General features: G+C 36.6%; 1 protein-coding gene, 1 long non-coding RNA gene and 1 other non-coding gene across 3 annotated transcripts; all 3 read right to left on the bottom strand.

Moving 5' to 3' along the window:
- Nucleotides 1-63,610: 63,610 nt before the first annotated feature.
- On the bottom strand, nucleotides 63,611-63,713 carry LOC113430096 (U4atac minor spliceosomal RNA). Its single transcript, XR_003373154.1, has one exon. It is a non-coding gene; the product is annotated as a U4atac minor spliceosomal RNA (small nuclear RNA).
- Nucleotides 63,714-123,770: 60,057 nt separating this feature from the next.
- On the bottom strand, nucleotides 123,771-135,401 carry LOC148131516 (uncharacterized). The gene is made up of 4 exons (XR_015748383.1): nucleotides 135,262-135,401; nucleotides 133,157-133,353; nucleotides 129,575-129,664; nucleotides 123,771-123,790 (listed from the first exon to the last, which is right to left on the bottom strand). It is a non-coding gene; the product is annotated as an uncharacterized LOC148131516 (long non-coding RNA).
- A 25,062-nt stretch (nucleotides 135,402-160,463) lies between these two features.
- CNBD1 (cyclic nucleotide binding domain containing 1) lies at nucleotides 160,464-280,647 on the bottom strand. The gene is made up of 10 exons (XM_026688783.2): nucleotides 280,493-280,647; nucleotides 225,520-225,665; nucleotides 218,072-218,232; nucleotides 209,306-209,440; nucleotides 206,768-206,900; nucleotides 191,397-191,506; nucleotides 189,456-189,606; nucleotides 181,746-181,813; nucleotides 162,858-162,917; nucleotides 160,464-161,000 (listed from the first exon to the last, which is right to left on the bottom strand). The coding sequence occupies exons 1-10, from the start codon at nucleotides 280,573-280,575 to the stop codon at nucleotides 160,872-160,874; spliced, it is 1,176 nt and encodes a 391-aa protein (XP_026544568.2). The 5' UTR covers nucleotides 280,576-280,647; the 3' UTR covers nucleotides 160,464-160,871.
- Nucleotides 280,648-288,358: the final 7,711 nt, after the last annotated feature.

Raw genomic sequence — 288,358 nt, 5'->3', positions numbered from 1 at the left:
GGAAACAATTTTTCGCAGGCACTCTTTCAGTGGAAACAGTTCCTTTCTTTCGCTTCTCTGTTGGTCACGTGGAAAAGTCAGCACTGGGTTATTCTGTACAGTCATGGATAAAAGGCAGTCAAAAACTCTTATAGGAATGTAAATTGCTCATTGGGAGCATGACATATATTCTTTATAGTTGTAATTGCAATCAAATAAAATTATTTTTATAATGATGATAATTATACTCTATAGAAGAAAACAAAAAATCAAGATTCAGAAATTTGGCTAGCCCCAAATTTAAAACTGAAACAACTGTAAAAGTCTGACTCACAGACGAACACAATACAGAAGCCTGATGATGGCAGATGAGATTCTGCCAAAATGTTGCTACAACTTTAAAAGCACAACTATAATGACATGGGAAAATACCCGAACAAAGCTGAATACCATACATATATACATATATACATATATACATATATACATGTACATGTACATGTACATGTACATATACATCATATACATATACATATACATATACATATACATATACATATACATATACATATACATATACATACATACATACATACATACATATATACATACATACATACATATATATATGTTTGTTTTCTTAAGTTTTCGCGGGTACTTACATGTATGGTATTCGGCTTGGTTCGGGTATTTTCCCATGTCATTGTAGTTGTTCTTTTAAAGTTGTAGCAACGTTTCAGCAGAATCTCATCTGCCATCATCAGGCTTCTGTATTGTGTCCGTCTGTGAGTCAGACTTTTACAGTGGTTTCAGATTTAAATTTGGGGCAGCCTATTGCTGTGCCAGAATGGTTTTTTCTTCATCCTGATTGGTTGGGAGTCTTGGTCTGTGTTTATTGGTCTCGGAGTTTGCTGTGTTCTGCTTGATTGGTGTCTCTAATATCTTCTGTCTGTTTTTGGCTCTTTTTTGTATCTTGATTGGCTGGCAGCATTGTGTTGCTTTATTGGAGGCCTTTAGTGCAGCTTGGCTTCGGGTAAATGGATGGCTATCATTAGTTAATTATCTCTCACAAACAAAAAAATCTCCACACCCCAAGCCAGGCAAACACCTGGGCACAAACTGATCCCCCCTGATACTTCCAGCTCAAACACATCCCAACCAGGCACCCAGATGAAACCCAGCTTCCTAACTAATGATAGCCGTCCATTTACCCGAAGCCAAGCTGCACTAAAGGCCTCCAATAAAGCAACACAATGCTGCCAGCCAATCAAGATACAAAAGAGCCAAAAACAGACAGAAGATATTAGAGACACCAATCAAGCAGAACACAGCAAACTCTGAGACCAATAAACACAGACCAAGACTCCCAACCAATCAGGATGAAGAAAAAACCATTCTGGCACAGCAATAGGCTGTGAAACCTAAATCTGAAACCACTGTAAAAGTCTGACTCACAGACGGACACAATACAGAAGCCTGATGATGGCAGATGAGATTCTGCTGAAACGTTGCTACAACTTTAAAAGAACAACTACAATGACGTGGGAAAATACCCGAACCAAGCGAATACCATATATATATATATATATATATATATATATATATATATATATATATATATATATATATATATATATATATATATATATATATATATATATATATTCTGAGGTTCTCGGGTATTTGTATGTGGATCTTTGGTTATTCGGGTTTTCTCCCGCGTAAGATTGGAAGTATCTAGGCAACGTTTCGATGAAGTCTCATTCTGACTCACAGACGAACACAACACAGAAGCCTGATGATGGCAGATGAGATTCTGCCGAAACGTTGCTACAACTTTAAAAGCACAACTACAATGACGTGGGAAAATACCCGAACAAAGCTGAATACCATACATGTAAGTACCCGTGTAAACTTAAGAAAACATACACACACACACACACACACACACACACACACACACTGCTCAAAAAAATAAAGGGAACACTTAAACAACACAATGTAACTCCAAGTCAATCACACTTCTGTGAAATCAAACTGTTAGGTAGCAACACTGATTGAGAATCAATTTCACATGCTGTTGTACAAATGGAATAGACAACAGGTGGAAAGCATAGGCAGTTAGCAAGACATCCCCAATAAAGGAGTGGTTCTGCAGGTGGTGACCACAGACCACTTCTCAGTTCCTATGCTTTCTGGCTGATGGTTTGGTCACTTTTGAATGCTGGCAGTGCTTTCACTCTAGCGGTAGCATGAGACGGAGTCTACAACCCACACAAGTGGCTCAGGTCGTACAGCTCATCCAGGATGGCACATCAAGGCAAGAAGGTTTGCTGTGTCTGTCAGTGTAGTGTCCAAAGCATGGAGGCGCTACCAGGAGACAGGCCAGTACATCAGGAGATGTGGAGGAGGCCGTAGGAAGGCAACAACCCAGCATCAGGACCGTTACCTTCACTTTGTGCAAGGTGGACAGGAGGGACAGGAAGAGCACTGCCAGAGCCCTTCAAAATGACCTCCAGCGGACCACAAATGTGCATGTGGCTGTTCAAACGGTCAGAAACAGACTCCATGAGGGTGGTATGAGGGCCCGATGTCCACAGGAGGGGGTTGTGCTTACAGCCCAACACCATGCAGGACGTTTGGCATTTGCCAGAGAACACCAAGATTGGCAAATTCGCCACTGGCACTCTGTGCTCTTCACAGATGAAAGCAGATTCACACTGAGCACATGTGACAGACATGACAAGGTCTGGAGACACCATGGAGAATGTTCTGCTGACTGCAACATCCTCCAGCATGACCGGTTTGGCAGTGGGTCAGTAATGGTATGGGGTGGCATTTCTTTAGGGGGCCGCACAGCCCTTCATGTGCTTGCCAGAGGTAGCCTGACTGCCATTAGGTACTGAAATGAGATCCTCAGTGCTTGCCAGAGGTAGCCTGACTGCCATTAGGTACCGAGATGAGATCCTCAGACCCCTTGTATACCCTATGCTGGTACAGTTGGGTTCTTCCTAATGCACGACAATGCTAGACCTCATGTGGCTGGAGTGTGTCAGCAGTTCCTGCAAGATGAAGGCATTGATGCTATGGACTGGCCCGCCATTCCCCAGACCTGAATCCAATTGAGCACATCTGGGACATCATGTCTCGCTCCCTCCAACCAACACCACATTGCACCACAGACTGTCCAGGAGTTGGGGTATGCTTTAGTCCAGGTGTGGGAGGAGATCCCTCAGGAGACCATCCGCCACATCATCAGGAGCATGCCCAGGCATTGTAGGGAGGTCATACAGGTTCGTGGAGGCCACACACACTACTGAGCCTCATTTTGACTTGTTTTAAGGACATTACATCAAAGTTGGATCAGCCTGTAGTGTTTTTTTCCACTTTAATTTTGAGTGTAACTCCAAATCCAGACCTCCATGGGTTGCTAAATTTGATTTCCATTGATAATTTTTGTGTGATTTTGTTGTCAGCACATTCAACTATGTAATGAACAAAGTATTTAATGAGACTATTTCATTTATTCAGATCTAGGATGTCTTATTTTTGTGTTCCTGTTCGGGTCTTTTCCCGTATAAGATTAAGAATATCTTGGTGACGTTTCGGCGAGGTGCCACTTGCCATCTTCAGGCTGGTGCTTGAAGCACTGCAAAGCATGGCCTCCTGTTTCCCAACCCAGTATTTTAATGTTTACATCAAATTAGTTCTCTCAATGTAATCATTATTGTTATTATTAAAATGTTATTATTAAAATAGTTTTCAAGTTACACTTGTTTTTATTCACTTTAGTTATTAGGTTAAATTACGATGTGATTTTAAATAAATACTAAACTGATGTAGTATTTTTTTAAATTGACATTTACTGTAGACCTGAATTATGTTTATGACCTGAAATTTGAGAGCAAAACAATTTTACTTAGATCACCTGAAGATTTGATTTGTAATATTTGTCCATATGCTCTAACGGAAAAATATTAGAATGTCCTGAAGTTGCTTCAGTTTTGAGAAGAAGGAAACAAAAATAGCAGGAATGGGAGACTTAAAAGCATTGCAGCTGAATATCTTCAAATGTTTAGCACTATTTTTGAAATATCGCTTTCATATTTCTTTAAGCCAAAGATAAGGAAAGAATAGCACAGGGGTTCCAAATAGTTCAGTAAAGTGTCTAGATTTACTGAACTAATCCAGTAAGTGTCTCATCCCAGATTAAAAGTAAGAACTTCTCCAAAGTTGTTTACTTTTAAAATGTTGAGATTCTGTGCTTGGCATGACACTGAAGAATAATGGTTTCCTTGCCTTTGTGGAATAGTGTACTTTGCTGCATCTGAGCATTGGATTTTGTGGTTGCAAAAAGGTTAGGATAGGTCCATCTGGGGAGAGACTAATCATCAGTAGCGTTTTTGGGTGGGGGGGAGAGGGGGCTTCACTGTTTTCAGCCAGGCCTCTATAGAATATCTAATTATAATATTCTGTTGGATTTATAAAAAAGCCAGAAATTTCTGCGTTCAAATATACATAATGATACAAAGGATTTTAAAAATCAACATTTGATTGAAACCAGAAATTTTCTTGCTGAGATTAATGAATAGTCAATTAGAAAAGAGACATGGGAGAATATTTCTATATAGGATTATATGACAAACTATTATGTACACAAAAATGGAAAGACTCTGAAATATTCAAAATGAAGGAATGGTTGGTAAAGATGACCAAGCTAGCAGAAATGGCAAAATTAACTTGTTTGATTAAAGAAAGATCAACAATTATATTGATCGATGACTGGAAACCTCTTACAGACATTTTGTTAGGAAAAAGTGAGAAAAATGACGTTGTGGTCTATGATTTTGTAGATTACAAAGTGTAGTTTGGGGGGGGGGGAATATGTTGTAACCCTTGAGAGAGATAAAATTAAAAGGCAGTTATAATTGCCCTCAAAAAGATTGGAAGTTGCTCTCTCTCTCTCTCTCTCTCTCTCTCTCTCTCTCTCTCTCTCTCTCTCTCTCTCTCTCTCTCTCTCTCATTATTTTCTGTTTCTTTTCCAATATTTGTATTGTTATATTGTTAAAATTTATTCAATAAAATTATATTTTAAAAAAATGAAAATCTATTAATTTGTTTGTATTGGCTCTTGTAGCTTGGCTAATGGTGAACATTAGATTTTTAAGGGGTGTCAGGATGTTCAATACAGCTTGAGTCATCCTGAGGAGAACACAATTGTACCCAAATATGAGAAAGTGTGGCTTGCTAGCAATATTCTATTAATTATTAATTAGCAAAACAGCAGAAGCAGGCTTTCACAGTGAGATATAATACATAGAAGAGAGGCAGGGAATAGAGAAAGAAAAAGGAATTAAACAAATGAATTCACAGCCTTCTTTACCTTAAAAACAGAAGAGGTTTGAGCAAGTGCTGTGCGTGTGTTTGTTTGGCACTAATTCAACGAGTAATTAGAGAGTTAAACTTATCTCATCCTTGCAGGATTTAAAATAATTTCTATACTGGTCAGTCCTGAGTCGACATCAGAATCTTGAGAGTTGAATGGACTTGGCAGGATCAACCCCAATGTGCATTATTCCATAACTATAAAAGAGAATCAAGTTAAGGCTTACCCATTAAAGAAGAAAAATCACTCTTACATCTCCAAAGCATTCTAACAGACAGAGAGTTTAATAGGCTGGATACTCATGGAGAACCCATCATATCATTCAACACTCTCCATAATTTCCCAGTATAGAAGTGAGATTTCAACACCGTCTATTCATTGTCAGAGACAGCAGAAAAGCAATGTGTTTAGCAAGATATGAAGTACTTTGAAGTATCTTGATTCTGTTCATTGCTTCAGAACTGAACTCTATTTTGATTAGTGAATTTTCTTTGATGGGGTTGATTTGACTGAAGCATTCTCAAACTGCACCATCCCTTTGAAGATTTGCATAGTTTATATAATCTTGTTTGAGTTTGCACATGGATGAAACTGTATGTACAATTCTTCCTTGTAAATTTAAATTTCTCCTCAGTTTTTTTTCTTTTGATAACCATTCCTCTTTTGTTGAACTTATCAATGTTGTACATCATCCTGTGCTTATAAGCAAAATTACACTTTGCAATTCCTTAGGTAGCATCTTAGTACCATTTCAGTGAATTTAGGGCCAAAACATGCTTCGTAAAGCAAAATCTGCAATTGGCCCAAATTTACTCTATGATCAATTTTCAAATTACATTTTGCCTCACAGCCTTTTCTCTCTACCTAATTGAAGTTAGACTTTTTCATGATTATGGGAACCTTTCCCCTTGAAAATGAATCTTGTTGGCATTATAAAGACTTTAACCTGGTCTTTAGCCCTTTTCTTCAGCTTACTGGTTGCATAAGATTTCCAGAACTTATTCCTCTCGGAGGTTTCTCATGAGTATTAAGCACTTGACTTGAGGGCTTCTCTAGCTTGTTGGCTTTCCCCCTCTTGCTTTATTCCATTTCCATTTCACATAGAATAAATTGTTAAAACATCAGCAAGAATTAACAGCAGCAAAATCAAGATCAACTTCCAGCAAGATCAACTTCCGGCAAAGCAACAAAGCCGTGCGGACGAGTGGCAGCTCCATGAAGTCCCGCCGATTTCTTCAAGCCCTGAGGCTCTTAGGAGCTGAAAGTCACCCTGGACGAGTGGTAAAGGCAGAGGGATGCTTTGGTGGTCGTGATGAGAGAAGAGTCTCCTCAACTGACCCGAAGAAAACCCCTCCATCCGAACTAAAAAGAGAACCGCCAGCATGGCTGAATCAAAGCCAGAAAGGAAGCTGAGATGGAAGTGAAAAAGAAAGGAAAGATCTTGTAACAGTGTGCTTAGTCTTGGTAAGAATCACTCCAATTTCTGCAGTGGACTTTTCCTTGGAAAGTGAGACTCAAAGGAGGAAATTAGCTGCAATTAACGATCGGGAGTGACTGTCAGATTTAGTAAAGAAAAAAAAAAAGATATTGCAGCTAGAAGTAACTTTAAAAGTAAAGGACAGATTGGATTGGTTAACCCAAATTTCTGGACTGTATTTTTACTACTACTCAACTTGAAGAACTTTGGGAAACTATTGGAAAACAATCTTTTTCAGAGACATATTGATTGTAGTTAAAGTGTTTTTATTCAGCGAGTTTGGTTCTCCTTCAATAATCCAGCGTGCTTTTGAACATCCTGTTACAGCTTATTGTTTACAGTGTAATAGCAGCAGCCATCAGAGCAATAATTACCTCCCACCCAGTAAATAACAGCTACTAGTAAAACAATTAACCCTTTCCTTGCAGACTCTCAATACTATCATTACTATAATCAAACACTGATTAATTCATTAATTCATTACCTCAAAACTTACAACTTTTCTACCTCATTACCTATATCAATGATTAGATAATCAATTTCTATAAAATAATTTATTAATGGTTTAATTGATTTATTGTTTAATTGATTAGTGTGTTTAGAGTGTTTAGCGCAAATGGTGTGATTACTGATTAGTTTAAAAGATCAAGATTCATGTAATTTAATTGATTAGTAAAATTAGTAATTTAGTGAATTTAATTGAATAGTGTGATTAATGATTAGTGTAATTAATTGATTAGCAATTAGTGGAATTAATTGATTAGGCTGATTGTTGCTTAGCAAAATTATTTGACTAGAGAGATTATTGCAATTGATTGATTGGTGTGATATTGGCTATATTGATTATCCAAAACTGTTTCATTAAATAATTTAATCAACATACCATCTTAACAAACCTACCATGCCAAGAAAAAAATCCAATGCTAAACCACAACCTAAAGAGAAAGTAATCCTCACCAATGAACCAGTTGAGAAAGTCCAGAAATATTTCACAAGAAGAGTTCTCCATCCTCTACTCGTTGTAGAATACCTTATGCCACCAGACTTGAAATTCTAGACCTAGAAAATCTTGAATTACACTGTCTTCGGACTGATCTAAGTATGGTATATAAAATCATACATTGCAATGACTTACCTGTCAATGAATACTTCAGCTTCAACCATAACAACACAAGACCACACAAAAGATACAAACTCAAGGTTAACCACACCAAACTTGATTGCAGGAAATATGACTTCAGCAACAGAGTGGTCAATGTCTGGAATACTCTACCTCTGGGGTCCCCAACCACCGGGCCGCGGACTGGTACCGGTCCGTGGATCACTTTGTACCGGGCCGCAAATAAAAAAAAATTAAAAATGGCGGCTTTCTTCGCCTTCGGTGAATGCTGCTGGGATCAGGGATCAAGGACACAAATGAAAGAAGGGGAGGGAGGAAGCAACCCAAGCCTGTCCTGCTCTCCAGCTCAGCGGCTTTGGTTTCCTCCCGCCTCGTTTCTCTCTCAGTCGCTCTCTCGCTCCTCCACCAGCCCAGGAAGAAACTGCTTCAAAGAAGCCGGCAGGGTGGCTTTTCCTGTCGCCGCAGCTCCTCCGAAGTGCCCGTTCACCCCCACCCCACCTGCCCGTGTGCGGTTCAATCCAGTGCTCCGTTCTGCCTGCCTGCCTGCCTTTGTTTCTGGTTGATTCGGAGCAGCTTCGGCTGAGAATGATAACTATTCGCCTCTTTTTATCAGCTGAAGCTGCTCCGAAACAACCAGAAACGCAGGCAGGCAGGCAGGCAGGCAGAACAGAGCACTGGATTGAACCGCATGCGGGCGGGTGGGGTGGGGGTGAACGGGTGCTTCGGAGGAGCTGCGGCGACAGGAAAAGCCACCCTGCCGGCTTCTTTGAAGCAGTTTCTTCCTGGGCTGGATGTTAGAGGTCCATCGTAGCTCTGAATGATCCCTAAACAAGGACTACAGGAGCTTCCTAGGGAAAACACACTGACTAAATGCTCCTCATTCAATTCCTGTTTTCACCAAACAGAGATAAGAGAAACATCTGCATGAAATTTTGTAGCTACACAGCTGGGCAAGACCTAGAACTAGAGAGACTGCAGTCAGGTGTCTTTAATGCTAGTTGTAGGGTAAACATAAAGTTTTGGGAATGGAAAATAGAATCCCCCCCCGCTGGTCCTTGAAAAAGTGTTTCTGCTTGAAACTGGTCCCTGGTGCAAAAAAGGTTGGGGACCACTGCTCTACCTGACACTGTGGTTTCTTCCCCAAACCCCAAAATCCTTAGACTGTCTACTATTGACCTCACCCCTTTCCTAAGAGGTCTGTAGGGGGCACCAATGTGCCTACCATCCCTGTCCTATTGTTTCTTTTATTTTTCTTATATGTACCCATTTCATGTATTCATAGCTATGTATATACTTATACCTATTATCTTGTAAGCAATTGACAAATCAAAATAAATAAATAAATAAAATATGTTTGGCTAAGCTAAATATAAGTGTAAATTTGCTTATTTTTCTCCAGAATTCTTCAGTATACATGCCATAAGCACAAACAATGTCTAGCAATTTCCTAAGAATTAGGAACAAATTCCCCAGGTTTGTTCACCAACCATTTTAGAACTATGTTACTTGTCACCAATTCCACCCTTCACCAGAAATTATATCCTACTTTAAGCTCTTCCTCTCCCTCCCTCCCTCCTTCCCTCCCCCCTCTCTGGTGTGTGAGTGTGGATGCATGCTTTTGAGACATGTTGACTTCTGGAGATTACCTGGAAAAGTCCCTGAAGTTTTTTTGGCAAGATTTCAGAAGTAGTTTGCCATTGCCTGCTTTGAAGGGCTAAGAGAGAGTGAAAAGCTCAAGGTCATCCAGTTCTCTTTGTGCCTAAGGTAGGAGTAAAACTTCTGGTCTTCTAGTCTCTTATCTGATACCTTAACCATTACATTATACTGTTTGATGTCTATTGTTTATTTTCTGGATATACATATGTATATGTTATTCAGCTTTGTTCAGGTATTTTCCCACATCATTATAGTTGTGCTTTTAAAGTTGTAGCAACATTTCGGCAGAATCTTGCCGTTGCTACAACTTTAAAGTTGCTACAACTTTAAAAGCACAACTATAATGACGTGGGAAAATACCCGAACAAAGCTGAATAACATACATGTAAGTACCCGTGAAAACTTAAGAAAACAAATTTTATATATATATATATTCTTAAGTTTTCGCGGGTACTTACATGTATGGTATTCGGCTTGGTTCGGGTATTTTCCCACGTCATTGTAGTTGTTCTTTTAAAGTTGTAGCAACGTTTCAGCAGAATCTCATCTGCCATCATCAGGCTTCTGTATTGTGTCCGTCTGTGGGTCAGACTTTTACAGTGGTTTCAGATTTAAATTTGGGGCAGCCTATTGCTGTGCCAGAATGGTTTTTTCTTCATCCTGATTGGTTGGGAGTCTTGGTCTGTGTTTATTGGTCTCGGAGTTTGCTGTGTTCTGCTTGATTGGTGTCTCTAATATCTTCTGTCTGTTTTTTGGCTCTTTTTGTATCTTGATTGGCTGGCAGCATTGTGTTACTTTATTGGCTGCCCCAAATTTAAATCTGAAACCACTGTAAAAGTCTGACCCACAGATGGACACAATACAGAAGCCTGATGATGGCAGATGAGATTCTGCTGAAACGTTGCTACAACTTTAAAAGAACAACTACAATGACGTGGGAAAATACCCGAACCAAGCCGAATACCATATATATATATATATATATAATACATTTAGTCTTAGACATGTACACTAATAGGTAATTAATCTCACCTTCTCTTTACCTTCTGCTTTACCCATTACACAACACTAGCTCTCTTTACAGGGTTGTACAATTGAGGAATTAGGTATTACACCTTGTGTGAATCACCTAAAAAGTAGAAGTCTTAAATTGAGGATCTGTGTTTGCTATCTGAACTAGTACAAAGATGAAAAGAACCATAGTTCAGCAATGGAGAAAACTCATCATGCAGAAGAGACCTCTATTTCAATATATTTGGTTGAACAAGGCAGATAGTATGGCCATTTTTGCAAGGAATCATTGAATTTTTAAACTAAGAATTAGAAATCTGCAAGGACTGCCAAACTTCTATATTCCTAGTTTCAAAAGTAGTATGATATATAATATTTTGTTCTGCCCTACAGTCAAATAATCCTAATTTATCTAAATTCAGTAGCCTGTACTTGGGGTGGGGGGGGGAGAGAATAGAAGTTTTACCCTCCTAATATTTAGCATGGGAAAACAAACAAATAATATTTTGTATAAAATTGGCATGACATTTATAAAATTATATTATTTTAAGGAGAAGTATATCACATTTCATAGAAATTGCCAAAGGAACTTTTTTATGAGACGGATCATAATGAAATTGGAACTAAATGGATCCTATATGGGGGAATATCTGTGGCAAATTTCCATCAAATGGGCTATGACATTTCATATAAAATGAAGACAAGGAATAATGATATAGAATAGACTGGAACTAAATGTTGAGAAGAGATAGCAGAAAGGCATAGACAATATTAACTCATCCATCTTTTTCCATAAAGAAAATGCAGTCCTTAAGCCAATCAGATAACCAAAGAAAAAGCTTCTTACAATGTCAGAGAATAGAAGATGAAAAATAATGAGCTGAGGAAATTCCAAGTTAGCCTCCAAGATCCTGATGATTTGACCCCCCAAAAAGTTTAATAATAACGATCAGTTTCATTTGAAGGCACACCTGATGATCATGAATCGAAAGACATTCCATTGTCACCAAGGAATTTTAGAATACTAGGAAGCATCAAAAGATATTATCAAAAGGCACAGGGGGAAAATCACCTTTTTGGGAGAGGAGAGCAGGTGGTGCTTGTCCTTCCATCCAAAACTGTAAACTTCATACTGAAAGTTGTTCCTCACAGAACATAGATTTAAAAAGAAAACAAATAGAAATTAGTGTCGCTGCTTGAATTAGGTAAAAACACTCCAAGTTATATGGTTCTCATTTGGATTTAGGATTAATATCAAGGTATTGAAGAATTTTCAGACTTCTTGTACATATTTAACTGTGTACATAGGATTTTTATGTTTTGGGTTTTTAATATTGTAAACCACCCATAATCCCCTATCTGTGTGTTTCAATGGCCATTAAAATTTGTTAAACAAATAAATAAATACTATACAAGAGTTAAGCAATTACTTTAGACCAGTAGGCAGATTCCAAATTTTAAGACAACACTATGAATATGATCATAGTATTGTGATTATTGCCTGGTCATAAAATGTTTTCTATGGTGAATGTATTATGGCTAAGCCACAAATTAGCCATTCTTAGTTTGCAAGTAACCTACTGCTTTTTGTTTCCAGAGATAGAGGCATACTTCCAAAAATACTGGAGTGTAGCCATCTCCATTTTATTTTCTAAGAATATTTATGTGGCTTAGAAACCAGAAGAATCTTTGCTTTATAACCATTTAGTTCCCAATATTTTAAAAATTAAAAATAGTCTAAGAAATTGGACAAACAAAGCACTAGAGCAGGGGTCCCCAACCACCGGGCCGCGGACCGGTACCGGTCCGTGGATCACTTTGCACCGGGCCGCAAAGAAAATAAAAATAAAAAATAAAATAAAAATGGCAGCTTTCTTCGCCTTCGGTGAATGCTACTGGGATCAGGGATCAAGGACACAAATGAAAGAAGGGGAGGGAGGAAGCAACCAAAGCCTGTCCTACTCTCTGGCTCAGTGGCTTCGGTTTCCTCCCGCCTCGTTCCTCTCTCAGTCGCTCTCTCGCTCCTCCACCAGCCCAGGAAGAAACTGCTTCAAAGAAGCCGGCAGGGTGGCTTTTCCTGTTGGCGCAGCTCCCCCGAAGCGCCCGTTCACCCCCACCCCGCCGCCAATCAATCCAGGTTCAATCCAGTGCTCCGTTCTGCCTGCCTGCCTGCCTTCGTTTCTGGTTGTTTCGGAGCAGCTTCAGCTGAGAATAATAACTATTCGCCTCTTTTACTCAGCCGAAGCTGCTCCGAAACAACCAGAAACGAAGGCAGGCAGGCAGGCAGGCAGAACGGAGCACTGGATTGAACCGCGGGCGGCGGGGTGGGGGGTGAACGGGCGCTTCGGAGGAGCTGCGCCAACAGGAAAAGCCACCCTGCCGGCTTCTTTGAAGCAGTTTCTTCCTGGGCTGGTGGAGGAGCGAGAGAGCGACTGAGAGAGGAACGAGGCAGACACCTGAGGGATGAGGCTGAGGGAGGGAGGGAGACACCTGAGGGATGAGGCTGATGGAGGCAGGGCCGAGAGGCGGGGCTTCTCAGCCGTCCTGCAGGGACTTGTCCTGAGCCGCGGAGACAGCCGTGGGCCGCCGCCGCCCAGCACTCAGTTTTGAAGGCGCTCCTCAGCCAGGCGCAGTTCCTGAATCTGCAGCTGAAACCCTCCATTTTAAATGTCCCAATAGAAGAGAATATCTGTCGCTCAGGGTTGCAATGAGGAGGCATTGCGCTCCTGAACTTGGTGGTTTGCTGGCAGACGTTTTATTACCCGACTAAGTAACAACATCAGATGTTACCTAGTCAGGTAATGAAACGTCTGCAAGCAAACCACCAAACTCGGACTCCTTCCCCTCCCCGGTCCTTGAAAAAGTGTTTCTGCGTGAAACTGGTCCCTGGTACAAAAAAGGTTGGGGACCACTGCACTAGAGGATTGTTCTTGGGCAAATAAGCTATGTCTAGTTTATGACAGGGAATAAATATGGGCTCTAAATTGTTATTTTTAAGTATAGCATTGTAAAATGGATGATCACATTTTTTCTATGACATTTTTAGAATACCTTTTCATTTTAACAGTGGGATTTATTTCCTTTCCAATGTGAAAGAGATAATTTCTTATCCACATTTCAGAATAGAGAGATTGTAGTAGATTAGTCAATTCCTACTCTTGATATGGTAGAAAAGTGTCATGACAGGCTTTTGATTGCACACCTTTGGAAAAAGAGATATTCTTGAATTGCTTTTATAAGTCATGTGAAATTTTACCCATGATCCACCTTTTATAGCAGTTTGAATTCTTTGTTGTATTTTTCCCAATGGAAAAAAATGTTTTTATTCCTTATTACACATCTTTAATCCAAGTTCATTTAGAATAATTGACAAATCATAGTCAAGCATAAGTATTTCTGGTGATATGTCATGTAGAAATCCTCTATAAATGTGGCAATATTAGCTAATAATAACACTGGTGTGAAAAATCAGATCCATGTTGTTTGATTGCTAAAACCTGCACACAGAAATCTTGTCAGATTCAGTTGAACCTAAGCCAAATTATATAAGGATCAACAATATTCAAAGGAGGTTGGACCTCATTCTTTTGTGGCCATGAAACAATTCTAAACTGATGTCTCCTTTAACTACTCCAGCTCTGCTAGTTTCTCTCCTACAAGCACCCACCATTGGATAAAGCAGATTTTGATTATCAAAGGCAATATCACAATAAAACAACAACTAATAATCTTTAAGGAGTCTACTTTTAAAACATTTATCAATGATATACTAGTCTTTGCCTGTAGGCTTGATCCAATAGAAGTTCTTCCTTATCACTTGCATTGGCCTCTACCCATGGAAAGGGTAGAGGAAGACATAATCCATTTCTGGGCTTTTCCAGAGACCCAGAGTTGGTTATATGCCATCAAGTCATTTTTGACTCCTGACAACCAGATATATTTTCTTCATGTTATTAATATAAAATAGCAGCATGAAACTTTTCTTTGACCTCAAAGTTTTTATATGGGGTGGTCTTAGGCAAATGCAATATAAAGGTGGTTTTTCATGATCACCCAAGCAATTGCAAGTATATGTTGTCTTTCCACCAAAGGTTTCCAGGAGTTCATCTACTTTATTTTTCCTTCAGTTCTGAAAGATAATCTGGGCAATATTTATCTCATTTTTCTTTATTACAACTTCTGTACATTGTTCTGTCAATGTGAAGTTCATATAAAGCTTGTAGTAGTTGCTTTAGGGCTAGACATCTTTTTACATAAAATCTTATACTAACACTCAGTAGGTTTCTAATATCTGTGTATGAGACATATCAACAGATCGTAGTCTGCCCTGTCAGGCTAAAGTCTCCTCAGGTACCCTCGGATTTGGGATTGGATGAGATGAAAAGTGAGCAATTTAATTGTTTCTTCATTTATTATTATTGTGTGGTTCCCCATTACACAACATCAGAGAAAGAAGTGGTTGTGAAATTTTCTGTCTCAAGTGCCAAAACAACACTAGCCTTTGCCATGTTATACTTTGTCTTATATAAGAAGGAATATAATTTCAGAAGAAAAATGTCTTGGATCAGACCTCCATTTCTGTGTAATACAAAAGGCTTTTGAAAACCTGAATAGCTGACTATTCATTGTGTACCCAAAATTTGCTTCAGGTTCTCAATAGGAGCCATATTTCCAGTAATCGAAAATCCAGCAAACAGCTGCTTTGGCTTCCTCTCAAATCTCAGTAATAGCTCTGGAAAACAGAAAGCACACAAGGAAACTGTCATTATGATTTCCAAAGTAGTCATTAATCTTGATGTTCTATATAAAAAGTGCTACTTACAAAAGAGTTTGACAGAATGAAAAAACCAACAACAACAACTGAAGACTATCATAAGCAAATAGGAAAGCAGAGAATTTCACAGCACATCACTGAAATAATCCAATGTTTGCTACAATTTTTAATTTGGTAAGGTTCTTAGTGACAGCCAGTTTGGTGTAGGGGTTATGGTATCAGACTTAAAACTGGAAGAATTGGAGTTCTAGTCCCATCTTAGGTCAAAAACAGTTGGGTGACTTTGGGTTCTCTGTCTGTCCTAGGAAGAAGGCAATAGCAAACAATTTCTGAAATCTTGCCAAAGAAACTTCAGGCATGTACACACATCTAAAAAATTATTGCCATAAAACTGGATTCAGATTGAATTGGTTTTTGCCTCTATCTTTTAATGAATAAACTAAGAACCATATGGCACTGTTCCCAACCCAATTCTATCATTCAATCCCTCCTGATATTTGGAAGCTATCCAAGTGTTAGCTTTATGCAGCTAACATGGAGTGCTGAGAGAAGGAAGAAATCACTGTATACCAACTGGTGCCTTCTCCAGATACCTAGCTGAACATAATCTGTCATTCACTCAATGCCCCACTGTGTAACCAGCTAGAATTCTTCTCTTAACAGCAAACTTTCTATCCCACATAAAAAAGAAAAATAAATTATAACTGCCTCACCCTTCCCCACAAGCCACACATTGGCAGTACACATTACAAGTATTCTAATCCATTTCTTCAACATCTGAGTTGTTGCTGTGAAAGAAAAGCAGTTAAGACACAATTTACTCTGCATTTAAAATCCCATAGATAGCTGTGAATGGATGTCATTACTGTATAGTTTTTGGACTTAAGAACATACCTCAATACTTGTAACCATAGTTGTAGGCCAGACATGTTTTCCAGACCTCCAAGCACTTAGCCATTGTGCTTTTGAAAGCAGGATGAAAACTTTGGCAAACAAATTGTTGGATGGGGAACCAACAAACATCTGGGCTTCCATGGTTGCATCATCCACAGGCAGTTGCTGGTAAGCCTGGGCTAGGTCCAATTTTGCAAAAAAAATTCCATGGCACAGTGAATGCAAAAGGTGCTGCACCAGATATGTGCTTTGTTGTGGTGCGAGATTCAATGTGCTCTTATAATCAGTACAAATCCTGACTGACCCATTGGGCTTGACTGGTCACTATGGAGGTCTCCCACTTTGCATGGTCAACTGGCTCGAGGACCCCTTGAGCAACTAGCTTGTCTAGCTGCTCTTCGACCTTTTGCCATAGAGCAAAAGGGACTCTCCAGGACTTCAGTCGGACTGGGGCTATGTTGGGATCTAGGTTAAAGGATATTGGGGTCCCCTTGTACTTACCCAATTTGCTGCTGAAGACATCTTGGAAGTCCTTCTCCAGGGCATCCAGGTTGTTCCCGCTGGTCAGCAGGGTTGTTGCAGTTGTGGGGATGCCAGTGAGGCTGATTTGTAGGGGGTGGGGGTGAACCATTCTCTCCCTAACAAGCTGTGGAGGTTCCAGTCCACAATAGTCAGAGGCAGTTGTCCCTTGAAATCCATGTATTCTATGATGCAGAACTTTCTTCCTAGCACCGGTATCCTGCAGCCTTGGTAGTCCTTTAGGATGATCTGTTGTGGTTGCAGTTGGTTCCAATTGATGTGGGGGTTGATCCTTTGTAAGGCTGCCCAGGAGATCATGGAGATGTAGGCCCCTGAATCCACCTCCATCTGGCATAGGGTCCCATCGATTCTTACCTTGGTTAGGATCTTATTAGTAGGCATCAGTGTGCCTCACTTGTGTTTGGGTATAAACCACGATGGTGTAGTGGGTTTCTTATTCCCGGGCACCATCTTGTTTTTTGAATTTTGCACCCAGGTGTTTCTTGCTGCTCTTGTATTGGCTGTGGTCCTGGTGAGTGAATAGGCCCTTCTGCCTTGCCTGTCTGTTGGCTGGCTGGCTCTGCAGACTTCTGTGATGTGATCTTTTCTCTTGCATCACTGGCAAATGGTTTCCTTAAAGTGGCAGGTAGACCATGGATGATTTCCTCTGCAGCCTCCGCAAAGCTTGGCTCCTTTGTGTGCCCCTGGTTTGCTGGGTTTCACATGGTGTACGTCTTCCTCATTCTCTCTGCTGCTCTCCAAGCTGGACGGGTCTCGGGTTGATCTCCTCTCAGCATAGGTGGCATGCACCTTGCAGTTTCCCTTGATGTGGGCCATGCAGCTGTCAGAGATTTCCATGGCTCTGGCTTCCTCTAATGCCTCCTTGAAAGAGACCTCCTCCCTTGTGAACAGTCACTTCTGTAAGGTCAAATCCCTTAGCCCTAGGACCAGCCGGTCCCTGATAATGCATTCAGTATTGCCAAACTTACAGTTTTTTGATAATCTTCTGAGAGCAGCCACAAACTCATTGATGCTCTCCCCCACTCATTAGTTCTGGATACAGAAGTTGTGCAGGTTTGCCAGGTACGATGGGGTAGGAATAAAGTGTCCTTTCAGTGCCCACTGTAGCTCATCCCAGGAGATGTTCTTGAGTTCGTCTGTGACGAGGGCTTCTGCAAGCTCATAGAGTTCCAAGTCACAGTAGGTTAAGAAGAAAGCCTTCTTCTTTGCATCAGATGTTGTCTGCAGTCCATTTACTTCCAGGTTCAATTTGAACCTTCCCATATATGAAGACAATTTCTCTTTTGTTGGCTCAAATGGGATGGATAGTGGTTGATGGGCCATCGTGATTGCTGGTAAGGCTGGAAATGGTTGAGCCCAATGGTCAGCAGAAGATGGCCACGGTGCCACAAAGTCCTTTGTCTTCCTCAGGATCCCACCTTCATCGCCAGTGTTAAGTGGGCGCACAGAAGGAAGAGGTGGGACTGTAGGAGTTGAAGAAAACTGCTTATTTTAAAGCATAGGGGGGAAAAGCAACAAGCCGCAGCAGGTACCAGCTTTTATAGCCAGTGCTGTCCAACATTTCAACCATTGACAGAGCTTCATTATTCTCGCCAGTGCCTGGACCAATGAGTGGAGTCTGACATCAGACTCCACTCTACAGATTATGCACATGAATATTAATGAGGCATCAATGAATACTTAACAACATTATCCTAAGTTTCTAACACATATATATTTGCCTTCATTTGTGAATTTCTTTGTGCAGGCTGATGGGGACAAACTACATATTTCTCTGCAGGCTTTCCTTTGTTTTCTCAGATATCTGTCATCTTCCTCAACTTTCTTCTCCAATCCCCCTCACTGTTCCTTCATTAGAGCAGCTTTTATGTTAAATAGACACTCATATTCTGCCACTGAGATTGGTAACTTATGAAGAGGTTGGTACTTTCCCTTCACTATACTCAGTAAGAGGAAAACAAACACCCCAATTGCAATATTGAAAATAAAACAAAAGATACAAAGCTCAAAATAGACTTATGTTGGTCTTGTAACCCACCAACAATATATAAATATGCAAATTAGCACTGGCACTAAAGTGATGCAGAGATACAGTGGAGAAGTACTAAAACCACAGAATCTGATCTAAAGAAAAAAGGATGATGTGCTGATGTCATAAGTCTGTGGAAAAAATGAGATATCATGTGAACTTCCCGTAATTTAATCTACTGTATTTATTTAAAATGTTCATATTCTGTCTACTTTACTCCCAGGGTGATCTATGCTCCTATATCTTTCACATTTTAAACCTTTCATTCCATTGAAAGTTGATGCAATAATTATGTGATTGGTGATTAAAGTTAGCTAATCTTCCTTGCACAGTAAATAGTAACATGGATGGTGCTATGTCTAAATTCTATCTTGACCTTAGCTTCTGCTAGATGCAGTAAGCAGTGAAACTGAAGAGTGGAGAAGAGTATAAGTATGACATTCAGGAAAAAAAATGAAATTTGCCTGTTGTGTATTGCTATGATGGCAGTTCACAGAGACTGAGCTTTATTCCAGACAAACTTGCATAAAGACAGAATGTCATGACCTAGCATTGGTTTGACAGAGTTTCTGTGGGAGAAAAAGGCAGTAGAGTTCAGTTTGTTAAAGCATAAATGTGTAGATAAGAACTAAAAATTTTAAAAAATTGGATTACATAATAATAAAATGTCTGGGAAATCCCACACGATATTACTGCCTCTGGCTGCACTTGCTTTGATGAAATCTAGCATGACTCAGATGATGGTGTTTATAGAAGTTATAACAATTCACATTAGACAATGTTTTATTTTTTCCCAATCTTGTGTGCTTGTATAAATCTTGGTCAGAAAACAGCACTGTGGGAGCTGTGGGAGTGTATTCTGCCTGCCAAATTCTATTTTCTTTAAAAGGTTTTTATGTTTCTGGAGTCCTCCCTGTGATGAACATTTTTAGATGCTAAGTGGCAGAGTTAAAAGTGGAGGCCTATATCACCTATTCTCCTCAGCTCAATTCATGGCGAAAGAAGTAGCTTATTGTTGAATAATTGCTGCTCGATGGTCAATTCTAATCTTCCATTTTGCAGATATATAGATTAACTTTTACATCTATGCAAAGTGGAACTTTAGATTCCACACCATTTTTCCAGAGGGTCTTTTAAATTAAGAAACTTCTGACTGTACATGAATGAAGAATAAATACTGTATATTTAGAGGAGAGGGAAAATGAGGAGATCATAGATAGAATGGATAAAATTCTAAAAAAAGGTGAAAAGTTTACAGAATGAAAGACAAAGTATGAAGCAGCATACATATGTATTAGAGAGAACAATGGTGCGTAAGAATGGAAAAGTATAGAGAACCATAGTGACTAGAGTTGATGCAAATCAATTTAGCTATGTAATCTCTTCCTTGTTTAAAAATTTACATCTTGAATTACTTTGTCATACTATTTCTTGCTTCTTTTCTGTGCTCTGCATAAAATTGTTTTCCCTGAAAAAGAATGTCATGATAAGTTGCAGGCATCCTGAAATTTAGAATGGAAATACATACACTGGGATATGTTATGCTACATTCTGTACCCATATATGACTTTCATTTAACAATAATTAAGTTATGAATTATAAGTATGCATATGCCACATACAAAAAAATTCTTGCTATTGTAAAGACAGCCATACTTGATGATAATAATATGAGATTTTGCTGTTCAAAAGGTAGGAAAAAGGTAAACTATTCTACTGAAGATTTACATTCCTCCATTCCTTCTTCCTCAGACAAATTAGGAACAAAAATGACAGAAGCTGACAGTTTCACAAATTACCCATGAACTGCCACTGTGGTCCAGATTCCTCTCACATTTAAATCTACATTTGGTTCAACATTTGATTCTCTGCATCTTGAAATTCTACTGCTTGAGGGAGTCTCCCTTCTGTTCATTTTCTTCCAGTATTTTTCTGTGCTAAGAAGAATGAGCTGAGAAGAAGATGAGTGGATGCTGCAATTTAAGTGGGTCACATTGGAGAGAGAGAGAGAGATCAAGGAATAAACAAGTGTTAAAAAAAACTGCAGTTAAGATGCCACTTTCTCTTTCTGGGTGAATTCACTTGGGGGCAGCATTGAATACAGAACATTTTCCAACATCTGGACCAGCCTGTCAATAAATCAGCATGAATGTTATTGTTTTCCAAAATCTGAACACTTGGCAAAGCTGGTCATGTAACATGCCAAATTTGTATTAAATGTTCAGTGCTGAAAAAGAGGAATTTGTTTTTAATAATCCATAAAAAGTGCACTCATTTGGAGAACAATTACAGTAAAATCTTTTTTATTGCTAAACTGCAAAATTAATATCATTCAATGACTATGTAATTTTATATACACATAGGTGATGGCAAACCTATGGCATGCATGCCAGAAGTGGCATGCACAGCCACCTCTGTCAGCACATGAGAGGTCGCCCACTGCGCATGCGGGTGTGCGCTGCCTGCCCAACAGCTGATTGTCAGGTATCCGGCATGCGTGCGCAGGGGAAGGGGGCGTGGGAGACCTGTGTGCATGCGCAGAGACGTGCGGGGCATGCAGGGGGTTCTCATGCACATGTGTACAAATGCATGACGTGCAGGGGGCATCACATGTGCATGTGCACAGGACCCCCTCATGCATTGCCTTCTGGGTGCTGGCACACACACACAAGTGTGCGCACAATTTTCAGCACACAAGCCCAAAAAGGTTAGTCACCACTGCACTATACAATTGGAAAAAAAACTGAGAAGTAGCATTCCATTAAGCATTAAGTTCATATTTGCTAAATTCATAGTTAATAACATTAATTAAATTTCTATAAATGAGAACTTAAAAATGACTTGGAGGTGGGCATAATTAAAGATGACAAAAAGGCTCAGTCAGGATTTAAATCTTTAATTTTTTATTAATTTATTAATAGACCAACAATCAATGTCCATGCAGGAGTCTTGCTATGATAGAACTCTGGGAGGGAGGGAGGGAGGGAGAGAGAGAGGAAGGAATTTCAAAAGGTGACAATAAATATATTTTTCAGCCTTACCAGATAAAAAAGGAGGTGCTAGCCCTTGTTAAGATGTGTTCAAAGAGTTCACCAAGATCCCACGTTAATGAATTGAGCAGTTTTGTTTATTCAGTTTTCAAGCTTTTGTATTCTAGCCTCATTTCCACCATCACTAAAGCTAAATTGATGGACCTCGATGTGAATCTTATTCCATTGGCCATGCATTGCGATAAGAAGTTTAAGAAGTTGAATAAGAAGTTTGATCATTCTGAAGAACTTCCAAAGTAGAAATACAGTACTTCAGATATAGAAGATGAATGGGATTTTACCCTTTTTTTCAATCCATTCCACTAATAAGGAGGGAAAATACAATCTTGTTTCCTGTTTCTATAGGATATGTTGAATAAAGTTGGTTTTGAAAAATCTTAATATATTTTGAAAGATGAGAGAGAACGTGTTTGTTATAGTCTGAGCAGTTTTTCAGAGCTTATGTCAAGACCTGATGGAGGCAACAAAGCAATGTACAATCCCAGTAGCACCAACATTAGACCTTCAATTGAAATAGATTTGTTGCAACTTTATAATCACTTTGAAAAGAGAGCACTGAAATATGGGACATCCAAAAACATTTCCTATAGAAAATATGCTACTTTACTTTCAGAAAGTGAGTCGAAGATAACTCCCACACTGTTGTCATCATCATCACCACAATCATTATCTTCTTCATCAAGTGGGAGCCTGGAATTGTAGAGTACATATGTTTCAGAATGATGAGCAGAATTACGATAACTCCTATAAGAATTTGCACAAGTATCACTGGACAAATTAATTATCTTCTCTGGAATTAAAAGTATATATGAGATTGCCATACAGAAGAGACAGATGGGAAAAAATTGTACTGTAATTCAGAAGAAGAAAATTGGTTTTATGCCCACTTTTAATCCTTCATTTATCCTGTTGCTGGTGGCCAGGTTCTTAATTTGTTTAAAATCTGCATTCTACCCTTCAAATTTGGAACCCTGTATGGTTCATACAAGAATATCTGCAATTCACACATAGTAATAATAAGCAGTTGCATATGATTTGAGGAAAGATATATGCTCTTCAGTCTAATGAAAATTAGGATGCAGAAAGGTCCAAAAAGCGTTCACTGGAGAGTACTTTTAATGTTTGGTTGGTGGAAAATGCAGATTTTCTGCTCCGGCCTTACTTCTGAAATACTCCTATTAATTCTTCTTTCTTAGACAAGCAGAACCTGTGTATCAGCTAAGTGCTTGCAGGATCTATGAATATATACCAGATGTTCTACCAAGTATGTGGAATATAAATTCTGCAGAAAAAAAATCTGCTGACTACCCTGTTTCTCCAACAATACGGCCTCCCCCAATAGGAAGTCCCAGCATGCTTTATAGGCATGAAATGAAATTAAGCCCCTCCCCCCAAATTAAGGCCTATATTAAAATGATGCGAAATGGGGGGAATGGTGGAGGGGGCTTGCCATTAGGAAGTACTTTTGTTGCACACCCAGATATGGTGCTGTCTGCGTTGACCCCGATACGAAGTGCCCCACGAACGCTGAGGTCAACATCCAAGCCATTGCCGCCCGCCCAAAGATGCAAAGGTGGAGGGAATTAAGTCACCCCCAAAAAGACGGCCTAGCCATTTTTTCGGGGCTCAAAATAAAATAAGACCCAGCCTTATTATATGAGAAACATGGTAGTTATAATTCAAATATTTATTCAAGAGACAGTTGCATTTATGGAGATATCACCTATTTCTTAAGTAAGTTTAAAGAGAGACTTTACTGTACAGTAGGTGTTGATCTACGCAAATTTAAGAGCCTAACCCACATTTGCTAAAGTTCTGACAATCTCCCAGCTTTTGCAATTTTGGAAACAGCAAAATGTGCGAAATTAAGGAGTGCTTGTTACATGACAAGTAGCTGCATTAAGTAAACTGCATTAATAATCCCCAGGTGGAAATCTTTCTCAAAAATGCACACCTGGTGAGCCATACAAAGACAATCCTCACCATATGATTTGACTAGGTTTTGGCACAATTTATTATAGCCTCAAAGAAAATTTGCAATGATCTAGGGCAGTGATCCCCAACCTTTTTTATGCCGCGGCCCGGTACTGGCATCAGCTGGGCGCCGCGACCGGTACCAGCATCAGCTGGGAGCCGCCATCTTTTTGATGAAAAGTGCTTCCGGTGAGCTTTCTACCGGAAAAGCTCACCGGAAGCACTTTTTCATCAAAAAGATGGCGCGCTGCGCTTCTCGATGAGCTTTCCGGTAGAAATGGCTTTCTACCCGAAAAGCTCACCGAGCGCTGGCGCCGCCATCTTTTTGATGAAAAGTGCTTCCGTGAGCTTTCTACCCGGAAAAGCTCACCGGAAGCACTTTTCATCATCAAAAAGATGGCGGCGCCCAGCAACCAGCGGCCCGGTAGGACTTGTTCCGCGGACCGGTACCGGTCCGCGGACCGGTGGTTGGGGACCCCTGATCTAGGGTATATAATTAGATTTTGTTGTAAATGATTGCACCAAATTAGCTTATCATATACAGTAACTGCAATTAAGCAATTCTGGTTGAATCCTGCTGCAAATGGATACTTTGGTGATGAAAATGATTTGCTTAAGACAAAGACAGGTCTGGGACAACAGTAAATATGCATAAAGCAAAATGAAGTAACAAAATTTCACTCTTTTTTACTTTTATTTTTTTTTTTACTTTTTTACTCAAAACTTTTAATAGGTTTGCCATAGCATAACTGAAATATAACAAGTTAGAAAACTTGGCTTTGAATTTAGAACTTGTGCAGTGCTACCTATCGGTTCCTATGATTGTCCAGGGGGTAGGAGGAAATAGGAAGTGTCAGCCCTATCAGAACCAGGGCTGCCATTCTGGTGTGTGTGTGTGTGGGCGGTTGTTTGGATCATCGCAGCACTCGCGATGAAGACCAGTGAAGGGGGGATGCCCTGTGTTTGCGCAGTAGCCACCTGAGCAGCATTAATGGACAATGGAGACTGGGGAAGGTGCTGCGCATGCTGAGAGGCATGGGTTTCAAATCATCTGGGAAGCGGCGTTTTCCTTATATGGAGAATGAAGATTATAGGGTGTGGTGGAGGCGGGGGTGTTGCATGGCTATATCGGTGATGGGGGTCACTTAGTAGGCAGCTCTGACAAAAAGCAGTTTGTTGCTCGTCAGTTCGTGCCATGTTTTCACCGCAGAGATCAAACAACATTGGCAGAAGGTTTGTTTTTCTCTTTTATTTACCGACGGGAATAGTGGAACCTGACAGGAGGGTGGTTTATCATGAAAAGTTTAAGTATTTTATTTATTAGTCTAATGACCTTTGAAATTAATGCTTAGGAATATTAATCTTTCACAAAATTAGATGAACAGAATTCACTGGGATAGAATGCCCTTGAAAATAGATGTATGAAAGGACAAGGGGATGTCTTCTATTTTCCCTATCCCCAAGGATATTCAATTCTCCAACAACTATTTCTTCAGGCATTTGGTGTAAATTAAAAACACTAGGGATGACCTGATAGCAGTGTTCCAATGTCTAAGGGCCTGCCCCAAAGAAGTGGGGGGTCAACCTATTTTCTAAAGCATCTGAAGACCGAACAAGAAGCAACACATGGAAACTAATCAAGGAGAGAACCAACTGAGAACTAACAAGAAATTTTCTGACAGCTAGAACAATTAATCAGTTGAACAACTTGCCTCCAGAAGTTGTGAATGCTCCAACAATGGAAGTTTTAAAGAAGAGATTGGACAACGATTTGTCTGAAATGGTATAGGATTTCCTACCTGAGTAGGAGGTTGGACTAGAAGACCTCCAAGGTCCCTTCCAACTCTGTTATTTTGTTAAATAGCTGCATAAGATGTGGCTTCCCCAAGACCTGTATTGCCTGTAACCTGTATAAACAGATGTTTCAGAACATAAAGAGTGATGCACACAGTTATCAACCATTAATATTTCAGTGCCTAATGCAATGATACTGTAAGAAACTTTGTGACTAAAAGAGTCATATGGCCATTGCAGTTACCCAGAGATTACATAGAACACTTTTAATGGAAATAATACCTACCAGGGGAGCTTAAAAAGGAAGATAATATGAACATCAGTGTGTGTGTGTGTGTGTGTGTGTGTGTGCGTGCGCCGTAAATCTGTGTACTTTTAAACTTTTCACTAAAATAATGACTGAGGACAATCCAAATGACAGTTATCATTAAAATAGAATAACAGAGTTGGAAGGTAATTGGACACCATCAAGTCCAACCCCCTGCTTAGGTAGGGAACCCTATACAATTTCAAACAAATGGTTGTCCAATCTTAGATTAATTGGTTTTCTAAAAAAAAAAAACTCAGAAAATACTTAGATTAATTCCTAGCCAAATATTCCTGGAATACATAGATTATTCCCTCATTTAATCTAATCTTGTCTAATCTCTTTGCTCAGCCACCAAAGTCAGCCTCTTTCAATACATCCCATAAGCCATCCACTTAGCTGGCTCATCAGTGCAAATGTGATGGTAATGGAAATAGCAGATCTCCAGCTTCTCTTGCTCTCAACATAGTTTCTCAAGGCCTGCTGGAGATAGCCATAGCCCTTGGGAAAACAATGTTTTTGTAATTGCTTTTGTCTGTGCAACATGTGTTGGAAAGAAGAGAAATCTCCTACAATTGCAGCTAGTTTATAATATAAAACAGTGAAAAGCAGAAAAAGTGGAGAAGATCATGACATAAAGTAAACTGGGAATGTTAAATGCACAAAAGAAGGATATATTTCCAGTTCTTTCCTGGCTGGAAATCAAATGAGGTTGAGAAGAAAATCAATGAAGATCTCATATGAAGGACACTAATGCAAGCATAACAAACTTGATAGCTAGATAGCTAGATAATGGCTAGATAGATAAATATCCTATGTCATACATGATAATATACATTTACAGCATTTGGCTTAAAATGAGATTTTGTGTATACAATCTTATAATTAATAGCTAACTATAATTGCATGAATACAAACCATCCATGACTATTGGATGGTTTCAACTGAGAGATATTGCATTTGCGAGTATTCAGGGCTTTTTAAAAACTTTTTTGAGAACAAGTCCCATCCTTTGCAGACTATTGGGACAGGGGGGGAAAGCCCAGTCATTACATAAAGTGTTATCATAGGACTTAAAATGGCTTTTGCAGGATGTTAAATTTTGTGAAGATTTAATGCTTTAAGCTGACCAAGGGAGATTCCAAAAATCATTTCCTTCTGTGACTAAAGGGATTTCTCTCTGAGAAAGTTTAAAACTGTGCAAAAGCCCTAATGGGGCTGGATAACTTTTCCAGCATTTAACTCTGTCCTGTACTATTAAATTAACATTTATTTTGAGCTGGAGGAACAAAGGTCCTACGCCAGAAAAAATAAACAGTGAACATGCTAGTGCTATATCTGACTGGAAAATCTCTTTATCCTTGGCAAAAAGTCACCATCTTTTGTTATAAGGCATATGGAAAGGTAATTAGGCTGGAGTTTTCAATAATAATAAAATATTTGAAATTGGAGAATATGAAGCTACCTTCTAGTTGTTATAACGCAAAAATGATTTGAAAATTGAGGTACTTCTCTAAATAAGAGATGTAATAGAAATAGTCAGAGGAATGAGATCCAATTTGAAGTAAAATAATATGAATAGAATGATCTAGCTGTTAGATAAATTAACTAGTCTTTGTGATAATTTAATAACATCACCATTTTAAATTCATCTTATGAATCATCTATTGCCTCCAACTATAAGGTACAGAGATCTGGAACTTGTCAAAAATATTAGCCAGCAAAGTGCATTTTTGATAAACATACAAAAGATAACAGTAATTAATTTATGAATCATTATATAGTAATCAATAGATCAATAGTAATAAAATAACAGTGAACCACCTAGTTAGCTGCTGCAAGAAGATTACATAGACCTATGATGGCAAACCTATGGCACGCATGCTGGAAGTGGCACGCAGAGTCATCTCTGCCGGCACGCAAACCGTTGCCCCGGATCAGGTCCACTGCACATGCACATGTGCCTTCCACCAGCCAGCTGATTGTCAGGTATCTGCCATGCATGCACGGGGGAATGGGACGTGTGTGGGAGATGCACGCGCATGCACAGATGTGAGCGGTGCATGGGGGTCATGTGTGCATGTGCAGGGGGGTGGGGGTGAGGTTACATGTGCATTGCATTATGGGTGCAGGCACGCAATAATGAAAAGGTTAGTCATCACTGACATAGACTGATTATAAATGACAATATGACAAAGTAGCAACAATGGTGCATTGAGGAATCTGCAGGAAATACCATTTGCCTGCCAGCAAGAACCTGTGTGACCATAAAATAGAAAAAGTAATAGAAAATGAAGAAACTAAATTGTTCTGTGACTTTAGAATTCAAACAGAATCCTGCCACATAATACCTCAGACTTAACTGTCAGTAATAAACACAGAGATAGCAGAAGACAAAAGAAAGAACTGGAGAAAATAATAAATTATAAAGACCTACAAATAGAACATTGTGGCAAAATAAGCAAAGCTAGTACCAATAGTAATAGGCACGTTGAGTGCAATCTCAAAAGAACTGGAGCACCACTAGAATACCATCAGCATTGACAAAATCCCCACCAGTCATTTGCAAAAGGCAGGTTCATTTGGAACATCTTACATCCTGAAAAAACACCTTCTACGCTATCAAACAATATCATCTGCCTATCACAGGTCCTTGAGAAGGATTCAGTAGATATGCAGTCTAAACATCTGGCTGACCATGTGATCAATAACAATAACAACAACAGCTTAAATGTTATTCCAATTCCAAAGACTCCAAGTGGCTTACAAACAAAATGTATTTTATCACAAAAGCTCAATAACATAAACCTATCTTTCTCCATTTGAGCAGCATTTTCAAGAGTTTCTAAGTACCTTTCTAAAGAGCCATTTTTTTGTAGTTCTTTGAAATATAATAGAGAAGGATGTGGATAGCTCGAATATGTGGGACTGAACTAATGCCCATTTTTATTTCTAAAATTTCTACTTTTATATGTAGTTCAGATATGAAGAGCTCCAACCAACCTGACAATCATGTTATTTGTAGCCCAATAAACTTTGAATGTTGAGGCTTCTGTTGCTTTTGGCAAAAAAAAAACAAAAAAAAAACACATTGCATAATCTTGCCACCAACTTTGCTACATTAATGCATGTGTAATATATCACAACTCATGTAGAAAAGGGCTGGGGTTTGCATCATAGTGCTATTTAATTTTCCCATGTTCCCTCCCATTGACACTACTGTACTATTTTCAGTATCAAAGTACTCCCATCCTAGATTAGAACAACATTGCATAGCATCAAAATCCTCAAACAAAGGCTTCCAATAATCAATATTTCCCTCCTATCGCTCTGCAGCAAAGATTCTATAATGAATGGATTTGTGGATTGCAATGGCTTGACATCTGATCCCAAGGGCAATCTATCTGTAAGTTCCTACAAGACTTGCAGTTATACCTTACTTGTGTATTAGCCAAACTGATTTTTTTGTTTACAGATGCAACCCAAAGCTCTCTTTGGCCTTTATTAATGCTTCTTTATCCCCTAAAACACACAGGATCTTTATTCCAGATATAGGATTGCACATTCTACCACTTGTAATCCCAATTCATACTCAAAAGCTCCAACCTGTTTTAATAGGAATGTTATAATGGACCTATGAACTATTGGGCTTTCAAGTTGATTATGCCTGAACGTTATCCTTGCAATAGAGACAAGGCACACTTGGAAATTGTTAAGTCTGGAAGGATGGGTCCAAGAACGGAGACGAGACTCAGATAGCAACAACAGCTCTTTATTAGTGATTTCCGATCTGAGCGAAATATCCTAGCCGCAGCAGCCCCTTTTATAGAGCTGGCTGCGGCTAAGCGTCCAATGACAACGATTTGAGCTTGCCGTGCTTGGTTTGTCCAATCGCGGCAGCCCGTTAACTAGCCAATCGGATCAGTCTGGAGCGACCAATCACGACCCGCTGTTAGCGGACCAATCCGAATGCAGGCTTTCAAGCCTGCTAGTCCAGAACACCCCTCCCCTCTAGGTTCCATCTAAGGGGTGGGGTTATGTAGTCTCACAGGTAGGCAGGTCTTCGCACCTGTCTACCTGACTTGCGCGGTTTAAAATGTCTGTGTCTGGTCTCGGGTTCCGACGGGCTGCTCGCTGGGATTGCCTGGAACGGTGAGCCGGTTCCATAGCTGTGATTCCCTTCTGGTGACCTCGGGATGATTGAGTCGCCTCCTTCGTTGCTACCGCTTGGGCTCCCAGGGCTTGCTGAACCTGCTCGGCTGCTGCTTCTAGGTGAAACGCCCGATTGCCAAGGCTCTACTTCAGCTGGTGAGTATTGTAGGCTTTGATGTGGTGATCATGGGGTTTGTTCTTCTAGGCCAGATGTTGGTTCTATTCCAGAACCCGCGGTTTCCCCTCCCCCTGGTTTCGTGGTTGGGGTCACTGATGGGAGATGTGGCCAGCCTGGATTGTAGCTGGTCGATGTGGCGTTTCCACACTCTCCCATCTGTGGTTTCTAGGCAGTAGGAGCGGGGGCCTGTAATCTGAGTTATTTTGGCAGGGATCCACAATGGGTCTCCTGAAAAGTTTTTTGCAAATACAGGGTCTCCTACCTTAAAGGCGCGATGTTTACTGCTGAAGCCCAGGGGCTTTTCCGGGGTGTACGCAGGGTGTAGGCGGTCTAGGGGCGATCTGAGTTTTCTGGCCATCAGAAGTTCAGCTGGGCTTTTGTTGGTCGTACTGTTTGGTGTGATGTGCTGGAGAAGGAGCATCCTGGTGACTTTATCGTGGATGTTGCCTTGTTCCATTTTTTTGTAGAGTTTTTTTTGTGAACTGAACCATTCGTTCAGCTCTACCATTCGCCGCCGGGTGAGCTGGTGATGTCAATGTGTGTCATATGCCACGGTTTGCTAAGTATTGTTCGAAGGCTAAAGCGGTAAATTGAGGGCCATTGTCGGATACCAGGACATCTGGTAAGCCGTGCGTTGCAAAAAGTCTGTTCAATTTCTTGATGACTGCATCTGTGGTGGTAGTCTTCATTTTGTTAACCTCGAGCCAGTTAGAGTATGCGTCTACTGTTATTAGGAAAGTATGCCCTTTGGAAGGTCCCGCGAAATCGATATGGATGCGTGACCAGGGGCCTCTGGGCGTTTCCCATTCGGCTGGTGGAGCTTTTGGTGGGGCCGAGCGTGTCTCTTGGCATCTGCTACAGGTGGCGACCCAGGTTTCAATTTGTTTGTCCATACCTGGCCACCAGGTGTAGCTTCTTGCCAGCGCTTTCATACGTACGATGCCCGGGTGCCCGTCGTGCAGTAATTGTAGAACTTTTTTTTGTAGTTTTGCTGGTATGACCACTCGGTCTCCCCACAACACGCACCCTCTTTGTGAGAAGAGTTCTGTTTGTCTGTTCTTGAAGGGTTTAAAGGTTTCGTTGGGTTCGATTTCTGGCCATCCCCTCTCCACCCAGCCAAGAACTCGTGCCAAGCATAAGTCTTTTTTGGTTTCTAATGTGATGTCTTGTGCTGTTAGTGAGGGAATTGTCTCAATTTGTAGTATTGGTAGTGTGGGAGCCGGGTCATCTTGGAGTTCTGCTAGTGGAGAGCGGCTCAAAGCATCTGCGTGGGGGATGGTTTTCCCCGAGTGATGTCTCAATTGATAGTCGTAGGCGGCTAGGAACCCCGACCATCGTGTCATTCTAGGGGATAGAATATGTGGAGTAGGTTTGTCGCCCGCCAGGATGCCAAGTAATGGTTTATGATCTGTGATGATGGAAAATGATCTCCCATACACATACTCGTGGAACCTTTTGATTGCAGATACAATGGCGAGGGCTTCCTTGTCTAGGTGACTATAGTTCCTTTCTGTTTTTGACAAAGTTCTTGAAAAAAATGCAATAGGCACCTCTGTACCGTTTGGTAGGACGTGGCTCAGGATGGCTCCTACCCCAAAAGGTGAGGCATCACAAGTCACAGTTAATGGGAGTGTTTCATTATATTGGATGAGCACTGCATCCGAAGTTAAAAGGTCCTTTACTTGTTGAAAGGCATGTTCCTCCCGTCGTCCCCAAATCCAGGAAGCCTTTTTATCGAGGAGTCTATGAAGGGGTTCAACGACAGTCGCCTTCTGGGGTAGGAAAATGTTATAAAAGTTAATGAGTCCCAGGAAGGCTTGAAGGTCTGTTTTGTTTTTTGGTCTCGCGGCATTTTTGATGGCTGCCAATTTCTTTTCTGTAGGGTGAATTCCTTGTTTGTCAAGGAGGTAACCAAGAAATTCAACTCTTTCAGTGCATAACTGGCACTTTTCCTTTTTTACCTTGAGGCCAGCGTCTTGGAACCTTTGTAGGACTGTTCTTAGTCGTTTCTCTAACTGACTCCTTGTTGGGGCGGCTATTAACACGTCGTCGAAGTAGGGCACGACCCCTTTAATGCCCTGCAACAACCTCTCCATCAGACTTTGGAAGATGCCTGGTGCTACGCTTACTCCAAACTGGAGCCTGTTACATTTGAACGCGCCTCTGTGTGTAACTATGGTTTGGGCTTTGGCGGTTTCAGCATCTACTGGCAACTGTTGATAAGCTTGGGCCAGGTCAAGCTTTGCGAATATTCTGCCACCCCTAAGTGAGTGAAGGAGATGCTGGACCACTGGTACTGGATAGGCGCTCTGCTGTAACGCGTGGTTGAGGGGTTGAGGGTGGCCTTGTAATCCCCACAGATTCTCAAGGACCCATCAGGTTTTATGGGAGTTACAATTGGGGTCTCCCATCGGGCGTGATCAATGGGTTCTAACATGCCTTGTACAATTAGTTTGTCCAGTTGCTCGTCAATTTTGGGTTTGAGAGCAAAAGGGACTCGGCATGGTTTTAGGTGAATGGGCACGATGTCAGGGCGGAGGTTAAAGGAGATAGGGGACCCCTTGTACTTGCCTAGATTTTCACTGAAGACTTCTTGGAAGTCCTGGACGAGGGCCGCTTCCCAGTCTTCATCTTCAGTATGATGCCCGCCATTCCGATTCCTAATGGCACGAACCACTGTAGACCCAGTAGGCTGGGTCGGTCTCTATCAACGATAGTGAGTGGTAGTATTGTGGTGTGGTCCTTGAAGGAGACCTGGAAATGACTGGTGCCAGCGACCGGAATCCGGTTGCCCTGGTAGTCCTTTAATATGAGTCTCTGGGTCCTGAGGTCTCGGCGGCGGATGTTGGGAATCAGCTGCTTTAGGGTTTTCCAGGAGACCATGGATAGGGAAGACCCGGAGTCCACTTCCATGATGCACGGTTGATTTTCGATGGTGACCTCTACACGGATTTTTTTGGTGTCCAAGGATGAAGCGTGGCCGATGGTGATAGTCTGATGTGCTTCTTCCCGTCTGGGTGCGCCAGTAAACTTCCGGGGCCTGTTGTACTGGTTCCACTGGTTGTTTGGGCGGTCCCGATTTGTGGTGGGGGTGCCATCAGTTTTTCTGGGACTGTTTTCTTTCCGTCTGGGGCTGGAACCTCTTTTGTTCCGGTATATTCTAGCAATATGCCCTCGTTTTTCACAAAAACGACAGATGGCGTCTAGGAATCTGCATTCGGATCGTGGGTGGTTCCCACCGCACCTGGTGCATTGGAAGTTCGATTTATGACCCCACCGGTCTCGTTGCTCGCGTTCTGACCGGAGTCTGTGGACTTCTTCCTCTTCACTATCCGATGAGGATTCGATGTCTTCATGATGGGTGGCTGACGTGTATTTCTCTGATGGCGTTGCTGTATCATTGGTGGGTTGGCGGCTGGCCCCATTTGCCCGGCGCATTCGTGCTGCTGATTTATGGGTGGCTTCAGCTGCAGTGGCATTGGCTATGGAATCCGTGAGGGAGATGTCTCCCTTGGCCATGATCTTGCTTTGGACCGTTGGATCTCTTAGGCCAAGGACGACTTGATCCCACATGGCTTCTTCTAGATTAGCGAAGCCACACAATCCACCTAAGTTCCTTAGGTCAGCCACAAAATCCCCGATGCTCTCACCTTCGTGTTGATCCCTTTGGTAAAATTCGTTTCTGCGGATGAGAGTCGGTACTGCTGGGGCGTAATGGTTGCGAAGGATGGGAGCAAGGGTATCCCAGTCCATTGATTTGACTTCAGCCGGTTTTGCAAGTGCTTTGGCCATCTTAAAGACGGCGGGTCCGCAATGCATCAGGAAAACTGCTCGTTTTTTGCTGGGGGTGGCATCCTTCAGATTGTTGGACTCTAGGAACATTTGAAACCTGTCCATATATGAGTCCCAGTCCTCGCTGGCTGGATCGAACGGGGCGGGTGGTATAGTGCTGCTGGCCATTCTGCCGACGTCTGCGCGCTGTCAGCCACATGCTCTGTCAATCTTCTGCGAGTGCTCAGTCATCTCTGCTGTCTCCGCATCCCACCTTCGTCGCCAGTGTTAAGTCTGGAAGGATGGGTCCAAGAACGGAGACGAGATTCTGATAGCAACAACAGCTCTTTATTAGTGACTTCCGATCTGAGCGAAATATCCTAGCCACAGCAGCCCCTTTTATAGAGCTGGCTGCGGCTAAGCGTCCAATGACAACGATTTGAGCTTGCCGCGCTTGGTTTGTCCAATCGCGGCAGCCCATTAACTAGCCAATCGGATCAGTCTGGAGCGACCAATCATGACCCGCTGTTAGCGGACCAATCCGAATGCAGGCTTTCAAGCCTGCTAGTCCGGAACAGAAATTAACTTATATATGGACCTTTACCTATTGATAAGTGATAGTTCCTCCCAAACACAAATTTCTCTCATCTTTCTCTGCCATTTCTTGATGTCTACATTAGGCTGTTTCCTCTTAGGCTAAGGCTCATGTGCAGTGGCAGATTAAGGCTCACTGGTGCCCTAAGCACCGACAAATCTTGGTGGCCCCTTCCCTTGTGCATACCGTACAAACAAAGCCAAGCTTAGGCTACATAAAAGTTTTTGTGGTGCCCACTTTGGGCCTGGTGCCCTAAACATGTACTTAGTCTGCTTAATGGTTAATGCACCACTACTCATGTGTGCATTAAACATGCCACTCTTTTCTACCAAGGCTCTTTTCATGTCCAGAATTTTTTGAGAATTTCTCAGGTTTGTTTATAAATTTGAAGGACTTCCTATGATGTTAGCCTTGTTACTTAAGCCTCAATTTGCCTCTGGATCTCTGTTTTAGCCTGTTTGCCATTCATTGTGCCTTATCCTGGGAGTCTTGCTTCCATTTCTATTTTCTTTCCCAGCACATATCTCCAATACTTCCATCTTTCTAGAAGGAGCCCCACACTCATGTATGCCACTTGCCACAGGCTTGCTTCCAAGCCTGTTCTCTTGGACTGTTATTTTTCAGACATCTAAGAGAAATCCTCCTTTCTGGTAAAGTAATTTTTACCAGCTCAGGGATCAAGGTGGTACTTGTATCCTCTTTCAAAGCTATAACATATATGTTAACTCCATGACTTTCTCCTAATGCTCCTGCTGAGCATTATATGCTGCAGTTTTCCATGGTTTCCTATATGGATGCATGTGTTTATGTTTATGTTTATATGTAAGGCAAGGGTACATTTCATTACCACATGCAGCAACCTTTTTGAAAAGGACAACCACTACTTTTGAGTTAAACTACCCAGAGACAATCTGATGTAATGGCTAATGCATTTGGTTTGACAAAATAAAGGCTGTCATACAAAACTGAAATAGTCCTCTGAATAGTCTTCCCCTATTTTGGTACCCTCCAAGTTGCCACTCAATTCTCTGTTTAAGCCCTGATTAATGAAGGTTGTAATGTAATATACAACTTACAACCTTCATTAATCAGGGCTTAAGCAGAGAATTGAGAGAATTGAGTAGCAACTTGGAGGGTACCAAAATAGGTGAAGACTATTCATTCTTCAGTATACAGTCTGGACACTTACTTTTTTCACATAAGGAATGCCTTTAAATATGTACAGAAGAAGAATATAGATGGATGAATTTTCTTCAGACAACCTCTCTGTTCAGTAAAAGCTTCTGAAACCTGAAAAGATTGAAATCACTATGATATTTCTCCAGTTATTTAATCCAGGGAAAAAAAGACAGGGCTGATTTCCCTCATTTAACAAATGGTTCTTTCATGCCCTTCTGGCTGCTGCTGTTGCTAGCCTCCATTCATGCTCAGTCAGCAGACTTGCAAGCTGTGCATCCTCTTAGCTCCTCCGTGAAAGTCCTGCTTGTTGTCCTACTGCAGACCACATTCGCTTTGGAAGGAGGACAGATCTGTCACATTGTTGGCAGTTCAGGCAACTTAGATTAAAGCCTTCTTTGGACTGGATCAGTGAAAGCAAGCGGCTCATTTAGGTTTAAATATATGTGTGTGGCTTTCATGCTCTTGTGGTTGCTATTTCCTTGTCTTCACTTAGATGGTTTGTTTTATATATATAATATGATTGATCCAATAGGAATAAATAAACACAGCCAAATCCATGCAATCCAAGTAGCAGACAGAGGGCTTCGTTTAGGCAGCCAAACTCTTCAGAAATATTTCCAGGGAGTAGCCATGTGTATTGGCTGAAGAAAAAACAGGCTAAAGGTGAACAAAATCAATTTTTTGTAGATCCCAATTAATTTCAGCAGTTGTATAAAGTCTACCCCGAGACCATGCATATGTGTTTGTACATGCACACATGCACCCCCCACACACATACCAAAGACTATATATCAAAGAAATCAAATGAAACTAGTAAAATTAGTACAGTACTGCAATATATGCTACTAAAATAATGCTTAGGATCATCCAATGCAGATAGGAACCCTATACAGGGGGAGGGGGGGGATGCTAGAAACCTAACATTTCCAAGTCATGTAGTATTTTGTAATTTCCTAATCTGCAATATTCTTAAAATGCCAAACTGGGATGGATTGTGTCAAGATAACAATTTACTAGCAATATTCTAATTCAGTTAGGAGAGGAAGCAGAAGAAAAATGGCACAATAAGGTACAACGCTACAAGCACAGACAAGGTAGTATGGGTGGCTTTAGCAGCCTATCATCGAAAGCTATAAAAGTACCAGCCATTGCCTGGCACTCATTCCTTTATTGTCAAGAGGCCGCTTATCCTGCCCAATGTATGCAGAATTTAATAGTAAAGGCTGCCTTGAGTCCATATTTAGAATGCTGAACTATTATCTTGGCAGGAAATGAAATATTCCACTAACACAAGAGAACAGTTAGAGCCTATGAGCGGCAGAATTGAATGACTGAGAACTGAGAAAGTAAATGAAGCCCAAAGAGGTGTTCAGGTTGACACCCCAAAAGATAGGCTCTTAAAGAGATTAATGAAGTGATAAATCTTGCTGGCCGACTGTGATATCAGTGTCAGGAAGCCCATCACACCCTTCAGCCCACCCCCCCTGCCGCCAACATTGTCCATTTATGGAACTGAAGTTTCAGGAACAACTTCCAGAAATGCCATCGAAAATCAGAAGCACTTCAGATACATGCAAAGTGGTTTGGAAACTTGTTGCTACAAAGCAGATACACTCCTGAAGCTGCTTAGATGGAACAATTTAATTGTTATTGAAACAAATAACACAATAAGAGCTTTTTAAAGCTTAAGAAATAGACCCAGAGGCATCAAGGAAGAAGCAAAAGGAAAGCACAACTTCTTTACCAACCTGGAAGAAAGTTTTATTTGCCAGTCTAATCAGCTTTGGTAGATTAAATAGGGATAGGTCATTTTGTCAGCTTTAGTCCTTGGGAAGAGAAAGAAACTGGTTCAGTGTAGAAAGGAATCCCTTGTCCTTTCCCTTTTGCTTTTAAATAACCAACCACTTAAACTGATAAAAACAGGAATTTGTAGCCCAGCTGACAATGTGGAGAAGAATGTATGCATGCAAATGACTGCTTACAGGGAAACTTTAGTGGTTCATGAGGTTATCATGGACTCTCATAGTAAGCAAAGCAGAACAGGAAGACAAATAAACCTGGGTCCAGGGTTTCTCAATTTTAAGATGTGTAGACTTCAATTTCCATTCTGGAACTTGAAGTCTACACATCTTAAAGTTGTCAGGGTTGAGAAACACTGCCTAGGTCCCTTAGAAGGCAGATATGGGTGGGAATTATACTACCACACTAATTATAAATAGCCCAAGTCTAGGATTTATCATCCTATCTCCTGTATCTATTATAATAAACCCAACTACAATAGGGAACAAACTATTTTAAGTTGGCAATATATATTACCCTGCTTTTAATTTTTAAAAAATGGGATAGATTTTATCATTCCTCCTTCAATGTAGCTCCTCTTCCTCTTCTTCTGAAGTCAGAAGAGCCAGTAATCCAGATGGTCGGGAAGTTGTAGCAATCTTATATTATTTCAGCGTTAGCATATCTGTCTGAGAAAGGACAAGCAGAACTATTCATGGCATTCTCAGTGTAGCTGCCCCACATAAAGGTAGTCCTCAATTTATGATAATTTGATTAATAACCATTCAAAATTATGATGGTGCTGAAAAAAAAGTGATTTACAACCAATCTTCACAATGACGACCATTTCAGTGTCTCCACAGTCATATGACCAAAATACAGGTGCTTGGCAAGTGGCAAATATTTAAGATGATTATGGCATCTGGGGGTGATGTGATCACAATTTTAGATCTTCCCAGAGGGTTACTGACAAGCAAAGTCAGTCAGAAAGGCTGGATTAATACTGGAATAAAAAAAGGTTGTAAAATTGGGCATGGCTGAATTAACAGCCACATTGCTTAGCAATGGAAATTCTGGGCCAAATTGTGGTTGGAAGTCAAGGATTACTTGTAACAATGAAGGAATACCTGAGCTAGAATGACAGGAAAACTATTACAACACAAATAAATGTAAATTTTGCATGGGGATGGTCCTAAGTTCAATTATCAACATTTACATATCTATATTTGCCTTGCCCAAATAGGGCTAGGCAAAGTCTAGTTTGAAATTAGTAATATTGGATTAGTTGGACAAATGGTGCGGCTCAATACAAGGCACACCTCTGTCATCCTATGATGGCCTGTAAAATTTATGATGGAAATAGAAAAGTTGGATTTGTTGCTAACATTTTTCACTATGAACAAGTGCTGCAATTAAGAGTTGAAATGAGTCAGAAATTCTGTCAAAATCACAATGAAAAGACTACAATATAACAGATTCTATATTGTTATATAAACAGTTTCTTTTTACAAATGTTCAATTCCAAAGTTTCTGAGATAAACTCTGTCTCTTTAAAATTGTTTTTGTCTCTGAGGGATGATTTGTAGAATTTCAATCCAATAATATTATATGGAATTAGGAGATTTCAAGTTTAGAGAATGAAAAATTTTACCCAGAAGGGAAAGTCAGCATTTGGAGTGTCAAAAGCTACATTTGTTGACATAATATGTTGTGTTTAAGAATAGAATAGAATAGAATTCTTTATTGGCCAAGTGTGATTGGACACACAAGGAATTTGCCTTGGTGCAAATGCTCTGAGTATACATAAAAGAAAAGATACATTCATCAAAAGTCAAGAATCATAAGGTACAACACTTAATGATAGTCATAGGGTACAATAAGCAATCAAATCATACTAGGAAACAGTCAATATAAATCATAAGGATTCAAGCGACAAAGTTACAGTCATACAGTCACAAGTGAGAGTGGATGGGTGATGAGGAATGATGAGAAGATTAACAGTAATAGTGCAGACTTTGTAAATAGTTGAACAGTGTTGAGGGAATTATTTGTTTAGCAGAGTGATGGCTTTTGGGAAAAAATTGTTATTGTATCTAGTTGTTGTGGTGTGCAGTGCTCTATAGTGTCGTTTTGAGGGAAGGAGTTGAAACAGTTTATGTTCAGGATGTGTAAATATTTTCACAGCCCTCTTTTTGACTCATGCAGTATACAGTCCTCAATTGAAGGCAGGTTGGTAGTAATTGTTTTTTCTGCAGTCCTAATTATCATCTGAAGTCTGTGTCTGTCCTGTTGGGTTGCAGAACCAAACCAGACAGTTATAGAGGTGCAGATGACAGACTCAATAATTCCTTTTTTAAGGCTTAAGCTTCTTAATTAACTCTCAAAAGAGAACAATATTTTTACCCATTTCACTGCATTGTTGAGAACTTCAGTCTCAGAGTAAGAAAACTAATGGTTAAATGTAGCAGAAGAAGGAAAGTTGCATTAATTCTTTTCAGCAAACACAAATTGCACAGTGTTTGCTCCCCAAACATTATTGCTAATTAGACTTCTCAAAGATAAACACAAGTATCAGGTTTAAGTTATATTCCTGGTTTGGTTACATATGATTAAATTATGGCAAAATCAGTAGTCCTAAATTAAACACTAATATATTTATTAAGTGCAGAATTTAGTTGATTAATAAAGTAGATTTGATCAATCAATTAAAGTTGAAGTCATGGTATGCTGGAAGACAATAGGCTAATGAAAATTTCTGGGAAATGGTGCAAACAAGGAGAAAAGGGGGATTTGACAGAGACAAAATTCAAAGTTATGCTATTGGTTCCATCTCAAGAACTCTAAAACATTTCTTTCTGCTGTTACTTGTTAATCTAATAACAAAGGCTTTAATCCTTTCATAGAATGGTTGCAAGGATAGTAAAAACAGGGATCAGGATTACTTAAACTCAAAACTAACCAAAGGTGTAACCTATTGTCCAAAATCTGTTTAACTCAGGTATCCATTAATCCAGGAAAAACCCTATCCTGGTAATAATGTAAGCACACAATAACAATAGTTGGATAATAACCCTCCTTTATATGAATGTGGATATCATCATCCACATTCTTCAGTATTTGCCTACATGCCTTTATTTCAGAAGACTACTGGCAATGCTTCAGGTATTATTTTTCAACTGTTTGTCTTAGAGATTAGAATGATAAATAAATAAATAGTTTGTATTAGAACTCATAACACAACTGCCTGGATGGGGTTGCTTAAACTGTGTGCATAACCCCTTACTGTTAACCACATGTTAATTCCTTTATTGGCCCCTTTAAGCATGCTTTGAAAACAGACCAACTTATGGGTCTGAGAAAGAAATCCCATAAACTGGAATTATATTCACTTGAAGGTACAATAACCAGATGTACCTTTGTACATCTGGTCAAAAACAATGACTTTGTATCAAACTCTTTTTGAAATTTTCATGTTCAGCAGAAGCTGGTCATTTTATTGTAAAGGGGAGCTGTGATATTTTTTCCTCTTTTTCCAGAGCTTCTAATGAAATGAGTCTTTTTTTTAAAAAAAAAAAAAAAGGATATTTTTACTTCTCTGTTTAATAATGACTAATTACTTATATTTACAATTAGAGACTTTAGGGAAAATTCATCTGTTTCATTGATTCATTTAGTTAATTAACTTACTAAACTAGATCATATGAAATACTTTGTGGTGTGGGGTCAAAAAGAAAGAAACATTTCAAAGTGTTTCTGTTTTATGATTCATTATTATATCTGCTTGAGAATTTTCTCTTTTCGTTTTCATGATTATGTTTTAACCCCTGCGTAGCATTACATATATATCTTTCTGGAACCTAGATATTCATCTTTGATTGCTAACTGTGTGGAATTTAACACGGATGGGAAGCACTGTAGCAGGAGATTGGACCAAGGCCTCCCCTAATTTTGATCAAGCAAGGGCATATCATGACCAGATAGAGACATGTGCTCACAGCTCCTGATTTCTACATATTTGGGGTATACGTGAATTTACTGTATCTGTGGGTTTATACCTCATTTGCTTTGATTCAAACACTTCCAAGGGAATAGTGGCTAGATGTGGAATAGAAATGCCATTCATCATATAAGTAGACACATGCTGGGCTCTGCCAGCATGGGTAGGAACACAGTCTTCCCAGATGCTTCCCCTAGAAAACCTAACAGAAAAGAGAGAAAATGCAACTATAGACAAGAGCCGCAGGAAAGAATAGACTCCATGCCTGTGGTTTATTGTATTTCATTTCTCTCTGATTACATCTTCTCTTCTTTACTTATTTTCCTATCTCCTGCTGCTTTCATCTTCTCCAAGTTAGAAACAAGGATTATATTCTTGTACCCGTAGATATGAACCCATTTTCAAATCCTGATTTTCTATTTAAAAGAAATATAAATCAAACTTATTTGACAGATAGGAACAACTAGATTTTAAATCATGAGCAAAACTAAACTAAACTAAACCAAACCAAACAAACAAAAACAAAGATTCCCAAAAGTCAGTTTTGTTACTGTTTTTCAGCAAAAATAACTCCTTGTGGCCACTAAAAATCAATACCTTTATTGTGTACAGCCTCTCATGGACTCGGGCAAGTTATTCTAACGTGGCAGTTTCACTGGAATAGAAGTTTCATCATTCTCTGTTCACATAGGGGATTATTTTACTAGTTGTGGATCAGTGGAGTTAAAGCTATAGTACAACCAAGTTTGAGGACAACTGATTGGAACTTTGGTATAGGAGGGATCAATTGTAGTTACCCCCAGAAGTGGTATTCAGCAGGTTCTGACGAGTTCTGGAGAACTGGAAGCAGAAATTTTGAGTAGTCCGGAGAACCGGCAAATACTATTTCTGACTGGCCCCACCCCCATCTATTCTCTGCCTCCTGAGTCCCAGCTGATCGACTGGGTCTTCTTTTGTTGCCCTGCACAGGAGAACAGACCTGGAAAGCAGGTTAGTGGGGTGGGGAGGGAATGGGATTTTACAGTAACCTTCCCCTGCCACGCCCACCAAGCCACACCACACCCACCAAGCCACGTCCACAGAACCGGTAGTAATTATTTTTTAATCCCACCACTGGTTACCCCTAAATCTACTGTGAGATTCACACTTTTTGTTTGTTCCTTGTACATTTAGCTCTGCATGGATATTGTTAGATGGGTGTTTTCTCCATTTTGTGATCAGAGAACTTCCTGTTGCAAATGTTCTTACACTATTTTATGCTTTTGGTAAGGGATTTTGAATCTCATGAAATCCTCCTGATTTATTTGCCTCACAATTAAGCTTGGGTAAGCTTTTTATTTTTCTCTTTGGTCCTGAAGTTCGTACCTCTGGAGTTTCTTCAGAAGTTCTACAAACCTTTCAGATATATTTGGTATTTAATGAGACTACTCTAGATCAGTGCTCCAGAGATTGGGATACAATGTAAGTGGAGCTGGACTGGCACAAGTCATTTCACTTGTTATTTATATAGAAATACTTTGCATGGTTTCTATTGTCTATATATCCAGAAACAGCAGGGCAGAATGAGATTAAGAATCTGGGGATCTCTTTTTTTCTTATAGTGTTTTCCTTTTTTTTTTTTTTTTAAGAGAATTGTATTGATTTTCTTTGTGGAGGTATACAGGAATAAAAAAATTATGAAGCTGGAGCCAGCTCAAGTGTGGACTACATAAAAGGAATAGAACTGATTTTGATGATCCAGAGTGGAATTTCTAGAATATAATTTGCAATGTGCATGTTAGTGTTGTCATCATTTGTGGATAATTTGGTTGGGAAATTGATGGTTTTTCTGAAATTTGTGTTTGGGCAATTGCAAAGTATTTCATCATAGGAAATGAACATTATCAAGATACAAAGCCATGACATTTCCTTTCCTTTCCTCATTACTTCTGTGATCTGCTTTTTATTTACTCTCTTTAATGAATATAAGGACTCATACATTTCATTATAGTCACCTCCCTCTCCCAATATTTAAATTTAAATTAAGGGATGTTCTTCTACCAGAGTGTTTGGATCAGGTCATCATGAGGGAAAAAAAGCAGAAATGGAGGAAAACAGTGGGTTAAATAACCAGAGCAACCGTATATACATTTCAAAAATACAAATAGTCAATGCCTAGATTTTTCCAATTCAGATCTAACCTTAACTTAGTTCTTGCTTTATTCTTTATTTCCCACATTCTGTTTTAGTGAATGTACTTATAGAAACATAGGTTTTGCATGAACATTTAGATGCTGTTCAACATTTAGAACCTGCTCATATTTGGCAGGTTTAAAGAAAGCAAAGGAAGATAAATACAATGAATTTGCTAAATGAGCAGTATGAAAGATATGATGACTAGAATGCCGTTGGAAGAGCTGAGGGCAGAGATGATGAGCATGTGTCCATTCAGTCATCAGAAGTTAAGCCCAACTTGATGGTAACAGATTAATTAAGTTGGTATTACGGAATTAATTCCTTTCCTTATCCATGCAGAAAAAACCTCCATGGATGAGGAGAGGGTTAATTAATATATCCTCCCCAACTGCCACTTGTATGTTTCATTAAACCCAATTATCCTGCTAGTACTTTCTGTTGAAGAGCCTATCTTACTCTAATCTTTCATATGTGCAGGGAATAGAATAAATATCCAGTGATGTGTCTGTGAATTCACTGCTGCATACTTTGGGAATCATGAATTATGGTATTCTTCAAATGAGTTCATTATTTTATACCTTAATCAGGGATACTTATCTACCTCAGAACAGAAGTAATAGTAAAAGAAACACACACACACACACACACACACACACAGAGAGAGAGAGAGAGAGAGAGAGAACTCAAGACCTATGCCATTGGAAAAACCAAAGCTTTAATCTTGGAAATGACTCTTTTAGGTTATCTGATCACTTTTATTACATTTTAGAAGTGTATTCTGCACTAGTGTGATCCAAAGGAATAGTGTCTCTCAGTCTCTTTAAGATAATGTTCCTTGAAAGGGTAATTAGATATCAAATAAGTTAATAGTGAATACAAACCTTTTTAGCAAAAGGTGCGATTTATCGTTTAGAAGATTTATTTAGTGAAGAGGGGTTTTATAACCACTTTGATTTTTATATGCAAGATAAATGTTGCTATAATATAAAATGCAGCTACTGATTTAATGAATAAAGAAAAAAGATTCGGCACTGATGCCATGTATTTGTAGGTAACTGTAATGGAATAAATACAATCCAATAATCTAGAGAGATGGTGATTTGCATGCACCGTTGCACTAAGAAATGAGTGAAGATATTTGAGATATTTGAAGATTGAGAAAATCCAAATAGTGCTTTTCAGTGGTAACATGAAATAATAAATAAATAACAACTTTTAGTAAAATAGACTAGGTCATTAGCCTTAATTGCACTCATGCTACATGGAGCTTTCCTTGCTAATGGTAAAAACAGAATGGATAGGTTTGGGCACATCTTCCCTAGTTGGCAACCAAAGTTCAATTTTACACCAAGCATACTTACCCTATTCTGTGAAAGTCAGAATCTCTAAACTAAGGATTACCTTGCAATCCAACATACTGTGTTATTAACTGTATCTCACTTACTAAGAGCTACATGCAATGTTCTGATGTGATAGACATAAAGATGATTGGCAAGAATAAAAAGATAGAGAGGTATAATGAATACTGCTTAGGCAAACTATGTTTGGCTATCGTTTGTTTCCCCTTTTGTTGTTTCATGACTTAATTTCTTTCCTTTCCTATTTCTTTCCCTTTTTCTGCACTTTGTGCATCATTGCTTCATCTGAAAGAGGAAAAGCATGACTGAAATGTCAATGGTGTGTGTGTGTGTGTATGTAGCTGTAGTGTATGTTTGTGCGTATATACATGTTTTGGTGTATCTATATAAAATGATGAAATAATAATTGAAATTTAACATAATAAAAATTGCCTGCTAGTTGAAACCAAAAGATCTACTGTACAGTATATAACATAACATTTTTTTCAATACTGATTAGATAGCCATGGCTCTGTAAAGGTGATTGTGCAAGCAAGATATGAAGCTGACACCTTCCTTTACCTGACCAGCATTGCCATTGTCCCAAAGGTACTTTTTTCAAAAAACATCTGGACTTTTGAAAAAGCCCCTTGAAGCTCCAGTTCTTAAGAAGCTTCTTGGATGAGAAGTGAAACATCTTCAAGAAAAAACAAAGTCCAGTTTCCTTTTGAAAAAGCACCTTTAGGACAACTATGACCTGAATGACTGAGAACCTCCATAGACATTCCCGCATTGCCACTGTTTGGTCCTCGGAAGATATTTGCCTGAAGGACAGAATTGATCTGCTTTTTCATGCTTTTTAATCTGAGAATAAATGGGAAATTTGTATGAACAAATCAGGAATCCAATATTGGTAATGGCATAAAAAAATATGACACAGGAAGATCCCAAAAGAAATTGAATCTACAGTTCTTTTACAGTTTTCCCTCTTCTAGTCACCCTATCTCCTTTGTGAATATCAAGCTGTCTACAATGGATCATACTTGAAAAATTGCCTTAAGGTTTTCAAGAAGTTGTCTTCTCCCATGAAAGAAGTATCTGTTTTACTCCTTTATTCTCAGGGCATTTGAGAATTTCTTTCAAATATCCTTTGTGGTGCAGTTGAACTTATTTTATTACTGGAGTGGCTGAGAGAGTGACAGATGTTTTTGCAGGGTTTTGCTTTGTTATATCATTCTCTATCAGCAAAATGTTCAATAAAGGGCATTTATGAAGCATTTCTCCAGATTTTCTGCTTGCCTACATTTACCATTTTGAAAAAATACCAATGGGAAAAGTTTCTCCTTAATATCTTCATCTGAAACTACTTGAAGTAGAGGAAAGCAGGGAAATAGCAGTCTCCTGGAGAAGATTATTATGCAAAGCAGAAACTCCGCATTCCCTCCTGAACTATTCTCCACTCTGAAAATGCTCATCAACTTTCTCTTCTCCTTTATAAATAAAATTGAAAAAGAAATCCAGTTGTATGAAATTGAATAAAACCTATTAAAATAAGAGATTTTTTTTCTAAATAGTATTGTACTAGAATCTCCCCATGTCTTAAATGATTTGCCCAGTTAGGAGTTAGCATTGGATCTACATTAATATACATATGTACACATGCACCCACAGATGTATACAAATCAGAGGTGGCATTCAGCAGGTTCTGACCAGTTCTAGAGAACTGGTAGCGGAAATTTTGAGTAGTTCGGAGAACCGGTAGCAGAAATTTTGTGTAGTTCAGATAACCAGCCAATACCATCTCTGACTGGGCCTTCCCCCATCTATTCTCTGCCTCCCAAGTCCCAGCTGATTGGCTGGGTCTTCTTTTGTTACCCTGCAAAGGAGAACGGAGCTGAAAAGTAGGTTAGTGGGGTGGGGAGGAGATGGGATTTTGCAGTAATCTTCCCCTGCCACGCCCACCAAGCAATGCCATACCCACAGAACCAGTAGTAAAAAAATTTGAATCCCACCACTGATACAAATATGTTTTTGCATATTAAGTAGGAAGTATCAAATGCACAAAATCACAGTATAAGTAAAAATATTGTAAGAGCTTTGGAAAAACATAAATTTAACAAGAGGCATTGGTAGCCAGTATAATTTTAAGTTGTACTGATAAGAGTATCACTACATACTAAAATAAGAGTCTATTCTTTATTTGTTTTATCACAAGTTCTTAATTCATAAAAATATGTTCAAGGAAGGATGTGAAAATGGCAAGTTTAAAGACTATGAAGGATGTAGTAGAATCATAATTAAAGAGTGTCAGGGTTAGAAGAGTCTTGCTGAAGTTAATAGGATGAGTAAAACCACAATCCTATATAGACATTACTCTGCAAAGAAGGCTCATTAAGTTCAGTGCATCTTACTCTGTAGTAATCTTGCCACATTTCCCTATATTTAATTTGCATTGACTACAACTGTGTAGCTTTCATGGGTTAGAATTTGGGTGTGGATATTAGGTACTTTTTAAGGGCATTTATGAAGCATTTCTCCAGTGCTCACCTACTCAGCATGCCCTTTTAAAATAGCTTTTTAAAAATAACATATAAATCTCCCAGGGTCACTTTTGCAACTTGAGGGGCCATAGAAAGCAAAATGTTCAATAAATCAAAATAATAAATAAAAAACATTATGAATACATTCTATTGAGCTGCAAAGAGGCTTCAGAATTTCTTTTTCTATGGTTTTCCTGATAGGATTTTTACAGAGATTCTGGACTCTTGATTGTAGCTTCTTGTGTAATTTACTTTGTTTTGACATATCTTGTTCTTTGAGTTTTGAATATGTTATTATATGTCTTCTCAGTACTCAGTTCATAGTGAGAGATGTTCCTCTGGGCTATTAGTTCAAAATATATTTCAACATATATATGTCTGCTTGTGTTTGAGGTCCTAACCTTGTTCACTAGTAGATTACATTTTTTCCTGTTCAAATTATCTGCATTTAAAGAAAGAATATACTTTAATAGAGTTTTGTAAATGATGCATTATTGAATTTATCCTTTATCTTACTCTTCACTGAATCAAAATAAAAGCTGTTGGAATTGATCTTCCAGTGGTTTCATTACAACAGGTGAACTGTCCTTTGCCACAGTTTGACAGAGAAGCCTTTACTTCTTTGCAAAGTCTCTTGTGTGTCTACTTTCAAGCACAGCATTTGAGAAACTGAATTATTCTCCCTAAGGCAATGTTTCTCAAAGTTGGCAGCCTGAAGAAATGTGAACTTCAACATCCAGAATTCTCCAGCCAACCTTCCTTGCTGAGGAAGTCTGGAAGTTGAAATGTGCACTTTCAAATTACTAAGGTTGAGAAACACTGCTTTAAGGACTAGATATATTTGCTGAAGCAAACATATATGCCTCTTTTACTGTTCACTCCATGTTGGCATGAATATGTTTCATATGCTTGCTGGAGGGGAGGCAGGATTATTATTAGTGGAAAAAAACAACTATCCCTTGAGTAAAATATTCCTTCTCTGATCCACATATGAGGGTAGAGATGATTCTGGATTCTAGAGCTTCTAAAGTCATACTAAGAGGCAGACTTAGACTCTTGTACATCTCATATAAGATGTTTCTTTTCTTTTTTTGTCCACTGATTCTCATGGTAGGCTTGACATAAACCTAAGAAGAACCTAGTTCTGAATCTTCTTGTAGGAACATATAGAATTGGATCTAGTCCACTCTCACTTGCTCATGCCTTGCCCATAACCTGCAGAACAATCGACATCCAGCAATATATTTGCATGGAGAAAGTTTTCTGCAAAGTCTAATCTGTGATTGTAGGGTAGAGAGCAGGGGTGGGATGTTACCAGTTCTGCCTGGTTCTATAATGCTGGTAGCTCTGAAGAGCAGCAGACACCAAACCTGTTCTGTGTTTGCTGCTGTTTGGCCCACCTGCCCGCCCAGGCTCTTACCTGTCCTTTATTTCCTGCTTTTTGAACCTCAGCTGCTTTGCGCAGCACAGCTCAGGTTGGAAAAGCAGGGAAAAATAGGCTTTTCAAATCCTGCGCACCTGTGTGCAGCACTTTTCAGCTGTCCGGGCAGCACAGCCTAAGGTTGTTTTATACCCGCGCGCAATGAAAAACATAGTCACCGAACTGGTAGTAACACCGATTGAATCCCACCCCTGGTAGAGATGGTTATAGGACAACTCATCTCAACACCTCATCCTGACCAACTCACTGTGAGACAACTTGCCCTGGGACAACTCACATGGGACAATTCTTGTTATTAGTTATATTAATCTAATGTAATGGAATGAAAGAATGCCAGCGGCAAATGGAATCTCCTTCTCCTCCTCTATAGCTCAGACTGAGGAAAAAATCAGGGAGAACAAAGTGAAGAGGAGAAGAGGGACTTTCCTCCAACCAGAAAAAAGATCACTTAGGAAAGAGTCTCTGCCACAGAGATGTATTGATGTGTGTGTGTGGTGGTGGGTAAACTGGGTGAAGGAAGGAGGGAGGGAGAAAGGGGGGAGAGAGGAGGAGGAAGAGCAGGTTCCCTTTGCCTCCAGCATTCTTCCATGGTGAATTTACCATGGTGAGTAGCCTGAGGTAAGTGGTCCCATGGTGATCCAGTGGGGACAAGCTGGCCAGGGCAAGTTGACCAGGACAAGCCAATGGTGGCGACTCAGGCAAGCTAGAGGTGATCTTCTGATATGAAAATACTTAATATTTATATATTTAAATATTAAGATAATATTTATATAGTTAAGATGCTTCAGTTCATCCTTGGCCATTAAACCTTATTTTATAGGTGTATTCTGGCTAGGAATTCTCTCTCAGCAAAACCTATTTCATAGAATCATTTTGCCTTCGTTTGTTAGGATCATTTCTGTGGAGAAAAATTGGCATGCCATGTATGTAACTTTGAACTCCTGAATTGAAGATATCATTTTTTTTCCAGGGATATATCAAAACATTCCAGACTTGGAAAAAAATTATATAGAAAGTGTATTTTAAGCATAGTTTAAATGTTTTTTTAAATTAAAATTTAATGTTGTAAATATTACAATATGCATAGAAATAGCATGAAATGACTTCATCAAATATCATTTATTATCTATACACATATAAAACACTATATATATTTGTTTTCTTAAGTTTTCGCGGGTACTTACATGTATGGCATTCGGCTTTGTTCGGGTATTTTCCCACGTCATTGTAGTTGTTCTTTTAAAGTTGTAGCAATGTTTCAGCAGAATCTCATCTGCCATCATCAGGCTTCTGTATAGCGTTCGTCTGTGAGTCAGACTTTTACAGTGGTTTCAGATTTAAATTTGGGGCAGCCTATTGCTATGCCAGAATGGTTTTTTCTTCATCCTGATTGGTTGGGAGTCTTGGTCTGTGTTTATTGGTCTCAGAGTTTGCTGTGTTCTGCTTGATTGGTGTCTCTAATATCTTCTGTCTGTTTTTTGGCTCTTTTTGTATCTTGATTGGCTGGCAGCATCGTGTTACTTTATTGGAGGCCTTTAGTGCAGCTTGGCTTCGGGTAAATGGACGGCTATCATTAGTTAGGAAGCTGGGTTTCATCTGGGTGCCTGGTTGGGGTGTGTTGGAGCTGGAGGTATCAGGGGGGATCTGTTTGTGCCCAGGTGTTTGCCTGGCTTGTGGTGTGGAGATTTTTTTGTTTGTGAGTGCAGGCTTCCAAATGATTGACAGCCTGGTGGAATCATCTCTTCTATTCATGCTTTCTGATCTTTTTTCAATCTCTATGGCTTCTCTGATGATTCTGTGGCTAGGGTTTTCTATAGTGGCTAGGGTTTTGGTGCCATTGAAGTTGATGCTATGACCTGTGGCTTCCATGTGTTGGACTAGTGAGGAAGTGTGTTCCAGCTTTTTGACTGCATTTTTGTGTTCATCCAGGTGGGTACTTATTCTTCTATTGGTCTGTCCAATGTATGTGGCTGGGCATGATGCACAGGGGACTTCGTATATTCCTTGGTTTTCCAGGTCAATTTTATCTTTGGGATTGCTAAGGATGGCTGCTATTTTTCTGTCTGTTTTGAAGGCAGTCTTGATGTGATGTCTGTGTAGTACCTTACTAATTTTGTCTGTAGTACTTCTTATGTAGGGCAGGACAGCTGTTCCATAGGTCTGTTCATCTTCTGGGTCTCTATTATGTTTCAGTGTGTTTTTGTGGATCAAGCTGGTGATTTTGCTTTTGTGGAAGCCTTTGGCTGTCAGTACTTTAGTCAGAGTGCATAGTTCAGTCTTAATGTGTGTCTTGTCTGCCAGGCGTTTGGTTCTGGTAATTAGTGTTTTAGCCACGGAGTTTATCTGTGCTGGGTGGTGGTGGGATTGGGCGTTGAGGTAGCCGTTAGTGTGTGTTTTCTTCTGGTATACGGTGTGTCCTAGTGTGCCATCTGTTTTTTTGTAGATTAGTACATCTAGGAATGGTAGTTGTTTGTTTGTTTCCGTTTCCATGGTGAACTTGATTTTGGGGTGTGTGCTGTTTAGGTGTGTTAGGAAATTGTTTAGGTTTCTCTTTCCATGGGGCCAAATCACAAATGTGTCATCGATGTATCTTAACCATAGTTTGGGTTTGTGGATGGCATTGGCCAGGGCTCTGGATTCGAATTCTTCCATGAACAGGTTTGCAATGACAGGTGACAGTGGTGATCCCATAGGGGCTCCTTCAATTTGTTTGTATCTTTGTCCTTTGTATATGAAATATGTGTTGGTTAAGCAGTGTTCTGTTAGTTCCATGAGGTGTTTAGCTGGTTGGTATTTATTTTTGATGATTTCAAGGGTCTCTTTTATCGGGACTTGAGTGAATAGTGAAACCACGTCGAAACTTACAAGCAGATCTTCTTGCTTCACATGTAGATCTTTGATCATTTCCAAGAAGTGGTATGAGTTTTGTACATGTGAAGCTGCTGTTTCAGCATGGGGCTGTAGCTGTTTTGCTAAGTGTTTAGCTAGGTTTTGTAGTGGTGCTCCTCTGGAGCTGACTATGGGTCTGAGAGGTATGCCTTTTTGTGTATTTTTGGGAGGCCGTATAGTTTGGGGCATCTGAACAAAGCCGAATGCTATATATACATGAAAAAAGAAATTATGAAGAAAAAAACCATTCTGGCACAGCAGTAGGCTGCCCCAAATTTAAATCTGAAACCACTGTAAAAGTCTGACTCAAAGACGAACACTATACAGAAGCCTGATGATGGCAGATGAGATTCTGCTGAAACGTTGCTACAACTTTAAAAGAACAACTACAATGACGTGGGAAAATACCTGAACAAAGCCGAATGCCATACATGTAAGTACCCGCGAAAACTTAAGAAAACACACACACACACACACACACACACACACACACACACACACACACACACATATATATATTATATATATATATATTGGGAAGTATATATATAATGGGTAGTGTGTGTGTGTGTGTGTGTGTGTGTTTTCTGAGGTATTAGTATGTGGATCTTTGGTTATTCGGGTTTTCTCCCACGTAAGATTGGAAGTATCTAGGCAACGTTTCGATGAAGTCTCATTCATCATCTTCAGGCTTCTGTCTTCAGCTCTGTGCTTCTCAGAGTGATGTGAGCTTGCAGCTGCTTCTTCCTTTTAACTGCTAGTGGGGGTGTGACTTGATTGGGTGGGGGCTTGACTATGTTCTGATTGGGTGGGGGTGTGTTCTCATTGGTTGGGGGTTTGGCTGTGTTCTGATTGGTTGGGGGGTTGGCCATGTTCTGATTGGCTGGAGGTGTGTTCTGTTCAGGTGGGGGCTTGGTTGTGCTCAGGTTGGTCTTAGTTACTGGGGGATTTGAGCTGGTGAGCTGTGATCTTGCTGTTAGGTTTCGAGTTCGTGGTTGTGCTGCATCTTCATGGTGGGGGTCAGTTCGCTTCATGTATGGCTCAGAGGGGTTTGAAGTGGGTAGTGATGCAACTGCAGTGCGGCTTCTGGTTTGTGGTCGTGTCTCATCTTCTGTGTGGGTGTGAGTCTGCTTTTTATGTGGAAGTGTGGTGGTGGCATCTTGTGTGGCCCTCGTGGGTGTGGGTCTGGTGTCATTCATCATGTTAGGTACTCGTCTGTTCATGAGGGCGGGTTTCCAAATGGCTGGTAAGCGGGAGGTGTCATCTCTTTTATTCATGCTGTGTTGGCGTTTTTCTATCTCTATGGCTTCTCTGATTATTTTGTTGTTGAAGTGTTCAGTTTTGGCGATAGTTCTGGTATTTTTAAAGTCAATCTCATGTCCTGTGGCTTTGAGGTGTTGGACCAGGAAGAGGTCGGTTCTTCTTTTTGATTGAGTTCTTATGTTCTTCAACACGTGCACTTATTCTTCTGTTAGTTTGTCCAATGTATGTGGTGGGGCAAGCGGTGCAAGGGATTTCGTATACTCCTTGGTTTTCTAACTCGATTTTGTCTTTAGGGTTTCTTAGGATGGTGGATATTTTTCTGTTTGTGCAGAATGCTGTTTTAATGTTGTGTTTTTGGAGGATCTTGCTGATTTTGTCTGTAGTGCCTTTTATATATGGGAGGAGGGCTTTGCCGTTCTCTTGTTCTCTGTCTTGGATTTTGGTTGGGGTTTCTTTTTGGATTAGGTGGGTAATCTTCTTTCTTTGGAATCCATTGGCTGTTAGTACATTGGTTAGAGTGTTTAGTTCGGTTTTTAGGTGTTGTTCATCAGCTAAGCATTTTGTTCTGGAGATGAGTGTCTCAGGTACGGAATTGATCTGTGCTGGGTGGTGGTGTGAGAGTGCGTGTAGATAGCGGTTTGTATGTGTTTTCTTCTGGTAGATGGTGTGTCCTAGGGAGCCATTGGATTTTTTGTATACCAAGACATCTAGGAAGGGAAGTTGATTGTTAGCTTCTGTTTCCATGGTGAATTGTATTTTGGGGTGTAGGCTGTTGAGGTGTGTGAGGAAGTTGTTCAGTTTTTCTTTCCCGTGTGGCCAGATTATGAAGGTGTCATCTACGTATCTGAGCCAGAGTTTGGGTTTGTGATCATATTTTTCTAGAGCTTGTGTTTCAAAGTGTTCCATGTAGAGGTTTGCGATGACAGGTGAGAGGGGTGATCCCATGGGTGCTCCTTCTATTTGTTTGTATTTTTGTCCATTGTAGGTGAAGTATGGTTTGGATAGACAGTGGTTGGTCAGATCTAGGATGTGCTGGGGGGGGGTTGTATTTGTTTTGGATGGCTGTCAAGGCTTCTTTTATTGGCACTTGGGTGAAGAGGGATTTGACATCGAAGCTCACTAGTAGGTCGCTGGGTTGTAAGTTTTGTTTCTTTATGATCTCGATGAACTGGAATGAGTTTCTTACATGTGAGTTGATGGATTCTGCATAGGGCTGTAGTTGTTTGGCGAGAAATTTGGCTAGGTTTTGTAGAGGGGAGCCTATGGAGCTGACTATTGGTCTAAGTGGAGTTCCTTTTTTTTGTGTATCTTGGGGAGACCATAAAGCTTAGGGCATCTGGATGATTTCTCTCTGGGTATGATTCTTTGCTGGATTTCTTCACTGATGGGGGAGGCTTTTATTTTGGATCTGGTGGTTTTTTCTAGGTAGGTGGTGGGGTCTGTCTTTAGGGGTTTGTATGTGGGGTCTAGGAGTAGGTTGGTTAACTTGGTTTGGCAGTCAGATGTGTTCATAACCACTGTTGCGTTGCCTTTGTCTGCTGGTAGGATTATTATGCTGGTGTCTTCTTTCAGGTTACGTAGTGCAGTTTGTTCTTCTTTGGATAAGTTGCTTTTGGGTGGTTTGCTAGTGCAGAGGATGTTGGTGATTTCGAGTCTGATTCTATTAGCATCATCAGGGTTGGTTTTGGTCAGGCTGGTTTCAACTCCGCATATGATGGTTTCTGTGGGGATGTGTTTGGGAGCGACAGCAAAGTTGAATCCTTTTGAAAGGACCTTGGTTTCGGCTTCGGTGAGGATCTTGTCTGAGATGTTGTGCACTGTTTGTTTCATGTGTGGCTGTGAGGGGGGAGGAGTTGGTTTCTGGCGTTGTTGTAGTTTTCTGAGTTTGTTGGTGTGTGTGTCTGTCTTGAGGGTGGTCTGTGTTTTGGCTCTCCAGACAGCGAGTTGTTTGGATTTGTCCCAAAGTAAGGGGTGAATCTTGTTGCTGAGTCTGAGGTGAAGTGTGAGGAGATCTTTGTTGATTTGGTTTAGGAGAAATCTTTTTGTGTGAAGTTCATTTCTAATTAGGGCCAATTCTGTTCTTTTTAGGATGCGTTTGGTGGCTGCTGTGTTGGTGTGGAATTTCAATTGGAAGCTTGTGAGAATTAAATTTTGATCTCGGCAGTTGCATAGGAATGCGAGGTCACATAAAATGGAAGCTCTTTGGACTTCAAGTTTTTCATAAGTCCTGGTCAGATGGTGGGTTTCCTCCCCGTAGAGGTGCAATATTTGTTTTCTGAGGTTCTCGCGGGTATTAGTATGTGGATCTTTGGTTATTCGGGTTTTCTCCCACGTAAGATTGGAAGTATCTAGGCAACGTTTCGATGAAGTCTCATTCATCATCTTCAGGTTTCTGTCTTCAGCTCTGTGCTTCTCAGAGTGATGTGAGCTTGCAGCTGCTTCTTCCTTTTAACTGCTAGTGGGGGTGTGACTTGATTGGGTGGGGGCTTGGCTGTTTTCTGATTGGGTGGGGGTGTGTTCTCATTGGTTGGGGGTTTGGCTGTGTTCTGATTGGTTGGGGGTTGGCCATGTTCTGATTGGCTGGAGGTGTGTTCTGTTCAGGTGGGGGCTTGGTTGTGCTCAGGTTGGTTTTAGTTACTGGGGGATTTGAGCTGGTGAGCTGTGATCTTGCTGTTAGGTTTCGAGTTCGTGGTCGTGCTGCATCTTCATGGTGGAGGTCAGTTCGCTTCATGTATGGCTCAGAGGGGTTTGAAGTGGGTAGTGATGCAGCTGCAGTGCGGCTTCTGGTCTGTGGTCGTGTCTCATCTTCTGTGTGGGTGTGAGTCTGATGATGGCAGATGAGATTCTGCTGAAGCGTTGCTACAACTTTAAAAGCACCACTACTATGACGTGGGAAAATACCCAACAAAGCTGAAGGCTATATATATATATATATATATATATATATATATATATATATATATATATATATATATATATATATATATATATATATATATATATATATATGGTGTTCTGCTTGGTTGGGTATTTTCCCACGTCATTGTAGTTCTTTTAAAGTTGTAGCAACGTTTCAGCAGAATCTCATCTGCCATCATCAGGCTTCTGTATTGTGTCCGTCTGTGGGTCAGACTTTTACAGTGGTTTCAGATTTAAATTTGGGGCAGCCTATTGCTGTGCCAGAATGGTTTTTTCTTCATCCTGATTGGTTGGGAGTCTTGGTCTGTGTTTATTGGTCTCGGAGTTTGCTGTGTTCTGCTTGATGGGTGTTTCTGATATCTTCTGTCTGTTTTTGGCTCTTTTTGTATCTTGATTGGCTGGCAGCATTGTGTTACTTTAATGGAGGTCTTTAGTGCAGCTTGGCTTCGGGTAAATGGACGGCTATCATTAGTTAGGAAGCTGGGTTTCATCTGGGTGCCTGGTTGGGGTGTGTTTGAGCTGGAGGTATCAGGGGGATCTGTTTGTGCCCAGGTGTTTGCCTGGCTTGTGGTGTGGAGATTTTTTTGTTTGTGAGTGCAGGCTTCCAAATGATTGACAGCCTGGTGGAATCATCTCTTCTGTTCATGCTTTCTGGTCTTTTTCAATCTCTATGGCTTCTCTGATGACTCTGTGGCTAGGGTTTTCCATAGTGGCCAGGGTTTTGGTGCCATTGAAGTTGATGCTATGACCTGTAGCTTCCATGTGTTGGACTAGTGAGGAAGTGTGTTCCAGCTTTTTGACTGCATTTTTGTGTTCATCCAGGCGGGTACTTATTCTTCTATTGGTCTGTCCAATGTATGTGGCCGGGCATGATGCACAGGGGACTTCGTATACGCCTTGGTTTTCCAGGTCAATTTTATCTTTGGGGTTGCTAAGGATGGCTGCTATTTTTCTGTCTGTTTTGAAGGCAGTCCTGATGTGATGTCTGTGTAGTACCTTACTAATTTTGTCTGTAGTACCTCTTATGTAGGGCAGGACAGCTGTTCCATAGGTCTGTTCATCTTCTGGGTCTCTATTATGTTTCAGTGTGTTTTTGTGGATCAAGCTGGTGATTTTGCTTTTGTGGAAGCCGTTGGCTGTCAGTACTTTAGTCAGGGTGCATAGTTCAGCCTTAATGTGTGTCTTGTCTGCCAGGCGTTTGGTTCTGGTAATTAGTGTTTTAGCCACGGAGTTTATCTGTGCTGGGTGGTGGTGGGATTGGGCGTTGAGGTAGCGGTTGGTGTGTGTTTTCTTCTGGTATATGGTGTGTCCTAGTGTGCCATCTGTTTTTTTGTAGATTAGTACATCTAGGAATGGTAGTTGTTTGTTTGTTTCTGTTTCCATGGTGAACTTGATTTTGGGGTGTGCGCTGTTTAGGTGTGTTAGGAAATTGTTTAGGTTTTCTTGTCCATGGGGCCAAATCACGAATGTGTCATCGATGTATCTTAACCATAGTTTGGGTTTGAGGATGGCATTGGCCAGGGCTCTGGATTCGAATTCTTCCATGAACAGGTTAGCAATGACAGGTGACAGTGGTGATCCCATGGGGGCTCCTTCTATTTGTTTGTATCTTTGTCCTTTGTATATGAAATATGTGTTGGTTAAGCAGTGTTCTGTTAGTTCCATGAGGTGTTTGGCTGGTTGGTATTTATTTTTGATGATTTCAAGGGTCTCTTTTATCGGGACTTGAGTGAATAGGGAAACCACGTCAAAACTTACAAGCAGATCTTCTTGCTCCACGTGTAGATCTTTGATCATTTCCAAGAAGTGGTATGAGTTTTGTACATGTGAAGCTGCTGTTTCAGCATGGGGCTGTAGCTGCTTTGCTAGGTATTTGGCTAGGTTTTGTAGTGGTGCTCCTCTGGAGCTGACTATGGGTCTGAGAGGTATGCCTTCTTTGTGTATTTTGGGAGGCCGTATAGTTTGGGGCATCTGGAAGATTTCTCTCTGGGTATAATCGTGTGTTGGATCTCTTTGCTTATGTGGCTGGTTATAATTTTCTTCTTGGTTAATTTTTCCAGATATGTGGTTGGGTCTGTGTTTATGGGTTTGTATGTGGAGTCTTGGAGTAGGTCTGTCAATTTTGTTTCGTAGTCTTTTCTGTCCATTACTACAGTGGCATTTCCTTTGTCTGCTGGGAGGATGATTATGCTGCTATCTCTTTTCAGGGTTTGTAGTGCTTTAATTTCATTTTTCTGTAAGTTGCTTTTGGGTGGCTTGCTTGTGCATAGGATATTGGTAACTTGGTGTCTTATTTTATCAGCTTCATCTGTATTTAATTTAGTTAGGCTGGATTCTACTGCACATATGATGGATTCTGTGGGGATTTTTTGGGGTGCTATAGCATAATTGAATCCTTTGGTTAGAACATCTGTTTCTGTTTTGGTGAGTTCTCTGTTGGAAACGTTGTGCACTAATTGTTTCAGGTGTTGTTGTGAGTTGTTGGGGGTTTTCTTGTCATGTTCTAATTTCTTTAATTTTTTCAATAATTTTTCCTGTTTGTAAATACCTTCAGAATCAGCTCTCCAAGTTGTAAGTTGTTTTATCTTGTCCCAAAGTAGAGGGTGGATTTTGCTGCTCAGTTCCAGGTGTAGTGCTAGCAAATCTTTGTTTAACTGATCTAATCGGAATCTCTTACTGTGGAGCTCGCTCCGTAGTAAAGCCATTTCAGTTCTTTTCAGGATACGTTTAGTGGCTGCTGTGCTTTGATGAAATGTTAATTTGAAGCAGGTTGGTGTAGTATTGTTGTCTCTGCAGCTGCGTAGGAATTGGAGGTCACATAGTATTCCTGCTCTTTTAATTTCCAGTTTCTCGTAGGTTTTATATATATATATATATATATAATGTTTATAAGTTTTAAGTTTCAAAGTCTATGCTAAAAATACCATAATATATATATATATACCGTTTTATATATTTAAAATATATATTATTTAAAATACCAGTTTCTTAAACAATCAATTTATTATCTTATAAGCTTTCATGGGCTAAATGCATGAAGTTTAATACTAAATAAGAATTTAGCCATGTTTGACACATGAAATTGAAAACACAGAACTCAAGCAGAATGAAATGTGTAAACAGCAGCTATTACATAGAAATATTGGATTTGTGCAGCTTAGATAGGTGATAGCTAAAGGTGATTCAAAAGTTATCTTCAAATATTTAAGCATTTGTCACAACCATGACTGCTTTACACTTCTTCCAGACCACAGGATTAGAATTATAATTAATCAGTCCAGCATTCAAGGTGCAAGAAAACTGTTACTTCTGGAAGAAATTATTGGAAAAGATTATGATCTTTAAGAAAGGGCATACAGAGAACTGGATGAATTATAGTTTATAGCTTCTAGTCATGGTACTCTGTTTGGATGGCAACATTTTAATTGGATGAAGCAGTGGAAGAAGTCTACATTTTTTCTAAGCTAACGAGGAAGGTAACAGAAGAATAAAGGCACATTATCAAAGAAACTGAGATATTATCTGCAGTAGGAATAAATTATCTTCACCTAAATCAAGATGTCAAATTATATTTCGGGAGAAAGTGTTGCCCCTAATTAAGTCCCACCACCCAATGATCTTCCCAAGAATAGTGGGAAGTATTATGCTAAACATAATTGTATAGAAAAGGACAGAGTTTTATATAAGTAAATGGCAATGAGCTGGACAAGCAAACATTTTACAATCTTAAACTAATGTAGAGGAAACATTGGACATACTGTTTCTTAGAACAGTTATGACATAGATTCACATTACATAATTTCTTCTTAGTGGTTTAAAATATATTCATAGACATCATTCAAGAATCAGGTTTATTTAGAAGCTATTCAGTACATTTATTTTGCAGAGCAATCTAAGAAAATTTGATTGGACTTCTGTGCATAAAGAAAATGCCTGCTCAATTCTTAAATTTCATGAGAGCTAATACTTGTATAGATACTATAGACTAAATCTGATTAAATATTATTTGCCAAAATACCAACTCCGTTAAAAAAAGGAAAGAAAAGAAAAGATGTTAACAAAAGCTGGTCATGGGCATCTTGGAAAAGAGAAAATTAAGTATTTTCTTTTTTTAATTGTTTGTTCTATCTTATTCATGGAAGAAGAACTTGATTCAAAAGATTCTGGATGTAAAGGCTGGAATTCACCATACCATTCATTAATTTCACCCACGTACCCATCTATTCCCCCTTATTTAACTATAAAATGCCTCAGAAGATTATGAATTCTACTTCATGACTACTTCTAAGGATACTATATAGAATTGTGCAAGACAGTTAAATTATCCCATGCTGTTTTCTATTAACTTTTATTTAATTTAATGGAAGAGGTGTATTTGTTTTTTTTCCTTAGAAATTATTTCAAAGAGAAAAGGATTTTAATAGATGTAGCTTTGAGCAATGTATCTTCTCCAAAGTTGCTATGGAAAAAAAATTCAAAGCAAGGTTTCAAAACAAAATACAGAAATAACAGTGATGTTTCACTACAATCAACAAAATGGCTTTAAATTAGAATTACAGGGTGAATAGCCTGTCCACTGAACTGTGGTATCTTTGTTCTGTTAAAAGGAATTACCCAGAACTATACAGGAAGACTTTGCATATACTGTATATGTAGCTGTATTTGTATCACGCACCTGCTTTTTATGATTTAAATGTATGCATTTTACCATAAGGAAATATCCCTTCTTTTCCCTTAAATCCTTTGTTACATGTGCCACATTCTGGAACTATAAATAAACAAGCCTTGATCTTCTTCTTTGTGATACCCTTCAAATACTGAGAAAGTGGCACCATATTTTCCACCTGTCATCTTTTCTTAAGTTTAGACTTAAGTTTAGTTCCCTCAAGAGAATTAATTTTCAGATCAGCCTTGTTGTATGAACACACTCTACACTGGCACTAGGCCTATTTTCATTCCACTGTTTTGATCTCTTCATTTCAAAGTTATCAAAATTTAAGAAGGTATTTAAATGTATGAATATCTGGAAGTACAATTATCTGTAAAATTTACATAATAAAAATGTGGCAGCCATTTTGCTCTCAAGTGTTTATAGATGTTGCAACTTCGTATAACCAATTTAGATTAAAGGGATCTGTAATAGCGTTCTGCAGAAAAAAATCTTATTTTTATTATCCAGTTGTCACTCGGGTTTCTATTTTTTATTTCAGATTGAAATAATAGATGCTCAGGTACACATTGCTGGAAATATACATAACAAAACATAATGGCACCACAGTAGCATTCTGTGCCTCCTTTAACAATAACATATGCTCAAAACCTCTTTTGACCAAAATTAAAAAGAAATTCTCAAGCACCTTTAAAATAAAGTAGAAAAACAAGATTTTTTTTCACATTAAAAGAAAACTTGTGAGCAACTGCAAAGCAATGTTTCACCATTAATCTGAAAGTTGATGTTCCATTGGCATCTTTCCAGCATATTTATATGTTCCATCCCCCAGAGATTTTAAAGGTTAGCGGGAGGGTAATAATGCTAAATTATTTGGGGGACGGTTGATAGTAGATGTGTGGCAACCCTCCGTTAAACAATCTTATGATTTGGGCAGGGTATTAATACAATAGGGAAAATAGAGGAATATATAAATAAATATGCCATTTGATTTCTAAGGACATCTACTTGCACTCAGATTTGCTCAGTTTGAGATGGTCACAATGGCTGTTTTGATTAGGATGGATTTTGCCTGGGTTTTTTTTTTTTTTTTTTTTGTAACATCTTTTGTATTGGTACAAGTTTTTTTAGCTGGAATTTGGTTCAAACAGAAAAGTGATTCGTAGATATTTTAAGAAATTGATTTGGTCCACAACCTAATGACAGGCCAGAGAGTTTTATTTGCTCATTTTATTCTTCCAAGGCTTGGGTGATAAAAAATGTATCATGGCTGCTTCTCCTTACCATCCTTTAATTCCACAGATGATTGAAACTTTTAGTTAAACCAATGCAAAATTTAATGTAGAACAGTAATGGCACGATAGTGTTAGACCTGTCCATACTGGGGGGGGGGGGGACACTATGGTTTTCCTCTCCGAAGGATTTAAATCTCGACAACCATCATTCTGCATTAAAATAAGCCATCAGTTTTTTCAGGGGTGGGATTCAAATTTTTTAACAACCGGTTCTGTGGATGTGGCTTAGTTGGTGGGCGTGGCTTGATGGTCATGTGACTGGGTGGACATGGCTTGATGGTCATGTTATTGGCTGGGCATGGCCAACTCAATATCACTCACATTGAGGCATGCATCTCCTTGCCTGGCCTTTCATGACTGTGGGGATGCTGCAACAGTCGTAAGTGTGAAAAATGGTCATAAGTCACTTTTTTCAGTGCCATTGTAACTTTGAATGGTCATTCCACACAAGCAAAGTACCAGCAAAGGAGGGGGAAAAAACTCCAGAGACGTTCCTGAGACAGGAAGTCTAGTCCTGTCAATAATGTAATAAGGGTTAACGAAGAGGCAGTTTCTGTAAGCAACCCCAGAATGTTTCCTTCCTGCCTTCCTTACAGGATTAGGCCAGTAATTTCTTCTAGCAACCGATTCTCTGAACTGCTTAGAATGTTAACAACCGGTTCTAGTGAATAGGTGTGAACTGGTAGAATACCACCCCTGAGTTTTTTGCTCATTAGTGACACAACCTGCCAGATGAGGCAGATTGCTTTTCCTGCTCTTTTTCTAAATCATTGAAGAAAGTAAGACTAAATAATGCACTAGATCTGCATAAAGCGTTTGAAAGAGGAAATAATAAAAGCTATCCTGTAAGACAAATGCTAATTGCTGTGGACCTCAGAACATTGTCATGTTGATTGGAAAGTGAGAGAAGTTCATAAATGAAATGTAATAAAGAAGTGCAAAGCATTTAGCCAGGAGGAAATGACCAGTTGGATGCTGATTGAATCAGCCTTAGGTCATATTATATGTTGTATCCTCATTAACGCTCTAGGAGAAAAAGCAAATAAATAGCATTTTAAATTATGTACATGAAGATGAGTTAGAGGAAACTAGTTAAGGAAAAAGATAAAGAATGGCAGTAATTTGATCTGCAGAGAACAGTGAATTTCAGCTTAAGAAAAAAGCAAGCCTATATGAAAGCAGAGGAGGAACTGCAAAAAAAAATCTATGGGATAAAAGTAACCCCCTCAAAAAATCAAAATATTTAATTCGCATCAGACGTCTGGAAGAATGGTTTAATCTAGAATCCAAAGGAAAGGAAGATGTAGTACTGTGTAGCCAATTACTACTCCTTATATAACAACATATAACAATGTTACAGCCAATGGGTACAATTGCAACTATACATTTTAACTGATTGATTTTTCAATCATCAGTGCTTTGTGAAGCAAGGATTAAAGACAGTTGCATTATTTTAGTTTTGAAGATGTGTTGTGTAGGTGTTAGCAGTACTGTTCTCACTAGATATTCATTGAACAGTAGCACAACCCCAAGATAAGGATAAGGATAAGCATTTCACTTGCACGGTGCCATGCACTTCCATCGGCTGTCCTGTACAGCAAGTATGAAAAGATACCATTGACTGAAAGACTCTGTTCCTGTGGCTCAGGAGAGGTGGAGACCATTGGTCACATACTCCTTCGATGTTCCTTTTACAGAGATATTTTTTAAAAAACATATCATTCCAATAATTGCTAGGTATCCTGGTCAATCCGACACTGTTTATTCCCAGGGGCTGCTTAAGGATGAACAGTCCATAACTACAACACAGGTGGCTAGATTCTGTGCAGAAGCACTGGGGATTTGTCAGAAATATGTGTCTAATCCACCATAGCTATTTTATACAACAAATGTGGCAAATCTTTTGCACTGCTTGTTCCTTTGCATTTTAGTATTAAACTGACTATGGGCCTCACAGTTTATGGATTGTTATTTTAGTATAATTAGACCATCTGTAATTGACACACTGGATTTTATCAAAGATTTTATCTGTTATTTATTATTTTATTATAGATTTTAATTGGATATTCACTGAGTGTTTTTATTTGTTCTGGTCTCTGGTTTATGACTGTAATAAACTGGAAAAAATTAGTTTTGAAGAATAATCATGAACAGAAAATTTTATATGGAACTCTAACCATCTATCCTGATTTTACAATTAAAATTTGCCAGTAAGTGGCATAACTGGCTTAATGGTAGAGATATTGGTGGCAGGGTATAAGCAACGGTCATATTCAAGGGATGGTCTAAAAGAAGAGGCCTTGAGTGGGTCTGTCATTGCTAGCACACAATCTGAGATATATGAGGATACTCAGAAGATCAGGCTTGCAGTTGCAGGTAACACCAAAGAAAGTCAGAAATCAGATTTATCTCTCATGAGTGTAGCATTTCCAAGATGCTGCCTAAAGAATCTGAATAGTGGAGGAGAGCAGATCACGAACATCTCTAGTGATAAAGAACAATCATAATAATTCGGTAAAAATTGTATGCTGCCTTCATCTCTATCCATGGCTCTGGGTGGTTAACAACACTCAAAGAATTTGAGTGTAAAATCAGTACAAAATTTAAAAAAGAAGAAGAAGATTTCACAATGAAAGCAGTACAAGAAGCAATGGATGAAGCAACTTAGAAGTAAGGAGAAATTTCCCTACAGTTAGAACAATTAATCAGTGGAACGACTTGCCTCCAGAAACTGAAGGTTTTTAAGAAGAGACTGGACAACCATTTGTCTGAAATAGTAAAGGGTTTTCTGCTGGAAGTTGGACTAGAACAGGGGTAGGGTCTTTTCCAACTCTAGTATTCTTCTATTATTCCATTTCATTCCTCCTTGCTGAAGGCCTGGATGAAGAGTCAAATCTGCATAGCTCTTGCAAACAACAACAGAGTAGGAGCCGCCTGAGGGGAACTTCATTCCAGAGAGCAGGTGCTGTTACAGAAAATCCTCGCTTCTGGGATCCCAAAAGATGAGACAGTTTAAGTGTACTTAAGTGTTTGACTGTAACCTAGAGTGTACCAATCCTGCAGGATCAAATATGCCAGGCAGATGTTATAGTCCTTCAAGCAAACAGACCCTATGCCATGAACAGCTTTAACAGAAGCACAACAGAGAGACTCTTCATGTTTAAGCCATGGGCAACTTCTTTGTAATTAGCATTTTCTTTACTATTATCTGATTATGTAATTTAGTTTATGGCATTTTGATATGGTCGTGTAGATTAGTTTTCCCTGACAGCAAACAGGTAGAGTGGAATACTACTCTTTCATATCTATATACTATTGCCCTGGTCTATTATAATTGGAGAAAGCTGCTGTCACAAGCTATAGAGTTTCTTCCATTTTGTTGTATGTTTGGAAGAGACAGAGTTAGAAAATTAAATAGCAGGACAAACAGGAATAACAGAAAACAAAATGAAAGGTTAGGGAAAGCAGTGCAATGTAAACTGAAAAGAAAATCTAGACAAAAATCACTAGTTGTAGCCTAAGAGTTAAACAATTAAAAGGGTAAGGGAAGTTTTTCTGTTTTCTTGAGTTTTAAAGTATCAGCCCATATAATGGATATTATTTTCCTAATTGCTTGCCTTAGAAGTTATAGTTCAGCTTCAGTTACTACAATTTTAATCAGCTGTTAGTGAAATATCTACTGACTTAGAGAATCCAAAAATATTAAATATAGTTGGTCTTCATATTTCATCATATGGTAGCTTTATAAGGTTCATTGTGTTAAAGATTCTGCAATGTATTTGTATCAGTCTGCTTAAAGTGGAAGAATGGTAGAAGGAACTGCTACTAAGATATAAGCATTATTTGGCTGCTTTTAAGATATTGACATAAAGGATTTTAAGGATTTTGACATAAAGGACTGATTTATGCCAGAGTCTCAAACAATGATTGAGGAGATCAAATATATACAGTAGGATGCACATACAAAAAAAGGAGAGGACTGATCATGGCATATCCAGCTCTGACTTTAAAATCAAAGAGAGTTAATATATACAGTCTATATTCTACATCCAATCCCATATACAAGGGATGTCAAACTCATAGCCTGCGGGACAGATGCGTCATGCACTGGCCACGCACACACCCAGTTTAGCAAGGGGGGGGAAGTCACAATACATCACATGATGACACCATGACAACATGAGTTTGACATCCCTGCCATATACACTTCCAACATTCAGTTCAGATTTGAACTGGATATCATACATGCAAGCAGTCATCTATACATCACAGTGCTTTGCTTTTCAGCCATGCTAGCTTCTGATAAAAATACCATTTTGGAAGTTATCAATTATAAGCTGTTCTTGCTATTTTGCTTTCCTGCAAATCAAAGCAAACTTTCCTTTGGTTTATTTCACCCATGTTCTTCATCACACCTCCATTTTAAAGCACAAGCTGTTTAGTTGAGAATTTTCTGAATTTTCTTCAGCCTGAGAATTCCAGGTATCACTCATTGAAAAATATAACAACTCTCCTCAAAACACATACCTCATTCTCTCCCACAGACTTGGGCTTAAGGAGCAGAAAGTTTCTAAGTCTCAATAATATCCAAGTATCAAGTGCAGCTGACTTGTCATGGAGAATTTGAAAGAGCTGGCAATATTGTACACTGCAGGTTTGTGATTTACTGAGATACAGTTGTCGGGCTGACAATGACTGGTATGGAAGTTGGAAATGGCAGACAGGTAATTCTTCGAGGAATCTTATAGCCATTTGCCGGTACCTTGGCTCAAAGAAAAAGAGGTAACGGAAAGCAGGAGAGATGGCCCTTTATATACAGGGGTCTCCAAACTTGGCCACTTTAAGCCTGGAGGACTTCAACTCCCAGAATTCTGGGAGTTGAAGTCCTCCAGGCTTAAAGTGGCCAAGGTTGGAGACCCTTGCTTTATAAGACACTTTCTAATTGGCCATCAAGATGATGGAAGGCAGAAATGAGAGGTGAAAGTATGAGCCCCTCAAGGATATTTTTTAACAATTTTTCTGTGCTCAACATTTTATATATATGCTTGAATATTTGCCAGAGTAATCCCTAGTTAAATCTCATTCTGTCTCATCCTGAGCTTCACACCCTGAGATACATGCTCTTTTTCTCTTCCTTCCTTCCTTCCGATTATCAGTTATTGTTTGCAGATCTCGCTTTTTAAACATCTGAATATGCATAGAAACTGACAAAATGAAAACTAAAAAAAAAGTATTGGCAACACCAGCAGCCTATTTGTTTATTGTAAACACAATCACCTTGCCTAGCTGGATGAACAAATGAATGCCTGGGCTTTGCTCTGTGCAGGACAGGCATGATTTGGTGAAGTGAAGGCACATGAAACCTGGAGGTTTATTCTCTAAAATACATGGTAAAGGCAGTGCAATGTCAAAGAAATGGGAAAAATACATCAAGACGTTCCAATTATTATTGAAATGTAGTAGAGTTCTGATAAGAAAGTACACCTTTTCTGGTGGAACTGGGGCTTGAAAGTACAATTGACACATAGACGTGTTGGAATGATCCCCTACATCAACATCATGAGAATGAAGGTATAGACAATAGCAGCATTAAGAGAAACTCAAGTCACATGGAAAAACTCTACGGGTGCATCGAGCAAATCATTTTCCACCCACTCCACTGTAGCTCTCTACAGTTTCAAGTATGAACCTTTTCCATTAAGAGCTACTTGATCATTTTAAACAGGAAATGCTCAGAGCCAAAGTCTAATCCAGGATGCTCTCTGCCACATAGCTGTGGTCTCAGTAGTAGGCAAGTGAAACAGGCAGACAGTTGGCAGGAATCCATTCCCACAGCCTCTTTGTGACTTCAGATTTATTGAATGAGGATTGTCATGTAGAATAACAACAAGCTGCATATGGAACATACCTAGAAGTCTGCTTGTATAAACAGGTAACAAAGATTCTGCTCTCTCTGTTGACTGTATACGCACCTACCCTGGCAAAAGCATTACCATAAATTTTAAATGGATTTTTTTTTATCAATATCCACAAATAATAAATGATAATTTGAAAGGCAGCCTTACTAACTCACAGTGTTAAATAAACTGAATTTGTTTTGATCTGTAATTAGACCATCTCCCACTAGTTGGTTACAGGAACTTGCAGTATTCTGCAGCGATTATTAATGCAATCCAAACCCATTACCATTATATTTGTCTAAGGATGGTTGGATGACACTAGAAGATACTTCAAGTCACTAATGTGGAAATTTATTTTATTTATTAATCAAACTTATAAACCCATCTCTCTAGATGATTCTAGGTGATACACAATAGATAAAACAGAAAATATAAGAACAGCAATGACAAGATAGTAAATAAATAGCCTAAAAACCCAACATACAAACTCTAAAAGAAGAGAAAATAAAATATAATCCCATCAACAATGAAGCCATCTAGACAAATCTCCAATTTCATGGAAGCCCCAGGCCTTGTCATATAACCAAGTCTTTCCAGAATATCAAAAAGGATGGGGCCAATTTGATTTTAGAGGGGAGGACATAAGAGTGGTGCCACAGCAAGAAAGGCACAGCTCCTGGGACATTGAATGTAGATGATGTGCGGGGTGGGTTTCAAAATTTTTAGCAAGGGGTTCTCTGCCCTGTTGCTGGGTGGGTGTGGCCATGGTGGGCATGGCCTCCTGCACCATGGGTGTGGGGGTGTTTTTGTCTTCCCTGGGCTCCAGAGGCTTTCCTCAAGCCTCCAGGAGGGCAAAAATAGCCTCCCCGTGCTCTGGAGCTGGAAGCTGGAAACAGGCTCTGGAAGCTGAAAACAGGCTCATCCTGCACTTACCTGCATCTAAAATAGGCCATGTGGGGACTCCTGGAGGGGCAGGGTGGGCAGGGCCAGCCAGGAATGGGATTTGAGGGTTCTCCAAACTGTGCAAAATCTTGCAGAATCTGCAAACCCCCAGCAGCCCACCCCTGATGATATGCCTTCTTTGCATGATTTGATGGAGGAAGCTAATGTAAACAGGGAGAAGTGAATCCCTCAGATAGCTTGTTACCATACCAAGAAGCATTTTAAAGGTTAAAACCAGCACCTTAAATGACACCCAGAAGCAAAGTGCCAACCAACGCAGCTCACAGATCAGATGTGCCACACAGAGAAAACAAACAAACAGAATTTCCTCGTTAACCGCAGTAAAAATACAGATACGCTTGTGCTATCAAATTATAATTTATTCATTTAACAATTATATATCATTATAAACATCCATTGTCAGCAAAGTCCGTGCATAGCCAGTGTCAGTACACAATAAATCTCCAAACTTATCTTCCTCCTGGAAATATCTTCAAAGTAATCAACACTTCTTCTCCTCCGATCCAGCAAGATGCAGTCTTCAATAAGCCAGCCAGTAATTAGGGATCAGTAAGCCAGAGAGTGCCTTGCTGCTTATTAGTACTTTTACAGCTGCACCCTTAATTACATTCCTTTAGCTTAAGTCACATACACTTTATCAAAACCATGATTCATCATTTTATCTTTACCCAAAACAGTTAGGTAAAACAAGTATCCTAACATCACAGATTTCCAGAGCACACATAACTGCCTTCACCATTACATCCTATAACCAGAAATTTGTGAATCCTCTTCAAGAACAGCTCCACTTATGGTGCATTGCAGTGGATCAATTTGGAGGTGAGTACACCATGAATAACTGCAAGCCATATTAAGAACTGAAACAGTCTTCACAGCTGTATAGTAGCTTAAATTACTATACTTTTGGAACCACTTCTTTGTGAAATATTTATTTGTTGCCACTTTTCTTCCAGGAGTTAAAGATGGCACGTATAGCCTTTGCCCTCCAATTTAATTCTCACCACAACTTTATAGAATGCATTTGGTTGAGAGACAGAGATTTATTGAAAGTCACTCAGATGAACTTCATGGGTGAATGGGAATTTGAACTTGAGTACCCTCAGTCCCAATTCAAAATTTTCACCACAGTATACTGGCTCTCAATTCCATAAAAGTCACTGGCACTAATAGAAAATTCCATTGATTTTGAAAATTAAAATGTTGTTCAAATCACTCACTAAGTTTATAGGCAAGCAGAGTTTATTTATTTATTTATTTACTTATTTCCAGGGGTGGGATTCTACCAGTTCGCACCTATTCCCTAGAACCGGTTGTTAACATTCTAAGCAGTTCGGAGAACAGGTTGTTAGAAGAAATTACTGGCCTAATCCTGTAAGGAAGGCAGGAAGGAAACATTCTGGGGTTGCTTACAGAAACTGCCTCTCCATTAACCCTTATTACATTCTTGGCAGGACTAGACTTCCTGTCTCAGGAATGTCTCTGGAGTCCCCCCCGCTTTGCTAGTACTTTGCTTGTGTGGAGTGACCATTCAAAGTTACAATGGCACTGAAAAAAGTGACTTATGACCATTTTTCACACAACTGTTGCAGCATTCCCACAGTCATGAGAGGCCAGGCAAACAGATGTGTGCCTCGATGTGAGTGATATTGAATTGGCCACATCCAGCCAATAACATGACCACCAAGCCATGTCTATCCAGTCACATGACCACCAAACCACGCCCACCACCTAAGCCACACCCACAGAACCGGTTGTTAAAAATTTTGAATCCCACCCCTGCTTATTTCCTTATATAGTTGCCACTCCAATTAACTGATGTTGAAAGGTGTACCACTCCCAAATCCATCATTTCAATCAAACATTGTCAGTAAAGAAGCTAAACTTCCTTCTTTTGAGTTGAATTACAGTTGTTATTTTGCTTCTTTTTTTTTTTTACTGCTGGCTGCTTTTAGTGTGCTATGGATAAAAAGAGGTCATAAGTTGAAGTAATAAGAGAATGATACATAAAAGTTTTTCCAAAACCTGAAATTGTTTACAAGTTTATAAAAACTTAAATTCAAACATGATACATAGGATCTGTCATGAGAGAGGGAGGGAGGGAGAGGGAGAGATTCACACAATATGTGCTCTGTCAGACAGATAATAATTTTTTTTTTTAAATATTCAGTGAGGAAAAACCACAGGCTTTGTCCAGACATCTTAGCCACCATTCGTTATAATGATAATGAGCTATGATGGGGCCACAAGGTAAGCAAGGCAGATATAGAACAATCAGATGGAAGGAAATCTATAAGGGTATTACAATGCAAATTGAAGACAATAGTTTTGAACTTCCATACTCTGTGGCACATCCAGTATTCCTCAGATGAAAGTCATTGTTTTCCATTAAGCTAGCTTCTGCTGGGATTCCAATTCTAACTCAAGTTAAGCTTTGTTGCTGGCAAACTAACAAGCAGTGACAGTTAACGGATCTAATCCTCAAAGAGTAAATGTTGCAAAAGATAAAGTGCCTATATCTGCTGGCAAGCTGCCTCAGCAAACTGAAAAAAGAACCACCTTCCTTTTTATCTTCTAGAAAAGTGTCATGATATACATCAATTCTTTCAGATGGATGTGAAGTCACTCCCAACTTCAGTTTCTTGTTTTCTGTCCATGGAAAAATGCAAGGTATAGCTGCATGTGACAAGTCTTGGGTAAAACAATCTGAAAAACAAAAGAATACAAAGATATTGTAAAGAATTAATAGATAAGATCAGAGGTGGCATTCAGCAGGTTCTGACCAGTTCTGGAGACTTTACAGTATCCTTCCCCTGCCACGCCCTCCAAGCCACACCCACAGAACTGGTAGTAAAAATATTTGAATCCCAACACTGGATAAGATCCAGTTGATTCTCCGGTTGGCTCCAAAACAAAAAAGAAATATATCACAGAGATGTTTCACTACACCTGGCATTTATTCTACTAATCCACCTGAAGATCACTTCCTTCAACCTCTGAATTATTTGTAAGTAAACCATAATGCTGATTTTATAAACTGTTCCCTTGAAATGAGTAGCTCCTTGCCTGAAGCCTCTCACCGTGTACGGTTTCCATAAATATGCAGAACATTTGATAATAATTAAAGCAATTAGTAATCAGGTATATGCTGTTGATTTTCCCTTCATATCATTATGTCATTAGAAGAGTGCAATAAAATTAAGGAACCACACAATGTCTTACAAAGTGCATGCTAGAAATATTTTTTCTACCAATAAAAGATTGTAAACAAGGTCAGATTATTTAATTTCAACAAAAGACAGAAATACGAATTTGGAAGGGAACTTTCTTAGTTTAAAGTTCTAAACTCTAGCAAATAATATTACAGCTGCATCAATTTTGGGGGATAGCAGTAATATGTTTTATAATAAAAGTAGCTCTAGTCATCTATCATGATTTTCCCAACCCATTTGAAAGCCTTTCTTTTGATATGATGGCATAATTTTAGAACTATTGAATCGTGTCTCTATCTTACCCTACCCACCCATTACCCCAATCATATTCTTCTATCCAAATCAGCAGGTATAGTGTTTGGGCAAAGATGAATTCTTTCAAATCTTTCTCAGTAGAAAAGTATAAGGTATTTATTTTCATTATTGCATGAGAGAGTTGACTCCAACTAATTTGTACAGACACTGGATTCTCTCAGAGGAGCAATGCGTACACTGTCAATAATTAACTCTGTCAGATGGCAGGAGGCCAGAACCAATTACGCAGTGGTGCAGACATCTTCAACTGCTTATAAATAAAAAAGGAAATCTGGACTAAAAGTAAATAAAAGCATTATTTGCTAGCATGATCAATAATTGCTCTCTATTCCCCCAGCTTTCATCTATACTGCATTACCTTCCTGATTGCGAATAATAAAACAAAACAAGGAAACCCAGGCAAGCTGTAGATAATCTATCTTTTGGAACAATCCTGTTTTTTCTTAAATATATTCCCTTCTCAAATTTTTTTAAAGGATCAATCTAAGGTTGTTGTTTTTAATTTCCCCCTAAAATTTATCAATACATATTAAACAAACATCTTTCTACAATCTTAGGTGATAAGATTGCATATTGGCTACAGTTCCAAATTTGGTATAGGGTTCATAGCCATAGGAAAAATGATAAAGCTGTGGTGTCCTATTTTCTTCCTTCCTGTCCAAAAGAAGTAAAGAAGAAGAGGAATTCACTAACCAGTGGTAGGTCCAGACAGGACATAAAGTCATCACCATGGTGAAAGCAAATGAAAGTGAAAACTGGTAAGGGAGTTTTCAACCAGCTTTATTTCCTGGTTTATTCAGGGACAGAAGCACTTGAAGACTGCTATGCTGAAGAAAAAAACCCGGAGTTGTTTTTTCTCAATTAGGATAGAGATCGCTAGATTCACAACAAGTTCACTTTAAATTCTAGATTCATTCATATGTTCTTTCTTTTTGCTTATGATAAGAATTGTCAGCTTCAATCAGGAAACTACAGACATTATTAATTGCTTAAATGCACATAGTTGAGAAAAATACTTTAGTTTTGATATGGAGAAAGGACAGACCCATCTGTTTGAATTAGACTGAGATGAATACACAACAAAGATGATCTAATGACTATTTTCAAAGAGTGCTTCAAAGATGCAGCTGTGACCAGTTGGACTTCTCCAAACTATCTCTTCAACTTTAACTTGTGACCACATTCCATACATTTCTCAACTCAGAGATTAAAAAGACTATGAGCAAACCATACAGGGATATTGATGTATTATTTCTCCATATACATCAAGAACACTGCAAAACGATCTCACAAACCTGGCAATAGTTTTCAATTATCTTCTTCATTCCTTGCTTACCACTAGGCATTTTAAACATATGTTATGAGTAGCTCCACCTCATAATCTCACAAACATACTCATTACATTTTACAGCTGTGGGTTTTATTTTGTTCATGCCACTGCCAAGGTATGTTTATTCCACAGAGATTCTCAAGCAGCTGGGATGAGACAAAGGAAGTGGCACCTCAGTTTGTCTCATGAACCAATACTAGTGCCTACTCAGATATGGTAGATATTATTATGGTCACAGATCCAGACTACATTATGTGTTCTGGTAAATGAGAAGTGTTCAGAAACTCATGAATGGGAATATTGTACAAAAGGATGCTCTGTTGTTCCCTCATATTTTGTAATCTCCATCTACAACTCCAGACCATCAAGTGTTCCATTTCAAAAATTCCAATTTTTCTGATTTGTTTCCCTGAAAATAAGACCTAGTCTTATATTTTTTGCCATCAAAAAAGGCACCAGGTCTTATTTTGGGGGGATGTCTTCCATTGACTCATCTTGTGATGGTGGCACCAATAGCTCTGCCCAGCGGGGCCCCACTTCTGGCCCACTTCTGTCCCACTTGTGAGCATTGCCCCCAGCCTCTGTTTTGCCAGAAAGGCCTCTGACAGCAAAATGGAAACCAGAGGGCACTGCGCATGTCAATATGGAGCTTGTTTCTTGGCTGCAGAGGCCTTTCCTGAAGGCCTCTGATGGTGAAAAGGGTCAGGGGTGACATGTGCAAGCAGTAACAACCATCCACAGAAGAAGTGGGCCGTCAAAGGGAGGCAGGTTTCAGGGAATGTGAGACCTGGCTGCAACCAGCTGAAAATACAAGGGGAAAGGTTAATGGTCTCTGTTATAGGTTTCCTTAGCATTTTTAACTGTTAAAAATGATGATAGAGGATAAAGCCAGGTAATGGTGCACCCTGTTATTATGGTGGATCTTATAAACTGAATCTGTGGTTTCTTTCTACTAGAAAGTAGACCTTTGGTAGTCGGCATTCTCTGGAATTGTTGTGTACATGTCTCATGTGGTGAAATACTAAACTGTAGATAGCAGCTTCTCTGTAAACTTTGTATATATGTAGACTTGTGACATCGTATTGATGATACACTTAGACTGCCCCCTTGGGTTGTCCATGACAGGAAGCAATGTATAAAATAATTTCTTGATACAGTTAAACATTTTTTGAGCAACATATTTCTTGTACCTTTAATTTCCTGAACTTTGGATGTACAGTATATAAGGCATATATAAGATTTCCCTGGCTTACTCTAATGCTATGAAAGACTAATCAAGCTAAGTCAAAGACTAATCAAGTAAGTCATACTGAATTCCATAGTCCTTATTTCCATTTATATCTGTTCAGAATGCAACATTATTCCATTAAAATTTATGTAATTCATTAGCTAGGAGTGCTTTCGTCTATTTATCTAATCAAAAGAGTGATTGCTTTTAATGACTTTTACTCTCAGGGAAGCATGGATTGTACTGTGTGTATGTGACAGCCCTAATAAATCTAATATACAATCCAGGCAAGCCACAGTTAAGGACATTTATATTCTGTTGACCATGTTTGGTAGAATCCACTGTGATATTAATTGCATGACGATATCACACAAATCATATAATTCCCAGCAATTGAGTGTTTATCACCCTTCCCTGGGTGCACATGGAAAAGGTTTAAATATGTCTCTAATCTTACCCACTGGAATCAATGGAACTTAAAGATGCTTACTGTTGACTCCTTGGTATCCTTTGTTTGGTTGATTCATTTCTATAGTCGCCCACTCTGAGTGGCTTTCAATTCAAATGTATTATTTACAATTACTATTACAAATTTACAAAACATTTTAAAACAATAAAAACAGTAAAACATTTACAATATAGCCAGGATGATTTTGCTAATAATACAAGAATATCATTTTCAATTTTTTCATTTCTTTTATTTATGCAGCCCATTTGTCCAAGGATATACAGTATACCAGTAAGTTCTAAAGCTAAATAAAAAACATTCATCCTCCTCCTCATTTTCCCCAAGGTTTGACTGACACAACTTTGGTAATATGAAATTATTTTAGTTTCCATGAGTGTGACAGCATGCGTGAGAGTCTTACTTTTAAACAAGGCATTCCTTTTTGCACTACTCACTAAAAGAACTTGAAGTTTCTACTCCATATGTTGTTCCAAATTGACATAAAACAATATTATTCTATGCTTATTAGAACTGGACCTTAGAGAATTTATCGCACACAAAGAATGATCTACAGTGAACTCAAAAGAGATTTATGGAAAATATACGCCTATATTTCTTCTACCTCTTCAAGTATCACCCTTTTGATTGATAGTTTTGTTGTTGTTATTGTTTTTTACTCACTCACATTTCTTCTAGTAACAGATGCTAAGAATATCAATTCCTATAGGTTAATTTTTCCCTCTGCTGATTTCATAGCCTTTATTATCTTCACCAGACAATTACTCAACAAATGTAGATTGGCGCAGAACTGCCCCAAAATACAGAGCCATAACAACAGATATTACACAAAAGAGCTAACTTTGTTTCTATCTCTTTAATGCTAGAAAACGATTGTGAGTAATTTGCAGTTTACTTTGCATCCAGCACACTTCTGCACAATCTCTGTTTTCCTATTCCAGTCAAGTTCTCATGCTACTCAGCATGACGAGTACAAAATATAGCTGGTGATTCATTTATTAAACATCAGCAAATATCAAACCAATTAACTGTCAAAAATTAGACAAAATGCAGGCAAAAGCAAGGAGAGATGAACAAAGGCAAGAATTTACATTAACCCATACTCCATTTATCAGAAGACGCAGAGCTTTCAAGAAGTATTGGAAACAATATTGTGGGAAAGTAGCATGAACAATCCCATAGGAAGTGGCCTTTGGTTGTTCCAGCTTAAACACACACCCCCCCCACCTTTTTTTTACACTATCATAGCAGAATATAAATGAAAAGTAGGCTACCAGGCCTCTCTCTATTCCTCATCATGAAGGAAACAATTTGATAGATAGAAATGATGTATCTAGCACCTAAATGTTAACCTGCAATATGTACAACACCCTGCTTTATTGAGGAGGAAGTGTAATGTTTCCATGTTTTGTGATAGAACAGAACAGAAAAGAATAGAACAGAATATAATTCTTTATGGGCCAAGTGTGATTGGACACACAAGTAATTTGTCTCTGGTGTGCAAGCTCTCAGTGTTCATACAAGCAACAAGTGATAACTCAGGACCATAATCATTAAATATAATCATCATGACCATAATCATTAAATATAATCATCATAAATCATAAGATACAACACTCATTGATAGTCAAAGGTACTAAATAATCAATCAAAATAAATCATAATAGGATACTAAATAAAGTCAATCAGCATAAACCATGAGATATAAACAACAAAGTTATAGTCATAAGAAGCTAAGGAAATAGATAATAGGAAAGATGAGAAGGATAATAGTAATAGTAATACAGCCCAACTAGGTGGTTTTTGATATGCCAGGACATAAGACAGTGTTGTGGGAATTAGTTATTTAGTAGAGGGATAGCATGGGGGGGGGGGGGAGGACTGTGCTTGTGTCTGGTGATTTGGGTATGCAATGCCCTATAATATTATCTTGAGGGGTGAAGTTGAAACAGTTTATGTCCAGGATGTGAGGGGTCTATAGATATTTTCACAGCCCTCTTTTTGGCTCATGCAGTATACAGGTCCCCAGTGGAATGCAGGCTGGTTGCAATTATGTTTTCTGCAGTCCTAACTATCCATTGAAGCCTGTATCTGTCTTGTTTGGTTGCTGTGCCAAACCAGACAGTTATAGAGGTGCAAATGACAGACTCAATAATTCCTTTGTAATTTAAAGGCATTTGAAAAATGACACCATCTATTTTTAGCTGTGGGAAAGACAATAAATAAATACCTTGTCAGTGAACAGTGTGTGAAAGTATCAATCTAATGAATAAATGCTGGAAAAAAATCATAGTAGAGATTCTGAAGATTGGACAGCCATTGTCTGACATGGTGTAGTGTCTCCTATTCCAGTAGGGTGGTTGGATTGGAAGACCTCCAAGGTCCTTTCCCAACTCTACTTAGATAGTTCAAGCTCATAATTCCATTTAACTGATAACTAGATGTTTTATTTTTAAGTACTTGTGAGTATATCCAAAATAGCTATGGTAGGAAAACACAGGGCTTATTTATGCTGACCCCTTCAGTCCTAGAGAAAATAAAATTCTCAAAAGTAGAGTAGAGCAATCTTTCTGTGGCCAGAAACTGTATTCTTGAAAACATTTTATTTTGCAGCAGCTGAGATTCCACTAAGGGAAGGGCAAGGATGAAATGATGGCTTGTAAGTGGGTGGCCCAAAATCCCAAACGTTTCTTGATTTTGTTGATTTTTAAGGAAAGAGATGTTTATTTTTTTTTCCCATCTAAATTTGACTGGAAAATATCACCAGCATTTGCAGGAAAGGTTTTTTGTTTTGTTTTTTTGCCAAATTTCAAAGCCATACCTTTTGAGGATATGAGAATTATAAGCAGTCCAGGAACCTTGGACTAATTATGCCTTTTTAAAACCAAAAATATCTTTTTAAGAAAAAAATAAGTATTTTCCAGTCATTTTTTCCTTCTCCTCCCTTGCCTCTTATAATATTCTCACTCCATTAAATTCATATACAAACAAAACAGAGTTCTAGTGGGCTTGATAGACATTACCAGCTCTGTCCTTTAGAGAAATCATTTTCTTTGCCATTATCATTAGATCAAAGTCATTCTCTGACTTTTGTTCTTCTTGTTGTTGAAAGTTTCTCAGTAATCTTCTCTTTTATCCTTGTATGAAATTCTCTTTCATCAATATCTTGCCTACACAGTCAGGACAGCCCAGAAGGATACAGGTATTCTTACCTTGAGGTAGTATTCACTGATGCCATCAATTATTTTTCCCCAAACAGGTTTATAGGAACTAGGCTCAAAAAGTAAATATATTCCTGTTATAGATGAACAAGGATGGTACACAACTCTGAGAAGTAAAAATACTAGATTTATTAATATAGCAATTTTTGGGTTTTAGTTTATAAAAAGAACAGACAAGTAACGATACTTGACAGTGGGACTGGTTGTTTTCTGATTTGCTATTTTCTGAAGTATCAGAGAAATAAATCTGATTGGTTTGGCTAAACTACTACTAAAGGTGTGTATGAAGAAGAAGCAGTATTGGAAAAGCTGTTATAACTTTGTTATAAGAAGAGGTTCAATGTTGATGAGATTAGGTACCCATATTTAATTGACATGGGATATTTGCAGTTACATAGAGTTATAATATTGACTTTTTCCTGATTAAATTAACCTCAGACAATTACACAGAACTAAATCCCCACTGCTTCTAGTCAGTTGTAATCTGTCTATATGTTTTGGGTAAGCAGAGCTTCATTTCTTTCAGTTTATGGTGATATTAAAGGGAATTGGGAAAGAGAGAGGAAACAACTTTTAGGTTTTATTAGATTATGCAAATATTAAAATGAACTTGGTCCCATGTTCACAGGAGCATTAGAAAAAAAAACCAGAAATAAATTCCTTGTTAGTTCAGCCATGACACTCCAGTTTGTATTAAGTGAGGAACAGAAGGGCACCTTAAGCCCAATATTTGGCAGTCTGAAAAGCCCTAATCCATCTGAGGCATGTTACCAAATTATCTCTCTTTCAAGACAAAATTGTTTAAAAATGAAATGCATGGCATGAAAAATGTATGTTTGAAATGTACTGAAGACTTAAAAGGAACAAAGAAGATGTGCATGTGAGTTAAGCTTAAAGCAATTGTTTATAATGAGGCAAAATAAAGAAAGGAACAATGAGTGTGTCCGTCCAAAATGGAGAATATGCCTCAGAGAATAAACAACTTTAAATAAAACCAATCATTTGTTTTGAGCGCAGACAAAACAAAACTTCAACCCTACTCCATCTAAACTAATGTGGATTAGATTATGTGCTGCCCTAAAAGATTTACTTTACAAGTGAGACGGGGAGTTGTTCTAGGTTCGCTGCTTTTTTCCTCATAGTCTTATTTAGGAGAAGATTATCTTTTCCACAAACTCTTCTTTTTCTATTTAACTTCAAGAGGAGGAGGACTATATTTTCTGAGGATTTAGCTAACTGGTCAGCATAGGTTATTAATTAGTCTGCAGAGTATTCTGATGTAACAGGGACCTCCAGATTGCTAGAAGTGCTTGTTACAGCATATTTATCTGTTCTGATTCCTGGTTTGCAACATAATTTCTTCACATAACTTGACATTAATCTGTGTGTCGCCCTAAAGTTTTATTGTCCTTCCAAGATTCTTGCATTATCAACCTTTTTTCACTTTCTACTCATTTAGCTTTTTCCACCAGATGCTTTCAGTCATTAGGAATAGAATAGAATAGAATAGAATTCTTTATTGGCCAAGTGTGGTTGGACAAAACAAGGAATCTGCCTTGGTGCAAATGCTCTCAGTGTACATAAAAGAAAAGATATATTCGTCAAGAGTCAAGTATCATAAGGTACAACACTTAATAATAGTCACAGGGTACAATAAGAAATCAACTCATACTAGGAAACAGTCAATTAAAATCATAAGGATACACGTGACAAAGTTACAGTCATACAGTCACAAGTGGGAGGAGATGGGTGATAAGGAGTGATGAGAAGATTAACAGTAATAGTAGTGTAGACTTTGTAAATAGTTGAACATGTTGAGGGAATTATTTGTTTAGCAGAGTGATGGCATTTGGGATAAAAAAAACTGTCCTTGTGTCTAGTTGTTCTGGTGTGCAGTACTCTATAGTGTCGTTTTGAGGGAAGGAGTTGAAACAGTTTATGTCCGGGATGTGAGGGGTCTGTAAATATTTTCAGAGCCCTCTTTTTGACTCATGCATTATACAGGTCCTTGATTGAAGGCAGGTTGGTAGTAATTGTTTTTTCTGCAGTCCTAATTACTCTCCGGTGTCTGTGTCTGTCTTGTTGGGTTTCAGAACCAAACCAGACAGTTATAGAGGTGCAGATGACAGACTCAATAATTCCTCTGTAGAAGTGTATCAGCAGTTTGAGCTTTCTGAGTTGGCACAGAAAGAACATACTTTGTTGTGCTTTTTTGATGACATTTTTGATGTTAGGTAGCCATTTTAGGTCTTATGATATGATAGAACCTAGAAATTTGAAGGTCTCTACTGTTGATACTGTGTTGTCTAGTATTGTAAGAGGTGGTAGTATGGGAGGGTTTCTCCTAAAGTCTACTACCATTTCTATGGTTTTGAGTGTGTTCAGTTCCAGATTGTTCCAGTCACATCACGAGGCAAGTTGTACAACCTCCTGTCTGTATGATAATAACTGAATCCTATTGCTGTCTCTGTCCAGTCCTTTTCACAAATTAAAGTATGTCTTTGATTTAGTTTTTTAATAATGATTTATCATTTTAAAAATAATTTAAAAACTAAACAGAATAAACAAAACATTTGACAATATAAACCTACAAGATGAAATGAATTACAATGATTTCTATTTGTACATAATTGTGCATATTGTATTAATTTCATTCTGGTAATATACAATGGACCCAGTTTCTGTGTTTATTTTATTATTTATTTATTTGCATAGATTTTTTTAAAAAAATAATTGACTCTAAAATTAAATCCCTCTGCCACAAAGGGATTCATTATACTAATAATGTTTTGATTACTCTATGATCCAAACTATTTTTTTCCTATTAGTTACCAATCTGAGCAGAAAAGCATTTGATGTATACATTTGAGTTGTGCTGCTAACTTTGTAGTTGAAAGATCCATGACTTCCATTTAAACAAGAAAACCAAACATTAAATTCTGGATTATGGAGTATCCTAAATTTCTAGTGTAGCATCTATTATGTACAATGCACCTTTTAGGTTAATATTAGTGCAAAACTGCTTATTTTATCATTGTTATTTTCCTTAATTATCCCCTTCTGGTATCCTTTCCAGTAAATGGGTGTATTGGACTTCCTATATCATGGTGAATCAAAATTTCCAGCTATCTACTTTCTAAACAGTGTGTAAACAGTTTGCTGAAAATCCATCAATTTATTTTCATTAGTAGAATTTGTTTTTTCTTCCATTTCATCATGTCTGATTCTTGGAGACTGCCTAGACAAATCCCTGTGGTTTTTTTGGCAAGGTTTTTCAGAAATGGTTTGCCATTGCCTACTCCTCAGGGCTGACAGAAAATGACTAGCCCAAGGTCACCCAGCTGGCATCATGCCCCAAGCAGAACTAGAACACATATTCTCCTGGTTTCTAGTCTGATGTCTTATCTACTGCACTAAACTGGTTCTCATTAGTAGCAATTTGGGATTAATAATTACATCTTCAGACACTCTAAATATTTATGCTGCATGAAGCATAATCTTTAGCTTTTTTCCAACTGAACATTTTGTTATTTACTATTTTTATTTACTATGTTTATATTTCTTTCCCCCATAAAAACCCAGTGATTTTTTTTATATATGGAATCTGAGAATTCTCAATATTGACAAGGAGCTAAAATGTTTCACAAAAGTGTTGAAAGCACAGATGGGCTTTTCCCCACCGCACCATGTGAAAAATTCTTTGCGGAGGTTAAACCTCCAAATAACAAATGACAAAGGGATGCCCAGTGGATCATGATGGAAGATTGAATAGAGAACAAAAGGTTGTGCGTGAAATTGAAAAGTTGCTAACATTTAAGTCAGTAATGTTAAATGATTCTTGTTGTAATGCTGGTTGTGACAATATACTTGGTATTTGTTAGGGTTTTCTACGCATTTTTATTTCTTAAAGTCCCAAAGGATCATTTGTTGCTTGAGTACATAGCTGTTTACAAAAGGAAAAACCCCTTGAAAATTCAGGAATTATTCTTTTCACAGTTTGGCATAACACTATATAGAAGCCTTTTCTTTAAGTCTAATGAAATGAATGGGAGGTCCAGCTGAACATGTTATTATCAAGATTGGATTCATTTCAGAATTCTAGTATAATGAAATAGCTTCATGACTATAGAAGCAGTTTGTGCCTGCCATAAATGATTTGACAATTCTTTCTTGATGTGCAAATTGCTTCCTTTTCTCTGAGTTAGGGCTGTAGCTAAGGGCTAGTCTTTATATTTTTATATAGTCTGTGTCTGTCTTGTTGGGTTGCAGAACCAAACCAGGCAGTTATACAGGTGCATATGACAGACGCAATAATTCCTCTGTAGAACTGGATCAGCAGTTCCTTGGGCAGTTTGAGCTTTCCAAGTTGACACAGAATGGAAAATCAGTGGGTAGTTTTAAAGTTCATGTCATGATGTCAAAGTTTTAATTCATATTTTTAAAACTTCAAAGTCTAATTGAGCCCAAAATTTATGTTGCTGAAGGAGACATTTGTTAAGTGAATTTTGTTCCATTTAAAAACCTTTCTTGCCACAGTTGTTAAGTGAATCACTGCGGTTGTTAAAGTTAGCTATGCGGTTGTTGAGTGAATCTGGCTTCCCTCTTGACTTTGCTTGTGAGAAGGTAGCAAAGGGAATCACATGATCCTGGTACACTGCAACTATCATAAATATGAGTCAGCTATCAAGCATCTGAATTTTTGATCACATGTCCATGGGGATAATGCAACAGTCATAAGTGTGAAAAATGGTCATTAGTCATTTTTTCAGTGTCATAATTTTGAACGATCTCTAAACAAACTGTTATAAGTCGAGGACTACCTGTATAAAAACAGATTAAAGCAAGCTGCTAGGTATGTGTATTTGAGGTGTGCTGATTTTTATACCCATTGCACGGAGGTGAAAGACATAAGCCTGCAATCCTCATATGTGGAAGTAAGGCTTACCCTAGCTCTTGCAATTAATTTAAAGTACAAAAGAAAAGAAAAGACGTTGCATGCAACAGCCTATTGTCAAATGTTTAGTTTAACTCTCAGGCTCTTGTAGCTGGAAAGACTATAAAAAAAGCTTGTATTATATTTAGAACTAGGGAGATCTGGAACAATCATTTTCTGGACATAAGGCTTCCTGGGAACTAGTCTGAGTCTGGAAGCAGAGTGATGTAAAAGCATAATTAGTAATAATCATCTCATTTGGGAATTTGCAACTCATGGTGATTTCATTTACCCCAAGAATGAAAAAAAAAGTCTAAAGACGTTTAGACTTCAAACTAAGTCTTTATAAGATAAATGATGCACCCCTCCACTGCTTTCATGGCTAAAAACTAAATAAGTTTGCAGCTGGCAACTCATTTTTATTCCTCTAATTTTTTTTCTATGCTTTCTTTCTAACTATATGTATTTATCATAGTTTGTACACTGCTAAAACAGAATAAAAGGCATAAAACAGGAATATAAAACTCTTTGAGGGAAGGACCAGCTCCTTACCAAAACTATGGTCACAAGCCAGGGTCATCCCCATCTTCAAAAAGGGAGACCCCAGCCTAATTGAAAATTGCAGACCAATCTCTTTATGCTGCCTCACCTGTAAAGTTATGGAATCAATTATTAACCAATCCATCATCCTCCATTTAGAAAAAAACAACCTACTCTCTAATAAACAATTTGGTTTCAGGAAAAAAACTATCATGTAATCTGCAACTCTTACACTGCAAAAACATATGGACTACACAACTCGATCAGGGCAAAGCAATAGACGCAATCTACATTGACTTCTGTAAAGCCTTTGATTCAGTGGTACACGACAAACTACTCCTAAAACTAAAATCTTATGGTATCTCTGGACACCTGCCTAACTGCATAGAAGCATTCCTGTCAAACAGACAACAAATGGTCAAAATTGGGAGCGTCCTATCAAATTCTGTACCTGTCAACAGTGGTGTCCCCCAAGGTAGTGTTCTAGGACCAACTCTCTTCATACTCTAATAAATGACCTCTGTGATCATATTAAGAGCAACTGCATTCTCTTCGCTGATGATGTAAAGCTATTCAACACCACAGACTGCTACCCTTCAAAAAGACCTTGACTATGTATCAGAATTGTCAAGCAAATGGCAACTTCAAATCTCAATAAATAAATGCTCTGTCCTACATATTGGCAAAAAAAATCAGAAAATAAAATACAGGCTGAATAGTCAAGACCTTGTTGATGATCCAAACTCTGTCAAGGATCTTGGAGTACTCATCTCAAATGATCTAAGTGCTAGAGCCCACTGTAACTGTAACTACATAGCCAAAAAGGCATTAAGAGTTGTTAACCTAATCTTACAGAGTTTTTTCTCTGGTAATATTATACTAATAACTAGAACATACAACACATTTGCTGGACCAATACTGGAATACAGCTCATCAGTCTGGAACCCACATTATGTATCTGATATTAACATGGTTGAGAAAGTCCAGAAATATTCACAAGAAGAGTTCTCCACTCCTCTATTCATTGCAGAATACCTTATGCCACCAGACTCGAAATTCTGGACCTAGAAAACCTAGAACTTCGCCGCCTTCAGTCCGATCTAAGTATGGTATATAAAATCATACATTGCAATGTGCTACCTGTCAATGAATACTTCAGCTTCAACCATAACAATACAAGAGCACACAATAGATACAAACTCAAGGTTAATCACACCAAACTTGATTGCAGGAAATACGACTTCAGCAACAGAATGGTCAATGTCTGGAATACTCTACCTGACTCTGTGGTTTCTTCCCCAAATCCCAAAAACTTTAACCTTAGACTTTCTACCATTGACCTCACCCCTTTCCTAAGAGGTCTGTAGGGGGCGTGCATAAGTGCACCAACGTGCCTATCGTTCCTGTCCTATTGTTTCTTTTATTTTTATTTTATTTTTCTTATCTGTATCCATGTATTCATAACTATGTTTTTACTTATACCTATTATCTTGTAAGCAATTGACAAAAATAAATAAATAAATAAATAAATAAATAAATAAATAAACAAACAAATAAATAAATAAATAAATAAATAAAGATGCAAAAAACCTTCAATAGAAAAAAACAGCAGCATGTATTGTATAAGAAATATTAAGAGTTATTATGACAGGTTTGGGAGAATATTTATCTGGCACCTTGAATTAAAAAAGTAAGAACTAAGTGCACATGGTTGGTGGAAGTCATTAACAATTGTGGTGTCGCTACCAGCAAGTTATGCTGTACAGAGAAATTCTCCTGAATTTTCATCTACCAGTATTTTTTAGTTTCATGAAAAACATTTTGTTTTATTTTTCTTCCATTGGAAAAATAATTTTTGAAACTGGTATGTTTTGATTTTGCCATATTTTTATTTATAAGGTGGCCAAAGAGCATGCATGTGAGTGTCATATCTTCCACTATACAATTACCTTCCCAAATTCCATTGTTCAGATTGAAATCCCAAAGGGAAGCAGTAAAAAAAAAACCTTTTATGGTGCTATTACTGTTACTAAGAGTATTTAGAGTGCTTTTATATTGCAGCAGTAGTCCAAAGAAATAGCAATAGCATTTAAATTTATATACCACTACATATTGCTTTGCAGCCCTCTCTAAGCAGTTTGCAGAGTCAACATATTGCCCCCAACAATCTGTGTCCTTATTTTACTGACCTTGGAAGGATGCAAGGCTAAGTCAGCCTTGAGCCAGGCAGCATCAAACTCCTGGCAGTCAACAGAATTAGCCTGTAATACTGTGTTCTAACCACTGTATAACCATGGCTCAAGTTCCACCTTCACATATGTGAACCTCTTTTAGTATCCATTCACTTCTAGGCATGTGAAAGACAGAAAGAAAAAGCTGAAAAAGTTGGAGATTTCAAGATGCAGTAGGTTTCCTACTAGAAAGCTATGCACAGTGGTGGGGGCAGAAAGAAGATGGGCACCAAATCAGGAATTTCTGGAGTCTCATAGTATTTTATTAGCCAGGCTCTTTCCTCTCAATACAGGATTTCTACACAATTTTAATTGTCAATCACAATTTTAATCAAATAAAAAGCTTTGGTATGTATTGCAGAAGATATGTTCCAGGGGATCTGCTCCCAAAAAGGCCAATATATTATAGTCATACTGCAAAAGTGAATCATAAACATTCAGCAGTTGAACAGATGCTAAATAGAAAGTTCACAACAGTGCCTAGAGTCCCTAGCCTTGCAGTAAACTATAATGAGGATTGGTTTATTTAGCCATGAAAGCCAGCTGGGTGACTTTGGGTCAGAGACGTGCTCTCAGCCCAACCCACCTTAGGGGCTGTTGTTGTGGGGAAAGTAGGAGGAAGAAGCTGTGTTGGATATGTTTGCTGCCATGTGTTATTTGTAAAAATAATAAAGGCTGGGAATAAATAAATAAATAAATAAATAAATAAATAAATACTTCTAAATAAATGTGTATAAGCTTCAGCACTGTAATTTGTAAGTCCTATTTTATGGCTTAGCATAATCTACAAGTTCAGATAATTACAATTATCAATAAACCACTATTAAAGACATTGTGATTTAGTGTGTTGTGTAAATCATTGGCAGGATTTTCAGCATTTTCAGTAGGGAAGCTTTACCATCTTGCCCTTTTGTGGTGTGTAGGCAACATTGGTGTTCCTTTAATTAGGGCCCCATTTTGGGGAACACTGATTTATGGTGTGGATGAAATGGACTTAACTTCTAAAGACCTTGCTGGCAAGTTCATTTCATCCATATGAAAGGTCCTTTCAGAAAGATGGAGAATGGTCTTGACAGCCATATCATGTTGCCTATAGCTGCTAGCTTTTGACAGCTTGGCAGCTTAAAAACAGAAAAAGAGGCATGGGTAGAAATGAAAGTGGTCAGAATGGTCAGGCTCATATAGGAGAGGGCATTATAACAGTTTTAGTGGAATGAAAGGAGCATAGTGAATGAAATGAAACCAATAAAACGTAACACAATTATTGTGAAGTGTTGGGTAGTCAACAATGAATTCTTCTAAGAAATGAAATGTTGTCTTCTTTGCAGCTGTTCTGTAATTTCTTCTGAAATCAGCTGGATAGCTGTAGCTCATGAGATCAGGCAAAGGAAATTATCTCTCTTTCTTTTAAGGATTTATTTTTTGGTTTTATAGGTTTTAGAGTTCTACTAAGGGAATTGCTAACCTCCTCCTTTTATTACATTGAAAGCTCTCTAAATATCATTATTTCCATGGGGAAGCACAAACATAATGTTCATCATTTCTTTCAGTCCAAGCAAATGGGCAAATATTTTTTTAACACTCATCTCTCTTCTTAACAACCACAAGCACAACAGCCAAGGCAGTTAATGATATAGGAGTTCTCTGACCAAAACAAACCTTGCCAACATAGGGAAATCAAAATGGAAGGCAAAATGCAGTAACATAGAATCCTAATGAAGATAATACAACATTTTTATATTACTCTTTTCAGTCTCATTTATGGGAAGACCTGGGTAAAGTTTTGCCCCCTTCCATTTGCTAAATTGAAGCTAAGCAAAATATTTACAAATGAAAGCCCCATCTGGAGATAGATCCAGAACATTTCCAAGAATTGTTGTCAACATTTTAAGTGAAAGAAGGTGGAATATTAATGATTATATTAGAGGAAAATATACACACACATTTCAATTAAGCCACCTTTAGTTTTTCTACTAGTCCTTCCTGCTTTTTGTCTAAATTCTATGTGCTCTTTGGTCTGTGTCCTCTAGCATGTCTGTTGATGGTCCAATAGGCGCCTCAATATAGTCTAGAAAAGCTGTAAATTCTTGCCACACATGAAGCCCTGTCAAGTCTGGCTAAGGCAGAGGTATTTATTTTACTTTTTCTATTGGCACCGATAGGTTGAGCTGCATAAAGCAATGGAAGTGGCACAATGGGCTGCAAGAAGCAATACTGCTCCTGTATCTGTAATTACAAAGTGAGAAGATGAAGCCACATATTTTAATTAAGCGTATTGTTGAGTTCAGTGGTGGGATTCAAAATTTTTGACTACTGGTTCTGTGGGTGTGGCTTGGTGGGCGTGGCATGGCTTGGTGGGTATGGCTTGATGGGCATGGCAGGGGAAGGATACTGTAAAATCTCCATTCCCTCCCCACTCCTGAGGGAAGGTTAATGCAAAATCCTATTCCCTCCCCACCCCATTAACTCGCTTTCCAGCTCCGTTCTCCTGTGCAGGGCAACCAAAGAAGCTGATCAGCTGGGACTCAATGGGAGGCAGAGAATAGATGAGAGCAGGGCTAGTCAGAAGTGATATTTGCCAGTTCTCCGAATTACTCAAAATTTCCTCTACTGGTTCTCCAGAACTGGTCAGAACCTGCTGAATACTACCTCTGATTGAGTTTCACTGTAAGATTCAGTGATGCATATTTTCAGGCCTACTGTATTGAAATTAATACACCAACCCAGGACACCAAGGACATAACTGAAAGGCAATTCTAAAAGGGAAGTTATGTATTTGATGTGTATGTCTACATTGTTTCAGTGAAAAAGCCAGCCTGCTTGCCAGAACTGCATCTAAGTATTTCTCTTCCTAAAAGCGAGCACTACTGAAAGAGGTATAAATTAGAAAGTAACTGACTTGGAGTGGAACAATAGAAAGGTAGAAAATCCTAGAACACAAAGGAAAAGTTGCTCTATGCTAAAAATTCCACTCTAAACCCAGAACACTTCTGATCTGTCAATGAACCCATAAACAATATATCAAAAGACCAGAGTCTATATTGAAGCATAGGTTGAAATTGTTTAAGCACATTTGTCACTAGGAGATAAGCAAATATCAATAACTCAATCATAAGCAAACAAAATTTAAAAAAATCAGAAAATAAAATACAGGCTGAATAGTCAAGACCTTGTTGATGATCCAAACTCTGTCAAGGATCTTGGAGTACTCATCTCTCATGACCTAAGTGCTAGAGCCCACTGTAACTGTAACTACATAGCCAAAAAGGCATTAAGAGTTGTTAACCTAATCTTACTGAGTTTTTTCTCTGGTAATATTACACTAATAACTAGAGCATACAACACATTTGCTAGACCAATACTGGAATACAGCTCATCAATCTGGAACCCACATTACATATCTGATATTAGCACAATTGAGATAGTCCAGAAATATTTCACAAGGAGAGTTCTCCACTCCTCTACTCGTTGCAGAATACCTTATGTCACCAGACTTGAAATTCTAGACCTAGAAAACTAGAACTACACTGCCTTCGTTCCGATCTAAGTATAGTATATAAAATCATACATTGCAATGTCCTACCTGTCAATGAATACTTCAGCTTCAACCATAACAACACAAGAGCTAACAATAGATACAAACTCAAGGTTAATCACACCAAACTTGATTGCAGGAAATACGACTTCAGCAACAGAGTGGTCAATGTCTGGAATGCTCTACCTGACTCTGTGGTTTCTTCCCCAAACCCCAAAAACTTTAACCTTAGACTTTCTACTATTGACCTCACCCCTTTCCTAAGTGGTCTGTAGTGGGCGTGCATAAGCATACCAATGTGCCTACCGTCCCTGTCCTATTGTTTCTTTTATTTTTCTTATCTGTATCCACGTATTCATAACTATGTTTTTACTTATACCTATTATCTTGTAAGCAATTGACAAAAATAAATAAATAAAATAAATAAATAAAAAATAAAATCCACTCAAGATATAGAAATCTTTTACCTATGCATTATGATTCTCCTGATCCCAGACACATCACTCCAAAACCAATACCTGGACACACAAAGGAGCCAAAATTATACCTCACAGGGTGAGAAAACTGCATTTCTTCTCTACTGGACCCTGCATGTGTACAGACACATTATACACACACACTCTGGGGCAAACATGCAGCCAGACATGTCCGCATGCTTTTCAGACAAAAAACAAACTTTCCTATAAATATTATTCTGTCCGTCTTTTAATTTGTGGCCACCTTTGACTGCTAAACTGCCTGTTGAATTTGGAGCAGTTGCTTTGTCTTCTTTGAACCCAGTCTGGATTGAACCAGAATTTTCTCCCAACGTATGTTTTTAAACAGGCACAGGTATAAGTCTCCAAATCTTTCTCTCTCTTCATTCAAAGTTCACCACATCAAAAACACAGCCAGGTTAATATGATATTCTAATACCTGGAGACAAATCCTCGGGAGAGGAGTACGGTTGTTAAAATGTTAGTCTGTTCAATTCCTATAAAGATTCATAAAATCCCTTTTGCCCACAGATTAAAAACAATCTGAACTTGGATGATTTGGTATTGATTGCTAGATTGTTTTTATATTCAAGATTCCAATTAACCCAATATTTTAAATATTTCCCTCCAAAACTCATTCTTTTCATTGTATTTATTTTCTTTCTATCTTGAAAAAGCTGTTCAAAATGAGAGAAAAAAATCTCTTATATGCTGAAGCACACCAAAATCGATCTGGAGGATTCAGCTTGAGAAATAATACTAATCAAGGTGGGTTTTACCCCTCCTTGGAAAGAGAGAGAGAAAGAAAATGATAACCTCCTTCACAACTAACATAACCCATTGAAACAATTGATTATCCAATAGCTCAAGCTAAAACACATGGGGATTATCTGTAAAACTGTTGAAAATACTTTTTTTAAAAAAAAATCAAGATATTAGGTAGACCAGAGTATTGTTTAATGTCTGAACCAACAGCAAGAATTGTTCTTTGTAAGTATTCAACAAAACTAATTAAAGGTGCTTCTGACATGCACACAAGACATGTTTTAAAACTACTACAAACAAATATGTCAAAAGTATAAAATAAGAATCCTCATATAAAACTACAGTACAAGTAATTATTTTTATTTGTCTAGTAATCATTTTATTTTTACCCACAAATCCTTTTCTTTTTCTTTTCTTTTTTTGTGCTTTTGAATCAGTATTAATTGCTGACTTCTTGCACAAGTTCCTGCAGTTTTCTTTCAAAGTTTTTTTGAAGTGGTTTGCCATTTCCTTCTTTCTAGGGCTGACATGGGGCATCTGGACCAAGGTAGTGGTGGGATTCAAAAAAATTTTACTACCAGTTCTGTGGGTGTGACTTGGTGGGAGTGGTGTGGCTTGGTGGGCGTGTCTTAGTAGCTGTAGCAGGGGAAGGATACTATAACACCTGTATTCCCACCCACTCCAGAGGAAGGATACTGCAAAATCTCCATTCCCTCCCCACCCCACTAACCTGCTTTCCAGCTTCATTCTTCGGTGCAGGGCAACAAAAGGAGACCCAGCCGATCAGTTGGGACTTGGGAGGCAGAGAATAGATGGGGGCGGGGCCAGTCTCTGAACTAGTCAAAATTTCTGCTACCGGTTCTCCAGAACTGGTCAGAACCTGCTGAATACCACCTCTGGTCCAAGGTTTCCCAGCTGGCTTTGTACCTAAAATAATACTAGATAATACTTTTAGTCTGATGCCTTAATTACTACATCAAATTGCTTCCCTATTGGTATTCCTTATTGGTAGTAGAAAAATCTATTACTTAAATATCTGTATTTGAATATTGGACTCTTTCAGAGCTTAATAATACGGTTCCCACTGGTACAGTGACAGTCTTCAACAGCCAAAATGTGTGATATCCATGAAATTTAAATAATTTTGAATGCACCAATGCTGAATGCTTACATATAATGCATACATCCACAAATGCTCTCATTAACTTGAGTGGAAAATTTCAAGAAATGTGGCATAAATTGGTTGACTGGTCTTGGGAAGGGGAATCAGGTTTTATTGTGCAAGTTGTGATGGCCCCCAGAAAAGAAAAGAATACTGATGCTTGTAAATAAATAAAATGTCTTGCTGATCAATAGGCGTTTATAAAAGTTCTTGCTAAATGGTAAACAATACAATTTTATTGTATATTGAAAAACCATACAGTCATACACCAGTATTAATCCCCCCATTTTTAAATCTATGTACTCAAATATGTACATTAAACGTATAATGAAAGAATCTCAGCTCAGTCAGAAAATGTACACGTCAGTAGCACAGAGAGAAAAAAAGACAAAAAAATAAATGGGGACAGTGTGATATTTACATGATTTAGAGACAGCCTATCTCCAGTTAACTATGGGTGGTTTTCATTTTAGAAAAATCAAAATTAGGTATTATTTGTGCATAATGTCTCTATCTTAAATGTGGAAATTAAATGTTTATGAACCAACTAAATCTTTGCTATTATTATTTTTAATATTAACATTTAATTTAGTTGCTAGCAATATCATAACACCAAAAGCATTAAAATGATGACATACTCAAAATGATATCATCATATTAATGCTAGGATTGCACTATTTATTTATTTATTTATTTGGTTTGTCAATTGCTTACAAGATAATAGGAATAAGTAAAAACATAGTTATGAATACATGGATACCTATAAGAAAAATAAAAGAAACAATAGGACGGGGACGGTAGGCACATTGGTGTGCTTATGCACGCCCACTACAGACCTCTTAGGAAAGGGGTGAGGTCAATACTAGAAAGTCTAAGGTTAAAGTTTTTGGGGTTTGGGGAAGAAACCACAGAGTCAGGTAAAGTATTCCAGACATTGACCACTCTGTTGCTGAAGTCGTATTTCCTGCAATCAAGTTTGGTGCAATTAACCTTGAGATTGTATGTATTGTTTGTTCTTGTATTGTTATGGTTGAAGCTGAACTATTCATTGACAAGTAGGACATTGCAATGTATGATTTTATATACTATACTTAGATCGGACCGAAGGTGGCATAGTTCTAGGTTTTCTAGGTCTAGAATTTCAAGTCTGGGGGCATAAGGTATTCTGCAATGAGTAGAGGAGTGGAGAACTCTTCTTGTGAAATATTTCTGGACTTTCTCAACTGTGTTAATATCAGATATGTAATGTGGGTTCCAGACTGATAAGCTGTATTCCAGAATTGGTCTAGCAAATATTTTGTATGCTCTAGTTATTAGTGTAATATTACCAGAGAAAAAGCTATGTAAGATTAGGTTAACAACTCTTAATGCGTTTTTGGCTATGTAGTTACAGTTACAGTGGGCTCTAGCACTTAGATCATTAGAGATGAGTACTCCAAGATCCTTAACAGAGTTTGGATCATCAACAAGGTCTTGACTATTCAGCCTGTATTTTATTTTCTGATTTTTTTTCTGCCAATATGTAAAGCAGAGCATTTATTTGTTGAGATTTGCCATTTGTTTGACCATTCTGATACATATCGAGGGCTTTTTGAAGGATAGCAGTATTGTCTGTGGTGTTGAATAGCTTTATATCATCAGCAAAGAGAACGCAGTTGCTCTTGATATGATCACAGAGGTCATTTATATAGAATATGAAAAGAGTTGGTCCTAGAACACTGCCTTGGGGGACACCACTGTTGATAGGTACAGAATTTGATAGGACGCTCCCAATTTTGACCATTTGTTGTCAGTCTGACAGGAATGCTTCTATCCAGTTATGCAGGTGTCCAGAGATACAGTAAGATTTTAGTTTTAGGAGTAGTTTGTCGTGTACCACTGAATCAAAGGCTTTACAGAAGTCTATGTAGATTGTGTCTATTGCTTTGCCCTGATCGAGTTGTGTAGTCCATATGTTTTTGCAGTGTAAGAGTTGCAGATTGCAGAATAGTATTTTCCGAAACCAAATTGTTTATGAGAGAGTAGGTTGTTGTCTCTAAGTGGAGGATAATGGATTGGTTAATAATTGGTTCCATGACTTTACAGGTGACGCAGCATAAAGAGATTGGTCTGTGATTTTCAACTAGGCTGGGGTCTCCCTTTTTGAAGATGGGGATGATTGTGGCTTGTGACATAGTTTTGGCAAGGAGCTGGTCCTGAAAGATTTTTCAAAGATTATGCTTAGAGGTTCGGCTATGGCAGTGGATAGTTTTTTTGAGAAGTAGGCACATATTCCATCCGGTCCAATAGATAGAGATGGTTTTAGATTGCACAGTGTTTTTCAACATTGTCTTTTATAAAATAGATATGTATTAGTGCACTGTAGTTGTCTGTGGTTCGACTAGGAAATACTGGGCATGATCCATTGCTGTTTACAAATACTGAGCCAAATAATGTGTTAAAGAGGTTGGCTTTAATAGTGTCATTGTTGCAGTCTTTACCATTAGGTCCTTTCAGGGGTCGGATGGACCTTGAATCTTTTAGTTTGTTGTTTACAAAATTGTAGAATTCTCTTGCATCACAACATCCAACAGAAGTATGTGAGTCCTGGCATTTGCAAGACAATGTCTTCTGCGTGGATCATTATTTCTTAATAAGAGAAATGTATGCCATTTTTCTGCCTGTAATCTTCTATTTTTAGAAATAACTATGTTTTTTGGTTCTTTAGATGTCTCTGAAGCAAAGCAAACCAATGCAGAAAGGAAATAATTCTTGCCTTCAGGCATTATTCTGTGGGCTACTGTTGAATGTTTTGAATTGTGAACTTCCCAGTCATTTGCTGAGATGGGCAGCTATAGAAATCAAATAAAAAATAAATAATTTATGAATAATTAAATAATAAGGGTTGGACATCAGTCAAACTGTAGAGCAAATAATGGGACCAATTGACAATTATCTGAACTCACATGGAAATGTTATGCTTGATGCTGCATGCATCTATATTATGTTTGAGCGCTCTCTTTCTTTCCCCTCTCTCTCTCTCCCTCCCTGCCTCCCTGCCTCCCTCCCCCCCTCTGTGTGTGTGTGTGTGTTTGTGTGTTTGTGTGTGTGTGTGTGTGTGAGAGAGAGAGAGAGAGAGAGAGAGAGAGAGAGAGAGAGAGAGAGAGAAGGCAACTTATTGGGAATTTCCTTAACTGCCAATACTGTACTTATCTTAACAATTTATGATATCTCCCCTAAAATAATTTTACCATTTTCCAAGACAATTAAAGGGAGTAATGCTTCAAAGTATATTGCAATTCAAAGACTGTTTTGATTTGATATATTTAAGAAACATAATGTACATGCAAAAATGCATATAAGGCATTTGAATTGTTTTACCAGTAAAGGAAGTAAAATGATTTTCAGACACCGAAGGGAGATAGGGAAGTAGTGGATTGTGTTTCAAAATCTGAAAGAAAATACAGATGTTCACATCAATAAGGAAAAAAAAATACTGATGCAATATTTGGAAGTTTTTGGCAAGTTATTTTTTTAATCTTTTGTAAGATTGTCAAAATAAACAATCATTGGACCAGTTTAGGATTAGGGATCATCTCTGCTTCTTTGCTTTCTACAAGCTTCCTTTGTAGCAATATCATTTCCAGGAATCCTCAAGTAATCTACAATTTTGAACTACTGTATTCATGAGTAAAACTTGACATTTCTAAGAGAACTGAAGATCTCTCAGTCAATATTGTAATTAAAGAAAACAGTATTTGTGCCACTGCATGTCTAATTGGAGTAGAAAATCTAATTTCACTTCCATCAAATTCCTCAATAAGTCCCTTTTCCATCTTACAGGAGAGGCCATGTAGCTATCTTGCCATCTGTACACAAATGTAAGGAAAAGCACCTTCCAGTGTATCTGTTATGATATAAGCAGATTGTAAATTAATCCTCAGTCATTGTCATCTACCCAATTTATCAGATTTAACATTCTAAAGCCAAAATATCTTTCTGGGTTAAGAAGTAGAGTTCAATGCATTCCAATCATTTGGTAAGTATGTCATTTATTTTTCCACTTAAATTGCCAAAATAAGCCCAAACCATACCCATTTATTTTTTGCATTCCAGCTAGAATATATACAGCCCATTCTTGCTCTGCTAGAAAAACATGTCCTACTTTATGAACCATCATACCACCATTGACAGATGGCTTTGTTTGAGAAAGGCTTCATTTGCAGGCCTTTTCCTTTCAAAAAGCCCATATGGTACTTTCTACTCACAAGAGTATAAATGTGTTCACTTTTTTTTTTTCATTTTTAAACCACGACTAGTGATCTTTTTCTATGAAATGATTCTTCAATCCTATTCAATTCTAAAAAAAACCCCTCATTTTTGAAAGATATAACAGTACTGGACTAATTCTAGTCTTTTTTCTGATGATCCCACATACTGATAATGTAGCAGGGGAAAGTCTACTCCTTTAATATAGTTCTGTAGATTCACCTATTAAAAAGAGGAGCACACTTGGCAGTCTTCTCATGAATGGAAGAAAAGATGCAGCTCCTTTCTTTCAATAAATATGAATGGGGTCAATCTCTGCAGAGATTCCTAGTTCTTCGATGTAGATATTTTTTAAAAAATGATGTGATTTTTTTTTTTAAAAAAATGGATGATCTCTCTGGAATGTTCAAGTATATTGTAATATATATATATAGCTGTAGGGAAGGGACATGTCTAATAAAGGTTAGTGATTGATGTGAATTCTGTCTTCCAACCAAACTTCTGTTTTGGAAATTCCTCTCAAAATGCAACTTAAGCATAGACATTTTTTTTAGAGAAGACATCAGCAGCTGCAGAACACGTATTAATGTAAAATGGACCAACAATCATACAGTATATTTATGAATGAAGGATTGGTGCCCCGTTCTTCTTTCTTTAACCTCTCTTTTATTTGAAGTTGTGTGATGGAATGTGCAGTTGGAGAAGCAGTGTGGATGGGATTCTTGGCAGCACAGTACTTTTTCAGGGAGGAGATGTACTTTCCATCAGTGAGAAGTCTAAAGATACTGTGCATGATAGAGGTGAATGAAGAGGGAGGAAGATATTCAGATTAGCCACACCCTGAATTTCTCAGGATGCATCTCTCAGGGTACAGAGTTATAGCTTTAGCTTGTCAAGATTCTGTCAATTAGGTGTAAACAAATAAAACATTGGACTAAATTGGATTTCTCTGTGACACCTTTGGGCTTTGGACTGACAACAAATGCATGCATACATACTGGATATCTCCTACCTGTAAAGGAAAAGGATTTTAGTACTTCAAACATGTCTTAAAACATTATATAAATACCTTAGTAATAAATAGAATGAAATGCTATCAATAACTCAAAAGAGAAGAGTGATGGAGGACCACATTAAAAACATGCAGATTTCTGACAGTGTACATCACTCTCTAAAGTTGCTTTGAAGAGCAAATGACCACTTGTCTTTTAGCATTAAGCAAAGTGACTACGGCTGTTTTGCTCTCTTTCATAGCCTTATCTAAAACTTGCAATAGCAGCCATAACTGCCCTGGATATTTTTTGAGCTTTTGCAACTGCTTTTTGTGCGACAATGTGCTCATTGATTGACTGGGTGGAGTGTTCAGTTCATGGAAAATATGAACATGACTGTTTCATATATGTGGTCAGGGGCAGGGTTTTGGAATGCTTTTTCTTTTTCTTTTGCAATATATGTCTGTGGAATTTGTACGTTTATGTTTTTTTTAATCCATGTTAATAATCAAACTACCATTTTTATTATTTTGCCTTACAATGACACAAATCTATGCTGGGGCAATTTGAGGCAATTATGGTTGGGGAATGGTCTGGAGTTAAATGTGTTTATTCATATAATAAATGAAACATATGAAACGCAATTAATGGGTATTTAAGAATTTAGCAATACACCTTGACTATTTATTTGATATAAATATATTAGATCAGTCTTCCACAGTTAGGTGCCTTCTTGATGTGTTGGGCTTCAACCTTCAGAATTTCTATGCTAGCTGGAAATTCTGGTAGCTAATTCAGAAAACATCTGAAAACCATCAGTTTGCAAAGCTGAAACAAATCATATCTTGTTTAAATTGCAATTCATCTGAAAAAAGATTAAGTTTCATTAAAAAAAAAAACCTAAGCTTTCTTCTAAATAGATGTACCAACATCTGGGAGTACAGAGTGGGATATAACAGTTTAATGATTAACAGAGTTGGAAGGAACCTTATAGGTCATCTAGTCCAACCCCCCACTGAAGCAGAAGACCCTACACCATTTCTGACAGATGGCAATCCAGTCTCTTATTGAAAGCTTCCAGTGATGAAGCTCCCATGACTTCTGAATTATCTATGTAACACTGCCATCCTACACATGGTGATAGTGAATTTTTCTTACTGGCTTCAATAAATCTCACTGATAACCCTGTAAACTCAAGTCAGTTCGCAATCCGTGAGCTGTGTAGAACTCTCAGATCCTGCTTTCACAAATATTACCAGCATGCTGGCAGGAAAACAAGGAATAAGATATGTTAAACTTTAAATAGGTGTAATCCATTAGAAACAACAATTTTTGATTCCAAAAAGAACACAGCTTCTCTTCCTATCTACATGAGATATTCTATCCATATGATCCTGGGGGACCAAAAATGAAATGGAACACGAATAACTCTAAGCAATGAAAAATTGCTTGGCCCTGATGTATAAATTAGCTGGCATGTCTTAGATTCATGAGTCTCTTGATTTCTGTCTACCTACTTCTGGTAGGTAGATGTTGATATCGATGTGGATATATACTGTAGATATGTAGATGTAAAGGTAAAGGTTCCCCTCGCACATATGTGCTAGTCATTTCCAGCTAAAGGGGGTAGTGCTCATCTCCATTACAAAGCCAAAGAGCCAGCGCTGTCAATGATCATGTGGCCAGCATGACTAAATACCGAAGGCGCACGGAATGCTGTTATTGTCCCACCAAAGTGGTCCCTATTTTTCTACTTGCATTTTTTTTTTAATGTGCTTTCGAACTGCTAGGTTGGCAGAAGCTGGGACAAGTAACGGGAGCTCACTCTGTTACACTGCGCTAGGGATTCAAACCACTGAACTGCCGACCTTTCTGATTGACAAGCTCAACGTCTTAGCCACTGAGCCACTGCATCCCCTTATGTAGATATACAGATATAGAAAACATACACACAAAGGGAAAAAATAATAACAGAGAATGGCTCAATTTGACAGCTTTACTAGTTTTCAGTATGTATTGGTTTTATGGATATAAAATGTTCTATTGAATATTCTAAAGGTTCCTTCCTATTTATGCTATTTCTGGATATATTGAACCACAGTGGCAAATTATAGTAAATAAAATAAAAATAAAACCACTGGTACAATCAAAATTTTTGGCTCACAACATTTAACAAAACCCAACTACTTCGATTCCTTCAATATAATCTTTTCAAGATCAGCATTCAAGTTTTTTCATGAACTATAGTATTTTGTTGTTTTGAAGCTTACAGTTGCTATGAGTTCAGGTAATGCTGAGTGGTTTACACAGCAGGCTTTGAAGACAATGCTATATTTATTCAGGATGTGAATTTCTACACAAGTATCAGTCTTAAAAATGTGTTGAAGTAAGCACGTTAAAGAAAATTGCTCAGTGTGACTACATATTTTGCATCCAGAATAAGATGAACATTTTAAAGTCCAAATAGATTCTTGCTGTGCCATTATGTTGCTTTTTCTTTCAAATTGCCAGAGCAGAAAGCAAGTGCTAAAGGAAAGTTTGGAGATTACCTAAACATGGTGACTTTTATTTCCTTATCAAGCAAATTTTATCATATATTTAGACATTTTTCGTGCTTCCTTAGCATTTGAAGTGATTAGCCTGAAATCTCTTGACAAGCATTAACAGAAGTTGGAAAACAAGAATTTGGGGGATCATTGACAGGACAACTAAACCATACTAGGATGAAGTTCAGTCACTAAGGTATCATGCATTCCATTTAGAGAGCATTCAGTGGAGTTTTATAAATGAAAAATACTATCTCATACCAGAAGCCTATTCATTCTCTCTTCTAAAAAATTTACAAACATGGCACTGATTTCATAGACATGACACATCCATTATTTAATTTTACTGTCATTTACTCAACCCAGAAAGGTAGGTGGTGTGCAGTACACTGAATCCTAAAATAATCAGCTGGCTAGTTTGTAGTTTCATTTATTAAGTAAACTCACCATTAACAATAATAAAATATTTCTACTTGGAGTTGCCACCATATGATATGGATATATCTGCTAGCATGATACTGAACATAACATCTAACAATCAAATCCAAATTTTTTTGAACGGAGGGAAGGAATCATCATTTCTACAGCAATGAATACAATATGGGAAAAATACTTCCTTTATCTCAAATCATCTTGAGCCATGGTGGCGCAGTGGTTAGAGTGCAGTACTGCAGTCTACTTATTTTTGACTGCCAGCTGCCTGCAGTTTGGCAGTTCAAATCTCAGCAGGCTCAAGGTTGACTCAACCTTCCATCCTTCCGAGATGAGTAACATGAGGATCCAAATTGTTGGGGGCAATATGTAGACTCTGTAAAACCACTTAAAGAGGGCTGTAAAGCACCGTGAAGCGTATATAAGTCTCAGTGCTGTTGCTATTGCTATCTTGTTGGATGATCCTGAACTCTAATATCACAAGAGAGAACATTTCTCAAAATTCATATTTTCCTCACTATGCATTTCTTTTTCTCCTATGGCAGCAACTTATTAGCAGTTTCTCAGATTTGGAGGGCTGGGGGATAGAGTGGGAGATAGCTCCTGGAAGTGACTGATGATGGCCTGACTACTCCATCAGCAAATTTTCCTTCCTCCCAATAGGTGTTTACAATGAAGTAGATGATGTTCTTTTCTTTTCCTTCCACATTTTCTCCAGAAGTCTTTTATGGGGATTGTTAGTTTTACATCTCAGAACATGATCTACAATCTCTGCAAAAAAAAAAAAAGTTTGGAAAAAAATCCAATTTGTTTCTTTATCATTATTTGGTACATACCAGGGTGATGACCAAATGAGAATAGGACATATTAGTCTGTCCATCTTTCTATTTCCAAATTATTTTAAAAAATATTATTAGAGGCACTGAGCTATCATAATAAAACTATATTTGCTGCTCACATCTCAGCCATCATATCTACCCTAGACATAGCACTGATATTGACCCTACCATTTCTGCAAAGTCTAATTTGCATATAGATTTGCATATATATTGCAAATATATTGTTCAAAGGAACAACTGTGGTTCATTCAACAAATCATCATTGAGCAGCTATGACTTAGTGTGATGTGTGAATCAGGTCATTTAATAGGCTTGAGTCTTTTCTATAGTGTAGAAAAGACTTATTCTGGAATACTTTGGGATTGCAAATATATTTGTTCCTGCAAAAATAAATGTATGGTATATTTTTTGCTATAATAAAATATATTTGCTGCTGTTATAACATGGGAAAATTAATTCTGTAAGATTCAATTGCTTTTTAGAAAACATAAAACTGTGTTGAGTAATTATTAATTTTTATCTGCCTTTCTTGGAATAAAATATTATAGCAAATTCCCATTTAATAATCTTTTTGTTGTTATTTCAAAAGTGCCACATATATAGACACATATGTTTAATTTTGTATGATTTCACTTTCTTATGGACCTTTTGCATGGTATATATTCATTCTTTTAAGCTATGAAGATAATTTAATGAAGTTTTTCAAACAGTGAACTTACTTAAGTGTCAAGAAAATGTCAAGCTGATTTAATATAGAACACAAAATTTAATTTAGAATACAGTTCTCTGTGTGTTTTTTGACAGGAATGTTTAAAAACCCAATATAACATGTTAATCACAAAGACATATAGTTCTATATTTAACACCATTGTCTCATATTTCAATGAATTATATAGTTGGTTGTTCCTTTCCATTAAATTCTATCCCATTCCATTGTTATAAGATAAAAACACAGCTGAGCTTAGCTACTATTGACTACATATATGCAGTTCTCATGGTATGACAAAAATATTGAAGTAGTTTGCTTTTGTTTTTTTGTTTTTTTTAAATATTTGTTTGTTTGTTTCCACTCTACAACTCTTCAGTGCCCTGGATGTATTCATAACCATGGTTGACCTATTTGGGTTCCAAGCTCAGAAAGATTCAGCGGAATGCTGCCATTTGCTGAACTATAAAACATATATTTAAAACAAATAAATCTAAAATATTTTGAATTTTGAGATGTGCCTACAAAAATCAAGATAAATGGTCTACTAAAGGAATTCTATGAGGCAGGTTTAAATATAAGGGGCAGAAAAGAAAAAGTAGGCTGAGTTATTTCAAGAAACAAGAGATCCGTGAACAATATAGAAAGATGGAATTAGTTGGAGAAAATTTGCAAGAAGAAAACTGTATGGCACAAGCAGAGACTGGCAGGCCAAATGAAAATCAATAAGAGATTCTGAATTAGCTGGGAAATCAGTAAAATGTTTAAGATTAGACATGCACTCAATAAACTTGCAGTCTAGCACCTGTTGTCTCTCAAAACGTTTGAATGCAATTCCAATAGGTCATGAAAAGTTTTCCACCTAAATTGTAACATGGAAAAGAGACCAATTAGGATTGAAATACATGTTAGAAACAGTATGAAAACATTTCCAAAGTCTAAACAATCACATGAAGTTTCTTTGGAAAGAGTCTAAAACTTGCATCTGAAGTTTAAGTTTGTATGGCATGACCTATGTTTTGTGCATTGTGCATTGCAGAGAGTACGTGCATCCATGCTTATGAGTTGAGTGTGATTTATAATGACCTCTCAAAGATGATTTGCGAGAACATTCTATAATTTTCTATCATAGTGGATCACAGTATGAGATGTAGATTAAGAAATTTGTCTCCAAATTGCTTAGAGAACAGAATCCTAAAAGAAATATCATAGCAATAATCAATTGTCTGCCACAATTTACATTATTTTAAAAAAGAAGAAAAATAAATTGAAGGAATGGATAAGGTGGATATAACTGTATTTTTAAAAGTTTGGAAAAATAGACATATTATCAGAGCAAAAGGAAACATGAATGAGCATTTAAATCATGGGAAGAATAGATTATAGGAAATTGAGCAATCAGATCTGTAACAACTCATATTTTTCAGTTTATTTTAAAAAAGCAACACTGCAGTATTTTTTCTGCAGTGATAGGCAAAGCAGCTAATACTTAAATAGATAACTAAACCTATGATACAAGCACAGTAGTAGATTTCTTATTTATTGGAACAATACTATTAAAAATAGCAGTTGAAGCTGGCAGCACTGAAGCTCCAAGATGACTTCAGCCAGGCCAATATAACCCAAATATGGATCTCAGTTGAAGCTACAAAATTATTTCAAATGGAAAATGAACCATAGTCAAAAGCCTGTTTTAAAATACTACAAAATCTCACATAGTTAAAAATAAACATTCTTTCTAAGAAGATTATAAAGTCATAATTGCCTTAAAATAAGCAAAACAGATGCTAATGAAAAATAAAAATGAGGGAAGGGGAAAATACAGAATCAACAGCTTTCTTTTGAGAACCTTTGACAAAGTTTTCTTGAGGAAATTGAAGATTGGTTTGACACATTTCCCAATATAAGGGCTAATGAATGGTTGATCAGATATCCTGGAGAAAAAAAGGAACAAGCCACAGAGGCACATTTGCACAAAAAGTGTTGTGTTGAAAATCCAAGTCCAAGAAAAAATTCTTATTAAGAAATAGAATGAAATGTCTAGAACATATTTAAGAATTGTATTTAAGCATTGTAAGCCACCCAGAGTTATTTGATAGTTAGGTGGATGGCATATAAATTTAATAAATAAATAAACTGCTAGTGTAAAATAAAGGGAAATAAGCAACATTTCATGTATAAAGTGGAAACTACACCAAAATATTTCATTTTAGTTATTGTTCTGGGTAATCAAGCATGGTTGGTCCACAAGGATCAATTTCTTACATTACATTTCTCTTCCAAATGCAGATAAGAACATACTAGCATACATGAACTAGAAATAAAGCAATCTAATTAAGTGCAACTTCCTACATTCTACTTTTTCTTTCTTTTATTATTTGGGAAAAGAGGACATTCAAGATCAGCTGGAGCTCTTAAAGTCAGTTATTTTTTACATCCACTGCATGCCATTATAAGCATTCAGAAATCTTTGAACAGAAATGTGGACATCCAGAAGAAAATGGAGAAAAAAACCTGACAAAATTCACATCTTGCATTAAGCTATGATTTGTGTAACTTTACTTAATTTGAAGAGTTTGAAATTCACAGCCATGTTGCTGGAATTAAGGTGATGTCTCTTCCTCCCCGTTTAGGCTCTCCTAGCTTCTGGACACTGAGAGAGGTCTTTGACTGCTTCTCCTCTTCAATCTAAGGTGGAGATTCCAGTGGCACCTGTCCCTGTTGATCTACTCCAGTGACTTTATATTAATATGGCCTCTGAGAAATGTAAACATTGTGTCCCATAATGAGGTGAGGTCAGAGGTTGGGCAAAGTTAAAAATTGCCATTTTACTTTGGGGGCTGTAAGGCAGTGGTGGGATTCAATTTTTTTTTTTACTACCGGTTCTATGAGCGTGGCTTGGTAGATGTAGCAGGGGAAGGATACTGTAAAATCTCCAGTCAGAGCTGGTATTTGCCAGTTCTCTGAGCTACTCAAAATTTCCACTACTGGTTCTCCAGAACTGGTCAGAAGCTGCTGATTACCACTTCTGCTGTAAGGTAGGGTTTTAATAAGGAAGATGGATGTGTTTTGCCTACAGAAGCTAAATTCCTTGCCTCCCATGCTTTTTTAAAAAAGCAAATGAAAACACTGTGTCACTGAACAGCTGCCATTTTGATATAGAACTTTAATCATGTAATCTTGAAGTTTTAAAGGATAGAAAGTTGAAGCTGAGGGCAGCAATGGATTTATATTGTCTAGCCCTGCAATATCTCATAGAGATTGTTTCACAGAAATTTTAAAATTTGGCAGTACAATGTACCACTGTCAGTTTTTAATGTTGGAGAAAATGGGATTCCATGGGCCAAGAAAAGAAGCAGGTGCACTCAATGAAGCTTTGAATACTCATCATTGTCATTCAGCAAAATGTTTGGCATAAGTGCATTTAAGTCCATATGTATTATACATTGAGTCCCAAGAGAAAGAGAGCAAAAGGAATCATATCACCAAAAATAAAGATAAACGGTATGGATTTGCCTAAAATTTGCAGGCTATTTTTTAAAGGTAGATGAAAAATTCGAAATAATGTTGATAATTAAAATTAAATGCAATATACATCAGCATGTGGATAAAATTACAAATTTATTACTTGCTTACCTGATCACGTTCCTCGAATCCATGTCTCCTGCTTCAGACCCTGGATTATTTGGTGCAAAATAGAATAGAGGATCAGCCTGCCTCCCAATCAATAATTACATCTATTTCCAGTCAAAAAATGTTTCTTTGAACAAAGTTTTATCTTTGGAGTTACATGGAGTTTGATTATGCACCAAATAAATTTGAAATGGCTGAAAGATTAATGTCAAGAAAAAAGTTAACCACTTTGGGGTTGTTGTTTTTTTAATATCCCTCAGCAACAATTAGAATGAAAACTGAAGTTTCACATCTGCAAACTGTTCCAATTTGGATGAGATAGTTATGGTTTCAAGGAGCTCTACCTGTCCAAAACTATAGCACAGTAATCATCTGGGATGGTGCATTGATCCCAGCTGGCAGAATTTTCTATGGTGGGGTAGAAATCACAGCAACAGCAAAACAACTTCCCCATTGCGGGAACATGGCATGCTAGCCTCTCTCAGAGTTATTTTCTTAGTCACTCACTCTTACATTGACTGTACTGATTTATTGTATAAACTGAAAGAGAAACCCCCTCCAGGTTGGCTCTCAATCCAGTCTTCTTCTCCTTCTTCTTCTTCTTCTTCTCCTTCTTCTTCTTCTTCTTCTTCTTCTTCTTCTTCTTCTTCTTCTTCTTCTTCTTATTCTTATTCTTATTATTCTTATTCTTATTATTCTTATTATTCTTATTATTCTTATTATTATTATTATTATTATTATTATTATTATTATTATTATTATTATTATTATTATTATTATTATTATTATTATATAGGAACATCACAAAGTGAGAGTAAAACTTACATACAGTATAATAGAACAGATTCAACACAATCCATTAGTTTAACATGAACAAATATAATGGCATATTACATTCAGATGTGTAATGCAGATCCCAGAGAAAATAGAAGCCAGGATGTAAGAGACACAAAACTAGATTATTATTCCAGTCAAGGAATTATCTGATATGGAAGAAAATGTTTCTTTTCAAAAGTTGCTTCTATCACCAGCTACTTAACTTAGTTTTATTATGAAAATCTGCACATTAGTCCACTCGGAAGCTTTTCTGATGTTTTTATCATCCACTCTTCCTATTGCTCCATGCCAGACAGAAACTGAAGCAAAAGTGTTTTTTCTCATATTCTTTGGTTGGCAAGAGATTTATAAAATATGCAGAAACTTGCATATGAAACCAGTCTCTGTGATCTATACATCCTATCATTTTATTCCTCAAATAATAATGCATGAAACTAAGATAAATTACTTCCAATCTTGATGAGCTTGAAGTCCATTCAACACAATCCAGTAATAGAGTAGTGAATATGGAAATATTTCTTCATTTATTAATTTTTTTCCTGCAGTACAATTTGCCATTTGAAATTAATAACTAGTTTTAATAAATCAATAAGCTTTTGGACTTTAGTGTTGGAGGTGACTCCTGGGAATAATATGGACAGAATACCAAGAAAACAAACAAATGGCTCATTGAATAAATCAACCCAGAGTTCTCGCTTGAGGCACAAGTGAACAGACTCAAATTATCCTGTTTCAGAGACATTATGCAAAGGCTTAGCTCTCTAGAGAAGATTCTAATACTGGGAAATGTAGAAGAAAAGAGAAAAAAGGACAACTGGCAACAAAGTGGAACAACTCATTTATAGTGGTGATGGATGCACTATTGGTAGACAACAATCTATATAGCTTGAGCTGACAATGACTTGATAGCACATAATCAAATTAATAATTAATACAATTACTTTTCAATTCTTAATTCATTTTTTTTCATTCTGAGTAAAACTGGGCCTGACAATGGCAGATGCAGCCTGAGTTGACTTAGTTGCTGAATTTAGCACAGAAAGGACCTAATGTGTGTGTAGGAAAGAGCATAATAAAACAATAGATGTGGTGTGCCATAGATGAAACTTTAAATATACCATGTTCCTATTTATTATGCCATTTTGTTGGCATCCACAAAGTTTGGTTTCTTGTTATAAGTTTTAGAAGTTGGGGATAGATTTTTGGCATTGAACGTTTCAGTATGAGCTGATATACATATTTCACTTTTCCTTGTTTAGATGTTTGGCAAGAGGAAAATATATCCTTTGGCTAATTCACTGGCCCTTTGATGCAGCACATTCACCTGGCTGGCAGAAGGCCTAATTAGCCAAAGTTCCAAATACTCTCCTCTGTAATGGCTCACAGTGTTGTTTATTGCTGTTCATTGGTTGGTGCTTTGGGGGACTACAATGTGATGGCTGCTGTGCCTGAGATAACTAGAGCAGAAATGTACTAAGCTGAAAACAGAGCAGAGCAACTGAAACCTACCTGGCACAGTGTCAGCTCTCTCTATCTGCAATTAACTCTGCTGGCTTTGAAGTAAAAAAATCCCAGGAAGAAAAATCCTTTAGGCTTTATCAACAGAGGAGATCAATTGTAGACTGGTAGACTAGTGAACAGTATCTGATTGGAAGAGTCTGGATTCAGAGTCTCTTTGCTTTCTCTTTGCTTTCTGTTGCTATGTCACCTCAAGGAAGCATCGGCCTTTATTTTGGCCAAATTTCGCAGCAACACATTACCACTACATAGAACATTGCTTTTTCCCTAGCATTAAGTTCCTCTCTTTTCTATTTCCTAGTGTGATTTGATTGCTTATTGTACCCTATGACTATTATTAAGTGTTGTACTTTATGATTCTTGACTCTTGACGAATGTATTAAACTGGGAGTATTTGCACCAAGACAAATTCCTTGTGTGTCCAATCACGCTTGGCCAATAAAGAATTCTATTCTATTCAATTCTTTCTCCAACACACTCTCCAACAGATATACCACTTTCAATTCTTCACCTTATCATCTGTAAATTCACCAAACAATACAGTTGATGTTACTTCAAGGCATAAACAAAAAGAGAAGGTGAAAGAATATGAGGCAGAAGAAGATAGACAGACGATATAAAAGACAAAGTACAACAACATCAATTAACAATGTTTGAGGCTATCAGAAGAGCAAGAGTCAGAATTTATATTTCCCTCAACAGCTGAAGCGGTAAAAGAGGAAGTAAAGAAGAACATTAACTCAGATTTTTTTTTTTTTACTTTTCATTTTTATCTTCATAATGAGTTTTTCTGAATCATTTTAATTGGGTAACAAAATGTTCTTATCTGCATCTTTTAAATTATTTTCTTCAGTTTTCCATTTTTTATTCCAGCTGTCTTCCTTTGCTATTCTGCCATTCTTTTAATAGGGGACCATATGTATTTTTTCGCAACCTTCTCTGTTCTGAACTACTCTCATTTCTCATAATAGCTTCTTGTTCACTGTAAAGTTCCTTAGAACAATAGGGTATTATGATACACCCCATTAACCATTTAATGTTCAACATTTTGGCATGATCTACACTGTCAAAGACATTTCTGTAGAAAAAGAACAAAAAAGTTTATATTCTTTTGCTCTTCCATTATCTATTATATGATAGCTATTTAATCTAATTTCATTCTATCTTTTCTGAAACCTGCATATTCATTTGACATTATCTTCTCAACAAATCTGATTTTTAAAATATTAAATAAAATATTGCTTGCATGAAGAATCATAGAATAGAATAGAATTCAATATCTGTTCAATAGTTCTGTAATTAACATAGTTGGGACCCATTTCTTTGCAATAAATTTATATTTTCTCCCAATGGATCACCCCCACACAGTCCATGACACATGAAGGAAATTACAAAATGGGCTTATTGCGGTTGGTTGTGATAAAAGTATTGAATTGCATCTTTTGCACAATGACCTCATAGTGTTTGTTGTTATTTTGATACCATCTTGGCTTATTATGAATGCCACTACAGAGGAGTAGAAGTTCCGTATTTGGCTTTTGGGTTGTTCATTAGTATTGTCCTCCAAAAAGGAAGAAGGATCAGGAGCAAGAAGTTGAGGGTAGTAGAATACATACTAAAAATAATGTAATTTATGTAATTAAAATGTAAAAAAACAACATTCTTAAATAATAATGAAATTATTTTCTATCTTCAAATGTTATCAAATGATAACACCATTGCATTTTTTTGGAGTTGGAAGGGACCTTCAGTCTCTCTTATTCCATGTTTTTTTTAAGAGTGGATATGAGTAAAGCCTTGGACCTCCAAAGGTCCACCTGTTCTATACAATATGTACAAAATTTTGAAGAAGATGGATTGTACATGGATACATCAATCAATTATACTGGTGTATATACTGGAGTTTATTAATACATGAAATGGATATGAATAAAAGGAACATTAGGACAGGAATGGTACGCATGTTGGTGCACTTATGCATGCCCCTTAAAGACCTCTTAGGAATAGGGTGAGGTCAACAGTAGACAGTCTAAGGTTAAAGTTTTTAGGGTATGGGGAAGAAACCACACTCAGGTAGAGTATTCCAGGCGTTGACCACTCTGTTATTGAAGTCGTATTTCCTGCAATCAAGTTTGGTGAAGCTTACCTTGAGTTTGTATCTATTGTTTTGTATTGTTGTGGTTGAAGTTGAAGTAGTTATTGACAGGTAGGACATTTCAATAGATTATTTTATTTTATTACTTAGGTTGGACCGAAGGCAGTGTAGTTCTAAGCTGTCTAAACCTAAAATTTCAAGTCTGGTGGCATAAGGTATTCTGTTACGAGTAGAGGACTCTTCTCATGAAATAACTCTGGACTCTCCCGAATGTGATTAATAGAGCAAGAGAAAAATCAGGCTAATACAAATCTGATATTTTCCCCTCCCTAATGTTTTCTGTCCTATTTCATTGTGGTGGAGACTGTAAAAGGAATGATCAAAGGATGACAAGAGTATATAATCCCAACAGGGTCACTGAAGGGGTGAACATGATCCCAGCTGTCCCACTAAATCAACCAGGCACTTAAATTGGGCAGCAGTAATATAGGAACATGCTGGAGGCCGATTATTACTTTAGTGACAATGGCAAAGGCATTATTTCATACTGCATGGGGGAAAGTAATGGGCAACCACTCCTGTATTTTACTAAGAAAACCTCATGGATAAATAGTGTAAAATGATGACATAGTGCCAGATAATGGACCCCTCGGGTCAGATGTCATTCCATATACTACTAAGGAAGAATTGAAGATCTTCCAGAGAGCTAATTGTGTTAGATAAAGCCTTCCAGAATTTAATTGCTCATGTTACCATTCAGGGAAAGTAAATTTAAAGCTGCATAGGGAGAATTACAATGGAAACATGAAATTTAAGAAGCAGGAACAAGTGCAAACTAATACAATGAAAGATTAAATGACTACACATTGACATCTTAAGCATCAGGGAATTGATATGGACTGGGATTGGACACTTTTAAGTCAGAAGATCATACAATTTACTGTTCAGGATCCCCCCCAAAATGGATTGGTATTGTTTTCATAGTCATGAAGGGCATAGCAAAGACAGAGTTTGAGTACAAGGTATTTAATGACTGAATAATATGATTAGAGTTCATGAACATCACTTTAATCCTCTTAGCCAAGCTTTTGCTTCAACCACTGATGTAGAAGAAGAGGTTGATAAGTTTATTGATTGCTGAGTTTAACTCTCTACTCTGCTTTGCAAAGCTGCTCTTCTACTTTTTGTATTTCCTTGCAGTGACTAATTAAGTTAAAGCTTCCATATCTGGATTGAAAAACTCTGGACACATATTTAACTGACATCTATGGGTCTATATTATTTACAGGCCAGATATGTTTAAATCATTCCAACCTTATCCCTCAATTCTGCACCACTGTAGCACAGTTTTTGGGTTGCTGACTTTCTCAGAGCCTTTTTCAACTGTCAGATAGTAATGGTCCTTTTATACTATAATCAGGTATTTCCAGGGGATGGCATACAGCTAAATTGAAGATCTTATCTCCCCGTCCCCAAAATGGGAAAGAAATAGGCTGGAAGCTAAAATATTCTTTTCCTTTCATTCTGTCCCCTTGTATTTCACAGGAGAAGCTTAGCTTTCTCTCTTAACCTCCCCACTGACACTTGGCTTCTCCTGGAAATTCTTTTAAAAGGTGTGTTATACCTGAGAAAGACTACTGTTCTTTTCCCTGTGTACAACTCACAGTGATGGTGCTCACCATTCTCCTCTTAGCTGAATAGACCCATTTATACTACTACTGAGTTCACAATACTTACAGTTTAAATCTGGTTTTGATCCCTTTGTTACAAAGTAGACTAATGACAAATTTCTTCTGATGCAAAATTAACACTGTGCGTTTTAAGAAAAGCCAGGCAGTATACTATACTATAGAATGTTGCCTTATCTTTTGCCTGATTGATCTAGTGAACTGATCTAGTGTATATAGCAGTACAAAGAATGAAAGGATCAGTGAAAACTGAAAATGCATTATCTCCTGTGTGCAGTTGTTTAAGAAATTGCAATCAAATGTATGGATTCTATGTGTATTTTCAAATGTCATGCCTGCTTTTCACAAAGGTAGTAAAACTTTATTGAATGAAAGCAGGAAGATGGAGGATACATGGCAGAAGAGCTGTCATTTCCTATTTATATTTTATCATGTTTTTATCTTGCATTATATATATATATATATATATATATATATATATATATATATATATATATATATATATATATATATATATATATATATATATATATGGATGGATCTTTGGTTATTCGGGTTTTTCCCGCGTAAAATTGGAAGCATCTAGGCGACGTTTCGACGAAGTCTCATTCGTCATCTTCAGGCTTGTGTCTTCAGTTTTGTGCTTCTCGGAGTAATGTGAGCTTGCAGCTACTTCTTCCTTTTAACTGCTAGTGGGGGTGTGACTTGATTGGGTGGGGGCTTGGCTGTGTTCTGATTGGGTGGGAGTGTGTTCTCATTGGTTGGGGGTTTGGCTGTGTTCTAAGACTAACCTAAGCACAACCAAGCCCCCACCTGAACAGAACACACCCCCAGCCAATCAGAACACAGCCAACCCCCCCAAACAATCAGAACCCAGACAAACACAATACAGAAGCCTGATGATGGCAGATGAGATTCTGCCGAAACCTTGGCTACAACTTTAAAAGCACAACTATAATGATGTGGAAAAATACCCGAACAAAGCTGTTCTTTTAATACCATACATGTAAGTACTCATGCGAAAACTTAAGAATGTGTATGTATATATATATATATATATATATATATATATATATATATATATATATATATATATATATATATATATATATATATATATATATATATATGCATATAGCTACATTAAATTTGTTGGATTATCACATCTAAATAATTCAGGAAAGTTAAATCTGCTACTATTTGCTAAGTGCTTCTTGGTTACTTAAAAGAATTCTCTAGACCATGATACTTCATTATGATTTCCTGGATTGCTTATCAGGACTCACACTTCTAATTTATAATGAATCAGCCTCTGAGAAAATGCCACATTTTTTAAACTAGCGGATTAGTCCTTTTTTATTCGGCTTTTGATAAGAAAACTAAACAATCTGGATCAAAATTTTACTTCCAAAATTTTAAAGAAACCATTGTAATTAATATTTCCATCAAGCTTATGTTGTGAGGACCTTTATTAACAGCTGTTATTGGGTCAGCAGACTAAACAGTGAAATAGATGTGAGACAGTCAGCCAGTTTTCCCTTTACACTCAAGCAATTATTAAATGGCTCTGCTAAGCCAATTTTTCTGAATGCTAATCTTCCTAATGCCATGCTTACATTTTGCAAGGCAGCACATTCCTAGATCTGCTGGACATCAGTGCCAACTTCTCCCAAGACTGCATATAATTTTGAGACTGGCCTTTGATTTTATCCATGCAAATATGATATACGTATTTCATAGATATGAACAAAATGATTGCCAACTTTTATGTTGCAGGATTTATTTAAAGCATAAGTGTAAGATTAATTAATTAATTAAAACTTTAATCTGCCTTTATTACTGTACAAATAACTCAAGCTGATAAACATATCGAATACTCTTTCCACCTCCTATTTTCCCAACAAGAACAAACTTCTGAGGGTGGCTTGGTCTGAGAGCGAGAGAGAGAGAGAGATTATTCCAAAATCACTCAGCTGGCATTGATATATAAGGTGGAACTGGTTTCTAGGCAGGCATTTTAATCACTACACTAAACTGGCTCTCTTTATTATTAAATATTAATTAATATTTAATTAATGTCAAACTTAGCAAGCTTATAAATGTGTATCTCTGCATAAAGGTTCCATTACTTCTTTTGAAAGACACTGTATGTATTGTAAAGATAAGAAAGGAATAAATAATCAGACAATATCTCCTCTACTGATGGAAAGGCTTTGGAGACATTCTTGTTAATACACAAAGAATGGAAATTAAGTGGGCAGGACTAGAATATGTACCTTCCACTCCTCTACATATATACAATTTTCTTTTTCTATGAATAGTGTTAGCAGCTTCTTTTTAACGATGGGATATATTTGTTCTGCTCAGCTTATTATCTTCTGTTGTGGTTGTTGCTTGATTGTGCTTGATTTGCATTTTATTGAATTTTGCGGTATTCTAATCATAATCTTATACAGTGCCCTAATACCTGGAAGTCATGTCTATATTGTAACTAATAAATGAATAATAGATATTCAGAATGCTGTTTTCAACACTTCATACACCATCAAGCTCAATAACCAATGAGGAGAATGGCAAACTCCTGAAATTGTTAGTAATACTTTCAAAGCTATGTATTAACCAGATAATAATTCTTGTCCTTGGTGATTGCCTCGGTCATTTTACTATAATTCTATAGACAAAAAGATCATTCTGTGGAGCTGCCATCTCTAATGAAATAATGAGACATTTCTCATGAGCCAGATGTATCTTTAGCACCTGTAAGGGACAAGGTGGAAATGATGTTTTTCTGTTTAAATCGATCACATTTTTTGCTACCATTTTCATTTGATATGTTATCAACTTTAATATATTGTGTAATTTCACATAAGAACTAGTGCAAAAATTAGCCAAATGAGCAATCAGCAACATAAAGAATAAGACTGAGAATGTCCAAATTACAGCACCTTCTTGGAAAATATTAGATTCATGTCCACAGAAGAAAGATTAAATAAGAAACCAAAATTAGAACTACTATTGCAAAGTACTTCAGATTTAACAACCAAAATTAAATATTTAAGCTGTATCAGTTTCACCCTCTGCTTTCTCTGAAACTCTCCATATACATTGGCACAAAGAAGTCTGTTTGGCAGTCACTGTTCAGGGGAATCATTAGAAATAAAAGAGTAAGCAGCAATTTGTATTGAGTCTGTACAATTTCTGAAAGATACAGAAATTTCTGCTATGCTCTCCAAGATGGCTGAACTGATGACATAAGGGTTGCTTCCTGATAATGACGTGTGCTTGGTTTCCAGATGTGTGTTGGTGACTATGGTAAATAAAAACATTATGTCATAAGGACAAGTGTCATTTGCTTTTTTCATAGGAAACATATAGATTTTTGTCTATCTGCTTGTGTTCATCTGAGATATCAGATGATATACACTTTCTTTCTCACTGAGAATCTTAGCACCTTTTTGTCTACTGGTACCACAGCAACCACTGAAAAAAGGAACATAATCTGCCAATTGGCTTGGCTGCTCAGTCTTCACTTCATATATGACAACAGGCTGACAAGTAGTCTCATCGGGGAAAAAGTTGATAAAATAGGCTATATCAAAAAAGGAACGTACAGTCTAAGGTTTGGGTGATTGTAAAGGTTGAAAAAGGTTTTTTCTTATCCAGAATGTGTTTTATTTTGAGAAAATATGGTAGAAGTAAAATTGAAATATTTCATTCTTCATACCACTATTTTATTTCCAAAATTGATTTAAATGTTTCAGTTTATACCTTCTCTGTTGGAGCAATTATTCTTGGCCCAGTTCAATTATTGGAGAAGAGCCAGACTGAGCATAACAGTTCCTGAAGTGATGCTATGTATCATAAAGCAGAGGAAAGCCATATCTTCTCACACATGTATTCCTTGTTGAATACAAGCATATCCATATTTATATATCTTATATGAATGAGGTAAGTAAGTACATAAAAATTACAGCTGAGCACAAATGGCCTTTTAAAATTCTCTTCCAAATTTATTGGCCAGAAATTCAGTCACACAATACTTTTCCAAGGAAAGGAGAAATTCTCCATCCATTTGTTAATGATAGGACCTTTTTCTTGGTCACGACAATACTGGCACAACTATGCAAATATTAATGTGGAATACTTTCTTAAAATATTTTTGTACTTTTTTAAAAAGCATGGAAAGTCAAGGACAGCTGAGGAAAAAGAGCTGGAAAGATGATAATGAAAGATTGAACATTTACACACAACTTGGTTAAGTTATAACTAAATCAATATACAGACTTCACAAAATTTTAGAACAATCCCTCTTTCTTTGCTTACATGAGAAAGTGACAGAAACTTTGTCTAACATCAAAAGTATGCAAGTTTACTCCATTCTCAGGGTTTTTTAAATATAATTATTTCTGGATTAAAAGAAGAAACTCAATGGTTATCATTATTGTTTTGTTATCATTTAAAACTTAAATATAAGTTTTATATTTTATAACAGACTCTGCAAGCCTGTATTTTTAGGAGCAATCCCAGAAAACTCAATGTATTTATTGATAACCAAATAATAGATCTCCAAGTGTACTTTTTCATTATTTGCTTTAGATTTGCATATAGAGATTCAGATAGTGTTGCATGGAATTCTGTTCAGAGTAGAGCAAAATAATGGGAAATAATTATAATGAATTCCTATCCTGCTTGCAGCCCATTTTGACAAAATTAGGTAAGTGTCTGAAACACCATGAGAGGCAGTTTAATGCAATATAGGGGAGAATCAAGGAAGATCACTCTCTCACCTTCTTTCCTAACATAGAACTTGTATCCTGATACTTTTCATGAATAAAATGAGCTGCTCTGTTTATACAATGACTGGCTTGGATCCAACGCAATGAAATCCTTAGTAGATATAAAAATATTTAAATACAATCTATGCAGTGAATTTTCAGGCATAATTCATGCTTCAGTTAAGAAAAAAGGGTAACATCAAAAGTATATTTATCAGCTAATCAGAAACTGGGATTGTCCTCTATGAATTTATGTAACATTCTTAGAAAAAAAAATCTAATATTGGATAATTGACCTTGTGTAGGATAACTTTAATGTAAATTTATGACTGAAAATGGTAATGAAGGAACGTTGGCAGAGTATATAACTTTTCAGAAGATTTTAATATAATGAATATTTCTTTTTCAGATCTGTGAATTAAATGTAAAACAGATGGGAAATGTTGTATATGGAAAGAAAAACTGGAGAAAGTGTTATATCTTAGTCAAAATTACCAAATCCCAATATGCAAATATTTTCCAAGAATCATTTTACTTTATTTAATCCAGATGTTTGGTAGTTTAAGTAGTCTGCAGAACAGTTCAAATTGAGAAAATCATATATATCTGTAGCAGTGCCTTCCCTCTGGGATGTGGTTCCAACCTAAGATCTGGATCGAACCTGCTACGCTGTGGTTTAGAAGAGATTTCTTATTATCTGTTTCTTAACCCAAGAATTTGGGTTAAGCAACATCATTGCTATCACACATACAGAAGTAGAAGGAAGTTTATGAACAGTTTACTTGTGCTATTTTTCTATACCTGCCTATTTTTTGCTCTGTTTACCTTAAACTTGGAAAGGTATTATGGTTTCAAATTACTGTTTTCTTTTCCTATTACATGTTTCCAACTGATATGTTCTGATGGGATTTAGCCTTTAGCTTAGCTAGCCTCTACCTCTTTCCTTTGTAATCTAGACTGCAGGAGATTTTTTCTTCGTGCAAAAAGGAACAGAGACTATCCTTTGGGGTTTAGTGCTTCATGACCTTTAGTAATGTTTTTAAAGAAAATGTTGACAGATTTTCAATCAATTTTCTGGAATGGGCATAAAAAATTGGAAACAAAAAGAAATGGGTGCTTTATAATGTAGAATAAGTAAGAATTATATTTTGAGATTTTAAAATCTTGGCCCTCATTTCTTCAAGCACCATATTTTTTGGAGTATAAGATGCTCTGAAGTGTAAGATGCATCTAGCTTTTGGGGAAGAAAAAAAAATCTGCCTCTGCCTCCCAGCAATTTGCCTCCTTGCAGCAAACAGCAAACAGCCTGGTTCAGCTTCAGCACAGCCTAATTAGCACAAGGTGGTGAGGATCGGAGCAGGCGGGAAATGAGCAATGCGGAGGCCAAAAACGGGGCATGCGGAAGCCAAAAATGGGATGCGGAGGCCAAAAATGGGGGGCACGGAGGTGGCAATAGGCGATGGCAATCCCTGCAGCCTGAAACAGTTTATCCAACCGACAATCAGCTGCTTGTGCTAATCAGGCTATGCTGAAGCTGACCAGGCTGTTTGCTGTTTGCTGCAAGGAGGCAAATTGCTGGGAGGCAGAGGCTGAAGGGTGGGGGCTGGAGGGTGGGTGGGCCTTCAACAACATTCGCTGTATAAGACACACATACATTTCCACCCATTTTGGGGGGGGTGCGTCTTATACACCGAAAAATACGGTGATTTATTAAAAGAGCTTAAACCAAAAGAAAGGGATTAGCCATTGGTCGGTGTGAACTGGAATTGTTCAGAAATTTATTTAACTGAAATTGTCTAGTTAAATCTAATTTGAATAATATGAATTGGATCAACTGAATTTCAACTAATTTAGACACTAAAACTGTATGTGGAAAAGCAGAAATGGTATCCAAGTCATTCTGAATTTAATTGACACTTTGAATCAAATATTCTCACATCCCCATAAACCATATTATGGCTAATGTTGACTTCTTAGCAACAGGTAACCATAAGGCACCTTAGGCAAAATCATCTAACACTTCCTTTGGTTTGACAATTTTATTGGGGATTTCAAAAGAACACCCTCTTATTTCTTTATTTTTTCTATGAGTTTTTGGGATTTACATTTATGATTTTTAGCCCTCAACAATTTTCCACCTTTCACAGAGATTTTTCACCCTATTTACATACTAGTAGTAAGTAATTTTAATTGTATCCACTCTTGTCATATGGCAACAATTTTGTGAAATTATATTTAACCCTCAAGTTCATGGACCACACCATTACTGCCTTCTGTAAGATCTTTCCAATTTTGGTGTCCCCTAAAATTTGCACCCCCTAGGTAGGTGCCATCATGGCCTTATCTTAGAAACAGCCCTGAGGCAGAATTACCAATTGCTATCATGCCTTTTCAGTTCAAGAATATCATTTGTGGCATACACTTTTCCACAATTTTTGTTCGTCCCAACTGTGAAAACAAGTTCTTGGATCTATTCAGTGAGTTATTTGGATATTATCATGTGACTATATTTTATAACTCGCCAAAAGCAATAAAAAATCTTGCATGCAAACACCCCAGTATCTATTCTGATAAAATACTGATAACTGTTAAAATGGTAGGTTTGGATAGGAAGCGGGGAATTGCCTAATTTGCTAAATGGAAAACATACACTTGAATTGTATGTTATTCTAAATATATACAGTAGAGAAACTATTCATTATTTGCTGTTCAAACAAAAATCCATGCATCTAGGGGTATAAAGAGTTTTACTTGCCTTTTTACAATACAATATATGATGTTTTATAACTAGCTCTTTTTCATATCTTAGGGTTGGAATTGATATACAGTCAAGACTCTGTTTTTCAACATGTTTTCTTCGCTTATAAAGGTAAAGGTTTCTCCCTGTCCAGTTGTGTCCAATTAGGGGGCAATGCTCATCTTCATTTCCTAGCTGAGAGAGCCAGCATTGTTTAAAACTTTTCCTAAGTCATATGGTCAGCATGACTGTATCCCAAGGCACATGGAATGTTGTACCTTTCAACTGAATTGGTACCTATTTATCTACTTTCATTTGCATGCTTTCAAAGTGCTAGGTGCGCAGGAGCTGGGACAAGAGCTTGGGTCTCAAATCTAGACTATTAGCTTTCCAGTTGACGAAGGACAACCACACCCCTTCTTAGATTACAAACAAACTATCTTTGAAAGTAAGTTCCACTCAGATAGTGAGGCTCACTTCTAAGTAGTTATGCTAGTGACATCTTTGTGTAGGAAGAACATGCCACGTTTTCCAAAGGAACATAAGCAAAGCTCTGAGAACAAACGGTGATTAAGCTGCTAAGAACAGAAACAGAGAGAGGGAAAGAGAGATTCAAAGACTAAGGATGTGTAATATCAATCATAATTTCTCCCCCACCCTCCTGAATGATTCAGCAGCAATGTACAGCCCATTCACACTAGCTGAGATGTGTTTTATTAGCCACTGTTCTAAAATGGAAGGACAGGAAGAAAGGAAGGCTGGTTGCAAAGTTATCTTTCTAGCTAAGGTTCACTGAAATATGATGCAGTTTAAGTAGAATTGTTTGTTCCTTCTTGTTAATAATCTGTGATCATTTATTAAGGAGCTCACCGTGATCTAAAAAGCTGCACTTATAGTTCAGTTTTATCTTCTTGGTCAGCTCATATTTAAACTCCTCCCATTGTAAAATTACTTCACCAAACAACCATTACTATGCTTATCCATCTCAACCAGGCCAACTGAGAGGCTACAAGTTTCTCATACTCTGTCTCAGCACATGACATGGTTGGCCAAAACCTCAAATCAGGCATTTCTAGCCAATTGCTAAGAAAATAATGTACCAGATGAGACATTTGCTGGGAACTGAACACACATAAGGCAATTCTATATAGCTCTTAGTTACTCTGTGTAAATCTAGATTAGAGTACAGGATTAATGTGAGGTTAAAGAAGGCCATTCCAGCCTGACTCTTTGGAGGAAGGCAGCTATGAAGAAATTATAAACTAGTCCTCCAAATGTTCTGAATCTTATGTATATGTTTTTTGATATATAGACCATATTTAACATTTTTTTCAAGGAACAAGTATGTGGGGGAATTAAGGCAAAATCAATAGTACTGTGTCTTGTTTTTTAAAGGTTTCCAGGAGCATTTGGAGGAATTTGTATATTTAACTATACTAAAGTTAATTTGGCCTTACACTATATTTTCTGAGCTTCCTAGCTGGGCAATTCTAACAAGTTTTTAACTATTTTAATCAGAGGTTCCAAGAGCACCAACGACAGGCTGGGGCAATGCAAAGACCAATGCCTTTGCTTTTCCCAAACTGTACTTTTGTTGCAAGATCTGGAAGAAAATCAACATTACAGAACAGCAGAATAACAGAGTTGGAAGGAACTTTGGAGGTCTTCTAGTCCAACCCTTCCTCTGCAGGAAACCCTATACCATTTCAGACAAATGGTTGTCCAATCTCTTCTTGAAAATTTCCAGTGTTGGAGAATCCACAACTTCTGGAGGTAAGTCATTCCACTGGTTAATTGTTCTAACTATCAGGAAATTTCTCCTTAGTTCTAGGTTGGTTCCCTCCTCGATTAGTTTCCATCTATTGCTTCTTGTCCTGCCTTCAAGTGCTTTGGAGAATAGGTTGACCCTCCTCTTCTTCAGGGGAACCCCTTAAATATTGGAACACCATTATTATTACGTAACTCTCCACCTAGATGCTGCTCTATTCTAGGTTTTGTTTCCTTGGGGCTTTTCTGGGCTTTTCTGTCTTTTTCATTTTTCTAAAAGTCTACTGAAGAAATGGCTTCCTGATTGTTCATTGTCCTTTTAATCTCTGTGTACTGCACATCACTGATAATTATATTGGCAGCTAAGCCAGCTGACTAAATGATTGGCTGTACTAGCCAACTACGTTGTTGGGGAACTTTGCCATATAGGCCTGTGCTAGTCATATTTTGGTTCCTAATGAAGTACCCAGCTATAAGCAAGTCTGTTTTCCTGGCCTCCTGCCCCCCTTGAAAATTTCCCAGTGAACCACCCTGGGATGAAATAAATAAAACATGATGCTTCTCAAGAAAGGCAGTGTTAAATCCAGCGGAACTTTGATTAGGCACATTTCTGCCTAACTTGCTTTCAGTAATGAGGAGTAAACAAGCCATCTTTGCAGAAGGGTGATTTGAAGGCAATCAAAAAGGTTAATGAAGGCACTCAGGTATCAGCACACTCTGTCTCCTGATTCTGCAGCAAGTCTCTGCCTTGTTCGTTTACTCAAATGGCAGGGTCCTGTTTTAATGCCAAGTCGTGAAAAGGAAACGGTTTCTCCCTTTAAAAAAAAAACTGTTTATCAATCCCACAAAGAATCCTTTTAAAATGCAATTGCAAAGACTCACTGAACTTCCAAGGCAGCAGTTTTTTGCCTTCCTTCTCTCATAAATATTACAGCTGCTCAAGGAAGTCACAAGATGTTATACACAGTATGCAAATAAACCTTTAGGTGCTAGTGGCACATTATCAATTGCATTTTTTAACCCTGTACTTAATATTTATTTATTTGCAAAAATTTCTAGAAACTGGTATCACATTCTTTTCAGGATTTGGAGGGGCTTTACTTTAATAATTCATGAGATCTATTTTAGTTGCCCCTTTAATAATTTTCCATGTAAAAATCTAAAGTCGCAGAACGAAAAGGAACTCCACTCTATCTGTTAATCTTAGTAGCACAGGTAAACCCATTGAGAATGATAGGAATCAGTCTCCAAATTCAAGGGTTGAGGAGTTTGAATTGACTTGTACTGTCTCAGTCTGCATTACAAGAATTAGAGGAAGAGATTGGAGTAGAGCATGGGTGTCAAACTCGCCGCATCACATTGCCATCATGTTACGTTTCACAATGTTTTTCCCATTTGCGGAGTTTGGGTGGGCATGGCCTGTGCGTGACACATCTGGCATGTGGGCCACCAGTTTGACACCCCTGGAGCAGGGGGAGAGGATATATGTATGTGTGTGTGTCTGTCTGTCTGTCTGTGTGTGTCTCTGTGTCTGTGTCTGCATCTGTGTCTGTCTCTTTGTTTCTCTCTCTCTCTCTCTCTCTCTCTCTCTCTCTCTGTGTGTGTGTGTGTGTGTGTGTGTGTGGATAGATAAATGATAGATAGATAGATGTATATATCTATGTGTGTGTGTGCGTGCGTGCATGTATGTGTATATATACATATGTGGATGTATATATCTAGATCTAGAAAGATGCATACATGAAACATTCAGAAATCATACCATCCAGCATCCTTCTAGCTGGAAGAAATGATTACTTGGATCAAGGCACCGATGATAAAACTAAAGCTCATTATGTCTGAGTCTATACGAATGATTCATAAATGAGTTTCATCAGTCATATCAGCTCAAGTACTGTACTAAATGTACCTGGCATTCAGTTTAATATGAGAACTACAAAAGTTTAATGAACTCAACAAGCCCATTTAAATCTTTTCTATTGCTTTTATGTTCATTCCATGTATGCTACTTATAACTGATTTCAAATATTTAATTCAAATAAAGCATAACGTAACCAGATTACATAGCCAATTCACTTTAGTTACAGTTATGATATCATGAGAGAAAGCAATCCTTCAATTGTTTTTTTTTTTTGCAATCCACATTTTAAGATAGGCCAAGTTAAGAAAGAGGCATGACAAGGATTCCCAGAATGGCCTTTATTATATTAAGATAGAACAGTAGATCCTGAAAGCCTGTCCAAGTTCATCTCTGCCCCCATCTTATATGAAACGAGATCAAGACAGGTTTATGGTGACCTTCTTTCTCACATTTTCTATTTCTCCGGATTGTGTGATCTTTTCTTCAAGTCCTCTCTTAAGAGTTTGTTCATTCCTTCCCTCATTTCAAAGCAAGTTATGCATTCTTCCTCTGCAGAGGATACAACACAGCATTCTGTCCAGCCAACCTGTTTTCTTTCTTGCTTGACAAAGCAGGTTAGTATCTTGCAGCAATTCTAGCCATATATCAGGGCATTACTTTTTGATAGGAGGGACTTCGGTCAGGGTGCATTCAGGTCAAGCAATTGGGGCACAATTAAAAAAGCATTATGTGTTGAAATAATACCCAATATCACTAAGAGTCTGTTATTCAAGGCCTGATATTTTTAGCTAATAGAACTGTAACCCCTCTCTTAAAGCATCTGAAGGCGCTCTCGCTCTTGCTCTCTCCCCCCACTTCCTCTTTCATTCTGCCCTTAGGATCGGATGAATGTATCTCAATATCTTTTTTTTCCTAGGGAAAAGGGGAGAAAGAAAGAAAAACTAACTTGGTTTTCTTTTCTAGTAATACTTTTTCTGATAGATTTGCTGGTGCATTGGTTTCCATTTCTTCTTTATCTTTTTCTTTTCCTTCACTCATTATACTGAAGACTTGTTATCACTTGCATACCCTCACCGATGCATATGCATTAGAATAGAAGAGATACTTATACCAATGCATAAAATAAATGATTACTTCATTTATATCAAGCAACTGATAATTTTTAAATGAAGATGATAATAATGATTACTATTATTCTTATTATTTGCAGAGTCAAGGCTGTGAACACTGCAAGAAAACTATAGATCTTTACATAATTGTATTGGATTAATATGCACTAAGTGTTTTAATGCATAATGCCCTGGTGTGTATTAAAGACACTAAAAATCCACTTACATATTATTGTTATATCATTCTCATCTCATATTATAAGAATCACATACACTCTCAGTTCTGATTATACATATTTTCTATGAAAATTTATATGTGTACCTATGTTGACATGGCCCAGACTTAAAGACAATTGAGCCCCAAATTTCTGCTGCTAGGAGAGATAGCTGTTTTGCCTTATTTTATGGCCTTTCTTGCCACAGTTGTTAAGTGAATTACTGTAGTTGTTAAATGAGTAACATGGTTGTTAAGTGAAATTCACTTTCCCATTGACTTTGCTTGTCAGAAGGTTACAACAGGTGATCACATGACCCGAGAACACTGCAACTGTCATAAATATGAGGAGCTTTGGTCAGATGACCTTGGAGATGCTACAATGGTTGTAAGTTTTAAGTTGCTTTTTTTCAATACCATCGTAACTTGGAATGGTCACTAAATGAACTATTGTAAGTCAAGGACTAGCTGTAATGACCCTGGGTTAATTATATGGACAAAATTGCAGCTGAGAACTGGGTCCATTATAGCCAGAAAATCTTCCCCAGGAAATGTTTAGTCCTGGTTGGTTCTATAAGCACATTATTCCTTGTGAGATATAGGGAGAGTGAGCAAGAAGAATTGGTAAATTGGCCTTAAAGTAAAGTTATTTTTTCTCTCTTAAATTTCTATGCTGCCCATCTCACTCTCCCGAATAACTCTAGGCAGTTTACTATAGGATAAAAGCAGATATAAAAATATTCGAAACATTAAAATTAAGATTTGTCACATTCAACCAGAATTGCCATATACTGTATATTCTTGACAACGTCTGACCTTTAATCGTATTTTATTGCAGCAGGAAGAGAGCTGTATGGTCAATTCACAGATTGTTCAAAGAATAGCTTCTGTATTCTTACCTTTAACAAACTTAAGGAAGTGCTACAGGCAATGCTTATCCACCCACTCATCCACCCACTTTTTTTCTTTTGTGCTAGACTAGACTTTCCTGTGAGGTTTCCGTCAGTTTATGATTTGGGCCCAAATCAGAAATACAGTGAGAACTGAAGCTCATGGATTTTTAGCCAAGACACCACAATGTATGAAACAAATGGTGTATTAGGAGGGAGGGAAAATCAAAACAAGAAATGAAAACATTATCCAGACATGGTCAGGGCTTAAGTAAAGTTTTAATTCAAAAGATGGCCAAACAATTATACAACTTGCATTCGGCTGGAACCAATGGGGTATCAAATAGCAGTTACTCAGCTAGTGGAGGCTAAATTTCAAATTACAAAGCAAGAACAGGAAATGGGCCATAGTTCATAAATGTAGAAAAGCTGTACACTGCTTGGAGGGCGGAGCTGGCATCCCGACGATACGGCATGCGATCTTGGAGGTCTGAGATCGCTGCCAATATCTTTGCTCCTGGATGGTCCAAGTGGATCTAAACCGTCACAAAGAGATGGTGAATGTAAAGTGTCGATCCCAGGGATACCGCAAAGTCCCTGGTAGATCCAGGAGAAGCTCTTTTTGCCAGCGGCAAAGAGGCAGCCATTAAAGCTGCTGAAGTTGGGACAGCTCTGAAACAAAAGAGAATGGAAAGAGAGAGTGTGCCGGTTTGGTGAGAACTTTTTCTTTATTTTAAGATTTGAAAGGACACCCTAAGGGAAAGAAAGAATCTGTAAAAGTTTTGACAGAAGTGATTCAGTGGCGATGTTAAACAGGAATGTCAAAGTAATATTTTTATTTTTTTTCTCATTGCTGGATTTTCTACACATGATCTTATATTTTGAAACTGGACTGGTTTTTTTTCCTCTTCTTTCATGTATTCTTTTCCCCTTTTTGACTTTATAATATTTTAGGCTAGAGACTCCCTTTTAGTTATTTTTTTAAAATATCTTTTTCTTTTTTTAATTAATTCTTATTATATTTTGCTTGGAAAAGAAGGGGGAAAGTGAAAGCAAAAGAAAAGCTGTACACTGCATTCCATTTTGCATGGAGAAGGAGCAAATAAGGAACCTGTTAAAACAGATATTATTCTCATTTACTGGTATATGAGAAGAATGATCCACAGTTCTGCATGCATCTTGACTAGATTTCTTCCCTTCTTCCTAATCCCAAAAGCCTTGGGTATTTATTTATTTATTATTTATTTATTTATTATATTTATATGTCTTACCATCTCACCAAAGGCAGCCTTATGCTTTCCTTGAGATATCGGGCCTGAGTGTTTACTTCCAATCTCATCTATATAATCACATATCATTAAAATACGTAGGTGGAGTTGCTGTCAATTCATAACCAACCCTAACCCTATATGCTATCTATTAATTCAGAGAATGTGGTTTTCATATAACTTGTTTGCAAGGACTAAAATGACTAATACACATTCATCCAAGAGGAGCAAGTTGATGGCAAGCACCATATTTGATCAGAGCTGATGTTAAAGTGCAGAAATGTACCAACACTCCTCCATCCATCTTAGGTGATTGGTTTTTGTGTACCTTCCATGCAAACCAAAGCAAGGCCAAAAAAATGTCTATTCCACTACTGAAAACCATCTTCAGGTTGGTAACAGTTAGTTATATCTCTGATGGCTCCTTCTTCGAGGATAGTGTTTTTGTTCACCAATTACAAGTGGTCCTCAACTTATGAGCACAGTTGGGACTGGAACCTCTGTCATCAAGTGAGATGGTTGTAAAGTCAGTCACACCTGATTTTACAACTCTTTTGCAATGATGATTAAGCGACTCTCCATGGTTGTTAAGTGAATCCAGCTTCCCACATTGAGTTTGCTTGTTGAAAGCTGACTAGGAAAGTCCTAAATGCCAATCACATGAGCCCAGAATGCTGCAACAAGGTAAATGAATGCTGGTTGCCAAATGCATGAATTTTTATCATGTGACCATAAAGATGCTGTGACAATTGTAAGGAATGGTTGTCACCATTGAAACTTCAATGTGTCATTAAGCAAATGGTAAATCGGGAACAACCTGCACATTCCTAGCAGGAGGTGATGTAATACATGCCTGTTTGACAAATAAAAGTCCTAAATCACCAGGAAGAAGTTTAAGACCCCATTTATTTATTCATTTATTAAATTTCTATGCCACCCACCTCCTTACAAGGTGATGTATGGTGAAGTGTTCCAAAACTTATTTCCTGCTGCCCCATATCCATAGCTCTCTCCTACACTGACTGCTGAAAATAGTAGAGGGATATCCCTCATCAAAATTGTATTGTAAGTCCTAATTTAAGATTTGCACAAACATTTCCCAATGTCTATTCTGATTGGGCCAATATACCAATAAATAAAATAGACTTACATATTTCAGTGGGGAAATGTTCCCTCACTCAAAGAGAGAGAAAGAGAAAGAGAGATAGTATTGCCTATGGCTACATATGTTGCATGACCTTATATATATGGCCCCCATTCATCAAAAGAATTACCACCCTTTTATTTAACATCTGAGCACTTTAGTATCATTAAAATATACTTGGGACTCTGATTCAAATTAACTTAGTATATGTTGATAATGGAGTAAGATTCATTAAAATTATATTTTTGTCCAGCTATAACTATAAGATCAAAAGAAAGAAAGAAATTGTCTTTTTATCTACAAGGATTTGTTGGCCCAAATAAAAGTTTATAAAAGATTTATTATGATGAAATGGAAAGCGTTCTGAGAATGTGAAAGAAGAAATGTCCTTAAAATTATAGAAAAATATATATAATCATTTATTACCATGCAATCAAGAAACCATTATGCAAAATTGGTAAAAAGCATCTCAGATGAATTACATATGCTCACCAATGTTTATGTAATATAAGCTATAGTCTTTTGACAGAACTAATTAAGCCCTTTTAAAGTAATAGAGCCATTCATCTAAGTGTATAATGTGTAGCATCCTATTTGTATATTATTTAAAATTCACATATTTAATAAGCCAAATTAGTATTCTTTGTTATAATATATCCATTAGTACATCAAATGAAATACATGGCCTATCACTAACTTCTTAAAATGCACAACCTCTATTACAGTTAGCTAGGAGCAGGAACTATCTTAAAATTGTTTCAGTGTTGATCATAGACTACTTTAACCAGATATTGTCATATTTTATTGCTCTGCTTTTATGGAACTTCTCTGACAGTAAATATCTTTGAGCCAATTGGGACCAACTTGAGATAATTCAGGTCTTATCATTTCTTTCAATATTTTCAATTCATATAAAACTAGAGCTTTATATAAGTCTCTGCACAAACATCCTTCATCATTAAATAAAACAAAATATCATAAATTTCCACCTACAGTAGAGGAGGAAAAGCAGCTTCTATTTGATTTCTCCAGAGTTTTAAAAGCATATTTGAAGTGTTTCCCAATTTTATACTGGTGTTTCTTATTTATTCATTCATGATTGTTTACAATGTATTGTGGATCAATGAAAACAAAACAAAAAAATCAGAATAGGAAGAAAAGAGAAATATGCTTAAATTTAACTAACAAAGAACATTTTGAAAGTCCAATCCCTATCACTTTGGAGTTTCAGAGAAATAAACAACCATTCTCTTCCACTGGCAGAAAATTGGGCCCATTAACTCATCCAATTACCTCTGCCATCAACTCCACTAATTCTTCTTTCAAATAAATAATTCTAAAGTGGGTTGGTTTTGGTTTTTTTTTAGTTTAAAAGAACTAAGAAAGACATAATGCCTTCTGTCATGAGTAGCCAGCTGCAGACTCCATGATGAATCTATTCCCCGAACTTTTGTCAATGAATGTTTCAACGGAAATTTGTCTTTTGAGAACTTGGAAGAAATCTTATGAGATGAATTGCCAGAAAGTAAAATTAGCCCTTGTTCTCTGGCACTGTAGAGTTCTTACACTCCTGCTCAGAACTTATACACGGATTATTGCCTGTATAAATGAGCACAATTGCACTTTAATATTAGCACCCTTAATTGTGCATTACATATGTGCTGTGGTTTAGCTGCATATTAACCCCTGAAGGTATAGTCATTTAATGTTTCTGCTTTAATGTATTTTGATCGATTTATTGTACTAAATTGTTCAGTTATATTTTAACATCTAAATACATGTTAACATCTAAATAGTATTTTCTATTCTTGCTGTTTAGATAGCCTACTTACCTAAATTCTCTTTGCTTGGAGGAGGATTTTGAGGGATTTTGTCAGGAAGAACGTGGAGTATGCAATTGAGATTTATTCAGACCGAGTTTACTATTAAGAAAGAAAAATAGTACAGATTTATCAGCAAGTTCAGGGAAAGGAAGATCAGATACATTCTATATACCTGTTTTAATTTGTCTTTCCTTTATAATTGACTAATTGTTTAAAATCTTTGAATTTCAAAGGCAACTAAAATATAGGCAATTCTCGATTTATGACCACAATTAAGATCAAAATGTATATTGCTAAGTGAGACATCCATTAAGAGTTTTGCTCCATTTTATGACATTCCTTGACACAGTTAAGTTAGTAATATGGTTGTTAAGTGAATCTGGCTTCTCCATTGACTTTCCTTCTCAGAAAGTTACAGAAAGTAATCACATGGCCTCAGGACACTGAACCATCATAAATATGAGTCAATATTCAGGGTCTTAATTTTAATCACGTGACCATGGGGATGCTGCAATGATTGTAAGTGTAAAAAAAACATTTTTTCATTGCTGTTGCAACTTTGAACCCTCACTAATGAACTGCTGTAAATTAACTTCTATGTTTTGGAAGCCACAAAAAAAAAAAACATTGGAGGGCATAGGGGACTGTATATAGCCTATAGATTGCCTCATCCTCATTTAAAGAAGTATCCATAAGAAAAATGCTAGAAATTATGAATATTGTAGGTTTCTAATTCCTGCAAGTTTCTTCTGGAGCATACATGGACAATCCTTCAGCTTTTCCGTACTGAAGGAATTATGCCATCATATTTTATGCAATTTCAGTTGTCTTACAGCCTGTCTTCTATTCCAAGCAGCCATTAAGAAAAGGAAGCAATGTTGATTATTATATAGGCTACTCTACATAATAGGTAGTGATTTGATCTGAAGGATTATTGAAATTATACAAACTTGTCATAAGTCATGCATCAAGCACAATTATCTAGATGTACAACTTTTGGAATGTCTTATAAAGAAATTCAAAATTAACCATCTTCTGCCCAAGAATATGACCGGGATGAGTTCCCATTCTTGCCCCAGCTCTTGCCAACCAGCAGTTCAAAAGCAGGCAAATGTGTGTGAATAAATAGATACCACTCTGGTGGAGAGGTAACAGTACTCCGTGACATCATGTTGGCAACATAACCATGGAAACCTCTTTGGACAGTGTTGGCTCAATGGCCTTGAAATTGAGATGAGCACCGCCTCCTAAAAGGTTGGCTATGATTAGCAAAGTAAAATCTGCAGGGACTCCTTTACCTTCACCTACCCAAAATATGCTGTAGGTGTGATCACAAAACAGAATCTAAAATGTTAGGGTTATATGTAAGTAAATGAGAAAAATATATACAGAACAGCCATGAATTAGTACTGTATAAGGACATTTTTTAATTTACTTCCTGGGATCATTGATAATGTAAAAGCTCAGAAGTGTAGAAACTGCAGTTAAAAAGGTTACTACTAGACATCAATAAAAAAACTTGAGAATGAATAGGAAAGTGAAACTAGAATAGAACAATCAGCCATGCAAAAATAAGAACACTTAATGGATGAAGCACTCTAGTTTGCTGTATACTGAAAATCTTATGCCAACTTGTTCATCATACTACATTTTGTTAAGTTAAGGAAAAATAGCCACTTTTGTCAATTAATAAAGACAGCCATGATTATTTCCTTGCCAAGCATGTTTTCAGAGATGAATCAATTCCAGTTTTTAAATTTAAATCACATTTAATTTAATTTGATATATTTTCAAGTGAATGGGAAAATAACTATTGCCTAATTCTATAACATAGCCATTATAAATCAATTTTTATTTTCAATAGATGAAATGTGTGGTGACCAAACTGTTGGTACTCTATTTGAAATTTCTACAGCTCAAACTACTCAACCCAAGGCTCTATGCCCAGATGTGTAACTGAATGCTACAGCTGTTTATCACCATCAATCACAATGATGGCTTCAAATCCTTTTTCTAAGCAGTTTTTGAACAATTTGGAATGCTTTCCCAGGATTGCCATGAAGTTTTCTCCAGATCATGAAAATGTTTCAATCAACATAAAGGCCATATAAATCTAGCAATGAAAATATTATTTTACCTAATTAAACTCTGACATTGTTATATTCAATCCTTGATAAGAAAGGAAGAAGATTGGATGTTGTTAGGAATATAAGTCACCTAACAGGTATTTGGGTTAGAAATATATAAACCAGGATAAACATTTTAAAACTGTATCTTTAAGAAAATGCAAAACTGTAATTGGGTGTGGTTTCTCAAACGGCCATGAGATGGAGCCAGAAACCTGGGTTGTCTTAGTCTTAGTCTCAGAAGAGAGTATGTCTCAGTGAGTCTCTGTTTCCCTTCTGTTGGAGAGTATTGCTGTTCCTCCATTTTTCCTAATTGACTGATATTTCTGGATTTAATGTAAGTCTGATAATGAACTGTTTTTGGATTATCCCTGGATTGAAAAACTGACTGATTTACCTGTGAATGACTTTTGGACTGCTTATCTTGAACTTTGCTTAATGTTTCTGGAAGTAAAAACCTACATTTACTGTACAGTGTATCTGTGTGCTGTATGTGTATTATTCAAACACTACTCTCAAATATGTCTCCCTGTATACGCTCATTCTCCTAATGGGGAATTACCTCAACAGGTGTCAATATCGCAATCTGATATCTGTTAAAAAAAAACAGTGAATGCAATTTAACAAGATTACCAGATTAAAATTATTGGAGAAAAATTATTGTCCACTGGACCAACAGCAAAGGTAAACTTAAGTCTAGGTTGTCTAATTAATATAACTCATACAAACAACTTAATGGATGGTACAAATGTTCAATAGAATAACAGCTGTTTCTTCACATATAAACTTTAACCCTCTTTAATTATAAACATTATTTATAGAAACAGATTAGAAGGAAAAAATCACAACCAAAATAATGAGCTATATCCATTTCTCAGTCATCTTTCCCACTGACCTCCTTATATTCAGGAAAAACTTCTAAAATGTAGACCTCTTGACAACCTGTCAAATGTTTATTATCTAAGATTTTACATCACACCGAGATTCTCCATGGATACATAAAACAACATAAAATGTTGTCCCGAACATGAGAACCAGGAAAAGAATGGAGCTAGAGTAGAGTTATCCCAATTTTCCTCATTTGCTCTTTTCATGTGCCATTGTAATTAAGTTCTAGAAATCCAGAAGGCTGCTTTTTAGCTGTATACTGTCGCTGTGCAAAAAGTTCAAAATTTGTATTGTACTTTAGAAGTCTGTATTTGTCTCCATCTCAGCACAGTACCATGCTGTACGTGGCAATCATGTTGTTTGACAGATATTTATTTTATTTATATTTCAGAGTTCTTTACCACCCACCTCCCTCAGAGACGGACTCTCTGGCATATGCCAGTTCTATGACATTTCTTATATCCCAACCCCAAACAATCAACTTTTTTTATCTCCCAACTCTTCTGAATTCATTTTAATATGTGTCCTATATTGTTTTGATTTGTTTTCAGTATTTTTAGATTTATTTATCTATTACCACAGGCATGTTTGTAAATATGTAGAGGTTTATTTGGGGGAGGGAGGTGTTGTGAAGTTAAACACCAACCAATCAACACTTGCATCTTCTGCCCAAAAGCTGAGCATAGGGAACTGTCAGCCAATCAGCGCTCACATGCCAAATAGTAAGTCAGTCCCTTGCTTGACCTCTCAGGTCCATATGTTGTCCTTCTGCCTCTTCACAAAAGAAAAGAGAAAAGAATTAATGACAAACATTTTCATGTTTCTTTGTTTACCATGAGAGCCAATCTCCTCTGCCTTTCAAACAGCAGTTCTGCATTCTGGACTGTTTTTCTAAGCATTCTTGTTTTCTACTATAAGAAAGATCCCACTAAATAAATAAACTGAAAAATATCACTAAGAAACACCTAGCATTTTAAAAAAAACTCAAGAATAACATAAAAATAGAATATATCTCCTTTTGCAGGAGAACAATTTTGAGATGGCAAGGAGCATTTGGCACAGCAGTAGTTCAAAATGCAGCTTCCAAAATTCCCATCTAATTTATCTCAGTATAGCTGAAAGATACCCCAATGGGGAAAATTGTTTAGCTGTTCTCTGCCAGAACAAAAAATTCCCAATATTAGAAAATCCTACTGATATCTGTTCTGTCCCACCTGTATCCACAGATGAAACTTCAAGTTATATAGTTCAAATATTTTACAAAACCAGAGACAGAAGATTCAGTTGCTCTGTTATCACAGTCCTTTGGCAATCCTCCTAGAATCTGTCCGGCAATTCTGTATAATTCGTAAATCACAACGCAGTAATCAGACGCAAATCTTTCCAAGGCAAAACTCACTTTGTTTCCAGCAAATATTACAAAGTCATGCGCTCTCTTATATCCTCTAAGAGAGGGCGTGTCAGTCTCATTAATTAATCCTTTGCTGGACGTCTCTTTTCTAATTGAGATTGACGTCTCAATCTTCTCCTAGTTCTGGCATCCAGCCAGCATCCGGCAGTTTCATCTCCGCTTGAAACCTCCGACACACTTTCCTGATTAACAGTTAACACCTGAGGTTTAATTAGGGAAGTAGGTTCAGGGGAGAGAGTGGCCTCTGAATCTTCCAATAAATCAGGTTCATCTCTCAAATCCAACTCCTCTCCCTCTACTTGACTCCCCTCTAAGTCACTTAATAATGCAGGCTCGAATCTCAGTGCCAGATCTTCTTCCTCGCTCGAATCCACATCTGCTGATTGATCAGGTTCAAGTCTCTGAGTCACAACAGATACCTATTACTTTTTTATTACTAAGAAAAACTACTGTTCTGGAAAATAATGTAGATAGAGGTTTGAACTCTTCAAATTTTGGATTGAGTCTATGATTGATTTTGGATTGAGTCTATGATTGATAGATAGACTTATTGTTGATGGGGGAAATGCAGTGTCAACCACAGACACAGAAAAGAAAAAAGAAAATTGTGTAAAAAAAGAGGAGGAAAAATAGAGAGAAGGAATAGCAAGGAGAAAGAATTGATGAAGGGGAGAAACCATAACAGGCAAATGATTGTAAGCAATGGTTTTGATAAAGTTGGGGAAAGGAATAAAGTTGATTTTACTGCTGATTTGAAACAGTTGAGTTGACCTGGTTGAGTATCTTTAAAGAATATCAAGCAATAAAGCCTCCTTAACTCTAAAATCTTATGTTCATTCAGAGATATCATCCTTCTCACACTGTTTTTAAAAGTTATGAATTTAGAAATATTGTATCAGATGGTCCTGCTATGCAATACTGGAATCTTACATGAAGCTCCATGTGAATAAAATGGTCATTCTCAGTTACTGCTGCATTTTAGAGGCAAGGTACTTTCTTTGTTATACTTCATGTTTCTGTTAACAATAAAAAGAATTTGGTTTTCTAGCAATTCATCCAGGTTGGAGCAGAGTAAATGAGGATGGACTTGGCATAAGGCCTTGACAAAGATGGATTGTGACTTTTCCAGGCTGCTGTGGGCCTATTAATTAAATGGTAAAAGATTTTCCCATGAAAGCTAGTAAAAACACTGCAGTCACTTCCAAAGCAACAGAGAAATAAACACCACGCACAGTGAAATGCTTTTAGCAAGCACATGTGAAAGTACTTACCAAGAGGAAATGAAAATGTATCATTTGTTGCCATTCTCTGTGCCTCATCTATGGCTTTGTTGGTAGTTTGATGTCAGAAAACACAAAATCACAAAAGGGCTACAATAATGACAACGTAGCAAGCACCTAACACAAGCCAGAACATCTGGGCTGCATGTGTTTAAACAACATTGTTGGAGGCAAACTGGGAAGCCAAGAATATGTGCGTCATAAACCTTGGTGAGAAAATCTGAGTTTGCCTGCTTATAATACTGTGTGCATTTAACATGTCACTCAAGGAGTGGGGGGAAAATTAGAAACATTGGTCCAGCTAGCTTTTTGACAGACAGTGGTAATTTTCTAGCCATTATATTTAACTGCTTTATTTCCATTTTTTTGTGATGATTTATTGATTTAAAACTAGTCTAGGATCTATTTTTAAGCAAGACAAGACAGTTGTCTTCAGAATATAGATGTCTATACACAGCACCAAATCATATGCTATATGACCTATCCTGCAGCCTACAGTACCAACTATCTTTGTGTTTTATGTTCAGTGGTACTATCTCTCCCCCCCCTCCCCATATTCAATCATGTCCAATTCTCACATGCTGCCTGGACAAGTCCCTTCCATTTTCTTGGCAAGTTTTTTTCAGAAGTGGTTTACCATTACCTCTGTCCTAGGGCTGAAGGAAAGTGACTGACCCAAGGTTTGGGCCTTGTCTAGACTGACATCAACCCCAAGACAGGATTAATATTCAAATAAGGATACCAATAGAGTTTCTCAATATGATCATCATATTAGAAGAGATTCTTACTAGTTCATCTAAATCTTGATCAACTTTATTCTGGGCTACAGAAGAGATACAAAGTCTTAGGCATTAGCCTCCAAAAGCCCTGAGTGTAACTCTCCAGAGGCTGAAATTGTAATAATTAATGAGAGAGGCATATCTAATTTTGTTAAATGTGAAGCCATACTGTAGCTTTTATTGTAACCATATTCCTTCTGCATATGAATGCAGCACCTAGTATGAGTCTCAAAGCCAGGGTCACAGAAAAATGTTATAGAGAACTGTGTTAAAGGGAATTAGCAAAATGCTTTTTTATATGTTTATATCACTTGATTTGGAATACAACTGTAAACTTTCAAGTCACCCAGCCTTGTGACTCACAAGTAAATTATATAACCACCAGAACCAAAATCTGCTAAAGATGTTTGAAAAGAGATCTGGCAATTCCAAATAATTACCCAGATCCCCAAGTCTTACTGCAAGTTGCTTTCTGTGCCTGATCTAAAGACAGCCATTGACTGTGTCAATCCATAGGTTATGTCAGCCAGAGCCAAATACACAAAACAACAGCTTTATCTTACTTGTGTTTCTAAAAATGACAATCTTTATCTGTTTTGCAAAGAGGTATAAATATCTACAGAGAAATCTCATGAACTGAAATTGAACAACTCAAGAATCTTGGGAAACTCTAAAAAGTATGATCATAGAAGCCCAGACCAGCACAATACCACTGAGAAAGAAAAACAAGAAATCCAAGAAGAAACCAGCATGGCTACACAAAGATCTCTCTGGCAAATTGAAAGAAAAAAAGGACAAGTACAAAAAATGGAAAGAAGGACATACAACGAAGGCAGAATATCAGCAGATAGCCAGAATCTGCAAAGATGAAGTCAGGGTAGCAAAGGTTCAGAACGAACAAAGTTTTACAACAAAAGTCAAAGATAATTAAAAAGTTTCTTCCAACATATAAATAACAAGAAAAAAATCAAGGAAACAGTCAGTCCACTAAAGAGAGAAGATGGCAAGGAAGTAACAGGCAACAGAGAGAAAGCAGAACTGCTTAACTCATTCTTTGCATCTGTCTTCAAACAAAAAGAAACTATAGCTCAACCCACCAAAAACATAACTGTAAAAGACAGACCAGAAATAAAAGTTAAAATAAGCAAAAAAAAAAAAAAAAAGTAAGAGAACACCTCTCTGATCTTGATGAAAACAAATCATCGGGGCCTGATGGATTACATCCCAGAGTTTTAAAGGAGCTGGCAGAGGTCATCTCAGAACCACTGCACCATATCTTTCAAAAATCCTGGAGCACCGGAGAACTACCAGAGGACTGGAAAAGAGCTGACATGGTTCCCATCTTCAAAAAAGGAAAAAAAACAGGCCCAGGAAACTATAGATCAATCAGCCTAACATTAATACCCAGGAAGATACTGGAAAAGATAATAAAAAAACAGATCTGTCAACATCTAGAAACAAGTAAAGTAATAACTAGCAGTCAGCACGGGTTTGTTAAAAACAGGTCATGCCAAACCAATCTTATTTCATTCTTCAACACAGTGTCTAAATTAGTAGACCAGCAAAATACTGTGGACATAATATATTTAGATTTCAGCAAGGCATTTGACAAAGTAGACCACAACCTACTTCTTAGTAAGCTAGAAAAAAGTGGAATAGATAGCACCACCACTAGATGGACTCGCAACTGGCTGGCAAACCGTACTCCACAAGTAGTCCTTAATGGGTCTAAATCTACATGGAGGGAAGTAAGCAGTGGGGTGCCACAAGGTTCTGTCTTAGGCCCAGTAATCTTCAATATCTTCATTAACGACTTAGATGAGGGAATAGAAGGGGAACTTGTCAAATTTGCAGATGATACTAAGCTGGCAGGAATAGCTAACACCCAAGAAGATAGGCTCAAGATCCAGATGGATCTTGACAGACTAGAACACTGGGCCATATCTAACAAAATGAAATTCAATGTAGAGAAAAGTAAAGTCCTACACTTGCCTAAGTGAAAAACCAAAAGTACACATATAGACTGGGTGAAACCAGGCTCAATAGCAGTAACTGTGAGAGGGATCTTGGAGTCTTAGTGGACAACCAGCTAAATATGAGTCAGCAGTGTGCAGCAGCAGCCTAAAAAGCTAAAGCAATCCTAAGTTGTATTAACAGAGGGATACAATCAAGATCAAGGGAAGTACTAATACCACTCTATAAAGCCTTAGTAAGACCACACCTAGAGTACTGCATCCAGTTTTGGTCACCACATTATAAAAAAGATGTTGAGACTCTAGAAATAGTACAGAGAAGAGCAACCAGGATGATTAGGGGACTGGAGGCTAAAACATACAACAGACGTTTGCAGGAACTGGGCTTGGCTAGTCTAGTAAAGAGAAGGATCAGGGGAGACATGATAGCAGTCTTTCAATATTTGAGGGGCTGCCACAGAGAGGAAGGGGTCAAGCTATTTTCTAAAGCTCCTATAGGCCAGACAAGGAATAATGGATGGAAACTGAACAAGGAGAGATTTAACCTGGAAATAAGGAGAAACTTTCTGACAGTGAGAAAAATCAACCAATGGAACAGCTTGCCCTCAGAAGTTGTGGGAGCACCATCACTTGAGACTTTCAAGAAGAGATTGGACTGCCATTTGTCAGAAATGGTGTAGGGTCTCCTGCTTGGGCAGGGGGTTGGACTAGATGACCTACAAGGTCCCTTCCAACTGATTATCTGTATCTATATCTTACCTGTATCTGTATCTGAATGTATAAAACAAGTACAAATAGTCCTTTGTTTTTTCTTTTTCCTTTCCATAAATTTGCATGTTCTTATTTTTTTTATTAGGTCACATTTTTTCACCTCCTGGATAATCTCAGATTATAGAATCTCATGCATCCTTTTTATTACTATATAAATTAAAGCATACACAAACACAATGTAAAAGCAGCAGCAAAAATGCTGTTCACAGGAACATTAAGATCACGAAATCAGCAGCTTATAAAGAAAACGCATATAAAATGTTTTATAGATGGCACCTGCCCCCTTCGAGATTGGCGAAGATGCACCCCAACACGAGCCCCAATTGTTGGAAATGTCAAAGCATAGAAGGTACCTTCTTCCATTTGTGGTGGTCGTGCAAGGAAACCCAGAAGTACTGGCAAAAAATTAGGCGCTGGCTAGAGGAAATAACCAAGGAACAAATAGAGTACAAACCAGAGTCCTTCCTTCTAGGAATTTTCGATAAACAAATACCCAAAAAATCGAAGTATATTGTAATTCATATCTTAACCGCAGCCAGACTGGCATTTGCCCAGTGCTGGAAATTATCTTCCATTCCCTCTGAACATATGGTTATTCAGAAAATTTTACAATGCGCCGAAATGGACAAACTAACCCAAGCACTAAAAAATAAAGAATCCTCATCATATTACAACAATTGGAATCCTTTGTATAATTGGCTAAACCAAAGATAGATCATCTCTAGGAAAATTATGGCCGAGGGCCTCCGAAGCAGAGATAAAGAAAAGCACCGCCGATGATACTTTTGAAGAAGAAAGGATCTTACAGACAGTCACAAAATATGGTTTTATTTTAACTGTTTTCCCTACTCTATTCTTCCCCTCCCTTACTCTTCCCTTTCCCCTCTCTTAGGCTTTCCTCTCTCTCCCTCTTGGTCTATGCCAAGGCCTATTTTTCTTTTTGTTGTACATAATTTGTAGTTGTGTTGTTCTTTTAAAGGTAAAACTAATAAAGTATTTTTCCAAAAAAAAAAAAAATGCTGTTCAAAGGAGTTAAATACAACAATGTCTCCTGCATGTAAACTAAACAAATATATTTTTCTATTATATATTTGATTTAAATTTTGGGTTACGTATGAGAGTTTTTCTCTGGGTATCATGTCAGGATTGGGAATTAGAAGCTCTCATTTACATTGGTTCCATTTTTTTGCTCAATGAATTGTTGTTCCAGTTGAGATATGGAGGAAAGATCAACCAGGTAGTTTCTATCTTTATGTAGTGCTTTTTTCATTGGTCAGTTCATTTTCCAGGTTTTCACTATTTATATGAAGCCACTGGATAGGATATTCCATAAATTCACGCCAGAGTAACTTCAGGAATTGCTTTCAGAATCTTTAACTGATATCTTGCAGAGTTTTGCAAAGATTAGAGAGGCTGAAGTTGAATCAAAATAATACCACACTGTTTCTTCACTGATATTCTCCATATCCCCAGTGTTGTCTGTTGGTGACATAGTATTGTTTCTGAAAGAGCAGGTGCATGACTTGGGCTCTCCCAGATTCCTGGCTAGTGCTAGGATTGGCAGGTTGAGTCCATTGCCAGTGAAGCTTTGCTCAGCCCAGCTGGTGTACAACAAAGCTTCAACAAAGTAATTCATGTCCTCATTAACATCTGCTTGGACTTTTCATGATGCTGCCTTTGAAGACAACTGAAAGCTCCACTTTTTTTGACTGCTATAGGCACGTTCATTTATAGAATTGCATTGTGCTGAGATTTTATCCTTCTAGATTTATCATACTGTGGATATTTTATGGTATTGTTGTACATACACTTTAAACATCCCTGAGTCTCCCCACTTACACTAGGTTGAACAAAGAAAATAAAGAATAAATAAATGAATAAATGAAGCTGTACAGGTGAATGTAAGAGTCAGGGGACACATTTCTTGAAGGTTGTTTATTTAAAACAACTCTATTTTTTTCAGGGATTGCTATTACAGAAGGAATTTTCTTTCCAAAAAACTTTCAAAGCAAATTTGAAGCTTTGAAAAAAGCTTCTTTCCAATATCTCCATTTATTTCACAATCACATTTATTTTTGTTTAGATAATGCTCAAAAATAATCCTTAAACTTTCACTAATAACTAAATATTAATATTCTCTGTAGGAAACAATAAACTTAAGGGGTTAATTTATATAGTAAATTCAGAATTACAAACTGGCCAAATGTGTGTGCAAATGACCTGTACTGCATTCTATAGACCTCTTTGTATCTGTATCCTATCTTTAACCAATCTACAGTTAAATACAAAGAGAAAAATATTGGGGAAGAATGCTTCCCAATTGCCTTTTTTTTTTTTTTTACAGTGCAGCTGCTGCTGCTGCTGCTGTTAGGAATAGAATGATGATGTTGAGAAAATATCGGAGAAAATTTGGAAAAACCATCTCTCCAATTTCCTGCCTATAAATTTGGTGAAAAATTTCATAAACAGTTGTGCCCAGCTCTAATTATATTGGAAATCGGTCCATTCAGATAAGTCAATTTCGCATGTGCAAATTACTCCAAACAAACATGGATTGTGATAATTTCACTGGTGAATTCAGCCAGCTTTCTTATTCCTGCATCACCAGCAGAAATGAGATCTGTTGTTTTCTTAAACATGTCAATGTTTAAGATTTCTACATTTTAAAAAGAAAAAAAATAGAAATGAAATCGTTTGGAAATAAAAATAAAATATGTTTATAACTACTGAACTTTAGGGATAATGGAATCAGGCAGAGACTTTTTGTTCCAATAGTTTTATAATAAAACTTTCCTTCATACTCAGCCATTTGTTGAAATTAAATTCTGAACCCTTTGATATTCCATTACATCCCACACAGCCATTTGTTGGCAGCCAGAAAATATTAGAAATACAAAAGACCTAAACCCCGGAGGAGATTTTACACCTTGGTAGGCACCATCCCTGTTTGCCAAGTAACACATCAACTTCCCTTTCTCTGACAATATGTTTAATCTGTGTTTTTTCATAGTAGGCTTTAAAATAAGCAATTCTTCTTAGTGTTTTCCTTGGGTTGATGCATTATGTCCTATGATACAAATAACCTTTAAGGCATGAGGAGACTCAGGAGAAATGGCAACTGTTCCTAAACCTCTGAAACACTACAGGATAAAACAAAAATGTCATAACCATTACTTTATTTTAACAGGCTTGTTTACAACCAAACAACTGAAAATAGGCTATTTAAGATCTATCTTCCCTGAATCTAGAAAGTGAGGTGTTTTTATGATAATCCCTGAACTTAAAGATTTATACCCAAGATCCTTAACCCTATTTATTAATTCTGTATCTTTTTTTTCTCTAAAGAGCTTTTTTATTGACATTTGGGTACTTATGGAAATACACTGATAGGTTCATGAGCCTTTTTATTAAAAGAATATACAAATGACTTTGTAGGAATCTTTCCAAGAAAATTTATAAGAATGCCAAATTTCTATCAAATGTATTGGGGAAAATAACTCTTTTTTTGGGGGGGGGGAGGAATAGACATATTGGACAATCCTAACCATGAACAGTTTAGGAAGATTTAAAGTTTCCAGGTCCTTCCTCCACTACCACTGTAGTCGTCATAGGTATAAAATGCCCTAGTCATTTGGGGAGTGGCTACAGTTCAAATGTACACAATATGTTTACCATTCATAGTCAATGCTATGCAAAATTAAATTATTCACTCCTTCACCAAAGCTTTGAAAAGAGCCAAAAACACCTGCTAAAAAAGAAGGCAAATATTTTTGCAAATGACCTTGAAGATGTTCCATCACTGGAGATTTTCAAGAAAACATTAGACAATCTTTTATCCAGGATAGAATAAGGACACCTGTCTCTGGGTGTTATGGAGGGGGAAATCTCCAAAATCCCTTCCAGCCCAATGATTCAACAAAGAGGCCCTAAGTATCAGAATTTTATTATTGGCAAATAGCCAAAGGTATCAGTGCATGAATGATGTGAATGAGTATAAAAGAGGCCATAAAGTCTGTTGCATGGGGGATATGAGAGCCAGTTTGGTCTAGTGCTAAAGGCACCCAGTTAGAAACCAGAAGACTGTGATCAAAGCTGCTTTTCAAAAGGTAGTTGGGCTTTCTTGTTTTTTTCCTTGAAAACAATTCACTTCTCATCCAAGTAGCTTCTTCAGTTCAGTTCATAATTGAAGAAGCTTCTTGGATGAAAAGGGAAACATTTTCAAAGAAAAAAATCAAAAAAGTTCAGTTGCCTTTTGAAAAGCTTCTTTGGGACAAGAATCATGACCTGGATGATTGAGAATTTCCATAGATAGGAGATTATGAGTTCTAGTCCTGCTTTAGGAATGAAAGACAACTGGGTGACTTTGGGTCAGTTGGACTCTCTCAGTACAAGTCACCTTGTTGTTGTGTGGAAATAGGAGGAAGAAATTAGGTATGTTCACTGCCTTGAGTTACTTACAAAGTAATAAAGGCAGAATCAAAATCAAATTAGCTCCTATTTCAGACAGCTTTATGGAGGGATTAAGAGAAGAGAAAACCCAAGTTCCCTATATCATTAAGTGAAGAGAAAGGAGAAGAAATTCTTGGCCCATCCAGGCTGATGAGAGAGATGGTAGTGTCAGGATTCCCAAAGCAGAAATGTGGAGAATATAAACATTCAATTGTCATTAATGACAGAGAGTAAGAAACACAAAACAAGAAACAGAAAAGGGCAACATGGAAAGTGAATGCATTGGATTTGAACTAAAGGAACTGTACATTCTGAACCAGCCTTGCAAGCTCAGTGATTTTTAACTGCTTATAATAGCTTCCATTCCTAAGTTATAATAAATATTTAGCTTCCAACTGTGCTGCTCAAGTTTCTGGGAAGCTGAAGCCTGGTTCATGCCTGTCTTGGGAAACCTAATGGTTGGCTGGCTAATTCTGAGGTACACTGAGGGCAATCCCACAATATTTTCCAAAGAAACCCAGCCTGGAAATAACTCGTAACTATGTAAGTGCAGGAATCCACATGCCACCTATGAACTTCTTTGAAACTATTATTTTTGTTCCTTTGAAAAAATGTATGGCCTTTGAAGTAATTTCTAAAATGTATCTTTTTATTCAGTTGAATGAGCATAAGCAAAAATAATAGTGGAGATTTTGTCTGCCTAGCACTCATTTGAAAAGCTAAATATTTCTGCTTTTCAAGGGTCTATCTGCTTGCTCACAAACTCAAAATAAATCCTCTCCTATATCAAATTTGTATTATTCATCCAGCATAAACTGTCTCTCGCTCATTTGCACAAAGTAGAGAATAATATTGCTTGGACTGTTCTGGAATTTAACAGTTTGGAATTGGCTGGTATTTATAGACGTGTGTAATAAATCTCCTTTTGAGACAAAGGCATGTGTTGAAATTAGGTAGTAGGTCTAGCTATTGACATACCTATTACAGTTTGGAACTCCTGCTGTGTCTCATTACCTCTGATGTTACACTGTGCTTATCTAAAGGGAATGTAATACAATCTGCCTCATAGTATAGATTTCACATCCTATCAGATGTTTATAATGAAGTTTAGATCAGATTTATTGTGCTGGCGTCATGGTGACTATGAAGAATTTGGATTATCTGATCAAGCAAAATCCAGTCATATAACACCTTTGCATCTGAAATTTTCAGTGATACTGTATCTTGCCTTCCTTGGGATGGTAATCAGTCCTATTCCTTAGGGAGTTATTAATTTGCATCCAGGACCTCTGTTTTCTGTATGTTCTGTACATGACAATTAATAAATAGTGAAAGCTGCAATCACCAGCCAAAAAAATAAATCTGTTCTCAGAGGCTTTATATTCAGAAATGCAGCATTTTTTTAATGAGCTAACAGAACTCTAATGTCACCTATCTGCTGATGTAGCTTCCTAGTGCTGTTTTTTGTACAGCAAGTTAAAATTTCAAGGGAGCAGCCAGAAGTGTAGAGAGACAAGACTGTCAGCCAAAGCCTGGAATGCATTTCCTCAAAAAGATATGAAGCTATTGAAGTTTGTGTTGAGACATCAAGGCACTGGTCTTTGAGCAAGGATTTCAGCAGGAAGTTTGATTCATTATAATCCCTAAGATGGTTTCTCCCCACTTGTCTTCCTCCTTTAAGATACATCTAGACAGCCACATTAAAATGTAGTCCACTGATCCTACAGTTAATCTGCTTACACTATCCTGACAGAGAGCCATATTCTGCCTCAGTACCAAGCTGGAATCGATGCTATACTAGACATTGTAATGAGGAACAAGTTGAAGAAAGTCATGGATGGAGTCTCCTGACTGTCTTGCCCTTCTGACTAATTGAACCAGATAAACACAATGTGTGTCTTGTCTGCCAGGTGTTTGGTTCTGGCGATTAGTTTTTTTGGCCATGGAGTTTATCTGTGCTGGGTGGTGGTGAGATTGGGCGTTGAGGTAGCGGTTGGTGTGTGTTTTCTTCTGGTATATGGTGTGTCCTAGTGTGCCATCTGTTTTTTTGTAGATTAGTACATCTAGGAATGGTAGTTGTTTATTTCCTTTTCCATGGTGAATTTGATTTTGGGGTGTGTGCTGTTTAGGTGTGTTAGGAAATTGTTTAGGTTTTCTTTTCCATGGGGCCAAATCACAAATGTGTCATCGATGTATCTTAACCATAGTTTGGGTTTGTGGGTGGCATTAGCTAGGGGTCTGGATTCGAATTCTTCCATGACCAGCTTTGCAATGACGGGTGACAGTGGTGATCCCATAGGGGCTCCTTCAATTTGCTTGTATCTTTGTCCTTTGTATATGAAATATGTGTTGGTTAAGCAGTGTTCTGCTAGTTCCATGAGGTGTTTAGCTGGTTGGTATTTATTTTTGATGATTTCAAGAGTTTCTTTTATTGGGACTTGAGTGAATAGTAAAACCACGTCGAAACTTACAAGCAGATCTTCTTGTTCCATGTGTAGATCTTTAATAATTTCCAAGAGGTGGTATGAGTTTTGTACATGTGAAGCTGCTGCTCCAGCATGGGGCTGTAGCTGCTTTGCTATGTGTTTAGCTAGGTTTTGTAGTGGTGCTCCTCTGGAGCTGACTATGGGTCTGAGAGGTATGCTTTCTTTGTGTATTTTTGGGAGGCCGTATAGTTTGGGGCATCTGGAAGATTTTTCTCCTGGGATGATCATCTGTTCGATCTCTTTGCTCATGTGGCTGGTTATAATTTTCTTCTTGGTTATTTTTTCCAGATATGTGGTTGGGTCTGTGTTTATGGGTTTGTATGTGGAGTCTTAGAGTAGGTCTGTCAATTTTGTTTCGTAGTCTTTTTTTTTTTTTGACAGACCTACTCCAAGACTCCACATACAAACCCATTAACACGGACCCAACTATAATGACGTGGGAAAATACCCGAACAAAGCTGAATACCATACATGTAAGTACCCGCGAAAACTTAAGAAAATATATATAGACCCAAAACAACACAGGACACCACCACCAATCCCCCTCATCAGACCCAGGCCCCAACCCATCCTATAAACGAAGGACAACCACCATCCAGAAACCAGACCACAGCTGCTTAGCCAGCTGTCGCACCCGACCCCAAAACCAAACAAGCTGACACACGCCAAGAACACAGACCCAGACCCCAAACTCCAAGCCAGACCAAAACCCAGAATGCTACATCACAGCCACCTGCTCAGGATATCACATCAGAAAACTCAGGAAATTACACCACAAGAACTCAAGAAGTTGCAACACAACAAATGACCCAGGAAATCACAGTACAAGATCAAGGATACCACAGCAATAAAACTCACAAGGTCATCACACAGCCCATTACCCAAGCTGTTACAACACAGGAGGCTAATGGAAAAGAGATCAAAACACAAACGAGCCAGGAGATTACAACGCAGGACACAGGATACCACAACAAAAGAACTCACAAGGCCATCACACAGCCCATTATACCAACATCAACTTCATCAACCATTCAAGAGGCAGCAGCGCAGCCAACCAACCCAGCACACCAGCCCAACACACCAGTATTTATAGAGAGACAGCAGCTCCGATCACACACTGCTTGCACTGGCACGAAGCCGAAAGCATCAGCCTGAGGATGACGAGTGGGACCTCACCGAAACGTCACCAAGATACTCTTAATCTTACACAGGAAAAGACCCGAACACACCTACACCTATACACACACACACACACACACACACACACACACACACACGACTCACAGATGGACACAATACAGAAGCCTGATGATGGCAGATGAGATTCTGCTGAAACGTTGCTACAACTTTAAAAGAACAACTACAATGACGTGGGAAAATACCCGAACAAAGCCGAAGGCCATACATGTAAGTACCCGGGAAAACTTAAGAAAACAAATATATATATATACATACATCCACACAAAACCTGTTGTGAACAGATGGGAAGGACGTGTGCACTGATTCTTCATTGAACCCACCAAACCCAAGTGACAGAATCTGGTTTTCTTTCATGCTTTAAACAAACACTTTGAGCAGCCTAGAATTAGCATTTCTTCAAGGGTTAATCACATAAAACTTCAAAAACAAATTACTTCTCTTTCAAAACCATTGATAATGCCAGACATAAAAGGATCTTTATTTTATTTATTTATTTATTTGATTTGCCAATTGTTTACAAGATAATAAGTATAAATGTATACATAGTTGTGAATACATGAAATGGTTACATATAAGAAAAATAAAAGAATAAGAGAAACAATAGGACAGGGACGGTAGGCACGTTGGTGCGCTTATGCACACTGTGAAAAGTGAAGTCAAACATTTCAGGAACACATGCCTCTCTGGAAGCCAGCTGTCTGGCCTTGCCTGCAGTTCAAGCCAAAATGGCCTTAGTAAGCAGTGCCCAATGAATGAAAAGGAGAGTTTGTGTCTGCAGAAACCTAAAATTGCCCATCTCACAAACACATTATCAGTCTGCTACACTGATTCCGTGGCCAAGGTTGTGCTGGTTAAGTTACCTCACTCTGAGAATGAGATGAAGACATATAGATGTTTGCCAGGACACATTCATGCCACCATTATGGAGAATATGGATGATAGTTGCTAAATCTTTTCAAAGAATTCTTGAGGAAAGTGTCATTTGCCCCTGAGAATCTTTCAGATCTTTTAAATTCCAGGAAAAACTGGAACTTCCCTGCTGTTTTGAAATTAATTAACTACTATCCATTTGTAGATGATTTTCTTTTCTTCCCTCCTTCCCCTCTTTCTAAATTTTAACTTGTTAGATGTTAGAAGCCAAACTGGCTTCAGGAAAGGCAGCCAGATCCCATCCTGAGCTCCTTCACTTATTCCTTTTTTTTTTTTTTTTTTGACAAAGCCTGGAAAATTATTTATGAGCTGTGCTGAAAAATCAGAAGTGTTTTCTCTCTCTCTCTTTCTCTTTTGGCTCAAATCATTAAAAGCTCATTATATTTGAACTCGGGGAAGATACCTTCTGACTATTCCTTTTCCAAACTTGGAAAAATACAGCTATCTTAAAAACTACCAGCCCAGTTCAATTTCCTGGATAGATCTGTAAGAAAAGAATAAGATCAGATATATGTTAATGCCAAGTCACAACGATTAAGAGGAAAATGTATAATTTAAGGATTTTTCATGCAATGATAGACAACAGCCCTCCATTCAGTTTTACCATACAATGGCTTATAAAACACATACACGCACACATGCACACACACACACACACACACGCCCCAGAAGAGTGAGGGCAACTGTAATTAGCATATTTTAAATGCCTACATTAGCTTCATCAGGAGTTAAGAAATGTTTGTTCATTTTACCCATCAGACATAAACATCGTTGGTCTGATTGTTTCATAAGCTTTCTTGGAGCATAGAATACTTTTTATTAATACTGTGCCAAAACAAAGTATAGTCCACCAGTGAGAATGAACTGAATTTAATGTACTGTAAAGTACATTGAAATTCTTGCTTTTCACAAAAACAAATTTTCCTTTACCAAACTGAATAAGAACTAATTGAAAAAAGTGCAGGACAGATTTTGTTTGCACTACTAATTCTTAGTAGACCACTTATGGACCACTGGGTTCCTTCCAATTTTTTAAATGACATTTTTGCTGTTAATTTGGGGATATTTGCTTTGGGTATATTGACATGGAATGAAAACTGCCTGCATGTGGATGATCTTTATGAGAGTTGGATTTGAGGTCCAGCTTTTCTTGTCCTTTTAAATTTCTCAGATACATATGATACCATTGAAAAAGATACCCTCAAGAGGATATCACAACAGCTCAAGAGGATTGGGAGTTGAGTATTACAGTGGGTTTGCTCCATCCTTAGTGTTGATGCCACTTCATGTTGGTGGGATATGAGCAGTCAAGCCCTTGGCCTCTTTTATATTGTGCATTCCCTTGTGCTATTTAATATCTATATGGTTATACTCAGTTTTACTCTTCATTTCAAGATGAATAAGAGATATTATGCAAATCCTTAACCCATCAGTAGAAACTATAATTAGTGGATCTAATAATACAGTACAGGATTAAAATTGAATCCTGGCAAGACAGAGTCCCTGGCTGATAGTCCATCAAATAGTTACTTTGGTTATTCAGTAGCTCCACTGCTGGAATTCTTTCTAAAGAAGATCTATTTGTCATGGAACCTCTGAGACCAGTAGGTGCAAGTGGGGCCAGAAATGTCTTTTCTTAGCTGCAGGTAATATGCTAGATATGGACTTTCTTGGAACTGCCATGATCCCATTACCTGCAATTGGATTATTGCGTGTATTCTACCTGGGGTTATCCTTGAACATTATCCAGAAATTGCAATTGATATAGAATGCATGAGGTCTCCTATCTGAAGACACAAATAATACTGATGTTGAGAGCACTGCATTGAGTTTGACAATGGTTTTGAAGGCAGTTAAGTTCTGAATTAAGCCAGTGGAATCCTTATGAACTGGGAATGTCTTTAGGAGTATACTCTATGTTAACTATGACATACATATTTTTTCTACTAAGGGTAGCATTTTCTTGGAAATGAAGCAAGTGGGGAAACAGTGCTTTCCCATTGCTTTCCTTATTTTGAGGGGTCCTTGGTGCTCTCTGAGCTTGGCTGTTTTCCTACAGTGCTTGAGGCAGTACTGGCGTTACCTAGTTTGGGTAATGAAACATCTGCAAGAAAACAACCAAACTCAGAAAGCACCAAGAAGCCCTCATTTCAATCCTGAGCTACAAATATTTTCCTTCATTGTCCTGATTCCCTCAAACAAGCTCCCCAATCACAAGTTCTGATTGGCCTATATCTTAATTATTATCTAGAAAACTGTTTTAAAAACTGTTCTGTCAAGATCTTAGAGATAATATCTGTGCTATGCCTGCCATCTGTTTGGCAATACACTGCCTTAATTTTATATTATTTGTAATGAGCAATACGATGTGTTTTTATGGTTTTACTGTTTAATGACTTGATTTTGTGAACTGTCTAGAGATGCACAATTGTGGTGGTATAGAAGTAATGGAAAATTCAACAGTTTTTCCTTCGACACATATGGTAATGACAGCAGGGCTGGAATTTCCATCTATTCTTCATCATTATTTTAGAGTGGAATTTAGCCTCAAAAGGAGTGTTGGTCCTCTATTATTTGCATACAAATAATACATTTGCATACATTTGCATATTAAAGTTGCAATCTTGCCACCAAATTTTAATAAATGAAGCCTACAGAAATAGACTTTAGGGCTAAAAAGGACCTAAAGATTACCCTCCCCTGACTTTAGGAAACATCTTACTGCATATTTAAAAATTGTTCCCAACACAATATGACATAGTGAAAGCAACTATTTCACAAACACAAATATATTCTCAAAGAAACAACAACAACAACAACAACATGGAAAATACAAAGTTTTATGTGGGCTATGTGTTAAGCAAAGGATGATCAGGAAGTACAGGAAAGTATGCCATCAGAAACAGAATTTATAATCCATTCATTCAGTTTTGAAGATTGGGCAACATCTAGATCAGCCAATATACAGGGCTGAAGTAGAAACCAAGGATAAACAAGTAAGTACTGTAGGTAGCATATTCCTTAAATTCATACATCTCACCCATAACAATAGAATCCTATCACTGCTAAGAAAAATTAAAACAAGTTGTTGAATATAATTAATTCAAAGCCAAGTCTCTGGCATTGCTAATGTATACTGCCTTTTTATTTATTATTTATTTAATGCAATTTAGGTACTGCCTGACTTCAAACTAACCCTGGGTGGCTCACAACATAGCCAACAAGAAAAATACAATCTGGACACAAGAAAACAGGATGTTCCTGAATCCATTTTCCTTTGTTAGATAAGCAATTCGTAGCGTTTTTAGGGTAAAGGGGACAGATTAAGCAAAAAGGCATAATCATGTAATTACAAAAATATAGCCCCTTCACCATTCACAAACTAGAAAGTAAGAAATTAGCAAGCAGGTCATCCTGTGAGATACAAAATAGGCAGAACTGGGAAACAGTTAGAATATTGTTTCAATGTATGACATATGAAAGTCAAAACTACAATACTTCCACAAAATGATTTTTTTTTTTTAAATGAAAAACATGCCCCCAAAGAAACACATAATGGATTAATCTTTGCAGAAGAAAACAACAATAACAACATTATTTAAAGCAGCAGCCCACAATCTTTTGGGCACCAGGAACTGGTTCTGTGGAGAGAGGTTTTCCCGTGGACTGGAGGAGGCATGGTTTTGTGTGCTACCTGCATCCAATGGATGGGGCTTTGCTTGTTTGCGTGGCCTGGTTTCTGGCATGCCACAGCCCAGTGCCACAGACCGGGGTTGGGAACCCCTGCTTTAAAGCACATGCTTAGACAGATCATATTACAGTTACAAGCTTATGCATGCTGTTTCAAGATTACAAAATTTGTATTCCAAAAATCCAATATGATCACTAAATTGTAACAATAAGTTGGAATGCTCTCTTTATTTCTTTGTTGCTTCTTGTGATTGCCTGGATTTTGGCAGTCCTCCTTGGAGTTGTGAACCCTGCACAGTATTTTGAGAGTAAGTATGATTGAATGGCACAGATGTTCTTTCTAAGCAGTCTTGGACTCATTTGTGTGATGATTCAAGCAAATGTAAAGGTCCCATTTTTAAATATTTGGGAAAATTAAAAAGAAAAAAAAAGACACATACTGATTGGATGGATTTTAGCCTGGAACATACATGCATGCACGCATACACACACAAACACACTTTTTAAATCTTTATGCTTGCAATAAAAGTTCCTAGAAATAGTCCAAAGAGAATGTTATTACTCTAATGAACAGAAAAAGTAGCTGCCTGGTCAGTACTTTGAGGGCTGCTGTTTTCCTTTCTTTCACACCGTATGTTGCAGGAATCAGAGCTTGTTCCTGACATCCTGCTGCTCCTTCCCTCTTTGTCCTATACCAGGCAGTCTGAATGCCAGAAATATTTGTATTGGTTGCCTTTGTCAGCATCCATGTCTGAACATTTCAAAGAGTTCTCATCTTGATTGTTTTCTGGATTAAAACCATTTGGGAAGTGGACAAGATTGCCTTTTCTCTTTGTTGTCTGCCAGAAAGCAAACTTCCAGGAAAGGGAAAAAAATAGAAGAGAAACTAGGCTAATTGAAAAGATGCAATAAAAACATCCACCACTGATTACCTCTTTTATTTCTTCCTTTAAATATGCTAAATGTTGCAGGTATGAGGACAGATAGGTAGTACTGGTTTGTTCAGGCAAGCAAGTGAGCGAACTCTGCCTATAAAAATGAACAATGAAGTATAGCTTTCGTTTGTTTGAATGTATATCTGCAGTCTGTGGATGAGGCTCTATGAAAAGCATTTCTGTGAAATGGACTTAGGCAGTCTTCTCCTCATCCTGATAATGACATAGAAGTAATATATTGATCGTAACATCCTTAGAAATGAATCTATTTCAGATATGGTCCAAATTCTGAAGGATTTACCTCAATATAGTTGTATGACAAGAAAGAAAATGGACTTTGAATATTCTTCCCATCTCAATTCCTACTTTATTCTGATTTAAAACACCAATTTAGCCAAAGATGCACACACACACATATAATATTCCTACCTTTGTCAAATTCAATGAGGGAGAAAGTAAAATCAACCAGCCTTTCAGTGGACAGTTCATAGACAACATTTAAGAAATGGTTAAACTGGTTTTAGGTTAAGAAAAATGGAAGATATATAAAAGGCAGAGGTAGCGCCTCACTGAGTGATGATTTTATGCAATCACTATCCATAGTAATCCCACAGATTGGGGGGGAAGCCTTTTTGCCAGTTGTTTGATAGATTGCTATGATTCTTATCTAGAGTTATTTTCTCTTCCTTCCAAATTAATTCCATATTTTCTACAAAGAAGTTCAAAGAAAACAATGATTGCCCAGTATGTAATCTGCATAGTTTTCTTTATTTTATATATACCATGTTAACTGCCATTTGTTAATCACAGTTGAGTACTAATGGCAAAACATGGTCCTCTAAATCCACAGTTGTAATCAGCATGGTGAGGAGTGATGGGAAATACACTGAAAGGACAAATATTTACCTTATGTGCAGAGAGTTGACAGAAGAGTGATTAAGAGAGAGAAAGAGAAAGAAAAAAGAGAGTATGTTGGAAAATTGGAACTTCTTTTAAAATAAATGCATACATAGTTCTTTGATAATCTGACATCATCCTCATACTTTAAAATGTTTTATATTTTGAGGCATCACTCTGTATTCTCTTTATTTGTGCTGATGTATTGAATGCAATCTGAGATGTATTAATTTAATTGAAATTAATTTAATGGCCTCATTGCTGCACATTTTATTTACATCCTTATTACAGTTTTGTGTCCATTAACATGACTCACATCTGTGCTATTTCTTAACAGCGTAGTGTAAAAGCATAAATAAAATTGTTTCTTTTATTCAACAACCAAGAAATGAATTGATTGTTTTATATATGGGTACAGATTAAAAACAGGGTTTGTTTTTCAAGTACATAATATAGTAAAATAAGGTCCGAAATCAATGGTAAGGGCTAAAGAATGCATAGTAAGTTGCAAGACTTGGATTATAAAGTTTATAAGATATTACATACAAGTATAACAGTTTAGGGAAACACCTTAAACCATAACAAATATGAAATGGGATAAACTATTACAGACTAATAATTACTGGTATTTAAGAAATATCTGGTATTATTAGACCCTCTCACATGCTTTGTTCTAAAGCTAGTTATTAATCTTTCATATATGCATTTGATATTTCCTATTCAGATGCACAGCCAAACATGTATCAGAGCTGAACATTTGTTCAAGCTCATATTGCATGGTTGATGCATCAGAATGCAAGCTGCATCATTAGAATGAAGTTGGCACAAGGTGGCAATTTAACTTGAACTCTGAAAACCAAATGTTTAAATGGAACTTTTAATACATAACTTAAAGAACCTGATAGAACTGTAGCATATATTGTAGACTGTTGGTGGTACAATTTTATTCACCCTAAAAGTGGCTTCTGCAAACTTCATGGAAAACTTTGATATATTGAAGTTCGGGAAAACTAGCAAGTTTGTGAGAAAACTAGAAAGTGGGTGAACATTTTGCATGCTTACAAATAAAGACTTCTAAACAATCCTAAAAATAATTTATTGTTTTCCACTTCCCAATGACATATTTCACAAGCAAACTCATCAGTAGAATACAGAATATAGCAGTATCATAATATGCCATGAGCAAACAACAATATAATTGAACTTTGTCCATCGTTATATTCTTAAATTTTGCATATTGTATTTCAGATGCCCTTTGAATTATTTAGAAAAACAACCAGGAGATTCTGTAATTGAATCCCTTTTAAAAAAATATGTTGTAAAAGTCTGACATGCTACTGTTGGGGCATTCCATTAATTATTTAGATAGGTACCATTAGGACTAGACTGGGCAACCAACACTGCTAGGGCTACCAGATCTGAATAGGAAAAATCTATAGAACCATTACATGGCATCTGACAGTGTCATTTCTTTTGTCTCTACCTCCAGCTAGTGGCCATCTGCCTTTTTTTCATTTCCAAATTAGGCAATAATCTGGGGATCCAGAGACAAAACAACCCATGTTCAGTTGACTCTTAAAGGTCACATAAAAAGAGATCCTGCCCCTCCCCACCAGGATTTTGTTTCCTTTCAAGTTTCCTCTCAAGTTTCCTGTCGTCCAGTATTCACCCTTTCCTCCTTAGCTGAAGTGGTGGTATTTTTTTTCCTTTCTCTACACTTTTGAAAAAAAAGGGGGGGCAGATGGCATAACCAAGTACAAAATCAGAATTCAAAACAACTGCATAATTGAAAATTATATCTTTCCACTTGACAAATTACATGGAACAAAATGTTGTATGCTTTGCATTATATTCTCCCTGTGGCTCAGAAAAATTAATGAAATGGGTTCAAAAGATTTAAGGTAACATTTTACTCCTTCATTCTCCCACTTTCTCCTAAAATGAACTGAAAACTTTATTTTTATGTTGTAGGAAGTTAGCACCCACTCCCCTCCTAGAAAAATGAAATATCTTAGGAAATATTAAAAAGGCAGAATAATTTCCCTAAAAAGAGTAGTAACTCAGAAACAGAAACTCACCTCAAAAGTAGAAGCTCATCCTCACCTTTATTAATGGTGGGCCATTAAGGCCTGGGCCAGAATATTTTACATAATAAAGATCTCCAGGTAAAGCTATAGCAATTGCTCAAAGACCTTTTCATTACATCATCATCAGGGGTGGGATTCTAGAGGTTCACACCTATTCACTAGAAACGGTTGTTAATATTCTAAGCAGTTTGGAGAACTGGTTGTTAGAAGAAATTACTGGCCTAATCCTGTAAGGAAGGCAGGAAGGAAACATTCTGGTGTTGCTTATAGAAACTGCCTCTCCATTAACTCTTATTACATTCTTGGCAGGACTAGACTTCCTGTTTCTGGAACTTCTCTGGAGGTTTTTTTCCTCCTTTGCTGGTACTTTGCTTGTGTGGAGTGACCATTCAAAGTTACAATGGCACTGAAAAAAGTGACTTATGGCCATTTTTCACACTTACAACTGTTTCAGCATCCCCACAGTCATGAGAGGCCAGGCGAGGAGATGTGTGCCTTGATGTGAGTGATGTTGAGTTGGCCATGCCCAGCCAGTCACATGACCACCAAGCCATGCCCACCAACTAAACCACACCCACAGAACCGGTTGTTAAAAAAATTGAATCCTACCCTGATCATCATCCAGCAAGGCTCAACAAAGCCTGGAACTCAGGACAGCCTACAGAGTTGTCCCTGCATGGCCCCATGGAAGTCTGACAACCAATTCAGAATACAAGCTCAAATTCAAATCTCAACAGAGAATATAAAACCAGGCACTCTCAGCATTTCAGCCCTTCCTTCTCTTTTCCTTCACCTTGGAGCATGTGATTATTCTTCTTTGGAGCTCCAAGCCATGTGGTCCTGTCCACCATTAAACCATCTTTCCAAATAGCCTCCATGTTTCCAGTGTCTTTTCCCCACTTGGAACTGAACCCAGAAGGATTATTCTCCCAACAATGTAATCAAGATGCTGCTACAAATCCCACATAAAACTCTCAGAAGACAAAAATACGATTTTTATTTTTGTTTTACATTTGGTAAAATATGTTTTACCAATGTGTAGTCCCTGAGCTTCAAGGAAGATGCCTATCCTGGTTTACATTCACATAGGTGAATGTTATAGAAATATGGACAATCTAGAAGAACATTTTAAGATTCTAAAGCCTGGGATATTTTGCAAGCTTCAAGTGAGAAGCATTGGAAGATAATTTGGCCAAAGAAAGCAAGCTGCAGTTTGTCAGATGATGCCAGTGGAGATGAGTTATAATATCCTTAGTCCTGAAGTAATACTAAAGTCTAATTATAGCAATCAGCTGAATTTAAACTAAAGCTTTAAGCCCACATAATGAAGAAGTCATCAAGTGAAGAACAATAGATACTGAAATGCATGATAACCCTGCATTCATTATTGCCACTCAGATTTCATCTTCTTTTCACATATTCATTGTGTTTATCTGGTTCAAATAATTTCTTCAAATTTACGTACCAGTCCTTCATCAGCCTCAAAATGAAGGCACAAAATGCTAATTATCATCTGAGTTGCTTTTCTCAGAATGGGTCATTTTAAGTATTTGTTCTTTTCAAAATCAAGCTGAGGATCAAATTCATTATACACTTGAATGTGAAATATACTGGTGTTTTTTTAAAGATCTTCGTCTCTTTTCAGAGACAGTTCATTTACTTATCTGTGACATTGTAAAATATTGATTTTTCTATTAGTTAATACATGTATAATCATTATTTTGCTTACCTTGCTGATTTCTCTTGCTGTTGAAGAAGTAATGCAGCTTATGGCTTGAATTTTTCCAATGTTTTTGTAATGGTTGTTTTATTGATTTTAGTTAAACTTAATAGGGAAAGCTGAATAAACAGTAAGTAACTTATTGAATAAAAGTAACACTGAATATTTTGGACCATGCATCCTTTAAACAGTAATAAAGGGCTGTTTTTGTTGGGTGCAAAAATTCAGGACCTTAGGTTAAGTTCTAGTTAAATTAATGCCTATACACAAGAATCTAGTCAACTAGTGGTCAGTATTAAATTGGCACTAAATAAGTGTTAATGGAATTCAAGAGGGGTTGGACTTAGATCATTTGTGGGAATATAACTCCAGCCTGATTGTCCAGCCTCTGCCTTTCTTTCTCTTTCATTTTTGTATTTAGGTACCATTTATATCTGACAGCATTATCAGGCTTGTAACACAAAGAATTTTGGGATAAGTAGCTTTAGTACCACATCCATGATTTCATAACAATTATCTTATCAGGAGTGCTAATATTTCTCCATTTAATAATTGTTATTTTCATATCCTCTTAAAAAAGGCAAAGAGAAAAAAAAGTTCACCCAAAAAATTGGATTCTAGAAATTATTTAATTTATTATTGAAAACTTTTATCACTTTATCTGCTGAAAATATCCAGGATTCCTTCTGGGTCAGAAAATCTGCAAGTTCTCAGCAGTGAGAACACTCAATTTAAATAAAATATTTTCATTTTCCATGCATTGCTCGAGATGAGAGCATGTGAAATAGCCTAGAGCATACATTAATAATATTACAAGTTTTAAAATCAACTAACGTAAAGTAAAAAAAGAAAAGAAAGAAATCAAAGAGAAAGCTAAATGTGTAAGGAAGAAAGAAAAAGAAAAGAAAAAGATACAAAGAAGGGGCTTTAAATCTTTACAGCAGTTATAAGTACTGTGATAAATTGACCTCTTGCTCTGAGGTTACAGCATGATTCTCTTCTTTCTATAATCTATCCTGTCTAATCGTCAAAGCAATAAATCTTAAGTTCATTTTTTGTTTTACACAGAGAGTCCATAAGGGTTTTTTTCAAGAAGCAATAAATGAAGATACTGTCTTTTCTCTGATCAAAGAAGTCAATTTGGCCATCTCTGCAAGCTTCATCATTTATAATTCCATAGTGGGAAATGCCAAATCTTTCCATCTTTGTGCACAAAACATCTTATGCAAAAACATATACAAAAATAAAAATTTCATGACTTTGTTGTTCTCTTTTGTACCTCACAAGGCTTTATTAGATCTCCATTAAAATATTTGCACTTTATGTAAAGAATAAGTTAATTTATTCATTTTATAAAGTTATCTCCAAGTTAATGTCTTCCAAAACTTTGAACAAGTTCAGATGAAATTGTCAATTGTGGTTAGGAGGGGGGAAGGCTAACTACTCATCGTACCTTCCAGAGACACCATCTCAAGGTCAAAATGCTGCCAATTGAATGCAATTGAATGCAGTGGCTCACCAACCAGCCCACCATTGAAGAGACAATTCCCAAAACAATTTATTTAAATATAATTGGACAATAAGAGACCAGTAAGAAGGAGGAACTGCAGAGGAACTGGATGGGAAAACTTAACCAGGAAAGTTTGATGCTCAAACTTCAGTTCTAACTTTGCTATCCTGTAAACCACTTGGCTTTTAATAAAGTATGCCTTTCATTAAAACTGGAATTGAAGGTCTTTCTTGCCTAAAAGATCAAGTTAGGGCAGATCTGACAATTATACTGTACTATTATAAAAAGTAGAATAGAATAGAATAGAATAGAATAGAATAGAATAGAATAGAATAGAATACTTTATTGGCCAAGTATGATTGGATACACAAGAAATTTGTCTTGGTGTAAACACTCTCAGTATAAAGAAAAGATACATTCGTCAAGAGTCAAGAATCATAATGTACAACACTTAATGATAGTCATAGGGTACAATCAACAATCAAATCATACTAGGAAACAGTCAATATAAATTGTAAGGATACAAGCGACAAAGTTACAGTCCTACAATCACAAGTGGGAGGGGATGGGTGATAAGGAGTGATGAGAACATTAACAGTAATAGTAGTGCACACTTTGTAAAAAGTTGAACAGTGTTGAGGCAATTATTTGTTTAGCAGAGTGATGGCTTTCGGGGGGGAAAAAACTGTCCTTGTGTCTAGTTGTTCTGGTGTGCAGTGCTCTATAGCATCGTTCTGAGGGAAGGAGTTGAAACAGTTTATGTCCAGGATGTGAGGGGTCTGTAAATATTTTCACAGCCCTCTTTTTGACTCATGCAATATACAGGTCCTCGATTGAAGGCAGGTGGGTAGTAATTGTTTTTTCTGCAGTCCTAATTTTCCTCAAAGTCTGTGTCTGTCCTGTTGGGTTGCAGAACCAAACCAGACAGATATAGAGGTGCAGATGATAGACTCATACCACTATCATCTAGGCATCAGATTGGAGTTAATATATTAGTTCCAGTCAAAATCTATTTCCCAGTGATATTCTCTGTAGTAGGAATTGAGATACTGGCGTTCTTCAGTCATTCTGGATTTCAATTTCTATAAGCCAAATCAAAGTAGCTGTGAGCTGGTATTACAGGCATTACAGTTCAAAGATCTGAGGAACATCAAATTGCCTGTCAGAAAGGAATTATTTTGGAGCTAATGCTGGATATTTTTAATATAGTTTACTTGATTGTAAGAAAAATGCAGTTGATGTTTTGGTGGTTTTTTTGTGTATGTGTGTGTGCCTTCCTGCTCAACCAAATATGTGACATGATCTGAATTCAATCTAATATAAATAAAACCTTCTATTGATTGCTCAAATAATTGGGTAAAAGTTATATTTTGTTCAAATAAAAATTTACTGAAAGTTTGAAAGGCATCAAATTTTCTATCCTTTTATACCCAATGATCATTTCCTTAATGATATTAGGGGAAATTATTTACATTAATATACATATGCATGTATGCACACATACACACACACATACACACACACATACACACACACATACACACACACACACACTAATGTAAGGTAAAATACACAGTCAAAAATATACACAATCATATAGACTTTTTAAAGTTTGGGGAGGGGGAGGAAGAACTGAGACTGATGCAGATTAAGACAAAACAAAACAAAGATAGAAAAAAATAAAAAAGGAGGTATTGATAACATGCACATGTACCTTTCAAGTCAATTGTATATTTATCATTGTTTTTCACATACATTAACCTCTTTAATTTAATACACTTTATATTGCTGCATAATATTTAAATATTTTCTATTACTTGTTGTTTTTGCTATTGTGTTCTAAGCCTAATTGCCATATGGGCAGGTTTTATCTGTGACTCAGAAGTCTCACAATTATCCCATCAAAATGATCACAAAGGCTAAAATATTTTAAATGCATTATGTTTACATTTCTTATTCTTTTTAAAACTATAATAAAAATGTAATATGCACAACCAGAAGAAATAAGACAGAGGAGTAAATACTGAAAGAAAGAAAGGACAGCATATTGAGTGACTGAAAGAGCTGAATGGGAGAAGGAAGAAATCTCAAAATATTTAAGGGCAGGGAGGCAGAGAGACGAATGAAAATCAAACTTTTTACATTTGTGGAATCTGCATGTTAAGTTATAGAAATCAAGCAGAATTAACATGTAGACATGCCTGATGCTTTTTTAATGCTCGTCCCTCAAAATGGGGATGGAGCCATTTGCCAAGCCCCGGGCGAATTCCATTATAAAACAGTGTTTCTTGCAGTATCACTTCCTGGTAAAGAGAGGAAAAAAAGGTTATTTATTTTAGCTCTAATTTTATTACCTAAAATAGTTATTAAGTAGATAGTAAATTGTATTGTGATATTTGAAAATCGAGGGGAAAAATCACAACACGGTGCATTCATGGACATTCAATAATTCTATCCATTTGACTAAGCATTGAAAAAAAATACTATGATGGAAGCTCAGAGTGTCTGTCTGTCTGTCTGTCTATCTATCTAGTTCAGGACTAGTATTGATGATGTTACTAGTTAGGGTAATGAAACATCTGCAAGAAAACAAGCAAGCTTAGAGAGCACCAAGAACCCCTCATAGTAGGGCTCTATTGGCATCTGCTAGCATATTATCTGATCGTACTTCTCTACTGAGCCTTGGAATCTGTCTTGGGGATTGACTGTAACTAGTGTATCCTTATTATGCCTCATATCAGCAGCTGTGCTCTATAATGGAGAGGGTGATAATGATGTTCCAGCTTCAGCTGTTGCCTGTACATCCAGTTGTTTTTCCTGACCTTCTTGAATATGGAATGTAGTTGGTCCAGTTGAGTTAGCAGCTTCCTCTTCACTATGTTGAAACATTAGGTAGCTAGCTGTTTCTCAGTAAATGTGGACACAGGTCCATCCATAGTTCCCTCAAATGCTATGCTTTCATTATATCTGTTGTAGAAGCATTCTATCAGTTCCAGGTTCTCTTGTCTTGTCCATGTATGGATTGTTCCAATCTAATAGATCATTCGTTCCTCAACAACTGATACAAACCTTGTTAATTTGGGTGATGTCCAAGTCAGCATGACTCTTCTAAATTGAGCTACTGGAATAATCCATACATGGACAAGACAGGAGAACCCAGAACTGATAGAATAATTCTATAGCTAGTTCATGTCTCATGTCTCATGAACTAGCTAGGATTTGAATTTTTGAATTCTGGACTCCCACATCAAATGTGGTGCTCTAACCATTATTCATTCCTTACATCTATCTATTCTCTCTCTCTCTTCCTCCCTCCTTCCCTCTCTCTCTCTCTCTCTGTGTGTGTGTGTGTGAGAGAGAGAGAGAGAGAGAAAGAGAGAGATGCTTCAAAAATGAATTGCAACAAGTGATTTGTGTTCAACAACTCTCTGCTGTTTAGTAAACATCTTCTATTCAAAATTCTCTGTGAACTTGGAAAAACATATTTGGAGTGTGAGCCAATCCCTAGTAATATTAATCACATTTTTATTCATAAATATACTTTTTCCCAAAACTCTCATTTTTCTACCACTTGCACTGTATGAAATGGGGGCATTTGTACAATAGCCTTTTTTTAAGAGACAGATGTATTAAATGTTTCTTTCAAAGACAGTTCCTTTAAAAGCAGTACTGAAAACTAAATAGATATATATTTTTATTTGCTGAACAAATTACATATATCAAACTTATGCAACATTTTAATTATGGTGCAATTATGGTTAGAATGCAGTATTGCAGACTAACTCTGCCTACTGCCAAGCATTCAATCCTGACCAGCTCAGGATTGATTCATCCTTTCATCCTTCCAAGATCTTTAAAATGAGGAACCAGCAATATGCTAACATTGTAAACCACTCAGAGAATGCTGTACTATGGAGCGGTATAAACCTGAGTGCTATTGCTATTATATAAACATTTTATTTCCATAATTTATTGGAACTTTAATATTTTGATACTATGTACAAACTACTTCCCCTCCCTCATCCTGCGTTTCTCAGTCATGCTCCAAACACCCTATCCATCATGTCTTGGTTAAGTTACCCAACCCATTTCATGGATATTAGTCCAGGGAAAGATGAGCTGGATAAGGGTGTTCCCAGTGGAAATCACTTCTTGGCTACCTTTTTGTGTCTCCATTCCATTTGTTTTTTATTGTTAATGTATTTAAACTTGAGATCTTCCTGTAAAAGAACACAATATCAATAAAGTGTTTAAATTTTACTTCTCAGTTGTTTAACTTCTTAATTTTATAATCATTCAAAATTTTCATGAATCAGTTTATATATATTTTACTTAGAATAAAGTATTTAAAAACAAGTTGTGGAATATTGTCACTGCAGGACACATTATAGCTGAATAATTTGTTCCTTAATAAGCATAATGGTCCCCTTGTTAAACAGATAGTACCTAGACATATGTTTTCTTCAGAAGACCCAGCAATTTTGAATTACTGCCTTTTTTACTTCATAAATAAAGCAGAAACAATTAATCTTTGTTGGTAAAAGCAAAATGGAGAGATACATTGTGGAAAGATATACATATTATATATATATACTTAGTGTAGTAATATGTACATTATTTATGGAGCTAAGTGAAACTTTTTACATTTACCAAAGAATAAACTAAAGAATAAACTGTGCTTTAAGGAGTACTTCTACAATATTTTAAATTACTACTACTTTGAAAAAACAAAAGGGTAAATTGTTGTGAGTGATCTGATTGCAGAAAAAGCAAGAAATGTATACACTATTACTGTGAAGGAAGTACTGAAGGCAATTTTAGTTTGAATATTTAACATAGATTTATTTTAAAAAGTGCACTGTTGACATTTACAGAAACCCCAAAAGGAGTGTAACCATATTTGATAAAAATCTGTTTTTGAGATGAAACCTATTGTTTGTTTGTTTTTATTTTAAATTAAAGAGCAACAGAAAATGCCAAAACACAAATAAAATTATGATGTAAATGAATATATTCACAAAGAAAACACAATGCATAAATATATTTAAAAGATGAAAAAAGTATCTCTTTATAACAATTAGTCCTTACAGTTCTGTGTATATATTTATCTAATGTAAATATTATTCAAATGCATATATATTTATTTCTAATTTACTCATGTAACTAACATTCTTTTTCACCTATTGTATTTTGCATAAACATCCCATATTTCTTTATATTTGTCCATTCAAATTCTAAGTCTAAAGGCTTCTAGGTGGCAAGCGTAATCAGGTTTTTAATCATTTATCTTTCCAATGCTACAGTGTGTAACCTATGTAGCAGTGCTATTCTTCTCATATTCAGTTCTTGGATGCTCACCTCGTCCCTGGCTGGAGAGAAGACTACACAACTTGCAAACTGTCACACAGTGGAAAGGGTGATCTGTGTTGCTAAGGAACTAGAAGCTGGGAGTTAGGAAATGATAAATGGGAAAAGAAAAGTGGAAACTTACAAGGTCAGCCACTTTAGGCTCAAGTAATGCTACTCATAGTCCGCTTTAATTGAAAGGGGCATGTCCAGAATTTCAGAGTGAATTAATTATCAGTCCAATCAGGTAAATAAGGACATTTGTGCTATGCTTTTGTATACAAATCCTGTTCATCAATGGTAATTTTACCATTGCTACCTCTCCCTCCCATGGAAATATGATTACTAATCCTGCCACCTACACACACCCATACCCAACATGCTATTCTCTTTCACAGTAAGCAACATTATGCAAAGCACAGAAAATGAATAAGAAATAGTAAGAGCGAAATTCAAGAGATGAAGGGAAACAAAAGGAATATAGCTAAACAGTTTGTATTGATTCTATTCACCATACCTCTCTCTATATTTTTACATTGTTGTAAATCATCCTTGCTTTCAAAAATCTACATGACTCTTCCCTTTATCCTTTAAAATTTACACCTCTCCTTCTGGGAGCAGGCTAACATTGAGCCATTGCAACCATGATTTTTTTAAATCTTCCCGTTTCTTCTTATGCATTTATACTTCATGTATTAATTGTGTGATTTGATCCTAATTCATTTTCTCTTATGAAGCAACTAAATTTGTTTTCATTTATTGATTTATTTTTTCTACAATATGGTTGTTCACAACCCAACATTAGATACTACAGACAGTTGCATAAATCTAATAAATTAATAAACCTTTCATTCTGGTTACACACTTTAGTATTCAATCCACATTCCTTCAAATACACATAATTTCTGACACTATTCTTTCTTGTCCATAGCACAACATGCTTTTTAAATAGCTATCATCTTAGTGATGAGGAACAATGGCTATGAAAGACATGGAACCAAAGGCTTCTAGCCCTGTTGACAGTGTGGCTGCCTCTAGCAGGACTACCAGATTCTGTAATAGTTTTGTTTCCTGTGCCATCCATCTGGTAAACTCGTAAAATTAGTTTTTCTCGCCATGTACATGTGTACATATGAACTAGATAGTATTGTTTCTCCATGTTATATAACATATGTGGGTATATGCATAATTTTGTATTTATTTATTCATTTTGTCATGTTTATGTAGTGTATATGGAGGTGGACACCCTTTGAAAGCTGTATGAAAGCAATGAAATTTCATTTTAATGTATGCTGATTAGTGTATACAACAAAGCCATTATTGTCTAAGATTCTGATTATCTAGATAGCTTCCCTGTACAGTTGGTTGGCCCCTGTGAGATAAGACTGTTGGAATACAGAGGCCAGGGGGTCCAATCCAGCAAGACACTGAGTTTGTTCTTATGGTCCCCTGATACACCCAACACTTATTTCTACCTAACAAGGTAAGTAGAATAAACTTATACATGATCATATTTGCTTCTTTGGACAAGCATTCATTTTTTGCAACAGACAAATTACTAATCACATTTTTTTTCTGTCAGCATTGCCATGTCTTAAATAAAACTAGGAAGTTTACACCGCTAAATTAATTTTATATAGGTTAACATATAAATTGGATTAACTCAAGTGCTGGAGGTGATAGGCAATGTGAGGGAAAAGGAATAGCAGGGAAAGAAAATTTATAAATTGGCATTCAAACTTACAGCATGTTGTTATGTTGGCATACTATCTTAGTTAGCAAGCAAAATGCATAAAGTCCAAACATTTATTGAAGGATTTTATAAATAACTTGTTTAACTAGAGTAACTATATTGATTTTATTTGGAATTCTGGGAATGATTATTGCCTTCTCTTATTTTCTCTAACTATCATTTTCATAACTTTATAAAAGATATTTAGTGAATTGGCTTGTCAGTGTAAGGCAACGGTCTCCAACCTTTCTGACTTTACAGACTGGCAGGGGGAGGAGTGATTCTACATGAGCAGTGGACAAGCGTGCTTGTATGCACAGTTCCATTTGCACAAGCAGCAGGCACATGTGCCCATTAATCACACAAATGAAGCTGCGCACATGCTTGCCCATCACTTCTATGGAGCAGTTCTGAATGGACCATGGCCTAGTAGTCATTCACAGCCCAGGGGTTGGGGGGTCTGGTGTAAGGTAATGGTTGCAATCATGGATTAGCACTGGTGAGAACAACATTCTAGCTCTTCTTTAACCATGGAAACTCACAGGTGACTAGTGGTTAGTCTCTCTCAGTCTTTCAGCCCAAGCTACCATACATAGTTGTTTCATAGTTGTTTCATTTTTACAGCCTCTGAGCCACATCTGGCCCCTTTGGCTGTCCTTCAGTCTGTGTGAGGTCAATTGGAAATTAGAAATCAAATGTAAATAAGATATAACATGTATTTTTAAATGTTGCAGCTAATCAAAACCCATAAAATTTACTGCTTTTTATGAAATGATAAAATTAATATTAGCAGAATGAAATTCAGCCTATTGGTTTGGTCCTGCACAGCAACCTAAATTTCTCATATGACCCTTTGGGAAAATTATTTGTCCACTGCTGATCTAATGTAATATCTACTTCCTAGAACTTCTAAGAAGGAAAGCAAGTGAGAAAGAACATGGTTAGGACAACCAGGTCTGAATTATCAAAATCTGCTAAACAGCAGCAATGAAATAATAATGGTAAGAAGGATTAAAATGCTACCCAACTTCCAACAATTCTGGGCAGTGTTCAGATTGTTAAAAAATGTTTAAGGACAAGAAAACAGCACAAAACAAAAAGAACAAAAAATGGTAGAGATATGAGACATGGGAACAAAGAAAAAGGAGTTTCAAATAAGGAAAACTCCAATTCTGTCACTCTCTAGTGGTCAGAATTTTGCAGCCCAGAAATGGAAGCCCTAACTAAAGTAATAATTATATTGTCAATAAAAGTTAGTATTCTGATGCTTACATGTTTTCTTAATAAATTCATAATGCAGGATCACTGTGGATGAATACTAGCATGTATGAATACTAGCACGTATACTAGCACATATGAATACTCTGAATACTGTGGATGACTCTGAATACTAGCACGTATGTGTGAGGGGAACCTTTACCTTTACCTATACTAAGTTACCACTGAACTCTCTCGCGCGCACACATATCAAAAATTAGTGATCACGTAGTTTTCTCTATTGTATCCATAAAGCTAATAAAGTATATTGAAGGAAAGGAGGGGGGTATAAATTTTAAGATATATAAATATATATATCTAAATATATACATGCATTAATTCCACATTAAGATCTTAATGAAATTATAAAATGTATAAATCCCAATGGTAAAATTAAAATGCTACTAGCATGTAAAATAACTTCCCACCACAGCCATTTTAGCACTTCAAGACAATTCCTAATATCCACAAAACAAACATTAGTCACTCAAAGCAATACAATTATATATTTTAGTTTTCTAACATATAAAAGAAGACAATATGTAAGCAATTAAAATAATAATTTTAAAAAATGCACCAGGTAAGAATTCACTATTTCATTTTAAAGGGTGAAATGGCATAAATAATGAATGTGACTTGATGCATTCAAAGAGACAATGGCTACAATTCTAAACAATTTTGAAATATTTCTTCCTGTTTGCTATCAATATTTATTTCATTTTGAAATCCCTGCTGTTCATCCTCTAACTCCTTCTAAACACCCCTAGGACAGAAGGCAATGGCCCTTTCCATCCAAGCAATTAAAAAAGCAAATCTATTTTTGCATACACCATATTTTTCATGTAATATGCTCTGTGATAAATGAAAGTCTTCTCAAGATCCAGGGTTTGACATTTCTTTGCGGGAGTTTCATATGGGTCAAGGATTTTGCACAGCACAACAGTGTAATGGTTGCCATGGTAGCAGCTTATCAGCCAACTTCTAATTGCTCATGACCCTGAGAAATGCCAACTTGTGCTGGCATAGCTGCTATTTGAATCCAGCAGAACACCTACCAAATGAAGAAGGGTGCTAGGAACATATAATACCTCAAGTTGGGCCAATAAGGAAGTTGGATTTCTACCCATTCTTGCTGGATGCATTCAGTGGCAGCTCTTGAAATATAATTTTGAGCAAGTTTTAAAAAGCAGTTTTAGGAGGAGCTGAAATTCAGGCAGTTAAAAAAACTTTGCTCCATAAACAGGATCCAAATCATGTTTTATCTTGATAGTATATATCAGTACAATTTATTGATATAAATTTACTGATTTACTGATATTTATTGTTATTTATTACAGTGAGCAATCTGAGGACCATTAGCAATATACTTTAATAATAGCATGTAATCTCAAATATATTTTTAAAAAGTCACCACAGACTTTTTACTAACTGCTGGAAACCAGAAGATTTTGGAATTGTTAGTTTCTCTCTCCCCCGCCATCCCTGTTATGATGGTTTTGTGAAAATCTCAGTATATATTTGGCATAAATTTAAAGTTTGTAATATGGAGACTGGGGGGGAGAGAGATGTATAGTATTCCATCAGTGTTTTAATAAAGTGCCATTATTTTTCACATACTGAGTGTGTGAGCCATTCAGCTCAGATAAATATAATTTGACATAACTCAAGCCAATCCTATATTATTTTATGAGATCAGCTTATTGGCATATTGCCAACAATCAATTTCTTCCTTGTTCATTTTAAATTAGCATTTGATATATAGCAGAATTCTTTAATTGTAGAGTTGTTGGCCCCACAACAACTTACTTACTTGTAAAATGTCTCCATTCAAGACCACCTAAATGAAAAAAAGTTTTATTTTTCCATATCCAAGCATCCTTCACTATTCAGAAACATCCACATCATCATGCCAATTGTTTGATCCCTCAGACAATCTTTTAGAATCTTTTTCCTACTAACTTTGCAAGCTAACAACAAAGTAAAAATAATTACTCCAAGCTGGCCCATGTTCTGGAAAAACTAAATTTCCAGTCCCCACAAACTGGATATCAATTGCTTGACTTTCCATTTTCCATCTTCTCTCACTCCATAATCAATTCCTTCATTTTGTGTGCATTTGTCTAGTTACATATGCATACAGAGAGGGAGAGAAAATGTGCTGCATAGCCACTTTGTAAGACTTGTGACAGCAAGTAAATCAGATTAAGGTAAGAATACCCGAACACAGAGAAACAAAGAGACTTCATGCAGAAACCAGAAAGCCATAGAAGTCCAAAGCAAATATTAATTTATAGCAGTTTGAAAAATATGACAGTTCATTGACTAAGCTCTTGAACACTGTCTACAATGTGAAATCATGAAGAATGGAATATATATCCATATATTACTGCTCTTTCTTTTGCAAATAATTAGGAATTTATAGAAACTTGCAATCATTTCTGAAAACTGTATCTAGTAGCGCAGAAATAACTTAATTTGCTTTAGATCGTTCCAAAATAAGTTTGCCCAAATAAGAAAAAGATCATGAAAACTGGAATTCTACTGTCCCATTTTCTTTTCTAATATATAACAAGACATAATCTGCTGATACCTTGGATAGAAGGAAGAGATGAAACACAGTTGATTTCAAAACATATAAAGTGACCTCTTCTTGAAATATGTTTCATTGTTTTAAAAGGATTTATTAAAATATATTTTAAATATCCTTAACTCCTTTTTTGCTTTGTTTAAGCAAAACAAGCTTAACTTTGCTGGGTGGCTAGACTTAATTGCAGTAAACATATTCTTATCATTAATAAAACTTGTTGCACATTTCAGAAAGATGTTTTAATTGATTTTAGACCAAGGATTTATTTATTTAGTGTATGGCATTAGAGCAAGGACAAACATGATCAAACAATGTACTACTAGACATTGCACCACTGATCCAGAGGTTAAAAATGGTAAGAATAATTATTAATGCATGGACTTTTTTATATCAAAGAAAGAACTTGTTAAGAAGTAAACTAGCTATGGCAGATCAGAAAACATAGTTGGAGAAGTTTGAACAGACTGAGAAGTCAGAGTCAGTGGTAATGTTAAAGGAAAAGAAGCTTCTTCTGAAGGCTCACCAAGGAGACCATATTGAATGTCTTATGTTTTATTTTTAATCAAATCCTGCGTTAGCCTTCTGAAAAGAGTACATAAGGGAACTGCTCTTTTCCTTTAATCCAAGCATTGGCGGTATGTATTCTTCACCTGGGGGAACTAGTAGATACAAGGAACTGATCTGGATGGGAAAAAAAGCACAGATACAGATACAAAGGCGAGAACCAGAGGATTAAAATAGCATTTCTCCTTTATTGTAACATTGCCATAGACAGCTACGCAGTACAGATAGTTCTTGACATATAGCCATTTGTTTAGCGACTATCTGAAGTTACAACAGTGCTTAAAAAAATGACTAATGATCGGTCCTCACACTTATGACTGTCCCAGCATGCCCATGGTCAGTCAGGATTCCGGCAGTTACTCCAATTAAATCATGAGCCTTGAGCCACACCCCAAAACTAAAAAAGATTTATTTGAAAGTAACATTTTACGTCCAGCATTTACCTGGGTGTAGCCAACTCTGAGATACATAATTCACTGTCAACCGTTGATCCTGCTTTTCCCCCCACCCCTCTGGGTGTATCATACAATGAAAAACATCCATAGCCAAGAGTCATCAATCATGCTTTTCAATTAGATTTTTGCACAGCAGAAGCTTCAGTCATCTAATCAGTGTTTGAAGAAAATATGAATGGAATGTATTTTTGATTCCACACTGCCACCTGCTTTTGAACTCCCCCCTTCTTTCTGTTGTATACAAAAAAATGCGTATACAAAATGTTTTATGAGTTGACATGGTCATGTGATAAAAATTGGGCCACATGGCAACCAGCATTGTATTTGAAACCATTGCAGCATTCTGGGCTCATGTGATCAGCATTTGTGACCTCTGCATTTGGCTCCCAACAAGTAACATCAATGGGAGAAGCTGAATTCAGTTAATAATTGTGTGATTCACTTAACAGGGATTATAGCAGGGATTTTACTTAACATCCATGGGAAAAAAGCTCATATTTTATTGGTGTGACTCACTTAACAACCTTTTTGCTTAGCAATGGAAAGTCTGGTTGTAATCTGGCCATAATTTGAGGACAATCTGTTTATAAAATCTGTTCATACATTACTTTGAAGGGAACTCAAGTGATTCCAGTGTTTTGAAATGGGAAGTAGAAAGTGGATAAGGATCAGCAGAGATGGATATGACTCTTATGCCAGTACAATTTTCCACTGAATCCTGGATGAGTAGTTAGCACTTCAATTCATAGCTAACTCTCCCAAAGTTAGTAAGCATTGCTGGCTGGGGAATTCTGGCAGTTGAAATGCACACATCTAAAAGCTGCCAAGCAGAGGTGGTATTCAGCAGGTTCTGACCAGTTCTGGAGAACTGGTAGTGGAAATTTTGAGTAGTTCAGAGAACCGGCAAATGCCACCTGTGACTGGCCCCGCCCCCATCTATTCTCTGCCTCCTGAGTTCCAACTGATCAGCTGGGTCTTCTTTTGTTGCCCTGTACAGTGGGGTGGGGAGAAAATGGGATTTTGCAGTATCCTTCCCCTGCCACACCACCAAGCCACGCCCACCAAGTCACACCCACAGAACCAGTAATAAAAAATTTTGAATCACACCACTGCTGCCAAGGTTAAGAAACATTGAACTAAACTATCAAGAAATTTTCAGAGTTAGAAATGTACTGAGATTGGCTTTTCAAGATGCAAATGATCCTTGAAGACGTTTCACTTCTTCATCCAAGAAGCGTCTTCAGCTCTGACTGGAGGGTGGGGAATGGAAGGATATATACTCCTTGAAGGACTGAGAATCTTCATAGACAAATATACTAAGAGTAATTAAAATGTTCAAAAAATTAAAATGTTATTATTTAACATTTTAAATTAAATTGTTAAAATCTATTGAGAGCAATTAAAATGCAGTAATTTAACTTTTTTTTTAACCTATTTCTAAGTCCAATCAGTAGCTTTCAACCTAAGGAGGTTGCAGTGTTACAGTACTGTACATTACAGTACAAAATGGTGGGATTATTTTTTTTTTTTACTACCAGTTGTGTGGGTGTGGCTTGGTGGGCATGGCAGCGGAAGGATACTGTAAAATCTCCATTCCCACCCCACTCCTGGGGGAAGGTTAATGCAAAATCCTATTTCCTCCCCACCCCACTAACCTGCTTTCCAGCACTGTTCTCCTGTGCAGGGCAACAAAATAAGACCCAGCTGTTCAGCTGGGACTCAGGAGGCAGAGAATAGATGGCAGCGAGGCCAGTCAGAGGTGGTATTTGCCAGTTCTCCAAACTACTCAAAATTTCTCCTAACAGTTCTCCAGAACTGGTCAGAACCTGCTGAATACCAACTCTGACAGTACAGTATCTTGAACTTGGAAGAAAGAGAAGGCAAAAAAAATAATCCTATTTCATCACAGTTAAGCCAAAAAATTATTGCATGCATCTTAACTATCAATTTCTATTCATTATAGAATAGAATTCGTGATTATTATTTTTGTGGTGAATTATAGCTTTCAATGTTGTTCTCAGCTTGAATCAAATCAAATAGGTAGCCACAATTGTCCCTAATGCAAGTGTAGCATCCAGTAATGCATACTGAAGTTCTTTCAAAACAGATGATCAATGTTTCATTTATTTTATTCTATTTTTAAATAAGGAATGCTATTTTATCTTCTGCTCAAAAAATACTAAAAGATCTTACCTGGGTAAGAAAATTAAGTGTGTATTTGTATTTCCAGCTCATGCTAAATGTACCTTTTATCTTGGTAACAGGAAGAGAAGCAAAAAGGGTCATTTTATCCCACGGCTAAAATACTGGACTATTAACTTTCTTTTCTGTCACCATGACAACATCAGTGGATGAAAAAGTGGTTTGATTCCATTTTTCCTCCTAATCCTTATTGCTTTCTCCCCTCCCCCCTTCACAGCTTTCAACTAAATAATCTAATATTTGAATTTCCTAACTGTAATGGACTGCCTGTTGGGTTCTGGTGCTAAAATATTTATTTGGGAGTTAGTTCCACTGAAAGAGTTACTACAATCCAACACTTAGTTAAGCACACTTAAACTCATTAATGTCAACAGCCAACTCTGTGCCAGATGGTTGGATTGTAGCCAATTTGTTGAAAATTAAAGTAATGTGTTGTCACAAATGACATTTATGATCATATTAAAATAGGAAGGAACATGTTTTCTGCCAAGAGGAAGCTAAGGCTAAGAGTCAAATCACTTTGGTTGTATGCAATGCTCACATGCATTGTTTATTTTAGGAATGGTGTAGTTCACATCAAGAGGAGGAATAATGCTGTATAATTTTGCAGGAACAGTGTTTTAAGGTGACTTTATTCATTACAGGTAGTTCTTGACTTACAACCATTCATTTAGTGATCATTGAAAGTTACAATGGCACTGAAAAAATTGACTTATGTCTGTTTTTCACATTGCAGCATCCCTGTGGTCATGTGATCAACATTTGCTTGCTTGGCAAATTACTCATATTTATGACGGTTGCAGTTCTGGGATCATGTGATTACCTTATAAGCCAATAGGGAAACAAGATTCATTTAACAACCATGTTACTAACTTAACAACTGCAGTCATTCACTTAACAACCTGACAAGAAAGTTCATAAAATGGGGCAAAATTTGCTTAACAACTTTTTCACTTAGTAGCATAACTTTGGGGTTCAATTGTGGTTGTAAATCAAGGACTGTATAAACCCTACCCAACTTCATTCCAAAAACTTACTGGCACTAATTATATATTCGACTTGCTGGGGAAGGGGTGTATGTGGATCTTTAAAATGCTAAAGTTCCAAAACTTGTTATTTTTACTTCAGAAAGGATTAGCATTAGCATAGAAAGCAAGTTATAAAACTATTAGTATTGGCAGATATGTTTTGTTTTTATTTGGATTTACATAAGCAGTACCATCCATGTCTGTCTGTCTGTGTGTCTGTCTGTCTGTCTGTCTATCTATCTATCTATCTATCTATCTATCTATCTGTATCTATCTGTCTATCAACCGTCATCTATCTATCACTATTCTATACTGCTTACAAGGAATGTACTTGAGGAGCAAGAAACAGGATTAAGCAGTACATCTATCTGGAGCAGTGCAGCCCCATCAGACCAAACATAGTATTGAAAATTTCTCAGTATGGCCCTGATGATGAACTGTAGAGTTCTCTTTATTGAAAAGATGACCCTAAACATAGCTGTCAGAACAGAGCTCTGCAGACACAATAAGAGCATAGAAATATTGGTATTTCACCACTCAATACCACAACACAATAGGTCTTAATAGTGGCTGTAACTCATGATCCCTTAGCTTCCTCCATGGCACTCTAGATGTCTCTTGACCAGAGGTGAACCGGTAGCAAAAATTTTGAGTAGTTCAGAGAACCAGCAAATACTACCTCTGAATGGAGATTTTACAGTATTCTTCTCCTGCCACACCCACCAAGCCACGACCACAGAACCGGTAGTAAAAAAAATTTGAATCCCACCACTACTCTTGACCCATTTCAACTCCCTCAACTCCTCTGTAAATATGGGGTGTGATGAGCATGATGAAATGAGAGAGGTCACATGAGCAAGACCCTGTCCAAGGTCTTCACTATCTCCCTACTGCAGGTAGAAGCCAGGGCCTCAGCAGAATCATGCAGCAGAAACTCAGGAATACCCCCCCCCAATTCCCATTGGACTCTCACCAGGTCCATAAGTCACAGAGGAGCAGACCAATTAAGTAGGTTCTGCCTCCCTGCAGAAGGGAAAAGCATAAGGAAAATATCAAGAGCATGATCTGACCATGACAGAGGGGATAGGGTAAGTTCACATTACTACTGCTCTGACAATGTGTGACCACTATTCCCAATTGGGCCCTGAATAATCATGCCATGATAGCCATGAACTTCCAAGCTGGTTCCTAAAGTAAGTTGCTTCTGAAATAAGTTCACTTTATTTAATATATTTGCATTCAATTAAGTAAGATTTACTTCTCTAAGTAAGTGGATAAAAGACTTCAGCCCATATTATGCAACAATCTCTTAGAGTGCTTAAGAATTTGTTAATTATAAGGAAGACTTTCTGAAATTTGCAAATGCATTTAATTTGACCTTAATTAAAGTCAAACTTTCTCTGGTTTTCCACTTTGAATAATACTGTAAAAGTTCTCATTATGGTAGAAAATGAATTCCAATTCAACAGTTTGGCTGATTAGTTGCAAAGTGTATTGTGGCATACTTATATATATTCATATACACTACTGCTATATTTAGTGGGTTCCGCTAGAACAGATTTAGTCTATATTTAAAATTTCTTGAGCATGAAAAAAGGAAAAAATAGCAATACCAATAATATTTTCAAAGCAACTAGACCAAGGACAGGGGAAAATATATGATTTAAGGGGAAAGTAAATTGTCTTATGCTGGCCTCAGGATATACAATAAGATCAAGGAACTATAGTCTTGTTTCTAGTATAAGATACAATATTATATTCCCAGAGTGATCTAAGATCATATACATTATACTCTATCATGAAACATATGAAAAAATATAGGTGAGAAAACTGATCTGTACCCAAGATGTAGAAAGAATGCTGTAAGTCTAGTTTCTTCTAGTCTAGTAGAAGAAATACGAGAAGATCATTCAGGTGAGAAGATAAAATAAAAGATTGCAAAATTGAGAGCCAGTAGGTTGTGGTGGTTAAGGTGCTAGCCTAGAAATCAGGAAACTATAAGTTCTAGTCACACCTTAGGCATGAAAGGCGACTGGGCGACTTTGGGCCTGTCACTCTTTCTTAGACAACTCACCCTACAGGGTTGTCATTGTGGAGAAAGTAAGAGGAAGAAGTATTAGATATGCTTGACACTTTGAGTTCCTTATACAGTAATATACTTTATTACTTATACAGTATAAGTCAATATATCAAATAAATAAATAATAATATATATCCACATATGTAATCAGGGGTGGGATTCAAATTTTTTTAACAACCGGTTCTGTGGGCATGGTTTAGGTGGTGGGTGTGGCTTGGTGATCATGTGACTGGGTGGACATGGCTTGGTGGTCATGTTACTGGCTGGGTGTGACCAACTTAATATCACTCACATCAAGGCACGCATCTCCTCCCCTGGCTTCTCATGACTGTGAGGATGCTGCAACAGTCGTAAGTGTAAAAAATGGTCATAAGTCACTTTTTTCCAGTGCCATTGTAACTTTGAATGGTCACTCCACACAAGCAAAGTACCAGCAAAGGAGAGGAAATAAACTCCAGAGATGTTCCTTAGACAGGAAGTCTAGTCCTGCCAAGAATGTAATAAGGGTTAACAGAGAGGCAGTTTCTGTAAGCAACATCAGAATATTTCCTTCCTGCCTTACTTACAAGATTAGGTACAGTAATTTCTTCTAACAACCAGTTCTCCGAACTACTTAGAATGTTAACAACCGGTTCTAGCGAATAGGTGCAAACTGGTAGAATCCCACTCCTGTATGTAATGTTCCATACCCCCAAGAGCCTTAATTAGAGATTAATATAATACTGATTCATATTTCTGAAATCAATCTGCAGAGCAGAATTTATGTATAACACTTTTTAAATTTTGTGATATAGTTTTCTACCTGAGCTCATATATTATTAAGGCAAAGTACATACAGAAGTTTGTAAATTAGTAAGAGATTAAATTAGCAAAATATTTCATATTTCAGAGACCAAATTTATACTGCACAGTAAAAGAAATGAAACCAGAGAGAGAAATGAACAAGAAAAATTTGAAATCACTGAAGATTTGAAAAAACAAGAAACTGAAACTTGACAATCCATTGAATTCTAGATGTGATCAAGCTTAACATCTAGGAAATCACTGAACTCACTGTTTCTGAAATTTGTTAGTTTCTTATGAATTTGACTATACATCCATCCTCTTATTTCCCTACAAATCATTGAATTTTCAAAAACAACAAAAATTTAAAGTGAAATGCAGATTTTAAATTCCTATTGTTATATTGTTTTTCATAAAATATGCATTTATATGTAGTTGTTTGCATATGTCTATTTTTTACGATGTAATGTAATACAACCAGTTATATTCATCCAAGGACCAGTCATTCCTTTTTTCAGTATTCTCTACATCCCAAAATCAAGAACTTATTTTTAGGATGTGGAAAGAACGCAAAAGAGAAGAGCTTCTTCTTCTATGAATGAGTGTCTATCTTTATAATATTCCATAAAGAATACATACATTCAGTTAGTTATAGCTCAAGTATAGTTCCAATATTTATATGTTCGAAGTATCCATAGCTAATCAAATATGTGCATCTTGGGAGAAAAATGTAAACAGATTTTATTACGTTTTTAGAGCTGAGAAATTTGAAGAAGTGCAAAAATGTTTATTTTGAATCAGCACTTTAGTCAAGGATATAGAAACCCAATTTGCACAACAGTATACAGACTGAAATTTATTTATTTATTTATTCAATTTTATGGCCACCAATTTCAACAATTGATTCTGGGTAGTAAACAAAATGATAAGAAATACAATTGCAATAACACAAACTAAAAAAAAAACACCACAGGAGCTGAGAAAATATATTACATAATTACCAATATAACTATGAAATGGGTCCTTGAATACATTTGGATCCCTAGACCCTAGATCATGGGTGTCAAACTCACCATGTCACATTGCTGTCATATGATGCTTCATGACATTTTTTTTCCCCTTCATGCAGCTGGGGTGGATGTGGCCTGCGTGTGATGCATCCGGCCCATGGGCTGCCAGTTTGACACCCCTGCTCTAGATAGAATCTAGATAGTCCTTAGGGATTTACAAATGGCAAGCATGGTCAGGTCTGTCCTGATCTCCAGAGGGAGAATGCTCCATAGTGGGGCACAATGGTAGAGAAGACACATCTTGTAGGTCCTACCAACTGGCATTCCTTAGCCGACACAATGTGAAGCATGCCCATCCTGCATGACCAGATCAGATGGGTAGAAACAATTGATGAGAGATGATCCCTAAGTAATTCATTCAAAGCCAGGAAGAACTTTTAAAATGTCAACCAGCATTCTGAATTGCATCCAGAAGCACCTTGGCAACCAAATGCAACTCACATAATACTGGTGTTACATGTGCCAAATAGCCAATATTTAAAATCATCAAATATCTTCAGAAGGCTATTTAAATGTAGAATCTGAAGAGGAAAATGAAATTTACCCTTGGTTGATTCTCATGTTGATTGCTTAGAAAGACTAGAAAATACTATTCAGTATGAACCCAAAAGTTCTTTCTTGAGATCTTGAGAACAGTTACTGCAGGGGAAAAATAATTGTTATATCCTCCAGATGTTTTGGGTAACTATTTTCCCAACTGGGCCATTGACCATCTGGCTAGCCTCATGGCAGTTATAGTTCAAGACATCTGGAGAGGATCACAATACCTGCTCCTGAAATAATGTATATTATTTCTGTTACTTCAAAATGAAGAACACCTATAAAATTATTGTTTTAGAAGAGAATTTTATTTTATTTTTGTTTTAATTCAAAAGTTGATACTTTTCTACATTTCCACAGAATCTTTGAGTACATGAAAACTGCAATCATATAATAAAATGTTCCATTTTGTATCATCTAAACTAACAGATACTTGATGAACTCAGTTCACTAATAAATGGAGTCATTGTGTTTATTTTCCTCAACAATTTTAAATGTGTATATAATTTTAAGAATATACTGCTCTTACAGTCTGGGATATGTCAAGATTCACATAAAGCCAAATAAAATATCCTCCACCCTGCTTCATAATCTGACAAGTCCAAAACACATCCTACACACAGCAGCTGAATGCCTTGAATTCATCACAGTTCTTCAGTATGTTGAAAAATGGGTTCATCAATTTCAATTTCAGAGTATTCTTGATAAGACTTTTTAAGACATTCCAGATACCAGAATGCAGAATATAACACATAGGCTACAACTAAAAACTTGTTTGGAAGTTTTATAAATACTATGATAAATAAAAATAAATAAATAAAAATAATTGTTTGCTTAATTACAAAAGCATTACATTTTTACTGTACCATATTGAATTATACAGCATTTTAAGTAGAATATATTTGATGGTATGGAAGTTGTGGGGGCTTAAATAAAATGCAGCTTAATACATTTTAGTTTCTTCAGCAAAATTATGTTGACTTTATTTCATATTGATTTAGGGTTTAAATTTCATTTTTTCAAGAAGAAAAGCTTTTTATTTAAGAACAGAGCCTCTGCTTTAACGATTTAAAGTCTATCTAGAATAATTTTCTATTTCCACAATGGCTGTTTCAGATACCCAGAGAAATCATGTTTGTTGCTTCAATTGCTTCAAGTATTCAGCTGATATCCAGAGGCCCTGTATTTTTGTTCTTGATAGCAGAATAAAGTTATCATGACAAGCTGTTTTGATTGTTTCTTGATTCATTCATTCATTTCACTTCCCCTTTAAAATCCTTCACATCAGGGTAAGGAACATAATGCCTGATAAAATATGCCATTTTCCCCAGTTGGGTGTTTTTTATAGTATGTGCTGGACAGGGAGTAATATCTCTTACTTAGTAAGTAAGTTCACTATTCACATTCACTATTCAGGTTAATTTGATGCTCATTGTGTTATATTATATAATATATAACATCTACATAAATGACCTCTGTGATCATATTAAGAGCAACTGCTTTCTCTTCGCTGATGATGTTAAGCTATTCAACACCACAGACAATGCTGCTACCCTTCAAAAAGACTTTGACTATGTATCAGAATGGTCCAACAAATGGCAACTTCAAATCTTAACAAATAAATGCTCTGTCTTACATATTGGCAAAAAAATCAGAAAATAAAATACAAGCTGAACAGTCAAGACCTTGTTGATCCAAACTCTATCAAGGACCTTGGAGTACTCATCTCTAATGATCTAAGTGCTAGAGCCCACTGTAACTACATAGCCAAAAAGGCATTAAGAGTTGTTAACCTAATCCTACGTAGCTTTTTCTCTGGTAATATCACACGACTAACTAGAGCATACAAAACATTTGCTAGACCAATACTTGAATACAGCTCATCAGTCTGGAACCCACATTATGTATCTGATATTAACACAGTTGAGAAAGTCCAGAAATATTTCACAAGAAGAGTTCTCCACTCCTCTACTTGTTGCAGAATACCTTGAAATTCTAGACCTAGAAAACCTAGAACTACGCCGCCTTTGATCCGATCTAAGTATAGTATATAAAATCATACACTGCAATGTCCTACCTGCATTTCAGCTTCAACCATAACAATACAAGAGCACACAATAGATACAAATTCAAGGTTAACCTCACCAAACTTGATTGCAGGAAATACGACTTCAGCAACAGAATGGTCAATGTCTGGAATATTCTACCTGACTCTGTGGTTTCTTCCCTAAACCCCAAAAACTTTCACTTTAGACTGTCTACTATTGACCTCACCCCTTTCCTAAGAGGTGCACCAACGTGCCTACCGTCCCTGTCCTATTGTTTCTTTTTATTTTTCTTATATGTATCCATTTCATGTATTCATAACTATGTATATACTTAGACCTATTATCTTGTAAGCAATTGACAAATCAAATAAATAAATAAAAATAAATATATATTACCACACTGTCACTTAATATTGTCAATTAGAAAACACTAAATTTACCCATTTTCCCATCCGAGCATAAATCAGCACCATAACCCCCACTTTCTTGGCCTTTTCTTAACCATATATCCCCATTGTTATATTTTCTTGAACTGATTTGTTCTTTTTTTTTTTTTTTTTTTACTTTTTCACTTGTCCTTCCGTCCTTGGCTAGTTTGCTATGTTATTCCACTGGCACTTTGAGGAAAAATTCCAGGTTCCCTCCACCATGCCTTCTTCTTTCTTTTTAATTACTTCCAGTTTGCCATGCAATTTTACTTCTCATCCTTTTTCTTCTTTTTCAATCTAAGTTAATATCCTCAGGTTCTAGCTGGATTCACTTCCACATATTTTCATCCTAAAGTTTCTATGTACTCCTTTAAACCTTGGAATTAGGACTACTACATTTGGGATTCAAAACTCCAGATGACCATGATATAGCAGCATAATGGTAAGCAAACTCAGAAATGTTGCTGCCTTCTTATCATATTCTGCTCAACTCAGCTCAAATCTGGAAGCCCCACTGAAATCCATCAAAATTTCTCTTTCCTACAGGTGCTGTTTTGGCTACATAACTTAGTTTACCAAAGGATTGGCATTTAGAGAATCATTTCATTATTACTATATCAATTACATGAGTGCCCAAAAGCATCTTTGGAAAACTGAAATTGGTAACCTTATAATATATTTTAAGTTTAATTCAAACCCTGTATTTTAGTGCTTGGTCCTTCCTGTATATTTGATTTTTCTTTCATGGTTGAAATTGCATTTAAATTGTATTTTATGACTGTACCCATTGTAGAGTTGGGTGCTCTTAAACATGTTTAAATAAAATAAAATAAAAAATAAGCTTGGACATTGTAACATTTATGTACATATTTTCTGGAGTGTGGCATTGTTTAGCTTTCTTATTAAATTTCAAATGTATCTTACTTACAAAAGTGATATTTTCAAATGATGGTTGTATTATTTGTAGAAGGAGCAACTGTATCACTGGATCTAAAGCTGCAATGCAAAGAAAGGGAAAAAATATCCAATTTTATTTTGTAATAAAGCTGGAGGGAGAAATAGAACCGTGTATTGTCAAAATAATATGACCACTGAAGTAAAATAAATGTTAGCAGTAGGGATATCATTAGAGTTGTTCTGGATGGAATTTCACTTTTTTTTGTTCTGTTTATATTTTCCTTATGCACCCAAACAGGAAATTTCTCAATTTTATATTGAAAACACTTATTTGATCTTAGGTTCTATATTGAAATATATTCTATATTAGGTTCTATATTGAAAAAAGAATTAAACAGTTAAGTTAATCAAAGGTTTCCAATAGAAGAGACTATATGTAGATCAGGGTTGAACTGTGGAGTCCTTGGTGGTATCTAAAGCTTGGTTGTTTTTTTTTGTAGATATTTCATTACCAGACTAGGTAAAATCATTGGTGCCAGTGAGTTTGAGGTTTGTTCTCTATTTATATACAGTTCTTTGTTTAATTCTTATAATTTCATTCCAGCCTCGCCTACTTTAAAAAGCTTCTTGAAAGGGTAAAATAAAATACAACTATATATGGGCTTTTGAAGGAAGTCCAATGTTAATAAAATCAAAAGATCCCATTGCTAGGGGGAACCATCTCTTAAGTTTCTTTTTAAATCCTAAATGTGGTGACCACATTTTACTTGCAAAAGTCTACATCACTGTAGCCCAGATCTGCCAGCCCTAATTACCAGGTTAATATATGCAAAGAATCGGCATTATTAGCAGCAATAGCACTTAGACTTATATACCACTTGACAGTGTTTTACAGCCCTCTCTAAGCGGTTTACAGAGTCAGCATATTGCCCTCAACAATTTGGGTCCTCATTTTACCCACCTCAGAAGGACGGAAGGCTGAGTCAATCTTCAGCCTGATGAGATTTGAACTGTCAAATTGCAGGCAGGCAGCAGGCAGCAGAAGTAGCCTGCAGTACTGCACTCTAACCACTGTGCCACCATTTTTTTCACTCTGTTTGTTTATATGTGTATATGTGCTCAGAATTAAGCCAATGTTGATTCTTGGTGACTGCCTGGGCAAGTCTCTGCAGGTTTTGTTTTTTTGCAAGGTTTTTGGTAATGGTTTGCCATTGCCTGCTTCTTAGGGCTGAGAGAAAGTCTGGCCCAAGATAGATCTAGCAGAATCATGTTCCAGTATGATGCCTTAATCACTATTACAAACTTGTATATTCTATCTCTAAACCTATTTAGACTAAAACTATACTGTGATTCTGTGCTGCTCTATCAGTTCTGGAAGATTATTCTGTTTCATACTCCTCTAGACATTGAAATTTCTTCCAATTTCTAATTTGACTTTCCTTTTATGCTTTGTTCTTATCTATATTATTTATTAGTACTGTTTTGAATCACTCTTATCTACTTAGGTTTCTAAAACAAAAATGCTGAAGATCAGCCAAAGTTATTTCATATATTGATGAATTGTGAACACAACATTTTTTTTATCATGACAACCCACATAGCTCCATACCTCAGTGACAGCCCATAAATCCCCTATAGGCACCTCCAAGAACTGAGGGACCCATAAAAATGTACATACAAAATAGTTAAATATGCAACATTTTAGATATATTGAAAGAGTATTCTTGTTTTATTATCATCATGTATTGTTATTCTCTACTTTCTTTCAGACTAATGACCTGAAATGTAAACTTACACAGCTTATACTGCATCAGTCTGACGCAAATATTTGAATAGTGCTGCATTTGAAAGACAAATTGTTTTTTTTTCTTTTCAATGAATGCTACTTATATCATTTTTCTTTTTTCCTGATTTCATCATAGAAATGATGCAGTCAAAATATAAACTAAATGATAAAAAAAATGCATTGGAATTTCACAAGGGCAGAACAAGAAGCAATGGATGAAAACAAGAGAAGAGAAGCAACCTAGAATTAAGGAGAAACTTCCTAATGCTGAGGAAAATTAACCTGTGTAACAGCTTGCCGTCAAAGGTTGTGAGTGCTTCATCACCAGAAGTATTTAAGACTGGACAATCACTTCACTGAAATTGTTATAGGGTCTCCTGCTTGAGCAGGGGGTTGAACTAAAAGGCCTCCTTCCAGCTCTATTCTAATTGAACAAGTCTACCCTTTTTATATATATATGTTGCCCTGTTGAGTATATGTACATCAGTACTGGCCCAAGACATTTTACTGTCTGAGATGAATCCCCTTTCCATTCCACATACAAATAGCTGTGGTTGGGCATTTGTTCAACACTGACCAAGAAACAATCTTATATTTCATTTGGAGCCATCAAGTGAGTTACAGGACAGTGTTGACTGCATGATACACAGCTTTATTCTTCAGCATAATATTGTTACTTACAACCTACCATCTAATTCCTAGAATTTGCAACAAATGAAGTGATGCAAAAATGTAATGCTTCAAGACTGGGGTCTACCGGAGAGGTTTTCCCCATAAATTCTGAATAAAATCTAATAGGTTCTGGAATTTTCTGCTGTCTCACATAGAACTCTTGGGCAAAAAGCAAAAAGATATTTGGCTGCTTCCCTTCCTTGTAGTTGCTGTACAATTATTCTAATCATTACTATGATTAACTTGCTAAGCTAGATGCCTGAATCCTGTTTTTCTTCTTGCATGTATGATGTGTTTTTCCTTGCAAATGAACAGCACAGCCAGATTCTGACAAAACAGGTTGCTGTCATTATGTTGTGTCTCTTGCATTTGTGAAATGATGTCCGTTGCTAGTAAATCCACCCTGCTCTTAGAAAAGCGACCAATTTTGATGAAGAGAATTCAAAAGAGCATGAAAAAGAGAAGGAAAGAATACAGTTTCCTTGCAGCATAGGTCTCGAAGATCAATATTCTGCCATGTCTCTTTTTTCTCAATCCCAAGCAAAACTCCTTCTCTCAAAGTCCTGCTTTCAGGAAGTATTTAATAAACTAAATAGGTCTTTACTGACCATTGACAACCATGCTAGATGGCAAAACCTAGAAATATTTCTTTGCTAGAAATTGACTTTCAAAATCAGTGCCTACAAGCTGGAAAAAAAAAAGAAAAAGAGCTAAGAGTTTTGATAGTTTGCCTTAGCCATTTATTATTTTCATCTTATTAAGTGTTTGTATCTATGCAATATGGAAACAGAACATCTAAATAAACTGTTATGCCTGTTTATGAAAATCTTTGATATTTCATTGTTCACCTTTTTCTTCAAAATTTGGCTTCCTTCATCAACCCCAGTTTGCTGCACTAGCAACTACAAATCAGTGTATTGATGCTATGGCAACCACACTGAAAGCAAAATTACCTCTTAAATGAGCAATTGCTTAAAACCTTGTTTTCTCCAGATTCATCTCCTATAAATGTGCTGAATTTTTTGCTATATTTTTTAACTGGTTATAAAAACCAGCTGTTTGTGGTTAGGTTAGGTTAGGTTAGGTTAGGTTAGGTTAGGTTAGGTTAGGTTAGGTTAGGTTAAGTTAAGTTAGGTCAGGTCTAATGAGCAGTGTTTCTATAAACACTTTTGAATTTCATGGTAACTGAAATATATAACTTTAATAAAACAAACTGAAGGTGCAATCTTTCATATAATGCAGTTTTCCAGGTATTTTTTGTTACAAAAGGAATTAAAAATACTAGGATTTGGAATAAAAGTTTATAATATTGTGATTCACATAATAATGCTATAAATCACTCTATCACAACATACACTGAACATATAGGTGGGATATCTTATGAAGAAAATATGAAGAAAAAAACTCTGCTAACTGTAATATGTACAGTTAAATGGAAAATATATGCAGTATATATTCTAAGAATTATCAGACAGCTTTGTGTTAGACAGCTTGATATTTTTTTCTGCAGTAAGAACATTTTATTTCCTGGGGAGTAGCTATTTAGGAGTTTTGTCTTTTTCTACAATAAAAAAAGGTGAAAAAGCCATCTGAGTACATATATTATTTCACAGTTGTTCTTTAAAAAAATCTATCTTCTAGGTTCATCTGTCATAAAAGTTATGTCGTTTCCCATTTATATTGTCAACTTTTAAAATAAGTTTTCCTGATTTCCCCTCTTCATTTAATTTTATTTCCTGTAGCAGTTACTCAACTTCTAGGTTGCTAAAATAGTTTTAAAGGTTTCATTTTGTAAGGAGTCAATGTACAGAGAACAACTGTAGGTCAGCAGCAAAATATGTACTTGATAACTTGAAAAAATAACATCACTGTAACATTTCTACTTGATGTTCTTTCAATGAGGCTTGGTTCAATCACTGTCACTCAGCCACTAGTCAAATTTATTTATTTATTTTATTTTATTTTATTTATTTGATTTGCCAATTGTTTACAAGATAATAAGTATAAGTGTATACATTCTTATGTATGGTGATTTAAGGCAGGGGTCCCCAAACTTGGCAAGTTTAAGACTTGTGCACTTCAACTCCCAGAATTCCTGAGTGAACATGACTGGAGGAGGAATTCTGGGAGTTGAAGTCCACAAGCCTTAAAGTTGCCACGTTTGGGGACCTCTGATTTAAGGAAGAGAATTCCATGAAATCCCTTGTTGAGTTTAAACTGATTTGAATCTTACCATCTGCATTTTAGTCACCCCTATTTTTTTTTCTTATTAGCCAAGCAATCTGCCATGTTTTAAAAATACATCTGTGTGAAATCAAGGATAAAGAAAAATAGAATAAGAGGAACACTTCTTGGAAAGATAATCCTTGAGATACTGGTGGGCCAATTTACTCCTTTTTTTACGGACACTTTCAAATGGACATTCCTGAAAAATATAGTACATTGTTATGGCAGAAATGGGGAAATAGACCATTTCCAGGAGAAATTGCACTGAGAAACACATTACTAAGGAACCCTAAAGCTATTTCCTGGCATCATCTAATCGTGTATGTGTTTCTCAAGTGATCCTCCATATGAGTCCAGTGTAGTTTGGATGTTTCCACAAAAGTCTTTTACATTATTATTTTTCCACCATTTGTTGGAAAAGAAATTGAAATGAAACTTCCATGCAGGAAAAAGAAGGATTGCATCATCTTAATGAAATGATGCAGAGAAAATTCCAATTTAAGAGGAGTATGCTCCTTCCTTCCTTTCCAGGAATAATTGACAATATTTACTTTGAATTCTACATATTTTAAGAAATAAAATAAAAGTTGGACTAATTTTATTGATTTCTCCTTTGTGAATTATCCCATTATAGATTTATAAGTAAAGCAACCACATTAGACTTCAAACAATGATAGATGCAGATCTATCCTTAATAACAGTGAAATAGTTTTAAAATGTTAGCAATCAATGTGTAGTTGGATTTCTTCACAAGTCTTTCTAACATTTTTCTGGAAATTTGAAGGATTTTGTAGTGAACGTTTCAGTATTCTTGAAACAAGAAAGGGAGACAAAGTTAACAATTGCTATTTACGTTCAAAGAAGAGTTGGCTTGGCTTGGTTTTGTGTTGCTATGAACTTGGGCCTTCATATATTCCTCTCCATGGTTGAGAAACTCATTTTAGCTGCCCTCATAGGAGAGTTCAGAGATTTATCAACACAGCTATACCTAAACGGGAGCTAGTGACTTATGATTTGAATGGGGGTGCATGTGGGAGTCCTGACATTTACAACAATAGTTTAAGAAAATAACTGCAGAAAACTGCTTCCAATTCAATCAGTAAATGGAACTAAGAGGAGAATGTAATCATCTGCATTCAATTTTAGCCAAGACCCCAAAGATTAACAAGCCATACAAATGATATAAAATTTTATTATTGTAAGGCTCAAAGCACCTCGGATTACAGCCATTATAAAACAACTACTTTAAAGTATGAAACCAACTAACATTACTTCATTTCTAGATTTAATGGCTTTATGAGTTGTATTTTTGAATGCAGAAGATGTATGGATTTGGAATGCATGGCCAAAACATGCTTTTTAATCTTTTAGTAATGCCCTAGAGAATTGATGTTCAAAAATCACTGTTCACAATTAAAAAGACACATTCCACCATTGCTCTACTACTAAGCAATGCATATACCATTGCTTAGTAGTAGAGTGTGCATTGTGCATACAGTTAATTGTGGTTTAATTTTCAAATATTTCCAATTAGAAGAATCTAAGCAGTATTACGGTTAAAGTTGCCAAGTTTGAGAAACAAATATTTAAATTAATGGTCAAAACTTCTTCTGTTTCTTTTTTAAGAAGTGGGTGCATTCAAAGTATTTGGCAATATTTGAAATAATCAAACAAAATCTTATTCTTTTGTTTGAAAGCATTAATATTATGTTAAAACATAAACCCAAGTTTTTTTTTCAATGATCTCATTATTGTTTATGATTCCTAACTTCAATGGACAAAAAAATTTGAGGAAAAATTATATTAACATGCAATGGGAAGATAATTCTTTATTCTTTCCCAAACTCCTCCAAAAATAGTAGATTGGTGCTTGGTTTGGAGAATGACTGCCAGATGAAGTATCAAGAAATTATCTACCAAGTGTTATTTCATCAGAATGCTGTAAGCAGCTCTCTACTTACTATAAGCATTTTCCACCCTTACCCAATGATATCAGACATTCAATTATGCTGCACTTGGTCCATTATAATGGAGAAAAGTCAAATAATACTGTGCTCATATCAGTAAAAGTTGGTAGAAAAATAGTTCCTGCAACATGGAAAAGAATGTAAAATTGTACTTTTACAATGGTATTATCATTTGTGATAAACAATGATACTATTGGCAGCATGTTGGATGGAATACTACTTCACTTGGATATAACTCTAGGGATGACCCTAAGGGTCAATTAATCCTAATTCAATCTTGGATCTTCTATATGAACAGTATGTACCCTACCCACCGTTCTATTTCTGTCTATTGAAGAAAGATCAAGTTCAGATATAAAATAAAATATACAATAATGTACATTATTATAATGTAACAAGATTAAATGACTTCAAGAGAAAAAGAAATGTGTTCTACAAACATAGTGGTAGATGCAAACAAAAAATATATATACTGGGAATATGTATTATTAGGCTTGAGTAAATGATTCGAACGAGATGCCTAACAGACACAGAAACACACAGAAAAAGCTTCACTTCAAATCATCTTTTTTCCAGATATGTGGAACTGTCTTGGAAGCTGCTCCTATATGTTTCTGCATGTGTGAGCAAACATATCCACTTCATTAAAATACCTGTGCATACTAGAAAGATGGTCAGGATAAGTTTTCAAAACAGCTATGCACAGCTGAAAAAAGATACCGATGAATCAAAAAAGAAGTGTTTCCTATCCATGCCCACATATTGCAAAAACAATATCTGAATTTCTTGCAAAACCCATGTTATGATTTTCTTTGACTAGAAAATTATCTGGCATAGTAGGTGGTGGGAACGGAGTGATGCTTGCCTCTCATATGGTGTTTTCTATGACTTACAATTAGTCTTAACAAGTATTTCAGCATCAGACGATGGGACCATTCTTGAAGTAATATTTAAATCCACAAGTAATATTTAAATCTCCTCTATATTGTAATAATTGTATTTTCTGACTTTCAATATTTAGAACAGACAGTTTTACACATGAAATATTCACCTAAATGGGAGGGCAAGGAAGAGGAGGGAAGATATTTACCAAGCACATCTGTAGCATTAATAACTCCCAGTTCAATAGGAGTTGCTGCTTTCAATGTATATGTAGATGGTGTCTGAAGAAGAACACTCATTTCTCCAAAGGATTGGTGTCGATGTAACTGGCCAATGAAAACTTGTCTCATTTGCTTAACCTGTTTAAAAATATAAACCCGAGTAATTTTTTGTTGGTTCATGTCTAAAAATGGGAAGGATTTGGAAGACGAATAGCGATCATTTACAAAATATGCATGTAAACTGCAGACACAATCCATCATTACAATGTTCAGGTTAATGGTATTTCACATGTACCTCAATAAAATCCAAGTTTCATTCAGAGTATGAAAGGCAGTGGTTAGGAGCACAAGTACATTGCCTAGATATATGCCTATGTATAGATATCCAATTCTGATTTATGTGCAAGCCTAAAAATCAACAGAATAACAGAATAAGAGTTTGAAGGGACCTTAGAGGTCTTCTAGTCACATTCCCTGCTCAAGCAGGAAACCATATACCATTTTAGACAAATGGTTGTTCAATCTCTTCTTAAAGACCACCAATGTTGGAGTACCCACAACTTCTCAAGGCACATTGTTCCACTGATTAATTGTGTTCACTGTCAGGCAATTTCTCCTTGGTTCTAGATTGCTTCTCTCTCCTTGATTAGTTTCCATCCATTATTTCCAGGTGCTTTGTAAAACAGATTGACCCCTCTTCTTTGTGGCAGCCTCTCAGATATTGTAACATCCTTATCATGTCACCCCAGTCCTTCTTTTCATTAAATTAGACATACCCAATTCTTGCAACCATTCTTTGTATGTTTTAGCCTACAGTCCCCTCATCATCTTTGTTGCTCTTTCCTGCACTCTTTCTAGAGTCTTGACATCTTTTTTAGTTATGGTGACCAAACTGGATGCAATATTCAAAGTGTGGTCTTACCAAGGCATTATAAACTATATATTATAAAGGTACTAACAAATGATGTGATCTTGATTCTATCTATTAATGCAACATAGGACTACATTGGCTTTTTTAGCAGCTGCCAAAATTTGAAATGATATCAGAATGGAAAGATGAGCAAAGAGAATTAAAGACTACTATCTTGTTCATTATTGTTCATACAGTTACAGTCCATTCAGTATTCTCCTTATATTGAAGACTTCAAGCCTTTTCTCCTTGGCATATATAAATATATTAGATATTGAACTAAACTGTTGCTGAGAATTGGGAAACTGTACACACCTCCCTTATCTCTATCCTTGATTAAGCACCCTAATTCCAAAATACCAGAAGACAAGGTCTGGGTTGAATAGATTTTTGAGAGACCCACAATTTATTTTACAGATAATGATAAACCAAGCAGATTGTATTGTGCTTCGTAAGGTAAAGCTTGAGCTCCATATGTTTAGCACAGTCTAATGTTCACATAATCACCAAATGGTGGTCCAAAAATCCATTAGAGAGTTAAAGCTCAAAGAACATATTAATATATCTATCATATGGTCACCAGGCAACAATTGGTAGGTCAATTTCTATTCTCTTATCAGAATAATATTATATATCTGGGCTTTATTTTGTGAGCAGTAACATCATGACTGTTAACACCTGTTCCTGAATATTTTTCAACAGAGGCAATGAAATATAGTTTCACACTTTTAAGCAGTATTCTAAAAATGTTTTTTCACAATGCTAAATGTCCATGTGTGAGAGATCTGTATAATTTAGAGCTATAATGAACTTGGTTCATACAAATTAGTACTTCACTAGGGTGTTTCTTCTTTAGGATTTTCATTTTTCAATATGTAACACCTATACTGTTCAATTCATAATTTCACAATACCTTCCCATTTTTTATTCATAAAAAAGCTCCCTACTGAAAAGCTTATTCATAAATTCCCTGTGTGGTCAAAAGAAGAATTTCCTAGAGGAAAATCTTTTTCCTTACCATTTTCTCCAAAGGTCGCTTTACAAGAGCTGGAATTATTCGGTAAGCATTGCAGTGTCCAGACTTAATGAATCCTACGTATTTGCTTATTACGCCTTCTTCCATAAACACTGCAACAATAATAATAACAATAAATTATTTCTCTGTATGCATGCATATAGGTCTCTCCTTTTGTGCATAAAGAGGTTTCCCACCATAATTTGAAACAAGTGAATGGAACAGCTATTGTGTACTATGTTCATGAGAACATGTACATATGGAATATGACTACTACCAAAATGAAATAAGGAGGAAGTGTATAAAATTGTCCCTAGTCCTGGACTACTGTTATTTCTCCCATTTCTGTACTATTGATAGAAACATACTGCAAATTCTTCAGTACGTTTGAAATGCATTCTCTGTACAGTTTCTTAGAATACAAGTTTGTGATTTAGTGTTGGATATATCTTTCCCATTTATAAAATTGTTGCTTTGATGGTACAGAACAGAGGAGAGAATCACCCAGGGCTGTCCATGTTAAATAGCCAGAGTTTTGTTTCCAGTGGTTCTAGAAAATCCTATGCCTTTTCATACATATATAGTCACAATACATAGTTGATATAATATAGGTAATATAACTTGTTGCCTGTTGCTTGTGTATCTCTCTCCCTGCTTTTTCCTTTTATTCTGTTTTTGCCAATTATATGCATTTCTCACTGTTTGATTATATTTAATAACTGTTCCACTTCAGAAGCAGAACATTTGGGAAAGACTTATTTTCTCCTCTGAACCAAGATGATTTGGTAGTACCAAGAGTAGGCCTTAAATTCTCCAGAATAAATCTTCTGGAAGAAAAAGTGGTTTCTGGTTTCAGGGCCAAGCCAAAATCAAAACATCATGACACTCCACTTTGTACATTGCTCTTGATATCAACCTTAACTAAATCAAGTAGGAAGAAAGGGTTGCTTTATGACACAAAAATGCTTAATGAAATGACTACATGAAATAAATCATATATTTGCTATAATGAAAACAGGGAGACAAGCACTATACTGTTTATTACAAAAGTCTACATGGAAACCAAGGGGAAGAAGCCATAGAACATTAGGCAGACTGAACAGCTGTAAAGAACACAGGCTTCATGGTACAGGAGTAGTGTAAAATCATTGCAGACTTTTATTTGATGTACACATACAAGAGCAAAGCTCTACTGAAGTCAGAGAAGCTATGAATCTGATTTTTCTACACCAGCTGGATTGCTCAGCTTGAGTTGGCACCTAACGTTTTTCCATGGCTGGAAAAAAAATAGCAATAATAAATGCAGATGCTTTCCAAATGTAATGTTGCCATTATATGCTCCTTTGTGACTGTTCATTGATGCAAAATGGCTAGGAACTAAAAACCACTCATTATTTAACCTGAATGTATTGACAACTGACAATAAAATACAGTACTGTAAATACTAAGGTGACATTGAGGCTCAAGTAGATTTTTTTTTGTAAAGAAATAACTTCATCGGGGATTCTACATTGAACTAACACCATTACTTTCATATAATAGTAGAACACACTCAAATGTTGATGATAATCTTTAGTAATACACATTTTGAGGAACACATTATTCCCATCTGATAATTATACAAAGAACAGTGTGTTTGCTGTGTGTTACTGAGTTTAACCAAAATCATTTTTTTTTCAGATATTATATGTTCTTTTTTATGTTGAATCAGAATTGGAAAGGGGAATGAGGACTAGGAAAGATCTCTCTTAAATTATGGTAAATTTCATTTCACAACTAAAGAGTTCTTATGATGTCACTAGTTCCAGTATGCTGTACAAATATCAGAAACCTATCTTAATAACAAAAAAATCCAGAAACATGTAAAAATGAAGTTGAGATATTCACATATTTTTCATCATTACTTTGAAAATACTAAAAGTAGTTCCTACCATCTAAGTACTACATGATTTGAAAAACTGCCTATTTGTTCAAATAGGCCATAAAACAGACGATAAGGAACATTGGCGTCATAGACCTAATTCAGTCCAGCAGGACATGCCCTTTGGTCTACTAATGTCTCCCTGAACTCATTATACAAAGAGCTATGCTTTCTGGGCTATTACCGTGGAATATATGGATAGACTGTTCCTTTGAGGCCCTTTTTTTCCTTATTCTGAATGTTTTTTAGGAATGATACATGTAAGGATTGTATAATAGAGATTTCAATCTTGAACTGATTACTTAATAGTAAAAGCACTATTGTACTACTATTATACTAGCTCTATTGTATTATTCTACTTAATATACACATAAACAGAACAAATTTAACAATAATTAAACTATCTTTTTTAAAAAACTTTTTTGGTAAGAAACTGAATCTTGAGAGAATTTTTAAAAAAGAAACTTTTAAAAGGCAACAAAAGTATAATATATCAATGATGCAGTTGATGTGTTTTTCATATCATATAATACAATGCAAATTTGGAGAAGTAGCCAAATTAGTTTCACAGGACTGAATTGCAGAATTTCCTGTAAGTATATGAACAGAAGGAAGCGGCCTCACTGGGGAAGTATTTGAAGAACCATTGTGATTTGCAAACCATAATCTATGCCTTAACATTTCATTGAAGTCAGCCAGGCAATTATGGTTTACTTAATAAACTCTGCGTAACTCATACCATGTGTTCACTCACTGTAGATCCAGGGCACTGCATATATTGGCTTGAAGACTAAACAATTTACAATGTATTAAGGAGTTAGTCCCATTTAACAAATTAGGGTTTATTTCACAGCAAGCAGACTCCATAGGAAATATAGGATAGATCATCCTGGAGAAGGTCAATCTATATACACTAAGACTCAACCCCAACTTGATGGCACAAAATCAGTAAATTAAAATTTCAGGTGGAGAAGGCATTTTTCCCAGAAATGCCCTCTACAGTTGCAGTCCAATTCTGGGAAAAGACTATTTTTAAGTAGTTGCAGACAGGTGTTGCAGAACATCAAATTTCTAAATGCAACTGTTGCATCTTTACAATTTGTAGTGACTAAAAAGGGAACAAAGAATATTATTTATAGGGTTTTAGTCCTTTACTACTTCATCAGTCTTTGTAAGCTGAACCCTGCCACCAATCTTGATTTTATGTCCTGGTTTCAGCTACCCCAAATCACAGGTCCTTCAGATTTGGAGGACACATGCATCCATAAAGTCTGTAAAAGGGTCAGCATGCAACATGGGAAGATATGGAGGAAGTTCACTTAACCAAGTCTTATAGTTCAATGTATTATGCAAGCACAGCTCATATCTCTTTGTTCAGCTCTTCTATCAAGGTTGCTTTCAGATAAAATTAACTCTGTGCCAACGGAGGTAGCTGCATATAAACCAAGGTACATTCCAGATATTTGGAAGACATGTTTTGTTTTTTTTCTGGAGCGAAAACTCAGTGCAAAGTCCTCTATTTATTTATTTTTGAACAAAGGACTGCCTGCTGGGAAATTTAGCGATGAATTTTGTTGGCATGGTGAATGTTGCCACTTATTTAAAGGCTTATGTTCAAACCACAATATGGATGGAGATTGAGAAACATTGATTGCATTTAGAATCATGTCTATCTTAAAAAATGTTTCAATAGAAGAGAATATATGTTGCTCAGGATTGACCGGTGGAGTTCTTGGTGCTTCCTAAACTTGGTTTTGGGGTTTGTTTGGTTTTTTTTGTAGATGTTTCATTACCAAATTAAGTAACATCATCACTGCGAGTTCATCAGCAAATATGCAGTGATTATGTTACTAAGTTTAGTAACAAAATGCCTGTAAGCAAACAATCAAGCTCAAAAAATGTATTTTCAACAATGGCAGCAGTGTGACAATTTACTGATTGTTGGCAGTAGTTTACTAGTTCCATCTACTGTGCAAGTGAAATGAAATAATTACCAGAAATACTTCTTAATAGGTTTCCTCATATTTTTCTTTGTTTTTTTTCCCGTGGTTTGTTTCTAAAATATTCTTTTACTGTGTCCAACAGAATTATATATGATCATTTAGATTGGAACTATCCACCAATTTTAGATACTGTATATACTTGAATGCTCTAACTTTTCTATACCCTGAAGATATGAGAAGTTTCAGTGATACCAAATTATATTCAGAAAAAAATGGTTTGTAATGTGTATGCCTTCAAAAGCACTGGACCAGGACATGGGATTTTGTGAATCACTTACATTTACTTAAGTGATGACTAAGGCTTCTACTGACCCTGTGCACAAGAACAAGTTTCAGGACTTTCAAACTGCATATTCATACATATATATGAGAAGCATCAAAGAAGTCAACAGGTAGATGAATACCCTTTCTGAATAATAAAGAAAAGGAGACAGGATTTGCATTTCATAGAATTAAGAATTCCAGCTGCTTCAAAGTGGAGAATTCATGGTTATTATAGCTTATCGTGCAAATAAGAGACATGAGTAAAATTGTTTAAATGGCTTTTTACATGTAAAAGCCAATGGGGAGCAAAATTGGGTTTTGTAACATTTAGCTATCAATTGAGGGAATATGTAATCAGTCCGCATGCCTGAACATATCAAGGGTAATGTCCTTGCCACCAAGATTCACTTTCCTTTTATTATATCAATATGAAAGGATTTTAATTGTAGCAAAAAAGGAGAGTAGTTTGACTGTATTTAAATTTAGTGTTTCACCTTTAAAGTATATATTTTGTATATTATAAGGTTCCTGTGATAAAAACACAACTGAGCAGACACACTTCTCACACTTCTCCCAGTGTCAAGGTGTGCTGGGGGCATAGATGATGGTGATGATGGTGGTAGTGGTGGTGATGATGATGGTGATGATGATGATGATGATGACCTCTAGATGACCTAGGTCGGGGGTGTCAAACTTGATTTCATTGAGGGCCACATCAGGGTTGCATTTGACCTCAGGGTCAGGTGGGCATGGCTAAGGTGAGCATGGTCAGCTAAATGTCACTTGTGTCAGGAGTGCCTGTGGTGGCCCGAGCACTCTGCCAGTGAAAATAGAACTTGGGAGGGCCAAGCTCCATTTTTTGTGGGCAGAGGCACATGGGTTGGTTCTTTACTGCTTCCAGGGCAGCCCCATGGACAAACCTAAGCACCTCAAGGGTTAGATGAAGGCCAGGGGCCTTGTGTTTGACACCCCTGACCTAGTTTATTTGGTGGCCACTAAGAAGCAGCATGTTCAAAACTGACTTTAGCCTTCAATAAGTTCATGGGAGCTCACTCAGATATAATACAAGGGTGCCTTTGCGATTATCAGATTATTAATGTAGCTCAGGAGTATTTGCACAATAGGAATTTTGATAATGTAGAAGATTCTCACAGAGAAAAGGGCAGAGACTGGGCTCACAAGTCATGTGTTTATTTACTAACCAAATTTAATGGCCATCTATTTCTGAAGAGTGAAGAACAATCAGATAAAAACAACAAATAAAAACAAAAATCACAAAAGCTAGAAATGCAAACTCTAGGCAAGAGAGGATAAAATGGCCAACTCTTAGAAAATGTTTAAATTATCTACATGACAATTTGTTCCCAAAAGCAGTCTTACATGATAATGAAAATACTGAAGGTTTTCATGGTGAAGAGAGGGGAACAGGAGAAGCAAGTACCACGTTTAATTGTGTAGCAAAAGAACATATAATGCACAAAAATGCATCAATGAGTAGATAAGTTTTGTTTTTTAAAATCTACAGCATTTTGCATATATTCAAAGCTGAGCTTTTATAATTTAGACTTGATGAGTCAAATATTCAACAATCAGTTTAATCAATTACATTTTTCCGAAGCTTGTCTTGGTGTTATTTGAATTGTCTTTATAGACATCTTAAAATTATAATAAATTCCTCACTAGTTTTTTATTTTAATACAATTTTACATTTAGTCCCCTGTATATGCCATATTATTGTAAATAGTATTTCTTTTAAGGCAGTTAATAGTCAATAAATAAAACAAATAAAAATCACTGAGCCTTGTCTTAATGAAAATATTCTATTTTGAGGAGAACCACATGAAAACTATTTCCAAAGAAAATTATTCATTTTCTTTACAAAATACATTGCAGATATTGTTTCTGTGTTCTGTATCACTATATATTCTGTTCACTGTGTGTAGGAAATTATACATTACAATCATTAATGAAATGCAATGGCATTCTAGAATATTTTAAAAAGTCATGAATGAAAAGAAAATCCATAGCAATACAAAGGAGACAAGAATTAATATTTACAAAAATAATAGCTAATATTTCTAACCAAAATATCATACTACATTCTAACATACCATAATCTACTGAAATGAAATGTAATCCTCACTCTATCCCCCACTCCCAGCGCACAAAAGTAACTCACTAGAGACTTTTGGGAACTTTTCAAAATAATTAATGGTAACAAAAGTGATCAGTGTATACTATTTGCCTCAAATAAGGTGGTTGATTTTTTTTTATTTTTTTTTGGTGGAGAAAACTCACATGCCTATTTATTTTGCAAGAATAAAATTGGCCCAGCAAATCAAGCCACTGTGATTTAATTATTTGAGATGCACATCAGTCATTGTGGGACTTGGGTTTTCTTCCTAATTTCATACCAGCTTCTCCTGGCAAAAGTTGTCACCATCAAAGCTCTATATGGCTAAATGCTTTATTTTCCAAGGGACCACTATTTTCGGCATTAAGTGCAACCAGAATGAATAGAATCAATTTTCTTCAAGTCCCATGTTTATATGATTACCATCTCATAGTGTCAATCTTCCTAGGTAAACCAGAAGAAACACGACTAGATGAGCTAATTCTACTTTATTATAAGGCTACATTAATGGAATTATGTAAGTCTGAAGGTACAAATCTCCCACCATCAGTTTTAATTTCCTGATCCATTATGGTGAATCCTTTCTATATTTCTTTTTCCAACTGTTAAACTACTGGAGGCTTCCCCTTCTCTTCTCTGACTGTGCACTAGACAGCATCTCTTCCCATTGTCCTTCAAGGTCATTTTCACATACGTTACATACTTCGGGTTTTGAAAGTAAGTTTTGTCAGTAGTGATCCCCACAGTTTGGAATTCCTATCCTATGGAGATTCGATCAGTTTCATTCCTCCTGGGCTTTAGGAAAGACTCACTTCTTTCATTGAACACAGAAGGAGGGGATGCTCCAATGGAAATAGAATTGTAACCACAAAATTATATCAATGATTTCATTTTTAAAAAATGAATAAATTTTGAATTTCTTCTTTTTTATGAATGTATTATTTTATTGGATGGAAAGAACCTACAGGCTTTGGTGATTGGATGGGGGTACAAATAGGATAGATAGATAGATAGATAGATAGATAGATAGATAGATAGATAGATAGATAGATAATAGACAGATGATGGATGGATGGAAGGATGGATGATAGAGTTTTAAAGATTCTCTTTTGAAAATCACTTAGCACTATTCATCTTTTAGTCATGCAATAAATCATGCTGTATTAGTTACACTCTATATGACATGAGGTCGTTTAAGAATCAGATCCAAGCAGCTAACTTTCATTAGGCTAAACCTGATTCCTGGGAGATTTACAATAAAGCAGCTCTCCCAATTAAGCAGAGGGAAGCAAAGTAATATTTTACAGTTATGCAGCACCTTTCATCCCAAAACATTTCTGCAAATTAAAGATACATAATAATTAATGCATTTGTGGAAGTGTTTTCATACAAAACACATACTAGAAAAGGGTGGGGGGATTAAACCATAGCAATATGTCAGATACTGTTCCTAAAATTCACAACATGGATTTGTAAATTTCTAAGTGAGACCATGAAATTCTGTGCTATGTGAACTTAGTAGAAAAAATATTGAATAAGATATAGATTTGTTTTCTTATTTTTTCCAGAACTTCTAATATAAATACAAAATACCTGGGCTGAATATATTTCAAAACTGCATTGTTGGGCCAGTATTTATCTTTAGGACACATATTATGTTCTAGATTCTTTAAATCCATCTTTTCCAACATTGATTTCTCAAATAGTCTTGGTCTACTGATTTCATAATCCCTAATATTTGGTATTGATAGTAATGACTCTCTATACCATGTTCAAAGGACCAAAAACAGGTTTATATCATTTGTGTTGCATCTATTTTGGCTTTAGCATAAGCTAGAATTTACTGTTATATTTGAATTGACATAACGATGGTTTACCTAACTATATACAGCTTTTAAAGCAGTCTGCAAACAAAGGTTAAATAATATTTGCAGTTCTAGTTGTAAGTAAAAAGGAAATCTGTTTGAAGATTCAGAACTAATACTAAGAGTTATTGAAAAATGGAATATAACTCGCAGTGGTCCATCTCATTGGCCTTGTCAAGTGCAGTTACATTGGTCTATGAAATCTCAATTTCAGATCTATAGTTCTTGTTGCTTTATTCAGTCTAACATTTCTTGCAAATCATTGAGGTTTTCAGCCAACAAAGCAGCATAATACACAAACTCTAATGTCCCATTTCCAAGAACACTTCACCCCCCCAAAATTTATACATTTATCTGAAAACCTATCAAGGGGATAATATCAAGCATCCCAATCTTATACCCTGTTCAGTATTGAACTATTCACTAAACATACCATTTATTTGTATGGATGAATTATTTCCATCTTGTACCTCTCTCATCAGACTGGCAAATCCTTAGTTGTGCAAAACATTCCGTAATTTAAACCTATTCACCTTATGTGATTTGCCTCATTAACAAATGTACAATCAACTTTCTTTTTAATGCTCATATAATTCGTTACAGAATAATAATATCCAATTCATATTACCAGGAAAGATAATAGATTCCTACTAGAAAATTAGAAATAAGGTTGACATGTGAAGATACATATGAACATATGAAGAATGGTTGCAGGAACTGGGCATGGCTAGTCTAGTGAAGAGAAATACCAGGGGAGACATGATAGCAGTGTTTATTTTATTTATTTATTTATTTGATTTGCCAATTGTTTACAAGATAATAAGTATAAGTGTATACATAGTTGTGAATACATGAAATGGGTACATATAAGAAAAATAAAAGAATAAGAGAAACAATAGGACAGGGACGGTAGGCACGTTGGTGCGCTTATGCACGCCCCCTACAGACCTCTTAGGAAAGGGGTGAGGTCAATAGTAGACAGTCTAAGGTTAAAGTTTTTGGGGTTTGGGGAAGAGACTGCAGAGTCGGGTAGAGTATTCCAGACATTGACCACTCTATTGCTGAAGTCGTATTTCCTGCAATCAAGTTTGGTGCGGTTTACTTGGAGTTTGTATCTATTGTGTGCTCTTGTGTTGTTATGGTTGAAGCTGAAGTATTCATTGACAGGTAGGACATTGCAATGTATGATTTTATATACCATGCTTAAGTCAGACCGAAGACGTAGTAATTCAAGGTTTTCTAGTTCTAGAATTTCAAGTCTGGTGGCATAAGGTATTCTACAACGAGTAGAAGAGTGGAGAGCTCTTCTTGTGAAATATTTCTGGACTTTCTCAATTATGCTAATATCAGATACGTAATGAGGGTTCCAGACTGATGAACTGTATTCAGTATTGGTCTAGCAAATGTTTTGTATGCTCTGGTTAGTAGTGTGATATTACCAGAGAAAAAGCTACGTAGGATTAGGTTAACAACTCTTAATGCCTTTTTGGCTATGTAGTTGCAGTGGGCTCTAGCACTTAGATCATTAGAGGTGAGTATTTCAAGGTCCTTTACAGAGCTTGGGTCATCAACAAGATCTTGACTATTCAGCTTGTATTTTATTTTCTGATTTTTTTGCCAATATGTAAGACAGAGCCATTTATTTGTTGAGATTTGAAGTTGCCATTTGTTTGACCATTCAGATACATAGTCAAGATCTTTTTGTAGGGTAGCAGTATTGTCTGTGGTATTGAACAGCTTTACATCATCAGCGAAGAGAACGCAATTGCTCTTAATATGATCACAGAGGTCGTTTATGTAGAGTATGAAGAGAGTTGGTCCTAGAACACTGCCCTGGGGACACCACTATTGACAGGTACTGGATTTGATAGGACGCTCGATTTTGACCATTTGTTGTCTGTTTGACAGGAATGCTTCAATCCAGTTATTCAGTTGTCCAGAGATACCATAGGATTTTATTTTTAGGAGTAGTTTGTAGGTGTACCACTGAATCAAAGGCTTTACAGAAGTCTATGTAGATTGCGTCTATTGCTTTGCCCTGGTCAAGTTGTGTCGTCCATATGTTTTTGCAGTGTAAGAGTTGCAGAATACAGGATAGTTTTCTGAAACCAAATTGTTTATTGGAGAGTAGGTTGTTTGTCTCTAAGTGGAGGATGATGGATTGGTTAATAATTGATTCCATGACTTTACAGGTGATGCAGCATAAGGAGATTGGCCTGTAATTTTCAACTAGACTTGGGTCTCCCTTTTGAAGATGGGGATGACTGTGGCTTGTGACCATAGGTTAGGCAAGAAGCTGGTCCTGAAAGATTTTTCAAAGATTATGCTTAGAGGTTTGGCTATGGCAGTGGATAGCTTTCTTAAGAAGTAGGCACATATTCCATCCGGTCCAATAGATAGAGATGGTTTTAGATTGTGTAGTGATTTTTCAACATTGTCTTCTGTGAAATCGATATGTATTAGGTCATTGTTGTTATCTGTGGTACGGCTAGGAAATACTGGGCATGATCCATTGCTGTTTACAAATACTGAGCCAAGAATGTGTTAAAGATGTTGGCTTTAATGGTGTCGTGCGTTGCAGTCTTTACCATCAGGTCCTATCAAGGGAGGGATGGACCTTGAGTCTTTTAGTTTGTTGTTTACAAAATTGTAAAAGCACGGGTAGAATTGGTGCTTAGAAGGTTTTCTTCTTGTTTAATGTGATAATTGGTGCATTCGGTCTTTATCTGGTGGCATAAATTTTTGTATCTGTTTTTGAAATTGGCAACGTGACCAGATTTGTTTTCCTCCAAGTGATCTCTTTTTGGATTGAAGTTTCCTTATTGATATGGGTAATCTTCTTTTTGTTTTGTTTTGGGAGTTGTTGTTGGAACATATAGTTTGATGACTCTTTTGATTTCAAGTAAGAATATGTTGTAATGGTCTTCAACGGTATTGCATCCAGAGAATAGAGATTGCCAATCAAGGGATGAGAGGTCGTTGTCTATAAGATCATAGTTGCCTTTTTGAAGTTACAATTGGGGATTACATCATTGTGGTGATTTTTCTGTGGATGTATGTTGAGATAAAAAGTCAATCATATTGTGGTCACTGCTGGAAAAGGGTTCTTTAGTTTGTATTCCGTAAATTAAATTCAAGCTATTGCAGAAGATGAGATCGAGGCAGTTGTTTAGTCTAGTGTTGTTGGTTACTAGTTGTTCCAGTCCCAGATTTGTAATAGCATTGTAGAAGGTTGTGTGTATGATTTCAGTTGTACAATTATTTAGGGTCCAGTCGATATGAGGTAGATTGAAATCACCAAGAAAGATAAAAGGGTATGGGCAGGATGCAGCCCATGTTAGTAATGTATTTAGCTTGTTTACATGTTCGATGTCATAATCAGGTGCTCTGTAACATAGTAAGAATCGAATTGTGATATTTAAGGATAGTTCACAGATTATGGTTTCAGGAAGGGCAAGCTCCTGGGTAACTTGGATATTTTTTAGATGTAAGGATTTTTATAGAATATAGCAACACCACCTCCTCTACGATTTTCACGATCTGATCGGTAAACATGATAGTCTCTTACTGTGGTAATGGAGTCGGGAGAGATGCATTGAGCCATGTTTCACAGACAAATATAATGTCGAAGTTAGCCATATTTAGGAGGAAGAGAAATTCAGGTATTTTATTCACGAGGCTTCTTGCATTGAGTAGTTTGCATTTAAGGCCGGCAGTAGTTGGAATTGAGGTAGTTGGGGCGTGCGTGCCTAGTCTTGGGTGATGGTGGATGGGTTGAGGTAGGGTTGTGGTTGAGGGTAAAAGCTGAGTATTGGGTTGCGTGGCTTACTTTTGATACAGTCAGCATGGTAGTCAATGTACAGGTCCTTCTCTCCATTGTCTAGACGGTTTTTGAGTTCGATGCGGAGTACGGGAGCGGGCACGTTGCTGTATGGTTAGGTCAGGGCGGCAACGGAGGTTCTTATGGTTGGTGTTGGTTTTGGCGAGTGAGTTTATAGTATAAATGAATTTACGTTTGCTTGTTGTTCCAATATTTGAGGGGCTATCACACAGACGAAGGGGTCAATCTATTTTCCAAAGTACTTGAAGGCCAGACAGTGAATAATGGATGGAAACTGATCAAGAAGAGATGCAACCTAGAAATAAGGATACATTTTCTGACAGTGAGAACAATCAACTAAAGGAACAGCTTGACTTCAGATGTTGTGAGAGCTTCATCAATGGAAGCTTTCAAGAAGAGACTGGACAGGCATCTGTCAGAAATTGTATAGGGTCCCCTGCTTGAGTAGGGGGTGGGACTAGATGACTTACAGCGTCCCTTCTGACTCTGTTATTCTATTCTATTCTAAATTCAGATAAAGACCAGATGTGATTAAACCAATTATATGTGCTAATCCTTTTCTGGATTCAAAAGAACTTTTGAGAGATCAATGCATAAACATGCAATAAGAATGTAAAAGTCTCTCATTAAAACTGAGAGAAAGGTCCCTAATAGCAAGTTTCTATGTTCTGGAAATATACTTTGAAAACTAACTTAAATGTTTTTTTTTTTTTTAGCAAACATCTATTATTTGATTAATAATGGAATTGCTGGCTGGGGAGAATTACATTCAGAAAGGCAAATAGAGAGATAGAATCTCAACAGTACCGAAAAATAAAACTTAATGATACAATCTTTACTTTTATTTTTTAGCACTTTTGAAACTCAATTTCCCTTAGCATTGATGACTTCAGTCTTTCTGGGATTGTTGTTGTTTTGCTCACTTTTTAGGGCTAAAAAGATTCAGTCTGACATGCCTGTTTTAACAAGGGTATCACTCAAGTTTGTTTTCCCAGGACAGTTTTTCAGAGGACCAAAACATGGTACATGTAGTCCTCAAGTTACAACAGTTTGTTTAGTGACTGTTCAAACTTACAACAGCACTGAAAAAAGTGACTTATGGCCATTTTTCACACTTATGACCATTGCAACAGCCCCATGGTCATGTGATCAAAATTCAGATGCTTGGCAACTGACTCATATTTATGACGGCTGCAGTGTCCTGGGGTCTTGTGATCACCTTTTGTTGCCTTTGTCAATGGGGAAACCAGATTCACTTAACAACTGTATTACTAATTTAACAACTGCAGGGATTCATTTAACAACTCTGACAAGAAATGTTATAAAGTGGAAATAATCTCAGTTAATAACTGTCTCGCTTATCAACATACATTTGGGGCTCAGTTGTGGTGGTAAGTCGAGGAATATTTGTATTCTGCTGCTTCAGACTAGTTTTATTTTAGTAAGAGATTTCCACATTCTTACTGCATGTTTATGGATCGGTGTCACAAAAGTTTTTTGCATGACATTCACGGGGGAAACAAAACATTTCAGTGTTCGATAATGTGAGATCAGGAGATCCATTTTATTTGATATAACTATTTAATAATTATTAAATGCAGAGATGGTATTCAGCAATTCTGACAGGTTCTGGAGAACCGGTAGCAGAAATTTTGAGTAGTTTGGAGAACCGGTAAATGCCACCTCTGATTGGCCCTGCCCCCATCTATTCATGTCCCCCGAGCCCCAGCTGATCGGCTGGGTCTTCTTTTGTTGCCCTGCACAGGAGAACAGAGCTGGAAAGCAGATTAGTGGGGTGGGGAGGGAATGGGGATTTTATAGTATCCTTCCCCTGGAGTGAGGTGGAAATGGAGATTTTGCAGTATATCCTTCCCCCGCCATGCCCACCAAGCCACAGCATGCCCACCAAGCCCCACCCACAGAACTGGTAGTAAAAAAAATTGAATCCCACCACTGTATTCCCACCAATGTATATGCTGGGCAGCATACAACAACATACAAACACAATATAAAACAGTAAGAAAAATTAAAAATTCAGCATTGAGAATTAAAACATTAAAAACTTGCAAAGAACCAGAAACAAAGGATGTCATTGTAAAAGTCTATGGACTTCATCAGATATCAATTTCTAATACTTATTTGAACAAGGACTTGCTTATCGTTAAAAAAACCGGGTTCCAGAAGTTAATGGAAGCAATTGAAAATTACAATTTTAACAAGATCAGCCAAAAAAGTAATTATATAAATTATTTGAAAAACAAAAGTATTGCATGAAATTTAGCATTTTAAAAAATCTCTTTTATCAGCTAACACTGTTAAGTATTGGGAAACACACTGTGAGACAATTAGGTAATCAAACTGAACAACAGTCATGGAAAAAATGGATTATAAGCATTTTAAAATGATTAATTAAAGATATTTTTCATTTTTATCTTTCATTCTAGATTACAGAGTGGATACTTAGAATCCTTGTTCAGTCATATGAAAATGTCATATTTTATTTCTGCATACATACATAAATACTGAGAGAGATTGCTAAAGATCCAGATGGTGCCAAAAGAAAATTACTGTTAAAAGGACAATTTTAATTTAATTTGTTCCATTTCCCCATAATCAGTTCAAGAAAACATAAAAGAGTGTTATTTCACTGAACATTTTCCATTCCCAACTCATTATTGATTGCATGTGAAAAATTACATAATCAATTTATTTTTTTCATGTAACTTATTATAACAATTGCAAGAAGAAAGAATTGGATTCTGGATTACATATTTGGTAGCAAACCAATAGTTATAGGCATTTGCAGTTGTTTAAATATGACCTGGGACAGGCTTATTTGTCCAGTTTTCTACATTTTGGAAATTATCCCAAAGGTGCTTTTTCAAGAGGCAACTGACTTTCTGGTTTTCATTGAAGACATTTTGCTTCTCATCCAAGAAGCTTTTTCAACTCTGGCAGAGCTGAAGAAGCTTTTTGGATGAGAAGCGAAACATCTTCAAAAAAAAACAAAAAACCAGGAAGTCCAGTTGCCTCTTGAACAAGTACCTTTGGGACATCCATGACCTGGGAATCTCCATAGAGAATCTCCATAGAGATTCTGGAAATTAATTAATCCTAGGGATGTCATGTGGGAGAAATATTAGATTCATGAAGAATTGAATATATTAATCTGAAATAGAAATTAAACTTAGTTTTTTAAATAACCTCTTCCATCTAAAGGAAGTGTATCCCATCCACTTTTTTAAAGTACAGCCCCTTGTACATCATTTTAAAGGTTCCAGCTTAGGTCATGATCTTGATATGTATATCAATAGGGATGCTGATATACATATTAAATTATACTCACCATAGTCTGTTGGAAACTTTCTCCATTTTAACTGAGCAGTTAGCTTAAATATAAATATCAGCGGCCAGTTTTGATAATATGGACAGCCACGGATTACTTCTTCTTTGGCCTGCAGTTCATGTTTTGCTATTTCCTGAAGGACAGTTTCAGTTTTAGATAGCAGTAAAAGCAGTAATATTGTAAGAAAAAAGAGAACAGATGTGAAGAACAGACAGGTAGGATTCCTAGAATGAATGGAAGGAATCAATGAAATAATATCATTCTAATCAATATATTAATGTATATTGATTAGAATGAAATTATTTAGATTTAGTTGAATTAGAAAATTAGCTGTGTGAAACTGTGTTTAGATACATCCATTGATTATTGGGTAACATAAGCCAGTCTGTGCCATGATTCATTGAAACATATAGACAGATATAATCCTGCCTTCATTCAAATGCATTAGATTACAAGTCCCAAAATCCCCATCAAACTACTTAGGAATTCTGGAAGTTGAAGTTCACATGGGAATGGAGCAGCATTTTAATGGTCATAATACTTAGGTAGTACTTGGACTCAGAATGATGCAATGGTATAGCTGACATGAATGTTGGTTTCACATAGAAGTATGTGAAGGGAATGCATCTATTAGAACAGAAATAAATTGTAACTGGTTTGATATTTCCAGGTCCACATCCAAACAGAGGGTTCTGCAATGTTAATCAAAGGGCAATTGCTCCAATTTAATACAAATGCAGTTGGGTATGTTAATAAGGCAATGGAAATGCAAATAGTAGTGTGAATTTAAAAATTTAGTCAGTGCTTATTTAAGTCTGAGATAGTAAGAGGGCAATAGTGTATTGTGAAGCAATGATTTTAGCAACATTATCGGCAACCATTGCTAGTTCATTCAGAGGTGAAACCCATTCAAAAGGGGCTTAACTTAAGCACCATCATATCCTCCAAACTCCTTCAACTAGCCCCAAGCCAAATTTACCTATTGGGGTATGTAAGAGACACTAGAAGAGCACAAAACAATAAAGTCTAGAATACTACCTACCCATGTTTTCCCCAAAATAAGAACCTATTATATATATATATTGCCACCAAAAAAAGGCACCAGGTCTTATTTTGGGGGGAGGTCATCCACTGACTCACCTCACTTGCATGCATGGCCCTGGCCTCCTTTTTGCTGTCAGAGGCCTTCAGGAAATTCTTCTTTTGCAGCCGGCAACGCTTTCCTGAAGGTTTCTGCAGCCAATAACAGAGCTCTGGATAGATCCAGAACTCTGTTATCAGCTGCAGAGGCCTTCAGGAAAGCCTTGCTGGACTTGCTGGCTGCAGAAGAAACGGGCCGGCAAAGCAGGTGTTGAGGTGTGTGAGGCCTGGCTGCAACTGTCCGAAGGCAAGTTGTAGGGCAGCTCTACCCCACCCCCACCCCCACCCTAGCTTAATTTTTACCTGTGCACCCTGGAGTGGGAGGGGTCTTAATTAGGGATTATTTGGGGGGATAGGGCTTATATTTGGTGCACATGTAAAAATCAAGTTTGGACTTACTTTTAGGGTAGATCATATTTTCAGGGAAACACAGTACATATCTGGAGTTACCAAGTTGGAAAATCTGTCTCTTATTAATTAATTAGGGCCATTGATAAATGTTGGAAAGTATGGAGATATCAGAGTATGTCCTCAGCATCATTGCTGAAGAATCTACTCCAATCTTTTCAGCTCCCCTCATCAGATATGTTTGGGACAAGTAGATGTGTTGGTGATTAAAGCTCTGGAATAAGTAAGGGGAGAAGACACTGATTGAATTGGTTTCTTTAAATTAATGAAGCCTCTCTTGGAACTGAAAATGAATAAGCTCATTTATGCTGTGCATTTTTAAAATGAGGCTCAGGGAAGCTTCCCCTTTACCAGTTCAATCAGGATTCTTTGGGTGAAAGTAATTGACTCTTTATCCAGCCTTTTTTCTAGTGGACAGGAGCCTGGAAAGTATGATAAAAGAATGTTTTAATTTTCACCACCTTATCAGTCATTCAAACATGTTCATTTAGGGGCTGCTTCCTACAATACTTAGCATCCAATTTCTGATTACCCAAAATAGGAATGTAACATCTATTGTCCAGGATCTGCTCATATCTCTCTTGGGGAATTTAAGTATTTCATAAAATAAAATAAAAAACTGAATACAATATTTTAAGTATAAGAAGATGCATTTTAAATTTAAGGAGTTTATAACAGCTTAGTTGTTTTTTTTAAATTGCTTTTTCTTTTTCTGACTCTCTCTGTCTCCTTGTCTGTGGCTGGAAAAAAAAATAAAGGAGAAAATTGAGTGCCCAGCTGTTGCATTGTGCTTTGTTTCATGGGTTACACTCAGGATTTTATTCAAAGGGGGAAATACAAAGCAAGTTTAAGCAGATAAGTAACTATAAGAAGCCATAGCATTCTGGACATTGGCAAAATGCTATAGGGCTTGTGCTGAAAACACTGGGAACAGAAGATCAGCAAGAATGGGACATCCACAGGTTCTTCATTCTTATGCAAAATGCTTACCTCTTTTACCCTTAAGTAATTAATGGATGGAATTTTGATAAAATCACAGTTTTCTTCTGTAAGAACACTAAGTACACCATGTTTCATCTTTGAAGGGAGTGGTATCAAAGTCCCAAAACAGCACCCTACACCAAGCTTCCAAAATAATTAAAAATAAATAATAGAAATTAATATTTAATATTCCTTTATGTTTTACACAATTATAAAAATATACATCAGTATTATATACTGTATTTTATCACTTCTGCAACTTGTTGCAGGCAAAACAATAATATATACCCTGGATGTTTACCCTCGTGATGACAGCTGATATTTTTAATAGTTGTATAAAATCACTGAAATGTTCCACAATAGTGATAAATGGCTTGAACAAAATCAAGGCAGCACTTTGCAGGGAGTGGGGTTTAGTCGTTGCTGCCCCTTGAATTTCCCTCCTGAAAACAATATAACACATCAGGAATGGATCTACAACAACTCGCTGTGGGCAACCCACCACAGCAATCTCACTGTGGCCAACTCATTATGGGAGACAACTTGCCACGGATAATTCCACATGGGATAATTAAACACAATAAATATTATCCGCCACTGTTTCTTTGACATTGTTTCCATTGACAAAAATGGAAATAATGTCAAAGAAACAGTGACAGATAACATTTATCATGTTGAGTTATCCCACTAGAATTGTCTGCAGCAAATTGTCCTGCAGCAAGTTGGCCACAGTGAGATGGTTGTGGAGAAATGGTTGAGAAAAGTTGGCTGTAGTGAGTTGTCCCATTCCATCAGGGACTGCTTAATAAAAGATGGTCCTGTCCATCCTATCTGGACTTTTAAAGGTAACCTATTTAAGGGCCTACTCTGATAAAGGAAAGAACAATGAAGGCAGCCATGTCCTATAGTTGCTCCCATATTACAGGACACACTGTTCCCAAATGCATAAAGTACTTCTTTCCTTCTTATTTCAGAAAACCCTGGAAATGGTGTATAGTACAATCTACATTGTCTGTAAGTGGAGAAGTATATAAATGCTGTGAAATAAATAAATATTAAGCAAACTGATTATCATTAGGCCATAAGTTAATGTTCTCAGGCTCCCTGAAGCTAATTCCAGATGGATGTAGCTATAAACACCATTTGAAGAATGGAATAGAAAATTGCTTTCTTGCTTTGGTCCATCTCAATTGTAAATATATCCTTACCAGAAGAAAGAAACTAAACCTACAGAACAACTCAGGCTGGTTTTTATCCATCCCCAATTAGAAATGTATTCTTGAATAGTGACCTTTCTCAGAGAAGATTGCAGACATGCTTTTATAGCCATATTCTCTACAGTCAAATCACTTTCAAAACAAGAAGAAACAAAAATTCAAATTTTGCTGTTGCTTAGAATGTCAAATTCATTTAAAGCTGAATCATATCTCTAATATTTTTGTATAGAGTATGTTCTTTTCTAATACTGAATTAATTTTCAGATTTTTCATCTTTTACCTGTGTTTAACTGGTTTACAGTGTTTATTTTCTGCATCATTATCATTCTGCATATTATAAAGATGCAGACCCTGCCATTTAACTAAAATAGATTATATTGACTTCAAATACTTTAACTATTTGCTTATATGCCCATTTATTAACAAATTGATTATTTGTTATTTATTTATTAACAAATACAAGAAAAAGCTCTTTGCATAAGTTGGATGCATGCATGTGGATGATAGGTTGTAGCAATGTATCAAAAACAGTCTGTCTCAAGGGATCTAAAGATGTATAATTGAACCACTTATACTGAAATGAACTAATGCCATACGCCCTCAAAGAATCAAACATCATTGCTAATAAGAATCAAAAAAGTTCAGTGGACAAGACAGTTGACTTTGAACTTTGCATGATCAAGATTATAAAGCTGACAAATGAAGTTGTTTTATATAAAATCCTTCAACTACAACCAGAACTTATATTGATTGGTGAGCATAATAAATAGGTTGAAGTTAATTTGCATTGGGTTAAGATTCTGATATTTATTGAATTTATGCCCCAAATGAAAATAAAGCAATGTTCAACTTATGGACAGACTGATGGGTTTTCTTATGAAAAATGGTATCTAATGGTATCTAATGGTATCTAAATGGTATCTAATGGTATCTAATATCTAAGATTAGAATGGAGTGATCTCTCCACAAGTAGACAGAACTTCTGAGAAAAATATTAATTTCACAAGATTTACACAAGTTTTTAGCTTGCTTTGATGGACAATTTCAAGCTTGTTGGTGCTTGGATACATAAAATGGCATGGATGTACTTACTTTTCTGATCATATAAATTTTCTTAATTAATTAAGAAAACATCTTTTCAGATAATAACCCAATTAGTTTAATCTTTAAGGAAAACCCAGTTATTTCAGATAGAGGTTGAATGAAACACTGTTACTGAAGGAAGCAATATTGGAGGACTATAAAAGAAACTTAAATAGGTTTTTATGGAAATAATCTTAAGATACAAATGTAAGAATGATTTGGAACACAAGCAAAGCTTTCATGAGAGCTTACTTTATACAACATAAAAGTGAACTCAAAAAGAAGAGGTAAGAACATACAAGCTATATTGACTGAGAAAAAAAGAAGAATAAAAGAAGGCAAATATTTTTCAACAAATTAAGCTTGGGGACAGTTATCAGTTTTAACACTAAGATAATGTATTATGCAAAACAAAAGGTTTAAGTTTGCAAATAAACCAATTTTCATAATTTGTCATTCAAATTATGAAGATAATATTGAAACTACAGGAGGGAGATACTGTAATAACAGACAATATGTGCATGCAAAAATTATTTCATAAATTTTATTCCATTTTATACAAAGGAGAAAAAATTTCCATGCAGAAAATAGATGAATATTTAAAGAAACAAAATTTATTGAAGATCACAGAGAAACAGAAACAGATTATGAATGGACTCATAACAATAAAGAAAGTTTGTAGGGGGTTTCCGGTTTGTCGGCTTCGCGGCGGCAGGGATTTGCGAAGCTGCGCGATCCCTGCCGCGCTAGCGTTCTGGGGCTCCGACCCAGGCGGAGTGCGGAGCTAGGCTGCCCTGCAGGGCAGCTGAAGGTAGGGGATCCGGAGAGGGGTTTGGGGGTGTTGCAGACCCCCTCCCCGGCCGGTAGAACCCCCTTTTCCCAGGACGCAGTGCAGCGGCGGTCCGTAATGGCCACCACAAAGAAGCTGGCAGCCGGGTAAGAATGCGCAGGAGGAAGTGGAGAAAGTGCTTGAGAGGAGAAAGTTTTTCTTGGCTCCTAGGACTCTAAGACATATTTAATAAAATTCCTGAAAAGTATGACTTTCTGAATAATACCTGCCAGAAGAGGAAAAAGCAGCAGTTTGATGGTGCTGAAAGGATAGCTTTCCTCTCTTTCCTACGGAATAAATAACTGGATATTAAGAAACCTATTTTTTTAGGTGAAAATTGGTTTTAAGCGATGAGTGGGAAGAGAGAGGATTAAAAAGAAAATATTTGTATGCTAAGACTTTGTTGGAGCAGATGCCTTAAGGATTTGAAGACTAGAATATATTGCAATAAGATTTTAAACAGATTTGGACTTTCTTTCTCTTTGATTGATATTACCCCAGAAGGAGAAAGTGAGAACTCTGCCTTGGTTTGGACTGACTGATAACTTTGGGACTGCTTTATTTTTTTTTATTTTCTTTTGAATATTCTGGTTGTTGTAAGAAGAAAGAAGGGGAAAAGAAAAGAAAAGATTTATAATGGCTCTTTCTGTTGAGGAACTAAGAAAAGAATATGAACAAGCAAAAAAAAAATGGTAAAGATGGTGTGGAAGAAGCTTTCCTTTTTTTTAGAAATGGCGCTTACTAACTATCAACAAACATTACAACAGATGAAGACAGCAGAGGAACAAGAAAGAAAGGAAGGAGCCATTTTTAATGAATCTCAGAATTTTATCAAGAAAGAAGGAAGAGAGAAAAGAAGAAAACTAAAGGACTTAAGATCTAAAAACATTTAAGAAAGGGAAAAATAAGGTGCAAAACCAATATGATGATAGTAAACAAAAGGGAAAAGAATACGACAGAAAGGGAAGCCAGTAAGGCAGAGGCTAGAAGAAGGGGGTTAGAAAGGTTTGTTGGGAGAAGAAAGAAAGGGAAAAGGTGGAGAAAAGCTACAATGTTTTGAAATTAAATGAAAAAAGGAATTTTTATGGATAATGGATAAAGTATAATTTTTAAAAAGATTTTGCAAGGTACATAAGATGAGATGGTAGTATTGTAATGGTTTAAGAGTTGATAAGAGATTAAAATGTTAAAATGTTTAAAAATGATTGGCTTTAAAATTTAATAATAGGGGAGGTTTAGAATACTGTTTTAATTAAAGAGTTTAATAAGATTATGGTATTGATGTTATTATAAAATTTTTATTATAGTATTTTTTTAATATTTGGATTTATTGTCTAATTATGTACTTAATTATTTTGGATGTACTAGTTAGATAGAATGTACCAAGCAAAATTGGATTGGGTATTGGATATTATTTTAAAGATTAATTTGATTAACTTAGGGGGAGATAGAAAGGCATCATACTCTGATTAATGATTTCAGGAGAAACTTATTTTCTTCTTTCTTATAAGGAATGAGACAAAGGGATGATAAAAATGGACAAAAGATACAAATATAATGATTCAAACTAAGATGATTAATTAAGATAGAATTAAGAAGGGTGAAATATGTGGAGAAGTTAATATAGAAGGCTTAGAATGGTAAATAAAATAAGTAATGATATGTAAGATGAGCATGAATATAATTGAAGTCCATGAAGAGAGAGATACCTGGGTCCAAGTTACTTTCCAAAAAGATTTTTTTATGTTTTGTGTGTTGTGTGTATATGTTTTTTTGGGGGAGATTTAGTAAAAACTTGTAGAAATATAGAATGAGAATAATGGTAACTAAGTCAGAAAGAAATAGATGAAATAATAATAATGATATTGAATAAGAGTAAAGAGAAGTAAAGAGAAATTGAATAAGAGGTTTTTGTATGTTATATGGAAATGGTTTAAAATAGAATCATAATTTATCTGACTTGTTAAATTTACAATGAAAAAAGGTTTAAACATGTAATGAATAATGATAATTTGTGTGTTTTAAAAATTAATAAAACTTGTTTAAAAAAAAATAAAAAATAAAGAAAGTTTGTAAAGTTATTTAAAAAAGACTAAAACAGTGATAAATATCTGGTCCATATTGCCTGGACCAGATGGATTATTGGCTTCTTACTAAAAATACTTTGTGGATTAACTTTTACAACCTTTACAAAATATAATGAATTCCACCTTACAAAAGGAAAGATGTCAGAAAAGGGAGGGGCAAGGCTAATATAACATTAATACTTAAAGAGGGGCAAGATTTGACTTCAACAAGAAATGATATCAATTGATATTATTAAATAATAATTATAAGTTGTTTACAATGATTGTGGCTGAAAGGTGAAAGATTCAAAATAATTTTGAAAGAATTTATCCATGAGATATCAATGGGAGTTTTTACCTAAAAAACAGTTAAGGAATAATATTATAAATGGGTTAGCCATTTGGGAATATTTGAAGCAACTTAATGAAAACCAAGTCACACTGATTTTCTTAGAGACAAAGAAGGCCTTTGACAATTTGAACTTGGTCTTTCCTTTTAAAGTTTTGGAAGATATTAATTTTTGAGAGAATGCTACTAGGTGGGTAAGATCAAAATAGTCTTCAATAAATGGTCTTAGTGTAGTTTTATTGTAAATTTTTCAAGGACATATAAAATGGTGCAATTAAAAACAAGATATTTAATTGTTGTTAGTGCCACAGTATTTTTTTTCTTCTCTTTAGTCATGTCTAATTTTCAGAAAATGCCTGGATAAGTCCCTGCAGTTTTCTTGGCAAGATTATTCAGAAGTCGTTTGCCATTGTATCCTTCCTAGGACTGAGAGAAAGTGACCGGCTCAAGGTCATCCAACTGACTTTGTGCCTAAAATGGGATTAGAGCTCATGATCTCCTGGATTCTAGTCTCAATTACTACACCAGGCTAGCTCTTAATGCCAGAATTAATGTAGCAAAATATTGCAAAACTAAATTACAATTATTTTTCAATCAGTAGTATTCATAATGTCTTATAGAAAGGTGCATTTGCTTTACAGTTACAATAGATGCACCCCAGCATGCTCAGAAATACATTTTTATGACTTCCAGTTTGATGTTGCAGTGGAATCAGACACAAAAAGCGCATCTCTGCAAACCCACACCAAATCCTCCTCATTGGAGGGGCCCCGGGGGCTAAAGTCACCCTGTAGGATGACAAATAAAGGAGAGGCACCCTGCAAGTTGCAGAGAGCAGGAGCTCTCCAGCTGGACCCAGGGATTCCCTCCCATCCAATGACGAAGAGGAGAGGCAGCCATTATGGCTGCCATGAAGCTGGGGCAGCCAAAGAAACAAAGAAAGTGCTGGAGCAATGTAGAAGAACAGTGATTGGAACTGGAGGAGGTGAGTCTTTTTTTTTTTTTTACTTAGAACTTAACCCCAAAGAAAATAAACCCTAGAAAAGAGGCTCTTTGAAATACTTGTCAAAGTAGCAATTAATTACAGAGGAAAAAAATTATAGACTGGAAGGGGAAAAAGAAATTAAAGGAAGAATGCTAAATCCTTAAAATACAGAAAGATTGGATCTTTAAATTTTATTGGTAATATTTTCATATAGCATTTTAAAATGCTGGAACCCCTTGTTTGAATACTATTTGTAAAAACAGAAATAAAGGTTGGTCATTTGTGCAATGTTGAAATCTTAGCTGATGGTGCCATTTATTGGTAATTGGAATATTTACTAAACTCCTACAACCTTGGGAAGTAGTGATAAGACAAGGATACAGAAGTGGATCTATATAACACCTGGGGGTCTGCTGTGCTATTTACTGTGCTGTATGTTTACTTTATGGCTTCTGGAGAATTAATTGTGAGAGCATGAAAGACATTTAAAGCAAGTGATTTTCAAATATTAGGATCTATGACTGAATTTACAGAATGGATTTAAGGAGACATTTGGAAATCTTCATGGATCATTAAAATGAAACTAATTAACTAATTGTGGGATACAAAGAATTATAATTATATATGCCAAATAGATGGCAGTAAAAGATAGTAGAAATGGAAGAAATATTTGGGTTAAATAGGAAAGATATAGACAGAGGCAAAGACCCAAGGGAGAGTTTGGGAGGCAAGCCAAAAAATGAATAAGAATTGTAATACTGATGTGAACAAAAGATGATGGTTAGAAAGGGAATGTTGTTTAATATAAGATTGGTTTTGTTGAAAACTAGAATAGAAGTAGAAATAAGATTAAGGGGGAATATTATTATATAATATACTAAAAGTAATAGTTAGATGTAAAGATTAGATGTTGGAAGATTGTACCATTATGAATGTCTAAATAATATTGTGATTGTTATTAGAATGGCACACCAAACAGTGGTGGGATTCAATTTTTTTAAATTACCGGTTCTGTGGGTGTGGCTTGGTGGGTGTGGCAGGAGAAGGATACTGTAAAATCTCCAGTTAGAGGTAGTATTTGCCAGTTCTCCAAACTACTCAAAATTTTCTCTACCGGTTCTCTAGAACTGGTCAGAACCTGCTGAATACCACCTCTGGCACCAAAACACTGAACAACTAAACAATAACAGAACATATTCTAATACAAATATGTATAACAACACCATAATTACATAAGTATGATTAATGTAATAAATATTATTAATAATTAGAGGTAGAAACAAGACTAAGGGGGAATAGTAATATACATATTTTTATAACATACTAAAAGTAATAGCTAGACATAAAGATTAGCTGTTGAAAGATGGTAATATTATTTATATTTAAACAATATTGTGATTGTTATTAGAATAGTGCATACAAATATTGAACAACTAAACAATGAAGGAACATACTTAGATATAAATATGTATAATAACACTATAACTACATAAGTATGATTAATGTAACAAACATTATTAATATTACAATTATTATTTGTATTTAAATGAATGATGTCCAGATACCTCACTGTTCATGTAATGTATATTTAAAAATATAATTAAAAAAAAATAAAAAATATAAAAGAAATACATTTTTCCTGTGATGCATAGATTAACTGATAAAGTAATACAACAAAGTTTTTAATTAACTATATTTTTATAGCAAGTGATAACATCTATCACCCAAAAAATTCAGACAATATTCTCCTAACCTTTTCATGCCAATCAGGTTAATTTAGTTCACTGTGAATGAGATAAAGAGAGATTGCAGTTTCTACATTACACCACTCTTCAAGATTTTTTGCAAATATGATCCTTGGATACCCAGAGGAGATGGTCTTATGGCACCAGGCTAGAAACTGGAAAGCTGGGAGTGCTTATCCCGCCTTAGGCTTGAAGCCAGCAGGTAGACCCTGAGCTAGTTTTCTCTCTCAGTCCTAAGAAGGATATAATGTCAAACAATTTTGTGACAACACAGTGAAGAAAACTTCAGGGACTAATCCAGGCAATTGCCAAGAGCCTTCGTTGACTTGAAGGGACAAATAAACAGAAATTGTTTTTTTTTTATTAAAGGCATTTTAATCAGATTTCATGCACTTCAGTCCTGTTTATATGTTTTGAAACAATTGTTTGAGAATAAAAATGTAAGTACTCAATTTAATCTCAAATATTTCTACTAATATTATAGATATCTGTTAAACTTACCACATCAGATGATGCTACCTGAGTTGGGTTTGATTCATTGGTAGCAGAAGTTGCCTGAGGAGGCACTGAAATAAACTGTCCTCCAATAAGTCTTTTATAATACTTTGACTGTGGCTTAACAGAGCCTCTAAGTATAATGTAGAATCCTTGGTTTGCATCCACTGGAATTAAAATTAAATCAGAAACAGGTCATAATTTCACATCCAAGTTACAGAAAATGAACTAATATGGATTCAGAAGTATAACAACTTACAAGTGTAATCTAGCCAACATATTTTCATGAAACATATTGGAAATGCTCAATTTTTCTCTTTTGTTTTCAAAAGAAAAATGTATGATTGATTGATGACACCCATATCTAAATTAAACATACATGCTTCTAACTCTGAGATGGTAAAATCATCTGACCCTATAATGCCACTGACCACCAAAAAGCATGTAGTTTATGTCTGACAAAAGTTATAGCCTGTCGAATTTTTAGCCATGAAACCTTTTTATAATAGCAAGAAAATAGTGAAACAGATGTACAATCCAAGTATGGATGTCTGTTAACTGATTTTCAGCTTGTATATTTGCAACCAGCATATAGTGTGCACATGTGTAGAACCAAAGTCTCTGTGAAGACACCATTATGTCCCAGGAGTCCTCCTGGTATTGTCTACACTCCCAGCCTAAAATGACATTTTACTTCTTTAAATAAAACTTCTTAAAATTTGAATCCCATCAGTGGAGGGATTCAATTTTTTTTAACCACCGGTTCTGTGGGTGTGGCTTGGTGGGCATGCTTTGCATGCATGCGTGCACACACAGAGGGTTTGCTACTGACCTTCTCCTGCAATCCTGCACTCTTCCTGTGTGTTAAACAGCTGACGCGTGGCAATCCACAGTGCCACGCAAAGCAGCTGAGATTGAAAACCAGGAAATAAAGGTCAGAATAGAGTCGGGACAGGTGGGCAGACCTAGCTGCTGATCGTCGGAGAGAACCTGTTTGCTCATAGATGATCCTCAGAGCTACCGGTTCAGTTGAACCTGGCCGAACCAGTAGAATACCACCACTGCTTTTCATATGAAACGAAATGTGAAATCTGGCATAGTGCTGCTTTCTAGTATGTACTTTATTTCCAGCAAACTTCTGAACCTGCACAGCAACCTCTAAAGCTTTGTTCTCCTTTTTTAAGGAAGCAGACTTGTTGGGAGGCTGCAGTTAGCATTTTGTGGCATGGCCTGCTGCCCAAAGAAAAGAAAGGGAAGAAGGAATGAAGGTAGTGTTTTGCTATTCGATAGCAGCTATTTTGTGATTAGAGACTTTGCAAATGAGCACAAAATATATTCTGCACATTCCAACTGTGCCCAAAATGAATCCCCAACATTCCAACTAGTACCCAAAGTTCTAGAGCACTTTTCCCATGCATGTTCATGATAAAAATTCTTGCTATAGTGTAACAAGGATAAATGGTCTCAAGGGATAGAAGCCAATTAATGATTCTCAACAACTTCTCCTTCCTTTTTTTTACAGATTTTTCACACTTCAAGATTAGCAACAGAGCAGTGACAACAGCTGACACCATTTCTCCTTCCCAGAAGCATTTTGCATGTAGCAGAACTGTAGTACTTCTCTATAGGTAGTTCTTGAACATGACTCAAGCATACCAGCAATTCCCAGTGGATAATGAGACAGCAGAGGCCCAAACAATCATTACGCATAGGGGCGCTTTCAAATGTAAGCGTTTACAATTTGGTGTCAGCGTTGCCCCTGTCATATTCCAATCCATTATGGAATGTTTACTATACAATATCAAGGGTGTCATCCCATACTTCGATGACATCCTCATTGCTGCTGACAACCCACAAGAACATATGGAAAGGTTACAAAAAGTTCTCCAGTGTTTTAAAAATGCTGGACTAAAATTAAACAGGAAAAAATGCATCTTCGCAGTTTCACAGATAGATTTCCTAGGATATCGTTGACCACAAGGGAATTCACCCTGTAGAATCCAAAGTATGGGCCATTCACAAGGGCCCAGTACCTCAGAACAAGACTGAGTTACAAGCCTTTTTAGGACTACTTAACTTCTACAGTTCTTTCCTGCCCCACAAGGCCACTGTAGCAGAACCATTGTACAGGCTATTAGACTCTAAGACGCAGTGGCATTGGGAACCCATGGAACAGGCCTCCTTCTCTACAGTAAAGTCCCTGCTCACCTCAACCAAGGTACTCATTCAGTTTAGCGATGCTCTTCCCCTTATACTAGTTTGCGATGCATCCCCTTATGGGATTGGGGCAGTCCTAGGTCATAAATTGCCAAATGGCCAAGAAGCTCCTATCGCTTATTTCTCCAGGACACTTTCCAAGTCTGAGCGCAACTATAGCCAAATAGACAAAGAGGCATTGGCTGCGGTGGCCTCAGTCAAAAGGTTCCATGAATACCTCTATGGACACCAGTTTCAGCTCATCACAGACCATCAACCTTTGTTAGGCATCCTGGCAGGGGACAAGCCCAGCCCACAAATCCTATCCCTAAGAATGACCCGATGGACAATCTTCCTAGCCGCTTGCAGTTATAAGTTGACTTACAGGCCTGACAAAGATGTAGCTCATGCTGATACCCTAATGAGGTGGCCTTTACCCCTTTTGGTTGCTGATCCCTTCAGCCTCAGTGTTCCTGCCGGAAGATCTGCAATTGCCTCTTACAGCTGATGACATCGCCTATGCCTCCAGAGATGTACAACTATCTAAAGTCATGGACTGGGTGCGAAGGGGGTGGCTCAGGGAAACCACCACAGTGGACTTCCACCCGTTCAAGGCAGGCCAGACAGAACTGAGCATGCTAAAAGGATGTTTACTGTGGGGTCCCTGGGTGATTATTCCCAAACTGCTAAGTCCTTGCATTATTGAAGTTCTTCATGAGGGTCACCCATTGGAGTGCCCCTACAGGTCCAGTCCAGAGGGAGGCTGAGACCACGGACACTGAGTGGGGCAACACCAAAGCCCCTTGAAGGCTGACTCCTGACCAGCAGTCTCTCACAGAGGCCTTACCTGGGGAAGCTGTGACATCAACAACTTGAGCCCGCTCACTGCCATCTGAAGAGGTCCCATCGACACCCGAGGTCCTTCTGCGGCCAACCAAGATTGCCAGGGAAGGGGGGGCAACACCACCCCAAGTAGAAGGCACCACTCCAGCAACAGATCCTTCCCCATTGCTGCCGACTGCTGAACGACGGCGATCTGGGCGAGTGAAGCATCGCCCCGCCTATCTGGACAACTATGCATGCGCAGTTCCAGGGGGAAGGAGTGTTGCGACCAGCAAGTCCTTACTCCAGTCCGCTGTTTAAGTGGGAGCCGGAGAAGGTTCTGATTGGCTGAGCCATTTGACAGCTCCGTATAAAAGGAGCTGTCAAATGGATCAGCTCTCTCTCTCTCTCTCAGCTGCTGCCGCAAGCTGCGGCTAGCAACGGCTGAGTTACAAGTTAACAATAAAGCCAGTTAAGCTTTATATTGCCTCCACCTCTTCTTCTCAGCATGCCAAACACAAAAACAACAACATCCCAAGCTCAGTCTGTTTTTTTAAAATATGCCTCATTTTCTTCAGTGTGCCAGATGACTGGGTCTCAAAAGGGCCTTCACATCTTTAATATACAAGTATTTCAAAGCATACAAATCAAGTGGTCATTATTTTACTTTAAAGAAGTATATATTCTGTTTTACAAACAATTAGATGACATTCTCCATTTGAAGATGTGGGTTTGATTGACCATCTGTTTTACATACAAATGACCACCAACGTTACAGACTGACTAGGCATAAAACCTTCTCCAACATGGTAAATTATATTGTTTAACCTCAGTTTTTACTGAAATTATTATAATTATGCATACTTTTTCTCCACATATCAATTAGCATCAGAAAATTTTAGATAACTCTCAACAGTCTCATTTGCTTTCTCTTGATGCTGCTTTTTCATTTTCTGATAAAATATCAGTGGTTACTTTAAACACACTCAAGCAGAACAATGGCACAGGCTCCAGTGGCATAGTATTACATTCATCTGCATTCAGGGTAGTTTGTCCTTTCACATTCTTCGTAACAGAATATAAAAAGATTTGCTTACAGTATATTTGCTGTTATTAAGCGGTGAAAATCTTAAGGGTAACAAGGAAATGTTCATAATAAAATCAACAATGTGAAAACAGTATTCCATCCATGTGAGAAAGTTTTAGAAAGTCAGCTTGATGTACTGGTTAAAGGAGACTATGAATTCTAGTCTTGCCTTAGGCTAAAACCAGCTGGTGATTTTGGGCCAGTCAATCTTTTTCTCAGTCACAGGAATAAGGCAATGGGCAATCAGTTCGGAAAAAAACATTGCCAAGAAAACTCCGAGACTTGTCCAGGCAATAGCCAAGAGTCAAGATTGACTCAAAGGAAGACACATACATACACACACACACATTTACTCAGCCATGAGATTATGGATATGAGTGGTGCAGTGGCCTAGAGGTGGAGCTCTTGCCTCACAATCAGGAGGCTGTGAGTTTGATAGAGGCAGATATTTCTCTCTCTGGGCACACTGAAAATATATCTGCTGAAAAAATGCCCTCCGCATTGGCGACAGGAAGAGCATCCAGCCAATAAACACTCAGCTCCATTCAGTTGCTCAGATTCCAGCCCACAAAGGATTATGGGGTCATTAAAAGAGGATGATGATGCTATTATGGATGTCTGCTAGGGGGCATAGGAAGGAAAAGGCAAGGTAGGCAACTGCATTTTGACACAAATACTGCGAGTTATGTATCTCTCTCATATGTTGGTGTGCAAGTACCTAAAAGCTGGTGTTGGTTTGTGACATTGCTGAGTACCTGTCATGTATGTCTTATTCAATTTTCTGCATGACATTAGACCTGTCAACCATGTGGATGTTTGATATGAGGGTACATTTGATTTAATGTATGTGAATTCTCTGCAATATCATTTTTTTTAAAAAAATGAAGCTGTTATTATTGTGGAGTTATATGAGGAAGGAACCATTAACAGAAGCAACCTCACTACTTTTCATATCTCTAGTCTCTCTGACTTTATTATATAAAATGATCTTGGGAGATTAGAGACTCATCAGGCATGCATTATTTTTGTAAAGTCAGTTTCACTTAGGAAAAAGTCAATCTTGTGTTTATTTTTAGCCTGCCAAATCAGATGAGATTGAAATATTGCTGTACCAGGTTCAAAGAACTGGAAAAGATTGCACATTGATGCAGATCTGTTTTTTCTTTAAAAGCATAATGTGGCAGTCTGAATCATTAAGATTACCTTTTATCTCATTTGCACATTGATGCGCAACAATTTTAGATCTCATTCTGTGCCACCATATTGCAGGTTTTACTGAATATATTAAATCAACAGAGTGTCTAATCCAACACAACTGTCCTTGTGGCCAAAATAGTAAACAAGATTTTAAGATGCCAGCTTTCACCCCAGTCATCCCAATCACAAGTTTTGACCTTAAAATTGTCCTTTTCATTGTCTTAATTTATGCTAATATAATTCCTATCTGCTCAGATTACACCTTAGTCTGTCTATTAATAACATGTCTTTCGGTTACTATATTCTTCTTAGTTGGCTTATATCTGTATTTCAAAAGATCAGCACAATAGTTAACTCTTACCAATGAACATATTTGATTTTCTCAAACTTTGCTAAGTTAAATAAGTCTGATTTTTTTAAAAAAGGTAATATAAAATCCTAGTTGGAACTCTATGTGTTATCAAAAATAGAATATTTATGAATGGCTTTTTGGTGAACTGAAACAAATGAGCATTGAGATGAATTTTCATGATGTATAAAGAAAAACCTTACAATAAATTCACTTTATTTTTCTACATCAATGTTGAATTCAGTCTGGAAGGAGGCAGGTTGGGTGAAATTCCCTTTGTCTGTATATTACTCATTATTGTTACTACAGCCCCTTCAATGAGCTTCTTTTTTTGGATCCAACTACTGCCCCTTCCAAGAGAAGGAAAGAGAGAGAGAGAGAGAGAATCAGACAATCAAGAGGAAGGATTTTTTCTCTCCTCTTTCTGACACCACAGGTGGTCAATTATTTGAGGCAGCTGCTTGGGGGGAAGCGGTAAGGATATAAAGTACAACTCAATTCCCTTTTTTGTGTGTCTACACATCATATTTCTCCAGAGGATGAGTGTTACTTATATGAAGGTAATCTGTGTGGCATCTAGGACTTTCCTAAATCTTTGGGCAAATGCCAAATTCAATCTGCACACATGCCAGTTGGATTAGGGAAGATTGTCATCTGCTCCTAAAATTCTGATTGGATCCGTTCAAAAACTTGTTAAAACTAATTTGTGAGGCATTTTGAAACTAACATTATTTGAAACTTATTATTATTATTTGGAACTTAATTATTATTATTTGGAACTTAATGATACTTTTCAGATATATACTCAAAATGTACGATATATACCAGAATACTTTTTAATCTGGTTTCCAGTCTTTACTGGAAGACAATTGGCCATGGATATCTTGTTTTCTGACTTTCTGCAGAAAATGGGTTTTTTGAGTCTATGGATCCTGCTAATCTGTTGGCAGTTTGTGACACTATCAACCCCTGTATATTCCAGGATTGCAGTTGTAAATTAAAGGTTGGAGGAAGTATGTTTTGGTAGTTCCACTTCTATAAGCTGGTTTGACCCTATACTGGTGACCATTATTTTGTCTCTAGAGCTTTTTAACTTTAACTCTACTTTATATAAAGCCAGTGTGGGTGGTTAACAGAAATTGTGAGTGTATTATCATTTCATATAGTATCAATATTAGGTACACCTCCAGCATATTTAAGAATACCATGTAAGGAAGAATCAAAATTCAAAAAAGAAAAAAGATTTGGATAAGGGATGTGGAACAAGGATAAAAGTTACAATGTTAAACCAGATGACTGTATAACAAAAGATTCCACTTTTTGTATTTGAAAGAAAAAAGTATAATCTAATGGTAAAAACATAACCACCATATCTGCATTTCTCATTAAAAGACTTTTCACATCTATCTTTCTAGCAGAATAATGACATTATACTTTCCATTATAGAACAGGAGGAAGGAAATAAACTTGAGCACTAGAATAGAGATGAAAGTTGATATCAATGGAGCAAGAGAAAAATAAAAGATACCCCCAAAATGAAAGATTTGGGTGTTTTTTTCCAGATGTAATCTTGTAATAGAAAGTTATTTGCTAAAATTGCCTGCCATACGGGAAAAAGTAATTACATACCTAATCTAATAAAATAGGTTGATCCAGTACTTGGTGTAGCTTTAGTTCCATAATAAAACTGGACTACAAGTTCCAACATCTCTTATTTTAGTTTACATTAGTTGGTACCTCTGATCCTTCAAGAAGTAACCACATTTTTCAAAAACAAAAACAAAAAACCCTATATTTACCTACCTGTACTTTCCTTCACCCAGTATTCTCTTAGAACTACTTTGCTGATTTCCTTTATCTGTTCTTCAGATAATTGCTCATTAATATCAGGAATGACTTTCATTATTTTATAGACAGTCTCATGTTCTTCTTCAGTTCTTAGAATAGGTCTGCAGGAAAAACATGCATAGAAAATAATAGCCCCTGTTGTTCTATAGTTGCATAGATCAAAGAATTTGCCCAGTACCTGAAAAACTTTAAACCAGGTATCAAGAATTTGTGTCAATTACTAAACCCACAATACTTAGCTGCACCAGCTAAGTGAAGGATACTAAAAATAAAAATTCAGCAACTTAAGGAGGACTAGATATCCTCATCTTGTTTTCTAGGGGTTAGTAAGGAATACAAATATCTGTGTGAATCAGAAGTGGTATTCAGCAGGTTCTGACCAGTTCTGGAGAACCGGTAACAAAAATTTTGAGTAGTTCAGAGAACTGGCAAATACCACCTCTGACTGGAGATTTTACAGTATCCTTCCCCTGCCATGCCCACCAAGCCATGGCCACAGAGCCAGTAGTAAAAAAAATTTGAATCCCACTACTGGTGTGAATATTAGGAGAACTGATTTTCACAACTTGATTTGAGTGGGCCCAATGTTCAGTTGAGGCATTCTAATTTAATAGACTGGTTTGATGGGAGAATTAATTGGTAACTAGAGTTTTTATTATTATTTACATCTTTCTACAATGGGTTCTACAGAGGTTAACTATTCTGACATCTAAGAAATACCATTGCTGTCATGTCTGAGAGCAAAGTGCTATTAAAACTTTATTTTATTCCTTATTTCACAGGACTTCAGTATTTTAATCCAAGACTTTCCCTGTGCTCAAATTGTAACCTGCTTTAGAGAAATATCAGTAATGGAAGTTGTAGTTGTCCTAGTAACAGTAACATATAAAATAAATATACCAATTTTTTTCTAAATGATTCAGTAATTGTAATAATAATCTATTATGTCAGACAGAGAGGGAAATGAGAGATGGGGAGGGGGTTCCCCTTTAAAAATTGCAATTCCCCTATTGCACTATTTTATTATACCATGTCAAGTAATTTAGGTCGAACTCTGTCATTCAGGTTTACAATCCCCCCCTTTAAGTAATTTTAATAAGTACAATTTAAAGCATTGCAGATGATTTCAGCTGCTACTGAAAATCAGTCTAGAAATGCATATATTTATCCTTCAACTCATCCTCAAGCTACCTCAACCACTGGATTCCCAAGTGTGATTTTATGTGGCTTGAATACCAACCTTGAATACCACTAGGTGATTGTGAGTAAGAAAATAGATGGTCAAAAAGCCACACACCATTTTTTCCAATCCATTCTTATCACAAAAACAAAATCCCCCTTCACTCTTTTCTTAAATGAAAAAAGCTGGTTTGTGCCTGATAAAATGTCACAGCAGTATGTGGCACCTCTCTTTGACAAAGAGAGAAATTGCACCGAAGGAACAATGGAATTCATAATTTACTGTATGTATGTATGCTTAAAGATACAACACATTAAGCCTCTTTTGAAACAATATCATTTAGTAATCAATATGGATGCCAGCAGCCAGGGATGCTCAGCCTTCTCACATGCTTATGTTATGGACATACATATCTAGTTGAAGAGAGGTCAGAAGAGCAAAGATTCAGTTGCTAGTAAAAATCTTCCATTTCATCTAAAAAACCTTGCTTCAAACAGAGTAATATCAAAATGAGAAAAGAAGCATAGCATAGCAATTTAATGTTCCAAATTATAGTATTTAGGGCTTTAAACTGGACATTTCTCCGGGAATTCAAAGGAACAGTTTGTACAGTCCACATTTGCCAAAAAAAAGCAGCTTTTGCCACCCTTAATTTAAGATTTTGAAAAGCCACAATGCTTTGCAATTATAGGATATGCCACACGAACATGGTCTCCACATCACCTGAGGTTCTGAATGCCAGAGGCTAAACTGGTATTCATATTTACAGATGCAATAACTAAAGTGGTGAGAAATGTTAGTTACAATAATAGAACTTCAACTATAGAGTCCTTTTGCCATTCAACAGTAGTTCCAGAGAATTCAGTTCACTCAAATCTCCCCCTAACTGAAGTGGGGTATAATTACATGTCTCTGTCAGAATGGAGGATATGTGACCAGTACTTCTGAAGACATAAGTCAGTGATTCTCAACCTTGACTGCTTGAACATCTGTGGACTTCAAATCCTATAATTCCCTAGCCATCATCAATGAACATCTTCAAGTTGAGAAATACTAATATTGATTCCAGAATTATTGTCGTAAACTCTCTGTAGTGAACTGGAACTACTATATATTAGCAACAAACTATAAATGATCGTTACCTCCATCATTGCAGTTATCACTTTCACTTGTTTTTTTTTTGTTATTGTTGTTGACTGATATCTAAAAGATATCTTTCTTTTCTTGCATCCATTAGGCTGAAAGGGAAATTATTAATGCTAAGAGACAGCAGGTAACCAGACACTCCACCCAGCTGCCGCCACCTGGTTGTAATCTATTGAAAAAAAATTGAGCTTGGTTCTTTACAATCCTACTTTAATACTTAAACCATAAACAGGCTTAGGGAGGAAAGAAGCTGCAGATCAGCTGCTCTTAGATTTAGTTGTTTATCTACCTAGGGGATTGTGGCAATACAGAAATGGAAGGTATATTTTGAGGATTAGTAATTCTAGAGCACTAAGGGATTTGGTATCTAGAGCAGTTTTTCTGAAGCTCCACAACTTTAAGATGGACGAAGTGTTTTTTCCAGTAGGACCAGTCTATCAGGGCAACCTGGTCTACCCAATTATGGGTCGCAGCATACTGTTTCCATTTGTTTGTCAGTAAAACATAAATGTAACACAAAATAGTTTGTTGCGAAAGTGACTGCCTGTGAAGGCTCCTGGATTAGGGCTGAAAGATGAAAACAGAAGCAATATGCTCTATCCCATAATAAGGTAGACCAGACTACCCTGATAGACCAGTCCCACCAGAAAAAATACTTACTCTCTCCCCTGGTATGGCCAACAAAGTGAGAGGAGCCAGTGGCTTAGAGGTTAATATATCTACCTAATATGTAAGTAGCCTGGGTTTGAATCCCAGAAGGATACAGCTAGCTGATGAGAGCTAAATAACTTGAAATTGATCTATACTAGTCTCCCTTTATTTTTTTGTCAGTAAAACATAAATTTAAGATGAGTGGCCTTCAGTTCCCAGAATTCTGCTTGAGGAATTGTGGGAATTGAAGTCCATACCTCTTAAAGTTGCTGAGGTTGAGAAACACTGCTTTAGAGTATCCTACTGTTATACAGGCTTTAATGCCATATATTGGTCCAGACTGATTCCAGCTGACCCAGATTTTCAGAGATAATTCAGCCAAAACCAAAATTACCTAGGAAGATTTTAACTCCTTCAGCAAAACCATTGAAGAGTTAATCTCAGAAAGGGCATCCTAATTTGCTCAAATGCCCTAATCTTCTTGAAATATAGCAATCTGTACAGATATAGATATATCAAATATAGCAATTAGATGGCAAAAATCTAATCTTCTGGTGTTTTATCTTCAGATAAACAGCAGGATGTTGTTAATTACTGAACTGTCAACAAAAGTGTGGAACAGCAAAGAAGTCATATACAAAATAGCATCTAAACAAGGAACTTGGCCAATTAATGATGCTATGAAAGTCTTGTCTTAATATTTGGAAGCTGTGGAGCAGGGGTCACCAACCTTTTGAACTTCAAGGACCACCAAACTCATAATTTTAAATCCCGCGGACCACTAAAATGAATTTTGACTGACAGTGGCTTACTGACATTGGTGGGAAAGTCAGTCTATTCCAGAGCTGCAGTAGTCACAAGACTGGCCCTTTGGTAATCCCAGAGCAGCTCCTCCAGTCCATGGCAGTCTGGTACATCCAGGTGGAGGAGCAGCTGCTCCCACCAACATCAGCAAGCCCCCCGGGATGGATTTTCCTCCCCCACCATTGATCTTACCTTCCAGTTCCAGCTCTACTCAAGGTAAGATTTGCACTTGGCCGAAAGGTGAGGGCCAGTGGATGGGCAGGCCATGTGGGTGGTGCAACCTTGTGTTCCTGCACAGCCTGGATTAATTGCTTGGGGGAGTGCTTTGGGGGACATTACTCTGTGGACCACCAAAATTTTCTTGCGGACCACCAGTGGTCCCTGGCCCACCGGTTGGCAACCACTGTTATAGAGGACTGGATTAAGGACAACAGGCTTCAGATGAACATCAGCAAAATTGAGTGTCCTTGGGTTTTGTGGCTTCCAGATTTGGGAATTTACCATTTTTGCTGCTGGATAAGGTTGAACTGTCCCAAATAGTCCTTGTGCACAATCTGGGGTCTTTTTGGACTCACAACTCCTGCTCAAAGACTAGGGGACAATCATGGCCTAGAAAACTTTTGCATAAATTACATGCCAGTTGCACTTCTCCTGGACTGGGAAGCTCTTCATTACCCAGAGTTACATCTGTGAGATGGATAATTACATATTATGAACAATAATCTCATGGATTATTGGTATTTATGTTTAATACTTTATTTGGTATATGAACAGATAGTGTCCATATGTAATATTTTAGTAGAAAAGAATGCCAGTTGAAATGTGTATACATGAGATGAAGGCATTTATATAATATGATAACCAGGTGGAAATAATTTAAAGTGGAAATGAAGGAAACATTTTGGAAAATTAAAATGAACTATAAACTAATTCAAACTACACATCTATAAGATATAAAAATCTACTAAACTCCATGCTTTTATTAAAATATAGAATAAAATATTCATGAATACGGTTTAAAATGCCAGCATACATTTTTATTGCAATATTATGCAATTATATTTGACTCTAAATGGTTGGTGAGGTATTAAAAATCTCTAGCTTTGCAGCAAAAGAATATATGGTGAGCCATAAAGCCATGTTAAACATCTGATCTAAATTGTGTTTGACTAGTATACTTTGGAAACTGTCAACTATTATTCACACATTAGTATAGTTTGAATGGTATTAGGCTTGACTCATAAGTATGCAGTAATGACATTTTAGATTTTCCCTGGCTGTGGGAAGGGATTCCTGCAACTCAACTGCATTGTAAATTCAATGGGCTTCCTTTCCAAATAAGGATTCACACCTTTGTGCAATCATAATACAAATATGGGCATTTTTATTTACAAGATTGAAATTATGCAGAAATTTATAAGCCACTTTTTAAGATCAAAGCTCAAGAAAACAAAATACAAAAAGGAATCATATAGTATGGTGATTTTATAAGATAGAGGACATGGATGCAAAAGAGGTGTGTTTCAGATCACAACAGACAAGAAATATTTATCTGTGTATCAGTCTTAAGGTCACTCACAAATCAGTGATGTTGAATGCTTTACAAAGGGTTACGTTAAGAGTCAAAAAAAAAAAGAAACAAATTTGAGAGAGGAATAATAATTCTGCTCTATTGCTGGCAGTTAGTGGGAGCCCACATCATTCTAGCTCGGAGACTGTTTAATGCTTTCCTGGGGGCACATAGGGTGAGGGTCATACAAATCTTAGAGGGTACTACAGCAATAGCAATAGCACTTACATACCACTTCACAATGCTTTTCAGTCTTCTCTGAGTGGTTTACAGAGTCAGCATATTGCCCCCAACAAGTTGGATCCTCTTTTTACTGAAGGCTGAGTCAACCTTGAGTTGGTGAAACTCAAACTGAACTGCTAGCAGTCAGCAGTCAAGCAGAATACCTTATGCCACCAGACTTGAAATTCTAGACCTAGAAAACCTTGAATTACGCCGTCTTCAGTCTGATCTAAGTATGGTATATAAAATCATACATTGCAATGTCCTACCTGTCAATGAATACTTCAGCTTCAACCATAACAACACAAGAGCACACAATAGATACAAACTCAAGGTTAACTGCACCAAACTTGATTGCAGGAAATAGGACTTCAGCAACAGAGTGGTCAATGTCTGGAATACTCTACCTGACTCTGTAGTTTCTTCCCCAAACCCCCAAAACTTTAACCTTAGACTGTCTACTATTGACCTCACCCCTTTCCTAAGAGGTCTGTAGGGGGCGTGCATAAGCGCACCAATGTGCCTACCATCCCTGTCCTGTTGTTTCTTTTATTTTTCTTATATGTACCCATTTCATGTATTCATAACTATGTATATACTTATACTTATTATCTTGTAAACAATTGACAAATAAAATAAATAAATAAATAAATAACCTGCAATACTGCACCACCACCATAGCTCTTGAACACTAGTCCATTGGGCAGATGCAGCAACAGAGAAGGCACATCATCTTATTCCCACAAAGTAGCATTGTTTAAGTGATGGGATCTGGAGTATACCAACCCCCTTGAATCTTTTTGGCTGGCCAGAAACAATTGAAGAGCAGTCTCAAATCCAACAGTGGAATTTTGGAACCATGGCTAAACAATGTTTTTGAGAGGACCATGATTTCTGATACAGATCTTAGATATTAAACATGATCACAAGAGTAAAAGAGATTGTTAAACTATTCTAGGATCGAATTATTTAAGATGTTAAAGTTTACCAGTAGAACTTTGCTAGAAATGCATAGAGGCAGTTCAATTAACCTAAAATAATGTAATGCTTTGTGTTTAGAATTTTTGAACCTAATGATAATCAAGATGACCAAATTTTGCATTATCTGAAGTTTTTGCAAGGTAGCAAGAAGCAAAAGGTATATTACTCTAATCCAATTTTTAAAAGCTCCTAATGAGCTTAGAAACTTGAAATTATGGAACACATTACTAATATAGATGGTGTTGACTTTAAGAACCTTCTTGAGCTGCATACCTGCTCCATTAGGACCAGGAGGTCATCAAACCAAGATACCTCCCAACCTACAATTTTATCTAGGTAAGTTGCATCTTTTCCCTCCTCAAGCATCTCTGTAGCATATACTATATATTCAAAAATGTTTTACTACATTACTACAGTTCAAATATAGAAAAGAGTCACAGCTTTATCAGAAAACCTTCAAAGATCTGAGAATCTACCTATAGATTTTTCAGAGAATAATTGTAAGATGAACACTTCCATTTTATACAAAGTTCTCATAATAAATTATATTGTGGTCTGTTACGATCATTCTGAGTACAAGGAAATTCAAAATCCATTCAAAGAACTGAACTTCAAGGTGAAACATATCATTGATAAGAATGGAGGTGGTACATCACTCATGAAGAGACTTGGAATGTTTCCTATTAGTCCTCTGGGGGAAGACTTTAATTCTGAGAAAAACTGAAGGAAGGAGAAGAAGAGGACCACAGTGAGATAGATTCAGTTATAGAAGCGATGAGCACACCACTGAAAGACCTAAAAGGCCAGGTTAGGGATAGATTGTCATGGGAAAAATCTATCCATATGGTCTCAAACTATCAACAACAATTGGATGATACATAATCAATTAATCCCTGAATCCCATTAGTCCTTTCACATTTTGCACTCCAATTTGTTCAGACTGAATGCCTACAGCTCCTTGCTGTCACTAGTCCAAAGCATAGGGTGTATGTTAAGATATTCATCCTATAGCAATCAACTTCTACATGCCTCGCTACAGATGTGGCAAGTCATAGCTTCCTGCGTACAGCCAAGTTCGCTGAGCCCTAGTAATAACTGGTGAGTACTCATTTATGAAATAGATGCATATATGCCATTCACTTAAGAAGCATTTCATAATGCATGAACCAAGCATATAATTTTTTTCACCTATCTTATAATTACATATTTATAATGTTTTTTTAAAAGATTGTAATGAAAGAATTCTAATCGGAAAATTCTAATTAGGTGAAAATCACTCTTATTCTGTTTTATGATCTAAATTATTACTAGTGTGTATCATTATAAAGATTTAAAATAACCTCTCCTCTATTATAAAACAGTTCTGAAGAATTCCCATTAGTTAGAAGCAGCAAAGAATAATTATTATCGGTGTAAACTGACACGAGGATTATTTTAGAAAGGTGCTGTAGTGAAGTTCCTATTGTTTTGTGACAACCATGATTACACTTCTATTTCACCTTATATGTATAAGGAGCTTCTCAGATGATTTGAAGATGTTATAAAAGAAATATCTCTTTTCAAACTTTGTAACCTTCTGACTTCTCCTGTGTTTTTGACATCAATCTTGTGTATCCCTTAGAGAATGTCTTCATAGAAATGGCAAAACCTATATAGCTATAAATTGTCATAGGCTGGTTCATTCATACATTTTACTTAAATATGGAACAAGGCAGTATTGATTCCTATATATGTTGCAAAATAATATTGCAAAACTTTATCACACTTGGTTTCTTCTCCGGCAGCAGTGGTGGGATTCAAATTTTTTACTACCGGTTCTGTGGGTGTGAGTTGGTGGGATTGGCAGGGGAAGGATACGTACAATCTCCAGTCAGAGATGGTATTTGCCAATTTTCCAAACTACTCAAAATTTCCACTACCGGTTCTCCAGAACTGGCCAGAACCTGCTGAATACCACCTCTGTCCGGCAGTATTACAATTTGATTTTCTATTGCTTAGCAAACCTCCCAAGCAAATGGGCCAAAGATACATTTCTTTATATATTGGCAAGACAGGCTTTGTTCTCTCAATACAGTTTAGTATAGAGATGTAAATATACATGCTCCTGAAGGTTCAGTGCTCATATAGTTCATATATCTTTAAACTACTCCTTGGTAAAGAGTAGTTTCTTGGATAACAGATAGGTAACCAAGTAAATTGCTACATTTTTGAACAAGCAAGCAAGGAATTCTCAACAGATCTCACTCAAAAGGATGTCTTATCAAATCAGAGATAATTCTATACTATTCTGTACCGCTGTTCAGCTCAAAATTTCTTCTAGAATGAATGCATTTTACTTCACTGTAGTTAGAAATGTATGAAGAACATCAGGCAGAGGGCAACTTCCCTGGGTCTTGATTGTCTGCTTTAAGAATGCAGATAATAACAGATAATATATCTTCTATAGGTAATAAGTATATCCCCAAAAGTAAGGCTTGTCTAAGAATACACAGACTGAAAACAAGTTCATGAGGGCAAAGATCAGGTAGTCACATCAAAACAGAGGCTGAATTTAAAATCCATCCTCCAAAATATTAAAAGCAGTGCAGTCTCCGAGATGGGTGATCAATAGTCTATCAACAACAAGTGGTTTTAGCAATTTTTTATGTGCCTTTCACAACCCTCTGTAATCATGTCATGACATTTGATGGAAAATCAGCACTAAAATTAGTCAGAATTTTGTTCTAGCTTCTGGCAATAAACAACATAAACAAAGCAAAAAGGTGTTTTATCCTACATAAAAACAAAGCATGCACTTTAAACTCCATCCCACTCTCACCTGTATGGTGTTATTGTGCCATGCCTCTCAGCATGTCTCTTTGTGACAAAAAAAAAGATAATAAGATGTCTCTGGAATTCAAAAGTTTATAAAAATCTTTAAATGCCTGGAAAAAAAAAAAGTAGTTGCGTAACATAGTGTCATAAGACCTGAGAGCCTTTGAAAGAAAGTAATTCTGCAAATAGGTTGGGGAAAATTTCCCACCAAAAGAGCCCTCAGCCCCAGAATGCTTTTCTGATCTATAGCCCAGAAATGTGTAATAAAAATATTGGCACGACTGCTGCTCTTATACAACTTCATAGCATCAATCTTCTGAATACAATTCCCACAAAATGCTGGCCCTTTTGCTTAATCAGACAGTCATGTTTCCTGATATCTGGCCTACTAATGTAGTCCAGGAGGAAGTAGGCAAAGAATAAAAGAAGAAAATCAAGGGAAAGTAAGGTACAAAAAGGGAAAATGGGGGAAAGGAACATAAGTAAACAAGCCACGAAACAAGCCAAAAACTCAAGGAAGTAAAAGAGGATCAGGGAAACGTGACTGAGATATTGAAGAACAACCATGTTAATCTATCTGTTAACAAATACATAAATCTACATCTCTTTGAGAAGAATGACAAACCACTTCTAAAATCTTGCCAAGAAAACTGCAAAGATGTATCCAGGCACTTGCCAGGGTCAACACACACACAAACACTTTCCATACACCTGCCTACTACTGCCAGTACAAAAAGAGTGCCTGTTGTTCAGGAATAATCTTGTACTTCCATGGAATCCAGCAACTAAGTCAACATTCAACCTTCTTTTATCTTGGTCAGCCTCTTTCTTAAATCCAGGTTGCAATGCTATATGCCTACCTGAGCTTTTCCTTGAAATAATGAAAACAATGAAGATGTACAGTTTATTTTAAACCTATAGGACTTTCTAGGTTTGCAAAAATAATGGGAGGTGGGGGATGTTTCCTTCTGTGGAGGAACCAAAACATGGTGCAAGTATTTATTATTTCCTTCCACTTCCCTGAAACAGCACCAGAACTAACCATTTGAAAATGTTCTTTAAAAATAACAGCTGCTATTTTTGATGATATGTGGCCATGTACTCTATGAGCAGAATTAAATATGCAAGGGACTTCTTTGACAGAGTTCACAGGAATATGGTATTTGCAATCATCGCATGCTAGGCAGGAAAGAAAACAGCACATTACAGCAAAATACTGCATTCTGCCATAGGTATGTGTCTATGATAAATCTAATGGGTGCACATTTTCAAATATACCAAACAAGTTACTACTGCTTTTGACTTTTATGACCACTCTTCTTATGCACAGTAGCTTGCTTAATAGGTCTGTTTCTTTTGGGTATTTATTATTTTGTTTTTCTTACAGCATTTGGCTTCCATTCCTGCCTTCCTCCATTCTTGCTCTCTCTTGCAAGCAAAATATAGGATTGTATGTGGCTTCTTCCTGTCCTTCCAGTTTAAACCTTCTGGGACAGCAGGGAGACAACTAGGTCATGCTCCCTGAACACATTTAAATGTGAATTGATAGGGAAACTAGGCCAGTCTGTTCCAAGAAACCTCAGCAAAGACCACACAACGGCTCAAGAATGAAATGCTTACTATGAATAATAAACTTCAGCAAAGTAGTGCCCTGAAGGCAACCTTCATTTCCAAGCCACATTTCTAAAAATACATTGACAAATGAGAGAATTCAGAGGAGGAAGAGGGCGAGCACTGGCCTATAATGACTAGGTTATGAAGACAGAACTGTAGTAGATGTATAACCAGGCTATCTGATACTAAAGGAACCTTTTGTTAAATAAATGCCTACATATTCTCACCACTGTAATCTTCCAGGAAGCCATTTCACATGACCCTTTCATGCATTATTCCTAATTTAAAAGAGACACTCTTTATCAGGACTATTTCTATTACTGGATGCTGCTGTAAAAACATTCAATAGCTGGGTGTAACAAAGACTCTAGACCAGGTTCAACAGAAATTGCATAGTTTGTTTTGTTTGTTCTTTTGCTAAGCTCAGATTTTACTATGTATGACTCAGGTCATAATTTATCCATCATTCATCTGATTTGTTTGGGGCACAGTACGTTAAGGCTTTTGGTTTGCTAACTCAGTTCAAAGGTTTATAATATCACAGTATGTGAACCTAATATTGTTTTGGTCTTTTTGCCCTGATACATTATCCCTTTTTTATTACTTTTTCTTTATGAAATGTATAGGCCACCCCAATATGTTACAACTCTGAACAACTTATAAAAATACTGTAAAATGCAGAAATCATGGCAGTCTGGAGGCGGGGGAGGGGGAATCCAATAATTTAAAACCAGAAAGCTATACAAGAAGACCATGTATCCGTACTAACACAGGGTGCAAGATCTACAAATCTCAGAGGAAATGGTGTTCCAGGGGACAGGTGTCATGACAGAAAAGATGAGTTTTCTGGGCCTCACCAGATGGCATTATTTAATTAATGGGACCCAGAGCACATTGACACAATCACAACAGCAGGAGGGGGGGAAGCTTAGCTTCCTACTTATTTAATTCTCCATTCCTCATTCTTCTTGGTCAGGAAGAAGCACAATCTCTGATAGAGGTTGTCTGGATGGCTCCATTGTTAAGGTAGGCATTTTTTCAGTTACGGTTGTATTTTGGGTTTTTAGGATATTTATTGCTATGGTTTTTTATATTTTTATTTGCTGTTTTCATGTTTTTTTCCCTTTTATCTATTATTGCATGCTTCCTAGAGTTGCCTTCAGTGAGATTGGCAACTATATAAAGTTTATTAGCTAGTTAATAGAATCTTCATTCTAATATAATAGACACTTCTAAAAATGAATTGAGTTAGTTTTTCAGTTACCTGCTTGATTCCAAGTTACACTTTGCCCATCCTATAAGTATCAATAGCACCATTACAAAACAGATCTATTTATTCAGATAAATTGGCAATGCATGGGGTTTTAAATCACCCAGAGTCTGGAACATGAGACCAGTTTATTGAAATATGCTTGTGTCTGATTCTGGAAAGAAATTGGAATTTGAGTTATACTTGTATATCATTTAATACAAGGAATGTGAAAATAACTTTTTTTTAATAAAGTGGTACTATGTTATAATATACCAACTAGACTTCTAGAAAGTATATGAATTACATCATTTGGCTTTTCATAGGAGAGAGGAAATAAGCCAAGACAAGAGAATTTAAATTAAAACCATAGTTGTCTTTGGAGAGCATTCCAGAAGATTGGAGGATGTTGGGAAAGGATAGGACTTTTAGGAACTTTTAGATAGCCAATTTTTTGTAGTAGAAGATACCATATAATATGTAATCAATATAATCTAAGTTTCACTCTCTTTTTTTTTCAAAATATGCTTCCTGATATGTTTTAGACTTTCCCAGTCTATGACCAACGAGGTCAAAATAAGATCATCTCACCTGATTAATATCATGACCAAGCCAGGGTATTTCTCATACACACTCATAAATCTTTGGCTGCTAGATTCTTGGAGCAGCTGAAGAGAACATACTATTATTCCATTATTTCACTCTATTCATGTGCCTTTGGCATCAGAAAAATGTAATGAAGGGGTACTAAATTAGGTTGATACTCAACCCAAAAAAGTTGTCCTTAACCAACAACAATAACTGCTCCTCATTTACAGGATCCAGTTGAGTTTTGAAGCAGCATGATTTCCTATTTAGGAAAGATGAGTTTTTCCATTGCTTAATAGAGTTTTCATTACAGCTGAAGTTAAACACTGAAATGTGATATGCAACTATGAATCCTATAACTCTATTTGCAGAATTTACTATGGCAAAACTATTTTTCCATCTGTGTATGTGTCTTTGTATATGGAGAAATAAAGCAAGAGACATATTTGGATGCTCAGTGATTGTGCAAAAGTATATGTGTGTGCAGGTGTCTGTACTCTTAGAATAACAGTAATTATTTCAGTATGACTGTTCTAATGTTCAGGATTTGGATGAAATAAAAAGCTACCATATTGTACTTTAATTTCATATTTTCTCTTCTGCAGACAAGCATATAAAAACAAACGTACCCCTCGTTCTATCCTTGTAACACTGTTGAATGTGCTCTAGTGACTAAATTAGGGATTTCAAGGAGTGTTGCTCACACAGATTGAAATGGAATAAAGTAGAATTGATTGAAAAACATTGCTTTAAATACAGTTCATATGATAGATCCCTTTTGGGCTCTTTTTTTTTCAATATCATTTTAAATAAAAGATTTATAGACATTGGGAGTTGCATCTAAGGCGTTTCAAGCAGGAATTGTGCCCTATGGCCTTAGATGGTATACAATTCTACCGTTTCACCTCAAGATGGTTGCTTTTCTTTCAGAAGGCAAGTGTGGGAGAGTATGAAGGAAAAGAAATGTCATTATGTTACATTTCCCAGCCTCATAGCAAGAAGGCTAATCCTAAAACTTGGGTTTCAAGTGGCAGGAAAAAAATCAGAATGCTTCTTTTTGTGTCATACTAAGGGCAAATTCTACTATTATGATTTTTTTTTGTATCTGTTCTCTACTTATTGAAGAGTTTGCACTTGCCCTCTGCTATATTTTTCTTTTGTCCACCCCTTGCAATCTGCAAGACATTCTGACAACTGTTCAGGATTGACCATAAAACCCTAAGATCTCATTTGGGATTTTTGATGTGATACAAGCTGGTATGTCAATAACTGTCTCTTAACAAAGAAGTATACAGGATAATTGCTATGGATCCCTATACTCTGTCCTACATAGCTCCTTTCCTCAATGTTATTTTTCACTTCTAATTGGATTGATAGGGAATTTTCATATTTAGTGTTTAGTATAGGTGAACAAGAAGTGTGATGTGATACTTTAAGATCATTTGGGGGGACCTTCAAATCTTTTCATTACTATTTGGCTGTATATTCCAAATCAGAAATGTGGTTGCTACCAAAATTTGTCACCATGATATTAATAGCATTCAGAACTTTCTAATAATGCCTTTGAAGTATAAAATGCACTTTAAAATGCATTTGAGGGACTGTAACAGCATTGCCAAAAAGGCTTTAAGAGTTGTTAACCTTATTTTGTGAAGCTTCTTCTCTGGCAACATTGAATTGTTAACTAGGGCATACAAAACCTTTGCCAGACCAATTCTTGAATACAGCTTGTCTGCCTGGAACCCACACTATATATTGGACATTAACACAATTGAGCGGGTTCAGAAATATTTCTTGAGAAAAGTACTCCACTCCTCCACTCACAATAGAATTCCCTATGCCTCCAGGCTTGAAATTTTGGGCCTGGACAATCTAGAACTGTGCCGCCTGTGGTTCGATCTAAGCATAGTACACAAAATTGTCTGCTACAATATTTTACCTGTCAACGACTTCCTCAGCCTCAATCACAATAATACACAGGTAAACAACCAATACAAACTCAAGGTAAACTGCTCCAAACTTGATTGCAGAAAATACGACTTCAGCACCAGAGTGGTCAATGCCTGGAACACCCTACCTGACTCCATTGTTACAGCCTCAACCCCTCACAGCTTCAACACCAAAGTGCCTACCATGGACCTCACCCCTTTCCTAAGAGGTCCTTAAAGGGGATGTGCATAAGTGCACCAGCATGCCTACCGTCCCTGTCTTACTGTCCCCATTTATCTGCATTTACTCCCTTTGTTGTTTATGTTCATACTTATATTTATCTTGTACCTGTTTGACAAACAAAATAAATATAAATAAATAAATATGTACATAAATATGCTAGCCTTTCTGGACTTGCCATGGTAATAATTGTCCACCTTGCCTATAAAGGAAGTAATATAAATAGCTAGATTTTCATTAGAATTTTCTATTCTCAAAGATCTTCAGTAGAGTAGATCTTCCTGTCCATGCAGACAGTTAATAATTGGTGAAACAAATTAGGAAGTAACCATTGTTCCACATAATACATCATATATTAGGTGTGTCTTTTTTAGATTATCATATGTTTTATGTTAGACCATCAGAAGTTACGAAGTGTTTGTTACATATTTAATGTAATTCACAAAATGTTATCTCTGGTTTGGACGCATTTAACGGTTTATAATCCTTGGAATTTATTTACTTGCTGACCAAATTCTTTCCTAAGTTTCCAGGTCACATGCTATAAGCATAGTATAATAATGCTTCCATATAAAGCACACAATTCCATATCAATGAAGTCTATTCATAAATGTATAACTTAATTTTAAACATGTAAGAACAAAATGTATTACCTTGATATTAGTCCAAATACTGTACATTATTTGAAATAGATTTTAAAAATAAGTGATTCCATTGGTAGACAAAAGAACCCCATATATTATATTTCTTTTGCATTCCTATTTGGTTATGGCATTTTAATTAATATGTAATTCCTTGTTTTAATAGTCCAAAATTGAATTTTTATGCTACTTTACATGATCCATAAAACCTCTGTAAGATTAAGCCATTGTTTTAGAATTGCTATGGCATAGCTATGACCTCTCCACCTTGTAAATCAATGTCACAAATTTCAAAAAATAATATCAAACTGTATTTTCCAGAAGAGTTTTAGAATTAAGACAGAGAGTTACTGTCAGCAACATTCTGAGTCTTGCTGTGATTCATTCGCTTGAAGGCCATCCTTTGACAGTTACAAAATACAATGGTGAACTCAAAAGAAAAAAAACAATGCCATCACATTTTAAACAGAATGCTGCATTTATGTTAAGTAGAATGAACATAGGGCATGTATTAGAAGTAGCAAAATAAAATAAGAAAATATTTTATAAAAATAAAAGAATAACAAAAAAATTGACCCTACAATTTTATACATGCCTATTTAGAAACCAGTGAGCTTTACATTGAGAGTAGTAAGAAGAGAATTTAGCATAGAGTAAATTATATGAGCAATGAACCCAGACCAATTTAACCTTAAGACTATCTGGTTTACCAGATCCCTTACAGAAATTCTTAGGAACCAGATTCATTCTCCTAAAGTAAATCTGGCCCAATGCTCTCAATGCCCATACAATTGAATCATAGCAGAATTAAGGACACAATGTTTCATTCAATGATACCACCATATTCTTCACATTGGCCAATATTTTAAGCAGATATCTTCATAGCAAAATGAAAAATTCCTATTGTTCCATTGTACTTCCATATATATCCCAACAGAATGCATGGCATCCTTAATAAATAAAGATTTGGACTTTCTTTTTTAAATGAATAAACATCTTTAATGAAAATCTAAGAGTATGTAAAACCTCCATATTTTGAAAGATTAATTGATTATATGCCATCAAATCATGTTTGACTCCTAGTGACCACATAGATACATTTTATGACTATCTATCCCTAACCTGTTCCTTCAAGTCTCTCATTAGGGTACTTATTATCACTATTATCATTATTATCACTATGACTGAGTCCATCCATTTTTCTCTTCGTTGTCCTCTTTTTTTTCTTTCATTCAACCTTTCCCAGCATTAGAGTTCTTGGGTCTTCACATAATGTGTCCTAAGTAGGATAATTTCAGTCTGGTCCTTTCTTCCTTCAAGAAAACTCTGGCTTATATATTCAATGACCCATTGGTTTGTTTTCTTGGCTGTCCACAATACTCTTCTCAATACCAAAGTTCAAAGACATCAATACTCTTCCTATTCCACTAAAGTTTGAAACAAACATTGGTCAAATATAAGTATCTGAGATCACAGACCATTCTAAGGCATAAATCATTATTTCTACCCACAAGGGCTTGGCAGATCATGCTAAACCAAAACCAAAAAAATACATCTTAGTGTGTCATTTGAACCCTGACAAAAGGTAGGAATCTCACTCTTAGTCTGCTCAATTCCTAAAACTGGACTAATTTACTAATTTTCCTGCAGTGGCAGAAAACATGAGAGAAGACTAAACCTCATTTATATGCCTAAGATGTAGTGAAAATAAAGAACTGCTCTTTTCAAAAGAAAGTCTTAGGCCAGAGAAGAAAGAAAAATAGAATTAAACAATTCTTCCACAATACGATATTTAAGAAAGGAAGTGAAGAAATTAAGTTTAGGGTTTATTTTCTCAATCATCATTAAGTGTGATTTTAAGTAGAAGATGTTGCATTAAAAAAAAATCAGAGCACATTATTGAAATGCTGAATGGGCTTCCAAGAAGAGAAAATAAATACATAAGCAATTTCTTCACAGCCAGAAATTCAATAATGACAAGTATGTGTTGTCAAATGACGACATTGTCTGTATGAACTTAAGAGAAATTGTCTGTATTTTTAGGTGCAATTCATGATGACTTTTTTAAAACTCCAAAAACAATACAGTTCATCACCATCAAAGATTATTATTTGTTTTTGCTTCCTTTCTTAGGCTTTTAACAGTAGCTTTTTTAAAAAAATGGAATTTCTCTTAGCAAAGGAATAATGATGTCAATTATGTTGTAATGTTTGTATCTATGTCAGGGTTCCAAGTAATATATCCATTGCAAGCAAGAACTCCAAGGCAGCTGAATATCAAAAAATAGCTTTATTGGAAATATCATATTGGCACATATCTGGTGAAAACAACTCTGAAGATTTTCACCTGATTAAAAGTAAAAGTTTTTCTTCAACCCAAAACAATCGGTCACATGGCCCAAACACTGCTGGTCTGGTGACATCACTCTTCCTTCCTCTAGCCAGGTGTGAGAATGTCCTTGGTTCCCAGAAGAAGGTTTTTTATTTTGATTATACCAACCCAACTATCTCTAATCCCCCTGTTCCTATCCCTCACTCAAGTGTGGTAACACTGAAAGTCCACTTCACCCAGGTCAGCGTCAGGGTTGACAATCTATTTGTAAGGGGAACCTTGAGAAGACAGATTGCCGCATATGAAGAAGCTTCTATCATCTTTGCTACTCACTTATACATCCCTCTACAAAAGGACCAATGTGTAGGCCTCTTTTGAAGGTGACCTTTGTACACTATCTGGTACAGCAGATAGTTGGCTTCTCATGGCATATTCTGTATGCCTCCCACAGTCACCACACAGAGAATGTCTCATTATTCAGAGTTCCTCCTCCCACCCCATTTAGAAAAACTCATTTGGGAATATCTTGTGCCCCAGAGAATACATTGTTCTTCCAGCAATGCAGCTCTTCAGAACTCACTTAATATCTTGTTCTGAGAATTTCTCAGTCATCCACTTAATACAGAGAGCTTCATTGGGAAATTTAGAAGAATGATTCTCACAGAGACTTTATTGCTTGAACAATCTCAGAAGTGAGCATATAGTCTTTCAGATAAGCTGGTCCTATAATATATATGATTCAGAATAAATGAATAATGGAACATACTTCAATACTTTACATACTTTGAAGTATGCATAACGATAAGAATTAAGTCTCTAAGCAGACCTGGTAGCTTCAATGAGATATCCCTGTAATTTTCTTTCTTTTCTTTTTTTTTTTGTAAATTTTATTTGAGTTTTCACAAAAAGAAAAGAAACACAATTAAAACATCTTTTTTGAAAGCAGCATAATCCCGGGTTACATTTCTTCGTGCAGACACAATTTCAGGTTCATGCTCATAATTTTTTTTAAACAAGTTTTATTAATTTTTAAAAACAAACAAATCATCATTAACCATTACATACTTAAACCTTTTTCCATTATAAATTTTACAAGTCAAATAAAACCTTATTTTATACAATATAATTCTATTTTAAACCATTTCCATATGAGCATACAAATACCTCTTATCCAGTTTCTCTTTACTTCTCTTTACTCTTATTCAATTTCACTATTATTATTTCATCTATTTCTTTCTGACTTGGTTACCATTATTCTCATTCTATGTTTCTACAAGGTTTTATTAATTCTCCCAGAAACATAAACACACAACACACAAAACATAAAAAAAATCTTTTAGGAAAGTAACTTGGCCCCAGGTATCTCTCTCTTCATGGACTTCAATTATATTCATGCTCATCTTACATGTCATTACTTATTTTATTTACCATTCTATGTCTTCTATATTAGCTTCTCCACACATTTCACTCTTCTTAATTCTATCTTAATTAATCCATCTTAATTTGAGTCATTATATTTGTATCTTTTGTCCATTCTTTATTATCCCTTTGTCTCGTTCCTTATAATAATAAAAAAAAAGAATTTCTCCTGAAATCACTAATCAGAGTATGATGCCTTTCTATCTTCCCCCTAAATTAATCAAATTAACATTTAAAATAACACCTAATACCCAATCTGATTCTGCTTGGTACATTCTATCTACTAATGTTTTTTTTTAAATAAACAAAAAATAATAAATCCAAAATGATTAAATACATAGTTAAGCAGTAGATCTAAATATTAAATCTTATAACATTCCCATTGCCTTTTCCAAAGACAAATGCTACAATAAATATTTTATAATAACATCAATATCATAGTCTTATTAAACTCTTTAATTAAAACTCAATATTCTAAACATTCCCTTTAATATTTTATTAAATTTTAAAATCAATCATTGCTAAACATTTCAACATTTTAATCTCTTATTAACTCTTAAACCATTCTAATTTTCTATTTCTAATACAATGCTACAATACCATCTTATGTACCTTGCAAAATCTTTTTTAAAGAAATTATACTTTACCCTTTGTCCCTAAAAAAGATTCCTTTTTTTCCATCTAATTTCAAAACTTTGTGGCTTTTCTCCACCTTTTCCCTTCCTTTCTTCCCCCACCAGACCTTTCTACCCCCCCTTCTTCTAGCCTCTGCCTTACTGGCTTCCCTTCTCTGTTGTGTTCCTTTTTCCTTTTGTTTACTATCATTATATTGATTTTGCACCTTATTTTTCCCTTTCTTGAGTGTTTTTTTAAATCTTAAGTCCTTCATTTTCCTTCCTTTCCCTCTTCCTTCTTTCTTAGTTAAGTTCTGAAATTCATTAAAGATGGCTTCTTCTTCTCCTTCTTCTTCTTCTGCTGTCTCCATCTGTTGTAATGTTTGTTGATAGTTAGCAAGCGCCATTTCTAAAAAAAGGAAGGCTTCTTTCACACCATCTTTGCCATTTTTTTTGTTTGCTCATATTCTTTTCTCAGTTCCTCAGCAGAAAAAGCCATTATAAATCTTTTCTTTTCTTTTTTTTTTTCCCTTCTTTCTTCTTGCAACAACCAAGATATTTCAAAAAAAAATAGAACAGTCCCAAAGTCATCAATCAATCCAAGCCAAGGCAAAGTTCTCACTTTCTCTTCCTGGGGTAGTATCAATCAAAAAAAAAAAGAAAGTCCAAATCTGTATCTTAAAGCCTTATTGCAATATATTTCAGTCTTCAAATCCTTAAGGCATCTCCTCCAACAAAATCTTAACATATAAATATTTTTTTAGTCCTCTCCCTTCCCACTTATCACTTAAAGCCAGTTTTTACCTGAAAAAGACAGGTTTCTTAATATCCACTTGTTAATTCCGTAGGGAAGGAGAGTAAACTTTCCTTTCAGCACCTCCAAATTGCCGCTTATTTTCTCTTCTGGAAGGTATCATTCAAAAAGCCATAATTTCCAGGAATTTTGTTAAATATGTCTTAGAGTCCTGGGAACCAAGAAAAACTTTCTCTTTTCAAAGGCTTTCTCCTCTTCCTCCTGCGCATTCTTACCCAGCTGCCAGCTTCTTTGTGGCGGCCATTGCAGACCACCGCTGCACCGTCTTGGGAAAAGGGGGTTCTGCCGGCCGGGAAGGGGGTCTGCAACACCCCCAAACCCCTCTCCAGATCCCCCCTATCTTCAGCCACCCCTGCAGGGCAGCCTTAGCTCCAAACCCGTCCGGATAGGAGCACCAAAAACAGCTAGCGCAGCAGGGATTGCGCAGTATTACGAATCCCTGCCGCTTGCGAAGCCGACAAACCGGAAGTCCCAGGTTCATGCTCATTTTTATATTCTATTCCATATCTTATTACAATTTTACATTTTCTCCATAGCTTCTCCCCTCTTTTAATTTCCTCAATTTTATTATATTTATTTCATCTCAATTCAAATCATTATATTTATATTTTTTGTCTGTCCTGTTTCAATTGTCTATTATCTTTTCTCATTAAACAAAATTTCTCCTGTAGTTACTGATTGGAGTATGATGTCTTTATATCTTTCCCCTAAAGTTATAACACTCAATATAATACATAGTTTCCATTTGGATTCTGTTTGGTACATTCTTAAACTACACACAATATTCTTTAAAAAAAGAAAAAATTATAAATGTTTATAATTAAAACAACATTCCATTCCAATTCAATTCTATCATTAATATTAAAATTCATTAAAGTCTTAAGATCTTTCACATTGCTTTTCAATTAAATATCATACCTCTATAGGAACAATTATTAGCTTTCCTTAATCAATTCCCCCCCTCTTCACTTATATTTTATGAAACATTGACTAATTAAAGTGTTTCCATTTCTTCCTAATTCAATTTTCTCATTTATTTTATTTCATTTACTTTATTCACAAACATTTCACTAAGTTACACTTACCATTCTATCCCTCATTCTAATCATATGTTGTTTCCAATTTTCTAAAGTTATTTCTATTTCAAATATAACAACACAATCTCATGTACCTTTACAGAATCCCCCTTTCAGTTAAATTTTTACCCATTATCTCTAAATAGGTCCTGTTTCTTTATATCTTGCTCCGGACCTTTGTGACTTCTTTTCCTTTCCTTTTTCCCTCTCTTCTTCTCCCTCCCCCTTTTACCCCTTTGTCTCTCTACCTCTACTTCCCTCTTCTGTATTCCCCTTTTCTGTTGTTTTCCAGTATTATACTTATTTTTCGAATTATTTTTCTTTTCTTTGGTTGTTTTTTTAAATCTTAAATTCTCCATCCTCTTTCCCCCCTTTCCTTTTTCTTCCCCACATGGAGTTACTTGTTCATTAAAGATGGCTTCTTCTTTGTCCCAGTCTTCTTGTTTTGCAGTCTTTTCTTGTTGTTTCTCATAGTTCCAAATCTCCATTTCTAAGAATTGAAAAACGAAGCCAAAGGAACCCTTCCCTTCTTGTGCCTCTTCTTTGTACTTTTTAAGTTCCATTTTCAATTCATCAAAAAGTGATGCCATTATAAAAAAAATTAAACAACCACCCGATTGATTTTAGTCATTCAAATATAATAGCCAAAAATCCAAAAGTCACCAAATAATCCAAATACACACAAACTGTTTCTTTTTGCTCTTTCTTTTTTTCCCCAATTTCTCTTCCTGGGGTTACTATTTAGTTGCAAAGTTTCAGTTAAAATGTATCTTTTAGAAGTCTTATTGAAATTTTACTTTAGATTCTTTTAAATTCCAGGCAGTCTCCTCCCTCTTCCAGATCCCGCTCCTACTACCTTCAGGAAAGGGAGTTTGACCAGCTGAGGAGGAGAGATGCGGCTCTCCTCGACCCTGCTGGCAGTCTCCCCCTTCTTCACCACCTCTACGGGGTGGCTTAGCCCTGAAACCAGCCAGCTTGGGGCGCTCCAGCGGCGAGCCCAGGCAGAAACCGCACACGATCGCGGATTCTGTCTGTCACCGAAGCCCTTCAAACCGGTAGTCTCATCCCTGTAATTTTCTTAACACCAGTACAGAAATTCCCCAGTATTCTCTGGAAATCAAACTGAAATTTGGTCAAGTTCAGTCGTGTTGCCATGTGCTGAGTCCTGATTTGTATGGGTGTCTATGTACCCTTGAGCAGAGGTAGTATTCCGCAAGTTCTGACCAGTTCTGGAGAACTAGTAGCAGAAATTTTGTGTAGTTTGGAGACCAGCAAATACCACCTCTGACTGGCCTCACCTCCATCTATTCTCTGCCTCCCAAGTCCCAGCTGGGTCTTCTTTTGTTGCCCTGCACAGGAGAATGGGAAAGCAGATTAGTCAGGTGGGGAAGGAATGGGATTTTGCAGTAACCTTCCCCTGAAGTGGGGTGGGAATGGAGATTTTTCAGTATCCTTTCCCTGCCATGCCCACCAAGCCTTGCCCACCAAGCCACGCCATGCCCACCAAGCCACCCCCACAGAACCAGTAGTAAAAAAATTTGAATCCCACCACTGCCTTCGAGTCAGTTTTTGTTTCCTGGTAACTGTCTGGACAAGTCCCTGTCATTTTCTTTTGAAGGTTTGTCAGAAGTTGGCCTACTTCCTAGGGCTGAGAGTGATTGTCCCAAGGTTAACTATCTGGCTTTATGCTAAAGAAGGACTAGAACTCATAGTTTCTAGACTGAGGAATTAACTCATAAGAAAAGTGGCTCTCTACAGAATAGTAATCATTCATCCTGTTTAAAAGGAAGCCCCATGCTCCATAAAACCAGTCAGTTGTTGTTGTTGCTGTTAAATTTATATACCTGGCTATTAATAGCCTGGCCATAACAATCTGGAGCAGCTAAAATTTTCAAATATTTTTAAAGAGTGCTTTACAATAGTTGAAACAACATGTAACTCAGCTAGGAAAGGGCACATTGGCACATTACTGCTGGCAATACAAGCACCTCTTGACTACCATGAAAAACTGGTTCCCAGCTAAAACAATAGTAACCCCATTACAAATCTGAGTCTAGGAGATGTGGAAATATTTGTAATTTGTATGTATTGAAGTGGTGTAACTCAGATTAGGATGGGCACACATCCAGTTTTATTCTAAATACTCCAAACGTTTTAAAGTTTGTCCTCTCTCCACTTTTATCCCCGGCTGACTCATCTTTTGTCCTCTTTGGAGGGGGATATGCTCTGCTTTTCCCTCCTCTCCCACAAGGCAGAGGACTGTAAAACAATCCAAAGGACAGAATATAGCAGAAAAATGTTGGGTATTTTCTGCATTTGTTTGCTGCCATCTTGTAGTCATTTGTTTTCCCAAGGGATTCCAAATGAAAAAAGAATGAACAAAAGGCTTGATGGTGAGAATATATTATTTAAGAAATGTTTGTTTAAGAAATATGCGTATCTCGTATTTAGATGTTCAGGTTGTTTCTTAGAAACAATCAACTTCTGAATCTCTTTACTAAACCACGAGTGTTATAGAATCCATTTCCCTAATAGGCACTAGAATGGGCTAGAGTCGGTATGAAAGACATGTTCCAGGATGCTTGGAGGAGTACTTGCATTGTTTGTGCAGTAACACCTAGCAAGACTTGCATTTCTGTTTGAACTGGAACAGTAACACTGGGAGACTTTTTGCATCTGTAGCTTTCTTTCTTCTTTTTTTCTGAATCCATTGGGGGAAACGTGTGGTGTTGTTTATACTTTGTATTCCTGAAGAAGAGCTAAGGCTTACTTATTCACTTATGTATGAAACAGGATTTAGTAGACATGGACATTATTGGCAATCTTACCAGTAAATCTAATTAGATGAAACGTGGAACTATTCAGTCCAGAAAACTTTAAATCATTCAAATGAAGTGGAGAAGGAATCTCCAGCCAAACTTGCCACGAGTCAGTTGCAGATGATTACGCATTGTTCTTTTCTGATTTTTAAAATCTTTACCCCAATGGTATGTTATTGGACTTTTGTATCACGTATTAAAAATAAATGGAACTTCAGACTTCAAATATACTTGATAAAATGTATTAAGAGTTCCAACAGTGTGATTTGAACTCTATCTTAATTAGAATTAATTCCATAATAGAGACTTAATTTAGAAGTTTCCAAAAGCTTTTCTTGGGCACCTCTGAGATTAAAACCTGGTTCAAGCAATTTCAAAGAGCTTTATGGTCATTACTATAGGATCCACAAATGTTCAAAAAAAGCATTAGGACCTTTTACCTAGGCTAGTCCAATAGTTTGGCATAAGGGTTGCTGCTAGTAAATTCTCCAGATTTTCCTGCCAGAGATGTGTGTTAAAACAAGGGACAGATGTTAGACATCTTCAAGAGAGAGAAAAGGCCACCCCAAAGTTTTGGTGGTTCAGAAAGGATGGAACAAGATCCAAGATTGCAGTCTTGGGATTGTCATATATAAAGGACAGATTTTCTGTTCTAGTACACACAGTACTCCTTTGTATGTATGGTTTCCTCAAATTGCCAATAAAGCTACTTATCTAACTTTCTTTTTGTCTGCTTGGGAACACAGAATATTAAATGGGCTTACAGCAACATACACATACACACAGATATACACAGACAGATAAACATAAACACAGACCCACATTATTTGGGTCTATTCATCTGTTTTAAACTAGCTGAGCCTTGTTCTTGTATGAAATCTGCTAAATTTACTGTAACTGTAATTTTCAAATGAAATTTTTACAGGATGTAGGCATCTACTAGCTGTGTGTGCTACTTTCCATTTGAAAGTATACGCTACCTATTTTAGCTCTGCTTTCTTCATCTTTCTTCAGCAAGGATCTTCTGATATCAATCATGTTTTAAATCCCTTTAAATTTATGCCTAGTTGCATGGTGTAATCCTTCTCCAATAAATCACTCCAAACTGCACCTGTGTCTAAATGGCTTGCACATCTACCTATTTCTGTCTAATCTATCTAAGCCACATATAGTTCTAAATGTATCTATAGTACTAGCAAGTATAATAAGAAAAGCAGTTCCACATAAAAATCAAGCCTGCAGAAAGAACTTCATAACTGATTTGATTAAATGTGAAATCACTTTTCTACCATAAAACTTTGGTCAACCATTTAAAAAGTTTCAAAGTATCCATATTTTAACTACAAACTCACACAGAATTGATAAGCCATCAAATTCTGTTTGCAGCAGATCTATTCATTTGCAAAAATTGTTATACTATTCTGTCACATCTGAAAGTATTGAAAAAACACACTGAACTGAACCCAACTATGTGGTTCAACCTGAGACCCAACCTTTGCTACTCCTCCAAGTATCCTGGAACATGTTTTTCATATAGACAATTCTTTGTGTTAGTCTCTTTTACAACATAAGGCAATTCTGGATCTTATATCGCTTAAAAATATCTCATGTTACATCTACAGAAGCAGACAACATGTTAATTTGAAGATATCTTATGGGTGATTCATTTAAGTATCCACCAACATTATCAATAGGAAGCCTCACTTGAAAAGTTATAGTGCAGAGGAATCTACACTATTCTAGACTGACTGTTCCACTGTTTAATGGTTCTTATAATTAAGAAATTCCTCCAAACATTCAGCTTGAATCCTACTCCACATTTCCCTCCAACACAACTCAGAAACATTTTAAAAGAACCCATTGGGTATGAAGATTTTTAGTCATCCAGGTCATGGTTGTCCTATAAGTGTTTTTCAAAAGGCAACTGGACTTTCTGTTTTGTTTTGTTTTTAAGACAGAGCTGAAGAAGCTTCTTGGATGAGAAGTGAAACGTCTTCAAAGAAAAACCAGAAAGTCCAATTGCCTCTTGAAAAAGCACCTTTGGGACAACCAACGACCTAGATAACTGAGAATCTCTACAGACTTTTAGCAATGCAATTTGGGATGACCACCCTTTGAATGGTGTGGGAGTATGAATGGATTTCCATAAAAATTGCAGACTACAGGAACCATTAGCACTACTCAGGTGACCCTGAGGACACAGATAAACCTCCAAGTGCTTCAATAATCCTCAAAAAGGATGCAAATGATCAGCTGTTTCCAAGGAATATAAATCCTTCCATTCCCCACCATCCAGTCAGAGCTGAAGGAGCTTCTTGGATGAGAACTGAAACATCTTCAAAGAAAAACCCAAAAGTTCACTTGCCTTTTGAAAAAGCACCTTTAGGACATCTTTGAGAAACCCTTGGGGTATGTTTGTTTAACTAACTGCAGCTCCACCAGATTGTAGTATTAGCTAATTCACATTTCTCTGCCTTGTCTACAAGAACATGATGACACCTTGTCTGAGATCAAGACATAGGACATCCACAGAATTTCTTTGTTTTGCTAAAATTAGTCATTCAATATTTTTTTAGTATTTATTTGATTTGTCAATCGCTTACAAAATACAGGTATAAGAATAAATATAGTTTTGAATACATGAGATAGATACTTATAAGAAAAATAAAAAAAACAATAGGACAGGGACGGTAGGCACGATTGGTGCGCTTATGCACACCCCCTACAGGCCTCTTAGGAAGGGAGTGAGGTCAATAGTAGACAGTCTAAGGTTAAAGTTTTGGGGGTTTGGGAAAGAAACCACAGAGTCAGATAGAGTATTCCAACATTGACCACTCTGTTGCTGAAGTCGTATTTTCTGCAGTCAAGTTTGGTGCGGTTTACCTTGAGTTTGTATCTATTGTGTGCTCTTGTATTGTTATGATTAAAGCTGAAGTATTCATTTGCAGGTAGGACATTGCAATGTATGATTTTATATACTATATTTAGATCGGACCCGAGGCAGCGTAATTCTAGGTTTTCTAGGTCTAGAGTTTCAAGTCTGGTGGCATAAGGTATTCTGCAATGAGTAGAGGAGCAGAGAACTCTTCTTGTGAAATATTTCTGGACTTTTTCAATTTTAATATCAGATACATGATACGGGTTCCAGACTGATGAGCTGTATTCCAGTATTAGTCTAGCAAATGTTTTGTATGCTCTAGTTAGTAGTGTGATATTATCAGAGAAGAAGCTACGTAGGATTAGATTAACAACTCTTAATGCCTTTTTGGCTATGTAGTTACAGAGGGCTTTAGCACTTAGATCATTTGAGATGAGTACTCCAAGGTCCATGACAAAGTTTGGATCCTCAACAAGGTCTTGACTATTTAGCTTGTATTTTATTTTCTGATTTTTTTCTGCCAATATGTAAGACAGAGCATTTATCTGTTGAGATTGGAAGTTGCCATTTGATTGACCATTCTAATACATAGTCAAGGTCTTTTTGGAGGGTAGTAGTATTATCTATGGTGTTGAATAGCTTTACATCATCAGTGAAGAGAATGCAGTTGCTCTTAATATGATCACAGAGGTCATTTATGTAGAGTATGAAGAGAGTTGATCCTAAAACACTGCCTTGGGGGACACCACTGTTGACAGGTACAGAATTTGATAGGAAGTCCGGAAGATATATTAAACAGCAAATATGATGCACCAATTTGCCTCATCCCAAAGTAGCATGACCATCACCTGCTGGTTGAAGGAAGCTATGCTAAAACTCATTAAATTTATTAGGATATAAATTAAATATATAAATTCTATGCTTTTTAAAATAAAATCAATCCACATAAGAAATGAAATATTTACCATTTTTGAAATACATGGAAAAACAAAAAATATATATACTTTTTACTGAAAAGAATTACAATATAATTTGCAAGGAAATCTTTTTGGGAGGCTATAACACATCTGCATTTCATAATATGTGTGGATGACTGTTGCTTTTACAATATGCTAATTTTTTTAAAAAAAATAACCCCAGCATGAGAACTACTTTGCAGGGAATGAGCTTTGTGTGATGATCTCTGATCATTATCCTCACAAGGATTTGATGAGAAACTAAAGACAGTTTTCCATTGTTTGTGTAAAATTCCACAGGCGCTTTAGTATTTACTATATTCACTGTATAGTGATTGATCTGTCTATTAAGACATAAAGGGATTGAACTGCAAAAAGAGAAGTATGTGTGAATTATCTTGTGCTATGGTAACCTAAGAAAACAGGAAAAATAAGAGGAAGGAACAAAACGCCTTTTGAAAAAAAGGCAGATTAATAGAAGACAAGTGGCATTAACTAAATTATGTGCATATTGCATTATCATGTGTACAATTAATGTAGACTGAATTAGTTTCAAGCTTAAATCCTAGCATGACATATAAAAGCTCCCAATGTGTAGACACAGGTTCAACAATTAGAGACACCCATAACTGCAAAGCACTGATCCATGGGGCAGGAAGAAAAAACATAATATCCATGTTTTGCATGCTCCAGATCTCCCAGGTTCAATCCAGTTACAAGAACTGGACATGTGATAAGAAAGAACATTACAGTTAATTAGGTAATCTTACAGTGAACGGACAAATATATAATTCCAGTATGCATTTGCCATTTTCACTTCTAGCTGCAGGAAAGCTTAGTTAGCCTCATGTTGGTACTCTAACTGATTAAGGTTAGGGTAGGCAACACTCAAACTCTTTGGCCAAGGGCTTTTCACATCACCTGCTGCCTGATTATTTATATAAATTAGAGTTGACTGGGATCATCATCAAGACAGAATGGTAGAGCATAAGTAGCTGCCAGCAGCTCCTCCTCTTCCCTTTAAGAACAAAGCATATGAATGTTTTCTCACTGGCTATAGCTGAACACAGAATACAGAAATATATAAATCAAAACTGATCAAGCAATAAAAAAATATATTAAGGACTCTTGAAAAGCCACAACAGACCAATGCCACCTGATATTAAGCAGCAAACAACATAAAACAAGTGAATCCAAGCACTTTAGTTGTTTTGTATCTTCTAAGAAAGATTTATTGTAATCTCAGTTCAAACTGTATATTTTAGTGCTATTCACAAAGATTAAGTTTATGTTGTTGATCTATAACAATGGCTTCAACATGATATCCTGGTTTATAACTGACACTGGCCCCAGATGTTAAAGAATGACTGGAACTGTAATCTAAAACATTTGAAAAATGCAACATTGAAAAATGCTGAACTTCTCAAAGCATCTGCTCTAAAATGTTCTCATAGATATTAATTGAAAATGTAATGAATTTACCTTCCATACATACTTGAATCAAATGTTGACATATCAAATAAGTATATTTTGATTCATAAAATTAGTGATTCAAGTCTTAGAAGTTTAGCAAATAGTTTTAAGAACTATAGAAATAAATTTCACATGGAAACAAGATTAACTGGAAATAATATGACTTATATTATTGTTTGAGTGGGCAAACATATTTAATAATGATATATTTTTCCTGCTCAACTGGTCTAATTAGGACTTAGTTATCATATAAGACAGAGCTATGACTTGGACTCTATAGTAGCTCTGGACTTTAAGACTCGAACTCCATAGTAGCGCTGAATCAGAGGAACAGACATTATTCTTTCTTGTTCAATCCAAATGTTATATATATTTCATTCACTTATTACAAATATTTTCTGTAGAAAAAAGTGGGAATTATTTGTAAAATAGATTGTCCCCTTGACTTCAGACACTAATGCTATATACATATTCAAAAAGATCTGGATGCTTAAGCTGTATATGCCTGAACTAGGTTTTTCTTTTTGTTTCCTTGATCACATAGGTGAAAATACAAGAATTTATCCTATAACTGTGGCCCCAATGAAAATTTTGCTACATGTAAAAAAAAAACCATGAATTAGAACATCATTAGTACCACTGTTTGTGATTGCATTGATTCCTATGGGAACAATACTAAACAAATCAAGCCATGGCTATGAAATGTCAAAAAAATGTGCCAGGCTATCCTACCTCTTTAAATTGTCAGTCTGAAACTGCATGGAAAAAATAGCATCTAAAATAGAATTGCTGCCCAACACTATCTGTATACACAGCCAAGCAGTGGTGTTTGGACTGGACAAATGTGCCATCCTCACCATCAATAGAGGAAAAATAGTGAAAACTGAAGGAATTAAGATGCCCTAATGGAAACAACATCAAGATTCTGTATAAGGAACTCAATCAGTAAAAATCAATTACTCTATGAAGTATTTGCCATCCTGTCACATAAAATCCCTTGTAAGCAAATCCATCTTTTTTCACACAACATAAAATTTATATCAGAAAAAGTGGAGGGCGGGGTGGGGAATTGATGGAATGACGGAAAAATGAAGGAACCTAACTGTACCTGAGAAATTCACAACAGGGCAAATGGATTCATAGTTTGTGTTGGCTTGTTTCTTCTATGGAAATCCAGACCAAGATTCCTCTGGAAAGCATACTATCCAAAGAAGACTATAGAAAAAAAAAAAGACAATGAGAGACATTTTTCTTGGCAATTCCAATTGCCATCTGGGGAAAGATGAATAAAGAAGAAGAATAAAGAAGGTGCTGCCAGCCTAAGAATGAATTCCTGATAATGCACTTGCTTAAATCTTAAGTTTAAAAAAGAGGTACATAGGTTTTTCCAAGCAAGATAGTTTTTTTGTAATGTGTGTTATTTTTTCCTATAAAAGAAATGAGAGGATTTGTCACAATGCTTGTTTATCTAGATTGGCTGGAAAACTGAAATACATTTTATATTGAAAGAAAGTTGCTATTTCTGTTAATAAACAGGGGAAAAGAAGAGATTTTGTGTGATGTGTGTTAAATAAGCCATAAAAATTGAAAGCCACAAAATGCCTTAGCAGAAATATTTAGAGGTCTTTGCATCCACTTGTAAGAATGTGTTTCCTTTTCTTCCATCTCATGAATGAAACCTCTCTAATAGTGATAATAGAAATGAACACACTCTGCCTGGTGCTACAAATTCCTTAAAAACTGATCATAAGCTATGAGATGAACTAGATTAATTTTAGCTTGGAGGAATCCTTGGTGGGAGATAAAATGAGTTTATCCACTCAAGGTGAATCTACTGCAGCAAAGCAGGCAAGAGAATAAACCATGTGTTAATGAGAAAAATTGATGAGTGAAAGAGGAAGAAAGGACACATATACCCACAGAATACATCTAATGGCAAATTTAGAATCTGGCAAACAATCAGCATGACATCTAAAATGGGCCATTTAATATAATCATAGTAGCCCTGTAGCACCCACCTTCTTATTAGATTCCCCATATATAATTCAATTGAGAAGAATGCCATTAATTTGGAAATTGCATCAGTCATGTTCTATTAACTAAAGATCATTTGACAGCTTAGGGATATTATTGTTTTTCATTTTCATTTGTATCTTAAATTGTTTTCATTTTTCTTCCTTTTTTTTTTTTACTAATCCAACACAGTAGGAAACAACTTGGGAAATAATAAATTGTGCAAAGATTAATTATCCCTACCTAATATTTTTTCCATTTATAAAAAATGCCAGTAGCTGTCAAAATCCTTCCTAGAGAACAGAAAATATAGAGATCTTTTTAAGCACTAAGCTTTCGGTGATAATTTGAAATAATCATACTGAAAGAATAATATGCCCCTTACAAAAATAATAAAAAAATCTACACCATACGAAACAAACAAGTATTTGGTGTCTAAGGAATTACAGATAAACAGTGATAGAAAGAGTGAACCCTGAACAGTTCATTAAACAATGTTCTTCTGTTCATACCAAAATTATAATATACATTATAGAAAAAAAGGACTCACACCTTCAAATCTTGACGATAAAGCTTAAATAAAAAAATAAGTTGTCTTCATGCTGAATAAAATTTAGAAAAGTTGTGCAGGTTTCTAAAAAAGCTCAATATAATTTGAATCAATAATTTTTCTTAGTGAATCAATTTTTTTCATAATTAAGATTCAAATTTAAATAACTAATTAAACTGTATTGATTTAAATCAGTTGATGATGGAATGTGATGGAACTATACCTACCCCAAAGTCAAAAAGTGCACAATATATTCCAATGGACTTTATATTTTAAACAAGTAGATCATTTAAAATGATATAATAATCAGAAAATGTTCCCAAACTTCAAAATCTTAATAAAAAGCCAGTAATAGTTCCATTTAAGGAAACAGCATGAAAAAGTTGAGAATACTGAATTTACCTCCAAAAAGAACAAGTTTTTCTCTTATTTCCCCTTCCTACAAAAGTTTATAATGTAAGCTTTGATTCTATTCAAATGGTTGGGCACATTTGTATCCAAACCCATATAGAAACTAAATCCTTGATTTTAAAACCTGGAAAGTTTATGATATAATGAAGAAAAGTTTTAGAAAGAAAATTAAGAGTATAGACAGTTCATTAAGTATATTACTCTACTGAAGGGTTTTACAGAGAGAAATTAAGAAGGCTTCAGTGATGCAGAGAGGTTGTCTGATCAAGTTAGCTTTAATGATAAATGGAATTAGATTCCCTTGGTATATGGTTTCTATCCATTCTATAAACAAGTGGTGAAGAAAAATTTCCCATATAAATATAAATAATTTCTGATATCTTTTCAACAGCTAAGTGCAATTGATTGATGGTGAAAGATTCTTTAGAACTACTTTTTCTTGGATCCCCTTGTTTTTTCCCTTTTTGCCTTCCCCCCCCCCCCCCCCCCCCCCCCCCCCCCCCAATCACCCCCCCTCCCCCCCCCCCTTTCCCCAACACCCTCTCTCCCTCTCCTCCTCCCTTTCCCTCCCCCCCCCCCCCCCCCCCCTCCCTCTCCCTCCCCCTCCCCCCCCCCCCCCCCCCCCCCCCCCCCCCCCCCCCCCCCCCCCCCCCCCCCCCCCCCCTCCCTTCCCCCCCCCCCCCCCCCCCCCCCCCCCCCCCCCCCCCCCCCACTCTTTATTGATTTGGAATAAACTGACCCTTTTCTACACCACAAAAAAAAAAAACAAAAAAAAAAAAAAAAAAAAAAAAAAATTTTCTAGCCCCTTGGCCAATGCTGTGTTTTCCATAAAAGTGCAAGAAGTACATTAGCCCCATAATTGTTCAAATACTTTGGATCATTTGTTCATGGGGCTTTGTTTTTAGTAGCATTCTCTAGAGCCTCTTCTACGATGATTATATAGAGTGCCATACTTAAAATATCTGGTTCTATTTCAGTGATTAAATCTTGATACATATCAGGCTTTCCACTGTTTTTGGTAAAGTTCTTTGATACATTTGCACCATTTTTATATCTTATTTCTGCAGTACATTTTTGTTTTTTCTATTATAATGTCTATCCTTGCATGAAAAATAGAAAGGTTATATAAGTTATTGTTTGATTGCTTTTGTTAAAAAAATAAGAATCACTCTACTTATTGATGGCATGCTAGTAAGACAGTTAAAGCGGGCTTGTATTTCTTTCAAGCAGCTTAGGTTTCTAAGTTTTGGTATGGAAAACAAGATACTAAAACCAATTAAGGCTCAAAAGGAGTCTGCCTTTGCCTGTATAGGAAGTATAGTATGAGAGATTTTTCCCCTGTTGCCTATCAGACAAGTTGATCACTCATGATGGAGACAGTGAATGCTTGTTTAACCTTTGTCCTCCATGGAACACTTTACTCATGCATTTTGAGAGAAAAAAATCATAATGCATAGTGCATACAGATAGTCCTCAACTTATAACCAGAATTGATCCCATAATTACACTGTTATCATGTCACCCTTAGTCCTTCTTTTCATTAAACTAGACATACCCAATTACTGCAACTGTTCTTCATATGTTTTTGCCCTCAGTCCCCTAATCATCTTTGTTGCTCTTCTCTGTACTCTTTCCAGAGCAGGGGTGTCAAACTTGCGTCGTCATGGCAGTGTCACGTAATGTATCGCAACTTTTCCCCCCTTTGCTAAACTGGGCATGGGCATGGCCAGTGTGTGACACATCCAGCTCACAAGCCATGAATTTGACAGCCCTGTTCTGGAGTCTCAACTTTTTTATATATATTGTGGCGACCAAAACTGGATGCTATGCTCTGTGAATTTGTCCAAGCATAAGAAAAGAGAGCCAATTTGGTGTTGAGGTATCAGGGTAGAAACTGGGAGACTGTGAGTTCTAATCTTGCCTTAGGCACAAAGCCCTCTGGGGACCTTAAACTAGTCACTTTCTCTCAGCCCTATCTAGGAAGAAGGCAATGGCAAACCAATTCTCAAAAACCTTGCCAATTCACGGGCTTGTCCAGGCAATTTCTGAGAATCAAACACAACTGAATGGAAGAAAAACAAAAAAGCAAAAAAGGTAAAAATAGCTCTGCTGGATCAATGTAGTTCAACAATTTGTTTATTTCAGAACCTTTCCCCACTGTCGCCTAACCATGGCATTAACCTGTCTATCAACCTCTTTTTATTGCCATGTCCTCATGACCTTGCGTTCTTCTCGTCTCCAAACCATATGTAATGCAACTTAAGCTTATCTTTAGTTTAACTGGTTTTAAACTAATATATCCTCTTTTAAGCAGCCTGTAACTGCTGAAAAGAGAATATATGAGTGTGACAACTTTGTCCTGGGTGCAATCCCAAGCATTTCTTCAATGAGCGTCAGTGCTAAGCTCTTCTTAATGTATCTTTTGCACAATAAACAAGGGAAGCAGGATTTTCCAGCATTTTGACTGGGGATAGGTAAGGAACTGTGTGGTAGCAGCAAGTTTTATATCATTTTCTGCTGATGTATGGATATATGAATAGGATTTTAATTTGGGCATAAGCCCACACCAGCAAACAACATGTTTCTGAGATGCTCAGAGAGGTGGAGACATAGTGGTCCCACATTCCATAAGTAGTATTTCTTTTAAATCCCTCTAATTTACACCAATGAGCGCAGCAAATTCCAGTTGTATATACATTATATAAAGAAGGCCTTTTTATTGGGGTTGAATACACCCACGTTTATATGGATGAGCCGCAGTTCTAACACAGGGAGGAGATTGGGAAAAGTTTTCTCTGTATTCCCGGTTTCCATACTATACTTGGTTATATTATTCACATTTGGTCTAAACTAAAAAGTGGCAATTGCAGCAATCATTCCTCATAGGAAGTTACTCCCCCTAATTAACCTAATGTTCAGGGTTGCTTTTTTAAAACAAAAAACTTTTCCAATTCGGCAATATACTTTTTAATATAGTGATTAGAACTATATGCAGAATTATCTTCAAAATTATCTTGCTATAGATTGATGAAAGGGCATTACTACATTAGCAGTTCATTACAGGGATGTTTTTTTTCACTGACTGTGTTAAATATGGCAGCCCCTTTATCTTGAACATGTCTAGTAAGAAAGTAGTGTTCCAATATGAACTGCTATATTAGTATGCATCAGCTCACTTCTATGTGCTCTACTGCCATCTAGTGAAGACTTGAACAAATACAGGGTTACAATAGTCAACATCAGCAACCTGTTTCTAAGAATATTGCTCATACCTATCTCAAAAATAAAATAACTTGGGGAAAAACTACTGAGAATTTTCATTTCAATCCTATGTTTATTGTTTTGAAAATCTATGGCTTTTGTTCTGAAATCACGTTTGAAAATATATGCTGAAAAAGAAAAAGATCTTTCTTTGAGATTCAAATTAGGGTTACCATACATGGACTGCAAAACTCTGGAAGACTACTAGAATTTTTAAGGTACCTATTTGCTGAAATCCATGCCCAGATTGTTTAGATTGTTTAGCCTAGATGTGGTAGCCGTCATTTGTATTCATCTAATTTCCAGGATAATTTTAGTGGCAAGACAAAACAGTTGCAGATAATTTAAAATAAAAGCTAAATTAGGTATCTTGAGGCCAGGTGCAGAACCTGAAACCTTGAGTGCAGCTGTCAAAACCTCTCCAGAAGTTCTCACTTAACTGTCAATTTGAAGTGTGGTGGAAGAGAAAACTGTTCATACAAAAGGATTCATCGTGTTACTTTTATTTAAATATGTTTTAATTAAACTTTAATTAAATCCATGTTTGTTTTGGCGGTGCCTATTTTCCTGGTTCTATTTTCTGCATTGCATGAATAATAGGCATGTTCTAGACTACTATATAAAGACTAAATAGAGCCCTTAACCTGTAAAAAGTGTACTTCTGTAATAATACATCAGAACCAGTTTGTTCACTATTAGGCATGTTTCATTCTGCTGCCTTCCTTCATATTCTTTAGGCTGATGACTTCTGAGGCTACATCCAAAGATTAGAAAGGACCTAAGACTAAAAGGGGAAATAAGTATACTATATATTTCAGTAAACCTAAAACTAATCATAAGAAGCAAGCCACATCTTGATGATCTATATTCTACATGCTGTCTATGATGGGACTGTGGAGGATGGATGGAAGGATGGATGAGTAAATAGATAAACAGATAAAGATAGAGAGTGTGATAAAAATCAACCACCAAAACAAAAATGGATTTAATTAAAGTGTAATAAATTTTACATATCATAGATAGACAGGTAGGTAGATAGATGATAGATAGATAGAAAGAAAGAAAGAAAGAAAGAAAGAAAGAAAGAAAGAAAGAAAGAAAGAAAGAAAGAAAGAAAGAAAGAAAGAGAGAAAGAGAGAAAGAGTGAGAGGGGGGAGGATGGAGGGAGGGAGATGGAGAGACAAATAGATAGATCTTCATTATTCTTGCTGGCGTAAGAACTGAAATTCATAAAAGAGTCAGGCACTTTTATCCTGATGAAAAAAAGATACACAGTTAAATTGCAAGTAGCCCAGAGCAAATCTAAGTCTGTTTAATGAAGCAATAAGATTGATCAGCAGATGTTAATATGTATTTCTTAGAACCCTGCAGCTTTCACACCACATTATGTATGTTTTGTTTTATTGTTTGTGAATTAATAAATATCAGACCTATCTGCATTGGTTTTTATTCCTTGCAAATGTGGAAATCACGATGAAGGTTCAGATGTGGAAATCATAAAGCTGAAAAGCTGAAAAGAATTAAGAATCAGACCACTGTGCTCCGCATAGTCTTAAGAAAATGTTCTCAGCAGTAATATGACTGCAGTGATGAATGAGCCCAGTTGCCTTCTAAAATAGTCAAATATGACTATTCCCACAAGTTATTGCAAATATTTGTCACAGGAAAGAGGAGGAATCTACTTCATTTTCTCTTATGTGTTGAAATAAATAAATTATAACTGAATACAACTCAGCAATTATACATTAACAGTGTGGATATGAATGCTGTGATTGCAAAATAACAGATAATCAGAGTTGGAAGGGACCTTGTAGGTCATCTAGCCCAAGCAGGAGACCCTACACCATTTCTGACAAATGGCAGTCCAATCTCTTCTTGAAAGTCTCAAGTGATGATGCTTCCACAACTTTTGAGGGTAAGCTGTTCCATTGGTTGATTGTTCTCACTGTCAGAAAGTTTCTCCTTATTTCCAGGTTAAATCTCTACTTGTTCAGTTTCCATCCATTATTCCTTGTCTGGCCTACAGGTGCTTTAGAAAATAGCTTGACCCCTTCCTCTCTGTGGCAGCCCCTCAAATATTGGAACACTGCTATCATGTCTCCCCTGGTCCTTCTCTTCACTAGCCTAGCCATGCCCTGTTCCTGTAACAGTTCTTCATATGTTTTAGTCTCCAGTCCCTTAATCATCCTGGTTGCTCTTCTCTGTACTTTTTCTAGAGTCTCAACGTCTTTTTATAATGTGGTGACCAAAACTGGATGTAGTACTCTAGGTGTGGTCTTACTAAGGCTTTATAGACTGGTATTAGTACCTCCCTTGATCTCAATTGTATCCCTCTGTTAATGCACCTTAGGATTGCATTAGCTTTTTTCGGCTGCTGCTGCACACTGCTGGCTCATATTTAGCTGGTTGTCCACTAAGACTCCAACATCCCTCTCACAGTTATTGCTGTTGAGCCTGGTTTCACCCAGTCTATATGGGTACTTTTGGTTTTTCTTGCCTAAGTGTAGGACTTTACTTTTCTCTATATTGAATTTAATTTTGTTAGATATGGCCCAGTGTTCTAGTCTGCCAAGATCCATCTGGATCTTGAACCTATCTTCTTGGGTGTTAGCTATTCCTGCCAGTTTAGTATCATCTGCAAATTTGGTAAGTGCCCCTTCTATTCCCTCATCTATGTCATTAAAGAAGATATTGAAGAGTACTGGGCCTAAGACAGAATCTTGTGGTCCCCCACTGCTTACTTGCCTCTATGTAGACTACTCCCATTAGACCCATTAAGGACTACTCATTGCATGTGGTTTGTCAGCCAGTTGTGACTCCATATAGTGGTGGTGCTATTTATTCCACTTTTTTCTAGCTTACCAAGAAGTAGGTTGTGGATCACTTTGTTGAATGGCTTGCTGAAGTCTGTAAGTTGAAAGGATCAGGAAGTCAAATTCTTCTCCTTAAAACAAAAGTGATGGGACTTCCAGTGGCAAGGCAAGGACGAACAGAGGTACAGAAGCCCGTCTGTGGTTTCAGTTAATCTCTTTTTGCGGTTGGTGCGATCCTTTGAGGGTGCATGAGTCCTGGGGAGGTTCGTGTCGGCGTGGGGGAGATTTGGGTTGCAGTGTGGGGAAGGCAACCCCCCTGCAGCGAAGAGGAGCCCTCCAGAGCCCAACGAGCAAGAAACAGCCCCTATCAATGCGGCTCGAAGTCCGGACTGCCACCGATGTAAAGAAGCGAGTGAGTGACAGTTTGCGAGATCATTGGGGAAGAGTGTTGCAGAGAAAATTAGTGGCGGAGAGGATGATTGGAATGCTATAGACTTTTATAAGGCTGTTACAAGTGTCTTTCTGGAGCCCTAAAAGAAAGTGGCCAAAAAGCAGATGCGAGGCAAGTGAAAGTGAAAGGGCTCGGCAGACAGAAGAGAGAGAGAGGACAATAATGAGTAAAAAGGGAAGTTAATGAGGTTGGAAGACTAGCGGCTGGAAGGTGCCTGGAAGTTGTGGAGGATTTGGACCATCTCATTTGATTTTTATTCTGAAAGGCTTTATTAAAGCGGAGATGGGAAGAAGATCGGAGCTGATGGAACAGAGACAGTGTGGCGCCACACGTGATACTTAGAAACCCTGAAGCTATCGTAACAATATAACTGATATAAACCATTTAACAGCCCTTTAAGGAGCATACTGATCTAATTGAGGAGGTGGTTCCATCTGAAGAAAATCAGGAAAATTGAACAGGAATGCTAAGACAAAAAGTAATAGTGGAAGCTTCCAAATGTGTGGAGATACCGTGTAATTGCAGTCACTACTCAGCATTTTTACCTCCCCACTTCCAGTGCATTTGGAGTGAAAGCTCTCAAACTTAGAGACGGAAAGCTAAAAACTTACTTCAAAATTCCTTTTTCCCCTTTTTTTTACTCCCTTTTTCTGTATACATTTGCTCTTTTTTTCTCTTCTTTTTCCCCACCACCCGGCGCTATGATGAGCTATCTCTCCTTCTTTATTCTCTCTTTATAATGATTATAAATATGTATACTGGGGAAAAGAAAATTGATTGTTGTAATTGATTGTTAAATAATTGAATTAACTGATTTAATTGATTTATTAATAATAGTGATAGTTATACTTTGATTAGATATATATAAGGAAAATAGTAAGAACATTAACTATTATTTAATTAATAATTGTAGGATTTTAAGTATTAATATTATAATTTATTGTGTGATCACAATTAATCCACTTGGGGACGAATGTAATACTGTTTGTGTTTAAGACTATTTAAAATAAGGTTAGATAAATACACATATTTATTTATAATATTTAAATATAGTTGGATTTGGATATAATATACATATACATATACATATACATATACATATACATATACATATACATATACATATACATATACATACATACATACATACATACATACATACATACATACATATATATATATATATATATATATATATATATATATATATATATATATATGTATGTATATACATACACACACATGTAGAAATAATAAAATTTCAAAATCGGTAGCATACAAAGAAAATGCCTATAAAATGTTTTATAGATGGCACCTTCCACCTTCGAGATTAGCGAAGATGCACCCCAATATGAGTCCGAATTGCTGGAAATGCAAAATAAAAAGAGGGAACTTTTTTTCCATATGTGGTGGTCCTGTACAGAAGCTCAAAAATATTGGCAGAAAATTAGAAATTGGCTGGAAGAAATGACAAGAGAACAGATTGAATTCAAACCAGAGTCCTTTCTGTTAGGGATCTTTGATAAACAAATATCAAAAAAGTGAAATATATAATAATACACATTTTGACAGCGGCCAGATTGGCTTTTGCACAATGTTGGAAGCAGCCTCATGTTCCATCAGAGGAGATGATTATTCAAAAAATTTCAAGTTGTGCAGAAATGGACAAATTAACTTTGGCATAAAAAAATAAAGACACTTCAATATACTACAACAGCTGGAACTGCTGGTACAAATGGATAGACCAAAGATAGACTTCACACTAAAAGGCAAAAGAGGATAGGATAGATCCATAGTAGTGATATACAGATATATGTAAGGATTAGGTGTGTGTATATAGCATAAAATAAGGATAAAAAAGAGGTCTTACAAACTGTTGAAGATGAGAATGCTTTTAATTGTTTTCTATTTTTCTCTTTCTATTTTCTTCTTTCTTTCTTCTTTTTCTCTCTTTCATTTATGTATGTGTTGTTGGTTTGTTTTAATTATAAAATCAATAAAATTTATTTTAAAAACAAACAAACAAACAAAAGTGATGGATTTATAACTGAAGAAACTTGAAGACTTAATAAAAACTTTCCACACCATGAACAATTGATTTTTGACATGTCAAAGGCTCATCAAGCTAAATATAATTTACTAGACTTTGGGTGATTATCAGTCTGTACTTAAAGCAGTGGTGGTATTCAGCGGGTTCGCAACAGATCGGGTGAACCGGTAGCAAGAATTTGGCATGGGTTGCCGAACTGGTAGGTAGCAAGAATTTGGCATGGGTTGCCGAACTGGTAGTAAGTTCTGGCTGGCCACGCCCCCCACCCGGTCACCCTCCCGCCCGATGCTCGCTCACCCCGCCTGCCTGCCTGACATTCCCCTAAGGTATGTATTTCTTTTTTTCCCCTCCCGATAATCAGCTGTAGATAAGATCAGCTGTGCTGGGATTCCCCTTGCTGAGGCCCAGGAAGGCAAAAAATGGAGAGAAGAGCTCAGCCCCCCCTTTTTTTGCCTTCCAGAGCCCCAGAGGAGCCTTAAGGGAGCAAAAATGCCCCCCCCCCCCCGAGGCTTTTCTGAGGCTAGGAAGCTCCCAAAAATGGGTGGGGGCTGCAAAAAAAACCATGCCCACCCAGTCACATGGCCAAAACCACTAATCCACTCCCACAGAAACGGTAGTAAAAGTTTTTGAATACCACCACTGGCTTAAAGAATCAGTTATTATTCACCTGAGCTTCAAATTCAGGAGGCAGGAAGAAGGCAGCAGTCACTGGGAAAAAAAATCTGTACATTTGAGTACATTTATATTCTAGTGAGGCTAGTTGGAGCTGTTATTTAAGTGGCAAGGTCTAGTCCTTGGAAACTGGTTGATAAATTTTGTATGGAAAAGCAAATGGGAAAAAGCTCGAATATTCTCTATCTCTCCCCCATTCTTTAATAGAAAAAACACCTTATCAATGTTTATGGTCATGTATGTGTGTGTGTGTGTGTGTGCACGCGCGCACACGCACACGCACACCCACACACAAACATACATAGACTTGTTCTAATATATCAACCAAAGGAAGTGGTTCATTAAAATAATAATTATAACAATTCTTAGACAGAAACTAACACCATCATTACAATATAAACATTATGCAGTGATGATTGTCTTGAAAATTTATGAAAGACTATAGTGTACTCAAAAAAGCAAATGGAAAAGGACTATGATCAGATATACTTGCTTTGTTTTTTCTGAAATGCCTAAGAGTCTGAGCCACATTGACAAAAACTTGTTCAGTAGTTATGTATTTCTTGCCTGGCCGCCCACAGAGGGTCAGATTAGGTAATCATACCTCTTCAGCCCTTATTCTTAACACTGGTACACCACAGGGTTGCGTGTTGAGTCCCTTACTCTATAATCTTTATGTGCATGACTGCATTCCCACTCATGCTAGTAATACTATTGCTAAATTTGCAGATGATACAACAGTGGTGGGACTCATCTCTGGGGGGAATGAGTCTGCCTACCGAGATGAGGTTGACTGGTTGCTTTCATGGTGTGGAGAAAATAACTTGGTCCTCAACATCAATAAGACCAAGGAGCTTATAGTGGATTATAGAAGGAACAGATCAGACATCCAGCCCTTGCTTATCAATGGAGACCGAGTAGAGTAAGTGGCCAGTTTTAAGTTTCTGGGTGTTACCCTAAAAGAGGACCTGACCTGGGGTGCCCACATTGCAGCCCTGGTCAAAAGGCTCAGCAGAGATTATACTACCTGAGACTTCTCAGAAAACAACAACTGAATGAAAAACTGGTGACCTTCTACCGCTGCACCATAGAGAGCATTTTAACATACTGCACCTCTGTATGGTTTGCCAATTGCACAGCGGCAGATAGGAAAGCACTCCAGAGGGTTAATGCCATTGCCCAGAAGATCATTGGTTGCCCTCTCCCCTCTTTGGAAGAGCTTTATAGTTCCCGCTGCCTTAAGAAAGTTCAAAACATTCTCAAAGATCCATCTCATCCTGGGCACCCTTTTTTTTTTTTTTTTTTGAACTATTACCATCTGGCAAACGGTACAGAATAATAAAAACAAGGACAAAAAGGCTGAAAAACAGCTTCTATCCCAGGGCAGTAGCTCTGTTGAATTCTATTGCATAGAATTCTAGTGCAGTGTTGGTGCAGTGTTGGGGATTTTCAATTCAATGTATGGAGTCTGAAGGATGTGTGTTTGTGTTTATTTTCATGGTCATGATCTGCACTGAAGATGGTGTTGGATTTCATTGTACGAGGTGCAATGACGATAAAGTAAACTAATTATTTAAACTTGCTGTGCTGTTAAAACCGTTTGTTATGCATGAGCCTATGAAAAGGTGATTTAAAGGTTAACTTGATTTTAGAACTACAACTCACCTAGCAAAATTATTCTATTTAATAGTGTATGTTTCCATACATAAATAGTTATAGTAATTTGTACAGATAAAATTGTTGAAGCATGAAAACTGTACTATATGATAAGTAACAACCAAATTAATTAGACAGTTCCATTCTATTTCAAATGAAATATACAACATTTTTTCTATTTATATTGATAACATTGGCTTTTCTTCTAGAACTATTTAAAATTATTTAACAAAGTTATTTATTGTAAGATAAATAACAGATTTTTAGATAATAGGAGGCTCTTTCTCCCATGATCACATCAGTCAGGCAGATATGGGAGATATGGGGTTTCTCAAGTATCACAGGCACATATATAATCCAAATTTTTTAGAATCTATAAATATTGGAACAGGATTATATAAGTGGAATACATATCCAAATAAATGACATCTTCTGGAGAGCCTTGGGAGATGTATAGAAAGGCAGCGTGGGGAAAACACCCAGTTTTTCCATGCAGCCCTGGAACATCTTGGATGCAGCTGCAGAATCCAAAGATCGTTGCCATGTTGTATTTCTTAGAACATTTATTAAATAATTATAGTTATTTAGGAAACATTGATTTAAATAAAATCAAATTTAGGTTTAATCCTAATTCCACATAATCATTTGTTGACCTACCTATTTTTGGTTTAGCTTCCATTATATTATTCAAAGTGTGGCCTTGGGAGAAGCTGGATCCTTCCTTTCTACTGAGAATCTTGATTGACTAAAAGGCATTGTGGAATGTAGCCCTCTTCCCATATGTATCCAGTATCAGGGTGGAAAGGCAAGGCACAAACATAATTTACCAATAGCACCAAGCAGAAAAGACTTGGGAGGTATCAGTTGAGATTTCTGAATTTCCCAATAGAGTTGTCATTTTTGAGAAGTGACAAGCTTGTATGACATGACAAGGAATTCTGCTGAGTTTTCATATATGCTCCCAATAAAGTATCAGGATGCAACTCTATACAATCCCAAACTTGTTAATGATACTCTTTCACTTTCCTAAGAATGCTGTACTATTTTTTAAAAAAAAAACAATTTTCCTTTGTTGCTCCTTATTCTTGGAAATACCACCCAGCTTTACCTTACTGATTTCCATCAAGTCTTTCCTTCAAACTAATCATATACTAAGAAAACTTTTCTTTCTATTCTTGGTAATTAATCTTAAGTATACATAACTGAAACTGTATTATACTCTTTTCTTTTCTATTTTGTTTTCATTTTCTTTCTCTTCCTTAATTGTTTCCATTGTATTAAATCTTGATAAAGTGTCCACTGAAGATGCTATATAAATGGACACTTTTGATTCATTACTTCCAACCCTGGAAATGGGAATGTTACAAAGAAAATAAGTTACAGAAAAATGAATAACAGTCTTTGTTGGGTTTTTCAAGAATTCTTTATACTCCTTGCTACTTTCTCTAATCCGTGTATCCATGTCTCCTTGCTACTTTCTCTAATCCATTGTCTCCATGTACCACTGAAAGAAGTAGAGAGAATTTTGATCTATTGAAATGGATTCTGGATGTAACTCCCAAGTTTATAATTAGAGAATCTGTATGTTAAACCAACTCAATAGACAAGGTTTATGTTGAGAAGCAGTTCTTTTATATCTTTTATACATCCTAGTATTAAAAACCAGGTAGGAAGGAATAGATTAAAACTATGGAAATGCTTTAAAGAATTGCCTCACAGTATATTTTTAAAATTGATGGCAATCTTTTTACTATTGCTACATATTGCATTTCACTTGTAACACTGATGTTATAGCTAATCAATCTGAAAATTCTTAACAATATTCCATTAAAAACCAAGTATATGAAGGTTTTTTTCCGACTTTAACTTTCAGGTTACAACTGGCTACAGCTGGAAATTTAAAACTGGAACAACACATTTTTTTTATCTGCTCTGAGTTTCTTTCCACCTGCAAGCAACTTCCAATGAAAAAGCAGGGGGGAGAAAAAAAGAGTTTGATGATATCCATCATACTTTTGCTTTAATACCCAGTATCAGAAAAAACAGTAAGGAGGTAGGGAGCCACTTTTCAGTAACTTCTTGTCTTAATTGATCACAGTAATTCAAAGTTCCTCAAACCACTGCTTTTTAACTCACATAATACCTTACAACTGCAGAGCATCAGGCTGGAGAAAGCTTCTTTAATCCTAGCCTTTAGTACTAGGATTTAAGAGTGAAGTTGACTGAAATAAACTGGGATTTGAAGCTGTGCATCTTGAGGAAAGAAAGGGTCTACATCAGCATGAAAAGAAACGCCTCATACTCCCTCCCTTCCCTCTGGTTTTCACATAACTCCACCTGCTTATGCTGATGTTGCTGTGTGGCAGAACACAGTAGCTTACAGCCTATCTTTACATTGGAGGTGTCAAACTCAAGGCCCACAGGTCACATCCAGATACTTAGATCTGGCCTGCAGAGCCAGATCTTCTGGCAGAGGGCTGCAGGAGGACCCCCCAGCCCCGCCCAGGCCACCACATGTTCCCCCTGTCATGAGTAATGTCAAGCTGGCCATGCCCATCCTGGCCACGCCCACCCCAGCCATGCCCATCCCCCCCAACATCAAACACAACCCTGATGAGGCCCTCAATGAAATCAAGTTTGACACCCCTGCTTTAGATGGTATAAATATAGCTATGAGACTGTGGGAGAGTTGCACTTGCAGTTTGAAGCTGGCTAGACTGACAGTTTGTTTTTTTTAATCAAGAGAACCATAAAGGCTTTTTTTCTGTTTTATCGGTAAAGCTGGAAGCTGTACCAGCTAAAGCCAAAAGGAAAACCCTAGCTGTATGCTTCAAGTTGGAGAAGGTAGAGAAAAACCCATAGGAACGATAGGTAGAAATCCAATGGGAATCAATTGGCAGATCAGGAAAAGCCCAATGACTTGACATGGATGCTCAGAAGCATTGCAATGGGCAAAGCCGAATAGGAGTTCCTATGGCTGTAAGTAGGCAACAATGAGGGCACTAAAAATAAAATAAGAGTTATCTCACTGCAGCATCTGTCAGTCTACTGATTACCAGGGTTGGTACCAGGGATTACTGATTATCAGGGTTGATTCAACATCAGAGACATGGAAATAAAAAGAAGAATACTGATCTCAGTTATAATGGAGCCAAGCACATTGACAAAAGTATTGTTGCTGTCTAATGTAAAAGAGAGAGACAAAGAGAGAAAAGGGTGTTTCATTGTCTGATGTGAAATACCCTGCAGCAACATGGACAAAGCTATTTGATATCATTGAAACTGTACTCAGTATTGGTCTACAATACTGGTCAATACAAAAACCCCTCCCACTAGGATTCAAGTATATTCCTTTAATTTAATTGCCTTTCTAAATATCTTTTAAACCACCTTTTGAAAATTAATGAAACACTGAGAAATTTAGTAGACTCTTTTTATTTCCTTCTTATGCTCAGCATATTTATTTATTTTATTTGTTTATTTATATACCACCTTAATATTTTTATAAATAAGTCAAGGTGGCTGAACACATATAATACTTTTTCCTCTTCCTATCTTCCCAACAACAGCAAGCCTGTGAGATGAGTTGATCTGAGACAGGATGACTGGCCCAAAGTCACTCAGCCAGCTTTCACGCCTAAGGGGGTACCAGAATTTGCAATCTCCATGTTTCTAGCCTAGTGCCTTAATAATTAGACCAAACTGGTTTTCAGTATGCTAATGAGTGATCATTTGCATGTTATTATGTATGCATATCTGCATGCTTTTATAAATTAACTAGTCTGAGACTCTGGACCCAACAGATGCCATTAAAATCCAGACCACATTTAAATATAATATGGGAAAAAACAATATGTTCAGTCAACACATTATCATGCATGAGTTGAAAATGGCTCAGTGAAACCTGCTGCATGCCAGTTTGCATCATCTGCCTGAATTTCAATGAATGCTGTCAAAAAGCCTATATCTTTGATGACACTAACATGTGAAATCAGTAAGCATCTGTCAGTTTCCTTTGAAAATTGAAAAATAATCAGATTGAAGACAAGCATGTGATAATAAAATCAGCAGTGGCACCAGATCATCCTATTGTGGGGTTTACCTTTCACAATTATGAAGCTGCACTACACAACCATAAACTCCACAACAGTCATTTTATAGAAACACTTGACATTTTTCAGGGAAGGTTTTTATTTCTGTGGTAATTCTATCAATCAGCATGTGGGAAGATTTTTAAAAATATATATTATTTGGTAATTCCAGACTTGTTGATTTGCAATTGACTTTATTGTATAAGGCCCTAAGAACAACAACACATGGAATTACTTAATTGCAATTTTCTTTATTGTTCTTCACCTATAGACAGAATCTTGCCACCCTAAAACAACTATTTGTATAGCTACAGATATACAGAATAGCAATGTAAGAGACATTTTAACCCTCTTTCTGCCTATGAAACTTTCCAAAGTCTTTGCCATCTGGGAAGCAGCTCTTCTCTCCTTGGAATCCAGATTACATTCTTACATATTGGAATGTAGAGGACATATTGGTAGATGTGATTATTCATTGAAAGCAATACAGTGTGGATAAACACCTTCATTGTCTTGTATGTGGAAATATTTTAAGGAGGATATTTCAGTACAGCCTCCAAGGTCCATTTATTATATATATAAAGATAATATTTATTGTTATCTTGTTCCAGGTTCCAATTCTATTTACTTATTTTTCTCCATTCTATGCATTTATATAGATGTCTCACTCTGATAAACAGTCAAACATCCCCTATACCATTGGCTAATGAGATTGTACAATTAACAGTGGATATCATGGTCGATGACTTTATGGAAATAAGTAGTTTTTCTGCCATTCCCTTCTTTCAGGAAATCATTTCAACTTCCCAGTATAACCTGGCATATAAGCCTGGCATTCCTGAAGATGTCTCTTTCGAGTATTATGCAGAACTATTGCAGCATGTTTAATATATTTTGGAGAAATTCGCAAACACAGAAAACAATAAAAATCAAGTGCACAGTTACCTGTAGCTGTCCTAGTTGTTACTTAAAACCTTCTCCTCAAACATCTATCTAGCCATTCTTTAAGATGACATATGCAATGGACTACTGGTCTCATCCAGTAATTATTAACATAAATAAGGGACACATGAAGTATGTTGAAATGTGGCCAAATATTAATAAAAATCTAGAATGAATACACACAAAGGGCCCACAAGGTTTTTTAAATTTAAGGAAGTGATTATTGTAATTGTACAAGTCTTCCTTTGCTTCTGGCTTTTGGTGATTGATGACAACTCTCACTTGTCCCCCAATATAAAGAGAAAGATGTTCACAGCTCAGTCAATTACATATTCAACAATTCAAAAGAGTATTATAATAATTACAAAATAATGGATTACAAAATATTAGTGTTGTGGAAATAAAGTGAAAAAGGCTCTTTCTGAAGTTTAAACCTGTCTTGTTTTGATTACAAAATAAATATTTAAACTATTGTTTCACCTAATGAACATTTTTTCTATCTTGTAAATTAAAGGTATGTAATTTCATACTTGTGGCTGTCTTTGAAATCAATTTTATGCACACAAATTAAAGCAAAAATCATTGAAATGTCCTGAAATGAAAAGGTTTGTTTATGCTGTTCACACAGGGCCACATTCTAACTCCCGGCTGCCAATTCTCTCTGAAATGAATTGCCCTGAGGTAAAATATCCAGTAAAAGGTGAAGAATAGCTGAAAACATTTTGTTCAATTGTTGACATTTAATTTCAAGACTGGCAAGGGAACAACATCCTTCAAAAATAATTGAAGGCCATGGCTAAACATCCATGTATGTGGAAGTCTAAATGGCAGACTACCCTCCAGCATTATATTTCTCTCTATTCTTTTTCAATTTAGATGTCTCACTCAGGTAGGATAAATTCCCTTGTACCTGTCCTATGTTGTTGTACAATAAAGAGTGGGGATCATGGTTTGGAGGACCTACAAGATAGGATTAAGAGACCTACAAGATTTTTATAGTTACATAATCATCAGTCATATTTGCAGTCATATATCTCCAATGTTGAGCTGAAATGTTGGGGATTTTTTTAAAATTTATCATTGTTTTAAAAATCTTTAATGTTTTGCTTTGTGATTAATCCTATGGTTTCTCACAATCATAATCACTATTTTTGTAAGCCACTATGAGAACACATTAGATTAGTTATAAAGCAAAGCAACAAAAATCCCAAATAAGCAAAGAAATAAAAAAATACAGGTCTGGGAGAAGCCAGATTTAGGAATGGCCATCTCCCACCTAAAAACTGATATTATGGCATTCTTAATATTGATAATGCTCTAATATTGAACTTGTGCTTAGATTTTTAATTCAAATCCTTCCATGGATCAAGCTAAGATCAGTATGGCTTGCTGTTTTTCTGTACAATTGCTGTCTTGAAATAATAAGGAAAACAGGATAGTTCAATTTAGGGATATGTACTATCCTGCAAAATTATACATTATATCTCAGATGGGAAACATGCAGCTTCAGAACTTCTTGTTTACAGATTCTTCTAAATATATTACCAGTTGTTTTGTTGTGGTTTCTTTTGGAGGAGGGGCAAGGTCAAACAGGACAACTATTGACATGATTTCCTACCTTGGCATCACATTTTTTTAAAAATAACATATCTAATGCATTTTTTTAAAAGCAAAGAAAATTGGGAAGGAGAAGAATGGAGATTTCTAGCCCTTCCTAATTGAATAATACTGCCCTTCCATTTAGCTGTATCTAATCTGTGACAGACAGCCCTCAACCATTCCATAAATAAAATAATAAATAGAATTTCATTTCATATTAATGAGTAATTTTCTAAAGAAGGAAAAGTGGGGTGGGAAGAAAAAAGATTTTATAATGAAATAATTTATAATGAAATTTGAAATTTTTGGCAAATGTCCACAAAGAACCTAATTTAAAATTCTCATCTCTGAGTTTCACACATCCTTCATTCAGGATGGACCATTCATACCTGCCAGTTATATCTTTGAAAGGACTTTGTCTGGGGGAAAAAATCCCAATTCAGTATTCAAATTGATAAATCTGTTAATCTTCCATTTTCCCACAATTGAATTTGTTTTAAATTTAAATTATTAAATTTATTTGAAGAAAGAAAGAAAACAGAGTTTAATTCTCAGTTGATATAGGAGCAAACATTAAAAGGTCATGAAGAATGACTCATCTCAACTACTATAGGGCTTACAATGATGAGCTAACAAATGTATGCATCACAACTGTTCATTTAGTTCACTTTTGCTTCCCCATGTATTTCAAAGTCCAAGCAGAACTCATCCAACTCAGAACTATGGGGGGAGGAGCAGAAGGAGGAGGAAATTCTAAAGTGTTATTCTTCTCAGAAAAAACAACAACTGGTAAGTGGATTTCATCAGAACTATCCCCACTGGATCAGCTAGCTGCATTTTAAAATATTGCTCCTCAGTCAGTGAAGTATTTGGAGGTAACATCTTTTGAATTCATTTTAGTAAAAAATATAAATGTATCTTTACAAAACTATATTGCTGTTTAATTTCACCATAATCCCTAAAGAAAAACTTGTTAATTGGTAGGACTAGGGTTAAAAAAAAAATGTGTTCCACATTTTAACCTCCTAAGACCCGATTCTCTGGCAAATGGATAAGAAAGGGTTTTGTAGTTCCTGATGTGCTGAAATCTGAAGCTATTTTTTCACACCTAGTTATGAGCTCATCTCTACATGAAAAGGGAAAAAGTTTAAAGTACAGCTTTGATTTATTTCAAGTAACTGACATAAAGCCAAACCTCCCTCCTTTAAATAATGTTAAACTATTTCTTCATAGCTACATTTTTCAAAAATTAATTGAGAATGTTTATATATTTCTCTACAACGTTTCAAAAACATAACAAACAAGGAAAAATGTCTCCTATGATTACCTTTGTTAAACACAACTATTTGGTCGCAAATTATTATTTCTCATTAAGAAACTCACTGAAAGACTCTTAAGTTTAATTCACTTTATCCTTTAATCTTATTCCTAAATCATTCTTACTTGCTTTAAAATATTTTAATCTGCCCATCATGTTGAATTATTCTCGGATGGTGATACTATAATAAAAATGCAGAATAATAAAAAGAAGAGATACAAGATAACATATCAGCCTTTGAACAGCTATAAGATTAAAAGGCAGTAAGTTTATAAAAACACAGTAAGATTAAAAGGCAGTAAGTTTATAAAAACTGATAAAGTAATTATGGTGGTAAAGAACTGCAATAGCCATCAGATCAAGTTTGTGGCCAATTAATACCATAATTCAAGGACATTATGAGCAATTCCAATTTATCCTATGCCCAAATCCAATATTTGTCTATTCTGATTTTTTCATTGCCTGGCCCTAAACTTCATGATAAACAAGGTGCCCTTGAAAAACATTACAACATTTTAGCCTTGTTTATTCAATTGGTTAAAAACATACTTTACCACTTAAGCTTAATTACTGTACTTTCTCAAATATACTGACTATATTAGATAGACTTGGTTAGGTGTCCTCTATTCCAGAAGCTCCTCAGAGTGTTCAGCAAGAAAAGCAAATTAACGAAACAAATTAGTTTGGACCAACTTCTAACTGTGATCATGATAAAGAAGAGCCAAAATGGCTACAGTATAATCTTATTCAGCAATGGTACAGTGAATATGAGTCCCATGGTAAATTGAAAGCACTCCAGGAATCATGAGGTGACCAGTTATAATATACCAAAAGAGAAAGAATGTACAGTAGGCGATTGCAATCCCCAAAATAGATTATTATAAATTTCCTAAAAGAGTTGTCTTTTCTTATCCATTGACAGCTAAAGACCATGCATATCTTTCTCAATGTGTTCCTGGAACATTTGTTGCTACTTCAAGAGCCAAAAACTCAGGAGAGCATTGAATTGGGAACGCAACTTTAAGAAATATCTAGTAGAAGTTAGTCAGACTGATTTCTCTTTAAATCTAAAATGTGTTACTTCTGAAAGCTCCATGTTACAGTCCATTTAGTTACTGATTCATGGAAAATACCTTTAAAATTTATTTAAACTAATAAAGTGGAGGATAAGATAATTAAACAATGAGCACAAGTAGTCCTTAACTTACAATCACAATTCAACCCCAAATTTCCATTACTAAGCAAGACAATTGTTAAATAAGTTTTGCATCATTTTATGACCTTTCTTGCCATATTTATTAAGTGAATCACTGCAGTTGTTACATTAATAACACAGTTGTTAAATGAACCAAGCTTGCCCCTTGATTTGTCAGAAGGTTGCAAAAAGTGATTACATAACCCCGGAACACTGTGGCCCTCATAAATATATCCCAACTGCCAAGCATCCAAATTTTGATCAAGTGACATGGGGATGCTGTGTTGGTCATAAGTTGAAAAACGGTCATAAATCACTTTTTCAGTGAGTTGTTGTAACTTCAAATAGTCACTCATTATGACTAGTCTTCATGCAGGCAATATAGTGCATTTTGGTTTTTTTGTTTATTGCTGCTGCTCTTACTAATGTACTATAATTTTAATTCTATCAATGCAAAACTATTAAAGTTTTATTCCTGTGAATAATCCCTTAATTCTTCCCATCATTGTTTCCATATGCATTTTCCCCTGTCTGCCATCTTCTCATATCTGCTTGTTTTTCATCAATTTATTTAGTATATCCTATTTTAATGTTCATGTGTTACATTTTGGGTTTCATTTTAAAGAAAGCCTCAGCCAGAAGTGATCCTCCTCATTTCTCCAGTTTTATATGCACTTCGCTAAAAATATAGTTTTTTTAAATATATATATACATTTTATATTAAAGAACACATTTGAACTATTTACTTGTATTCCCACTTCAAATTATTCTCTATATCGGCATTTTTCAATGTTTAACTTTAAGATATGTGGACTTCAACTTCCAGAATTTCCTGGATCAGCATAGAAAGAGAAACAAGCAAATATAACAACAGAACATTAAAGGGGGCATGGAATACATCGAAGTTCCTGTTCTTATCAACAGGAAAAATATAGAATGCCTTCCCAATTTGTTTGTCAAATTTCTCAATGTAGTTCCGTTCTAAATCAGGGTACGTAACTCTAAATTGAGGATATTGAACCATCACTTTCAATAATATATGATACGCATACAACTACACAATAATGGCTTGCATGAGTAATCTTTGGATCATCTAACAGCAATAAAGAGGTATATTATACGACACTGAAATTCAAATTCAAATTTTAAACCATATACTTTAAAGAGTAAGGGGGAATTTCACTGATGAAAAAGAAACCTTCCCCAGTATTCTGATATCCCATTTCAGAATGTTCAATTATGTTGTCCACAGAAGGGTTATATTGTCAATCTCAGAGATAAATTGTCTTTTATACATTAAAAGATTATTAACAATCACATGGGGTATGCCATTAATACTGAGATACTGAAAGGTCTACAATAAAAGGCCACAGAACTTTGTGGCATCCTTGTAAAATGTCTTCGACCACTTGGTCATAAAGCTTATATTAAAAACATGTCAAAATTCACATCAGCTTTATAATCTTTTTACAATATATAGATTAACTACTTTTAAGCATCTAATATCACAATATTCCACCTTAGTATAGAAAGCATATAACATTAAAATAATGGCTTGCATTAGCCGGCCTTGAATAATCCAATTGCAATGAAGTAGTATGTTGCAAATTCAGTTATCTTACTATAATATAGCTAATATGCTAATATACTATTAGCCAATTAATACTGACACAAGTTCTCTACTGCAAAGATGCAAGGTATCATTAAAGATAAATTATCTAGGTATGTTATGGACAACCATTTAAAAATATATTAGCATATAGCCATAAAAATAAAATTTCATAAAGTTTATATAGCAAGTTTATGTACCAACTAAAGGATATATTTTGAAAAATAGTTGCTTCTATGTATCCACCAAAAGAAGTCATAGAAAGCTCTGAATAAATTTGATACTTACATTTTCTTGAGTATTTTTATTAAATTGTGCACACTCTCTCGGGATTTTGGAAAGCTGGGCTGCAACCTATCGGGACTTTTCATCTTATTCAAATAGAAATGTATGTTATGAAAACTTTCAGCAGTTACAGCATCAGTGCAGAAATTGCAGGAATGTACCCTACAGACCAGAAGAAAGAAAGAGAATGCTATTATTAAAGCATACTTATCCTTGAGCTTCCAGGGAATAAAATGAGATTTAATTTTTTAAAAAATAAACATCTTTGGAACATCATTTCCCTCAAGGTAAGATTAGTCCTGGCCTTACTGGCATTTAGAAAATTTAGAATTTGTTTTCAATAGGCTTGGAGGAATCACAGAGAAATGAGAAACCTGGTAAGATGGCTATATTGTATGTAGGACGGTGGACTGCTTTCCCAAATTTTATTTTTATTCTGCTTTTATTTGCAATTGTGTCCAATTTTTTTCAACTGTTGTTTTAATTGTTTCAACTGGATGTTATTGTATGCTAACCAGAGTCATGACTGTGATATGGGCAGTATTGTATGTCTATTAAATAAATAAATAAATAGCCCCAAAACAAGGACAAATCTGTGACAAATTATGGGTTACTAAGAAATTACATTCATAATTTAAAACAAAAGTATAACTGGTAACTGTCAGCCTTCAAGATTTTCTTCCTTTGCTTTGCATCTTTCGGCTGTCATAAGTAACGGGGGGAGAAGGGGGGACATGGTTATGGGAAGCGAGCTGGAGGTGTTACAAAACAGAACTATATAAGTTGAGGGGGAAGGTTCTTGCTTAGGCTTCTATCCTATGCTATGCGCAGCTGCAGCTCTTTATCAAACTATGTCAAGGTCAACAGACAGAGGCCTCATCACCACCTGGAGATGCCCACATGGTGCTATACACAACTTTTAATTGGATGAGCCAATTAAACTATTGGGAGTGGGAACGTTGCCATCACTTTGTATATGTGATTTAAACGCTCGTTTTCTCAGATTCAGAATTCTTTTGTTGCTACCACTTGACTTCCAGTAAAAGATACCTTTTCTCTAATGAATGGACTCTGAGTATTTCTTTCTTGGTTTTTGAATGGAGCACCATCTAACATGTTAGTTACTGCCAGTTTTGATAACTGACTATTATTATAGGGTTGTTAAAAAGTGTAACATAGTTTTCTAAATAAAATAAAAATAGAAGAAAGTGTCAAATGTACTTCTAACTTTCTACATTTACATGATTAGTCTCTCTTAAAAACAGAAGGCAGGCTTTTGAATCGGCAGGCCTGTTTGGCCTGTTCTAATCCATTATATACATTTGCCTCTGATACTTGAAACCCAGTCAGCTGATTGTTCTTCAAGACTTGCTAGTGGAACAAAGAAATATATTTTCTACTGAATTATTTTTGCTTTCGAATAATTGCTCCGCAAAGGTAAGAAAAAAAGGTAGTAATCCCTATAACAAATATTTTTTAAAACAGGACTCAAGAATAGGAATTTTTAATTTACTGCACTTTATTAAATTTTTATGGCACCAATCTCCCTATAAGGTGATTGGATTTCAGTATAAATATAAGGTCAAAATAACATTAAGTAAAAGTTTAGCAATGCTGTGTGTATCTGTGTGTGATGAGAAGGAAAATCCTTGTGTTTTTTGTAATGCTTTGATGGCAGAAAGACACAACAAACACTAGAACAGAAAATAGAAGTGAGACTGCCGTAAAGGTCAACTACCATTGTTTGTTTTCCTCTTCAGGAGGCCAATACCTGCGCCTGTCTGAAAAACGTCACTCATCTCTCATTTTGGATTGCTGTTATTTCAATTAGGCAACTGTTATTTTTATCACGCTCCATATAATTGGGAAAGATCAAGGAAACAAGAACTACACTTTTTTTTTTTAGTAAAGTAGCTTCAATAGCAGACTTCTGAAAACTGTATGAGAAATTTTCCATCTATATTTATTGTGAGATAATTATTGGGTAGTCTTTTTGAATAATTTGAAATGTTTCTTTTCAGTTTCAGAGGTGTTATTCAAAGAATAAGGTCCCAGCTGATTCTCCTAACTCTGGCTTATATGTCTATTATGCTATTTATTTCTTTTCCAGCTTCCTTATATCTTTTCTACTTCTAGTCTTCCCTCACCGATCTTCTCAGCATTGTGCTGCTACCACAATCACTTCCTACCTCCCATCTTCAATTATATGCTTTGTAACATATGTATGATTCATTCAATTTAGTGCATAATAACAAAAGATGGGATATAACTTAGAAAAAGTTCCCATGGACTAGCTCAAATCTGCCAGTCAGCATCACTGTCAGTTTCCATCCTTGTATAAGAAGGGGTAAATTAGAAAAGTTACCCTAGAAAACTTGAACAGAAGCAGCAAAGTACACGCATGCCCCATCTCAGAAAAACAAGTAGAAAACTAAGAGCCTTTTTTAAACAAAAAGATCTTAAAACTGGAAGGAAATAAAATTTCATGAGAATGCCATTGAAACTTGAATTAAAAATTCAAACTTTGTTGGAGTTAGAAATTATTATTAAAAGAATATTATTTTAAGCTGATTTTTATATGGTGGAGGAAGGGAGGGAGGGAGGAAGGAAGGAAGGAAGGAAGGAAGGATCTAGCAATAATTAAATAAATTAACATCACTATGATATAAATGTATTACTTAATTTATCAATTGACTCATTCTTGTAAACATCTGCCTTGCTCCTTTATATATATTGCTTTAAGATTAATGTGTGTATTCTCAGTTGTTTGCACATGCATAATTTACTTGTAAGCAAAATTATTCTGAAAAAGATTTACTTTCTATTTAAAAGTAGAATTTGAAAAGCTATATTTCATTCAATGTCCTTCTAAAACAAAGAGGCTGACTTTCTGTGTATAATATTCTAGACAGTTTCTCTTTATAAACATTACATCAAAGTTTAAATGATACATTCTCATGAAGAAAATTTCATATTGTCACATGATAATCTTCTTCCAAGGGATTTCAGGTTTGCTAAATATCATTGAGCAGCATATTTTGGGCAATTATACAAACTTTCTCTGCTTTTCTCAAGGATCTAAAGGTGTAAAAAAAAAAGTATACTATTATGCTGTCAAATCTATCAAAATTATCTCTCTGGAAATGAACACTATTAGATCTGGTTGTGACTGCCTCCTGTTCATTGTACAAGACTTCTAATAATAATAAAAATGCCAACATGAATAAAATTTCAACATAAAACTGCTTTTGTAGAAGAACTGACACATATAAATAGCTTTGTCTTAATTAGATTGTTGGAGGGTAATATGCTGACTCTGTAAACCGCTTAGAGAGGGCTGTAAAGCACTGTGAAGTGGTATATAAGTCTAAGTGCTATTGCTATTGCTCCTTAACCAGTGAAAATTAAGAGATTCCCAACAGATGAAGAGAATAGAAAGGGCATATGAAAGACAAAGGAACAAAATGAATGGAAGAATGTTCAGAATGATAACACATATTGTTTAGAAAAATGTCTCACTTTCAGAGTATAATAACTCTTAACTAGGAAATGCCTTCTTGTGATATGCATTGGTCTGTTTAATGCCTAACACGTCTATATCTCAGAATTATGCATTTGGAAAAGTAATGGGGCGTAGGACTGGAGTGGCCTCCAAATAAGGGGTTTCAGTAGTATGCAAGTACTACTCTTCAGTTTATGCTATGTATGACACTGAAATATGAAATTAAAAATACACCGTTCAAAAAAATAAGACATCCTAGATCTGAATGAATGAAATATTCTTATTAAATACTTTGTTCATTGCATAGTTGAATGTGCTGACAACAAAATCACACAAAAATTATCAATGGAAATCAAATTTAGCAACCCATGGAGGTCTGGATTTGGAATTACACTCAAAATTAAAGTGGAAAAAACACTACAGGCTGATCCAACGTTGATGTAATGTCCTTAAAACAAGACAAAATGAGGCTCAGTAGTGTGTGTGGCCTCCACGTGCCTGTATGATCTCCTTACAATGCCTGGGCATGCTCCTGATGAGGTGGCGGATGGTCTCCTGAGGGATCTCCTCCCACACCTGGACTAAAGCATCCCCCAACTCCTGGACAGTCTGTGGTGCAATGTGGTGTTGGTGGATGGAGCAAGACATGATATCCCAGATGTGCTCAATTGGATTCAGGTCTGGGGAATGGGCGGGCCAGTCCATAGCATCAATGCCTTCATCTTGCAGGAACTGCTGACACACTCCAGCCACATGTGGTCTAGCATTGTCTTGCATTAGGAGGAACCCAGGGCCAACCGCACCAGCATATGGTCTCACAAGGGGTCTGAGGATCTCATCTCGGTACCTAATGGCAGTCAGGCTACCTCTGGTGAGCACATGGAGGGCTGCGCGGCCCCCTAAAGAAATGCCACCCCACACCATTACTGACCCACTGCCAAACTGGTCATGCTGGAGGATGTTGCAGGTAGCAGAACGTTCTCCACGGTGTCTCCAGACCTTGTCACGTCTGTCACATGTGCTCAGTGTGAACCTGCTTTCACCTGTGAAGCACACAGGGCACCAATGGCAAATTTGCCAATCTTAGTGTTCTCTGGCAAATGCCAAACTTCCTGCATGGTGTTGGGCTGTAAGCACAACCCCCACCTGTGGATGTTGGGCCCTCATACCACCCTCATAGAGTCTGTTTCTGACCGTTTGAGCAGCCACATGCACATTTGTGGCCTGCTGGAGGTCATTTTGCAGGGCTCTGGCAGTGCTCCTCCTGTCCCTCCTTGCACAAAGGTGGAGGTAGCGGTCCTGATGCTGGGTTGTTGCTCTCCTACGGCCTCCTCCACGTCTCCTGATGTACTGGCCTGTCTCCTGGTAGCATCTCTATGCTCTGGTCACTACGCTGACACAGCAAACCTTCTTGCCACGGGCTGCACTATCTGAGCCACTTGTGTGGGTTGTAGATTCTGTTTCATGCTACCGCTAGAGTGAAAGCACCGCCAGCATTCAAAAGTGACCAAACCATCAGCCAGAAAGCATAGGAACTGAGAAGTGGTCTGTAGTCACCACCTGCAAAACCACTTCTTTATTGGGGATATCTTGCTAACTGCCTGTGCTTTCCACCCATTGTCTACTCCATTTGCACAACAGCATGTGAAATTGATTGTCAATCAGTGTTTCTACCTAAGTGGACAGTTTGATTTCACAGAAGTGTGATTGACTTGGAGTTACATTGTGTTGTTTAAGTGTTCCCTTTATTTTTTTGAGCAGTGTATATAAATAAATAATGATAGTAATAATAAATAATGCATTAAATTCTGATGGAAGATTTTTAAGTAGCTTTTCCAATGCCTCTGGACATAAAAAAAATCTACTAGGGAAATTTAGCCACTCTAAAACAAAATGGGCATATCTATATTTCTATAATTATGCACGTGTGACAAGATGTCAAGGCTCAGTCAGCTTTTGTGGTGGTTGATGATAGAAGTTGCAAATAAAAAGCATAGTGAATATTTGTTAAAAACATAATCATTTTCACAGACTTTTTCACAGGAAAGGGGGCTGCTGTTGTGCTAATGAGGGAAGAACGAAACTGGAAATTTAAAAAGGAGACTTGCATGAAGGAGAAAAAAAATATGTTTAGTAATACTAAAATTTCTTTTGGAGACCAACTGTGGAGCCACAATGGCCAATATATATTTGCCACATATTTCTTACCTACTTGCTACTGCTTTAATTGTACAACATTAAATAGTAAAACATTACTACTGTTTTAATATCTGTAATATATTAGATTCTACATTAGAATCCACTACAGCTGAGTTGGTAAATAAGTTGCAGAAATAGACAATGCATTTATTTTTATTTCATTTATCTAATTTACTCACTCTCAGATTAACTCTAGGTAGCTTACAGCTAAAACATAAAAACCATATAAAAGATACATTAGTAAAATGGGAGTGAAGTAAAGAAAGCAAAGGTAGTTTCTTTTAAGTTGTTGAGATAAAAGGTTGAACAACTGGCATCAAGACCTTAACCATCCCCAGGATTGTATGCCATTCTGAGAGCCCTGTGCCATTTGGCATAGCCAGATCTTTACATCCTTCCAAAAGCCAGGAAATAAATAAAGAAAGGCAGCTTTGCTCTGCTGAAGACTCATTGGCTCAGAGGAAAGGATGAGGCAAGACTTCTGATATGGAGCTGGGACAGATCTGGAGAGGGTCCATTGAAAAGGGAAGAACAAGGGCAAACAGGAGACTAGATTTTTCAGCTCAAATGACTTACAAAGGAAGTTGAAGAGAGTGAAAAAAAAATATTCAACTAATCTAAGGGAGAAGGCCAGCCACCCCGTATAGTTAACCCCTGCTTAAGTCTAAGTGGAACCAAAGCAAGTGGGGCTGCGAGTGCCGGTGCCTGCCACTTGCATTAAGTGGGACTGTGCGGAAGCACATGCATTCCGGCCAGTGGTGGAATTCAAAAAAATTTACTACCAATTCTGTGGGCATGGCTTGGTGGGCATGGCTTGGTGGGTGTGGCAGGGGAAGGATACTGCAAAATCCCCATTCCCTTCCAACCCCACTAACCTACTTTCCAACTCCATTCTCCTGTACAGGGCAACAAAAGAAGGCCCAGCCGATCAGTTGAGACTTGGGAGGCAGAGAATAGATTGGAGCAGGGCCAGTCAGTGGTGGTATTCCAGACTACTCAAAATTTCCACTACCGGTTCTCCAGAACTGATCAGAACATGCTGAATACCATCTCTGACGCCGGCCCACCACTCACATGACCCAGTTGTGAATAAACCACAGCCCACTATTGGGCCATGGCCCACAGGTTGGGGACTGACCTAGAGAGACTGTTAACTTTAAAATGTTTGACCATATAAACAATAATGAAGCCTGTGGTTTATCATTTTACTGCTATTTCGCTGCTATTTATCCAAAAACCTAGAGCAAAAGGGGAGCGTGTAGAAGAAATCCAGTTTTGTTGAGTATTATTCTTCCACTTTCATATTAAGGATGCACTACAGCATCGATACAGTTAAATAGGTTAAAATTTATCCCAAGGCAGGCAACTGTGGATGAAGCATGCAAAAATTAGTACTGGTAAGCACTAAGAATAATATATTCAAGGTGAAAGAGGGTGTCTAACTTGTGCGACTGAAGTCAACAAAGGAAGTCTTTTGGAGCTTCAAAATGTCACACAGTCATGGAACTCAACTAAAAGGGACTTAGGAAGGGAACATTTATCATTTACAATTATGGTCAGAGACAAAGATGCAAATAATACTATCTACTGGCTTGAGATTTCACTCTGCATGTGATGGCTTTGGGATCTGGAAAGAGCACTATTCTCACTAACATTCACCTTCCATAGCTTCCTCCTGCTCATATTTCCCCCATAGAAATATAATGGTGGCACAATGATTAGAATGCAGCATTGCAGGCTAATTCTGCTGATTGCCAGCAGTTTGATTCTCACCAGTTCAAGGTTGACTCAATTCCATCCTTTAGAGGTCAGTAAAAGGAGGACTGTGATGACCCGGGGCATGGCACAGAGCCAACACAGCCAGCTGAGAGTTTAAACTTCCCTTTAATGCTCCAAATTTCCCATCAAATGCTCCCACATTCTTGGCAAGTCCCAGAGCAAAGCACACACGCACACGCACACGGCAGCCTCTGGCTGTGGACAGTTCAGCAAAACAAAGGAACAGAGAACCAAGGAACAAACAAGGAGTCCAACAACCAAGGAACAAACAAGGAGTCCACAAAGTCAGGAAGAAGGGACTGAATTCACAAGTAAGGAAGAAGCAAACAGTCCTGTAAACTCCAAATGTCTGTACCGGCACACCAAACTCTACTAATTCAGCATTTGTT

This window comes from Notechis scutatus, chromosome 3, assembly GCF_049901735.1.
Source record: "Notechis scutatus isolate UNSWTSFEM ecotype Mainland chromosome 3, rNotScu1.2, whole genome shotgun sequence".
NCBI classification, from domain to species: Eukaryota; Metazoa; Chordata; class Lepidosauria; order Squamata; family Elapidae; genus Notechis; species Notechis scutatus.
The sequence above is the reverse complement of the archived record's forward strand: the minus strand, read 5'-3'. Positions and strand labels throughout refer to the sequence as shown.

Bases quoted from the DNA above. Each gene is read 5' to 3' on its own strand.
- CNBD1 (XM_026688783.2), bottom strand. From the start codon at position 280,575: ATGAAAAGTCCCGATAGGTTGCAGCCCAGCTTTCCAAAATCCCGAGAG. The intron at 209,441-218,071 runs GTAAGTTTAACA...TTATTTTGGAAG, and splicing joins AGGTAGCATCATCTGATGTG to CTTGGTGTAGGGTGCTGTTT. The intron at 161,001-162,857 runs GTAGCCAAGAAG...TCTCTTTACCAG, and splicing joins TGGAATGGAGACACAAAAAG to GAAGTGATACTGCAAGAAAC.